Below are 288,358 nucleotides of genomic sequence, written 5' to 3'. Positions count from 1 at the left end.
CTGTTCCAGGCTTCAATCCAGGCTACCATTTTGTATTTAGTTATCATGTCCCCTTAGTCCCCTCTGCTCTGTCAGTTTGTCATTCTCCTTGGTTCTCATGACCTTGACAGTTTTGAAGAGTACTGGACAGGTATTTTTGTAGAATGTCCCTCAATTTGGGTTTGCCTGATGTTTTCCTTATAACTAGACTGGGGGTGACTGGTTTGGGGGAAGAACACACTGAGGTGAAGTGCCCTTCTCATCTCATGGTATCAGGGAGGGCATGACATCTTCATGACATCACTGGTGGTGTGAACTTTCATCACCTTTCTAAGTTAGTGTCTACCAGATTTCTCCATCAGAAAGTTACTATGTTTCCATTTCTATACACATCTCTATTCTGTACACATACTGGTTAGAAGTGAGTTATTAAGTCCAGCCCATACTCGAGGGGGAGGGTGTTAAGCTCCACCACCTAGAGGAAGGGAATACATATATTATTTGGAATCATTCTGTATGAAAGATTTTTTCCCTTCTCTATTTATTTATTTGTTCAATCATTTATTTTTATCAGTATGGACTCGTGTGTTTCATACTTTGGGTTATTATTTGGATTATTATTGACTATTTTAAAAATATATATCCTTCCTGTACCTTTAAAAAGTTATTGGCTTGGAAATCCAGAATTCCTTATTGTGGATTTGTTTGAAGTAGGGACTATCTGAATTAAGTTTGAGGGAGTGTATGTGTACATGCAGATGAGGAAATTGAAATTAAGTGATGTTACGTAAATTGACCATGCTTATATAGTATGTGATGGAATCTCATACACGAATGGTGTCTACAGAATCCTAATAGTAGGTCGCCATCCTCTGCTTAAGCACCTCTTGTGACATGAAGCTCATTACCTCATAAGACAGCTCTTTTGATGTTGAGTCTGCTCTACTCCTAGTGGGATTGCAGTCATCCAGGTAGTGGGATTGCAAGAGAGGAACGGAAATGGTGGCCATGGAAAGAGCAGAATATGATAGAGCAGTTGGCAAGAAAAAGGATTTGATTAGAGGAAGTGGTGACTGAGTCTAGGCTGAAGCAGCTAAAAACTGATGTGTCTCGGGACTTCCCTGGTGGCACAGTGGTTAAGAATCCGCCTGCCAATGCAGGGGACACGGGTTTGATCCCTGGGCCAGGAGGATCCCACATGCTGCGGAGCAACTAAGCCCGTGCATCACAGCTACTGAGCCTGCGCTCTAGAGCCTGTGAGCCACAACTACTGAGCCTGCATGCCACAACTACTGAAGCCTGTGCGCCTAGAGCCCGTGCTCTGCAACAAGAGAAGCCACCTCAATGAGAAGCCCACGCACCGCAACGAGAGTAGCCCCCACTTGCCGCAACTAGAGAAAGCCTGCATGCAGCAACGAAGACCCAATGCAGCCAAAAATTAATTAATTAATTAATTAAATTTTTAAAAAACTGATGTGTCTCCCTGGATTTCAGGGAAGTATTGGGTTGGCAAAAAAGTTCGTTCGGGTTTTCCATAATATCTTACTTTTTGGCCAACCAATAGTTGTCTACCAGGCTGACAAAATATATACAGAGAGAACTTGTAGTGACTACCCCCCCCACACACCCCATGCCCATCTAGACCCTGTTCTTCTCCCCCAGTGGACAACCTTCAGTTATTGTATTACTCCTTTGCCCATCCCCAATACATCCATTCTTAGATATAAACTAAATTCGTTAATTCAACAAATATTTCTTGAGCACCTACTATATATGCCACAGGAACTATTCTAAGTACCACAGATGAGTTGGAAGGGTAGTGTGTGCGTGCATGTGTGTAGGAGGTGAAGCAAGCCCTTCTATCGCTCTCTTTTATTTGGATTAAATTATTTCTCATTCCTTTTATCCCTGATATGTTTTTTAAAAATCTTTGAGATGTAATTCACATGTCACATATCATACAATTCACCCATTTAAAGTGTATGTACAGGCAACTCAAGATGGCGGACGAGAGTGATACAGCAGTGAAGCCCCCGGCACCTCCAATGCATTCCGGAAATGCAGCCGGAAATGCAATGGAAATGGCCATGAGCACTGCAGCGATTGCAAGAACGAGGAGGACAACAGCTACAACCGAGGTGATTTGAGTCCAGCCACTGACACTGGAGCCAAAAAGAAGAAAAAGAAACAAAAAAAGAAGAAAGAAAAAGGCCGTGAGACAGATTCAGCCCAGGATCAGCCTGTTAGGATGAACTCTTTGCCAGCAGAGAGGATCCAGGAAATACAGAAGGCCACTGAACTTTTTTTCGGTGGCTCAAGGGACCTGCAAAAACCATGGACGAGGCTAGCAAGTGAAGCTACCAGTTCTGGGACATGCAGCCCATCCCCAAACTGGGAGAAGTTGTGAACATGCATGGTCCTGTGGAGCCTGACAAAGACAATATCCGCCAGGAGCCCTACACCCTGCCCCAGGGCTTCACCTGGGACGCCTTGGACCAGGGGGACCGTGGCGTGCTGAAAGAACTATACATCCTCCTGAACGAGAATTATGTGGAAGATGATGACAACGTGTTCCGATTATTCCCCAGAATTTCTTCTGTGGGCTCTCCGGCCGCCTGGCTGGCTCCCCCAGTGGCACTGTGGGGTTTTAGTGGTCTCAGGTCAGAAACTGCTTGGATTCATCATCGCCATCCCAGCAAACATCCATATCTATGACACAGAGAAGAAGATGGTAGAGATCAACTTCCTGTGTGTCCATAAGAAGCTGCACTCCAAGAGGGTGGCTCCAGTCCTGATCTGTGAGATAACCCAGAGGGTTCACCTGGAGGGCATCTTCCAAGCTGTTTACACTGCTGGGATGGTATTACCAAAGCCTGTTGGCACCTGCAGGTACTAGCATCGGTCCCTAAACCCACGGAAGCTGATTGAAGTGAAGTTCTCCCACTTGAGCAGAAATATGACCATGCAACGCACCATGAAGTTCTACCAACTGCCAGAGATTCCCAAGACAGCTGGGCCGCAACCAATGGGAAAAAAGGACATTCCAATAGTGCACCAGCTCCTCACCTGGTACCTGAAGCAGTTTCACCTCATGCCAGTCAGGAGCCAGGAGGAGGTGAACATTGGTTCTACCCCCAGGAGAATATCACCGACACTTTTGTGGTGGAAAAGGCAAACGGTGAGGTGACAGATGTGCTGAGCTTTTATACACTTCTGTCTCCCATCATAAACCACCCAACCCACAAGAGTCTAAAGGCTGCTTATTCTTTCTACAATATTCATACCCAGACCCCTCTTCTAGACCTCATGAGCAATGCCCTCGTTCTCACCGAAATGAAAGGGTTTGACATGTTCAATGCAGTGGATCTCATGGAGGACAAAACCTTCCTGAAGAAGCTCAAGTTCAGCATAGGGGACAGCAACCTACAGTATTATCTTAACAATTGGAAGTGCCCAGCATGGGGGCAGAGAAGGTTGGGCTGGTGTTACAGTAACCAGTTGCCAGTGAGATTCTGGATAAAGCCACTGAGAATTCAAACCAGGAAATGGAGCCCCACCACTTGTTGGTCCAATTTTCACAAACGTGAGAATCTCTGGCAAGGGGAGCAGAACTGAACTGGCTTTACAAACCGCCACTGAATCTGACGATTGTTTTGCAGTGGCATAGGCTGTGTGATGTCACCTCTGGCCGTGTCTCTGGTCTCCCTGTTTTCCAATTAATCACATCATTATGCAGCCATGATCAAGGGAATGTAACTGCTGAAAACTAGCTCGTGATTGGCATATTATGCAGTTAATGGGTGAATAATAAAAGTATATATATATAAATATATATATATATAAAGTGTATGTATAGTTCAATGGTTTTTAGCATATTCACAGATATGTGTAAACATCACAGTTAATTTTAGAACATTTTCATCACATCAAGAAGAAACCATTTAGCTATCACCCCTCTATTTCCTCAGTCCCTCCTCCCAGCCCTAAGCATCTACTAATCTACTTTCTGTCTCTATATGTTTCCCTTTTCTGAACTTTCATATGAGTGGAATCATATAGTATATAGTCTTTTGTGACTGGCTTCCTTTACTTAGAGTAAGGTTTTCAAGATTCATCCATGTTGTAGCATATGTATCAGTACTTCATTCCTTTTTATAGCTGAATAATATTCCATTGTATGGATGCCATATTTTGTTTATCCATTTGTCTGTTGATGGACATTTGGGTTGTTTCCACCTTTTGGTTATCGTGAATAATGCTGTTGTAAATATTCACGTACAAGTTTCTGTGTGGGTATATGTTTTCATTTCTTTTGGGTAGATACCTAGAAGTGGGATTGCTGGCTCATATGGTAACTCTATGTTTAATCATTTAAGGAACCACCAGACTATTTTTCAAAGTGGCTGCACCATTTTATATGTTCCTGCCAACAGTGTATGAGGGTTTCTACTTCTCCACATCCTCCACGTCAACACTTGTTATCTGACCTTTTTTGTTCTAGTCATCCTAGTAGATGTGAAGTAGTATCTCATTGTGATTTTGATTTGCAGCATTTCCTTGATGACTAATGATGTCTGAGCATCTTTTAATTTCCTTTTTGGCCATTCATATATCTCATTTAGAGAATTGTATATTCAAATTCTTTGCCCATGTTTTAATTGGGTTAGTTATCTTTTTATTATTGAGTTGTAAGGGTTCTTTATATACTCTAGACACAAATCCCTTATTCTTTTTCCCATCACTTGGCTGAGGTCCATGTCTGGTAGGAAAGTGCCCAAGGCAGACCTTGTAGTCAAGATGATGGTGTAATAAGGCAGGAAAGAGCCTCAAACAGAAAAAGCTGTACATGTGGAGAAAGGGCCCAGCCTACTTCTGGATTTTCTAGAAGTCTGGCAGCCTGTGGAGGGGATCCTAGGCCAAGGGGAGCTGGCTACATCTAGCTAGCAGGCTAGCAATGCTATTCCAGGTAGTTGTTAAAAAATTATTTGACCATACACAAACTTCACTAAATGATGCCCTTTCTGAGGAAAGCCTCACTCTGTGCTTGGTAATTTCAGCTCCTTGTCTTGGAACAATCATGCCAGTGTTCATAAAAAAATTATTCATGACACTTGTTAAAGACAGCAAGGCAGACTTTATTTCGGGGAGTACTACAATGGGGTTTACTATGGGGAAAGAGATGGGGTTTAACTTGGAATACAACAAGGAAGGGTAAGGATTTGTAATCAAGGAACAGGTTTAGGGCGGGTATATCAGTGTATGAAAGACTACTAAGAGGAAGCAATAGGCGTAAGGGGAGATTCTGGCTAAACTGACCTAACAGGATTCTAACTGAAGGCAGTCAGGGTGATCAGACATCACCTGGGGGATGGTAAAAGATGAGGAATTCGATCAAATATTGAGGGTGATCAGATGGGGGGCATTCTGGTTAAAGAGACTTAGGATTCTTGCTAAAATTGGACAATGCGGAGAGGAACACAGAAGCTCAAAAGTCAGGGCCTAGTTGAGAAGATAGTTGGAGCCTGACTAAAGTTTGGTCAAGGAGAGACTCTTTGACACTAGTCCCCCACCCCAACTCCCATACATTTTCCCTGTCTGCTTCCCTATGAGTAGACAGTCAAAGGAGACAAACACTCCTCAAGGCTATTGTGTGGTCTGATGGCTGCTAGGCAACCCCCAGGGCCCCTTTCAAACTGTAGCCTGCCCCACCTTACGGCGGCTGGCTGCTAGCAGTATTATGGGTCCCACAGCAAAGACTCATCTGCCTTCAGGCTGCACTGCCAAGGGCCAGGAAGAGGCAGCTCAGGCCTGGTGGGGGAGGGGGGCAAAGTCGTGTAAGTCCTTAGGATTCACCAGAGCAACCAAAGCCCATTTGGTGCTGCAGGATGTCTCCACCACTCACCTCTTTGTCTCTTTTGCCATGCCCATTTCCCAGGTGAGGGAAGCTGGGAGCCCTAGAGGGTGGACCCCTGGCACCCCTGGGGAGGGTCTGGCACCAGCAGGGGTTAATCTCCACATTCTTGGGGCTCATTAGCCCCAGCCATAACCTCACTCCCTCTGTACTTCACTCCTAAAGGACCTGGGTTTCTGAGGTTCCTTCCCTATCACCCAAATGCAAACTTGGGCAGGTCTGAGGTCCAAATCTTGGCTTAATTGTGGTCTCATGGATAGACAGTGGTGAGAGTGGGGCTAAGCTTGTTTGTTTTGCTCAGAAAGGACCAGAGCAGGCAAAGTGGGACCTTCGGGCGGTCTGTATGCTCCCGTCCCTGAGGCGGGAACAGCAGGTACTGTCACATCCTGGGAATGAACTCTGCAGATATGGGCAAGAGCAGAAGGAACTTCCAGCCTGGGAGCCTCCCAGGGAACAGACACTGCAGCCAGACTACCTGGGTCCAAATAGCGACTCCATCACTTACTAGTTGTGTGACTCTAAGAAAGCTACTTCACCTCTCTGAGTCTCGAGTTCCATAAATGAGGAGAATAGTTCCTAACTCATAAGGTTGTTGGGGGGACTAACATGTGTTAATATATGTAAAGTGATGTGTTTACTGTTATTTTCGTTGTGGATGGAAAGAGGGCAAATGCCTTGGCTTTCAAGGGCCTAGGCCTGGCAACTCTTGATTCCCATAGAGCTGATAGGCACTGAGAATCTGGGGCGTGGGCACTTCACCTACACTCGTGGTTAATCCTCTCAACAACCCAGTGATGTATCATCAGTCCCATTTTGCAGATATATCTCTTAGCAAGGCAAGGAAACGGGTAGGGTTGAAGTAACAGGGAGTGAGTGCGTGAAAAGCTCAGTCTCCTGACTTCTCCTCCAGTGCCCTCTTCACTTCACAGTCTGCAACAGACAGCTGAGGAAAAAACAATTCCTGGACAGCAGGATAGAAAAGCTGTTCTATGGAATCAGAGTACAATGGCTTAGAGGGAAGAACTGCCAACAGAGAAGGGCTTCCTGCTTGGACCCTGAGCCATGTTTTGACTCCTGGTTCCTGGGGGTTGTTGGTTTCCTCTGAAGAGGGAACTTATTTCCCTCCTGTAGGCAGAACCCAGGAAACAAACCTACTTTCCTATAAGCTAACCTGAGTACTCTCTAAAGAAAGAAACTAGGTCTTCATTAATCACCAACTCCAGCTACCTCATCCCTCCCACCCCTTACAAATCAACAAACACAAACACTTGAAACACTTGGCTCCCTGCCCAATGAGAACTTTGACCTTTCTTTCTTTCTTTCTTTCTTTCTTTCTTTCTTTCTTTCTTTCTTTATTTGGCTGTGCCGGGTCTTAGTTGAGGCATGCAGGATGTTCGTTGCTGCGTGTGGGATCTTTTAGTTGCGGCATGTGGAATCTAGTTCCCGGACTAGGGATCGAACCCAGGCCCCCTGCATTGGGAGTGTGGAGTCTTAGCCACTAGACTGCCAGGGAAGTACCGAGAACTTTGATTTCTAAGGAGTGAAGAAACCTCTGACTCCGCTCCAGATTTGTTGAATAAATATCTAGTGATTCCCAAAGCAGAAGAAACAATTTTCAGAAGGAAGAGATCAAGAACAAGGGAGAACAGTGACCTTGTTTTCCCATCGCCACATTCCTCTCCATTTCTGAGCCCTCTCTACTACTCTTAGAAGGAGGTAGGGAATCTGCCTTTGACTACTGTAAGAATGGAGTCAACCAAAGTTCAGAGGTTAGCTCAGATGGAGAGTAACAGAACCCAAGTCTATAACCACTGATTCCCATCTCCTGGTTTTTTCCGCCTCACAACTAGGACTCTCCCTAGACAGAGGTATAAACTTGCCTCCTGAGATTACCAGCCAGCCAAATTTTAGTACACACTTCACCCTCCACCCTCACACTCTAGGTCAAAGCTGAATTAAGACTTCTGGAGCATAAGGACTAAAAAAAAAATTATTTTTGGGAAATCAGCTATTTGTCAATCAAGTCTTTTGCATCCTTAAATTCATATATGGACTATTCATGTCTAACATGCCTATCATTTTTAAATCCTCTGAAACAAATTAGATGTCATAAACTTCTCTTTCTCAGGAAAAATGGTTCTAAAGCACGAGGTAATTTGAACTTGTGAAATTGAAGTTGGATTCCAGGTAAGTTATAGTTTTATTAAAGAAATTGAGAAAGTCCTGTTTAATGTGGCTGCCCTTTTGGGGAACTTTTTTTTAAGTTATTTCCAAAAAATGAGTCTTTTTTTGCCATATGAATTTTTGTTGCAATGTACACATAACATCAAACAGCTCGGGTGCAGGGAGTTTACCCTTTTCTAGGCTTCATATGACCTCTTCAAAGATTTTCAGACATTTTCAGAGAAACAGCAGATAAATTTATGTTTTATTATAATCCTTTTCTCCATTCACATTCTCAATGTCTTTCTAAATTAGAGAAGGACATAGTTCTTGTCCTACACTTTGAAATTATGATTTTATGACAGGCTGACATTTTAGCACCTTTTCTATGGCCAGCAATAATGATAGGCATCTTGTAGGCACGTGTCTAAGGATGCTGTCTCCTTCCATTTCTATAAACTAAGAAATCTCATTATGTGCTTCTGCATGTTTTGAAGAAAGTGAAAATGACCCCAAACTTTCATTATCAAAGCTCTAATTTCACAGGTAAGCAAGACACATTCCTTTTAAGCAGCGTTGTGTACAAGGTGTGCAGGACATTTAATGGGCAAAATATTTTCATTTTCTTTAGTACGTTTATAGACTGAATGGAATTTGCAAAATTTATGTGTGTACTGTCTGCTGAATATGCAGGTAGATGAGCAAAATCTAGTTTGTATTGTTCTGCTTTCTGTGGTTTCATTAACATCTTCATAGGTATCAAGAAAGCAATATGAAACTCTACCTTTTTAAAAAAAATTGAAGTACCTAATAGCTAAGTTTTTTCTTGCTGAGATCAGACTCATCATTTGACATGGTAAAAAGCATGATCATTGGTAAGATATGACAGAATCAGATCTATGCTATAAGGGACCTACATATCTGTTATCAAAATTTCCCCCTTTTGTTTGCCTAGATTTGCAACCTCTTAATCAGGATATGTAACTTTAGACAGTTTCATAGAGTAATCAAAGGAATAACATGATAATGCATGTTCATTTGTGTGGTATGCCCAAGCTAATTCAGTGGCTGTTATTTTCAACCGAGCAGTGGCGTCTTTTGTGGAGACTTTTGATTGATTTAGAAGTACTTGCCAGTCTCATCCAGGACTTGTAAGATTCAGTCTCTATATGTGCTTTCACATACCGTTCTTCACCATGCCCAATCCCAAATTCTTTATATTGTGTAATAGGTCCTGTTTGGGTTATTTACCTCCCTAATCCAGTTGTATATGGTCTTCATCTGTCTAAAATAACACAGTAGTTTAGCCTTCTTTTTTGGTGATGCTAGCAGGTATTGTAATGGTTCTCATTTTCATTATCTGCATTCTTACAGAACATGGTGTTATGGGCTGAACTGTGTCCCTCCCAAGTTCATATGTTGAAGCCCCAACCCCCAGTATCAAAGAATGTGGCTCTATTTGGAGATAGGGCCTTTAAAGAGGTGATTTAAGGCTGTTAGGGTGGGCCCTGATCCAATCTGACTGTGTCCTTATAAGAAGAGGAAATTTGGACACACAGGGAAACACCAGGAGTGCACGCTACACAGTGGAAAGACCATGTGAGGACACAGGGAGAAGGCAGCAATCTACAAGCCAGGAGAGAGGGTTCCGAAGAAACTAAACCTGCCAACATCTTGATCTTGGACTTCCTAGGCTCCAGAATTGTGAGAAATAAATTTCTGTTGCTTAAGCCACCCAGTCTATGGTATTTTGTTACTGCTGCCTAAGCAGACAAAGACACATGGTGACAATATTTACAATGTTAAAGGTTAAACTAGCACTATTTCAATATGAATCACAACGAAGTACAGGCAAAGTCAAAGACTGTTAATGCTCATGATTACAATACACTTAAGTTGCACACTGAAGTGGCATCATTCAGAGCGATGCAACAATGAATCATCCATTATTCATTCAGAGTGATGCAATAATGAATGATCCATTACTGTGAACCAAAATCATGTTGTCAATATCAGTAGCCAGGGGAAAAAACAGCTACAACAACTGCAGAAGGCAGATAATCTATACCATATTTGCTTCGCACTAAAAACTGTGTTGTTTTCACCCCCTATTTTGGCGGCCACCATACAGGTTTTATACTCCCCCCCTCAACAATATTTAGCACCCACCAGTGAAAATTGAGACTTTTGATATCCCAGGAAGGGGTTTCCTGGGATTCAGGACTTTCAGTGCTAAAACTGTAATAGTTCAAGGCAAACAAAGACAGTTGGCCATTCTAAGTGGTGCTCCTGGGATGCCACTGGCTATGTTCTATTTCTTGCCTGGGTGATGGTCACATGATGTACTTTATAATAACTTTTAGCTGTACATTTATGTTTTATGCATTTTTATGTTAGTGTATTTGTTTTTCAATATATTTTAGAAAAAGTTACGCCCCCTCGCTTCCCACCCCATATGTAATTCAAAATAAAATGATACTAAATCATAAAACAGAACAAAATCTAACCAATTTCTGATTTTTCCATGGTTTATATATAATGTAAAATTGATTCCACTTTTTGTGATGCCCTGCTTTGCTGGTGCCTTAGGTACCTGTTTATTTAAACAACCTGGTATTGCCCTCAATGAATGACATCACATTACCAGACACAACATTGGCAGGCCTTCCGACCCTAGCCCCATGTGACCTTTTGCTTTTTATCACTCTTTCAGGTAGAGTTAATGGTTCCTTTCCACTGCACTTTGTGAGTGTCAGTGCTGATCACAATGAATTGAAATTAGGTGTTTATTATGTGTCTCCCAACATTGCACTGAACTCCTTGAGAGGAGAATGGTGCCTTGTTCATTTCTGCATCATCAGTGCTTTGTGATTGGTACTTGGTGACATTTTTTGAATGAATGATGGGATTTTATTAGGGCCAGCTATCAAAGTCTTCCCTCCCTGGTGTCCTTGTGCTACAACTGCATTATAAGCCTGCCTGTGTTGGCTAAATCCCAGACTGGCTCTGTCCAACTGACAGCATTTATTTTCTGAGCACCCCCATTACCCTAGAATATAGAGCTGGTAAAAAATTCATTTATATAGGATACATTTATTGACTGTATCAATAAATACAGTCAGTAAATGTATCCTGCCCTGTGCCTGAAGTACAAAGAGGCAAAATCTAAATTGAAAGGATACAAAAAAAATAAAATAAAATAAGTTGAAAGCGTGATCAAATGCTGAATTATGGCAGGGAAAACCGGTCTACATGAATCATTTACTGAGCCTTCTACATTGATGGCTCCTGGAAATAACTGTTTGGCATCATCTTCTAGAGGTGCCAAACAGTTACTTCCAAAAACCCAAGGGGTTTTTGATCATTTTTCTAAGTTTTATTATTAATTTTTTGTGGGGGAGTGTGTCTTCCAAGCTCCTCACTCAGCCATTCTGAAAATCCCCACAATTACTTATTAACTGTTGTACAACATTCTCTATCCATGAGAATAGATACTATAAATAGCCCAAGATAAAGAGGCATTGCTGTCTTGAAACATAAAGCAAAGATAGCTTCTTCATTGCCCAAAAGCACAAAACAAAGCAAAATCTGTCAAAATCATTTTTAATATTCAACTCATAAAATAGCAAATATTAGGCAATCTGATGGCCCTTGACCATTATGAGGTACTTTTGTTTTCCTGTTTTGTCTTAGAGGTGTTTTGTGCTTTTGATGCAATCAAATTTATTTACCTGTATCTCTATGTTTTATGTCCACCCTACCCTATATTTCCTTTTATAATTTTATATTTTATGTTCAGGCCTTTAATCTATATGAAATTTACTTTTATGCAAGTTGTGATGTAAAGATCTAACTTTATTTTTCCTAAGTGGATAACCGGTGTTCCTAAGACCATTTACTGAGTACTTTGTCCTTTCTCCTTTGTCAAAAACTGAATTCCCTTATACAGTTGGATCTGTTTTGGACTCTTTATTCTGATCCATTGATTCATTTGTCAGTGTTTCTTCCATTACCACATCATTTTAATTACTACACCTCTATGTGTGTTTTGATATTTGATAGGGCAAGTAAGTCTCAACCCACTATTCTTTTTCAAAATTGTCTCAGCTATTTTTGCACTTTTTCTCTTCCAAGTGATTTTTAGAATCAATTTGTTGAGTTCTGTAAAATTTTTCACTAGGATTTTGATTGGGATTAAATTTATAGACTTTTATAGGTCATTGACATCTTTACAATATTGAGTTTTACCATAGTGAAATACAACATATCTATCACTTTACTCAGATATTCTTCCATTTCCATCTGTAAAGTTTTGTTTTTTTTTCATCTAGATTTTGTACATTTATCATAGATTTTTTTCCCCTGGGCAATTTATAGTTCTGGGAGTTGTTGTGACTGGGATCTTTTTAAAATCTATTACAATGTCCAGTAGATTATTGTTGGTGTATAAAAATATTATTGCTTTTTGTATGTTGCTCTTGTATTTTGCCACTTTGTTAAATTATTTTTATTGGTTCTAATGGTTTCTCAATTGACTGTCTTGGATTTTTTATGTAGACAATTATATTGCTTACAAATAATGATAGTCATATTTCCCTTTTTATTATTTATATCTCTTTTGCCAAAGTTAATTCATTCATTCAGTTAATATTTGGCAGCTGCTTATGTGCCAGGGCAGCTGCCATGTGCCAGGCATTGTTCTACACTTGGGGGATACAGTAATGGACAAAACAGACAAGGTTTATGCCCTCCAGTGCTTATATTCTATTCAGGAGACACTGACAATTTAGGAAAGGCATAAAAAGGTCAGTCACCTAGCTGCATGTAAATCAATGAAGTTAGAACACTCCCTAACACCATACACAAAAATAAACTCAAAATGGCTTAAAGATTTAAATATACGACATGACACCATAAAACTCCTAGAAGAGAACATAGGCAAAACATTCTTTGACATAAATCGTAGCAATGTTTTCTTAGATCAGTCTCCCAAGGCAAAATAAATAAAATCAAAAATAAACAAATGAGACCTAATGAAACTTATAAGCTTTGCACAGCAAAGGAAACCATAAACAAAATGAAAAGAAAACCTACAGACTGGGAGAAAATATTCACAAATGTTGTGACCAACAAGGGCTTAATTTCCAAAATATACAAACAGCTCATACAACTCAATATTAAAAAAACAAACAACCCAATCAAAAAATGGGCAGAAGATCTAAATAGCCATTTCTCCAAAGAAGACATACAGATGGGCAATGGGCACATGAAAAGATGCTCACCATTGTAATTATTAGAGAAAGGCAAATCAAAACTACAATGAGGTATCACCTCACACTGGTCAGAATGGCTATCATTAAAAAGTCTACAAATAACAAATGCTGGAGAGGGTGTGGAGAAAAGGGAACCCTCCTACACTGTTGGTAGGAATGTAAATTGGTGCAGCCACTATGGAGAAAACTAAAAAGAGAGTTGCCATACAATCCAGCAATCCCACTCCTGGGCATATATCCAGACAAAACTATAATTCAGAAAGATACAGGCACCCCTATATTCATAGCAGCACTATTTACAATAGCCAAGACATGGAAACAACCTAAATGTACACTGACAGACAAATGGATAGAGAAGATGTGGTTTATGTATACAATGTATTATTACTTGGCCATAAAAAGAATGAAATAAAGCCATTTGCAGCTACATGGATTATCTAGATTATCATACTAAGCGAAGTCAGTCAGAAAGAGAAAGACAAATATCATATGATATCACTTATTTGTGGAACCTAAAAAAAGAATACAAACGAACTTATTTACAAAACAGAAACAGACTCATGGACATAGAAAACAATCTTATGGTTACCAAAGGGGAAGGGGGAGGAGGGATAAATTAAGAGTTTGGGATTAACAGATACGCACTACTATATATAAAATAGATAAACAACAAGGACCTACTGTATAGCACAGGGAAGTATATTCAGTAACTTATAATAACCTATAATGGAAAATAATATGAAAAAGAATGAATATATATGTATATAAATATACATATATATATATATATATATATATATATGAATAACTTTGCTGCACACCTGAAACTAACACAACATTGTAAATCAACTACACTTCAATAAAAAAAAAAAAGGTCAGTCATCACTGGCAAAATATCCTCAAACTTAGTGGCTTAAAATAACAATAAAGGGGGAGGGATAATTTAGGAGGTTGGAATTAGCAGATACACACTACTATATATAAAATAAATAACAACTATATATAAAATAAGATAAACAACAAGGACCTACTATATAGCACAGGGAACTATATTCAATATTTTGTAATAAACTATAAGGGAAAGGAATCTGAAAAAGAATATATATAAAACTAATATTATATATATATATATATATATATGAATCACTGTGCTGTACACCTGAAACTAACACAACAATGTAAATCAACTATACTCCAATTTTTTAAAAAAAGGCATAGGCTCTGAAATCAGAAAAAAAAAACAATAAATATTTATCTCACACAGTTGATACTGGTCGTGAATCTGGAAATAGCTTGTTGATGACTCGGGGTCTTTCTTGAGATTGTAGTCAAGATGTCAGCTGGGCTTGCCATCATCTGAAGACTTGGCTGGGGCTGGAGGATCCATTACCAAGATAGCTTGCTTACACGGCTGGCAAGGTTCTGGTTGTTGGCTGGAGGCCTCAGTTCCTCATCTCCATAGGGCTGCTTAAGTGTCCTCATCACGTGGCAGCAGGCTGTCCCCAGGAAGAGTGATCCAAGAGAGAGAGACAGGCAGAAGCTGTAAAGTCGTTTATGACCTAGCCTTAACAGTATTCCATCATTTTCACAATATACTATTGATTACACAGGTCAACCTTATTCAGTGTGGGAGGGGACTACACAAAGGTATGAATACCAGCAGGCAGGGATCACTGGGGGCCATCTTTTTTTTTAAATTTTTATTGGAGTATAGTTGATTTACAATATTGTGTTAGTTTCAGGTATACAGCAAAGTGAATCAGTTATACATATACATATATCAACTTTTTTTTTAGATTCTTTCCCCATATAGGTCATTACAGAATATTGATTCTTTTCCCATATAGGCCATTACAGAGTACTGAGTAGAGTTCCTTGTGCTGTACAGTAGGTCCCTATTAGTTTTCTGTTTTATATATAGTAGTGTGTACATGTCAATCCCAATCTCCCAATTCATCCCTCCCCCCCTTACCCCATCGGGGGCCATCTTGAAGGTTGGATACCACAAACTATATATGAATTCTGAGGGAATTGTAAAGCGTGAAAGTAGAGGATGTCAGCTGTGAAGCATAGACAACTTGAAGCCAGGAGACAGGCTCATGAACAAGAATTGAGGATTATTAAAAAAGGAATCTCTAAGATAGTTATTCTCAACCGTCAAACTCAATAATGACTTTATAACAAATATTTTGTAATACCCTTTTATTTTCCTGAAATGGAGTTTGTGGATAAGTAACTTACCTATATACCTAATTTGAAAAGATGAGCATAATGTCCTAACTGTAATGTTAAGGACATAAAGTTATATTTTTTTAACAAAATAAAACATATTTCGATATCTAAATGCTTAATCATGATTATACTGGAAGGCATAATGAAGTCAGTGGCCTCCACCTGAAAATGCTAACTGATACAGGTGTGTTGTATTGGTCACTCAAATACCACAAATGGCATTGCCATAGTGATGTTGAAATGGAGCAGGACCCTATGGTCCTCCCCACAATGTCCTCTGCCTGCTTTTTGTCTGTGGAAAAACTTTTATTAAAGAATAAATTTAATCAGAGAGTGAGAAAATTCAGAAACAAAGGAAAACAGTCCAAGACTAAATAATAATAGTCACTAAGCATAATCAAGGACCTTTAGTTCCTCTTCATGGGCTATAGATAATATTCTGAGCCATATCCTGTGAGCTATCTTGTAGATATTGAAACCCCCACCAGATAGAAGAAGCGAACTACAGGATGACCAGACTGTAACCATGACATAAACTGCCACAATTCTGAGAATTGGGCTCAAGGAAATGGGAACAAACCGACCCTGGAACTGAAGATTAACTGTACTTAAAACAATCAAGATGATGCTGGTCAGACCACCGCATGACCAATTTCAAGAGGACCGCCAGAGCTGACTGCTGTTTCTGCACGTAGCCCCCTCCCTCTGTCTATAAAAGCTCTTGCGCACTGGTTGTTGGGGGTCGGGGGTAACCGGCCTTTGGACAGGAGTTCGCCCTCCTCCCGGGTTGCCGGCATCCAAAATAAAGCAAGCTTTCCTTTCCACCAACTTGCCTCTTTATTGGCTTTTGAGTGGCGAGCAGCTGGACCTTACTTTTGGTTCCAATGTGGTTTTCCAAATGATGAACAACTCTTGGTAAAATTCTGAATAAAACAACGCACAATCTTCCCTTGATTTACGATTGTTGCATTTTTGAAAACTTCAGTGTTAATTTAAACTGTATAAAAATACTTGGTGTTTTTGTTTAATATGGAGTTGGGTTATAAGCTCGGATAATCGTAAACAGTCTTTTCACCTACATGAATGTCTAGCAGACATTCAAAAGTCACATGAGATAAGACTGTCATGTGCACTGCAGGACTTTAGCAACCCTGAACCCTGCCCACCCCCCTGTTATTGTGACAACCAAAAGTACCACCGTATATTTCCCAAAATGCCTTCTAGAGAGCAATATGGACCCCCACCCTCACTCCCACCCCCACTGAAGACCACTTAGCGAAGAGAGGGCACGTAAGTAGGCAATGGAAGGAAATGAGAAGTGGAGGGGTATGGTTGTGAGGGGTACTTGAGAACAGGAAATGAGGCAATCTGAATCTTGGGGCTTCCATCGCCATACATATTTACTGATGGAATGAAGGTCTCAGAACCAAACACAACCTTACACCAGGGACAAGAGGGAAGATGGAGAGGCGGGTAGAAGAAAAGGCCAGGACTTGTGGACTCTGAACTAACAGGACTTAGGACTACTATTGCACTTTTGCTGAAGTCACCTTAGCATTTTAGACACTACCTCATACCTTTCTTTCTTTCATTTTCTTTGAGCCCAGACTAACCGGAGCTTCTAAAATGCTGGTTACTGCTGAAGGACATCTCTATTTTACATATGAGAAGACTGAGGCCCAGAGAGATGAAATGCCTTACAGGAGGTCCCCACAGCAAGTTGATGGCTGAGCCGGGGGAAGTGAGGATCTTTCCACTAGAGTACTTTTTTTTTTTTTTTTTGAGGATACAAAGAATTTATTTTGGCATGTCTCTTTCCTGACTGTCCTCTGTGGTTTGTCTGTGAGAACTGCTGATAGCAATATGTCTTCAGGAAATGCCAAAATTGGGCACCATGCCCCCCAGTTCAAAGCAACTGCTGTAATGCCAGATGGTCAGTTCAAAGATATCAGCCTATCTGACTACAAAGGAAAATATGTTGTGTTCTTCTTTTACCCTCTTGACTTCACCTTTGTGTGCCCCATGGAGATCACTTTCAATGATAGGGCAGAAGAATTTAAGAAACTCAACTGCCAAGTGATTGGTGCTTCTGCGGATTCTCACTTCTGTCTCCTGGCACGGATCAACACACCCAAGAAACAAGGAGGACTGGGACCCGTGAACATTCCCTTGATATCAGACCCCAAGCGCACCTTTGCTCAGGACTGTGGGGTCTTAAAGGCCCATGAAGGCATCTCATTCAGGGGCCTTTTTATTATTGATGATAAAAGGTATCCTTCGACAGATCACCATAAATGACCTTCCTGTTGGCCATTCTGTGGATGAGACACTGAGACTAGTTCAGGCCTTCCAGTTTACTGACAAACATGGGGAAGTGTGCCCAGCTGGCTGGAAGCCTGGCAGTGATACCATCGAGCCTGATGTCCAGAAGAGCAAAGAATATTTCTCTAAGCAGAAGTGAGCACTGGGCCGTTTTAGGGCCAGGCTGCAGTAGGTGGCCATGAGAACAAAACTATTGTCTTTTGTACTATTGTCATGCTTAAAACACAGACCTTACAGTCAGCCCAGATGTGGTGTGGGACAGGACAGGCCTTTCCTGCAGGGGTTAGGGAGGCCAGCCTTTCTTCCTCTGGAGGGAATGGCCTGAGCTGTATTATGGGGCAGGCAAACTGATGTGTATAGTAACAGGGTATCGCTCTTGGCCTTTTGTAGTTTTATTAAACTTGAGCCGAGACCTTGTTGATTCTTCATTTTAGGGGGGCATTAGCCTTTGAGTGTAAGAGAAATTTACTTTTTGCTTTCCCTCTTTAGGGGAAAATGAGGTGTGAGAGCTGCCTCAGAATCAGGAAATTATATTGAGGGGAAATGCAAGTAGATACAGGGAATGGACCTGAAGCAAGGTGTTTCATTTCACCATATCTGGAGAAGAGCAAGACCTACTACAGTATTGGCCAAGGCACTGCAATTTATGCTATAGGCTGGGTTGCAGGTTAAGAACCCAATGAGATTACTGACATTTACTTTTACACTACTGGGAGGGCTGTATGAAAACCTGAAGCTTGGCCTCTTCTGATTAAATGCCTGGTACTGGTTCTGTAAAAGGTCAGAGTTAGAGGCTTCAGTAGCTTTGGAACTAAAAGGGGGAGGGGGACACAAACACAGCGCTGGTGGTCATAGGGTAGGGCTTTCTGTGTCAAAAGCACAGTGCTCAGCACCTCGTGGCTTCCCTGGGTTTCTATCCTTGATTTACGGGTAGTTCTTTCTTGTCCTCATATCATTGTCCTGAGGGAGGGTTGTCAGTGGGGCAAAGGTGGATTCCTCCTGGGCTTTTGAGGCTAGGGCAGATTCAGGACTCAGAATCCTTCTGTATATCATGTGGTGCCCTTCTAGACACCTTCCAGACACGGCTACCCCAGCCTACCTACCCCTCCAGTCTTCAGACAAGCAAGAGCTATGAGCAGCAGTATAGGATTCCCGGGGCCTTCAATCATAGCTTATTCTATGCCAGGCACTATTTCATATTTATTCAGTCTCCATAATAACCCTCTGAGGCAGGTACCATTATTTAGGGGACAGTTGCTTCTTAAGCCCTGTAACAAGCAGCATCTTGAAGCACTGCAGAGAAATGGTAACAGGTAATAATCCCATATTCCAAGGCAGGTGGCAAGTCTGGATCTGCTTTGGTCTTTTGACCAAACTTCTTCGAGCTTTGTTATCTTCATTTAAGATCTCTACTATAATTCTTTATCAAAAATGATCATCTTGTACCCAATAAAAGTCTTGCCCAGCCAAATTTTTTTAAAAAAGAATAGGACTCTAGGCCTGGACCTACTTCAAATTGGTCTGGTTTAAATGGATCACACTCTACATTCCGGATTATAACTGCCACTTGGTGAGTAGACATAAGGTTCGCCTCAAAGCTAACAAGGAAATGTAAAAATATATTTATTTATCAGTAATAAATAAATGTTATACATATAACCTTTTTTTTCAGGTTAAAGCTTGAAATACGCCCAAGGATGTTAAGCACTGATTTTTTTTCTCTTTCTTTTTTTAATTGAAGTAAAATTGACCTATAACACTATGCTACTTCCAGGTACACAACATGGTGATTCAATATTTCTACATATTACAAAATGATCATCATGATGAATCTTCCACTTTTAAAAGGGAATTAGACCTGACTAGAAAGTGTAACTAGTGAACGGGCCTCTCTTTCCTCTTCAGGTTCCTTTGGAACAAGGTCAGGGACAGATAACACTGATGTAATTCAGGCTCAGCTTCCTACCATCTGGAAGGTTAAGTCATGGGTTTGTTATGTTTTTTCTTAAAGAGCCACTTGGAAGTCCTGAAGAATTGAAATACTTACAGTTGCTCAAGGGCCTGCCAGTGTCCCCTGACTTCTGACCAGATGTGCCTCAAGCTGGCTGACAGTATTAAGAAATATGTGTCCTCAGTGAGCAAGTGACCTGAGAAAGTTGACAGGCTGTCCAGTGACGGCAGCCTCCTCCTTCTAGCCTGTGTCCTCTGCCCCTAATGTGGGGATGGGTGGGGGGGGCATACCAGAAGTTGGTCTTCTCAGAGTTGTCTAGCTTTCCTTCAAGGGACTGATAATATTCTCTAGCACAGTATCCAGAAACATGAGTTGCTTCCCCAGGCACCCAGGAAGGGCTTTTGAGAAAGATAGCTTCATATTTCCTGGGGGTCCTAATTATCTATGGCTGTGTAACAAGCCGCCCCAGGACTTAATGCCTGACATAAAAAAGAATGAAATATGGACATCCCTGGTGGCGCAGTGGTTAAGAATCCGCCTGCCAATGCAGGGGACATGGGTTTGATCCCTGGTCCAGGAAGATCCCACATGCCGTGGAGCAACTAAGTCCATGCACCACAGCTACTGAGCCTGAGCTCTAGAGCCCACGAGCCACAACTACTGAGCCCGTGTGCTACAACTACTGAAGCCTGGTCGTCTAGAGCCCATGCTCCGCAACAAGAGAAGCCACCACGATGAGAAGCCCACATACCACAACGAAGAGTAGCCCCTGCTCACCGTAACTAGAGAAAGCCCGTGCACAGCAACGAAGACCCAACGCAGCCAAAAAATAAAATAAATAAATAAATAAGAAGAATGAAATAATGCCATTTGCAGCAACATGGATGGGCCTAGAGATTATCATACTAAGAAAGTCAGACAGAGAAAGACAGATACCATGTGATATCGTTTATATGTGGAATCAAAAAAGTGATACAAATGAACTTACAAAACAGAAAAAGAGTCACAGATGTAGAAAACAAACTTATGGTTACCAGGGGGGAAAGGGACGGAAGGATAAAATTGGGAGATTGGGATTGACATATACACACTACTGTATATAAAATAGATAACTAATAAGAACCTGCTGTATAGCACAGGGAACTCTAGTCAGTACTCTTTAATGACCTATATGCGAAAAGAATCTAAAAAAGAGTGGGTATATGTATATGTATAACTGATTCACTCTGCTGTACACCTGAAACTAACACAACACTGTAAATCAACTATACTCCAATAAAAATTTAAAAAAGAACTCAGTGGATTAAACCAACCATTTTCTTATATCTCGTAATTGCGTGAGTCAGGAATTCCATCAGGGTTTGGCTGGATGATTCTTCTGTCCCACGTGACTGAGGTTGCTCTCAGCTGGTGGACTGGGATGGTCTGGAGGGTCCAAGATGGTTTCACTCATATATCTGGCACCTTAGTAGGGATGACTGGAAGGCTGGGCTCAGATGACACTGTTGTGCAAGGTGCCTACGTGGGAACTCTGTGGCGTGACAGTCTCAGGGTAGTTGGATTTCTCACATGGCAGCTTAAGGCTTCCAGAGTGAGTGTTATAAGAAACCTGTGTGAAAGCTACAAGTCTTATGACGTAACTTCAGAAGTTCCAGAATGTCAGTTTTGCTGCATTCTTTTGGCCAAGCAAATCACTAAGTCTAGCCCAGATTTAAGGCAAGGGGAATTAGACTCTACCTCTCAGGGAGAAGGGTAGCAAAAGATTTGCTACTAACCTTAATCTGCCATACCAGTCTTATAGAAACGTTCATTCATTCACTCAACAAATATTTATTGAATGTCTACTACATGCATACCCTAGTCACTAAAGACAATAGTGGGAAATAAAGCAGATACAAAACTTCTTGCACTTGTGGAGCTTACATCTTCCCAGGGGAGGTAAACAACAAATAAGAAATTAGTAAAATATATAGTATATATATTCTTGCAAGTTTTTTTTTTTCTTTCAAGTTTTAAGGAGAGAAATAAAACAGGGTAGGGGAATAAGAAGCATTGGAATGGAGATAGTGTGGCTAGAGAAAGCCTCATTAAGATGAAGACTTTTGGGACTTCCCTGGTGGCACAGTGGTTAAGAATCCGCCTGCCAATGCAGGGGACACGGGTTCGAGCCCTGCTCTGGGAAGACCCTACATGCCCCGGAGCAGCTAAGCCCGTGCGCCACAACTACTGAGCCTGCGCTCTAGAGCCCACGTGCCACAACTACTGAAGCCCGCGTGCCTAGAGCCCGTGCTCCACAATGAGAGAAGCCACCACAATGAGAAGCCCACGCACCGCAACAAAGAGTAGCCCCTGCTCGCCACAACTAGAGAAAGCTCGTGCACAGCAACGAAGACCCAACGCAGCCAAATTAATTAATTAATTAAATTTTTTTAAAAAAACAGCAGCTGTTGTTATTATTTTAAAAAAGAAGAAGAAAAAGACTTTTGGGTAAAGAGCTGAAGAAAGTGAGGGAAATAGCCATTCACCTCTCTGGGGGGCAAACACTCCAGGCAAAGAAAAAAGCAAGTGAGAAGGGCCTGGGAAGAGAGGGTGTCTGGTGCCTGGAATACTTGAGGAACAGTGAGGAGGCCAATGAGGCTGGAGGGGAGCGAATGAACAGAAAGAGTAATAAAGTAAGACTAACTATGGAGATTGGTGGGTGAGCAGAGCACCAGATCCCCTGTGTTCTTGGGAGCCATGGTTAGCAGTTTGGCTTTTCTTCCGAATGAGACAGGAAGCCATTGGAGGGTTTTGAGCAGAGAAGTGATATGACCTGACTTATGTGATGTCTATTTTAACAGGAACATTCTGGCTTCTCTATGGAGAAAGAAAGACTTAAGGGAGTCTTAAGGCAGAACAGGAAGTCCAGTTGGCAGACTCTTGCAATCATGTTAAAGGCGATTCCTGGCGGCTTGCACCAGAATGATGGCAGTGGGCATGGTGAAAAGTGGTTGCATTCTGGATAAATATCTCCAAGGTCAAACCATCAGGATTTGCTGACAGACCAGATGTAGAGTATAAGGGAGAGAATAAGCAGGCGCAAAAATATGGCCTCTTCTATAAGTTCACTAAAATCTCAGATCCCTTTAGATTCCCTGTTAGTGCTTTTCATGTGACATTGTTTTGTTGTGGTTTTTTTTCCCAGAGGTTCTGTTTTATTTCGGTAATTGTGTGTGTATGTGTGTTTTACTTGCTTCCAGTATGAAAAAGAAAATTCACATCCTACTTATCTTAATTGAAAAAGTTATCTCTGTGTTTACTGTTTTAATTTTTGTCAACCTTGACTTTCAACATTTTTGGTTAGATCTGAGAAAAAGAATTTAATATAAATGTAAATGAATGTATCATGCTGATGATTGTTGGTTTTGAAAAGATGGGCCAGTAATATACAGCCCATATTGAACACAGTAGGCGTTTAGAAAATGTTGATTGACCTGAATTGGTACCTTCATCTAAGAGACTAGAGAAACTGAGAATCTGTGGTCTTTAAGAAAATTCTGTTAAACTGAGTTTCAGGATCATGTGTTATTTCATGCAGACACTTAGGATGATGGAGACTAAGAGTTTCCCTTCTGTTGTGTGGTGTTCATAGAAAATAAGCTACTTCTAACAGGTGTTTCCAGAGGCAGTGTCGCCAATTCCAAGGGGTAACTCACCTGTAAGGTCAGACTTAAGACTGGTTTGCTTTCTCATTCAACAAATATTCTCAGGGTATGCTACATGCCAGATTGTGTCCTGGACACTGGGGCTACATCAGTGAACAAAACAGCTGTGAATATCCTGGAATTTACTGATGGCTTGGATCTTGAGGACTATGGGCAGGAAGTTGTTTGTGGTCGTCATATGTTGTTTCCTTTGTGGAAGCGCTGCTATCTGTGGGCAACGTGGTGAGATGCTGCTGGCTGCTGTTGCTTCTCCTCCCAGCAAGGCACCAGTTCATATACAGGGAAGAAGGTGGCTGCAAGAAAAGAGTTCTAGAGGCTGAAAGTCCAAGATCAAGGTGCTAACAGATTCAGTGTCTGGTGAGGACTGCTTCCTGGTTCATAGATAGCTGTCTTTTTGCTGTGTCCTCCTGTAGCAGAAGGAGGCAAAGGACCATGTGACATCTTTTAATGGTAGGATTCAGGTGACAAATGCTGCAGTAAGCCTCAGAACACTGGACCAGTTGGAACTTGCAAGCCTAGAGGCACCATTCCACAGGAATTATGCTACTGGGCTGGCTAAATTCTTGTAGCCTGCACATAAGAGGTGGGAGAGCCTGTGTATTTCTAGCCAGTCTACATGTCTTGAGCAGCATTCATTTCACCAGTGAAAAAATCATTTCTAATTTGCATTATGCTATTTCACAATCTCTGGCATCAACTGGAGAAAACTTAAGTATTGGTGCCAGCCCTCTTGAGTGTGGGCTTCTTCAAATGAAAACTAACACATGGCTTGTGCATTTCTAATTAAGATACTTCAGATGTTAACCAAAAGCTCCTAGGATGTTGATCAACACTAACCAGATACACACACATGGATCCCACTCTCTTTGTTAAAGTATTTAAAAGTAAATTTCCAGAAAATTTAACTCTAATTGGTCTCAGCTCTGCGGCCCAGAAGCACTTGGTCTATGGACCTTGAGAACTTAGGTTCTTGTCGGGAGGGTGTGGGCTAATTAACTGGAGTGGCCTGCAATCCCTTCCCTCTGTGTCAATCTAAGGACACAGAGGTCTCAGAAAGAATTTTCAAATGGTGTTTTTCTGCACCACTGTCCCACCTCTGTCCCATGCTCTTTACCAATGAGGCTTATTTTTCCACTTCCCCAACAAAAGCCAGGAGGGACACTGCCACTGCGTCTGAGGGGCAGCTGGCCACCCCTTCCTCACTCACCTCTGCTCACCTCACTCTGTCGCCCTGCAGCTCTGCCTCCTGGATGGATGGGAATGTGAAGGATGGGCTGGATTTGCTTAGGCAGAGAGGAGAGTGATGACAATCTGAGCTGGGGAAGAGCGTGATCAAAGACATAGAAGTGGAAGCACACATGGACAGGACGAGGAGACAGGAATTTATCCCACGCAATTGGAGCTGAAAGCCACAATAGAGAAACAGTAGGAGACCAAGTCTGAAACACAGGTTAGGGTCATGTAATAGAGGGGCTTGAAAATTCAGCTAATTCATTTTGTCTTCCTTTCAGTAATGAGTAATAACTTCTGTTTGTTGAACGTCCCCTATGTGCCAAACTGTCCCAGGTACTTTTCCTACATTGTCTAATATAATCTCCACATTAAAGTAGAAATTATTTACCCTGTTTTACGTTTTGAGGAAGTGGAGTCTTAGAGAAGTTAAAATCCCTTGCTCAAGGTTACTTGGCTAGTGAGTGGTACAGCCCAGCTGCAAACCTAGGTCTGTGGTTCTTGAGACAATTTAAACAAGTTGCTCTCCCGTTTAAAAAACCTTCAGGTCCTTTGGAAGGCTGGGATAGAGGTGAGTTGAGTCCAAAGAGCTGATGGAACTCTAGGCTGAAGGTCTCCTTCATCCTTAACAGCCACCCGCTACTTTTTTCCTTCCAGAAACTCCAATCCATCCTGAGGAGCTGCCCCAGTCATCACTCCTACACAACTGGAAGCCCCGAGATCTGCTGTCTTCCCTGCACAACCTCACCTACCAGGCAGAGGCACTTTGGCTCAGTCAGGGTGGCAAGTACCATGTGTACACCTAGGTCTACCTTTGCTTCAGTAACAGGGCTAAAGACAAGGAGCCCTTCCTCACAATCCAGTAGATGATACAAGGTATCAACTGCTACACTGATTACCGCCATCCCATTCTGCTCCTCAAGGGTATGGCCACCAAGTGCTGGTCACTCAAGATCAAGTGTAGCCTACAGGCTCTATTCTAGCTGGGCATCTTTGAGTTGAGGAGTAGGGAGAGCTCTTTGTGTCTTATCATCCCTCTCTGTAGATTACACTGACAGGACACCCAATTATTTGGGGGCTTTCCATCTGGCCATGTGACCAAGCTCGTCGCCTGGAGTTAGGGAGTAGCCAGACTAGATCACACATTTTTCTTGACTTGTGAACCCTCAGCATGAGAACTAAAAGATAACCAGATACTCAGGTGCCAGTACTGTGGCCAAGCAGCTAGGGCTGGCCTTTTGGATCCCCTTCTCCCTCTCCTTCTCAAGAACCTAGTCCATGAGATGCCTGAAGGCCTGACATCATCCCCTCTGCCTATGTAGAGCCTGATGGCCAAAGTGAACAAGGCTGAGGAGAGAGCTGAGGATGAAGAGAAGCAGGAGACCTGTTCAGAGGAAAACAGCAGTTGCCCACCTCCGTGCCATCACCCTTGGGGCTGGCAGAGTGTAGCCAGGGACTGAGAGCTGAATTCTCTGGGAGTGGCTTATGAGACAGTGACTCCACTGAGCACTTCCCGTCGGCTCTTGTTAGGACAAGCAGCACCTACTTTTTCTTCAGAGCATGAAGGAAGTGGGGAAGGCTAACCTATTGGATAAAAATGCTGTTGCTGAAGGAAGGAGAGAAGTAGGTTCTTGCTGCCTCTGAACTTGAGAACTGTGCAGTCCCTTGTGTTTATATCTGTTCTGTTGATTATTTCTATTAAATAAATATGGAAGGCTACTAAAAAGGCTTTTTGTCATCCATCACCTCCTTCTCCTTATTCTAGTCTTTCCTAGTAGACGCGAGGCTGGCCTCCAAGTTGTAACCATTCCTATTTCTTTCCTTTCTTTCTTCTGTAATTCTCTCCAGGCTCCAGGTATCAACTAGCTACAAAGGCCCAGTCTTTTGCCTCAGTTTCTCCACTCAAAACTCTAGCAATTTGTTGGGACTGGGGTCCTCTTGGAACTTCACACAAGCCTTTGAGTTTGTCCTTGACCCTCTGCCTGGCTCTGATCAAATTCTTCCCTAATGGGAAGACTCCTGCTTGTATTTTCCCAGGGCTCTCCTGTGAATGGACCAATTATTCAAAATCCCAAGTCCACCAGGATAGTTGCTTCATGGGATTTTCATGTAAGAAAACCATGGTAAGAGGCATCTAAGAGTAAAAGAATGAAAAGATGGTTGATGACTTGAGCACAAGGTCTGAAGGACATACTCCAATGATAGGATGTCTCTCTGAAATTTGTAGTATGGACTACGTTGGGGGACTTTGAGACCATCTGGAAGAGAACAGGGATACCATGAACTTTTCCTCCCTCTGCTACAGAAAAGGGAGTGAAATCAGAGTGTTGTGAAGTGTCCTAGTATGACATTATCATAGATCCTAAGCCCTGTGGTTTGGGCAGGTTCACATGGAGATTCTCCAGTGGGTCCTGGATTATGGAGTCAAACAGACCTGTGTTGAAGCCCTGCCTCTACTACTTACTAGCTTTGGACCCTTAGGCAAGTCACTTGTCCTTCTGTACCTGCTTCTTCATCTTTAAATTGGGACTAATGATAGAGTTGTGAGGATTAAATGAGAATTCAAAAATGGTAGCTGTTACTCATAACAAGAAGACAAAGCTGAACTGAGTCTGTTGATCAAAGGAGAAAGTGTATAAGTTATGCTGCATTTCAAGGAAGACAGAGGGACCAGAGAGTGAACCCCTCTGACCTGGTTGTCCCTCATTGCTGTTCCCCATTGGTAAGGTAACCATACAATGTATCATCCAAGCTGGGACACTTTTGAAAGTAAAAAGAGGCTATTCATTATTACACCATGAATACAGGTATAAACTGGGACTGGCCCAGGGCAAACCAAGGTGTATGGTCACTCTACCCACAAGGAACATGGTATAACATAAGATAAAGACCCCAACATTGTAAAGATAAAATCCATATGGTTTGAATCCATAAATCCATGCTCTTGTCTCCTGGGACCTTGGGAGAATCCTTTTGCCTTTCTGAGATTCAATTCACACATCTTTAATTGGAGACCGAAAAATCCACTTCACAGAATTGTGGGTGAGGATTAAGTTCCTTGAAATTTTATGTAAAGTAACTGACAGTTCCAGGTGGCTAACAAATGCTAGTTCCCTTCCTCCTATTGTCCCTATGCCCTCAGGACAGGCCCCCAGTACCACTGTCTCTCCAAGCCCCAGTCTCAACTCAAAATGTCCAACTGGCCTCCAGCCTCATAACTCTGGGCCCAAGTCCTGCCCATTCAGAAAGCTCAGCTGTTAGCAACCCAGTCTCCTTTTGCCTGGCCAAACTCAAAGGATCTGAGGCTAATTATCATGATCCTATCTGCCCATATGTGCTTCCAGTCTCGCAAAATATTTTCTCATCCAACATTTCATCACTATATGTCCATGCCACTCTCTCACTTCATCCCAGCTCGGTGTTTTGTGACCATCTAGAGGGGTAGAGAGGGAGGGTAGGAGGGAGATGCAAGAGGGAGGAGATATGGGGATATATGTATATGTATCACTGATTCACTTTGTTACAAAGCAGAAACTAACACACCATTGTAAAGCAATTATACTCCAATAAAGATGTTAAAAATTTTTTTCGTTAAAATTAAATCAGTATTCCTACCCTTAACTCACCATGAAACTCAAGAATGGTCTTAAATGGGGACATTTGAAACCATCAAAAAGAATACATGTTACTGGCTATCAGCATGACTACAAAATCCTGGGCCAGTATTTCACAGGATTCCTGGGAGAAAGTGATGAAATGTTGGATGACAAAATATTTTGCAAGACTGGAAGCACATATGGGCAGACAGGATCATGATAATTAGCCTCAGATCCTTTGAGTTTGGCCAGGCAAAAGGAGACTGGGTTGCCTTTTCTCCACACCCTCTCCAGCATTTATTGTTTGTAGATTTTTTGATGATGGCCATTCTGACTGGTGTGAGGTGATACCTCATTGTAGTTTTGATTTGCATTTCTCTAATGATTAGTGATGTTGAACATCCTTTCATGTGTTTGTTGCCAATCTGTATATCTTCCTTGGAGAAATGTCTAGTTAGGTCTTCTGCCCATTTTTGGATTGGGTTTTTTGTTTTTTTGATATGGAGCTGCATGAGCTGCTTGTAAATTTTGGAGATTAATCCTTTGTCAGTTGCTTCACTTGCAAATATTTTCCCCATTCTGAGGGTTGTCATTTCGTCTTGTTTATGGTTTCCTTTGCTGTGCAGAAGCTTTTAAGTTTCATTAGGTCCCATTTGTTTATTTTTGTTTTTATTTCCATTTCTCTAGGGGGTGGGTCAAAAAGGATCTTGCTGTGATTTAGGTCATAGAGTGTTCTGCCTATGTTTTCCTCTAAGAGTTTGATAGTGTCTGGCCTTACATTTAGGTCTTTAATCCATTTGGAGTTTATTTTTGTGTATGGTGTTAGGGAGTGTTCTAATTTCATTCTTTTACATGTAGCTGTCCAGTTTTCCCAGCACCACTTATTGAAGAGGCTGTCTTTTCTCCATTGTATATCCTTGCCTCCTTTATCAAAGATAAGGTGACCGTATGTGCGTGGGTTTATCTCTGGGCTTTCTATCCTGTTCCATTGATCTATATTTCTGTTTTTGTGCCAGTACCATATTGTCTTGATTACTGTAGCTTTGTAGTAGAGTCTGAAGTCAGGGAGCCTGATTCCTCCAGCTCCATTTTTCTTTCTCAAGACTGCTTTGGCTATTCGGGGTCTTTTGTGTTTCCATACAAATTGTGAAAATTTTTTGTTCTAGTTCTGTGAAAAATGCCAGTGGTAATTTGATAGGGATTGCATTGAATCTGTAGGTTGCTTTGGGTAGTATAGTCATTTTCACAATGTTGATTCTTCCAATCCAGGAACATGGTATATCTCTCCATCTGTTTGTATCATATTTAATTTCTTTCATCAGTGTCTTATAGTTTTCTGCATACAGGTCTTTTGTCTCCTTAGGTAGGTTTATTAATTTTAATGAAATTTGATGTGTCATATTCTGATTGTCAAAGCCATACATGCTTCATTGTAGGATACTTGGAAAATACAGAACAGTGTAAGAAAGAAAATTAAAAATCCCCTGAAAGCCACCATTCAGACACAGCACTGTTTCCTTCCAGACTTTTCTAGTAGTGTGAATAATAGAGTAATAACTAGTAATATTTAGTGAGTACTTACTATGTGCAAGCACTATACTAAGGGTTTTGTATTTATTATCTCATTTCAGTATTCACAACAACCCTATGAGGTACCTAATAAACTGAGGCACAGAGGGTTTAGTTACTTGGCCAAAGTTACCACAACTATTAACTATTGACACTGGAGTTTGAATGCAGAAAATCTGCCTCTGGAGTGCAGCTCCTACCCCTATGCTATGTGGCCTTATATGTTAGATATATCCTACCTAATGCTTCTGCAAGAAGGCAGACAGAACATGCAAAAAGTGACTTGAAACTGTTCACTCACCTTTCTTTGCCACATCTGTTCCTTTTCACCAGAGCTGTTCCCCTTCTAGGAGATGGGCTAGAAGCCACAAACTGGTCCAATACCATGCAACAGGAGGAAAACAGAGGAAGAAAATGAAGGTCTGGATGAGGTGGCCTGCAAGTTGAAGGAAGCCAGGATCAGACAGAGTAAACCACAAGAAGCCTATCCTCTGTGAGCTCACACTCTGTGACAGATACTTTTGGCAGGCATTCTCCTATCTTCTTGCTAACAGAACTCCAACACTGATCAAGTCTCCAACAGAGAACTCTTGACCTCAGGGAGGGTGGGCCAGCACTAGGAGATGAGCCCGTGATTGGTTTATGACAGTTACAGCAACACTCTTTTCCTTGACCAGTGATTGGTGCCAGTTCTGGCCAGTGAAGTATAAAAGGAGGTCAGCTAGGAGACTTCTGGGAAAAGTTTACATCCCTTTCCTAGTGACCCAGATGCCTCCCTAAAGACTTCCCTGTGTATAGCATTAGGGACAAGTGTGAAAAGTCAGCAGAGAACATGAAATCCGTGCAACTCTGCAGGACAGAATATAAACACTACTAAAGCCCAAGGTAAAGCCTAAAAGGATGGGAGGGGTTGAATGGCCAGATCATGGAGGGAAGAAGGATTCCAGAAAGATGATAAATGGCAGGGCTGAGGACAGTGAGTTTAGCCCGGGGATGAGGTACCATGATCTATTCAGCTTGGATCATGTGTCCATCATCCTTATGGTCTAAGAAATAGAATCTATTACCAGAAATAAATAGAGATAAAAGGTAGTAGACAGAAACAATCGATGGCCATTATTGGGATCATCCACTATTTATATTTTTTCAATAATTTCTCATACATTATCTGCTTTGAGAAGTCTGCCAAACCCACCATCCCCATTCTCTGACAACTGGATCCTTCCCCTCATAGGGGTAAGGTCCTGGCATCCATGTTGTAATCCTGACTTCTGGGCCAAGCTGATTGAACCATACAGGATCCCTGATCCAAGCTGGGACAACCAGATTCCATCCTGAGAATTTGGAACTGGAATACAGAGATGCTAGTCAGTCTCTGCTGGTCACGTAAACCTAGGACTTGTAAACCCAATAGGGAAGCTCTATTTAGTCAAGTTCATGGAAAAACAGAGAAATCAGGATTGACTTCTGACTATGAAGTGAAGACTGAAGCAGATATGGAAAGACAAAGACCACATGGACTGAGAGGGTTATTAAAAGAAACAGAATTACCTTGATTCCTGATAACTTTCTAGTTCACAGCTTTAGTCCCTCCTGAAACATGGCTGCACTTAATGACTTTGTGTTCCATGACACTCCCTATACCCTACAATCAATAAGTCCCCCTTTTAACTAAGCTAACTTAAGTAGGTTTCTCTTGCTAGCAACTGGAGGAGCCTTGATGAAGGTATATTGTTTGCTCTTCAGACCAAATGAAGTAAGGGCAGTTAGTCATCATCCTCATTTCACACATAAGGAAACTGAGGACTCTCAGAGGTCAGCCATATAGTTTCCACTGAGGCAACTCACAGAACCTTTCTGAACATAAGTTTGTGAAAAATGTCTGTGAGTAATGTCTGTATCTCTTGAGTTCCTTCAATTAAAGACCCATTGGGGGCATATATATATATATATATATATATATATATATATATATATATAACAATTTTTTTATCCATTCATCCATCAATGGACACTTTTGTTGTTTTTGTATCTTGGCTGTTGTGAATAATGCCGCAATGAACATAGGGGTGCATGTATCTTTTCAGATTAGTGCTTTTGTTTTCTTCAGATGAATACCCAGAAGTGAAATTGCTGGATCATATGGTAGTTCTATTTTCAGTTTTTTGAGGAACCTCCATACTGCTTTCCATAGTGTCTGTAGCAATTTACATTCCCACCAACTTTTTGAAGAGAACATAGGAGAAAATCTTTGTGACCGTGGGTTAGAGGAAGAGTTCTTAGATATGACATCAACAGCACAATCCATTAAAAAATAGATACATTAAACTTTTTTATTTTTTAAAAAAAATTTTAAAGTCTCCTATTGTATTCCATCATTTTAAAACTTTTTTTAAATTAAAAGTTTTTTCTCAGTGGGAAAACCTTGTTAAAAGAATGACAAGACAAACCATCAACTGGGAGAAAATATTTGCAAATCCCAGATCCAACAAAAAACGCTCTAAAATTGAACAATAAGAAAACAAAGAATCTGATTCAAAAATTGGCAAAAGACTTGAACAGACACTTTACCAAAGAAGATGATGTGGATCTAAAAACACATGAAAACATGTTCAACATCACTAGCCACTAGTGAAATGCAAAGTAAAATCATAATGAAATATCACTACACACCTATTAGAATGCCTAACATGAAGAATACTGACAATACTAAGTGCTGACCAGAATGGAGTAATTGGAACTCTCATAACATTCCTGGTGGGAACAAAAACTGGTAAAGCTACTCTGGAAAACACTCTGGCAATTTTGTACTATAGGACTCAACAATTGCACTCCTGGGTATTTATCCTAGAGAAATGTAAACTTATGTTCACACAAAAAAAACGTGTACATGAATATTCAAAGCAGCTTTATGTGTAATTACACAAAACTGGAGACAACCCAACATCCTTCAGTGGGTGAACGATTAAACAAATTGTAATACATCCACCCAGTGAATTACAACTCAGTAATAAAGAGAAACAAGCTGCTGATACAGGCAGCAACAGGGATGGATCCCCAGGGGCTTATGCTGAGTGAAAGAAAGCTAATCCCTTTGTGATTCCATTCCCTTTTGAGAATATAAAATTCTCAAAAATGACAATATTATATATAGAGATGGAGAACAGCTAAGAACATATAGGGAATGAGAGGAAATATATAATTATAAAGTAGCAACACTGGGAGTTCCTTTGTTGTGACAGAACACTTCTGTCTCTTGATTGTGGTGAGGGTTATATCCATCTGCACGTGTGATGAAGTGTAATAGAATTTTACACAAAGACATACCCCAAAAATGAGTGCATGCAAAAACTAGTAAAATCTGAGTAAGAGCTAAGTCTAGATAATTGTATTGAACCAGTTAATTTCCTGTTTTTGATATGCACTTCAATTATGTGAGATGTTACTGCTAGGGGAAACTGGGTAAGGGGACACAGGACCTCTCTGTGCTAATGTTGCAATTTCTTGTGAGTTTATAATAGTTAAGAAATGAAAAGTTTTTTAAAAAGAAAGAAACCTAGAGTTGGTAGTTTAAGCTATGCCCTAATTTTCTAACACTCACATGGCCCTTGTTTGCTAAAGACTATTTGCCCAGGGGTGACTTTCCAGGATATAAACCTTGCCACCAGTGTGTCTATAGAGCCCTTGATCTTGGGGAACTACCAGACTGAAGAGATGGAACATTAAATATTTGGGCAGGCTCTTTCCTCTAAAACAAATGTTCTTAACCTGGAGTCCATGGACCAAGCTTTTCAAGTCTGTCAGTGCCCTCTTTGATATTTTAGAATGGTATTTTTGTTTCTTTAGAAGCTATACACACATGATAAAATATTTGTAATGTACGAATAGTTAAAATTTTAGATTAAAAGCTCTCCAGAGGACTTCCCTGGTAGCCCTGTGGTTAAGACTCCATGCTTACAATGCAGGGGGCATGGGTTCGATCCCTGGTCAGGGAACTAAGATCCTGCATGCCATGGGGCACGGCCAAAAAAACCAAACTCTCCAGCCTCAGAACCTTAGTCCTTCTATCCAAATGTAATTTTACTTTTGACAATTTTGTGTATTCTTCCAGGAAAAAGAAAGATACAAGTGGTAGCATACTATAGTCACAGTTCCTACTTTTCACACTTAAGAACACATCATTGAGATCATTCCACATCACTGTAAACTGGTACAGCCACTATGGAACCAGTATGGAGTTTCCTCGAAAAACTAAAAGCAGAGTTGCCATATGATCCTGCAATCACACTCTTGGGCATATATCCAGACAAAACTCTGATACGTAAAGATACATGCACCCCTATGTTCATAGCAGCACTATTTACAATAGCCAAGACATGGAAGCAACCTAAATGTCCATCAACAGATGAATGGATAAAGAAGATGTGGTACGTATACACAATGGAATATTACTCAGACATTAAAAAGAATAAGATAATGACCTTTGCAGCAACATAGATGGACCTAGAGATGATCATACTAAGTGAAGTAAGTCAGACAGAGAAAGACAAATACCATATGATGTCACTTATATGTGGAATCTAATGAACACAAATGAATTTATCTATGAAACAGAAACAGACTTGCGGTTGCCAAGGGGGGAATGGGGAAGGGATGGATTGGGAGTTTGGGATTAGCAGGTGCAAACTATTATATAGAGAAAGAATAAACAATAAGGTCTTACTGTATAGCACAGGGAACTATATTCAATATCCTGTGATAAACCATAATGGAAAAGAATATGAAAAGGAATTAATATATATGTATAACTGAATCACTTTGCTGTACAGTAGGAATTAACACAACATTGTAAATAAACTATACTTCAAAAAAATAAATTTTTCAAAAAGATCATTCCACATCAGCACTACAGCTCTACCTCTTGGTTTTAAATAGCTGCTTAATGTTCTCAGTATTAATAGATGAACCACAGTTTATTTAACCAAATTTCAATGATGGACATTTAATGTTTTGCCATTATGAAAAAGTCTGCAGTATCTTTATATGCTTACACCATGACATGCTTTTGAGTATATATCCATATGGTAAATTCTTAGCAGTAGTCTTGCTGGGTCAAAGATACATAAATGGTAAATGCTGATGCACGCTGCAAAATTGCCTCCAGAGAACCTGTACCAATCATCCATCAACAGTGGAGGGTAGCACCTATTTCCCCTTATGCTTGCCAACCATGAGCATTATCAAACTTTAAAATATTTGTTGTCATTCTGATAGACCACAAATGGCATCACTTGTTTATTCCTGGAGATAACTAGCTTTGGATGATTATGATTCTTCTGCAGTCTTTCTCCGAACTTCCCTCTTTGTCTGTTGTCCTTTATTTTTAATTAAATAATTGTATCTCTTTTTGTTAGACAAGTACTAAATAACATTCATTGTATAAAGACAAATCAAACAATAAAGAAGTATAGAGAGTAAAAGGGAAAATCCCTTTTCTCCTCCCCAACCCCATCAGTCCCACTCCGTCCTCAGAGCTGCAGAGACACTGCTGTGTGCCCAGGAGTTCCACTCTGTTAGATGCCAATGCACCAGCACTCATTCTGAGTCCTCTCATTTGGGACTGGAATGCTTGTGCCGGGGCATGGCTGAGGTTCAGCTTTATAATATCCAGAAAGAAGGGGTTTGCTGAGCACTTCAACACTAATAAAGACTGCAGAGAATGGCTAAACAATGTATGTGAACAAAATGGCTTAAAAGTCCTTCAAAAGTTTTAGAGGCACCATTTCCCTACAGCAAACCACAAATAATGTGTTTATGAAAGCAGAATCCAGAAGCACTTCAAGGAGCCAAAGCTTAGTTAATTTATTTCCTATATGCTTTGAAAGTAGTGAGATGGTTATTTAAACAGAGAGGGAGAGTGAGGGGGAATTAGTAAGAAAAGACAAAGGCGTAGTCTACATGTATAGAGACAGACTGGGGTAAATTATTTGACCCTTAATTTCCTCACATCAGATGGGAATAATTAGAAAATATCTAGCTCATAGGGCTATTATAGTAAATAATAATCTACATAAAGTGCCTAGCACAGAGTTAGGCATAGAGTAAGTACTCAATAAATGGTAGCTACTCTTAGCTATTCCTAAAACCTTTCCTGGAAGGGGGAAGGTGTCGTGGATAGGAAGCACGGAATGAATCAAAGCTTGGATTCTGTAATGGGGATAATGTTCTTAGGACAATGATGAGACCTGACCAGAAGTGGAAGATCTGTGCAGGAAAGGAATGATTGGGGAGGAAAAGTACTGAAGCAGTGGGGAAAATGGAGACATTTTAGGCAAAAATCACTGTGAGAAGTGGGCAGAACAGTTTGGGATGGGGAAGTCAGTGGAGTGGGGGTGCAGTAGGAGGCTGTGGCAGTACAGGAGGTGGGTCAGGGATATACTAACACAGGAGGAACCAGATGGCAAAAATGTTGTGAATTAAGATGAATGGACAAAGAAAATGTGGTATATACATACAACAGAATACTATTCAGCCTTAAAAAAAGAAGAGAATCCTGTCACTTGCAACAACATGGATGAAACTTGAGGACGTTATGCTAAATGAAATTAGCCACTCACAGAAAGACAAATATAAGTGCATGATTCCACTTATATGAGGTATCTAAAATAGTCAAATTCATAAAGAGCGGAATGGTGGTTGTCAGGGCCTGGGGGGATGAGGAAATGGGGAGCTATTAATCAGGCATAAAATTTCAGTTAAGTAAGATGAATAGGCTGTAGAGATCCGCTGTACAACATTGTACCTATAGTCAACAATACATACATACAACAATATCATACACTTGAAAATTTATAAGAGTAGCTATCATGTTATGTGCTATCACAATAAGTTTTTAAAAATAAGATTTTAAAAAAGAAAGACTCCCCAGACCCTGATGCCTAACTATGTAAGGTATTAGGAAAGAAGGGAGAAGAGAAAACTATAGTTGTTTGCTGAATGGCTAGAGGGCTGGTTTTACTCTAGGTGGAGAACTGAGGCCAGCAGTCTGTTCCCTACATATTGGGTATGTGTGCAGTGACTGCAGAAGACTCCAATTAGTAAGGTTTGCCTAGAGGTAAAGTCAACAAGGCCAAGGTCTTCGGGTCTCCTTTCCAGAATTTCTGGCCTCTAAACAGTTCGGATTCAGAATGGCTGACACGACTATTACATGTAACCAAGGTTGCTAATTTAGAAACACTCACTATCCTCCTCAGACATTGTTTTTCACCTACAGATTTCAGCACTATTCCAAAACCTCAGTCCCAGGCCTGGTGGACCAGGGGTTTGCTACATCAAGAAGGCTGCTTTGAGGCCTGACTCCAAAATGGTGCCCATTCCAACCTACGGTTTCTCTGGCCTCAGACTGATTATGGTCCAGAGATCTAGACCCTTGCTATTTCAAGTGTGATCCAAGGACCAGCAGTACTGGTATTACCTGGGAGCTCATTCGAACTGTAGAATCTCAGGCTCCACCCCAGACCTGCTGAATCAGAATCTGCATTTTAACAAGGTCCCCACATGAAAGTCTGAGAAACACTGACCTAGAGCATGGTTTTGGGAGTCAGACAGGTTTTGGATTCTTTTGAAGGAGGACGGGGAGAAAATGACTTTGAATGCAAATGTAAAATAATGGTGTGATGAGCCCCAATTTCAGAAATTTGAAAAAGATACCAAATCATAGAATTGAGGAAATGTGGTAGTTATATATTCAATAAATCTATTATTACTTCTGTAACCCAGCTAGATGATGATATTAACAGTTAACATTAACTTTCATTGAGCACTTACCTTGTTTCAGGTACTATTCTAAGTACTTTCCAGATAGGTTCTCATTTAACCTTCAAAATAATTTTATGCCTCACAACAAACCTATGAGACAGGTACTGTTATCATCCCCATTTAACAGATGAGGAAACTGAAGTACAGGGTATTTAATTGACTTGCCCGAGTTCACATAGCTAATAAGTGTTGGAGCCACATTTTCAAACCAGTATGTCTGACTCCAGAGGCCACAGGCTTAAATTCCATATGTCAGTTGACAAATTTTCCCCTATCCCAGACCTGGGAAGTTCGACGGTCTCTCCAAGATGTCTATATTCTCAATGTCACTTGATCACTTTTGGCTAGAAGAACCCGCTGTTACTGAAGTACTCTGCATCTCACTTGTATCTTACCTCCTGTGGCTGATCTCTTCTCCTTTCTCTGAAGCAACCCCTCCATGAGACTCAGTCCCTTTTCCTTAATTTCCTCCAAAATCACTCACAAAAGACATCTGTGTATGTAGCAGACTTTACTGAAAGCTCCGTTCTTCACTTTTGGCATTGATCACTGGATCATTATTGACCTTGGGTCTTTCTTATCACCCAATGCCCGTTTGCATTCTCTTGCTCCCACGCCACAAATCATAGCCTATGGCTCTCGTGCTATTGCTGTGCTTTAGTAAAAAAGGGCTTGAATCTGTGACTTAAGGGAGTCACAGATTCTGGTTCACTCCTTCTACCTGTTCCCAGAGCTGCCATTTCCTCTCATCTTCCCCAGTGAGGTTGCAGGTGAAAACATAGTTATTGAACAGTCATATGACCTGAGGCAAGTCCACAGGGGGCAAACCTCCTTTGGGCTTGGAGCCAGGGCCTGAAACAGGCTGAAGCTGGCTCAGAATAGGCTGGAGAACAGGAAGCCAAAAGCCCAGGAGAGAAATCATTCCGGAGGAAAAGACATCTGTGGAAAGCAATCTGCTCTAATAAATATTAAACAGGAGAAAAAAGAATATAAGGCACTATGAATCAGCATCACTCTAATTCTGTGTGTGTACAAACTGTCATACATAGAAAAATACTAAAAATAAATTCACCAAAACCTTAACAGTGGTATCTCAGAGAGAAGGAATTATAGATAATTTTACTTTCTTCACTATGATTTTCTATATTTTTTGACAATGATCCTACATTTTATAATCAGAGAAAACTGAACATTATAGTTTTAAAAAGCAGACTTGCTTTTCACATGTCCCAGTGTCATCTGTTGAGCAGTTGGGAACTGAGGGAGGGTGGGTTCTGATCGCTAGAGTCTAAGAACTTTACTCAAGGAAGGTATATTAGTCAGCTCAGGCAGCCATAACAAAAAATACCATAGAATGGGTGGCTTAAACAACAGAAATTTATTTTCTCATTGTTCTAGAGGCTGGAAGTATGAGATCAGGGTGCCAACATGGTCAGTTTCTGATGAAAGCTCCCTTCCTGGTTTGTAGACAACCACCTTCTCATTGTGTCCTCACATGGATGGCCTTTCCTCAGTGAGTACACACAGAGGGAGCAAGAGAGGGTGAGCTCTCTGGTGTCTCTTCTTAAAGGGACACTAATCCTATTGGGTTGGGTCCGGGCCCCACCCTTACAACCTTATTTAACTCATTACTTCCTTATTCCAATTACAGCCACACTGGGGGGGTCTAGGGTTTCAGCATATGAATTTTAGGGGGACACAAATAGTCAGTCCATAACAGAAGTAAAGGGAAGGGATCTACATAACTACTAAAGACCAGGCAGTTGAACACATAATCTTATGAAATTCTCACAACAATCTTGGAAGACAAGTGTTGCTTTTCCTCTTGTATATGTAATAATAGCAACAGTAAAATTTATTAAGCATTTACCATGTGGCAGGCACAGGGTTATGGGGGAATCCCTGTTAAGTAGTGGAAAAAAAGCTTATTGAAATTGTTGCCTGAAGTTAATGTGGAAAGTAGAACACGAAAGTGATAAATTTGCGTATTTACTCAACAAGACTTCCAAGCAAAGTGTTGAAGGTGTGGCCTGGTATTTTCTTGCTGCCCATAGTAAAATGTGAGAGGGGAGAAATAAATTAAGAAAAGAACTGTTAAAACTAGAAGGAACCAGTACATGATTGATTCTCAGTCTCTCCAGATGGCAGAAGATGCAAAAATTAAGAAATGGCAGGCTTCCCTAGTGGTCCAGGGGTTAGGACTCAGCACTTTCACTGCTGTGGCCCCAGGTTCAGTCCCTGGTCGGGGAAGATCCACAAGCCACGAGGTGTGGCCAAAAAAAAAAAAAAGAAAGAAAGAAAGAAAGAAATGGCTTCCAAGCACTCTTAAGAAAGCATGGCATTGAGAAAAGGCTGAGAGAGTGGCTGTACAACCTTTTGTTAAAACCTCAGAAAGATCAAAGGATCAGAGTGGTATTCACTCACACAATGGGCCCTTTCAAGAGATTAAGGGTATACCTCCTGGAACCTTTCAAAATAGGGCCCCTAGGAAGCTTAAGAGCTATGTACCTAGCCATCTCAGGAGTCCAAGGTAGAAAAGAGCTTATCTTGAACAGATTTGTGTGTATGTATCTTTTCTAATGGAGTGAACCCCAATTAAATCCACTGAAGACTCCTAAAGTTTTTGAGAAAGTTATTTCAGCAGAAACACTGTTAGCTTGGACTGAGACAGAGAGTACAAAATTAAAGAAATTTTGGACCCCCCAAAATTCTATTGGCAGGAAGCAGGCTGATAAAACTACTCAGCTGCAAACTTGTGCCACCTTTCATGAAAAAGGAAGGATAATTCAGAGGGCAGAACCAAGTGATTCAGAACTAATCAGGGAATATATAACATTTGCCCAGCTGGATTTCAAAATTGCCATGGACTCTTTGATGCCTCCCAAGACCCCCTGCACCCTTTTCAAATGGAAATGTCTATAGTGGGTATTCTATGCCTCCCCACCATTTTCTGTTGGTTGTATAGGGGTAGATTATTTGTCTCTTTAGTTTTATAGATCATCATATTGAGAGGAATTATACTTAAAGGACCACATCCACACCTGGACCTGATTTAAATGATGAGACTTTAAGTAGATACTATAATGGGATGAGACTTCGGGGAATTTTGGGAGGGAGTGAATGTATTCTGAATGTGTGAGGGATGTGAATCATTGGAAGTCAAGAGGTGGACTATGGCAGAAAGGTTCTAACATGGCCCCCAGAACCCCCATCATCACCATCCCTTTGAGTGTGGGCAGGACCTGTGACTTTCTTCTAACCAACAGAATATGGCACTAGTAGCAGGATAGCACTTCTGTGGTTATGTTGCATAATCTTGTAAGGAACCTCCTGCTAGGACAGTCTCTTTCTTACTGGCTTTGATGAAGCAAGTGGTCATGTTGGGGAGGCCCACAATGGCAAGTGTAATGGTTAGTTTTAAGTGTCAACTTGGCTGGACCACGGTGCCCAGATATTTAGTCAAACTTTATTCTGGATGTTTCTGGTGTTTTTGTATGAGATTAACATTTAAATTGATGCCTTTTGAGCAAGGCAGATTGCCTTCCATACTGTGGGTGGGCTCCATCCAATCAGTTGAAGGCCTGAGTAGAACAAACGACTGACCTCCCCAGAGCAAGAGGGAATTCCTGGACTTAAACTACAACATTGGCTCTTCCCTGGGTCTTCAGCCTGCTGGCCCACCCTGTGGACTTTGAATTTGCCACCTCCCTTATCACATGAGCAAATTCCTCATAACCTCCTCTCTCTCTCTCTCTCTCTCTCTCTCTCTCTCTCTCTCTCTCTCTCTCTCTCTCTCTCTCTCCCCACCCCCACTCTCCATATCTGTACACACACACACATACACACACACACACACACATTATTGGTTTTGTTTCTGTGGCGAACCCTAACTAATTCAGCAAAGAAGCAAGAGTGACCTCTGGCTGACAGTAAGCTAGGAACTGACGCCTTCAGTGTGGCAGCCCACAAGGAATTGAATGTTACCAATAATCATGTGAGCTTGGATGTGGATTCTTCCCCAGTTGAGCCTCAGATGAGAGCCCAGCCCTGGCCAATACCTTGATTTCAGCCTTGAAAACAACCCAGCTAAGCTTTGCCAAGACTCTTGATCCACAGAAACTGTGAGATAATAAATGTGTATTGTTTGAAGCCACTAAGTCTGTGGTAATAGTGTTACACAGCAATAGACAACTAATAAAAGAAGGTATGGAAACTTGGAGATTCCTTTCTATTTAATGAGTCCTACTTTTTCTTTCAAGAGCTCTCCTAGCTTTCAGTAAGTCAGTCCTGTGTAATGCTTCCTTAGCGAAAATAGCCTATGGAAATATTGAAGCATCGTGGTATTATAGAAAGAGGCTCGGGAGTCATACAGACCTGGACTTGAATTCCACCTCCACCACTTCCTATCTGTATAACCTGGGACGAGTCACTTCACCCTCCCACCAGCATGAGCATCCCTTTCCTCAGCTGACATAGGGTATAATAACAGTATCTGTTTCTCAAGGTTGTTGTGGGGATTAAACAAAATAATAGATGTAAAGCATGGAATCTACCACTTCAAACAAAGCGAGCACTCAATACGTGGAAATATTTTAAATGCTAATCTGTGGAGGGTTCCTAAGCCTGCAAAACCCCAAGGATGAACACCATTGCCTATGGCTGCCCCAGATCCAGGGCTACTTGGTCATCTCGGGTAACAACTGGTAGTGGCATGATGCCACCATTCTCTCTAGATAGCAAAAGCCTGGAAGTACCAGGCCCAATAAATATTTGCTGAAAGAGTACAAGGAAAAGAAACAAAAAGCCTCTACTAGACTGTAAGCCCTATGAAGACAAGGACCATGTCTGTGTTGTTGGCCACTGTACATCCAGCACTCAACACAGTGCTTGGGACAGAATTGATGTTCAATAAATAGTTGCTGAATGAATGAACGAACGAATGAATGAATGACTACCTCATAATGGGGCATGAAGGGAAGTAGGTTGGGTGTTTATTTCCAACGTGTGTCTTCTCCACCTAAATGGCTCCCCAGAGATCCCTGATACAAGTACTGGGGCCGTCCAGGGACTCCCTTTAGACCAAATTATTTCTACTACTGTCTTGGGGAATGGTTAATTTCCCCCAAAGGGAGGCAAATAACTGTGAGCAGAAGGGCCCTGGTTATTTAATTAGAGCGAAATAGAAGTAGAATGCCATTTTTTTAAGCATTTACTGGGTACCAGGCACTGCTGAGCTTTTTATACCCATTATCTGTCTCATTTATTTCTTACCACAACTCTCTAGGTTAGGTATTAACATTATCCCCCTTTGGCAGAAAAGATTACCGAGGTACAGAGAGGTTAGGTGCCTTGCCTAGGATCACACAGCTAGTAACTGAGAGCTAGGACATGAACTTAGGCCTGTCAGACTCCAAAGCCTATGCTCTTTCTACTACAGCAGTACTGGGATCTGGCAGTAGCCACAGACTTTTAGAAAGACAGCGGGCAGGGACCCTATCTTATTTGCCTTTGTGCCTCGAGTTCTGTCAGAGTGGCTGTCAAGTAGTAGAGATTCAATAAATGCTTAATAAACAAATCTATCAGTGAAGAACTCTTCCCATTCATTTGATCATTCATTCAATAAATATTTACTGAGTGCCTATAGTGTGCCAGGTATGTCTAGGTAGAAGCTGGGCATATAGTGGTGGACAAAAATCCCTATGGAACTTACATTCTAATTGGGGGAAATATACTACAAACACATAACTAAGAAAACCTCAGATGACGACGACTACTCTGAAGAAAAAAGAGCATGAATTAATTAAGAATGACTGGGAGGTGAGGGAAGGCTTCTATAAGAGAGGTCATTTAAACTGAATAACAAGAAGGTACTAATCATGCAAAAGTCTGAGGGAGGTACATTCGAGGAAAATGAAACAGCTAGTGCAAAGATCCTGAGGCAGGAATAAACTGGGTGTGTGAGGAACTGAAGAAAAAAAAAAAAGGTAGTGTGCTGGTAGCAAGTGAGAGAGAGGCTGAACACTAAGAGATGAGGTGTATTAGGTTGTTGGGGCTGCCATAACAAAGTGCCACAAACCAGGTGGTTTAAACAACAGAAATGTTTATTGCCTCAGTTCTGGAGGCTAGAAGTCCAAGATTAAGGTGTTGGCAGGGTTGGTTCCTTCTATGGCTGTGAGGGAGAATCTGTTTGTGCCTCTCTCCTAGATTCTGGTGGTTTGCTGGCAAACTTTGGTGTTCCTTGGCTTGTAGATACATCACCCCAATCTCCACCTTCACCTTTACCTGGCATTCTGGGTGTGTGTGCGCGTGCACGCGTGTGTATGCGCGTGCACTTGCTTCCAAATTTCTCCTTCTTATAAGGACGCCGGTCATATTGGATTAGGGCCTGACCTACTCCAGTATGACCTCATCCTAATTTAACTAATCACATCTGCAAGGGCCCTATTTCCAAATAAGGTCACATTCTGAGGTACTGGGGGTTAGGACTTTAACACATGAATTTTAGGTGGACACAATTCAACGCATAACATGAAGTTAGCAAGATAGGCCAGATGAAGGTCATGGAAGGCCTCAGAGGCCAGGGTAAGGGGTTTGGATTTGCTCTGGATGTAATGGGAAGCTACCAAAGGGTTTCAAATCAGGCAACTGACATGATCTGATTTATCTTTGCAAAGGATCATTTTGTCTGCTGTGTTAGAATATGAAAGAAAACAGTCCCTGTGCCTGCATGAGTCATATTGGCTCCCCTGCTGGGGATGGGAATTCTCATCATAACAACCACTTACTGGACCTGAGGCTTTAGTTTTCTTTATTTATCATTAGTTTGCAAGAAAAACAAATTTAGCTTCCAACTGATGAGATGAACACATATTTATAGCCACATATAAAAATACTGTTTTCTTTCCTGGCTGTTTACTTTTAAAAAATTATAAAAGTGACATATGCTCCCGGTAAAAACTTCAAATAATACGAAGGGAAGTCAATTAGTAAATACAGGCCCCCAGACACTGCTCCCCAACCCCAATCCATCCCCACTTCTCACTTTTCTACACAAGCACATTTTTTTAAAAACCTCTTTGGAGATCCCCTTCCTAGGATTGCTTCTCATCACCTCTACACACCTCTATACAGATTCTTACCCACAGTATATTCTTAACACTAGGCCAACTGTCCAACCAGGCAGGCTCCTGTTACTCTCTTCGCATAAACTGGCCTAGAAACAGTCAGGATGAACAGGAGCACGTAGCCATAAGATTAGTTTGGACCTGGGGTCAAAAACACTGAGTTCCAGCTTCTGTTACAACACTTCCTGCCTCTGAGATACTGAGCAAGTCACAAACAAGTCTTAGTCTTAGTATCCTCGTATTTTGCCTATCTCACGGGGTTGATGTGAAGTTCAAGGGTGTTTGTGTAACAGAATATTTCTAAGTATATTGCTGCTAGTGTAGACAACCCTCCTCTCCACTCCCCATATTCACACAGCCGCATCTGTTGGTACTCACCCACATACGAGGGAGTAACTAGAGCTAGAAAGAGAAGTTATGCTGGAGGAAAGGCAAGGAAGGAAAGGGTACAATCGACTTTCTCAGGCTGGGTGATACCTGGGGTAGGGAAGGGTTCTCTGAGTGGCTTTGCAGGCTTCAGCTGTGGTCAAGTGGGGGCTGGAGCTAGAGGGAAAAAATGTAGGTGCATCCCTCTTGACAACCATAGCTGACAGATTGGTTTGAGTGTAGCTGGGATGCCCTGATTCCAGAGTCTCAGAGGCAGAAATAATTGGAAAACATTTTGGTGGGAGAGGAGGTGCCAAGATTCTGCTAATACTCAGCAGAGGCTGCTAAGCCCACAGATATCGGACTTGGAAAAAAATTTCTTTGTCATTAGAATAGACTGCCGGTTGATGCCACTCTTAATTGACTGTGTTTTGGATTGTCATCTCGGGAATGGGTCTATTTTTTCCTTTCATTGAATCTCCATTGCCTAGTGGTGCTCAATAAATACTGGTTGAGCGAACTGACTATTCTCATACATTACCTCCTTTAGCCCTCAGGACCAAATGAATAACAATGATGTTTGTATAGCCAACTTGTAAAACCCAGTTTTCTTACCTAGTTTCATTCATTTCAACAGTCCAAAGAGGCAGGTTTTATCATCATTACTCCTTTACAGATGAGGTTACTGAGGTCACAGAGGTCGAATCACATGGTGAATAAGTAGCAGAGCCTGAAATAAACATGCTCTTCGTCACTTACAAAGGGTTGTATGAGACGGTGATTATCAGGTTGTGACTTGTAGTATAAATTATAAGAACTGCTTGGGGGTGGGTAAGCCTGGTGTCCCTGGAAGGTGGTATACATCTAGGGAAGAGATACATCTTCAGGCAGGAAACAGGAACTAAGAAGGCAAGTCTTACACAGGCTGCTATTCTACCAGTACTGCATTTTCAGAGGTCTTGCTCTGTGCTGGGCGCTCTATCTTGCACTTGGGATACAAGAGTGAACAAGAGGTGGGACAATGAATTCTCCCAGGTGGTACTAAGTTGATGCCCACCACGCAGAAGTCTGATAAAGCTTCAGGGCAGGGTGAAGCCTGTAATATCCCCCATATGGTTTTTCAAATACTAGTCCAAGACCTGGCACCAAACCTCCAGGAATCTATATTTTAATACCCATTTCAGATAATTCTGCTGCACGGTCAGGGTCAGCCCGATGAGCTCACTGCACATCACGATGGCTTCATTTTCCCCGAACTTTTAAATTAAAAGTTCTACCTCCGTCTCAGCTGTGCTATAGAGGCACTTTCAGACTAGAATATTAAAAAGGAGTGATCTCCACTACACCCCAAGGCCAGTGAGGTAACCAGAAAGATCGTCTCAACAGGAAGGAGAATCTTATGGAACACACAGCTACACTGTGTGGTCCAGGAGCCCCTTTTCAAGAGAAGACTCTTCCTCCAAGGCCAGTCTCAGAGATCCTGAGTTTTGTTTGATGGAGAAAGGTAGCTATTCCTTTATAGGAAGCCTCAAGTCCAGGTCCCCTGGCTCCAAATTCTATGCTTTTTCCATTCTCTCCGTCTTCTATTCTAACTGCAGCCTCCTGAATCAAGATCCTAAAATGTCTACTTAGAGACACTAGCAGTGGGCAACGTATAGACACAGAACTTCGTCAACCCAACAGCTTGAGGAGGCCTAAGGGAACCCAAAAGCCATAAGTGTCTTTCTCTTACCCTGAATGTTGCTCTCTGCTCAGAGTCCTATTATTATTTTTGAGAATAAAATTTTATTTTTTACTTGTGGTTGTCTGAACACCTCTCTACCCCATGTCCCAGTAGCAGTTAAGATGAGATTGCTTGGGCTTCCCTAGTGGCGCAGTGGTTAAGAATCCGCCTGCCAACGCAGGGGACACGGGTTCAAGACCTGGTCCGGGAAGATCCCACATGCCGCGGAGCAACTAAGCCCGTGCACCACAGCTACTGAGCCTGTGCTCTAGAGCCCGCGAGCCACAACTACTGAGCCCATGTGCCACAACTACTGAAGCCCATGCGCCTAGAGCCCGTGCTCCACAAGAGAAGCCACCACAATGAGAAGCCCGCGCACAGCAACGAAGAGTAGCCCCTCCGCTCGCCGCAACTAGAGAAAGCCCGTGCACATCAGTGAAGACCTAACGCAACCAAAAATAAATAAATAAAATAAATTTATAAAAAAAAAAAAAGATGAGATTGCTTATTACGAAGGAGGGAAGAGAGGCCAGGAGAGGGGCTTTGGGAGCTCAAGGGAAGGGCAGAACCTTTGATCCTAGGAAAGGAGCTTAGGAGCCCTGGAGCTAGAGTCCAAAGGACAGGAGCTGGAGATCACTCAGGAAGAGGGGGCGACCACACTTCTTGGATTGCCAGTGTTATCGACTGGATGTGTGTGTCGCCCCCAAATTCATACGTTGAAATCCTAACTCTCAGTGTATTTGGAGGTAGGGCCTTTGGGAGGTGATGAAGTCAGGAAGGGGGAGCCTGAACATGAACAGGGTTAGTGCCCTGATAAAAAGGACCCCAGAGAGCGCTCTAGCTCTCTTTCTGCCATGTGAGGATACAACACTTCTGTAGTCTGCAACCTGGGAGAGGGGCTCTCACCAGAACCCCACCATGCTGGCACCCTGATCTCAGACTTGCAGCCTCCAGAACTGTGAGAAATCAATTTCTTTTGTTTATAAGCCACTCCGTCTATGGTCACTTGTTATAGCAGCCTGAGTTGACTAACACACCTGGGATAGTCCCAGTTTGTCCCTGGGTAATTATTAACACCACCATCCCACTGTCAGAAGTGTCTTAGTCACACAATACATTATATGGCGATCCTAATGAAGGAAGAACTGGAGTCCTTTCCCCATTGTTTTTATCTGAGGCACTGCTTCTAAAAAGAAACTACAACTTTCAGACACCAGGACGATAGGCTCCTTAAAGGCAGGGACTGCCATGTGATTGACTTGTTTTAACAATAAGAAAAACAGTTTATTATATACTTTAAAAAGAGAATATCTGATCAACTACGAAATACCTTGTGATTGAATTTTGTATTCCCAGCATCTAGCTTTATGTATGAATTAACACTTTTTGCCCTGCCTACCCTCAGACACAGTTTTTTTCTGACCAAACCAGAGCTATACCAGTATTTTAATGATTGCACTGACATCTGGTGGTCATTTCCAGGTTCTTCTCTGGGCAGCTCCTGTACTAGATGATGGATTAATCTGTACCTCATACTCCATCAAAGCCATTTTTATCTGAGCCCTACAGCAACTAGACATGATACTCTAATTCATCGCAAGTTGCTGAGAGCTGGTAACAGCTAGATGCAGTGTTTTTTTTCTTAGAAGGTATTTAAATTAGAGGCAGGGATGACGATAAGTGTGGAAGGGGTCCAGTAAAATGATAAAAAACATCAAAAACTGAAGTTTCCTTGTGGAATTTCAGGCTTACGAGGGAGTTATTTATACATAGAGGTGTCCTTCCTGAAATGATACCAAGTAGGCCAAAGTCATTAAAGTTCTTGGTAGCAACAAGGTATCAAGTCAACACCAGTGCAGATGTAATCAAATGTCAACGGGAGAAACTCTTAAATGAAAACTTGGACACACAGTAAACTGCCTTCCTGGTGGTCTGGCTAACAGAGAGAGGGAGGGAGAGGGGAGGAGGAATCAGATGCAGGAAAAATAGAGCGAGAAAGTAGGAAAACCATACTTCAAAGTATAGCTTTCCTTTGTTTTCTGGGTTCCAGAGAGATGTGAAAAGGAAATGTTTGCATATTCAACCACTTCCCCGAAAAGCCCCACTCCTCAGTCACTTCAAAGGGTTTCCCACAGAAAACATTTTAACCCCAACCCACCATAACGAGGATACTACTGGCCCTACTATTCATTGGAGGAACATTTCCATCACCCATCCTACTCCTTGTAATAACTGACTATAGGCAAGAGGCCTGTCAAAGCCCATAATCTTACATCATTAAAAGCTTAAAAAGAGAGAGAAAAAACACAGCTCCAGCTAATCCTCATTTCATCAGGAAAGGATCACCAATGTATGAGACAGGAACATTTAAGTAGCCATAATGAATGAGGTATCTGGAATCTCTCAGAAAATACAAGGTGCTCCTCATTTGTCTCCTTATGGTAAAAAGTATTACTCGATCTGTAAAACTAATTAAGTCTTTAATAAATCATTTTAAGAAGTGAGCCTACTAGCAGGAGTTTGCAGGTGCCTTTTACACTACCCTCCCCCAACCTCCACACCGAGCTTTTATGATCAGAAATCAATAGCTACAAAATTGAGGGTCTTCAGAAACACACCAGACACCAAATTGGATAAGGCTGTGCTTTATTACATGCATAATTACAAATCTGTGCTAAGTGAAAAATGTATAAAGCAATGGTGACCTGGGTTTAAGCCACACAGAGAAAGGGCTGGACAATCCCATTAACCTTTCTGCCAAAGTCCATTCCATTGCCTTTAACGTGATTGTTTCCTTTTCTTACAATTTGCATAGCACTTACTTGTCAAAGTACTTTCCTTTCATTGTCTCAGTTTATCCTCACAACAACCCTGTGAGGTAGGTAGGGCAATTAACACTATCCCCATTTTGCAGATGGGAACACTGAGGCACAGAGCGGTTAAGATCTCGAGGCTAGTTAGTAGAAGCATAGGGAATAGAAACCAGGTCTTCTAACTCCCCAGCCCACATCTTCCTTTTTAGACTATGTTGCTATGCTTGACCAGGGAGCAGAATGAACTGTGCAGTGAGCCACAGCTTTGGTACAGGCTGTGCCTATGAACAGGGACCAACGTCTCTAAAAGTTAGAATAAAGCTAAGAAAGCGTGACTAAAGGGTTGGCAACACTCAGATAAATAATTGCTCTGAACAGCTCAGCACCAAGTTTCCTGTGGAAACTCTATTAGCTTTAGTTGACTCTAGTTTCTGGAAGCCTAGCTACTGCTAATGTCTATACCTTAGCTTCAGTTGAACTTTTACCAACTCTCAGGAACTAAAATGTCGAGTCAGACAGGTTTTCTTTGGCTACTGCAGTTGGAGCCGGCCCTACAAATGAGCTTATTACAGAGACATTCATATAGTGGCCCACGGGCTGGAACCGGCCCCTCTGATCCTCCTGGCCTCACTGGCTCACCCGACAGGTGGTATTTTTCCCACAGCCAGAAATGAATGGACAGAGGTAAGAGCAGGAGGCTGGCCTTGGTCAAATGAAGAAGAGTCACCATCATTACATCAATGGCATCCTTAGGTGACATGACCAGGGTGCTGTCCGTCAAGCCCAACTCCTCTCTGGCCTGTACCTGGTTAGCAGCATAGCTTCAAAAGACAGTTTAAAAGAACAAAATATTAAACACATCATTTTTTACCTAGAATGAAATTCTTAGTCATTACATAGTCCCAAGGGAACAAATATATAATACAAAGTAAATATTTATTAAAATCTGAGTGCTAAAAAGGCAGGACAATGGGAAAGAGAGAGAAGGGATAAAGTGAAATGGAGGAGGGAAAAGGAGCACTCTTGAAGGACCATATATTTGAGGTACACTCAATAAGCTAATGAGGCTAAACATTCCTACCCTGACAAAACCATCTCAGGCCATTCCCTCACCTCCATTCTGCCAGGTGGCATTTCACTCATCAAACCCTAGACCGCCTCTCACTTTCAACAGATTTGGACTAGTAGATGATAACAAGGTTTAGCAATGAATACTTCACATGTCTGCATTGAGATGCTAAAGCCCTGGACACTGCCAACAGATCCCATTGGCTTTAGCCCCTACAGTGGAGCAAAGCCCCACTGGCCCCATCAACTCAGAAGTATCTTCCATTCTCTACTCTCAGAATGATCCTCTCCCTCCCCAAGGTCCACATTCAAAACAATACACTTAGAGTAACTGAGAAAATTTTGAATTCAGGGTATTGGGGCGAGGAGAGAGAGACAGACAGAGAGACAGGGGTGGGGAGGAAAGAGGAGGAGAGGCAGAGATCATTTATTTAAACCCTCATATTTTTATACCATCACACGCTTTTTTCCCCTTAAAAGGCCAAACTTTAGGCAAGGCATTCATTCAACGAGTGTGCACCCAGAGGCTGAAGGCCCTTTGGCAGGAACTTAGAGGTAGGAATTTATGACTGTGGGATTGGGCTGGATGACCTGATAGGTCCCATCCAAGAAACGCAAACACTGCACATCATAGACCTTCTTTCTTTCTTGGGTGATTTGGCAAAATCAGACTACAAGGTGGAAAAACCGATTTTGCTCCCTATGTCACTTCAAAACTTTGCCGAGATGCAGATGTTTAGAAATGAGACTGTGACCAGCAAACATTTAGGGAGTATAACTTGAAGTTGCTAACACCTACTAGTCCAGGAACTCCTCCCCTTGGGGCAAGCAACCAAAATCGAGGCAGAGCACAGCTCAGTGGTTACCACAGGTCCACCAGACCAATTTCACTTCAAATTTACACAGCTCCCTGAGCTCTGAGAAAGCCTCACCTTTTTCTTTGTAATCTACAATAAGTACATACCAGGGAGGCTAACAATATAGATTTTTAAAATATTTTGCTATCAGAATTCAAGATAAGCTACCTAAAGCTTATCACTTAGGCAATGGCAGTAGACGCTGCCCTCCTCCGCGAGATGTCTGGTCTTGGGTCAGCCCTCTCCACAAAAGTAGACTGCCTCCACCAAATGCTGCTTTGAGCCTCTTGGTTGCTTGGAAAGCCTGGTCTTTGGGAGACTACTAATTTTTTCTCTCCTTGAGGCACATGATCAAGCAGTTTATAAATGTCGGGGTGTCTGGCTTGGGGCATGGAATGGCCTTCTTCCCACCATCTTACAAGAACTTGTATACTTGCTTACTAGGGTTTTTCCACTGCCATAACTTTCCATTTTCTCTCCAAAGGGAATCCAGGTTATCCCAGAGGTGGTTAAAAATAAAATCAAGGTCGTAGGATATTGAAGTTCAGACCACATACTTAGACATCTTTTTTTTTAAGGACTCAATATTTCACCTCCCCTTCACTTTCTGAACTCCTAATTTTTCTCAGAGTTTTTAAGAGCTCAATACTCTATGCACCACCATGAAAGATGCTCTCCTGCTTTCTCTGAACAGATGAGTGGCCTGCGTTTGGCTCTGATCCAGTGAAAGTAAACTGATTCCTGACAATACACTGTGGTCAGTCATCAGTAAGTACTCTGGCAATATAAAACACACTGGTCATGTCAAATTTTCAAGTGTCTTCACTATCATTTATTAAAAACTCAACTTCAAAAACTGTACTCCTTGTGATTTATTAAAAAACAAAACCAAAAGATACTGTGGGGTAACAAGTACACCTTCCTACTCATCACCTAACTAAACAAATCAAGGTCAGGATCCAACTGGGACAGGTGATCCAAATACTTAAAACATACAGCAGTGATTACTTTCCCTGATGGACTCTCTTGCACACTGTTTTAAAAAACATATTTGCTCCCCCGACACCTGAATGGGTTCATAAATTCATAGTTAAGAATTACTTCACAGCCTTAGACCACACAAAGTCCCCATTACTTTATCATTCTCGTGTTCATGCACAATTGAAGACTTGCTAGAGACATTTATGCTTCTTCTCTGCTCTTCCTGTAAACGGTTCAGATTCAGCCTCTGGTGCCAAAACAACGGAACTGCTTTGCAGTTCCATCAGCAAATTAATCGACTGCTCTGCCAGCTGGCAAATACAAAGTACCATCAATGTCAGATTATCCGCCAGAGGATATCTGCTCTGTGGATTATACCACCTCTACTCCACAGCTGGGCTGAGCCTGAAGGACACCAGAGCCAGAAAAGAGGGGGAGTGTCTGAACGTACATCCAAATAGAAGTGATCTTAAAAGTGGCCATTATTTTGCTTGTTCAGTCCCCTGCTTCTGCCAATGGCATAACTAATCATGCCTTAACTATTTCGGCTTCTTTAATTCTTTACGTCACAGATCTGAAGATACAAAATATAGCAGTTAGACTTTTACAAATCCATAGACTCTCATTCCTTTCGTGGCCTGGATGTCTACCAGATATTTTGCCTTGGAAAGCCCTAACTCTCTCGAAGCACTTATTGGCATTCTTTTGTAAATCCTTTCCGTGTGTCGGGAAACTTTCTTTCTTAATACCAGAATCGACTGGTCTCGGCTCATACTAATTTTTAAATCACAGATTATCCAGTCTTTTGCCATTGAGGTACGTGGCCATTTGAGACTACTGACAGACCCCCCCCCCATATCAGCTTTGTTGGTTTAAGTATGTCCAACTGCTGAATTGGCAATGGCAGAAAGAACATTTTCCTTTGCCTCAAGACAAGAAACTCTGAGTGTTAAGGTGCTGAGCTAGCAGTCTAGCAGAGAGCTCTACCACAATTAGCCAAACTTGGAGCCAAACCATAGGACTGGACATATAATGGATACCATACACTACAGCTACTTCTAGCATATGAGTTACAAGGATTCCTGAGAAGCTGAGGTTAACGAATGAGATTTATCAGGAGTGAGGTATCAAAGGGATATTATTCTCTGGAGGGCCAATCGGTGCTTAGTATCTAGAAAGTATACCTTGGCACAGTGTTATCTGATTTCTTGAATTTATTCTCTGAAGTAGCACCTGAACACTGGCTCATCTGTCTCAAATCAAAAACAGAGCCTAGAAGAAACACAAAGGCAAACTTAGACACCCTCCATATCACTGCTGTACTATGAAATGCGACCAAACCTTTCACCATCATCAAATACCAGAAATACTAACATTTCCTGTTTTGAAAACTTTAGTTGGACGGCTGATAAGAAAAGACAGGTAGTGAACCAGAAGTACACACATAAGAACTTTGATTTGTGCACAACAGACGTGGTGGTCAGGCAAATAGCCTCATCTCGTGTGAGGGAATCAGTGGTACAGGAGGGACAAAAGACGTGAAGTTACTGAGTCGTGACTATAATATAATATAACCTAGGGAGGTTTTTGTCTTTTTCATTAAAATGCTAGAGTGATATACTTAAAAGGAGAAACTCTGGTGACTGCCTTGATATTTTAAAGATAAAAATCAAAATAAGCCTTGGCTCCCCAGTTCTAGGCAATAAAAGAATTTCAGATTTTGGAAAGATAAGAAACTAGGGGTAAAAAATCCTAGAATCAGAGATCGGCAACTTTTAAAATGAGGTACGCTGAGGTGCTTGGAGTGGGAGGAGAGGCTATGCCGAGTGACTGCTGATTCTAGGCTAGAAGGATGGTGGGAAGCGCTGGGAACAGACTTGTAAAATGGGAAAGGCTCAACTCCCACCCTTAGCATTTGAGTCTCACTACTGTGGGCGTCAGCGTGGAAATGGAGCTACTGGGCTATAGAGCAAAGCAAATGGTTGTGCGTCACCTCTGGTCCATGGGCTGTAAGACTGTAGAGGCTGGGTTTACAATTTAACTAGCCCTGGGAGTTATTTTTTTGTAACAGGAATGATTAACCGGGCACACTACTCAATCCCAAAGAGAGGACTCAGGACTGAGGCGTGGGAAAGGGAGAATGGAGGAGGAACAACAGCACGTGGGTAAAACTGTAGAAAACGAAACAGTAGTTGGAATGATGACGGTGGCTCTGTAACTCCACCAGGTGTCCTTAGAGTGTGATGTTTTCTACTGCAGTAAAGGTGGTAGGAAATTGAGACAGGCACCTTTTCAATTGTATACAAGCACCTTTGGTGTCACCAGGCCTTGTCCATACCCCTGGGTCTCAGGATGGTTCTGCATTTTATTTAGAATTCTAAGGAGCCTCAAGGGAGTCACAGCTGCCTATCCTGTTCCAATGCCTTGACTATACCTGAAAGTACCTCAAGCCTAAATTCACGATCACGGGGACAACACTGGCCTGTTATATACATGTACTTAACACTGGGAGGAGGCATGAGTGCCCAGTCATTTTACTACTGGTGGTTGTCATGAAGGAATGCATGAGAACGCAGATACAGCTCGGGATCTTCCCTGGTTTACCAGTATGCAGTCTAGACTTGGTTCCCTTTACTATTCTTACATATTCCAGAAGCCAAAAGCACCATCACTCATGGAGGTGGCATCTGGGTAAGAGTTGGGACCTCACAAAAATGTGAAAGTCCTGGTCATTGACTTTGCTTAGAACTTTACTAATCATTTGTTTCAAGGAAGATGGAGAAATCATTCCTTGCTACTAACAAATTCATGGCAAGGTCCTTGTCTACTAGCTAACAAAGGCCATCTGGAAAATTACCCTTTTTGCAGACAAGGAGAAAATTCTATAACTTATCTTTTGTGCACTTCAAAAGAGTACCAGGAACAAGCAAGCTATAAAAGTCAACCTCTCTACATCCATTTAGAGGAGATTAACCAAAGCAGCATTGTCTTATAATCAGATATTAAAATTAACATACACATACACACACATAAACTAATAATGCTAAATACTGTAACAAGAACAAGATAACATTTGAACTGAATTCACAGTCTGGAAAATACCATTACTATTTTCCTTCTGGCTTTCCTTTCTGTGGTTGGAAAAGCAAAGTCCCTGGTTTACACTTCATCTTCCACCAATGACAGAGTCCAAAAAAGTGACTTTTTCATGAGCTTCCTGCAGGCTATAGGTCAGGACGGTTGGAATTTTTCTTGCATAGTTTTCAGTGATTGCATATTGGCTAACACTTATGTTTTAAATTAACAAAATCTTTAAAAAAAAGAAAAAAAAAGAATTAAACCATAGCAATCTTCTTTACTCTTTCATGAAATCTTCCTAATGCAATATCACAGAAGCCTAACAGAATTTTCTCCTAAAGAGAAGATTAATTTCCAGAGATTATGTAGTGCAACTGGTTAACTTGTAGGAAAGAGACAACACACTAATATAACTTCACCATCCAAATGTGGGAAATGTTTTTTGGGTACCCAGTTAATAAAATATATCCATGGTCTGCAATGTCCTTCCTGTTTTATATCCAGTACAGCCCTGTGATTCTAGTTGAAGAGAATGGAATCAGGATCTTGGTTCGCCATCTGTGCTATATGCTTTAGCACATCCTTTTTGGTAATGATTCCAAGCAATCGCCTAAAAGACAAAACAAGACAAAAATTAATCTGTAGTTAAAATAACATTCTCAAAGGTGACACTTTTTGTGGTCCTTTTCATCTTTGTCTTTGAATACTATCTGCACTTACAGAATGATGACAGGACTAGATTACATGTACCAGGCAAATGGGACAATGCATGGGTCGCTAAGCATGCTCTAAGCACTTCTTCCTCTAGGTCTTAAATCCTGCTATTTCCTGTGGTTTAAATATTCTTCTCTATATATACAAATCTTACCTTTTGCAACCCAGTTCAAATGTCCCTCTTCCAGAACACCTTCCCCGATCCTACGAGCCAGTAATAACTGTGCCCTCCTCCTGGGAACAGCATGTTCTGTGCACACCTCTTCCATAGCATTGGTCCAGTTTGCTGTGTTCTCAGCTTCCCTATAACACTGTATGCTTCTTGAGGGCAGAGAAGGGTTTCATTGCTTTTTGCCTCTCCCCGGAATCTAGTGGAATGCCTTCTTACATGAAGTACAGATTCAGTAAAGGTTGAATGGATCAGTTAGGAAAAGTCCCCTTACTGATCTCAATCCTGCGAGACATCTGCTACGCTACGCAGACATTTTAGAGGGCGAAATTCTTATATAATCACTAGACTAACATACCAGGGTCAAAAACAACAACAACAACAACAAAAAGCACCCACCCTTCTCCTCAACCTCCTTTCTTTTCCAATAAAAATAGCATGGCTTCCTTTACTGGATAAGAAATATCCCAGAAAGAAAGAGCCTTAGCCTTGGGAGTCAGAAGACTTGTGTTTAGGGAGTTCCCTGGTGGCCTAGTGGTTAGGATTCTGGGCTGCCGTTGCAGTGGCCTGGGTTCAATCCCTGGTCCGGGAACTGAGATCCCGCAAGCTGCGTGGTGAGACCAAAAAAGAAAAAATAAAGCCTACCACTACTAGACAGTAACTGGGGGTCCTTGTGCAAATCTTTAAACCTTACTGGAACTTGGTTTTCTCATCCTCAAATAATAACAACAAAGGTATCGTAAGGACCAAATACTATACATATACTACCTAATACCATTATAATTTCAGTGCTGCCTGTTCATGAGAACATAGCTGTTTCCTTTGTGGGGGAGGAACTGAGTTATTTATAATGTGCAACCAGCAGTTCACATCTCTCAAACCCACTATCTTCCCCAAACTCCTCTTCTATTAATTATGACAAAAAAAAGAAACACATCCATCTTCATCTCGGAGGTTCAAAAAGGTCTATAAATGCTACAAACGTTCATGTGAGTTGGGTTCTTCTTTCTTTATCTCTCTACATTCTCTTTTCCTCCCAAATCCAATTTGCCTTCACCAAAGAGCTCTCACCCATTGTGTGTAACCAGGCACTGCCGCAGTCCCAGCTTGCGGAAGATATCTACCACGATCTCCATGGGTGTAAGGTCAGTCACAGTGAAGGGGCTGAGATCCAGGATGTTCCGAAGCTTGAGGGTAGGTGGGGTGTATGGTGGCATTGGAGGAGAATGCTCGGTGAAATAAATGACAGAAGTGCTCACAACTCCATCCTGTTTTTTTCGAGCATTTTCTATTTGAAAAGTAGAAAAAAAAAGGTTGAAAAAGGAAGGACTACTTCTAAACTTGGCCCCTAACCAGTCCCCTCTCCGCTCTGTCCTTCCCCTTTTCACACATGCATGCATGCTTAGTGATTGACTGACTGATTGTACAGTTGATTTACAACGTTGTATTAGTTTCAGGTGTACAGCAAAGTGATTCAGTTTTATACATATGTATATATACATATAATTATATATATATCAATATATATAAACATTCTTTTTCAGATTATTTTCCATTACAGGTTATTACAAGATACTGAATATAGTTCCCTGTGCCATACAGTAGGTCCTTGTTGCTTATCTATTTTATATACAGTAGTGTGTACCTGTTAATCCCAAACTCCTAATTTATCCCTCCCTTCCCCTCATGCATATTTCTTTATTTCCATAGTGGATTCCCTTATCCCATTTCTGAAATCCTTACCAATTGAAATAATGAGGTCTCTTCGGAGGACAAAACCCACAAGTCTTTGGGACTCCCGGGACACCACAACTGGGAAGCCACTGTAAGTGGTTTCAGTGATTATGGTCTCTACGTCTTCCACGGTCATACTGTCCTGAGTAAGGACAGTCAACAAAGGATCATTTCTCCGGGGTTTCATCACATCCATTGCCAGGGTCTTGTGAGCAAACTCTTCTTTGGCTTCAAGAAAGGGGTATCCGTTGAGACGGATGTGGGCATCATAGATGCCCTCCCGCCCAAGAGCATCTGCCACCCACTTGCTTGTCATGGCTGCGGCCATCAGAGGCACAATATATTCCAAGCCACCAGTTAGTTCAAACATTATGACAACAAGAGAAACGGTCATCCGAGTCACCCCGCCTGCAAAAAACAGACACAGGCTACTTACTGAAGGGAGCAAAAGTATAGGATTCATTACAGTTATGGGCCTGTCACAGGCCCCATCCAGAAAAAGCTACTTACCAGAAACATCACTAAAAGGAGGCCTCACCTACAGACCCCTGCAACTGCATTCAAGCAAGTTTACAATGAACATGAGTCAGACTTCTCAAAATAATCTCTACAAAAGTACAAGATACCTCCTTCATTCTTCTTCTTTTTTTCATTTGTCTGTTGCTCCCCACCCCCCAATTATACAAGTAATTGCATAAGATCTCTATGATTTGTGTAACACTACAGATACGAGAGGTTCTCTGGGATGTGCAGGCCCACTGTGGAAAGATCAGAAAATACATATATTTTTAAAGTATATAAAAGAAAGCCATTATCCATAAGCTCACTGCCTAGAAATATGCTGAGTAAAAATTTCAAATGACTTTTTTCATAAACGTATGTTTTTATATAGATGAACTCGTATTATACGTTTAAATTCCCCACCATGCTTTTTCTCCTAACTTTATATTAGGAATACTTTGTATATTAGTACAAATGTATTTAACATTGTATTTAAAGATATTAAACCTATTAGCATCACATTCAGTGGCTGCGTGGTATGGCATTATATGGATGTACTATACCATAATTTATTTAACCAGTCCCTTATTGTGCTTTTAGGTTGAGTCCAGTTATTTGCTATTACACATAATACCATGATGCACATTCTTGTGCAGATCATCTTTGTCCAAATTTCTGATTAGTTCCTCAATATGACAGAATTTGAGAGAAGAATTACTCTCAAACGGGAGGAATGGAGATATACGGTAAAGAATGTTTTCTTAAAGCACTTGAAAATGGCAAGCCCAACAAGAAACGGACAGTCATCTTTAAAAAAATCTACAGTCAATTGTGCTTAATATCACTCGTCTTTATAATGCCACCTGGGTAGCAATCTCTTTGAAATCAATGCAAACAGTACTCACCCAAGCAGGCTGCAGCCCCAACCATCGCATAAAGGCCAGGGGTGATACAATCCGCTCCTTGACTGCACCAGCTATTGAAGATGGCCCAGTCATGGTGGTAATAAGCCAGCTGTTCCATCCCTACTCCCAAGAGCCGACCCGCTATAGCACCAACAGCCATGCTAGGGATAAAGAGGCCAGAAGGGATCTGCAAAGAGAAAGCAAAAGATGGTCAGTGAGAAGTGACGTGATCGTCCGGCACATGATAAGGGCTAGAGGACTGACCCTCTGCGAAGCGAACAGGCCAATGACAATTTAACTATGCACTATGCTAGCAAGTGGCTGCAAAGATTTGTGTAATACTACAGGGACTAGAGGTTCTCTGGGACGTGCAGGCAAGGACGACTGCAAAGACGCTTACCCTGATTCGGGGTCCATCAGGCAAGAGCCTGAACTCTCCAGACCAACACAGAACTGGAGGCAGAAATTAAGCCTTTCCCAAAGAAAAAGGAAAATAGATGGAGTTTCTCATATATGCAGACATTTTCCCCAATTTTGAATTCTAGTCAACAACAATTACCCTTTATTGACTATCTACAATGTTCTATGCTGGATGCTCTATGGACCAGATTTCGTGGGTTCTTTACAACCACCCCAGGAGGCAGGTGTTATAATTCCCAACTCGCAAAGGACCTAAGGTGCAGAGAGGTTAAGGAACTCACCCAAGGCCAAGATTTAGTTAACACTGGTGCTGCGGTTTAATTGCAATGCTTGTAACCACTCTCATGTATTGAATCTTGACCCATTGCTCACACAAAAAGGATGGCACGTGAGGTTTCAGTTTATTTTAACAGTATAAAGAAAGAATAAATGATTAAGTTTTCTTAATGAGATAGTGACTATGGTTGCATGACTATCCCAAAAAGGAACCCCCATCTGTCTCCCCACTCTTTTTTTGACTCCTAGGATACAATAGTGCATTCTCAATTTTCTGTGCTAAGAGAGGGAAAATGATGACAGAGATAATCCAAACAGCAGATTATTTTAAAATAGCTTGTATTCAATTCTGGAATATATTTGAATCAGGGTGGGTCTGATGGTCTGCAAATTTACTTTAGATGAAAGAATGAAGCCACGAGGTGAAAAGTAACTCAAGAAGCACTGCAAATCTGTCCAGGGTGTTGAAGAGGATGCATATCAATTCAGAGATTACAGTACTGCCTAAACCGACTTGCTGGCTCTTATTTTCTGGTTTGAATCTCCATTTCCCTAGAGAATAGAGGAAATACCTTGGTAGCTGAGTGCTAAAGAAAAGAAACAAACAAATGAAAACCAAGGAAGAGAAGGAAAATACTTTACAAATTTTCCTTCCTGGTTTCTTCTGACACATGGAAATGATAACGGGTACTGAAAATAAAAGATGCTGGCCTAATATCAGCTTTTGATAATCTAAATATTAATTTAGGATCACCTGTGAAGTTCTTGATAATTGGACACTGATAACAACTGTAAAAAATACATTTAGCTACATATTGGGTTGAGCCATATGAAATTGCTATTTTAGTGGTCAAAATGGTTGGCAACTTCTTTTGGTTCAACCTACTATTTTGCTTTATTCGTAGCTCTAAAGCCACTTTATAAGGACCAAAAAATGTGTTGGTCAAATATTGTTGTGATACAAAATGCACTGGAATAAATACCTCAGCATCCTTTTTGAGAGGCAAAATATGTTTTCCACAGAAAAGGAGAAAATGTTTCTACTTGAAATCTCATCACTGAGGTTTGCATTTGGCCTAAAACTGGGCTTGCACAATTTTAGATAGAGGTACAATCGTCTAAGAAGTTATGAGAACACGTGGGGGTAAAAAGGGCTTTGGGTCTTCGAAGCTGGACATGCCACACGAACTATGAGAATTGTACAATACCTTGGCTTTGCCCTCCAAACTTACAGCCACACAAATATCCACCAAGGACCAAAAGAATCTCCTCACCTTCATGCCAAAGGTGAATATAGTGATGACAATTTTCAGTATGAGTGTCAAGGCTAGCTGCCACATTGCGCTGTAGACTCCCACACCAGCCGGTCTGTCGGGCAGCTCACCCGCCTTGCTTGTGTTGAAACGGTTCTCATAATCACAGAGCTTAGAGGAGTCCAGAAGGCCACAGTCATTGAACAGCTCAGAAATGAGCTCACTTGTGCTCATACGGGTGTACTCATTGGGGAAAGCCAGGATGGCAGTGATGGCCGTTATGACGAGTACCTCTATGACAGGATACTTGCCCAACTGAGTGGTCTTACGCTTCCGACACCAGGCGATGTTGGTGCGGATAAACAAAGCTCCCCACAGACCACCAAATATGCCCAACAGAATGAAGGGCACGAGCTCAAAGAGATGCCACGGGGTGTGAAACTCCACATAAAATAGAACCAGGCGGCTGTTCCCAAACGGATTGATGGAGCGTAGAGTGAAGGCTGCCACTAAAGCAGCAAAAAACGAACGCCACAGTGTTTTGAGGGGAAAGTAGTAGCTGACCTGTAAGAGAGAAAATAAGAAAGTAAACTCAGTCAACATGCGTAAACTGGGGTGAAAACTGGTGCTGCAGGAATTAGAGTTGAGGATGAAAATGGCCTGGAGATCTCCGGCCCCGTGGCAAAGCGCTGGAGTTGGGCAGAGCACTTTGGGACTGCAATGTACACAGACAATGGCCAGAATTCCTGGCACAAAATCATGTGCGTGGCTCTACAGACAGATAGAAGTATTACCTCTTCTAGGCTGAATAATACTCCGCCAATAGGTGCCCCAAAGGCTACAGATACACCGGCTGCAGCTGCAGCTGACAAGACCTACGATGCAAAACCCAAAATTAGTGATAGATCAAGGCCACTTTCCTACCTTCAGTCACATTTTAAAAAGGAATGTTAGTGATTACTAAACATAAAAAAACAATTTTATATGCTCCATATCCAGTTTATCAAAAATGAAGTTCAATGTATATTTACTTTGAGAGCAAACACTGTATGCTGAATTTTGAACACATGGTTCACATGCTGGAACATGTAGAGGGCCTTCCTTTGTAATTAATTTAGGCATGTACTTGATTCCAAATTATGCCCCCCCATCCCCAACACTCCCAATTCCGTAACTGATTTTGAGTCTGCAGACCTATTTACCACCTAAATGAAATACTTCCAGTGATGTATTTACATAGCACTTTCTTTATAAAGGAAAGCTTTTAAAGTGAGATTTTAAAGGCTCTAATGATACAAAACTGAAGTAATGATTGGCTCACAGCTAGTCAGAAGTTGAAAATATTCAGACAATAAGTATTTAGAGTTTCCTGTACTATGTGCCCTACTCCATGGCTAGTGACCTATGGAGACAGAAGTAGGGGGGCGACTAGAGGCAAAATTGGGGATAGATTTTGAAAAGAAGAGAAGACCTAAATGTGTTTAGGTGTGGCAAGGAAAAGGGTGAGGAGGGAGAGGAAGAGGAAGAAGCTGTCAGAGAGAAATTAAAAGGGACAAGGAGGTGGGGAAAGAGAGCAAGTGATATTTCGAGAGCACCATCTTTGTATATCATAGGCATTGGCGTGTGTATGTAAAAGGTGCATGACAAACACACCAGAATTAATAGAAGGATAAAGTCCTTTCATCGGATTCTGGTTGCTGTGGAGTGGTATATAATTTGTGGTAGTGAGGAACTATTTTTAAAAGGAGGTTGAATAAAATTAAGAGTTTTTGAAGAAAAAATGGTTCTCGGCAAAAATAAATAGGCAGGTTTCTCTGGGAGTGCAGGATGGCCAAAGAAAATGAAGGGGGTTGGGGGGAAGAGTGATCTCTGGTGTTAGCTGGGGAGGACTTTGAAATTCAAGGCTAGAATGACTTTCATCTGAGAAGGATGAGGACATTCAACATGGAACTTGAGAAAGGGGATTTCAGTGACTTTGTTTAGGATGAATTATGAGGGAGAAGAAAGAATCGAAGTGGCCTGTTTGCTTTAATATTATGTTGTAGAGTAGGGTCTATCTACACCTACCTTCTCAAATCTCTATTTTACTCTCAACCATCTGGCCACTTTGACAAGGCCCTGGGACATAAAAGGGTTACTGCTGATGGTGAGAACAACAGGAAAAAATAACTGCCAAGTCTGAATAAGCAATAGGAAGTGAATGACATATTCAAATATTCATGAGTTTAGTTAGAAATATATATGACACCTGTACAGAGAAACAGCCAAATCAAACTCCTCTCTTATTTTATCAAGAACTATTTGAACAAAAATGCCAATTTTTATGGAATGAAAGTAACCAGCAATCTACAGTTTCAAAGCTACCTCTACCTATGCAAAACCAGCAACAATCAACACTTTACTCTTGACAGTTAAAATGGTTTTTTTTCCATGTCTTTAGCTTCTGTTATACATTATTCCTGTCTAACAACCTCACTAATTTAATACTGCCTTTATGTCCCTCTACATTTGACAGATAGCTAAACAACCTACTCAGATTTCCCCCTCTCTCTCCTGCTAGCCTAGCTCTCCTGCCAGGAACTTTCCCCCTTGAACTATCAAAATGTATTCCATATTTGAAATTTCAACATGTTTGAGTTTCCTTCTGAGTCTTACGGTGAATTTTGTTTTGTTTTGTTTTGAGAACAAATCATTAGGTTCCGATTTTGTGAAAAATCCTTTCTAATGAAATGACCCTGGTCTCGACCCATTCCATATGTGATTTCTTTGTAATTCAAGGAAAATAGAGCAAGAACCATTTTCTGAAATCCTTAATTATAGCAGGACAAAAGTAACCAATGACTTGGAACTTTTAGAAAAATGTTCTTCCTCCTCAAAATGACATACATTAACAACTGTATAAACACGAGAACAACTATAGAGATGCTGCAGCGGGGTTAATTTAGCGGGGTTAAGCCAGAAGACAGGGAGAGAGATATCCACTACAGAGAGAAACCAATGCAGCGTGCTGTTAGGTAGAAATAAAAGATGGAAAAGCTGGCATCTGAAACACATGCTGAATTTTATATTCTCTCACAGGGATAAACAACTTTCTTTTAAAATAATCTTCCATTAGTTTTGTACTTATTTTGTAATAGAAATAGCACATGCTTGTATAGAATTATACATAATAAAAAGTTGAAGTCCTTACTTCTCCCTCACTTTCCCCCTCACCAGAGGTAGACATTTTTTAACAGTTTGGGGTGAAACCACTTTCCAGCCATTTTCTTTCTAGGTGCATATATACATACTTTTCAAAAACATTAACTGATTTTTACTATACACATTATTCTGAGATTGGCTTCTAAAAGTTTAATGGTATTTTATAGCCATCATTCCATGTGAGTATACATAGCATTATCTCATTCTTTTTAACAGTTGCACAGTATTCTAGAGTATGGACAGAATATTGTTTATTTAATCAGTCCCCCATTGATGGACATTTTGACTGCTTCAGTTTTTCACGATGTTGACAGATGCTTCACTGTCTATCCCTATACACCTTTGTGCACACATGGTAGGATGTCTGTAGGATAAATTTCTAGAAGTGGAACGCTGGGTCAAAAGGCATTTGCATTAACACTGGTAGAATCCCCCAACTCTCATCTCTAAGGTTATACCATTTATGCTCTCACCAAAAAAGAGACTATTAAGGCCGTTTGTTATTACCTCTCTGCGTTTGGCTTCATTCTTCCTGTATTTGTTGAAGCAGTGGCACAGGATGTTCCCACAGCAGCAAGCCACGTGCACTAGGGGGCCCTCTTTGCCCAAGCTCAGGCCAGATGACACTGCCAGCACCAGTGTTATGGTTTTGATAATCAGGGTCCACTTACCCAAATAGCCCCTGATAATGAAACCACTCAAGATAGTTTTTATCTGCAGGTCAAACACAGAGAGATTGAATACAGACTAAGTAAGGAAACAAGGCTAAGAAGCAATAAATCTGGTCCTCGTTATAGAAACTGCACCTTTTGAACAAGGGATATATAAATGCTTGACCCACAGTGATCCCAGTTTGGGAGGGAGCCCAGCAGCCCAAGAAAGTGAGAAATGTTCTTTAAACTTTCATGTTCCTTTTTTTCTTTTTGGCCATGTGATAGCTGGGCAAGGTAGTATTGTAAGTATGAGAGTGCATTGTATGGAGAAGGGGCGGCAGAGAGGGAGGGTGTTTCCCTTACTTATATCCTTACAGGCTAGTATAGCCTTGACTCTCTACCAAGGAATCTGTAACTATGACTTGGTCAGGAAACAGAGGGGGGCAAGGTCATCCAGGTAACCTAAAATCTCTGTGGTTTCAGTCACTCAAGCAATCTAAACCAAAAGTACTTAGAAATAGGGTTTTAGTCACCCTCCTTCTAGCCCAAATCATATTGCAGGAAATGTAGCAAAACAGTTTTATTTCTTCTGCTCTAACAAAGTTGACAATACCACTATTTTTTCAGACCAGAATCCTGGGATCTACCTTAGGAGCTTCTTGGTTAGGGAGTCGAGGAGGTCTTCAGGGGCCTGGTTCACCAGGAACCCGGAGGAGGCTAGGAATCAACTCCCTTTATTTATTTATTTTTTAAATATTCATTTATTTATTTATGGCTGCATAGGGTCTTTGTTGCTGTGTGCGGGCTTTCTCTAGTTGCGGCGAGCAGGGGCTACTCTTTGTTGCGGTGCACAGGCTTCTCATCGTGGTGGCTTCTCTTGTTGCAGAGCACGGGCTCTAGGCACGCGGGTTTCAGTAGTTGTGGTATGCGGGCTCAGTAGTTGTGGCTCTCAGGCTCTAAAGCGCAGGCTCAGTAGCTGTGGCACACGGGCTTAGTTGCTCCGTGGCATGTGGGATCTTCCCGGACCAGGGATCAAACCCGTGTCCCCTAGGCAGATTCTTAACCACTGCGCCACCAGGAAGTCCCTCAACTCCCTTTAATGTCCAGGTAGCCCAGCCTGGGAGGAGACTTAAGGGAAGATCTAGAGAGGCCCTAGATTGCCTCGTGATCTGATCCTGCTTGATATTCAACTGTGGTATATGCTGGAATACATATTAAATTGTTTTAACTAAAAGGGATTCATTATTGTTACCATTTACAAACCATTTTAGAGACTCACCTCAGGGATTCCAGAGCCACAGGCGTACGGTGCGAACACCTTGACAAGAGATACGGCAAGGAAGGCAAATAGGAGAGCCCAGAGGACATACATGAAGTAATTGACTATGTAGGCAAAGGCTCCCTGGAACAGGGGAAAAAGAAAGATGCTTGTTTTAGCCCAGACAGCCTCAGTGAGGCATGCAGCTCTTCTGAGGAATGGGTTTTCAGGAGAGGAGGTCAGAAAGAAAAAAAAAAAACAATATTAAATTGCTCAAGATGTTCCTTCCCAGACTGTCAGCAAAGCAACTGTCAGCCCACTTGCTACTGAAAATGAGGGGCTTTGTTACACCCAGAGGACACTGACAATGCCTTCTAAGGATGGACAAGAACGAAGAAGCAAATTCACTTTCTATATGAGTGCTTTGATAGATTTTGTAGTCAAATATATATGATACTATGTCAATTTCATTACGAGTCTTAACAGCCCTTTTATCGGAATGGCTGAACCTTGACTACATGTTTGAAGTGAAGACTGGCTCCAGAGTTCCATTAAATTCATCCTTGCCTACTACCTACCTTGGTGTCAAATTCTCATAGGAGGTTATAGTATCTAAAATTCTTTTTTTTTTTAAAGATTTATTGACTGATTGATTGATTGATTGATTGACTGCTATGTTGGGTCTTCGTTTCTGTGCTAGGGCTTTGTCTAATTGCGGCGAGCGGGGGCCACTCTTCATCGCGGTGCGCGGGCCTCTCACTATCGCGGCCTCTCTTGTTGCGGAGCACAGGCTCCAGACGCGCAGGCTCAGTAGTTGTGGCTCACGGGCCTAGTTGCTCCGCGGCACGTGGGATCTTCCCAGACCAGGGCTCGAACCCGTGTCCCCTGCATTGGCAGGCAGATTCTCAACCACTGCGCCACCAGGGAAGCCCAGTATCTAAAATTCTTGGGTGTTTTTCTTAAAATAGCAATGACATTCTGTAGAGACGACCACATCTTTGAGAGAATTTTGCCACTGTCGTAGCAAAGGTGTAGTTGCTGAGTGGCAAACAAAATCAGTGAGATGCCAGATATCTCAAAGAATAAAACAGCAACAGCTATTTTTAAAAATGGAGAGAATATACTTATGAGACTATTCCCCTATTATAATGAAATCTGCCAGAAATCTAATTTTGACCACTAGCAAGCATTCACCAACATTAAAGGCCTCGCAAAATAGCTATGCCTTACAAAAAAAGATATTTTGAATACTACCAGATGATGCTTACTCATAGAAACATTTGAAGTTGAAACTCACTCAAATTACATGAAACACAAAACTCATGGGACTTTCGACTTTTTAAAACCAAAAAAACTATAAAAATAATTCATTGACCTAGACAAGGAGAACCAAAATGCTCAGGTTTTTTCTGAGTTATAGTTTTGACACAGGTTTCCCATTATTTTAGTCCCTCAGAGGAACAAATAATTGCTCTCTCTTGGCCTTTAGAATGTAGCGAGGGAGGAAGAATACTCTAGAAGTAGGAGACAAAGAGGAAAAGGGAGGGAAAGGGGAAGTAGCTGGAACTGACTAGAGGCAGAGACCAGGAGGTCAAGTTCTTGGCAGGAGAACTCTTCTTAAAACCTAGAAGACTCTTTCCCCAGGCAAGAATTTCATTCATTAAGAGGAGGGCCAGAGAAAGTTGTCACTTGTGTAAATCTCCAGCTCCAGGTTGAAAGTTATGGTTGGAACACTTAAACACATGCACACAGCTCTCAAGGAGTAGCATGGGGGAGCCTTGTTGTGATGGAACAGTAGTACTACATCTTGATTGTGGTGGCGGCTACACAAATCTACGCATGTGCTAAAACTGTGGAGAACTACACACACACACACACACACACACACACACACACACACACACACACAGACTCACCCTAAATCTGGAGCTTCTCAAACTTTTCTACCCAAGTACATACTCCTAAGCTAGGAGAGAGGATAGGGGGTGGGGTACCCAGAGCAGAGCTGAAATAGATATTCTGTTTTATCTTAAACATAGGACTTTTGCATTCTTTTTTAATGATTGTTTACATTTAATTTTTGAAAACATTTTCTTCCAAATACTGATCAGGAAAAACTGATATTCTGGGAAAGCACATAGCATGTATCCTGAGGTTTCACATACCCTCTGGTACGCTGACCTAACCCCAGTCTGAGAAGCACAGACTTAAACTCTCTCACACGTGTAGTATGTAGCTAACCCAAGCCAATATGCACAGTCAGATATATGTACATAAACACTCTTATTTCTGACTTTATTATTTTCTTACCCTTCTTTTACCTTCACTGAGTCTGTGCGGGTGTGTGCCATTTCAAATTGTTTGTGGACCAAAGTAGGTATGAAAATAAATTTTAAAAGTACAAACAAACATCCTAGTCTTGTCCCCCTCACTTTACCAACAGAGTAGATGAGGAGTGAGCTGAGATAGTACCTGTTTTAGTTGGTGGAAGCCAGAGTGGAATTGGGAGTTGAGAGTTGTTTTGTGTGTTTTCGTGTTTAGTAGGAGAGATCTAACATACAAACCAAATGGTAAGAGAAAGGTAAGGAACCAAAGGAACCAAAGGTAAGGAAATAACTAGAGAAAGATTCAGTCACCCGGTGTACTAACAACTAAGAAGAAACATCAGGCTTGTTTAAAACAAGAAAAACGTTTTAAGTTGTTGTGTAAGCATCAAACAACTCCACATGTCAGAAGAGATAGAAATAGGGCTGCACTTAAACCACAGAGAAAGGCAGCTGGCACTGGTTCCCCTTTTCACGAAAAGGAAAATAAAGGAAGATTCCACAATTGCCACGAGGACAGTATAAGAAATGAAGTAAATGTAAGAATAATTAAATCAGTGGTTCAGAAATCTTCACTAGGTGTTACCTCATTCGTGCTGATGATCAGCTGGGACCAGCTATTCCACTCTGGGCATTTGTCTGTGTCTTCAAAGGTGACGTGCTGGGAGTTCCAGCAACAGTGTTCATGGTTAAACCAGATTCCCCCTGTGCATATACCTTCTTTTAAGTCTGTCATCCAGTGAGCAGAGATGTCTATCAAGCCAGCTAGGGAACCTGATTTGAGGGGAGGGAAGGAAAGGCCACAGTTGTCAGAGAAAATAAGGGAAAAGGAATCAAAATAATGGACAAGTATATACTTTCTCATTCCATCTGCAACCTCCTTCTGATTGTCTGTCTGCTTGCTTTTCACCTTTTATCTCTAATGGATTTTACCTGTTATTAAATGCCTGTTCAAGAGGGGAAAAAACAACAACAACAACATTGTCTGCATTAAACACTGTTGTGTGCAGGATCTCTACTGTATATGGGAAACTTAGAGGAGAGCAAAGTGGTTGGGTGGGAGCAAGGGGCGAGTGGATTTGACTTTAGCTGCTTCCCCTGGCAAAGACTCTGCTTTGACTTAGAGTTGATGAATACTGATCCATAAAGACAGTCAAGTTTCTTGAAGTTTATTTTATTCTCACTTTATACATAAAACTGAGAAAATGTGAATTGCCCATGTTGAAGAATATTATATGATATTTATTTGAGGTGGCTTGCCAAGGGCAGTTGATGAAGACCATGGGGAGAAGGGCTCAGTCTCCATACCGATTTGGCTCCAGCAGCGAGGGAATTTGAGCGGTGGCAGGAAGGCATTCTAGGCTAAGGGAACTGAAGTTATAAAAGCACAAACTGTGATGTACATGCAAGATTAGATGACGCTGTAGGTAGGCTGAAGCCTCCTGAGCCTAGGATGTCAACATTCTGAAGCTTTCTTAGTGAGAAGGAGCAAATAATATTTTATACAGAACGTTCCTCAAAGAAAATTAGGAGAAAATGAATGGGGACTAATGCACTACAGCTAATAGACTGATAGGGTTAAGATAGTTGTAGTACTTTCAATTCTGGCCTTCTCATCATTTCTGCTGTCCAGATGAAGAAACGCTGGCATAAAGAAATTAAATGGTCTAGAATCGTGCTTTAGGGAAATAGCAAAGACATCATAAAATTCACAGCCCCTGAATTCCCAGACTGTTCCTGCATTCTGACACACTGCTTCTATTGCTGCTCTCCAATGCTTAAAAACAAAATACCCTGTGTGTATGAGGGAAAGAAAAATATTCACTGACCACCTAGTGACAAGACATACATTAAAAAGTTGAGGATATCACGCCTACGTTCCAACAGGCTGGAGGCCATGTCATGTGTGTGTTTTGGTAGGTGCTAAGTGTTAACACACTCTCTTAGTTATTTACATATTTGAATAACCTAGTCAAATCTAACAAATTGTTTGACACCTACTCTTGGCCACTCCAGTTCCCGCCGTCTCTTCCTTCTAACTCCTATTGCACTTACTGCCTGGATTCAGAAAACTAACATGATGTTAAAGAGTTTGGCTAATTCTCCGGTTGTTTCACGTGCGCATGTCTTATTCTACCTAACACTGGTACCCTCCATCCTATCTTCCCATCTACGTCTCCTTCTCCTTCTTTTCCCAATTGGCTCTTTCTTCCCTGGTTACAAATATTAGCAGGTTTCCCCTACCCTAAAGAATGAAATGCTTCCCCTTGTCCATGCTACCATTTCAAGCTTCTGTCCCTTCTCTCCTTCCAGTGACTACCCAGTATCCCCAAAACTTCTACAATGGTTGCCTTCCCTTGAAATCTGGCTCCTGGGTACTCCCTGGTGGTCCAGTGGTTAGGACTCGGCGCTTTCACTGCAGGGGCCTGGGTTCGATCCCTGGTAGGGGAACTAAGATTCTGTAAGCCGCGTGGTGCAGCCAAGAAAAAAAAAAAAAAAAGAAATCTGGCTCCTAATATTTATCTGAGATGCTTTTTCAAGGTCACTGGTATCCTCCTAACTGCTAAACTACATAACCTTTTCTCAGCCCCCTTCCTTCTCGTCAGCTTCTGTGCAATACTTGACATTACGGACCACTCAGTCTATTATGAGCCAGCTCTAAATTGTCCAGACCACGTCTCTCTTCTGTGCAAGCCAGAAAAGGGACAGCATTAACACCCTAGACCATGGGTTGGCAAACTATGGCCCGAGGGTCAAATCTGCCTCTGTGTTTTTAAATAGAGTTTTTCTTGGTCACATTCCAGCTCGTTTATTTTCCTACTTTCTATGGCTACGTTCTTGCTATACAGACCATTTGGCCCACAAATCCTAAAATATTTACTATCTGGCCCTTTACAGAAAAGGCTTGCTGACCCCTGGCCCAGATAATCTTTGAAAACTCTGCTATGGATGAACCATTTCTCATTTGCCGCGATCATTTTATACTCCATGGCTCATGAATTATCTCTAAGTAACAGCAGCATTGTGAACAACTGGGCACTGTGTTGAGTGCTGTATCGCCGTATTTCATTCAATTCTCGCAACAAACTTGTAATATAGGTACTCTGATTATCCCCATTTTACAAGTCAGTAAACTAAAGCCTCCAAGGGTTAAGAAACTTGCCTGAAGTCACAAAACTAGCAAGTGGTGGGGCTGGGATTCAAATCCAGGTAGCCATAAACTAGAGCCTGTGCTATTAACTACCATTCCATCCCAACCGCCATCCAATTTCCCACCTTTTATTTTAGCTCAATATTCTAAATCTTCCTAGGCCCATCTTCTAATGCCACAAGGATATAAGTCTCAGCATCTCTGCCTGGTATTCTTGGCTATCTGCTTCCCCCATGGGACGGGAAGCCTGCTTGGGAATCTGCTTTAAAGCTGTATTGCATAGCAAGTGTACTATTCCTGGTTAAGATTATATATATATATATATATATATATATATATTTTAAAAGATCTAAGAGTCTGGCTTTTTAAAATTTATTTATTTATTTTTATTTATTTATTTATGGTTGTGCTGGGTCTTCGTTTCTGTGTGAGGGCTTTCTCTAGTTGCGGCAAGTGGGGGCCACTCTTCATCGCGGTGCGCGGACCTCTCACTATCGCAGCCTCTCTTGTTGCGGAGCACAGGCTCCAGACGCGCAGGCTCAGTAGTTGTGGCTCACGGGCTTCGTTGCTCCACGTCATGTGGGATCTTCCCAGACCAGGGCTCGAACCCGTGTCCCCTGCATTAGCAGGCAGATTCTCAACCACTGCGCCACCAGGGAAGCCCAAGATTATATATTATTTGGAGTGGCTTAGGAGGTTGATGGAGAAGATAGGAAAACGTGGTACCATCCCAGTCCTCGGCCACCATGAAAGAGTAAGAATTTAGGCCCCTTAAGGGTATGAGCCATATCTTACATGATTTTCTTTACTTCCAAATGAGAGAGTAGATATTTAAGAAATAGCTACAAAAATCTCTCAGGAAGTCCTCTTCTACATGTTCTTTCCTAAACCCCATGCTTACTAATATGTTAAAAAAAAAAAAAAGGGAATTCCCTGGCTGTCCAGTGGTTAGAACTCAGCGCTTTCACTGCTAGGGCACGGGTTCAATCCCTGGTTGGGGATCAGATCCTGCAAGCCACGAGGCACGGCAAAAAAACAAAAACAAAACCAAAAAAAAACCCTGTCTCTAATAGAAAGGTTCTTCCTCAAGACAAGCACCAAAAGGCAGTACTAACAGCACCTTAAAATGGATACAATATTTTATAGCATACAAATGCACTTAAATGCATTTCCTCATTTAACCTCATTTGTTTAAGGAAGGAGATGAGGTATTAGTACCTCTTTATAGACGGGGACATCAAGCTTCCCAAAGGTCCACAAGCAATTCCGTTCATGTAGAAAAACAGTAAAGCACAGCATTCAATTCAGTCCATGACTTGGGAGAGGGGCACACCACAATTTTAGGAGATTTGTTTAGAAAGCTAACATGGTTTACCATACCTGATAAAAGCCCAATAAGTAGCATCAACAACCAGCCAGAAAAAGCATCGCTCACACTGTGAATTAAGGCCCATGTTGACTCCTTGCTTTTATTGGTAATCTAGGGAGAAATGAGAAAACGTTGATACATTCTATACACACTCTTGCTTTTTTACCTCAAAATGTGCAATAAAGAAACACAAAGACAAACCTATTCATTGGGAATAGAGTCCAATTTAGAGTTACTACTCAAATCTTTGGCTGAACCAACGCCACTGCGAACTTTGAGCTTTATTGAACCCTGTCTTACTGAACCCCACCTTCATCTCCAGTGTTGCAATGCCTGCAAGTACCTTCTTCAGGACTTCCCTATTAGCTGCTAAATTCTTATAACATCAGTCTGTTTTGCTTATTGCAGTGGTCTCTTTCTAGCCTGCACATCAGATAGTCCAAAGATGGTCTCTTGACTCACAGCAAATAGTTTGATTGTTTTTCAAAGAATAAACCAACATGGGCTTATTTGAGGGGCTAAAAGTACAATTTGTGGCTTTCTACCTGGGGCTGTGCTTCAGGTCAGGCAAATTCCAAGACCTGATACCACAAACCTCTTACTGTACAGTGATCACAGATGCTAAATGATATCAGGGATGATCTCTTCCATTTTCAAAAACCTGCTGGGAATATCTGCAGCTTTCAAGAGGTGCAGAAACTTTTACCTTTTAGGTCCTAGCCTTGTCAATTTAAGCCTTCAGTGCCCACACTTCAAAACCAAGCATTCTAACAGCTTTGTCATTAGTACTTCCCCCTTCTCTGTACCTCTATTTCTTATCTTTGAAACTGTAAGTTAGCTACCCCATCTTGATCTGCAGCAACATCACAAGTAATAAATTATTATAAAATTTTAAAAGCAGTTTAAAATTACATTTTGACTTATGACTTTAAGTTTCCAATTTAAGTGCTGAAAGTAGATGAGGTGACAATTTTCCCTATGACAGTGTTTCCATTCAGATGATGAACAGTTAATGCTAAAAAAAGGTCACTTTTGAACATTTGATAAACACATTTTAATTGATTTTGAATTATTATTAGCTGATATAATGTGTCTCAGATGCAACCATTTTGATATAACGGGAAATGTGCCCTTGTCATACCACAGGTGGCTTTCACAATCTGAGTAACATGTTGAATAAGCAAATGGTGACAAACTGAACTCTGAATACAGATAGCAAAAATTCTAAAGCCGTAAGATTCTATATTTTAAAGGCTGCCTGATGAATTGATATAACAGAAAGAATATGTGTGTATGTTCCCAAATAGCAGGAATCTTATAAAAAACAGAATGTTTTATAGAGATCACCTTTTTGAGTTAGGAGAAGAAAACTCTATGGGATTATGACAAATCCAAGGACTACAAAGAAATTTCTCAAAATCTGTACCGGGGACAACCTGACTCCTGGGTTTAGGTGGTCTTGAGAAAGCCAGTCAGGAGCTGGGAAAGGAATGAAAAGTGATCTGAACCTGACAGCTCAGGAGATTCACTCAGGTCTGAGAGGAGGAAGTCATGAATTCAGGAGAGAATGGAGTCAACTTAAAAATCGAATTTTAAATTTGGAATCAAAGCAGAAATAGTAAGAAAGAAAAAATAATCATACTTACTGTTGGCTGAAGAAATGTTCCCTACTGAATCAGGATGACTGGGGCTGGGGCCCTACCTTTTGAATAAGCTCTCTATGTGCTCCTGACACAAACTAGAAATTGTGATTCCCTGATTTAAATGATACACAGCAATAAGTTAAAGGCAAATGACCTTGGCGGACTGCTCTGAGAAGTTTTCACAGTACTTTGAAAAGAGAAAAGTAGGGAGATTCTCTTGTCATATTCAAAACAAACTGGGCCATAGCTATAAGTACCATCTATCACCTATCATATTAATGTCGTTGATTTGAATTTGATTGGTCTTGTGGTTTTGTGTGAGTTGAATGCATAAATTTGCTTTGGTTTTATGGTTGTACAAGAGCTATAATCACAGGTTTACCCTGTAAGCTTCAGTAAACACTACAGCTCTGAGATTATTTTTCTTTTATTCCTTTAAAAAGAGCCCTTTTACTTTTCTTAGGTGTAAAAATCCTGCTTCAAGGGAAAACCATAAAAGAGAGATGAGATGGGGAAGGAAGATCTTTGAAATTTAATTTGATTCCTCCCACCAACTTTGTTTTCACCTATCTGCACAGGCATTTATACCCAAGGATCCTTTTCAACCACTTACTATCGGGAGAGAAATCATCATTAAATATAAATTCTTTTCAAAATCATATACAAGATACCTTAAAAATAAAAATATATTAAAAATAAAACCCTACATGTCCAACAGAAAACAGATTCAGCCACATCCAGGGTTGAGGGAAAGAATACATATAAAGAATCTATATCTTCAACTTCTTCTCCTGATGTTTCCTAACACTCACTCACAAAGCATCTTTCGTCTTACCTCTCGGTGCCTATCCCGGTCTCGAGACTTCTCTCTCACCCAATCAATTGTATTGAAATCATCATAGGTCCCCACACCAGGGATTGGCTCCTCCAAGAAGTCCATCATCCTATTTGAAGAACCTATTCCTCCACCATTGTATGACTTGTCCTCTGGATTGAACAGAAAACAGACATTAGTACTTCAGACACTCTGGACATTTTTAATACCTCTTTTCTGAGCACCAAGAGGTGAGCCCTTAAACTATCATTTGACTACTGTTAGGGTGTGCTGATAAAGCAGAATAATCACCTTGTCGGAACATCCATCACATTCAGAAGTTTCTGTGGCTTAGGCACAAAACGATGAGCATCTCGAGGCAGTGTGAATGGAAAGGGACGTATGAGAGCCACAGTACAAAGGGAGAATTGACAGGGGTTGAAGTTCAGTGGGAAAGGATTTGTGAAACAGAAAACAGGAGCTTGGAGCAGCTTAGGTATTTCAGTTTCTGTTCTAGGATGAAGACAAAAGGGTCAAAGGTCTTTGCAGACAAATCAAGTCAGAAACCATTTTACATTTATAAGGCAGTAATTCCATCCTCAGAGGTGGCTTTTGCCTGAGTGGGGACTCCAAACAAAGCATGTAGGTCTCTTCTAGAGTTAAGCTGGCTGGAATGTACATATTTCCCTTCCATAGATATAAGACTTTGATTCCTGATGCCATGGGTTTGTGGAAACTTTTACTGAGTATGCCAGGACAGTCTAAGATTTCCAAGTAGAGATTTAAAGCAAAGTGCATGGCTCAGAGATGACATGTCCCTCCCTGATCCTTCAACTGGAAGAAACATATCCTTTTGGCCAACAATCACAGTCCTTCACCTGCTTCGTTTTTAGCACTTCTACTACAATTACTTAAGCAAATGCTTTACTTTCTTTTCTAGACTATAAGCTCTTTGAGGGTAGCCCTATTATCTGATTTACCATTGCCTTCTCCAGTGTCTAGCACATAGCCACGACCCAAAAGTATCAGCTGAACCCAAGTTTGTTTGATGAACAGTTGGGATGAGGGAGGAGTATTCAAACTCAGAAGTTGCACTTACACAAGGTTCCTTAGTATTGCTTAACAAACTTCTTCAAAATATTTCCACAATCCTCTGGTGGAACAAGATTTCACTATTAAACACAAAATGTAAAACCGTATTCAGGAATGCATGCAAATGCACAATGAGGAAAAATGCAGAGTAATGCCATCAATGAACTCAACCAGCCACAGCTCACATTGGCAGCATCAACCTTGGCAGGGACAAAGTTCTATCGAGACTGTTTGGTGATGAATCCCTCTGTGGAGAAGGCCAAAGTGGGCCTGAGCTGACCCCCTCTTCCCCCATCCATACCCCCACCTTCACTCTAAACTCCTAATAGACAACTTGAGCACCCTCAAAGGATAAGTTTGAATTAACACCCAAGTTGCACCTGGTTTACAAAGTCTAAGTCTCCTGAATACCTAGTTCAGCGTACCTTTCACAAGTAACACACACATATGAAAGGAAAAGCTCTGCAGAATCCAAATCATAGTAAGGGTGGGGGTGGGGTGGGGGTGGAGTGGAGGAGATGAACAAGTTAATCTTAAAACCCCTAACCAAAGTCCTTTCCATATCTTCAAGCATACCTGGCCTTAAAATGGTTGGCTGCTGAATCACCAGCCCAGCATTTCCTATCATGTCAGTGGCATACTGATAAAGATTAATGCTGGTGTGTGGTTTGAGAGCTTGGAGGGAAACAGCCAGCCGGGAAATGAGGGCAGAAAGAGACTAAAGTATGTGGGGCAGGGGGGAACCAAGCTGTTTCAATTCTCAAGACAAATGCTGACATGAACACAGGACACCAACCAACTAGAAACTGACTTTTTAAAGCAGGTTAATGCTTCAATTGAATTTGGTCTGGTTTAAGTGTGCTCCTTTCAGGAGAAATTTTCAAAGGATTTTGTGAAACTGATTTTTAAAAGCACCCAATAGTTACCTAACGTTACACTATATATCAAATGAGGCCCCCAGCTCGAAGAATATTAAGACGAAATGAAGATCTGCCACAAGCTTCCTAACAGGAAAGAAAAAATCCTATTACATCACTAGGTAACATGAGCACTGCATCACCCTTCTTTGTAGATAGTCTCCTATTATAAATGCAAATTGTCAGGCAGCTCTAAAAGAGCAGGCAGTGATTAGAATCCGACAACAGACTGCTTGTGATTCTCCAGATCCCCTTTTCCCTGGGGTCACGCTTCGGTCCTTGGCCAGGCTCAAGTCTGCTTACCTTCAATCACAGCTTTCTTTTTTTCTGCCTCAAGGAAGAAATAACCTTGGCAGCCCGCATTTGCTCATTTAGGTTGAGAAGCTTTTACAGAAGGAGCCCCGGTCTGAACTGCTTTAGAAGGGCACTTGCTGCATTCTCTGCCTTTCACAGGAACAAACGCCACCTAAAGAACCACCAGTGTTCCCTGGCGGTCAGAATGTGATGTCACTGCTGGAATCACGTGACCAGACCCTTGGACCAGCCTTGGAGAAAGGAAGATTTTTAACCGAGCACAGAAGCCTTAAAGATGTAGTCTCATCTAAACAAATGTCATCAAACTTGGGGCAGTCAGGTCAGTTCAGAAAACTGGGATCCAGAAAGTTTTAGTTTTCAGACCTCATTTAGCAGAAAATCTATGAAGGCAAAGTAGAAATATCGGAAAGCATTTAGAGTTACAGGGACTCTAAGTTTAAAAAAAAAAAAAACGAGGCAGGGGAGACAGGCAAATATAGAAAGGTTTTTTAAAACAAGGCACTGGATACCAATAACACAGATAAAATCTCACAAACGTAAGGAGCTAAATAAGTGAAATGAGTGACAGATGCCGGACACAAGAGAGCACATAACATGATTCTATTCATGTAAGTTCTAAGTCAGCCAAACCTAAAGTATATCGTTTTAGGACACAAATGTAAGTGACTACATTACAAAGAGAAGCAAGAAAATGACAAAAGTAAAGACAATAAAGCCAGAAGTAAAACCAGAGGAGAGAGGGGGTCGCCATCTGGATGGAGCACATGGTGAGGGTGGGGCTTCTGGAAGGCTGGCAATTTTTCTTAATCTGGGCAGGGGTTACCTGAGAATTCACATTATAATTATTATTTAAACTGTACACACATGTTTTATGTCTTTCTATGCACACATCATAGAGAAAATTATGAAAAACTGAACCACATATGAACTTACTATACAAAGTCAGTTCTTTAATACCACCTAGTAACTTTGAAAACTCAGAAAGCAGTCAAGAAAATAAGGTGCGTTAGTGGTAGTGCTCTACCTAGAAAGCAACATCAAGTCTGATCTCATTAATCCAACCTGAGTAAAAGTAGCTATTTCAGCCATGAAAATTAATTCACTACCACAGTTGCATTGTTTCACAGGCTTTCCCTTCTCTTGTCTTATTCCGAAGGCTATTTTTAAGCAGGTTTTAATAAATTGTGCAGTAAGGCCAGTCCAGTAAAGAAGAATGAAATTGCCATCTCTCACTATACCTACCACTGCTGTATGATATATGGGAAAGTTGTTAAGAGAGTAAATCCTAAGAGTTCTCATCACAAGAAGAAAACTTTTTCCTTTTTTCTTTTCTTCTTTCTTTTCCTTTTATTGTATCTATATGAGAAGATGGATGTTAGCTGAACCTACTGTGGTAATCATTTCACAATATATGTAAATCAAAGCATCCTGCTGTATGCCTTAAACTTATACAGTGATGTATGTCAATTATTTCTCAATAGAACTGGAAACAAGAAAAGAAAAAAACTGCCATCTCCAAACTTCCTACGTGAATCCACAGGACAGCCACTGTTGAACATTAATCTAGTCAGTGTGCTCCAATAATCAGGCCTGAATGTAGGGCTTTAAAATGTTGTGATTACTCTCATCAGTTCTTAAGGCCCAATTCATCCTGAAACGTCAGTACAACAAAACCTTAGGAAATGTGAGGCGCTTCATGGAACCTGTATGCTTTTGGTCCGTCCATCACTATGATGACATCTCGGTCTCTTGATGAACTAACCTAGCACTAATGAGAAGTAAAATGAAGTGGCAATGGAGAGTATTGTGGCAAAGAACTAAAAAGCTTAAAAAGCAAAACCTATGGCCCAAGTGTGACTGTCTTATACAATTACACTTTTAGAAAAGTATGTATATCTTACTTAGAGAGGATGACGGGGCCAACCTCACAAGCCTCCTTCAAAGTTATTCTTTACTCAATAGGATTCTGCCTATAGTATCTGAAGACCACTACAGAATTAACTTACTTTAATAAGATTTACATTATCTTTTTAGATTATTTTATACTTTAAGATACTATCTTTTTTGGTACTTAAAAAGTGTGTAGTTCTTCAATGTACAGTGATTGGATTGCATAACCACTACCATGTCAATAACTTTTGATGAAAGTTCATGTGTTTTTCAAATACTCCATCAGTGCTTCTAGGGGAGGAACTTTTTTATTCCATGTAAATTTACCTCTTTTGAAAACTAGAGGGCTGATAGCCATGACACAGTCCTCATACTAAAATGAGATTTAATTACAATTCAGATTAAGAAATGAGGCACTGGACTTGTAGCAACGTGGGTGGACCTAGAGATTATCATACTAAGTGAAGTAACTCAGAGAAAGACAAATAGCATATGATATCACTTATATGTGGAATCTAAAAAATGATACACATGAATTTATTTACAAAATTAAAACAGACTCACAGACATAGAAAACAAACGTATGGTTACTAAAGGGGAAGGAGAGGGGGATAAATTAGGAGTTTGGGATTAGCAGATACATATTACTATATATAAAATAGATAACCAACACGGACCTACTGTGTAGCACAGGGAACTATACTCAATATTTTGTAATAATCTATAAGGGAAAAGAATCTGAAAAGGAATACACACACACACACACACACACACATATATATATATATATATACACACACACACACTAAAATTACAATGAGAATTGTTGTATTCAATTTTTTGGCTATAATTTATGCAATTGCTTTTTGTGATTTTTTTTAGAAAAGGAGGCACCTGTGTTACTTCATTACTGTAAAATTTTCTTAACCAAAATTTGGTGAATTTTAGTAGTCAGTCTACCTCACTTTTTGCTTATGATTCTAAATTGTTTTAAGTTGTGTTTACAGTATGTTCTTGTCCTTTAACTTGGTGAATGTAGTAAATTTCTCTCCCATCCCCCCCAAAATATATATGAATCACTTTGCTGTACACCAGAAACTAACACAACACTGTAAATCAACTATACTTTAATTTAAAAAAAAAAAGAAATGAGGCACTGGTATTCAGAACTTGACATTATATTTCTTTTACTCTTTTCTACCCCTCTATTCCCTTCTCTGCCAAATTTGTAATCTCTAGCACATGTTTCTTTATACAGACTGCCAGGTCAACATATTATTATGGAAATAAGAGAAAGAAATGCTTACCAATTTTTAATGCATCCTATGATAAAACCGCAATGATAAAGTTAATATTTGGGGACAAACAGAGTTATCTTTGTGGAACACAGATCTGATCAGATCATTTTCTGTTTCTAACACGTTAGTGGCTTGTACAACAATGTTTTTAAAACTTTCAACATAGGAAGACCACTTAATGAGCATTTGGCACAAGTATGGACTAGGAATTATAAGATATTCATTGTAATTTTCAGAATTGGAAAAAAATATTTTATTTTTTTAAATAAGTAAAGTTTTAAAAAAGAGAGCAGTGTTGTTTTAAAAAAAAAGATTTTGAAATATTTTTCCAACCACTTTGGAAAAAAATATTTTTAAATGTATAATAAGGATGATGACAACGATACTACTAATTTTTTAAGGTTTTACCAATGAGAGGGATGAAACTGTTTGCACTCTTTCACAGAGGTATCTATATCTGACTTGATGACAAACAGCTTAAGCTGTGGGTCTTATTCCACATCCAATTGGTTTCTTTTCTTAGCATTTTTATTACTTAGTAGAAAGAAATATTAACGCCATAAAACTAAGTTGTCAAGAATGGCAGTAGAGATTATTCCATTCAGGACCAACTACTGAGGTACAAAGAAAGTAGTAAAATGCAAAAGGCTTTTCAAAAAACAGTGTATTAATAGTTAAGCTTCTTTAGATAAATAAGGACCTACTGTATAGCACAGGGAACTACAGTCAATATCTTGTTATAACCTATAATGGAAAAAAATCTGAAAAAGAATATATATATATTATATATATACACACACATATATATATGAATCACTTTGCTGTACAACCTGAAACACTGTAAAACAACTATACTTCAATTTAAAAAATGGTAATTAAAATAAAAGATTTAAGCTTCTGGTGTGTAAATACTCTACCAAGGGAAGAAGAGTAAAATTAAACAACGACCCTAAATATCAGATTGGGGTGCTTATTAGGCAACTCTAGATTCCTGCCTCTATACAAAAAAAAAAAGTAAAACTTAGGTAAGTTTTGAAGGCATAGTGTGCCCTTCAAAGTAAGTTATATTTAAAATGATTTAATGCTCTAGCAGGAAAATGATTCAGGTTAAAGTACATCTAGCTCTTAAATGATAACAGTCCCCCGAAAGCTAATCTGGATTGCTTGAGTCTGGAAAAAATGTACAAAAAACAAGTCAGAAAAATAAGTCAACCTTGAAACAGCTTTCCCGGTAAGTTACACTTAGGTCTAAAAACTTAATTAATGGGTTTTTAAAAGCACACTGCTTGAATGAGGAGGCATATAAATGAATGTATTTAGCTCATTTTCCTTTATGGAAACCACTTTCTAATTTTTTTCTAAAAATCACATGATGCTTAAAACAGGAAAACCCCTTAAAATACAAGAAAAGAAACTCCAATTTGAGAATAATGTTTATTTCAATCCCTAACCAATAGTCCATTAGACATTTCCCTGGGGAACTGAACAGTAACTGATTAAGTGAATTAGTTAAACACTAACAAAGACACAAGGGGAAAGAGGATAGAAGGAAACCTTATGCACCCTGAAGTACTGCTTTAGTGATAACCACAGCTGCATGAGGGCTCACTTATTGGCAGCAGCCTAAAGAAAGAAATAAGCACTCAAAGAAATGGAGCAGGGCTATTGGTACGTATCACAGGACTTGAAAATAGTTCCATTTTTAGAATGTATTTCAGTTTTTACAGGGATATATTGTATTTTTGCAAGGCTAAAAGCACGTATACAAAAAAGTCAACACTCGACCTAGCACACATCAGCAGATATTCATCCTGCAATCTTTTAAACTGTACCTTCATTCAACAGCAAGTACTAAGGGTCTATTATGAGCCACTTCTCACTTCCATACCTGCATCCTTTTCCCTTCTTGTATTGGCTCATCCATTCCAGATCTCCCAATAAGCCATGAACCCTTTCACATTTCATTCACCTCTACGTTTCAGAATACATTACAGTTGAAGCCCCAATAATTAGCCAACATTTTTAGGACCCTTCTATCTATCAACTTGTGCCTCCATTTTGCTTCCCCACTTACCGAAACCCAGTGGCTGAAAAGCAAATGCTTTTTTTTTTCCCCTGGCCACACCGCCCTGCGGCTTACAGGATTGAACCCAGGCCCACAGCAATGAAAGCATGGAGTCGGGACCACTGGACTGCCACGGAATTCCCCAGAAAAGCAAATGTCCTCCTATGTAAGCCCTGGAGAATGTCACAGGACCATGTTATGTTTTAATATACTATCTTAGTTTGGCCCCGGGACACTTATTCAGGGCGACTATTCCATTGATACGCATCTGTACAGCCATACTGGTTGTTAAATAGTGAAATACCTGTGGCTGTAGATAAATAACTACTCTTTCCCAAGGACTCTCCTCCCCCACCACCATCCCCCGGAGGCTCCTGAACTTTCCCATGATGCAGCAGCTGGAACACCAGGAGGCTCCAGAACAGTACCCGGAGCTATATCTGACATCCAATCTGACGGGTCAGTGCCTGTGTTGTTTTGACTGTCACCCTGCACCCATTTCATTTAAGGACTGACTGCTTGGTTCCTGCTCACAGCACGTTAAAATGTGAAGCTGTCTAAGAGGCAGGAAGGACAACAAAGAGGAAACTCTCTATCCCAGCTCTGCTGAGCTAGACAATAAGAGAGGTGGTGAGAGAGGTGGGTAACGGAACTGCAAAAACAATAATAAATCTATGATATGTACTATTAAAATGAAGTTTGAGGGCCATGAGAAGTATATAGGAAGGTGGGGCATGGGAGAAAGGGATAGGGAAAAGGCTTTCGAGATTAGCGTGAATCTAGATTCTTATAACACCTTCAGACTCCTTGGTTCCCACTGGATACAGCTCTGCCCCCACTGGGTTGCAGACATTTGCTTGACAGTGTACCTTTTATGCCTTCTATTCCCAGCATCTGCTCTAATGTGGAAGTTCCCCACCCAAATCACTTTCATTACCAGTGGAGCCACGGTGCTAACTGCCAGAGTTACCAGTGTTAGGAAAAATAGCTTGAGGAGTATGGCTTGGTATCTGCAGACCCCCACCGTACAAAATCAATGTAGAAATAGAAGTAGAGGGGATAGGTTTGACAATGTCGCTGAGAGGGTTGTCCATATAAAGAAAATAGCCCTCTGCTCCGTTACTTGCTCTTCATTCCTTCCTTCTCAAATTTATACATAAAAGGGACTGACAAGAAGACTGGTAAATGTAATGGGTAGGGAGACCCTGCTCTAAAATGCACATTCCATACCAGAGTATTGAGAAACCCTTTGGCTAGCAAGATCCTGTGTAACTACTTGTGCTTATTATTTTAGAAGCAGCATTTCTCCAGTTCTTCTATATTGAGTCTGCATTGGTTTCTCTCTATTAATCTCCAAAAGGAAGTTGGGGACAAAAGATTAGCAACTATTCTTTGGCAGGGAAAAAACTTCAAGAGAGGAAATACCAAGTAGGAGATTCTTCTTGGATTCATGGGAATAGTGTGATGTCATGAACAACAACAACAAAAAACAACAGTTAAACACACACACACACACACACACACACACACACACATATATATAATCTAGGAATTGCTCTTAAGGAAATACTTGTACCTGTGCACACCAATGTATGTATGCTATTCACTGCAGCACTGGAAACAATGAAAGAGTCCAGTAATGGGGGAATAGCATAAGGAAAGAAGTAGACTGATGTGTACTAAAATAGAAAAATCTCCCAAACTTACTATGTGATAAAAGCAAGTTACAAAATAATAAGTAGATTTTTTAAAAAAATTAAAGTGTGTGTCTCTGTGTTAACTGGATAGAAAAAGAAGTGAAAGGGTCATAACTGAGTTATTTTGAAGGGTTATCTCTGGAGTGGGAAGTAGTGAGCAGACTTTCACATTTTATATACATGTGTATTGTTTGAATCTTTAACAGTGAGGTGTATTTATGTGTTATATAAGTGTTTCTAAAAAGAAAAATAATGATAATGCAGCTAGAAGAGTAGAGACGAGACATTGCAAAGGGAAGACTTCCATTCTGAGAGGCAGACCACTGGGGTATTTAGAAACAAAGCAGGTGACAGTTTCTGTAGAACACTAGGAGGAAAGCACCAAGAGGAAGATGACTTACTGAATTTTTACATGAAAGTCAATGGGAGGACTTCCCTGGTGGCTCAGTGGTTAAGAATCCTCCTGCCAATGCAGGGGACACAGGTTCCATCCCTGGTCTGGGAAGATCCCACATGCCGTGGAGCAACTAAGCCCATGCACCACAACTACTGAGCCTGTGCTCTAGAGCCCGCATTCCACAACTACTGAGCCCACGTGCCGCAACTGCTGAAGCCCACGTGCCTAGAGCCCGTGCTCCGCAACAAGAGAAGCCACCACAATGAGAAGCCCGCGCACTGCAACGAAGACCCAACGCAGCCATAAATAAATAAATAAATAAATAAATAAATAAAGTCAGTCTTTGTGATCAGACCCATTGTCCAGCAGTGAGAAGATACAGATTCCAACCCTAGCTCCATAACTCACTAATTGTGTCACCCTGGGCAACTGCCTTAACCTCTGTAGGTTTCAGGTTCCCCATCTGTAAAAATGAGGGCATATCAGCATGTATGATTTTTACGGTCCTTTCCCGCTCTCATACTCTATAATTTTAGCAATGATTATTTGTGGGTCATTCGTACATTGTGTTGAATGACTTCTGAGAAGACATTAGCTTTGAGGAATTCCAAATGGTATTTTGATTGCATAGTTATCACAGAATACCCTTCTGGCAAGATCAATAAATGGTACTACCAATCCTTAGAAAAGTTAAGATTCAGCTGAGCAGTGAAGTAGAGCACAACCTGGGACCCAACACTTCCGGTCTGTGCCTAACTAGAGCTATACCAACATGGCCACAGTACCTCTGGAGTACCTGCTAGCCACAGACCCCGGAAACACCCAGCACACACTCCTGAAACATCACAGCAACCCTCTCCTCTACCACATAATGCCTTAAATTGGAACAAGGTGAGGTTCATAATAATCCACTCAGGATTTATTAGAGGCCAAACGCCCTCTAATTTTTTTCTCCCTTTGAGAGGGGACCAAAGTGGTCTCACTAATTAGAAAATAAATGGGGAGCTTCCAGATTCAGCTCTGGCAAGTAAAAAGCTCAGAAGTTGTCTTGCTGTACACTTGAAACTAATACAACATTATAAATTAACTATACTTCAATTAAAAAAACAAATTAAAAAAGTTGTTGCTCCCATTCGTACAGCAAGAAAAAGCTAGACAAACTGAAAAATCAATAACTTTTCTTGGACCCACCGGAGAATTGCTGCAAGGGAAACTCTGACCCCCAAATCTGAAGAGACAGGCTTATCCAAAAAGACACAGAGAGATCTGCTTACCTGGAGTAGAAACCGCTAGAACCATAACTGGTAGGGCTACTTAAATGGCAACTTTGACGAATTGCTGAAGGCTGTGTGTGGACTTGTGTGAGAGTAAGGAACTCCTGAGCCTGTACTTCGGTGGGTTTTATCTCCAGGAACCCTACCAGGTTCTCAAAGTGAAGAGCTAAGAAACATGTCCTCCTAGCTCTGAGGAGGAGAAGTGAAGAGGTATCACAGTGAAATAGGCCAGACCTGTCTCTGTAACAAAGGCCTATGCTCCAGGGGAAAATACTTTGCCTGAGCCTTATCCCAGTTGGGGGAAGGGCATTCTTCCCTCTCCAGCCCCAACCCGACCCTTTTAGTCTCACCTAAGGGAAAAAAGCAAAGTCAGTAGGTGTCTGGGCTTCCTGGAAATGGGCTGGGAATGCTGAGGTCAGAGACAGGAGTAGGGGGCAGGGAGAACAAAAAGCTATACCACCGGATTACACTTTGTGAAGGTCAAAGACACAAGACACAGGTCCAACAGACACTGCAATTTAATCAGAAGATTATAAAATAAGCTGCTCCCCCATACCATACAACCATACCAATGGGGCTCCCATATCTTAATAACAGTGGATTACAGCTGCAAGACACAGAATCTCTTTCAAGGAATTGTACTTAAGGAAACTCAAAATCAAGAGGGGAGACAAAAACAAGGACACTACAGGAATTTAACCCCTGGCACCAATAATTACACCAAACATTAAACAAAGCCCAACTCCTAGCCAGTTTAACATAAATCCTAACACAAGGGAATTAAACTAGAAACCAGTAACAGAAAAATAGCTGGAAAATGACCAAATACCTGGAAATTAAGCAACATACTTCCAAATAACCCATGGGTCAAAGAAGTCTGAAGACAAATTTTAAAACATTTTGAAGTAAATGAAAATGAAAATACAACATAACAAAATTTGTGGGATACAGCAAAAAGCAGTACTTAGAAATTTATAATATTAAATGTATATATTAGAAAAGAAGAAAGAGCTAAAATCAAAAGATCTAAACATCACCAAAGAAGACATACAGATGGCAAATAACAAATGAAAAGATGCTCAACATCATTTGTCATTAGGGTAATGCAAATTAACAACAAGATCCCACTACACACCTATTAGAATGGCTAAAACCTAAAACACTGACAATACCAATTGCTCACAAGGATGTGGAATTACAGGAACTCTCATTCATTGCTGGTGGGAATACAAAGTGGTACAGCCACTTTAGAAGACAGTTGGGCAATTTCTTATAAAACCAAACATAGTCTTACCATATAATCCAGAAATTGCATCTATATATTTACCCAACTGACTTGAAAACTTACGCCCACAGGAAAACCTACACACAGATGTTTATAGCAGCTTTAGTCGTAATTGCCAAAAGTTGGAAGAAACCAAGATGTCCTATAGTAGGTAGGTGAATGAATAGACAAACTGTGGTATAGCTGGACAATGGAATATTATTTAGGGATGAAAAGGAATGAGCTATCAATCCACACAAAGACATGGAAGAACCTTAAATGCATACTGCTAAGTGAAGGAAGCCAATTTGAAAAGTCTATGTACTGTATGATTCCATTTATAAAGACATTCTGGAAAACACAAATTTATAAAGATGAAAACAGATCAATGGTTGCCAGGGGCTCAGAAGAAAGGACGCTGAATAGGTAAGACACAGGGGATTTCTTAGGGCAGTGAAACTATTCTGCATGATACTGTAATAGTGGATACAGGTCACTATGCATTGGCCAAAATCTATAGAGATTTACAGCACAAAGAGTGAACCTTGGGCTTCCCTGGTGGCGCAGTGGTTGAGAATCTGCCTGCTAATGCAGGGGACATGGGTTCGAGCCCTGGTCTGGGAAGATTCCACATGCCGCGGAGCAACTAGGCCTGTGAGCCACAACTACTGAGCCTGCGCATCTGGAGCCTGTGCTCCGCAACAAGAGAGGCCGCGATAGTGAGAGGCCCACGCACCGTGATGAAGAGTGGCCCCCACACCGTGATGAAGAGTGGCCCCCGCTTGCCGCAACTAGAGAAAGCCCTCGCACAGAAACGAAGACCCAACACAGCCAAAAACAAACAAACAAATAAATAAATAAATAAATAAATAAATTTATTTAAAAAAAAAAAAAGAGTGAACCTTAATGTATGCAATTAAAAAAAAAATCCCAGGATGGAATGCAGAATGTGGCAAAAGAATCCAATTATATTACAAATTTGTGAAACAGCCTCACTAAAGGGGTAAAGGAAAAAGATGCTGACCCAAGTAACTGGAAATGAGTGGAGTTTGTAAGACTAAAGGCAAAAGAATTTTGTATAAGCACTTTACTGGAGTTGATAAAGTAGTTTCCCACGGAGGGTACGGGTTAACAATTTGAAACCATGCACGTACACTGGAAATGAACAGTTAAATATTGGATGGTGAATGGTGGGAGCCACATTTCTCACTACCTGGAGGGGCAGGTTACAGACAAGCAAGGGGAGGCGGCAAGAATGATCCATGTGGTAACGGATTACAATTAGAGACACCAGTATGATCTCAAGTTTAGCTTAATATAGAGGCAGATAGCTACATACAGATAATCTATCTATTTACAGATATGTGTAAATACGTGGGTCAGTACACACATATATTTATATTTCCTTACTGAGAGGGCCTAGAAGCAACAACGCCCCAATAGAAAAAAGCACACCTCGTGCCCAGATCTTGGTTTCTAATACCAATCTCCGCTGAAAGGAACTAGGGCTCCTTGGAGAAATGGCTGATTCTAGGACTGAGGCAGGAAATATATAACATGGGCCTGGAGCATATTGTAGTACCAGAAAGTAAATAAGTGCTCAAGAAACCTGCACAGTGACAGGGGTATGTCAAAGGGAGACGGAGCCAACTGAAAGAGCTCCAAATGCAAAGTTGGAAAAATTGGAATAAAATAAAGTAATAATGGATTATAGCCCAAAGTATTAAACAGATGAGTCCCTACTGATATAAATAAGTGATTGAATAAATAACTGAGAGAGAATAGAGAAATCTCCGATGAAGAACAATTCCAAATAGTGTCTGTAGATACTTCACCCTCAAGGAGGTAGAGAATAACTTCCTTAATCTTAAGTGTCAGCTACCCAGTGACTTCCTTCCAAAGAACACATTATGGAAAGGATGAAAAAAGAGTAACTTCACAGTGGAGAAAACTGACAAACACTACCTCAGCCAGGTGATCAAGGTGAACATCAGCAGTGATAAGTCATATTGATGGTATATACCTTTGATATGATGTGGTAAGAATGACACTTTACCTCTAGTCTTCTTCCCCCAAGCCCCAGTCCAATTATGAGAAAAACATCAAACAAATCCCAACTTAGCAACATTCTACAAATACCTGGCCAATAATCCTCAAAACTGTCAAGGTCACCAAATACAAAGAAAGTCTAAGAAACCATCACAGCCAAGAGGAGCCCGAGGAGACATGACAACTAAATGTAATGCGGTGTCCTGGATGGGACATTAGGTTAAAAACTCAGTAGACCTGAATAAAACATATACTTAAGACAAAAATATAAATATATAAATGGGGAGAGATTAGAGGGCATACATTCTGAAATCTGACCAGGTATTTTACCATTAAGGAACCTAAAGGAAGCCTTTAAAGCCTGTGGACCATCATCATAGGCCTCATTTTATGGGGTCAGCATATTAAAACAGGTGAGGTTTATGGCCCCACAGAGCTTTTGATAAGGGCTACTTTTTCTTTTTTTCAAGCTCAAAAAGCAGCGATAACAATTGCCATTCTCCTAGGCTAAGCGTTATACGGAAGTTTGAATATTATGAGGGTGACGGTTCCCAAATTCCCTTTCCTTCTCCTCCTGGCACCATCCACACAAATGAGTCAGTTTGGGAGAGCCTAACTGAGATGATGAAGGGAGGATTCTCCATGAGCTGAAGCCCAAGGTGTTTTCTGTTTCTCTCTGAAGGAATACTATGATCTTTTTTTACAGCGGGGCAGAACAAACAGAACTGTTTCACAGCTTCCATGGTGGATTTCATGTACCGTCATGTTTTTCATTTTAAAAGTTTTTCCCTTCCCTGGGACATCAGGAGGTTATGCTGAGGCTGGCAGGGGTGGTCTGGGCACGTTCTCACACGTGAGGGGGAAATGGCCTGCTCATACTGCACCTGGGCTTTGAAGTCATCAGTGACTCTTCTGGTTTATTCCCCATGTCTAATTGGTCCTATTGATCCCCACTCTGAAACTTCTCCAGAACTTATTCTTTCCCCCTCTCCATTTCCTGCTGCCTTAATTCAGGCCTTTGCTCTTTTGCCTAGATTGTTCAAAAATAACAGTTTAACTGGTCTTCCAGTCTCCAGCATACTCTTCCCCTGAATCCATCTTCCAGATTGCCATAAATTCTCTAAAACACCAATCTGATCACATCATTCCTCTGCTTTTCAATCATTTGGTGACTCCTTGGTTACAAGATAAGGTCCAAAAGCGCAGACAATCTGGACCCCACCTAGATTTCTAACTAGATCTCCCAACCTATATCCTGCTCCAACTGTCACCATCCCCACCCTTGGAGTCTCAGGCCTCAGACACACAGACTCTGTTTCTTGAGCAGAAGACGCTCTCTCATGCTGCTGTGTGCCTTTACCTGTGCTGCTCTCTCTGCCAGGAATGTCTCCTCATTCTACAGTCAGGGAGTAGCAGCAAGGCACGCTAGGTAGAAAGACAAGGAAGCGAGGGGGAAAAGAGAATCGAAGAACATCACCAAAACAACACAGTTCGTATCTGGGTGTTCCAGAAATGAATGAATTGCTGAATTGCTGACCAGGAGTTCCAGGCTGCGGAGGCAGGCAAGTGAGAACAGATGGACTATGAGAATAGCTCTGAAATTTTTCCTGTTACTCAAACCCTTTTTCTATTTGCCTCCTCCTCCCCTTCTTTCAGATCTCTGTGTTTATGTTTCTTCTAATTTACAGACTACTATAACACTACCTCAGATGCATTTAACCATGCCATGCATAATTTATTTATTCATTACTCATAAATCAATCCCTCCAGCCATCTGGAAAACAAGGACCACTTCTACTGCCTTTCAAGCTCCTTTTAACTAATCTTTTTAGTACGTGCCATTGTGCTTGGTACAAAATGTAATATTTTATGCACAGTTTCACCACCAAATATCAAGGACTTTATGACCTTTTTTTTCTGTTGTTGTTGTGTTCACTAGGAAATCCCATGTGAAAACATTAAATAAAATAAGAACAATTAAAAAGCAAAGCAAGAAAATTATATCACTACGGAGTATTGTAAGTGGACTGATTTTCGTGTGTGGCTCATGGAAAACAGCCTCATTATTATATGGTCAGACCTTGGAAACCACAAGTAGTAATTCTCCTGTAAAGGCTAGTGAAAAGTGGTGAAGGACTACTCACGTAAAACTATATTCCACAGTCATAAGCAATGTCAAAATCTTGTCTGCCTCAGTTTTCTAGTTTATTAAATAGGAATAATGGATACTTGCCCCAATCACCTACCGAGAGCAACGTGAACACAGAAAAACTACTTTGGTCATACAGATGCCATATGAAATCACTTTTCATTAGAAGCAATGATGATAACTAACTGACCACTTCACTAGAGCCAGTAATTGGTATGACTGACTACCAAACCATGAATACCTTTCTTTTATGAACTTTCAATTCAGGGGTTCTCTTCTACTGTCACGGCCCTGAGGTACCTTTACCAGGCAAATTTCTTGTTATCCTTTTGAACCTGTGGTTTTCTTACCTGTATATTCATCCCAAGTTGGGCACCTCCCCTCAGAGGAGCCTTCCCTGACCTTTCCAACTACTGTGGTGTTCCCCAGTTATCATCTATTGTCATTCAGTTTATTTCCATCCTTGTACTTATCACAATGTGTAATTAACTAGGGAATCTGCTTATTTACCCAACTAGATCTAAATTCCAGATCAGATTGGATCTTATCTATGTTAATCCTGCCACTGTATTCCCAGTGCCTATAGCAGTACCTGGTTCATACCAGGTGCTTGAAAAGTATTTGTTGAATGAGTATGTGAAGGAGTTTTGTCCTCACAGTGACAATAAGGTTAATTCAAACTTCTTAGCATGACATTCAGGCCCCAATTTACTTATTTGGGCTTATATTCTGCCTTTTTATACCTCTGTATATTATGCCTGTTGCTACCTCTGTAAAAGCTTGCTTTCTGCCTCAAATGCTCTTCCTCCTACCAAATAACTTACCTTTCAAGGCCCTTCTCAAACACACCTTTTCTGTGAAATTTTTTCCAATCCTACACACACACACACACACACACACACACACACACACACACACACACACAGAATGCGTCCTCTGCTAAGTCCTTACAATATAGGGTTATAATAGACATAATAATGATGATGATTATGATAGCTAACATTTTATTGAGCATTAACTCTATGCCGGGTACATAAGCACTTTATATGTTATTATCTCATTTAATCCTGAAAACAACTCTTAAGAGGTAGGTACTATCATAAGTACTTATGTGTCTGTTAGGCTAGCTAGAATCAACTTCATGAAGGCAGGGATGGTGCCTTAAAGCCTTGCTAATTCCCAGAACCTAGCAAAGTATCTGTAATGTCATAGGCCCTTAATACAAATTTGCTAAATAATGAATTCTGATAGTAGTTTCTTGTCCCCTGATTTCACTTTGAGAATGGCAATCCCAATCACTTAAAGAACCAGACAATAAAGTATATAAATTTAATCTTAAAGTGATACAGTCCTTTCTAATTACAACAAGAAACTCAGAAGTCATAAAAGAAAAGGGTTATATACCTAGCTATACAAAAATTTTAAAATATTTGTAGATTAAAAAAACAAAGTTAACAAAGGCAAACCAGAAATAGAAAATATACATATTCAACCTACATTAGACAAAAGATTAATAGTAATAATATAAAGGGCTCTTATAAAAAAATAAGAAAAGATAATCAGCCCATTAGAAAAACAGGAACATCATATGAACAGGAAACTTCCAGAAAAAGAAAATTTTTTTGGCCACACCGTGCAGCTTGTGGGATTTTAGTTCCCTGACCAGGGATTGAACTCGAGCCCTCCGCAGTGACAGTGCAAAGTCCTAACCACTGGACCACCAGGGAATTCCCCAGAAAAAGAAATTTAAATGGTTAATAAACATGAAAATATGCTCAAGGTCATTAATTTTAAAAAGTGAAAATTAAAACAATAATAGGGATGTATTTATTTATTTATCATATTGCAAAGATGAAAAAAGAATTATAATATTTAGCACCAGCAAGGCTGGTGAAAGGGGTAATAAGCACTCTTACACGCTCATGCTACAGAAATGCTCTCATACACTTAAAAGATACACACACACACACACACACACGCACACGCACATGCACATGGTTGTCCATTGTGGCACTGTTCGTAATAGCAAGAGATTGGAAGCAATTGAAATGTGCATCAATAGAAGCTTGGTTAAGTAAACTATGGTACAGCTATACCATGAAATTGTATGCAGCCAATGAAGAGAATGACGTTACTACATAACCAAATAATAGATAAGGGGAATTCTCATTTTATAAATATATTCCAGATAATAAGAAAACAATTATAAAAAGGGGAAAGGATTTGAACAGACACTTCATCGAAGAGGATATAAGGTTGGCAAATTAAGCACATGAAATGATGTTCAACATCATAAACCATTAGGGAAATGAAATTAAAACCATGATGAGATAACACTACATAGCTGTTAGAATGGTTAAAATTAAAATTACTGAAAATACTAAGAGCAGAACAAGTGGAAGAACTACCATACATGGCTAGTTCAGTTGCAAAATGGTACAGCCACTCTGGAAAATGGTTTGGCAGTTACTTACAAAGTTCAGCATATGTTTATCACACAACCCAGTGATCCCACTCCGGGGTATACAACTCAGCAAGAGAAAGGAATGAACAATTAAATGAATCTCCAAGGCATTAAGCTCAGTGAATGAAGTCAGTCTCAGAAGTTGAAACTATGTGACTCCATGTATATGACATTCTCAAAAAGGAAAAACTATGGGACAGAGAACAAATCAGTGGTTACCAGGGCTTGGGGGTGGGGGAGGTCTGACTGCAAAGGGTAATAAGAAGGAATTCTTTGGGGGTGTTGAACTGTTCTGTATCCTGTCGGTGGTGGTTATTACAAGTATCTATGCATGTGTTAAAATTCACAGGACTGTGTGCCAGGAGATAAATAAATGTTATTGTATGTACATTGGAAATAATTTTTAAAAAGATAAATTGTCATCAGCAGTAACGATACCTTCTATTTCTCCATCTAAGGGAGGAACATCATCTCTCATGGAGAAATCCATAGCTGTCCCTGGTATGTCCATCAAGTCCTCATCACTGGAGCTGCTCTGGAAGCTATTGAAACTCCCCTGCTGAAAGCCTCTGTTATCCATGGCTCCTGCACAGAAAAAAAAAACAGGAGGCTTATTACAATGACTTCCAAGCCCCTTACCACTTATTCTTTTTTTATTGTGGTAAATACACATAACATAAAATTTACCATTTAAACCGTTTTAAACTGGCAATTCAGTAGCATTTAGCACATTTACAATGATGTGCAATCATCACTATCCATTTCCAGAAATTTTTCATCATCTCAAACAGAAACTCACTACCCAGTAAACATAACTTCCCATCTCCCTCCCACCCCAGACCCTTATAACCTCTATTCTCTTTCTGTGTCTGTGATTTGCTGATTCTGGATATTTCATATAAATGTAATCATATAAGATGTGGGCTTTTGTGTCTGGCTTCTTTCACTTCTCATAATTTTTTCAAGGCTCATCCATGCTGTAGCATGTATCAGTACTACATTCCTTTTTAGAACTGAATAATACCCATTGTATGGATATACCACATTTTATTTACCCATTTATCAGTTGATGGACATTTGGGTAGTTTTCACCTTTTGGGTTACCACTTATTCGTATGTCCTCTTTCGTGCTCTTATTTTGACAGTATAGACATACAAACTACTTAGCACAGTCAGTTACCCTCCAGATATAACATACCGCTACCCTTACCATGTAGTTGATATCGGTTTTTTGAGAACCATTGCAAATAAGCAAATCAAATGAGGACATGCATACAAAACTCATGGGAGTTCACAAGTAAATAAAAACTTGAAATAAAAACTAGACAGCAGTATTGAGAAATGTGCTAGCCATCTGGGAGTGGAAAAATATTATTTTATGCCTCTGGCTCTCCCAGAGTTCTTAACACAATATAGGTGCACAGAAATACTGGGAAAAAGAGGCATACTGTGCTGTTCAATGTTGTTCTCTGCTCAAGAATTTAATATTAAAGATGAAACACTTTCCACATCCCAAGTGGGAATCTTCAGATCATAAAATTTTATTCAAAAAAATCTTAGTATATTGATCTTCTTTAAAAAACAAACAAACAGCATTACAGCCAACTTTATCCAGCCCTGCAGCTCCCCACCCCAGTTTTTGATGAAATCTTCATCAAGTTTCATAGTCAACAAAGTTCTATTCGATTAGGCAAATAATACTCTTTTTTAAAAATTTCATTCATTCATTCATTCATTCATTTTATTTTTGGCTGCGTTGGGTCTTCGTTGCTGTGTGCAGGCTTTCTCTAGTTGCAGCGAGCGGGGGCGCCTCTTTGTTGTGGTGCGCGGGCTTCTCATTGCAGTGGCTTCTCTTGTTGTGGAGCATGGGCTTCAGGTGCGTGGGCTTCAGTAGTTGTGGCAAGCAGGCCCGGTAGTTGTGGTTCACGGGCTCTAGAGCACAGGCTCAGTAGTTGTGGCGCACAGGCTTAGTTGCTCCACGGCACGTGGGATCTTCCCGGACCAGGGCTTGAACCCGTGTCCCCTGCATTGGCAGGCGGATTCTTAACCACTGCGCCACCAGGGAAGCCCTAAATAATACTCTTTTAAGAAACTTCTTACTCTGGGTTATCAGAATTATGTGTGAGAATGTGGTAAAGACCAAATACTTTAAATTAAACTTTAGGGGGACTTCCCTGGTGGTCCAGTGGTTAAGACTCTGTGCTCCCAATGCAGGGGGCCCGGGTTTGATCTCTGGTCGCGGAACTAAGATCCCACATACTGCAACTGGAGAGCCTGTGCGCCACAACTAGAGAAGCCCGTGCACTGCAACGATAACCCTGCACAGCCATAGTTAATTAATTAATTAATTAAAAATTAATTAATTAAATGTTAGGCCTAAAAAATTGCAATCACAGCAGTTAAATTAAATATTTTAAACATTGAGCATAAAGGAGAAAGAACCAACATTTACCAGGACTTCAATTAATTTTCAGGCCCTGCGCCATGTGCTTAAAGTGAACTCTTTCACTTAATTTTTCCAGCGTTCCTAAGCTGTGGCATTAGCACTCCTAGTGCAGATGAGGAAACCAAAGCTCAGAGAGACTAAGTAACTTGCCCAGTTAGTGTTTTTAAAACACGGTAAGCTCCAAATCATGTGTTCAATTTCACAACATCTCACTTATGATAAAGAGGTCAGCCTGATGGAGAAGGTCAGCATGAGTGACATTTATGAACCACCTATTATGTATGAAGCATTGTGGGATAGTGGGACAGATACAGAAATGATGCTGGGTAGGCCAGATGAAATGAAGATTGAGAGGCAAAGACTTGGGAGTTATCAACATCAAGGTGATGACTGAAATCAAGAGAACAGATATTCCAAGGGAAATCTGCCATTCACTTATGGATAAGGATGAATATAAATAAAAGAAACACATTCTCAACAACCTTCTTTAGTATACACCAATAGCTTGAACTCTGTGCAGACATGAATCTAAACAACAGGTTCTCCAGGAACATTACCATGCTTCCATGGTGATATAATGGTCAGGTGGAGAAGGTAGGGTCATTTACCCAGAGGTACTAATAACTTAGAAAATTATCTATCATAAAACCATTCCCTCAACTACAAAATCTCTAACCTTCCTATGTGGATCAAATGTTTCCTAGGATACTAAGAATCCATGCTTTGCATCTTCAGCCCAGCTCCCTCGCTGCCAGCCAATCCTTCATCCTCACTAGACTCCCTCCTGCTCTATCCTGCTTCCTTCATGCCCCTTCTCTGAGCACACCTGCAAAAATGCATTTACACGAATTCCTCTGAATTATGATTCTAAGCAAGAAGGTGACAAAAGCGGCCTCTGCCGCCGCTTCCGAGTCTAACCTGACTACCACAGGATCCTTAGCGGGTTTTTCCTATTACCAACGACACATAGGAAATTCTGAATCTCTCAGTCTTCCCTCCTGTCATCCAGGAAGAAGTGTCTTTAATCTTTATTTAAGAAAAAAATTAGTCTCTCTACTTTGCTCTCGATCTGACTGAGATAACAGATCCTTACCTGCCTTACTCTGAGTTACTTTATCTTATCCTTTAAGGAAATCTACTATCTCTAGCCCTCATCTCTATCTCAAGCTCCAGTCCTCAATTCCCAAGAATTCCATTTGACACTTCTGTTGCTTCCTCAAACTCAATAGGATGAAAATGAAAAACAAGCAGAAATAACATTAGCCTAAACACAAATAACAAAATCCAAACAAGGCATGTTTCCTGCCCTCACCCCTCACATCAACTTTCCCTTTTAAATATAGGTGGCATCAGAGTCAATAGTTACACTTAATATTTGTCTAACTCTGGGATTTACTACGTTCAACAAACCTATAAAAGCAATCTCAAAAGTAGGTATTCCAGGTTTCTAGAAATCTTAACAGAAAACGAGCACCATTTTAGCTGATGAGAAGAACTTGAGAGATTTTCTTTCTGTTTAAATTCATCCAACGCCCGTGAATTCCAGTGACTAGCACTGAAAGTAGGCAAGAAAATTTGCAAAACGATGCAGGATCCTTTCCCTCTCTCTTCACTGGTTATGTGCTTCATTCAGGAAATGATTTAAAATACACAGTTCCAGCAACTCTACATTAGCCACACAAATCATAGGAAGAAAAAGTATGGGGAGTCCAAAAATAATTTATATTTGGCTTTGGAATATGTCCTGTAGTCATATTTTCAGAAGGTGTACCTATTGTTCTGGGAATTCATTAAAACAAAATAATGACGCTACAAGATGAAGACTCAACAAAGGAGAAGCTGGAAATCTCTTCCGTTTCCCCATTAGGACCTTACAAACTCCTTCCTGCAACCCACTGACACAGAACAATCCAGCTAAATTGAGCTGCCTCATTTCAAACATTTCATGGAACAGCTATCTGGTTCAGTGTTTGGGTTATAAAGTGCTTCTTTAATAAGTACATAGAAATAAAGGGTCAACAAAAGAAAATTAGAAGCAGCAAGCAGATCAAGCAAAACATGCAACAAACTGGAGTTCAACAAAGAAAAAAAACATAATCAGTAAAACTCAAAGTGATATTTTGCCCGTGGATAATCCATTCTGGTGGTCTTTGGTTTTATTTTGCAGATATAAAAAAGTTCCAGACAAAAAGTTAAAGCAGCAGAATAATGAGGAAATAGTTTAAAGTTCCTCAAAGTTGAGATTTGATCCTGCATTTAGTTGAACTCCAAGCCTATTGCTCTTTCCATAACACTCTGGGGCTTCCCTATGACATGTCAGTCCAGAGAATGGCACATCTGGAATAAATCAAACCTCTAGATGGTCACAAGCCTGAGGTCAGCCAGAATTTAGGGTAGACCAGGAACAAAGTAACAGGATTTGATTTATTATCCCAACTAGTGGATTACTATAGGGCTTGTCATACAGTGAAGGGTTATGGGGGGAGGGCAAACAGGGGAAAATGTTTGGTTGATATCTGCATTACACAGCTGACACTTTCAGTGCCTTTTATCACCTTCTTGCTTAAAATCATAAGCTGGTTCCCCATTGCCTTTTGGGTCAAGTTTACATTTCTTTGTATGGTATTCAGAGCCCTATCAAATCTAGATCCCATCTACCCAGACAGACTTATCTCCTGCCATAGATTTGCTATACTCCACATAGGCCATGTACTTTTACACCTCCATACCTTTGCTCAGGCCATATATTCTCTCTGAAATCCCATCCAGTCCCCATCCTCTTTTTGGCCTGGTGAAATTCCCTTCAATCCATCTAGGGCCAGCTCAAACAGGCTTTCCCTCAACACACCCTTTGTTCAGACATCTATGCTGATTGCATAATCTCTTCCACTTGAGTCTTGTGACTACACCATATCCTTCTCATTTTTGTGGTCTCATTTTGTGGTCTCATTTTTGTGTGAGCTTTTATTTATATGGGTTCTATCTATAGATATTTACTGAATTAGAAATCAAAACCCAGAAATATTCAAAATGAATATTTGTTAATGTAGTTGTTGTGGAACAACAACTCTAGTGTTGTTCCAGAGAAGGTATTCAATAAATGCTTACTGAGGAGGATTCTAGTTGGGGAGGAATGGTTAATAGCCAGTCAACATATTTATATAGCCAATACTCAATAAATCTATGCCTTGCACTATGAGGGTAGAGGATTAAGGATACAAAAAGCGTTTGTTACCCTGTCACTGCTTTCAAGGAATTTATGATCTAGTTGGGGAGGAAACTTCCACATAATGTAATTATACAACAGCTAAGTGTTAAACTGTTAGAATAAAAGTGAAATTGGCATTTAGAAAATGGAAGGGAGATTGTAAGCTAGAGAAGGCTTCATGGAGGAAAGAAGGTATTCGAGGACCAGGAAGCAAAATGGCCAAAGGCTTGAGATGAGAATGAGGCTGGCATCTGTGCTTGACTAGAGGACGGGGTAGCTGTATGTGAGCAAATGGTTGGGAAGCCAATGGAGTCACTGTAGTTTTTGAGGAGCAACATGATAAAAACATAGTTTTAGGAGGTAAGTGTGGCCGCAGTAGACTGGAAGAGAGGATGAAAAGGCTAGGAAGGCAGTTCACCACTTCCAGTTTCAATGTAGGTCATTTAGGATGGAGGAAGAAGGGGGAAAAGGGGAGGAGGAGGAGTGCATATTCCCAACAGTTGTACTGAAAGAGCCAGGTGGGGATGGGGTGGGATGGTGCTAATTTGTGGTATGGCATACTAGCATCTTGTTTAACTAGTGACAGCAACACATGTTGGTACAAACAAATTAATACCTCCATCTCAACTAGCCCATTTGGCAAAAGCAAATGTATAAACCAATGGGCAGGCTGATACACATGACCCTTCAAATAAAAATATAAAGTATATCACATATTCCAATGCTAACAAGCACAAAGAAGCAATAAACTTTTCTATTTCTTATTTTGGTTCAAGAACGATAACTGTTGACCTGCACATGGCATTCCGTGTACGTAACATATGCCAGATACCACAAATGTGGAAAAGGGAGGATGCAAAAGGAAAACAGAGTAAGAGAGGCATTATACAACCTACCAAGATACGAGTATTGTCTTATCATTTAAAAGAAAGAACATTAAGTCAATCCTAAGTATAACATTGAAGGTGATAAGAACTGGCACATACATAAAATCACCCTTTTTCTACCCACTATACTTTGAGCTACTTGAGGACAGGGTGCCTTAAATCTGTGTTCCTAAGTGCCTGACACAAAGAGAGAGCTCAGTAAATAATCTAGTTTATACTCCAATTCCAGTTTTAGTTACTTTATTTTGAGATGCAGAAATGAAATGCAAGTCATGGACAGTAGTCACTGAGGTGCCTTATTTCAGAGGTTTGGGCCCATCCTTAGCCCAAGGCGCACCTTCTCTACCTGTCAAAATTTCAAGTAAAAAGTCCCAGGAGGAAATAACAGTGCTTCTTCTCACAGTGTGGTCTTCATCTGGGAGTCATCCTCACAGACAAGTAGGGGTTATGAGAAAAAACAGAACTCAGAGCAGGCAGTACGAGAACAGCAGTTCTCAAACTTTTTGGTCTCAGGATCCCTTTAGTCTTCAAAATTATTGAGGGACCTAAAGAGCTTTTATTTATATGGGTTCTATCTATAGATATTTACTGAATTAGAAATCAAAACCCAGAAATATTCAAAATGAATATTTGTTAATGTATTTAAATATAATAATACTCATCCCATTATATGTTAACATTAACTTTGGGGAAAAAAATCTACATTTTCCAAAAAAAATTAGTGAGAGGCATTTTGCAAATCTTTTTTTAAATTTTTAAAATTTTTAAATTTTTTATTCTTACTTTTATTTATTTATTTATTTATTGGCCTCACCATGCTGCTTGCGAGATCTTAGTTACCTGACCAGGGTTCGAACCTGGGCCCCCTGCAGTGGAAGCTCAAGAGTCCTAACCACTGGACACCAGAGAATTCCCACAAATTTTTTCAATGTCTGCCTTAAGAGGACACATATTCCATTAGCCACCAGAGCAATGACATCAGCACCTGTCATACAGCCTCTAGAAAACTCCACTGCATATTCATGAGAAAATGACAATGAAAAAGGCAAAGAAAGTCTTAATACTAATATGAAAATAGTTTTGACTTTGCAGACCCCGTTAAAGGGTCTCAGGAAGCACAGACCACTCTTTGAGAATTGTTAAACGAGAGAAAGAACACAGAATGGAGAAACCATACTTGGGCAACACTCATGACTGGTAAGAAGGAGGAAGAGGACAAACCAGTCAGATGAGACCATGTTGACAGATGAAGGAAGTGGAAGTGAAGCAAACCACAAACTAATATTTCCTATAAATATTTTTCCAAAGGAGAAATAGCCTTGATATATAAAGAGATTGTTCAAATCATTAAAATTGAATCCCAACAGATGAAAGGGCAAAAGATATTGGTAAGTAGATAATTTATTAAAGAAAAGGGGGAAAGGGGTTTTAAAAATTCAGCGAAATTAAAATTGAAACAATAATATGCTATTGTCCCTTAGCATTTCTTCGGTTTTATCTCAGAGATTCTTTCTTTCTTTTTTTTTTTTTTTTGGCCGTGCCACATAGATCGCGGGATCTTAGTTCCCCGACCAGGAATCGAACCCAGGCCCCTGAAGTGAAAGTGCCAAGTCCTAACCACTAGACCACCAGGGAATTCCCTCAGAGATTCTTCAAATATGATAACACTCTGATAGAAAGGCTTTCAAGAGTGACAAATAAGATGGCTAGAGAAGCACCCTGAAGTTCAAGGACAAGAGCCTGCCAGGCCTGACAAAGACACCACTCATATTTTATAGATCACTTTCACTTTGGAATATATGAGTAAAACACCAAAATAAACTTTAAGAAACTGAAATATAGCATTACATTGAAAGATTTGCCTACTATAAATAAGGAGAGTTTATTCCAAGAACACAAGACTGATATCACAAGGGAAATTGTCAACATCATTTATCAGACTAACAGATAAAATTTTAAAAGCCATAATTATCTCAACAGATGTCAAGAACAGATTTTTTAAATTTATATTTATTCCAGATTAAAATATTTTAAAAATATTCCAGGTGGAAAATTTGTTTCTTGACATGATACAGAAAATTTAAATTAAAACCAAGAAGCAAAATCTCATTCCCCTTAATACAGGAAGATAATGATGCCTCCTGTTGCCTATTATATTTAACATGGTAAAAGAAAACTTTAAGAGGAAAAAAGTGAAGAATGCATATAGGAAAGGAAGAAATATATTTTGATGTTTGGATTGCATGAATACATATCTATACAACTCTAAGAATATTAACTAAAAATAACTAAAGGTAATAAATGAATTCAGAAATTATAAGGCAAATAGACAAAAAACAACTGCATTCCCATGTACTATCATAGAACTAGAAAATACAATAATTTATTTATGACAGAGACATACACTTGAAACACAATATTACTGTAAAATTTATAAAATCCAAGTAGGAGGAAAAAAAGAATGACATAAATCAACAAAGAAGTATCATGCTCTTGGATAGAAAGTCTAAATATAGCAAGAACAAAACAGACACTAATCTGAATTGTATTACAACTATATATTAATCTAGAGTCCCTATGGCATCCTTTAGATAACTTGAAAGATTGATAGTGAACTTCACCTGGAAGAATAAGTAGGCAAGGATACTAGTGTATATATTTTCTTAAGTAAATATGGCAAACATAACCTGTCAGATTTTAATCTTCTACAAAGAAACAATCATCAAAACCTTATGGCACTGGATTAAGAATAGAGATTCTAGCAGTGGACACACACTATTTTAAGAACTTAATAGCTGATAAACCAGAAGCAACAAAACTATAAGGAAAGAATCAACCACTTTTTAGTAAATAGTTGAGGGACTGCTAGATATCAAAATGGAAAACATCACGATGAAGAGTAGCCCCCGCCTGCCGCAACTAGAGAAAGCCCTCGCACAGAAACAAAGACCCAACACGGCCACAAATAAATAATAAATAAATAATCATTTTTTTTAAAAAAAGGAAAACAATGTACAATTACAACATATACCACATTGTGATAAATTCCAAATGGGTTTTTTTAGGGTTGATTTTAAAAATAACACAGAATAGTACATTCATTCCAGATGTGGTGAACAGGCAAAGTTATTTCTGACCATGGACAGATACAAAATGGATTAATTAATATGTACTAAAATAAATAACTTTTTGCATCAGGGAATGTATGCAATAAAATGAAGTGAAAAGAACAGAGGAACAAATCTGTGTCATCATTGATAAAGGTAATAAAAAAGGTGGATGCACATATTCAAGTAAAGATTAAAGGAGGATTTCTGGTTTCTGGCCAAGCATGTAATAAGGAGCTTGGAAGTTCTCATTCCCATCCTCACAATGAGAAAAAATTGAACAAACTGAAAATCAACAACTCTTAGATCCATCAGAGAACTCAGATTACAGGACAAACTACTGTCCCCAAACTTAGGGAGACAGACAGGCGGATACAGAGAATCATAGCTTACACTGTGGAACCCTCTTTGAGAACCAGTGCCAGGGTAGGAGAACCTAAACTGTAATTGAAGAATAGCTAGAGGCTTAGTGTGGACAAATTTGAGAGTTAAGAACTCCAAAAGGCCCAGTGAAGACCAGAGAAAAATCCCCTCGTGCTTCCAGTAGGGGCAGGAAAATGAACAGGGCATTCTCTTCTTTTTAACAAGGCTGGCCCTCAAGAGAAACTATTTTACCAACGCCTAACCAACTTAGCGGAAAGGAAAACTGAAGTCTAGTTCCCTCCAGCCTTCCTGTCTCACGTAAAGGAGAAAAAAACAAAAGAAAATAAAACTGAGAAGCACTTGTGAAGTTCACAACCAAGGGGGCACAGGATTAATAAAAGACTGAAACCTAATCATAGGACTATAGAACACATCCCTTCCTCCATGCCTTACTAACACATCAACAGGGCTCATGAATAACAATAGGAGAATACAACTATAAGAACTGCAAAACCTAAATACATATGAGAGACAAAAACAAAGACATTAGAGAAAATTTTAGCCTCTGACACATACAGATACAGCAAACAGTAAACATATCGTAACCCCCATCCAGATAAACATAAAATTTCACACTAAAGGCCTATTTACTTTAGTTATTTTTACTCAGTATATCATTGTCCAGCTTTCAAAAAAAATTCCAAGGCATATTAAAAGACCAGGAGAAAAAAAAAAAAAAAAACACAGCATGTAGAGACAGAGCAAGCATCAGAACCAGAGTCAGATGTGGAAGGAATGTTGGAATTTTCAGAACAGCAATTTAAAATAACTATGATTAATATGCTAAGGGCCTTGGAAAAGGTGGACAACATGCAAGAACAGATGGCTACTAAAGGAAAAAATCAAAAGGAAATACTAGAAATGAAAAATGCTGTAAAAAAAAAAAAGGTGAAGAATGCCTTTGATAGATGCATCAATAGACTGAACACAGCAGAGGAAAAGGATCAGCAAGCTTGAAGAAATGTCAGTAGAAACTTCTAAAACTGAAATGCCAAGAGAAAAGAAGAATGAAAAAAATGAAAAGAATATCAAGAGCTGTGGTACAATTACAAAAGGTGTAACATACGCATAACAGGAATAACAAGAAGAAAAGCTGCAAAAGAAATATTTGAAGCAATAATAATGAAGCAATAATGAAGCAATAAAAACCACAGGTCCAGAAGCTCAGAGAACATGAAAGAGGATAAATATATACATACATACATACTACAACTAGGCATATAATACCCAAACTGCAGAAAATCAAAGACAAAGTCCTGAAAGTAGCCAGAGGAAAAAACACCTTACCTATAGAAGAGCAAAGATAAGAAATACATCAGACTTCTCTTCAGAAACCATGCAATCAAGAAGAGAGAAGAGTGAAAAATATGAAGTATTGAAAAGAACCACCAATCAAGAATTCTGAATCCAGAGAAATTATCCTTCAAAACAGAATGAGAAATAAAGACTTTTCTCAGAAAAGCAAAAATTGAGGGAATTTGTCAGCAGTAGACCTACCTTGCAGGAAATGTTAAAAGATATTCTTCAGAAAAAAGAAAAACGATAGAAGTCAGAAACTCATACCTATGTAAAGAAAGGAAGAGTGCGGGCTTCCCTGGTGGCGCAGTGGTTGAGAATCCGCCTGCCAATGCAGGGGACACGGGTTCGAGTCCTGGTCTGGGAAGATCCCACATGCTGTGGAGCAACTAGGCCCATGAGCCACAACTACTGAGCCTGCACGTCTGGAGCCTGTGCTCTGCAACAAGAGAGGCCGCGACAGTGAGAGGCCTGCACACCGCGATGAAGAGTGGCCCCCACTCGCCGCGACCAGAGAAAGCCCTTGCACAGAAACGAAGACCCAACACAGCCAAAAATAAATAAATAAATAAACAAATTTAAAAAAAACAAAAGAAAGGAAGAGTGGTAGAGAAAGAATAAATTAAAGTAAAATAAAATACTTTTTAATTCTTAATTGATCTACAGACAACAGTTTGTGCAAAATAATAACAGCAACAACATTCAGTGATGATATCTTATGGATAAGTGAAATGAAAGACAGGAATGTTATAAGGGACAGAGGGAGGAAGTAGGAATACTCTGAAAATAAGGTACTTGCATTATTACTCATGAAGTAGAATTGTGTTATTTGAAAGGAGACTTAGATTAGTTGTAAATGTATATTGCAAACATAAGGGCAACCACTAAAAAAAGTAAAAAGATAAAAAGGAAAGGAAAGAAGTATGATTAATATGCTAAGAAAGGAGGAAAAATGGACTCATACAAAATGGTCAATTAAAACTAGAAGGCAAAGAAAGAGTGGAAGATAAAATAAGAAAACAACAAGGGCAACAAATAGGAAACAGTAACAAATATGGCAGATAATGTGGACTCAACGTATCAGTAATCACTTTAAACAATAATAGTCTATTAAATATACCAATTAAAAGGCAGAGACTGCCATAGTGGATAAAAATACAACACCCAACTATGTTGTCTATAAGAAACCATGCTAACACTAATTAAAAGGAAGCTAGAGTAGCTATATTAATTTCAGAAAAAGCTAACTTCAGAGCAAGGCAAATTATCAGGGATAAAGAGGTATATTACAAAATGATAAAGGGGTCAATTCTCTAAGAAGCCATAGGAATCCTTAATGTGTATGTGCCTAACAACAGAGCATAAAAATACATGAGGTGAAAACTGACAGAATGGCAAAGAGAAATAGATGAACCCACCATTATAGTTGGAGACTTCAACAGCCCTCTACTGGAAATGGACAGATCCAGAACCAGAAAATCAGTAAACACATAGCTGAACTAAATAGCATCAACCAACTGAATCAAGTTGGCAAATATAGAATCCTTCATCTAACAGCAGCAGCAGAATACACTTTCTTTGTTTTTACACTTTCTTCTTAAGCTCACATGGATCATTCACAAAGACAGATGACATTCTGGGCCCCGAAATACACCTTAACAATTAAAAAAAAAACAGAAATCATGCAAAGTTTGCTCTCAGATCGTAATGGAATTAAACTAGAAATCAACAACAGAAAGGTAGCTGGAAAAACCGAAAATACTTAGAGATTAAAGGACACACTTCTAAATAACACATGGGTCAAAGAATAAGTCACAAGAGAAATTAACAAACATTTTGAAGTAAACGAAAATTTAAAATCAAAATTTGTGAGAAGCAGCAAAACCAGCGCTTAGAGATAAATTTATAGCATTCAATGCATATATTAGAAAAGAAGAAAGGTCTAAAATCAACCCTCTAAGTTTCCACCTTAGGAAACTAGGAAAAGAAGGGCAAATTAATCCCAAAGTAAGCACAAGAAAATAAATAATAAAAATCAGAGCAGAAATCAATGAAACTGAAGACAGGAAATCAATAAAATAAATCAACAAAACCAAGAGTTGGTTCTTTTAACAGATCAATAAAATTAGTAAACCTCTAGCCAGGTTAACTAAGAAAAAGAGAGAGAAGATACAAATTAATAATGTCAAAAAAGAAACAGGAACCATCACTATTCATCTTATGGACATTAAAAAGATAATAAAGGAATATTGTTAGAAAATCTATGCTCACAAATTTGATAACCTAGATGAAACGGACTAATACCTTGAAAAATACAATCTACCAAAACTCACACAAAGAGAAATAGATCAGTGAATATGCTTATATCTATTAAATAAGTTGAATCACTAATAACCTTCCAAAACAGAAAGCACCAGACCCAGATGGAATCACTAGTGAATCCTACCAAACACTTAAAGAAGAAATTATATCAATTCTCCACAATCTCTTTCAAAAATAGAAGCAGAGAGAATACTCCCTAACTCATTTTATGAGACTGGCATTATCTTAATACCAAAACAAGACAAAGACAAGAATAGAAAACTACAATATCTCTCATGGGCACAGTTGCGAAAAGCCTCAACAAAATATTAGCAGATCGAATCCAACAATGTATAAAAAGAGTATGATTTATTTCAGGCATGCAAGGCAGGTCCACCATTAAAAAAATCCATTAGTATAATGCATTACATCAACAAGGCTAAAGAAGAAAAATCGTAAGAACATATCAATCGATGCAAAAAAAAAAAAGCATTTGACAAAAATCCAACATCCATTCATGATAAAATCTCTCAGCAAACCAGGAATGAAGGGGAACTTCCTCAACTAGAGCTAACATTTTAAACTTAATGGTAAGAATCTAGATGCTTTCCTGCTAAGACCAGGAATAAGACAAGGATGTCTGTGCTCACCACTCCTATTCAGCATCATACTAGAAGTCCCAACTAATGCAATAACAATTAGAGGAAACAAAAGGTATACAGTTTGGGAAGGAAGCAATAAAACTGTCTTTGTTCACAGACGACATGATTGTCTACATAGAAAAAAACTCCTGGAACTGATGAGCAACTCTAGCAAGGTTGCAGGATACAAGGTTAATATACAAAAGTCAACTACTTTCTTGTATATCAGCAATGAACAACTGGAATTTCAAATTAAAAGCACAATGCCATTAGAGCTGTAAAATGTGCTGCTGTGGGGAGGACCAAATGAACCAGAAATCATTACTCCTTCTAGCCTGGAAAATCTCCAACATTAGTTTACACCATAGGAAACGATCTTTTTTGCCTGTATCATGAACAGCCACTCTGGGGTAGTTGAAAGAGTTTATAATAAAGCTTTTCAATTGGAGATTGTGGCTATAGAGATACTCATCAGAGAACTATAACAACGTTAGCGATTCCCAGAAAGTCATCGGGCTTGGAGGGCAGGAAGCCTCTCCACGATGCATGTCATCTAGGAATAGATCATGTCATGAAGTCTCTTTCTACACCACTCTTATAGAGAACCTGGCAGTGTTTTCCTAAACAGATGCCCTAGTATCAAAAGCTCAACTGATGGAGCGAGATGTAAACCCCTAGCATAGTAGGAAAATACACATAAAGGACTGGAGAGAAGGAAAGAGTTCAGGACTGGTTGTCAGGAAACCCGGTCCTGACTGTGTCCCTTCCTCCTCTGCCTCTCTAAATATCAGTTTTCACATTTGTAAAATGTGAGGATCAAGCTGCTCCCTCACCCCACCCACCAAGGATTATAAACTCTTTGAGGGCAGTGCTAAGTCTTAGCTCCAGAATCACACATCTAGGTTTGGCCAAGAATAAAATTGTAAAATAAAAAAAAAAACTAAACACAGTGCCATTTACATTAGCATCAAAAATATGAAATAATTAGGTATAAATCTAATAAAATGTGTACAAGATCCTAATCAAAATACCAGAAAGTTATTTTGTGGATATCAACAAACTGATTCTAAAGTTTATATGGAAGGGCAAAAAAAGTCAGAATACCTCACACAATACTGAAGGAGAAGAACAAAGTCGGAGCACTGACATTACCCAACTTCAAGACTTATTAAAAAGCTACAGTAATTAAGACAATGTGGTATTGGTGGAAGAATAGACAAATTGATCAATAAAACAGCCTAGAGAGCCCAGAAATAAACCCACACAAACAGAGTCAACTGATCTTTGACAAAGAACAAGAGGCAATTCAATGGAGAAAGGACAGTCTTTTCAACAAACGGTACTGGAACTGGACATCTACATGCAAAAGAGAAAATGAATCTAGACACAGATCTGCAACATTCACAAAAATTAACTCAAAATGGATCATAGACCTAAATGTAAAATGCAAAACTATAAAACTCCTGCAAGAAAACCTAGGTGACACCTAGGTGACCTTGGGTTTGGAGATAACGTTTTAGCTACAACACCAAAAGTATGATCTATGAAAGAAAAAAGTTGATAAATTGGACTTTATTAAAATTAAAAACTTCTGCTCTGCAAAAGCCACTGCTAAAAGAATGAAAAAAACAAGGCACGTATGGGAGAAAATATTTGCAAAAGACACACCTGATAAGGGACTGGTACCCAAAACATACAAATAACTCTTAAAAAAGTTTTTTTTTCTTTTGGCCACGCTGCGCAGCTTATGGGATCTTAGTTCCCTGGCCAGATATTGAACCCGGGCCCTCAGCAGTGAGAGTGCGGAGTCCTAACCACTGGACCACCAGGGAATTCCCAAGAACTCTTAAAATTCAATAAGAAAACAAACAATGCAATTAAAAAATGGGCAAAAGATCTGAACCTAACTAAAGAAAATATACGGATGGTAAATAAGCATATGAAAAGATGTTCAACATCAGGTTAAAATGGCTAAAATCCAAAATATTGACACCAAATGCTGAGGAGGATGTGGAGCAACAGGAACTCTCATTCATCGTTGGTGGGAATGCAAAATGGTACACTCACTTTGGAAGGCCTACAATTGCTTACAAAACTAAACATACTCTTACTATACAATTCAGCAATCACGCTCCTTGGTATTTACCCAAATGATTTGAAAATTTACATCCACACAAAAACCTGCACACAGATGCTTATAGCAGCTTTACTCATAAATGCCAAAACTGGGAAAAACCAAGATGTTCTTCAGTAGGTGAATGAATAGACAAACCATAGTCCATCCAGACAATGGAATATTATTCAGTGATAAAAATAAATGAGCTATCAAGCCACGAAAAGATATGGAGGCATTCTAAAAGAAGTAAAAGAAGCCATTCTGAAAAGGCTACATACTGTACGATTCCAACTGTATGACATTCTGGAAAAGGCAAAACTGTGGAGATAGTAAAATGATCAGTGTTTGCCAGGGGTGTGGGAGGAGGGAGTAATGAACAGGCGAGCACGGAGGATTTTTAGGGCAATGAAGATACTCTGTATGATATTCTAATAGTGGATACATGTCATTATACATTTGTCCAAACCCATGGAATATAAAACACAAAGAGGGAACCCTAATATAAACTATGGACTCTAGTTAATAATAATGTATCAATATTGGCCCATCAATTGTAACAAGTATACTATATTAACTGCAAGATGTTAGTAATAGAGGAAACTGGGGTAGGGGGAGTATATGATAACTCTCTGTACTTTCTACTCAATTTTTCTGTAAACCTAAAACTGCTCAAAAAAAAAAAGTCTATTAAGTTAAAAAAAATCAAAGGAGACTAAAAGGGCAGTTTACACATAAGGAAATGTTGACTCTTAAAAATCATCCTGTGGAACACAGAAATCTGTATTAAAGTTATTTAAGCCAATGGTTCTCCAAGCGCACCGTGCATCAGAATCCCCTGGAGGGCTTATTACACAGACTGCTGGGCCGCCTACCCGAGCCCACCCTGGATTTTCTGATTCCCTAAGTCTGAGGTGGGACCTGACCATTTGATTTTCTAACAAGGTCCCAGGGAATCCTGATGCTGCTGGCCCTGTGCATCAAGAAAGATGTAAAGTCTGAGAAAAATAAGAGCAAGGCCGAGCAGCCACCAAAATGGGGTTTTAGAGTACACAAGAAGTTACAGGGCACATATTAAACAAGTTGAGTCATTTTTTGCAGAGTATATTAGGCGAAGTTGGGAAAGAACAAGTCGCACCTATTTAAGAACTTGAGAAAGAAGATTGAAATGTTGTGTTTGTCTTTTTCTATCACACTCTTTCTCTCTCTGTGTCTCTCTCACCATCTGTAATACTGTAGTGCTATGCTGACCTGAAATCATAAATCTGTAATGGGCAATGGGCAAAGGCACTAAGAAAGGTAGGAATGAATAGATCAGCCTAGCTGAAATGGAGAGTGCACTGGAGAATACTGCTAAGGCCACTGAAAAATGCTAGACTAAATCTGCATTCTCCATCCCCTCCCTCTTTTCTCTTAAAGATTGATCCTAGATAGCATAACTCATTGGACTATCCCTCATTTCCAGGAGACAAAACAGGCTGCTGATAAGCAACTCTGAACTCTGGCACAATACCCTCTGCCTCCCTCTACACCCAAACATGTACGTAGTCAAAAGGTGGATGGAGAACATAAGAAGAGTTTCTAAGAAACTCCTAAATGTGCCCACAAAGTCAAACATCCAGTGCTGTCTATTACGTTCACCTCAGTTTTTCTAGCAACCAGCATAGTGGCTGGTGCATAGTAAATGCTCCCTAAATAATTGCTGGAAGAGTGACCAAATCTGAGGGAAGTGATGTAAAGCTGAACGGTCCTCCTATATGATCACAATGCACACTTTCCTTAGACCCAGGCATATAGATGACGGGTTCAGAAAGCCCAGCACCTACATGCAATGAATATGAGGAAGGGAGCCAATCAGAAGGCTCAGGTATGGGAACAGTGTGTGTACATACACGTGCAAGCACCTCCACCCACCTGCAATGACAAGGCCCGTCCCGACACACTACACGTGTACATAACAGATAATGATGAAATCTACTCTTCCATATGCTTCCAATGGTCTGCTAAAAAGAAGATTCACCTTTCTGTGCACTGAGAGGGTGAAACACAAGGCTTATTTCCTTGCACATTGAGCATGCAGACACAATGATAATAAAGATGTTTATTCTCACACAAATCCCCTAGACAGTAAGGCCACTGCATCCCCCCCAGAAGCCACTCAATAAATATTTATCAAAGAAATAAATGAATGGGAGAGACAGGTAATCTAAGGGCACTCTGCACTTGTCCCTGTCAGGCAAGGCTCACCCTCTTAGAATCCTTGTACTGGGGCACTGCACTGAGAGTACTCGGGCCCAGGTACCAAGGACAGGAGAGACGGAGTAAATCCGAACATGCACCTGCATGCCCTAGGTGAACCAGACAGGGACACACAGACAGAGACAGAGAGAGATGGAAATAGACAGATAGTATGGTAACATAAAAATCTAGGCTGTTCTCATCTCCATACTGGGTGGTATGCATATAAGATGAGAAATAAGAAGGGTCCCCTGCCCTCATCCCCCACCCAATTCAAGAAGAGTCTGTGGTAGGCATCTTAAGGAAGCTCACAGTCCTGTCTGCAGGTCCTGGGAGATAAGGGACAGCTTAGGAGTGCAAACTCCTACACATCCTATAGGCAGGAAGCTTCTCCACAATTGTGCACACCTCTCCATCCTCAGAGGAGAGGGGGCGAGGGTGCCCTCCATGAGTTGGGGGAATATCAAGACTCACTCTTTGGCACCCCCAACATTCGTGCCCATCTGCACTGTGGATCTGAAGTTCGCTCTCCTAAAGGTGCTCACCAGAGGGCAAGTCCAGTGATTCCGCCTGTCTCATTCCTTACTGTATCCTTAACACTCAACACAGTGCCTGACACGTGGCAGAAACTCTGTACATATTCAGGAAGGCAAAAAGGGACACAGAACGCACCCAGTCCTGCCCTATGTAGGCAAAGCTCCATCTATTTGAAGCCCTGACTGGAGACAACACTTGAGATAGCGCTCACTTCTGGGCTGAAAGGGAGGGAAGGAGGGAGGGAGCGGGTGGGAAGGCCCTGGTCCCCGCCCGCCACCCGGGGTGCAGAAGGCAGGAAGGGAGTAAAAGGGAAGCTCACTCTCTAGCACTCTGCACATCTGAGCACATAGACATTATTTAATAGGACATTTCTTCTAGAACACTGGCAAGCCCACTAGACAGAGAGCCCCAAATCCCTGACTATTCTGTTTTCCTGTGCTTTCCCAATATCCACCAGTCACTCAAAAACTCTTACTGGGAAGGAAGAGGGGAGGGAAGGAGGGAAGAAGGGAAGGAGAGAAGGAGGGAGGGAAGGAAGGAGGGAGGGGAGGGGGAGCGGAGAAGGGAAAGAGGGATGGGAGAAGAGAGGGGAGGAAGGAGGGAAGGAGGGAGGGAGGGGTGATTTATAGACTGTCCTTCTTGGTGCAGTTCAGCCCACCCTCTCTGAATCCTTGCTCAGGTGCATTGCATCAAGACAGCACTAGCACCCAGATAGCAAGGATTAGAGAGGGGGAGCAGGGCAGAAGGCTCAAGCACCTGAGCGCTCAACACGGAGAAGGCCCTCTATTCCTAAGTCTGTGCAAGAGCAGGAAGCAGAAGTCTGCACATTGTGTGCCCTGGGAGGGGGATTACTAAGAAGCCCCATTCCGCAGCTCACCCAAACTCAGCACATGCAGGATATTAGGTGGCACAGAAGTCCACTCACCTACACATAGCCTTTGAGACAAGGACCACATCAATCTTCTCAGCCCATTGCTCAGCCCAGTGTCAGCACACTTGCTCAATAAGTACTTGAGGAAGGGAGGGGGAGGGGAAAGGGAGGAGAGGTGATTCACAGGCGCTTTGTCCTTCCACCCATAGAAAAGGGCCCCGCCTGGGGTCCTGGAGTAGGTGCTAGCGCTCACATCTGGGGCTCAAGGGAAGTGGGAGCAGAGCAGAAGGCTTGGAGCGTGCACACCACAGGCACATCTGTGTGAGGGGATACAGAGAAGCCCAGTCCCCGCACGCTGAGCCTGCGCATCCACAGGCACTGTCGTGAGAAAACCCACTGTCCCAGGGCCCTCTAGACAGTGAGGCTGGCGTCCCTGACCAGCTAGCTCACCGTGGCGCCCCCAAATAGCAGGAGCTCAGTAAATGTGTTAAATGGATGAAAAAAAAAAATGCACACACAAATAACTGACTAAAAGAGCATCAAGCACAGGAAAGCAAGTGCTGTACAGGCTTCATCCTACACGGAGACCAGGCTCCCCATCTTGCATCCTTGCGCAAGCTCACGGCACAAAGCCGGCACTCAGCCTAGGCTGCGAGGAGAGGGGAGCGGAAGTGAAAATCATGGTCCAGGCACTCTCACACCATACGTGCTTTTGAGTGTGTGCACAACAAGGAAGTTCGAGCTTCTGCAGACAAGTGTAAATACTAACAAAGTCTCTCTCCTGCCTTTCAGTTTTGGGCAGAAATGGGTCTCTATTTAGGTGCGTCTGTGTGCATGTGCACGGGGGCACATGGCTATGCACGGCACAATGCGAGGCCTCAATTCCTGGCACAGCCTGCGTGCCTGTGTTCTAGGCTTGGGGAAGTTCGTTCACCACACACCTCCACCTGACAGGAAGTCCCGTAAAGAGAGAAGCTATCCCGCATTCAGCAGGATGCTCCCAGCCCAGTTCATGGAACATAGAAAGGGATCAATACACATGTAATGACTGGATTGTTCAGCAGAAGGTGCACGATGACGGGGCTCGCCCTCCTGTAATCCATGCACATAGGAGGTGCTTTGAGAATTCACAACTCCGATATGCAATGGGTATGGGAGAAGGAGCAGTTCGTTCTTCTGCACACTGTGTGTGTGTGTGTGTGTGTGTGTGTCTGGTGTTAAGTGCATACCCTGAAAAGTAATGATAAGGCTCTTCCCTGATAGAGCCTTGGCTGTGAGTTCACATAATCTCCTCTGCTTGCCAAGTGTGTGGCTCTAGTCATGAGCACATGTACCCTCTGCCACAGCTTGCGGGGACACAGCACTGGGCACGTACATGAGAAAAGGGGAAACGTGTTCCCTTCCACCCTCTACGGGCTAAGTCACTCGGAGGCTGATTTGCTTGTCACTGCGTCCCCAGCACTTCCACTAAATCAGTGACTCTCAAACTTGAGCGAACATCAGAGTCAGTGGGAAGGCTTGTTAGAATGCAGATGGCTGTGGTCCATAGTTTAGTAGGTCAGGGGTGGGGCCCAAGAATTTGCATTTCTAACAGCTTCCCAGGTGATACTAATGCTGCTGGTCCAGTGACCATGCTTTGAGAGCCACCATTCTTAAAGATTTTTTTTTTTGATGTGAATCATTTTTAAAGTCTTTATTGAATTTGTTAACAATACTGCTTCTGTTTTATGTTTTGGTTTTTTGGCCATGAGGCATGTGGGATCTTAGCTCCCCGACCAGGGATCGAACCTGCACCCCCTGCATTGGAAGGCGAAGTCTTAACCACTGGACCGCCAGGGAAGTCCCAAGAGCCACCACTCTACATGGACATGAAAGCAATGAAAGAATGGGACGGGTGATGTAAAGACTCTCTACTATTTTAAACATGGATGAGATTCACTTTCTATGAAATTTTGTACAAGGGCAATGGACTGGGACAGTGTTTGTCTCCAAGTACCAAGAATGAGAGAGGGACCTGAATAGAAGGCTCAGGGTTCTTCAGACGTAGTCTATCACTCGTGTCTGTGTGTGTGTGTGTGTGTGTGCGTGCGTGTGTGTGCAGGTACAAGAAACATCACTCTCCTGCTCACAGGTGATTTTCCTATGATTGTGCGAAGATGACATGCCCTTTCTGCATATGCATGTGTGGGATAAGCAATAAATAAGGGCGACTTCCACCCAGGCTCTGGCTGTGGAAGAAGCGTGCAGAAAGCTCACTGTCTTGCACACTGGACACGGGCCAGAGCACACTGCCAGTGACACTTAGTATCCTGCACACTCCGTGGATGCAGCTCTGGGTACAGGGGACACACCTTCTGTGTTTCTATGCCTGAGTGCTCTGTGTGTGTGTGTGTTTACAGGGAAGGCTCACTTTTCTGCATCCAGTGTGTTCACATGTAATCGTACAGAAAGGGAAAGACAAGGCTCTCTCCTGCACACAGCAGCATGAATGGGAGCAGCAGTGAGAAGGCCTCCCTCACTGAGTCCCTATCTATGGGAGGGTAAGGAAAGCTGACGGGTCTGCACGCTGGGGTGGCAGTGGGAGGGCACAACAGGCTCCATCTCCTGCCCTTGCTGTAAGCGGGAGTCTCTGCACACAGGTCCACATCGCTGAGCATTTCTGGAGGCTGGGGTGTTGGGAAATCTCGCTCTGGCATATCCTGCACATGTTCGTGTCTGCAGAATGGGCAGCAGGGAACATAGGGATCTCCTTCATTCCTCTGAACCGTGGCCTATTAGTGCACAGCATCCATGTGTCATAGTGTGTTTATTAGTCCCCCCACCAGAATCTAAGGGTAGCAAACATGTCCGTTTTGATCCCTGCTACATCCTCTGTGATGACATAGTAACTGGCATTTAGTAGACACTCAAAATATCTGCGGAAGGAAGGGAAAGAAGGAAGGAAAGTTGCTGCACAGGAGCTTTGTCCTTCTAAATGTAGACATGGCTCCTTCCTTTGGAGTCCTAAACAGGGGCAGTGACTCAAGACAGCATGGGCTCCTAGACTGAACGAGGGAGGGTGGTGCACCCAGCCGGGGCACATGTCCGTGTGTGTGCACCCAGTCGGGCCCTTCTCCTGCACACAGCACATTTATGTAGGACTGTACTGAGGCTTAGAAGATTCTCCTACACACATCTGGCCGCGACCAGGATGGGGGTGGGGGGTGGCCCTGTCAAGTCCCAGTGTGCAGCCCGCCCACCCTCAGGACGTGTGGGCATGATGAACGAAAAGGGGTCCATTCTCCAACCTGCAGGGAGGGACCAGACGCGGCTCATTCTCCCTGGGCCGGTTACCCAGCACAGCACCTGAGCTAGAGCAGGTACTCAGTAGGTAGTTGCAGAAAGGAGGGGAGGAGGAGACACAGAGGTGCTCTGTCTTATGCGAAGATGGTGCTCCCTCTCTCAGAATCCTTGCCCAGGTGCATTGCATTCAGAAAGCACTCTCACCCAGGTAGCAAGGATTAGAGAGGGGGAGCCAGAACAGAAGATTCCAGCACCTGCATGCCTTGCATGTGTGTTTAACAAGGAGCCTTATCGTTCTTGCCCAGTGCATTTATGTAGGATTGAACTAAAGTTAAGAGAAGGTTCTCCTACACAGATCAGTGTGAAAGCGGCAACGAGAAGTGTCATACTTGTCAGTATGTTGGGGGCTGGGGTAGATAAGTCCCTGACGTGGCCCACTCACCCTGGGTACATGCAGGGGTGATGGGTGATGACAAAGTCCACTCTCCTCCCTGGACTGTAAGATCCAGGAGGGCAGGGGCCAAGTCTGTCTTGTCCATCTTCCGTGTCCCGTGCCCAGCACAGTGCCTAATACATATTATTTGTAAAATGAAAGAATGAATGAGGGACAGACGGCAGGCAAGCATGCAGCAAGCAGCAGAGAGGTGATGTCCATATCCTCTGTCCCGCTCCACGCAGAGCAGGCTCGCCCTCAAGAATCTCTGCCCCGGTGCACCGCATTCAGAAAGCGCTCTCACCCATGGACAAAAGAGAAGAGGGGGGAACAGAGCAGAAAGTGCTGGTGCTGGCACCCTGTATGTGTGCAGATGTACACAGTTAACTCTCACGGTCCCATTCCCACAAAGTATCACTATGTGCATGTAATGGGATTGATCCCTTTCCCCAGCGTGTGCATGTGTACTCATCTCCATGCACGAGGTCCCATGGCCATTCTCTCTCAGACAGAGCCTCTGAATACAGACCGTGAGCAGCATCTTTTGCAGATCGTACGTGAGAGTTTACGCGTGTCGGCTGTGTGTTTGGGGGTTAACAAGAAGGCTGGGATGATCTGGTGGGGGCACCAATGTACATGCACATGCTGTAGGACGGTACAGTAAAGGAGCTATTTTGCCCCCTTCCATTCCTCTGCTAAACTATAAGCTCAGGGAGGGCAACAACTGGTTGTGGGAGTCTCGTCACCCACTGTATGTTTCTCCGTTACAGTGTCTGAACGTAGGAAGCCAGAATAAAGAGAAAGCTCACGCCCTGACGTAGGTGTAAGCCTGCCCACAGGGAGTGATGCCCATTCTCCCACATGTGCCCTCCAGAGCGCCCAGGGACGAGGACTGTGGGCCAGTCCATCTTATTCACCAGTGAATCTCTAACACCCAGTGCAGCGCACCTCACAGCAAATGCAAATATTATAAAGGCGGTGGGACGGTGATATAGAGGTGCTCGGTCCTTCTCCATGCAGACCAGGCTCAGCCTCTTTGAATCCTTGAATAGGTGTGTTGCACTAGAGCAGCACTCACACCTAGGTTCCAAGGATTCGAGAGGGGGAGCAGACCAGAAGGCTCAGGCACCTGCAGAGTGTGTGTGTGTGTGTGTGTGTGTGTGTGTGTGTGTGTGTGTGTGTGTGTGTGTGGCTATGACAAAGAGTCTTGGTCTCATGTATATCCATTGATGAGTGACGGTATAGAGAGGCAGAGAATGTTCCATGTGAGATCAGAGAAGGTTCCTGATTTTGTGTACTTGTGGGTGACAGCAGCAATGAGAAGGCCACTCTGTGACCACCCACTCTCGGGGCAGGTAGGGGTAATGGCTGATGAGGAACTCCATTCTCCTCCCTCAACTGTAAGCAACATGAGGGTAGGAAAGCGGTGTGCCTTGTTGATGACTGTAGGCTCACTGCCCAGCTTAGTACCATGTATAGAGGAGGTGATCAATAAACACTGGTGGGATGGCTGGAAAGAGGCTGGAAAGGTGCTCTGTCCTGTATGAAGATGAAGCTCTCACTCTCAGAATCCTTGCCCAGGTGCATTGCATTCAGACAGCACTCTCACCCAGGTAGCAAGGATTAGAGAGGGGAACCAGAACAGAAGGCCCCGCGTGGACTTAACCAGAGGGCTCACTCTTCTTCACAGAAGCTGCTCACTTGTGGCACAGAAGTAAAGACAAGGTTCTGGAGCTTCACACTGAAGATGTCCAGTTGAACAGATATTTTGTCTGTTCTCTCAGATAACAACAACAAAGAAGTATAAACCCGTTAGGACAAAGAGACCAGGAGGAGAGGAGAGTGTGAGAGGAAATAGAAAACAAATGAGTATCACTGAGGCTCGTTATCCCCCAAATCCTTTGTGTGAACGTGTGACCACATACAGTCGAGCACAGCTGTTCTCAAACTCCAACATGCATCAGAATCACCTGGAAAGCTTGGTAATACACAGGTTATAGGGGTTTCTGACTCCATAGGCCTGGGGAAGGGCCCAAGAATTTGCATTTTTAACAGGTTCCCAGGAGCTGCTGCCACTGCTGGTGTCTGGGACTACAGTGGTGTGCTGGGAAAACCGTGGACCCTGTGAATACTCAGGGTATTCACATTACCCTGGTTCGAATCCAAGCTCCACCACGAATGAGCTTAGAGAATCAACACTTTCTGAAAAATGGGGTCAATAAAGCCTACCTCCTAACGGTGCCAAGAAAATGAAATAGGATGACAAGTAAACGCAGAGTGGAGCGCAGCGCCTGTCACGCGGCTGTCGTCACTTGTACTTCTTACCCTCCACTTATATGTCTGTGTATTCGAATGAGTGTGCATTTTTAAGGGTGGGGGTCACACTCCTGCACGCAAGGGACACATGAGAGGGAAGAGGCCTGAATACCTGTGAGACTAAGTACCTGCAGGGGTGGAGGATGAACAGATTCATTCTCTTGAATTCCTTGCGTGTGCGTGAGTTGACGAGTCTGCCTTCTCCCTCAATCTCCCTTATCAACAAAGTTCACACCCCATCATATATGAAGAATATGAAGGAAAACATCAGAAGTTTCCTCTACTCTGCGTGCGTGTGTGTGTGTGTGTGAGGGGGGGGGGCACAGTGAGGAACCACTGCAACAAGAAGATGCACCCTGGCACCCTTGTGCAAACGCAGCATATAGGAATGGCGTTTAGAGAGCTCATTGTTCAACTGCAAGAACCGTGGAAGCAGAGGGCCTGTGCCTTTGTACTGGGGATGCATTATGCATGAAGTTCTGCATGCGGGCGTGGGGGGCGGGGGCAGCACCTACGCCCACACACCAGAATGGGGCAGCTGAGGCTTGCCCTCCTGAAAACCCTGCATGTTGGAGGGCGTTTTAGAAAGCTCACCCTCCCAGGCAAGGGATGTGAGAAGCAGCAGGTGAGGAGGTTCACCCTCCTGAATGTCTCCCATGCGTGTATGTAGCAGAGGAGAAGAAGCCAGAAAGTGAACTCTTTGAGTGACAGTCCGTATGTGCCTGTGGTGAGGGGTGGGGAGGGAAGGGGTGGGGGAGAGAGAGAGAGAGAAAAATAGAGAAAAAATACAAGTGGATGAATGAGAATGGGGCATCTGCCCCTGTGAGTAGAAAACCAAAGGCACCAGTGTCTCCCGTCTCTGAAAGCTCACCTGCCTGTCTACGCTGGAAACTTGGCCATGTGTGGGCCTCCCGTCTATCTTGCCGGTGTGTATGAGCATGCTGGTATCTGTGTATCTGTGAACGTGAGAGCAAGCACTAACAAGCGAGTGCACCTTCATTCAATAACTTCTCAAGGGAAGAACCCTGAGACAGCTCCCTGCTCTTCCTGGGAAGTATGAGAGAGCAGGGTCAGGGCAGGAAGGTTCCATCCCTGCTCACCCCGCCAGTGGGACTCTGTGCATGCAGGTCCACACCCCTACGTAGATGCCCGGCCGTCCTGGGGGTGAGGCAGGGTGCTTGGCGAGTGGAGACTAAAGAGTAAAAACTCATTCACTAGCACGTGTGCACACCTGCGCAGTGGGTACAAATGAGGTTCATCCTCCTTTATGTGCCCACTAGCCAGTATACTCAGGGGAATATGAGTGTCCTGTTTGCTGCTGGCTCCCTACAGCCAGCTGACTGTCTGGCACATAGTAGGAGGTTATGAAATAATGGCAGGCAGGAAGGAGAGAGAGGTGACATACAGGCATTCTGTGCTTCCATCTGCAGATTAAGCTCAGCCTGCTCTAAATTCCTGCCCAGGTGCATTGCGTGTAGAAAGCACTAGCAACCAGCTACCAAGGATTACAGAGAAGGAGCAAGTGAGAGGGCTCCCAAGGGTGGTGCGGGAAGAAGGACAGAAAAATCTCACTTTTCCCAGCCCCTTGAACACATGAAGGCAGGCTTAACGGGAGGGAGGAATTTTATTCTGTGGCACAAGCTCACAGGACAGTAAGCCCAGGGCCCCTGATGCTTTGCTTAGATTCCCAAATCCAACAGATGTTCAAAAAGATCTGTGAAAGGAATGGGGAGAGGTGATAGATAGGCGCTGTTCTTCTCTGTGTAGAAGACACTCACCCTCTGAATCCTTGTTCAGGTACATTGCACCAAGACAGTACCTGCATCTGGGTATTAAGATTAGACGGGGGGAACAGAGCAGAAAACTCAGGCACTCACACAAGCAGTGTCAGCACAGGTGCCCAACTGATACATGAAAAAGAGGAAAAAGAACACTTAATCTCTGACCCCTCTTTCTCTCATACCTCACATCCAATATATTGGTAAATCCAATTGGCCCTAACTTTAAAATAGATCCATATCTGACCAGTTTTCACCACCTTCACCACTACCACCAATACCACCATGTCTCCATCAATCTGTCACCTGAATTATTTCAATCGTTCTCCCTGTTTCTGCACTTGCTCCCTCTTATAGTCTGTTCACCACACAACAGTCAGCATGATACTTCTGAAACAAAGGCATGTAAAACCCCTGCTATCTGATTTTGAATTGGAAGTGTAAGAATGATCTCATGTTTTTGTTTTTGTTTTTGGCCGTACCACGTGGCTTACAGGATCTTAGTTCCCTGACCAGGAATTGAATCCGCACCCTCGGCAGTGAAAGCACGGAGTCCTAACCACTGGACGGCCAGGGAACTCCCTGATCTCATGTTTTATCTAGAAACAAGACAAAGCAACAACGACAAAACCTTTTTTTTGTTCTGGTCATTAAAGAAGCCTGAAAACAATGACCAATCCAGAGGCAATGAGCACCCCTAGGGCCTAGAATGTGGTCTCCAAATACCACGTCTAATAAAAGGAACCAAGGCTTACTGAAGACATGGCAGATTCCAGGTCTGGGGAAGGAGATGTCTGAGATAAGCCTGGAACAAGTTTTCAATCCAGAAAGCAGAGAAGCTATTGAATCAATACTGGGGCCATGTCAAAAGAACTCAGGAACCAAGTTGAAGGTCTCCTGGCTAAACATGGGACATTTGAGCTTTACTGAGGACAAGAACTGCAATGGAAAGATCAAATATATTTAAATCCATGAGTTTATCATAATAATTTTTTTAAAGATTCTCTTTGGAGTAAGCTAGTGAGGCAACTCATTATTTTGAGTACTGATAAAGAAAATCAAGCATTTATCCTGCCTTTTCTATAAAAACTGTACCACTGGGTAATCAAACAGTAGTTGAGGGGAAGTTTTTCTTTACAGAAGTATTCCAGCTAATAAATGAAGAGAGAATATATCATCATTTTGCAAACCTAATGAAATAATGGCTCTAGGAATTGAGCATCAATGGCAACTAACATCACAAAAGGAGGGACAACCAATCATTATGTGCCTCTTGATAGACGTACTTCTGCCCCCTTCCCCAAAATTAAGCCTGAATCTGATCAGGCTTCTAGATACAACTATCAATTTATAGGAAACACAAACAGGGAAAAGCAACATGTAAACTACACCACAGGGATGCAATCAGAAAAATCCAGCCTGTGGGAAACTGCAGGACAAATAGCCCACTTTCTTCCAACAAATAAATTACAATCAGAGAAAAAAGATAGATGGTGGGAAAAGGTATAATTCAGAGACTTCAGATACCTATCAACCAAATGCAATGTATGGACTTTATTTGGATCCTAATTTTTTTTTTTTTTTTTTTTTTGCCACTCCGCGCAGCTTGTGGGATCTTAGTGCCCCAACCAGGGATCGAACCCAGGCCCTTGGCAGTGACAGTGCGGAGTTCCAACCACTGGACCACCAGGGAATTCCCTGGATCCTAATTTATGATATTCTTGAGAAAACTAGAAATTTGAACAATGAGTATTTGATGATATTAAGAACTTATTAACTATTATTGTGTGATAATGGTATTATGGTTATGATTTTTTAAACAAGAGTTCTCATCTTCCAGAGATACATACTAATCATCAGCTTTCCATTTCCGCCATCAGATCTTACTACTTCCCATGCCACAATGGCCTCTTTGTTGTTCCTAGAACACAGTAGCCCTCTCTTTTTCTTTTTTTTTAATTTTTACTGGAGTATAGTTGATTTACAATGTTGTGTTACTTTCTGCTGTACAGCAAAGTGAATCAGTTATACATATACATATATCCACTCTTTTTTAGATTCTTTTCCCATATAGGTCATTACAGAGTCTTGAGTAGAGTTCCCTGTGCTATACAGTAGGTCCTTATTGGTTATCTATTTTTTATATAGTAGTGTATATATGTCAATCCTAATCTCCCAATTTATCCCTCCCCCTCCCTTACACCCTGGTAACCATAAGTTTGTTTTCTACATCTGTGATTCTATTTCTGTTTTGTAGATAAGTTCATTTGTACCATTTTACTAGATGCCATATATAAGCGATATTATATGAGATTTGTCCTTCTCAGTCTGACTTACTTCACTCAGTATAGCAGTCTCTAGGTCCATCCATGTTGCTGCATATGGCATTATTTCGTTTGGCACTTATCACTAATTGACACACTATGCGTTTTCCTTGCTCACTTTGTTCACTGCCTGTCTCCCTCCCACTAGGGAAGGAATTCTTTTCTTTCCATCACTGATGTTTCCCTCGTGCGTAGGAGACTGCCCGATACATACTAGATGTTCAATAAATATTTGTTGAACGAATGAATGAATGGCTCACTGAATAAGCTGCAAATCCTGCATCTGGGAAGAGAATAGAGAAGGCTCACACTCTGATTCATGTCTATGGAAACGTCTAAGAAAACAGACCTTCACACGCCCTCTTGTGCAAATAAATGTGCATTGGGGAAGGCATGGGATAGTGAGGGAACCCCACTTCCTGCACCCTATATGGATGTGTGTGTGTATGCACACTTCCATATGTGTTAAGGAACAGATACTTCTTAATTTCCCTCACACCTTGGGTTTGTGAGAATGAGCTAGAAGGCTCCCTTTCCATCACACCCCATGTATGGGAATCCTGAAAAGGCTCTCTCTCCTCCCCGCTAGGCGCTGACAAGGAAGGAACAGGTCAAAAGACTCACCCTCCTTCTAAGTTGTCCTCATCCCTGAGTATGAGGACCTGCACTTTGTACAAGATAAAGGTAAGAGAAAACTCCCTCTCCTGCAAGATCTACGTATGACTGAGATGGGAGAAAGGACATAGGGCAGAGGGTCGTCCTCCTTCCCACTGCTGGTGGACATGTCCGTCTTTTCTGAAGGTGTGTGTTTGTGTATGCGTAAAGGCACAAGAGAGCAAGGAAAGCCAAGGCTCACCATCCTGCAAACCCTGCATGTGGGAGGGGTTTTCAGAAAGCTCACCCTCCACCATGCAAGGGATGTGAGAGAGGGAGCAGGGAAAGGCTCACTCTCTTGGCACAAGGTGTGGGTACCCTCTAGAAAGTGAGATACAGCAGCCTGGGGGTTGCCCATGGGCAGCAAAGGAGCGAGGGAGGAGTGCTGGGGGGTAAGCCAGGAGGGGCACACGTGGAGCGGGACAGCCATGGTGGGGGGTTGGTGTAGCGCACACACAGCTTAGGAGGGAGGGGTACATCAAGACCCGGATCACCTACAGTGTCTATGTGTTTGTGCTCATGTTTGTGCACTGCAGAGGGAGGAGAAGGCTGGCCCTCCTGCAAGCCTTGGGTGTGGGAGGGTAGTTAAGATGCCAACGGTCCTACACTCAAGGCATGTAAGAGAGAAAGCAAGTCAGGAGATTCGCTCTCCTGTACACTGTGTGTGTGTGTGTGTGTGTGTGTGTGTGTGTGTGCGCCCCAGATACTTTGGACAGGTATGTATGTGACTGTGCCCCACATATAAAATGTGTTTCCCATTTTAACGAGTGTGTGTGTCTGTGTGTCCATGCACAATATGTACCTTCAAGAATGTTCACTATTGCCTATTTTTTCCATTTTCCTTCTTTCTTTCTCTTTCTTTTTATTCCAAACACCAATATGGTATTTATTATTTAGAGGGCACTGTTCCAAGTGCTTTTCATATATTAACTCATTATATCCCCATAAAATATCTACAAGGTAATCATCACTCTATTTTATGTATGAAACAACACTGGACCGTTCAGAGAGGACACGTGATAAGAAAGCTCAGAATATTAGATGCTGTTGTTTAGAAAGAGGCCCCACAAAGGCGGTGCAACCTGCTAACAATTGCATGCATATGAGGGAGTGAGATGGCAGGAATCCTAGGCTGTGCAAGGCATAGGCGAGCGTCTCATTCCCCTTGTGCTGCATGGAGGGAAGGACGTGTGAGTGTGAGAAAATGAGGTGGAGGAGATCTGTGTTCCGTGTGTGCTGTATGCAACAGGGAGGCTCATTCTCCTGCTTATAGTAGGTGTTAAAGTCCACAACCCTACACACATGGCATGAAAAATGATAGGGTCTGGGTGTGGGAAAACAAAGCACAAGAGTGTCAGAGGGAGAGGCAAGGTGATCAATTTGCTAAGAAGGTTCCCTTTGGTGCCAGATCATAAGAGGGAGATTCAAAAAGTACAGCTTTGGGGACTTCCCTGGTGGGGCAGTGGTTAAGAATCCACCTGCCAATGGAGGGGACACGGGTTCAAGTCCTGGTCTGGGAAGATCCCATATGACGCGGAGCAACTAAGCCCATGCACCACAACTACTGAGCCCACGCTCTAGAGCCCGCAAGCCACAACTACTGAGCCCGCATGCCACAACTACTGAAGCCCACGTACCTAGAGCCCGTGCTCCACAACAAGAGAAGCCACCGCAATGAGAAGCCCATGCACCGCACCGAAGAGGAGCCCCCGCTCGCCGCAACTAGAGAAAGCCCGCGCGCAGCAACGAAGACCCAACACAGCCCAAAAAAATAATTAATTAATTAATTTTTTTTAAAGTACCGCTTTCTGCAGGCAAAGGATGTGAGATGGAAAGAGAACAGAAGAAAAGCCTTATTTACTGGCATAAGAGCAACGTAAGCCAAGGTTCCCTCTCCTGCATATCGTCAGTGATTTCAGAAAGCTCACCCTCCACCAGGCAAAAGATGCAAGCAAAGGAGGTGAGATGATTCACTCTCCTGAATACCTGTATGTATGTATGTGTGTGTGTACATGCCCCAAACAAGATGCAGAAAGAATGTGGAGTGCCTAAGCCATGGGTAGGCAGGTAGAAAAGCAAAGCCAGGGCCTGGGTCAAATAAGGTGGCTCATTTTCCTGCAGGCCTGCGTCCCTGCACTATATGCATGTGTGGTGGTAGCTGGAAGCCAGGGGAGGGGCTGCAATAAGCCTCCCCTTTGCTCAAACTGCATACGGGGGCAGGGTCAGAGGAAAGCTGAGTGTGGGAAAAGGGAACAGTGAGAGGAAAAAGATAGAACCAGACAAAGTGGGGGAGGGGGAGGGGGAGGGGGAGGGATGAAGGAGGGGGAGAAAGGGAGAGAGGCCCAGCCTGGAAATATCAATATGGAACTCATCCACATAGGATGGTGTTAAGAACCACAGGACAACATGAGAACTGCTGAGGACTAATGAGAAGTAGAAAGAAGTCATCCGAGGACTAAACCCTGTGTCTCTCTAAGGTTTAGTATTCAGGAAGAAGAAGAGGAGCCATCAAAAGAGACTGAGAAAGAGAGGCTGCTGAGGTAAGAGGACAATAAACTGAGAGACAATGGAGTCCTGCAAACCAGAGAGAGGCAATGAGCAACTGTGTGTGGATCTGTCAAAAAAGATGACGAGATTGTCCAATGAACTGGGGGGTGCAAAAGGCATCAGGGACCTTGACAAGAGTAATTTTAGTGGTGTGGTGAGGATTAAAGCCTTAATTGGAGGGCGCTCAAGAGACAATGGGAGAAGCATAAATGGAGTTAGCTCCTTGAAGGAGTTTTTCTGTAAAGTGGAACAACAAAATGGGGAGAAACTGGAGGAGCTTTTAGGGTCAAGGAAGGAGGTAGTGCCTTTTAGTTCTTTAATGTTTTTCAATTTAAGTTTTTTCAGTTTTTAATATATATATTGTGGAAATTGAGACAACAAGAGGAAAAGTCGCTTGTCCAGGATCACGAAGCTGGTAAGGGATCATACCAGGATTCCACCACAGGTAATCTGACTGCCGAGACAGCACACCCAACCACCAAACCCCAAGCTGTGTGTGCCCATGCGCGTACGAGAACCACACGTAATAAGGACTCACTTTCTGTGCCTCCTGGGCACACACGTATGGGAGAGGGAGCAGGGAAACAGAAGGGAGAAAGATGAAGGATGTATCCTAAGAAGGCTCAAGCTGCTGTCATAGATGTGTGGGGGTGGGCACAGAGAAAGGAGTAATAGGGAGACTGACACTGTAGCACAAGCAATGCGTGCATTGGGAGGCTGTAAAAACAAGGTTAATTTTGTCAGTTTAAGCCATGCATGGGGTGGGAGGTGGGCAGCACTAGAAGGCCCCCAGTCCTACAACGCTGGATGAAATGAGACAGCTCACGTGTCTCTCCTATACGCAGACTACGCACGTGTGCATGTGAAAGAAAGAAAGAGGACTGCGGGATAAGAGAGAGAGGCTAGTGGGACGGGGGTGGGAAAACACACACCAACAGACAGGACACGTAAGAGAGAGAATACCTTGTCAGCAGGGTCACTCGGTATGTCTGTGTGTGTTTGGGTAAGCATGCTTAAAGAAAAAACAAGCTCACAGTTCTGCATGCTCAAGGTAGAAAAGATGGGACAATTCAAGAGGCTTGCACTCTTGCATTGACAGTTGGGGGGGCTGAGGGGGAAGAAGAGGCAGAGATGGGACAGGTAGAAGAAGAATGCTTACTGATGAATCTTATAAAAATGTTAAAACAGAAACATTCACACTATTTTTGTGATGTAAATACTTATCATTTGAACAAAGTTCCAAAACCTTTGAAACAACTAAAAGATAAAGGGCTTTTAATGTATAGACTAAGCAAGCAGACTTATCAGCTGTAGGATGATTCTCATATTCTTTTCCTTACGTGTCAGTTGCTCGACAACGCTAACTATAGTGTAAAGAGCCCAATGTATATTCACCTTGACGCTTTTTCTTTAGTCTTCAATCTTGTTGGCCAACAGATGAAAGCTTAGAAGTTCCATGCCATCCTTGAAGGACAAACTCCAGTTCCTGATCCTTTCGTTTTCCCCACTAAGTTAAGAGGGGCAGATAGTTTTTATTCTTCCACACACTCCACCGTCCAACACAAATACTAACAGGCAGAAGGATTCTTCTCCCTTGCTTCGTGTGTGTGTGTCTGTGTACACATCTGAATACATATGTGCCTGTGAGTCTGAGGCAATTTTTTTTTAAGTTCACTGCTGTTTACAAAGCATGCTTGTAAGAAGAGAACTTTAAGGCATGCTGGGTGTAAGAGACAGGGCACAGCTCAGAAAGCATGTATACCTATAAAGCTTGTGTGTGGGAGGGGACCTGAGGCAGCTCACACCCAACATGTGAGGCAGCAGAGCCCAAACAGGTCAGGAGGCTGCTGCTTCTCACAGACAAGAGGACACGCACCGACACAGGTACAGGGAGGCGGGGGGGGGGGGGGTGGGAGTAATCAGGACCCTCGTCCTCTCACCCACCAGTGTGCATTACCTCTGTGTGTATATTGGGGCAGGGAGGGTGTCACTGTAATAAAGCTCAGTCCTGTGCAGCGTGCCTATGAGAAGGGCATGAAGAAATCTCCGTCCTGCCTGCTGGGCGAAGGCTCACTTCTGCAAACTCCGCAGCTGGGGGTGGAATTCGAAAAGCTCACTCTCCTCGGGTTAAGCCATATAAAAGGGTGATGGGGTCAGAAGGCTCTTCTCTTGGGCTCTCTGTGTGAGGAGACATGGAAAGGCTCGTTTGCCTGCAAACCTTTGGTGTAGGAGGCGGAATGAGAAAGTTCACACTGTTAAAATTTTTTTTTTAATTTTTGGTTAATTAAAAACATTTTTTTAATTCACACTCTGACATATATAAGGCCTGTGAGGTAGCAAGCAGGTCAGAGAGTGCATGTGCTTATACATCTGAGGTGAGAAGCCTTGTTTCTCTGCACCTTTTTTGTGGGGCTGCTCATGAGACGGTCCATCCCTCTGTGCAGGGATGTGCGGGTGCCCACTCAGTGGCAGGCGGTAGGAGGGTAAGTGATAAGGGCCACCCCAACCGTTCACCTCCTCCCTTGTCTGGGGCCAGAAAGGAGCTGCTAAAGGAGGGGAGGCCCAGACTCCACTCTGTGCTCAACAACCTGGGGCTCAGAGAGAGGGAGAAAGAGAGAACTAAGAAGATAGACCCAGGGGTGGAATCTGCCATAAAAATGTTCACTGTTATAATTTTGAAGCAAAGGAGCTGGCAAAATGGACTGGAGACCGAAATGGCTGTATGTATGTGTTCTGGAGGAGAGGGAGGGGCTACTGAGGTAAGGGGTGAAGGGCGGACACTGTACAATGGGGACACGACACATGGGAGGCAAGATAATAAAGTGGTGACTCTGATGGCTCTGCGGGAAACACTGGTGATCAACAGGATAGGCTAGATAATGAGCTCCTGAAAAATCATGAGATAATGGCACATTTAATGGCATCCAGAGTGCAGAAAACCCTAAAAAGGAGCCATATGTTCGAGGCTTGATATGTATAATGTGACTGCTTTCCTCAAGGAGCTTGGAGTCTTTACACCAAGTAAGAAAGTCCTAGGCAAAGTTCTTTAAGTGCCATCCCAGCTCTGAGACTTTGTGATGCCCTAAGGACAGACTTAAGCCAGATAAAATGAAATGCTGAACTAGTGACACAAGGCAGTAGGTGTAAAATGCAGGAGTTTAGAGAGGAGAGACACTGCTGTAGACCACATGGGTTGGCGTGAAGAGTGACCAAAGAGGATGGGAAAGATGCTGACAGGTCAAGAGGAAGAGGAGGTGGAGGAGGGTATTCCAGAAGGTGGAGGAGAATATGTTAAGGTGCTACTTAAGAGGCCACAAATAAACCAGTTTAGCTGGAGTGGAAAGTTCTGCCAGGAAGATGAGGGTGGATAAGGCCAAGGCCATGCTGTGGTCCTTAAATGCTGCAAGAATAATAATGAGTTGGACTATCCATGCGGTGAGCAACCACTCTGGAGAGGGAACTCTTAACGCGTCCACTTTAGTGTCAAAGAGGAATAAACTAAAACTAACTCCAACTTGCATTTCTATGGAGTTTATTGCTTGAGATGAGACTAAAAGAGAGATTTAATTTTTAAAATGAGCTGATTCAAAGGAAGATAACAAGTCCGGATGGACATGAAGATTGTGAAGGCACGATGCAAATGACTAGGAGGATGCCTGCGAAACACAGCTATAGGCAATGGGCAGTTCCCAACGTTTTATAAGTTGGAGAACAAAATGCTCCTTCAGGAAGTTTAGTCTAGCAGCAAGTGGAAATATGGATTGGCACGAGGGGGATCAATTTAAAAGCTCAGCTCTCATGACTGACAGTTGTGAGAGGAAGTGATGCTGGGCAGGGTGGTGAGGAGAGATCCGGTAGACTTCAAGAGCAGGAATTGGCAACACACTATGCGGTGTTTTATGAACATGAGTCTTGTGACAATGTTCGAAACAAGGCTTGATGAGGGTGGTAGCTGAAGTCAGTATAAATGCGATGGGCATGAAGGATGCTTTAAACAATCTACAGAACTTGGATGACTAAGCTGGGGCATGATTACATCAGAAAATGCCAAGGATTCCAGCGTTAACACACAGATAATGGCTTTGGGCTAAGCATTAGGTATTTGGGGTCTTAGCATCCTTCACTGAAATGGTCATGTTGTATTGCAAAGCACTAAACAACAGAATGCCGTTTGCTGCACAGATACCAATGCATTTAATATACTTTTGCTACTCTGAATTCTGGGCAAGCTACCTATCTGTGACGGTGTTCCCAAGGTGAAACACTAATTTTTCCTCTCATTTCCCAACCCCTGTAGCTCAAAAGCCAAGATATAGCACGTGATAAAACTGGCAGTTGAGTGGATTTTATTTTATTGCTCAAGGGAAATTTAAACAAAAAATGACAACTTGGAAGGACTTGACTCATGAGCTGAAGTCCCCTCTAAAAATAGACACAGTTACACCATTCATTTGGTACATAAACTTATTACGTCTTACAACTTGGAGGACTGGCAGGATGAATAGAGTCATTATGTCTTCATTTATGCTTTTCTTAGTAGCTGTCAGGCCTTTGCACTGTCTCTCCTCTGACTGGCTCCCATAGCACGTACACACACTCGGCCTTGCGTTCCAGTTATTTGCACTGTGCCTTATCTCCCCCGAAGGGAAGAGACTGACCTCGACTTCACTTGGAGGCCTCAGATACAGGGTAGAAGCTCCATAACTATCTGTGAGATGAATCCCTTTGCTTTTAAGCTAAGTACAGCTGCTCCGATTCTCTTTGAAGTACTGCCATTACAAGGCCCCACAAAGGTCTTATCAGCGGCTCTTCAAATTACTTCCCCTTCCCCATTATTGTGCAAGAAGATATGGATAAAATGATTTACTCATTCAGGAAGATTTCAGGGCGTGTCAGGTTTGGGGACACACACATACTCCATCCTTCAGTCACTGTTCTGCCTCACCACCCACGCAAGGCCTGGCAACTACTAGCCTGACAAATTACCGCCTACACCTCACTCTGTAATTCTAAAATGTAAGCTTATGAATAAGTCTTGATCTGAATTTAGTTCCAAGAGATAAGATATATAGAGCTGAAGGTTAATCCTTATTTTCTCAATGGGCTAGAGGAACAAAAAACATATTAACCAATCTGGGGAACTGGATTCTAGTTCCAACCCTGTCACCGATGTCTCCATCTCAGCTACTCATGGTGATATGACTAAACATTTGTTTTGGGGAGAAAATAGTCTGCTGAAACTTTGTGGAAAAATTCACCCAATCTTGTTTAACTTTTGTGACCAATCGTATATATTTGAAGATAACACGCATAAGCCTGTGTTTTATGCTGTCCCTCAGGTTTATGCAGCAGAATGGGGTCATGGGTAAGATTCTTCTAGGAATATCTACCTTCTTAGAATGGAGTCCAAGACTGTATCAAATTCTGCACTATTAAAAGTTGTATTACAGTGAGATTCTAACTTTACCAGGTCAAAAGGGCTTAATATCCTCCAGAATCCAACACAGCTAAAGGGAATTTTTTACACTTCCTACTCTTCTCGTTTTCTTCTTTTAAGCCTCTGACATAAGGTGACTCCCCAATCCTTGAAATGCCCTCATCTTCGTTTGTGTTATCCTGTACCGTAGTATGGTTCTCCTACTGCTTCTCTGAGCTTTCCTTCTTTTCAATCTTTGTTGCCACCTCTTCCTTCTTCAAGGTTCCTACTGTTTGTCTTCCCTCCTCCCCCACCCCTCCTACCCCCTGGCAAAAATACATCCTTGGCTTTCTAATCATCTCTCTGAGTTCTGTTTCGGGTTTCAGACGTCATTATTCTCAAACAAATTCTAAGTATCTATTTCTGCTCTCCCATTCAAGCCACAGGATATTTCAAAGCATTTATCACAAAATAAAAAGGCTGACACCTAAAAAACATACCTAAAGCTAAACTCACTACTTTTCCCCAAAGCAAATTTCCTTACCCCCAAGTTGCCTGCAGTCGCTATTGCTATTTTGAGCTTACCAATTTAGAATGTTAATTATCTTTTGCTCCCTCCTACTGTCATCTCTATATTTAATTAGTTACCAAGTCCGAACTTTCTGGTTTGCAATGTTTCATATTTGTTCCTTTACTTTCTATCCCCACCTTTCTCACAGGAGTCTGGCCCTGGCTGCTTTACCTTCATGATCTGTTATCCCTCTCCAAGACTGTCCCCACTGCCACATTCAACCTCAGACTCCCCTGCCCTCCTACTCAGAATCTCTACAATCCTCTTGCGCAGTCAAGACAATTTCCTCATGGTCATCCCCCAGCCACCCTCAACCAAACTTGTGTTACTGGGCCAGACTGGACTGGCACCTCCCCTTTCTGCATGTCCCAATGCTAACTGTTTTAAAGGCCCAGCTCAAGACTCACTTTCAAGACACTCTGCTTTTCCTAAACTCCCACTGGACAATGCTACTCACTTGTTGACAATATTCTCATCCTCCACCCCCCTTGTTGTTTCTTGAATAATAAGCCCAAGAGAAGCTGGGTTGGGGGCATTTTTCTCTTATATCCTCTTCCACAGTGCTAGACACATAACAAGTACTCAAGAAGTGCTTTTTGGTTATGCAATGATTAACATTCAAACTATATTATTTAATTTGAAAGCCTCTGCTCTACTTTCTCTCCTCAGTGATCACATATTGAATCTAGAAGGGCCCAAGAGAGTCATGACACTCTGGTCCACCTCCCTACTCCTCTCCTTGCCTTTAACATATGAAACATAACACACGAAAAACATACATATGGTACTAAAAGTCTGTAATTTGAGAACTTTAGTAACAAACGACGACAAAATACAGCTAGATACTTCCCTTAAATGTGAAAAACTGCTTTCCCTCCCACAGGAGTCAGGTTAAACAAAGCCCTTAAATTAAAAAGCAAGGACAACCGGAAAGCTTTCCTCTTCAGGTCCCTGGGGAAATGCTGCTCTGATGCTGACATTGGTAGTGGAGAAGGTGGGTGTGGGGAAGAAACTAGAATCTAGGGCTCAAGCCAAGGGAGGAAGAGACCCAAATCCACTGGGGCCCAGCACATCTTTCTCTAACACCAGAAGTTCAAGGGCGGGGGTCTCATTTCCTAATTTGTCTTGCTGTACGCTTAAATCTCTTTAAGTTATTGTATTGCTTATCGCATCACCCACCAGCCACCAAGTAACAAGCCCTTTCTAGTTAGCTGAAGGAAACAACAGCACACCAGTCACACACCCTTCTGTACTCTGCCTAAGAGTAACTGCAACAATTAGGTTTTTGTGGGCCAGCAGAACTTACTTAACTACGTTATAAGCCAAGGAAAAATTATAGCTCCACATATATGCAAACCTTTAGATTTTCAATATGTTCCTCAATTAACCATAAGGGCAAGCAAATTACTGGCATTAAAAACAATCTTTAAAAAAAGTTGCTGGCTTGCTGAAAAATTAATATATCATTGAGTAAAGAAACTATTGTTGGGGGAAAATGAAGAAAACAACGTGCAGAACACTTAGCATATTGTAGTAGCAAAGTGCGAGTTTTGTTGCAATAGATTTTAGGAGTGTGGCCCTTTTTTTTCCTTGACACAAACCGCAATATTTAAGTATTTCTTCTCTTTGTTCCTTTTTTATTCCTAAACAGAGGTCTTGGAGATTCTGCCAGTGATGCACCTGGATGGTCACTGGGTATTTTAATGTGGGTACTGATTAAAATGCCAACCCCACAAACCACATAGGACCTCGAAGAAGAAAACAGGCAGGTTTCCCAGCGCAGGTACTTTATGAGCGTTGTGTCTAATCCCACAGTCGGACACGTAAAATACTGGCTTGGCCAAAACGTTCATTCAGTCTTTTCTGTAAGATGACTCTAGTAGCACTTAGTTGTCTTTAACTACATTCAAGACAATTTTGTTAGATTGTACTGTGACAGCTGTCACATCAGCGTGCATTTGTTAAAAACTTATCAAAATTGGTGAATTTTTGTGTAGCCATTTCAATATTGAAGATGGAAGAAAAAGCAATATTTTCAGCATATTATGCATTATTATTTCAAGAAAGGTAAAAACGCAGCCGAAACGCAGAAAAAAAGATTTGCGCAGTGTATGGAGAAGGTTCTGTGACTGATCGAACGTGTCAAAAGTGGTTTGAGATGTTTCGTGCTGGAGATTTCTCGCTGGAGAATGCTCCATGGTCGGGTAGACCAGTTGAAGTTGACAGCGATCAAATCAAGATATTAATTGAGAACAATCAAAGTTATACCACGCGGGAGATAGCCGACATACTCAAAATATTCAAGTCAAGCGCTGAAAGTCATCTGCACCAGCTTGGTTATGTGAATCGCTTTGATGTTTGGGTTCCACATAAGGTAAGCGAGAAAAACCTTCTTGGCCATATTTCAGCATGCGATTCTCTACTTAAACGTAACAAAACCATTCCATTTTTAAAACAAATTGTGACGGGTGATGAAAAGTGGATATTGTACAATAATGTGGGATGGAAGAGATCGTGGGGCAAGAGAAATGAACCACCACCAACCACACCAAAGGCTGGTCTTCATCCAAAGAAGGTGATGTTGTGTATATGGTGGGATTGGAAGGGAGTCCTCTATTATGAGCTCTTTCTGGAAAACCAAACGATTAATTCCAACAAATACTACTCCCAATTAGACCAACTGAAAGCAGCACTCAATGAAAAGCATCCGGAATTAGTCAACAGAAAACCCATAATCTTCCATCAGGATAACGCAAGACTGCATGTTTCTTTGATGACCAGGAAAAAACTGTTACAGCTTGGCTGGGAAGTTCTGATTTATCCACCGTATTCACCAGACATTGCACCTTCGGATTTCCATTTATTTCGGTCTTTACAAAATTCTCTTAATGGAAAAAATTTCTATTCCTTGGAAGACTGTAAAAGGCATCTGGAACAGTTCTTTGCTCAAAAAGATAAAAAGTTTTAGGAAGATGGAATTACGAAGCTGCCTGAAAAATGGCAGAAGGTAGTGGAACAAAATGGTGAATACACTGTTCAATAAAGTTTTTGGTGAAAATGAGTCTTTTTACTTTAAAACCGAAGGAACTTTTTGACCAACCCAGCAGTATGTCAGAATTCGTCGTTTGAAAGCCCAAAGAAAATAGTAACCATGGAAAGATAAGGATGTGGGAACCTTTTTATAATTTTTCCAAGCTGAAATGCAGAAGGCAAAAGAGAAAAAAAATGGACTGGGGTGGGGCAGGGTGTAGAGACCGACCCCAATATCTTTTTGCACCTTTTGCAGATTCTACGGCACAAGTCAAGAAGATGTAGCCAGCCAGCGCATAAATTTGCCACTAACCACAACTAAATATAATTCAAAACACCTGGAAAGCTTTTTTTTTTTTTTTTTAAAGAAGTGAAATGAAAGACCCTATAGATTTGGGCAGTTGTCAGAATTTGTGCTGCCAGACAGATGGCATCAATACTCTCAGGACAATGATACAAGTCAAAGGCTTAATTCAGTCAACTGAGCAGCACCTCTGCACATGGATTACAATTTACATTTCATAACGTACACTCCCACTAACACCACATGTTTAAGAAACCATCATTGGGTTTGTGAAAGGAAGTTCCCAGTCAAATTCTCACCACCCTTGGTTACAAAGGTGTGTTCACTTTGTGATAAATCTCTAAGCTGTACCTTTGAATTTGCATGCTATTTTGTAGGTGTGTTATAATATAAAAGTTGAAAAAACAAAAAAACCCTTCCCAGCATCCTCTGACTAAACTAGCAGCATCATTAAACACCTTGCTGCAGAAACACTTAAATGGCATGGCATTCCAGTCATTTGGAACAGACTCACTGGTTGAGATAGAAACATAACCACTTGTGGACTACTGGCACATGGACAATAAGAACCAACCCTGCATCTAAATGCATAAAGGAGCACTTCCCTGGTGGCGCAGTGGTTAAGAATCTGCCTGCCAATGCAGGGGACACGGGTTCGAGCCCTGGCCTGGTTAGATCCCACATGCCACGGAGCAACTAGGCCCGTGAGCCACAACTGCTGAGCCTGCGCGTCTGGAGCCCGTGCTCCACAACAAGAGAGGCCATGACAGAGAATGTGAATGAGATGTCCAAACAGATTTTTTTTTTTTTAAAAAAAGGGCAGGCATAGGGCTTCACTGGTGGCGCAGTGGTTAAGAATCCGCCTGCCAATGCAGGGGACATGGGTTCGAGCCCTGGTCCGGGAAGATCCCACATGCCATGGAGCAACTAAGCCCGCACGCCACAACTACTGAGCCTGTGCTCTAGAGCCCGCGAGCCACAACCACTGAGCCTGCGTGCTACAACTACTGAAGCCCGCACGCCTAGAGCCCGTGCTCCACAACAAAGACAAGCCACCGCAATGAGAAGCCCGCGCACCACAACGAAGAGTAGCCCCCGCTCGCCGCAACTAGAGAAAGCCTGTGCGCAGCGACGAGGACCCAATGCAGCCAAAAATAAATACATAAATAAATAAATTTATTAATAAATAAATAAATTTATTAATAAATGCATAGGGGAGAAATTATTCATTGATTAAGGGGTGTGCAGACTGGGCCACTTAACCTAGAACAGGGCAATTCAACAATTTCCAAATTTGGGGCAACTGTAACACTCTCTCAGTTTAGTTTCCTCTAACCTCTAAAGGGAAAAAGCATTACATGGTGTGTGAATGTGCAACAAAAATTAATAGAAATTGGGTAAATAGGAATCAATATTTGAAGTTTCACAACATTCTTAACATGTGACAGTCCATGGAATCATCAAATCAGGGCTGAGAATAACTAGTCTGAATCAGCAGAAAATGCCTATGTGAGGCAGTACACCTAACCAAAACCTGTGCCATAGTCAACCCTATACAGTGGCCAACAGGTTATGTAACAGGGCAGTATTGGAAAGTGAGTACTCTGCAGGTACCCAGACTATAGTCAATTTAATATACTTTTAAAATACATGTTTTAATCAAGTGCCTACTCTGCATTGTGGAAGACACATTTTAGGGGGAGAAAATGTTATTTTTATTTGGATAAAAGAAGATTCATTCATTCGTTCAACCAATATATGTTAAAGAATTTACATGGCTAGGTGCCAGGATACAATTTCTTTTTGGAAGACACATTTTATACTCTTTAGCATCTCAGGCTACTTGGGAAGGCAGGAGGGTGGGCGGTATTAACAGAGATGGAACAATTGTAGAAAAATAAAACACGGTGTGTGATCAGGTGCTAAGCGGTGCAGTATTAACTGTAAGTAGAGCAGCAGATCAAGGAAGGGGTATATTCAGTATGGCTTAGTATAGCTGCAGAAGCGGAGGAAGGAAGGGGCACACAGTCTGGATCTTCTAGCATGGGCAGGTAAGATTACTGAAAAATAGATAGGGCGTTCTGAGCCAGGGCAGGTATGTCTAAGCAAAGGGCAAGGCAGTGTAAATCAGCAGGAGGCAGAGCTGTGGTACTCAAAGTATAATTCAAAGCCTAGTGCCCGTCCCCAAACTTTATCACCAGTGTTCACCAAGGCAAGTCCAGAAATTAATAAGTATTTAGAAACTTTGACAGAGTAATTTTGTCTCATGACTCTAATAATAAATACGAAGCTTTGTATGTCTTCATAATTTGATTCTCTAAATGATTTTTATTGTATTATGCAAAAGTATCAATTCACGATGGGTTAGAAGCTAAAAAAAAAACAAGAAACAAAAAAAACAGTGGGCCTTTCAGCACAGCTCCTTGAGAAGCACTGGTTAAGATTGATGGTACGTCTGACTCAAGGGGCTGGGGTGTGGAGGAGAGGTAAAGGAAGACAAAGATGGATAAATGAGGTGAGGCAAGATAATAAAGACCTTGAAACCCAAACACATGGATGAGTTTACACTGGAGACAATAAGCATTGGAAAATCACCCTAGGTTCATCGGTAACGAAGTGACATGAAGAAAGCAGTTACTTTGTAGGGCAGAGTCCACTGGTTGGGTTGGATTGGAAGGGAGCTCAATCTCTCGGGAAATAAAGGGATTGGAGTAATTTGGAAATCTGGTGGAGAAGCTGAATTTGATTCTCCCCTAGCTTGGGGTGATGGACAATCGCACTGTGGAACAAGGGGCAAAGTTTAGTACACTAGCTATCTGGGGGTGAAAAAGGTGAAACAGGACTCCAAGGTTTCTTGCTGGAGGCCAGACACAAAGGGACCTCACTTCTCTAAAAGGAGAAGCTAAGCCTTGAACAAGGATGACAGGCAAAGACAGACTAGTAAGGAATGCGGGGGACCCAAAACACTTACTTGGAAGATGGAGGGCTTTTTCTGGGAGTGGGGGAAGGCAAGGGGTATAACCATGGGAAGCAAGAAAGGTCTAGAAAAGTAACACTATAAACACTGAGACTATGTATCTGTACCTCATCAAATCTGTATAATCTATAAACTAACCTATACAGTTTCTACTCTGAGATTCCTCCGCACTGGAGTTAGTGTATGTTAAAATGGCTGCACTGTGGGGGAGGGGCCTTTCTGTAAAGCTCTAAATAGCAGACCTTCCCTGAGCTTCTTCTCACAGGCACAGGCAACAGAATGTTACCTGAGATTTAACAGGAGTCTAATTAAGATGGCCTCTGCTTGGAGACTTCCAGGAAAAATGTTTTATAATGCCTTGAAAACATCTTCATACAAAGTTTACAATTATAACACCACTGGTCTGTTAACATTTGGTCTTATACAAAGGGCAGTGATTTTTTTCCCCCCTTGCCATAAGTGTCAACCCATGTACCTGTCAGGGGTTGATGCTAATGGATTTAATAAGCAATATTTAATAGACTACTTCTATATAAATATATTACTGTTAGTAACTTTCCAAAAGGATATACAGACAAATTGCTCCCAGAACCTGGCTGAGAGAGGTCTTATCAGATATCACCTATCTTGTACAAGAAATGTGTTGTTTACACCACCCACCAAGGGGATAAGGGTAGGGTGGACCACAAACAACCTTGGACAGGTTCAGAAGATAAGAAAGCATTACAGGGCTACAGTCTCCTAAGGGGTCAAACTTCTTGAAACTTCAATAAACAGGCAATGTCAATGAACTTTTGCCAATGAAATATTTTAGAGACATAGGGTGGGGTGAGGATGAGAATATGTCATTTCAAAAATGTGTTGGTAACATAAGCTGGTTCTCCTGTCAGCACTCAAGCTTTTGACCTAGTCTACGCCTGTGTTAACTGTTGAGCATGTCTTGCATTTTTCCTTATTACATAATCTTCTGTTTCTGAAGATTATCAAGTCCAGCAGCTTCTTTTGAATGAGTGCAAGTATATATTCCTTAGCCCAGCATTTTCTAAACTGTGAATTATGGAACACCTGGTTACATGAGATGTTACCTCAAAAAATTTTTTTAAGTATGATTGCTCTATGGTCTTTAAAAACCTTTTCTCCCCCTCTTAGAATGCTTCTGAACCTCTTGGAAAACACTGTTTTGTGTAGGAAGTGCTGCCTTGCCTAAGCACAGTATTTTAAAATCAGTATTTAAAAGTCATTTATACTAGGTATTAGAATTCATTTCATATTTTTAAAGTATATTTACTTTCCCAGCTGTACTTTCCATACTTTTCATTTTTATTCCTGACACTGGGGGAGAGCATTTGCCAAAATATCAGACAGGCGGCAGGAGGAAGGCAGGTGGGATGTAAATTTAGCCACACACTGTTCATTCACAGAAAGGCGTGACTGAGGATATATTTTTAAAGCTTATAAATATATATATTTATGATATTAGTATTACATATGTATTACATAATTGTATTTTTAAATGTTAAGATACAGTGTAAGCAAGCTAGAAGACAACAGAGTCACTTTGCTTTTTGGAAAAAAACTGCTGTATTCTGCTAAATTTTTTTTTTAACATCTTTATTGGAGTATAATTGCTTTACAATGGTGTGTTAGTTTCTGCTTTATAACAAAGTGAATCAGTTATACATATACATATGTTCCCATATCTCTTCCTTCTTGTGTCTCCCTCCCTCCCACCCTCCCTATCCCACCCCTCTAGGTGGTCACAAAGCACCGAGCTGATCTCCCTGTGCTATGCGGCTGCTTCCCACTAGCTATCTATTTTACGTTTGGTAGTGTATATATGTCCGTGCCACTCTCTCACTTTGTCACAGCTTACCCTTCCCCCTCCCCAGATCCTCAAGTCCATTCTAGAGTAGTTCTGTGTCTGTATTCCCGTCTTACCCCTAGGTTCTTCATGACCTTTTTTTTTCTTCTTAGATTCCATATATATGTGTTAGCATACGGTATTTGTTTTTCTCTTTCTGACTTACTTCACTCTGTATGACAGACTCTAGGTCCATCCACCTCACTACAAATAACTCAATTTCGTTTCTTTTTATGGCTGAGTAATATTCCATTGTATATATGTGCCACATCTTCTTTATCCATTCATCCGATGATGGACACTTAGGTTGCTTCCATGTCCTGGCTACTGTAAATAGAGCTGCAATGAACATTTTGGTACATGACTCTTTTTGAATTATGGTTTTCTCAGGGTATATGCCCAGTAGTGGGATTGCTGGGTCATATGGTAATTCTACTGTTAGATTTTTAAGGAACCTCCATACTGTTCTCCATAGTGGCTGTATCAATTTACATTCCCACCAACAGTGCAAGAGGGTTCCCTTTTCTCCACACCCTCTCCAGCATTTATTGTTTCTAGATTTTTTGATGATGGCCATTCTGACCAGTGTGAGATGATATCTCATTGTAGTTTTGATTTGCATTTCTCTAATGATTAATGATGTTGAGCATTCCCTCATGTGTTTGTTGGCAATCTGTATACCTTCTTTGGAGAAATGTCTATATAGGTCTTCTGCCCATTTTTGGATTGGGTTGTTTGTTTTTTTGTTATTGAGCTGCATGAGCTGCTTGTAAACTTTGGAGATTAATCCTTTGTCAGTTGCTTCATTTGCAAATATTTTCTCCCATTCTGAGGGTTGTCATTTCATCTTGTTTATGGTTTCCTTTGTTGTGCAAAAGCTTTTAAGTTTCATTAGGTCCCATTTGTTTATTTTTGTTTTTATTTCCATTTCTCTAGGGGGTGGGTCAAAAAGGATCTTGCTGTGATTTATGTCATAGAGTGTTCTGCCTATGTTTTCCTCTAAGAGTTTGAGAGTGTCTGGCCTTACATTTAGGTTTTTAATCCATTGTGAGTTTATTTTTGTGTATGGTGTTAGGGAGTGTTCTAATTTCATACTTTTACATGTACCTGTCCAGTTTTCCCAGCACCACTTATTGAAGAGGTTGTCTTTTCTCCACTGTATATTCTTGCCTCCTTTATCAAAGATAAGGTGACCAACCTCTTCCAAAATATAGCAGAGGGAGGGACACTCCCAAACTCATTCTACGAGGCCACCATCACCCTGATACCAAAACCAGACAAAGATGTCACAAAGAAAGAAAACTACAGGCCAATATCACTGATGAACATAGATGCAAAAATCCTCAACAAAATACTAGCAAACAGAATCCAACAGCACATTAAAAGGATCATACACCATGATCAAGTGGGGTTTATTCCAGGAATGCAAGGATTCTTCAATATACCCAAATCAATCAACGTGATACATCATATTAACAAATTGAAGGAGAAAAACCATATGATCATCTCAATAGAGGCAGAGAAAGCTTTCGACAAAATTCAACACCCACTTATGATAAAAGCCCTGCAGAAAGTAGGCATAGAGGGAACTTTCCTCAACATAATAAAGGCCATATATGACAAACCCACAGCCAACATCGTCCTCAATGGTGAAAAACTGAAACCATTTCCACTAAGATCAGGAACAAGACAAGGTTGCCCACTCTCACCACTATTATTCAACATAGTTTTGGAAGTGTTAGCCACAGCAATCAGAGAAGAAATAAAAGGAATCCCAATTGGAAAAGAAGAAGTAAAGCTGTCACTGTTTGCAGATGACATGATACTATACATATAGAATGCTAAAGATGCTACCAGAAAACTACTAGAGCTAATCAATGAATTTGGTAAAGGAGCAGGATACAAAATTAATGCACAGAAATCTCTTGCATTCCTATACACTAATGATGAAAAATCTGAAACTGAAATTAAGAAAACACTCCCATTTACCATTGCAACAAAAAGAATAAAATATCTAGGAATAAACCTACCTAAGGAGACAAAAGACCTGTATGCAGAAAACTATAAGACACTGATGAAAGAAATTAAAGATTATACAAATAGATGGAGAGATATACCATGTTCTTGGATTGGAAGTATCAACATTGTGAAAATGACTCTACTACCCAAAGCAATCTACAGATTCAATGCAATCCCTATCAAACTACCAAGGGCATTTTTCACAAAACTAGAACAAAAAATTTCACAATTTGTATGGAAACACAAAAGACCCGGAATAGCCAAAGCAATCTTGAGAACAAAAAATGAAGCTGGAGGAATCAGGCTCCCTGACTTCAGACTATACTACAAAGCTACAGTAATCAAGACAGTATGGTACTGGCACAAAAACCAAAATATAGATCAATGGAACAGGATAGAAAGCCCAGAGATAAATCTGCTAAATTTTAAGACAGTTTATTAGAGCTGCTAGTGCAGAGAGGAAGGTAGATTTCTAATGTTTTCTTCAATAACTGACATTTTTCTAAATTAAAAATGATGAGAAAAGATGGAAAATTAAACCATGAATGCAAAGGGAAACAATCATCTTTAAAGGTTTGCCACATATGAATGTGCTAGATATCACACCTAAGATAAATATTTTTTTAAATTTAAACAAACAAATCCTTACATACATTTGACTTAAGGAAAACGCAATTTATTTTCATGTCCTAGAAAAAGATTCCACAGATGCTTTAAAAACATAATACTAATTGTTAATAGTAGAGAAAATGAATAACTAAAGCTGTACAAGAAGCCAGACATCTCAGCAGATACGGCAAAACAACAGCTCCTTTGAAATTAAACACATTAAATTTTTTTTCAAATCTCAAAGAATAATATTAGTAATTAAAAAATAATCAAGATAGGATACAATTACTATGATATCTTTTCTCCTCATCTATAAAATGGAGATAATAATAGTATTTATTTCTTGGGTTGAGGGCGGGATAACATGTAAACCTCTTAGCACCACACCTAATAAAGCTCAAAAGTACAATGTTCAATACATATTATTTTTAATTATTTTTATTTATTTAAACTAAAACAAACCCAAAAAGCAGTTCACTGATTTTTCCCACCTCACACCTCCTGCCTCTAGCAACCACCAATCTATTCTCTGTATCTATAAGCTATAATATATATATATATTATATATATTAGATTCCACATATAACAAAGACCATATGATATCTGTCTTTCTCTGTCTGACTTATTTCACTTAGCATTATACCTTTGAGATCCATCCATGTTGTTGCAAATGGCAAGATTTCATTTTTTTTTTATGGCTGAACAATATTCTATCATGTGTATGTATGTATATATGTATATACACACACATACACACACACCACAATTTCTTTATCCATTCATCCACCAATGGACGCTTAAATTGTTTCTGTATCTTGGCTATTGTAAATAATGCTGCAATGAATATGAAGGTGCAAATATCTTTTCAAGCTAGTGTTTTCATTTTCTTTGGATAAATACCCAGAAGTGGGATTGCTGGATCATATGGTAGCTCTATTTTTACTTTTCTGAGGAATCTCCATACCGTTTTCCATAATGGCTGCACCAATTTACATTCCCACCAACAGTGTAGGAGGGTTCCCTTTTCTCTACATCCTCCCCTACATTTGTTATTTTTAGTCTTTTCGATAATAGCCATTCTAACAGGTGTGAGATATCTCACTGTGTTTTCTTTTTTTGAAGTATAGTTGATTTACAATGTTGTGTTAGTTTCAGGTGTACAGCACAGTGATTCAGATATATAAATATAAATATATATATATATATTTTTTTCAGATTCTTCCGCTTATAGGTTATTTTAAATATTGAGTAGAGTTCCCTGTGCTATACAGTAGGCCTTTGTTGGTTATCTATTTTATATATAGTAGTGTGTACACGTTGATCCCAAGCTCCTAATTTATCCCTCACCCCCCTTTCCCATTTGGTAACCATAAGTTTGCTTTCTATGTCTGTGGGTCTAACTCTGTTTTGTATATAAGTTCATTTGTACCTTTTTTTTGGATTCCACATATAAGCGATATCATATGATATTTGTCTTTCTCTGTCTGGCTTAGTTCATTTAGTATGATAATCTCTAGGTCCATTCATGTGCTGCAAATGGCATTATTCCATTCGTTTTTATGGCTGAGTAATATTCCATTGTATATATATACCACATCTTCTTTATTGATTCATCTGTTGATGGACATTTGGGTTGCTTCCATGCCTTGGCTACTGTAAATAGTGCTACAGTGAACACTGGGGTGCACGTATCTTTTCGAATTAGAGTTTTATCCAGATATATGCCCAGGAGTGGGATTGAAGGATCATATGACAACTCTATTTTTAGTTTTCTAAGGAACCTCCATACTGTTCTCCATAGTGGCTGTACCAATTTACATTCCCACCAACAGTGTAGGAGGGTTCCTTTCTCTCCACACCCTCTCCAGCATTTACTATTTGTAGACTTTTTGATGATGGACATTCTGACCAGAATGAGGCAATACCTCATTGTGGTTTTGATTTGCATTTCCCTGATGATTAATGATGTAGAGCATCTTTTCATGTACCTGTTGGCGATCTGTATGACTTCTTTGCAAAAATGTCTATTCAGATCTTCTGCCCATTTTTAAATTTTTTTTAGTTTTTGCTATTGAGTTGTATGAGTTCTTAATATATTTTGGATATTAACCCATTATCAGATATATGATTTGCAAATACTTTCTCCCAAGCAGTACGTTGCCTTTTCATTTTGTTGGTGGTTTTCTTTGCTGAACTGAAGCTTTTTAGTTTGGTGTAGTCCCATATGTTTAGTTTTGCTTCTGTTGCTTTTCCTTTTGGTGTCAGGTTCAAAAAATCACTACTACAACCTATGTCAAGAAGCTTACTGCGTATGTTTTCTTCTAGAAGTTTTATGGTTTCAGGTCATATGTACAAGTCTTTAATCCATTTTGGGTTAATTTTTGTGTATGGTATAAGATGGTGGTCCAGTTTCATTCTTTTGCATGTGCCTATCCAATTTTCCCAATACCACTTATTGAAGAGGCCATCCTTTCCCCATTGAATATTCTTGGTTCCTTTGTCATAAATTGACCGTGTATGCATGAGTTTACCTCCAGGCTCTCTATTAGGTTTCACTGATCTATGTGTGTGTTTTTATGCCAATACCATACTGTTATTATTTCTCTAGCCTTGTAATATAGTGTGAAGTCAGCAAGCCTGATGCCTCCAGCTTTGTTCTTCTTTCTCAAGACTGCTCTGGCTATTGGGGGTCTTTCATAGTTCCATACAAATTTTAGGATTGTTTGTTCTATTTATTTGAAAAATGCCATTGGTATTTTGATAGGGATTGTATTGAATCTGTGGATCACTTTGGGTAATATGGACATTTTAACAATATTAAGTCTTCCAATCCACGAGCATGGAATATCTTTCCATTTATTTGTGTGTCATCTTCCATCTCTTTCATTAATGTCTTAACAGTTTTCAATATACAGGTCTCTCACCACCTTGTTTAAGTTTATTCCTAGGTGTTTTATTCTTTTTGATGCAATTGTAAATGGGATTGTTTTAATTTCTCTTCCTGATAGTTCATTATTAATTTATAGAAAAGCAACAGATTTTTGAGTGTTGATTTTGTACCCTGCAACTTTACTGAATTTGTTTATTAGTTCTAACAGTTTTTTGATGGAGACGTTAGGGTTTTCTATATATAATACGTCATTTGAAAATAGTGACAGTTTTACGTCTTCCTTTCCAATTTGGATGCTTTTATTTCTTTTTCTTGCCTGACTGCTCTGGCGAGGACTTCCAATACAAGCATACCTCGGAGATATTGCGAGTTCAGTTCCAGACCACAGCAATACAGCAAATATCACAATAAAGCAAGTCACATGAATCTTTTGCTTTCCCAACGCATAAGAAAGTTACATTTATACTGTACTGTAGTCTATTAAGTATGCAATAACCTTATATCTAAAAAAATGTACATACCTTAATTTAAAAAATACTTTATTGTTAAAAATCGCTCACCATCGTGTGAGCCCTCAGCGAGTCATAATCCTTTTGCCAGTGGAGGGTCCTGCCTCAATGTTGATGGCTGCTGACTGATCAGGGTGGTGGTTGCTGAAGGTTGGGGTGGCTGTGGCAATTTCTTAAAACAAAACAACAGTGAAGTTTGCCCCGTCGACTGACTTTTCCTTTTGAACACCTAGAGGCTATTGTAGGGTTATTAATTGGCCTAATTTCAATACTGTTATGTCTCAGGGAATAGGGAGGCCAAGGAAAAGGAGAGAGACAGGGGAACAGCTGGTCAGTGGAGCAGTCAGAACATACACAACATTTATCAATTAAGTTTGCTGTCTTATATGGGCACGATTCATGACATCCCCCCAAATTACAATAGTAACATCAAAGATCACTGATCACAGATCACCATGACAAATAATAATTAAAGTTTGAAATATCGTGAGAATTACCAATATGTGACAGAGACATGAAGTGAGCAAATGCTGTTAGAAAAATGGCACCGAGAGGCTTGCTTGATGCAGGGTTGCCACAAACCTTCAATCTGTAAAAATCACAATATCTGTGAAGCACAATAAAGCAAAGTGCAATAAAACAAGGTATGCCTGTACTATGCTGAATAAAAATGGTGAGACTGGGCATCGTTATCTTGTCCCTGATCTTAGAAGAGGTTTTCAATTTTTCACTGTTGAGTGTGATGTTAGCTGTGGTCTTGTCATATATGGCCTTTATTATGTGGAGGTACATTCCCTCTATATCTGCTTTGTTGAGAGTCTTTATCATAAATGGATGTTGAATTTTGCCAAATGCTTTTTCTCCATCTATTGAGATGATTATATGATTTCTATCCTTCATTTTGTTAATGTGGTACATCACATTGACTGATTTGTTGATGATGAACCATCCTTGTGTCCCTGGAATAAAGCCTATTATGATGCTTTTAATATAAGTGTTGAATTCAGTTTGCTAATATCTTGCTGAGGATTTTTGCATCTACGTTCATCAGGAATATTGGCCTCTAATTTTCTTTTCTTGTGGCATCCTTATCTGGTTTTGGTATCAGGATCATGCTGGCCTTGTAAAATGAGCTTGAAAGAGTTCCCTCCTCTCCTATTTTTTGGAAGAATTTGACAAGGATTGGTATTAATTCTTCTTTGAATGAAATGAAGCTGTCTTCTTTGAATGACCAGTGAAGCCTCTGGTCCTGGACTTTCATTTGTTGGGAGGTTTTTGATTACTAAGTCAATCTCCTTGCTAAGTAATAGGTCTGTTCAGATTTTCTCTTTCATCAGTCTTGGTAGGCTGTACTTTTCTAGGGATGTATCCATTTCTTCCAGGTTGTCCAATTTATTAGCATGTAATTGGTTCACGGTAGTGATCCTTTGTATTTCTATGGCACCAGTTGTAACATCTCCTCTTTCATTTGTTTTGTTTTTTTTTAATTAATTAATTTATTTATGGCTGTGTTGGGTCTTCATTTCTGTGTGAGGGCTTTCTCTAGTTGTGGCAAGCGGGGGCCACTCTTCATCGCGGTGCACAGGCCTCTCACTTTCGCGGCCTCTCTTGTTGCGGAGCATGGGCTCCAAACGTGCAGGCTCAGTAATTATGGCTCACGGGCCCAGTTGCTCGGCGGCATGTGGGATCTTCCCAGATCAGGGCTCGAACCCGTGTCTCCTGCATTGGCAGGCAGACTCTCAACCACTGCGCCACCAGGGAAGCCCTTTCATTTGTTTTTATTTGACCTCTCTCTCTCTTTTTTTGTTGGTGAGTCTAGCTAAAGGTTTGTTAATTTTATTTATCTTTTCAATGAATAAGCTCTTAGTTTCACTGATCTTTTCTACTGTCTTTTTAGTCTCGATTTCCTTTATTTCTGTTTTAATTTTTGGTATTTCCTTCCTTCTATTAAATTTGGGCTTTGTTTTTCTTTTTCTAGATGCTCCAGCTTTCTTTTGGTTTCCATTTGCATGGAATATCTTTTTTCATCCCCTCATTTTCAGTCTGTGTGAGTCCTTATATTTACAGTGAGTCTCCTGTAGGCAACATATAGATGGGTCGTGGGTTTTTTTGGTTTGTTTTTGTTTTTTTTAATCCATTCAGCCACTCTCTCTCTTTGGATTAGAGAATTTAGTCCATTTAAAGTAATTATTGATACGTATGTGTGTGTTGCCATTTTGTAGTTGTTTTTTGTCTGTTTTTGTAGTTCCTCTCTGTTCCTTCTTTTCTTGCTCTCTTCCTTTGTGGTTTGATGACTTTCTTTAGTGGTATGCTTATATTCCTTTCTCTTTATCTTTTGTGTATTTACTATAGGTTTTTGCTTTATGGTTACCATAAGGCTTACATATAACAACTTATATCTATAACAGTCTATTTTAACTTGATAACAACTTAAGTTTGATCCCATTTCAAAACTCAATATTGTTACTCTCCCCCCACTATGTTTTATGTTTTTGATGTCACATTTTACATCTTTTACCTTCTATATCCCTTAACTAATTGTTGTAATCATAGTTATTTTTACTACTTTGGTTTTTTTTTAAGCTTCATACTAGCTTTATAAGTGATTAAACCACTACCTTTACTATATATTTACCTTTCCAGTGAGATTTAGTCTTTCATATGTGTTACTAATTAACACCCTTTCTTTTCAGCTTAAGGAAGTCCCTTTAACATTTCTTATAAGGCCAGTTTAGTGGTGATGAACTCCTTTATCGTTTGCTTTTCTGGAAAATTCTCTCTCTCCTTCACTTCTGAATGATAACTTTTCCGGGTAGTATTCTGGGTTGGAAGTTTTTTTCTTTCAGAACTTTGAACATATTGCACCACTCCCTCCTTGCCTTCAAAGTTTCTGCTGAAAAATCTGCAGATAGTCTTTTGCGGGTTCCCTTCTACGTAACAAGTTGTTTTTCTCTTGCTTTTAATATTATTTGTCTTTAACTTTTAACATTTTAATTATGTGTCTTGGTGTGGGTCTTTTTAGGTTCCTCTTATTTGGAACTCTCTGGACTTCCTGGATATGGATGTCTGTTTCCTTCCCCAGGTTAGGGAAATTTTCAGCCATTATTTAAAAAGCAAGCCAGGTCCAAGTAAAAAGTTTCACAACACTAAAAGCAAATATGCAAAGTCACAAGGATAGGGTGAAAACGGTAGCAATTAAGATAGTATAAGAAAAACAAATATAAGATAGATGGACTAACAAGTATATAAGAAAGACTACCATTCGATGGCAAATAACCATTAGATTATTAAAAATAAAAGAATCACTGAGCACATCTATAAGAAACTGAGGCAATATTATAAATTAAGGAATTAAGGCTATCCTTCCACATCATTGAACCATCTCTTAAATCTATTGGAGCATGAATTTAAAAAGAAAAAAAGTTCATTGCTAAGTGAAAAATACAGGATAATTACAATGCTAAATTTTATGCAGTAAATACAATAAAAATAATTATAGATTAGATTAAATAAAATCTGACCCTAACTGATTACAAAAATACATTTTTTTTAGACTGCGCCATGCAGCATGCGGGATCTTAGCTCCCCAACCAGGGATCAAACCCGTACCCCCTGCATTGGGAGTGCAGAGTCTTAACCACTGGACCACCAGGGAAGTCCCTATAAAAATACATTTAAAAAACGTCTACTCCTGCAAATGGCAACAGAAACAGACTCATGGATATAGAAAACAAACTTGTGGTTACCAAAGGGAGAAGGGAAGGGAGGAGGGACAGATTAAGGGTATGGAATTAACAGATACAAATGACTATGTATAAAATAGATAAGCAACAAGGATACAATGTATAACACAGGGAATTACAGCCATCATCTTGTAACAGCCTAAAATGGAGTATAATCTGCAAAAATACTGAATCACTATGCTGTACACCTGAAACTAATACAATATTGTAAATCAACTATACTTCATTTTTTTAAAAAAGGCTACTCCTTTTAGGTTTGCTAATGTAAATTAAGACATTAGTCACAGAATTTTTTTTTAAAAAAGCAAATTTTAAACCAAAAACAGACATTATAAAATGATCTTTTAAAGCTCTAGATAATGATTTTTTAAATATCCTGGAAATAAAAGAAAATCTAATGATTTTTTTACAAAACAAAAAACTGATCAGTTTAACACGACAAACACAATTCTAGTTGGAGAACTGTTCCATTATTTGAATGTGAGAAATCAAACTAGCAACAAAAACAATGAAAGAATTCAATATATCTAAACAAAACAATCAATACAATTATCAGGTTTATCATAATATTCAAGTGGAAAATTTTGAGAAAATGTTTTTCACAAAAATTTTATCATATACTCAGACACAAAAACATTCTCAATAAAAATGAAGTGGCAGGATTGTTACACAGCACAAAGCAGTAAGACAAAAGTGGGATAAAAGAACACAAACCACATGGAAATTGTAAAATATATCTTTCTTAAATGACAACTAAATCAAGAGAGTAAGGGACTATTTAAAATTCAAATATGAATCAAAATATATCCATAGCTCTATATGTCTCTCTTAAGAAAAGGGCGGTTTAAAATAACTAATAAAATTGATAAATTGGTAGTACAATTCAACGAAAGAGAAAAGCACACAAATTACTGACTTTAAAGATATATAATTCATGCAAAGATGATTTACATTATTAGGGCATTCCATATGCAAATATGTTTTTTAAAAAAAGAAAAGGAATAACTTTCTACAAAAGAAACGCCCAAGTACCCAGAGTGAAATAAGGAATCTAAATAGACCAAAGAAATAAGCAACATTATCAAGAAACTTCAAAAGAAACAAAAATGGCACTTAAATGTCTAAATAGTAAATGAATAATAATCCTATTACACAAATGTTTCCTAAAAGTGTTCTATCAAATTCATTTTCATGAGGTGAACATCAGCTTGATTACTAAACCTGACTTATGGCTAAACTCTGAAAAGGAAAATTATAGTTTTGTCTTATCTGTGAATGTAAATGCAAAATTCTAAATGAAATTTTAGCAAACCATATACCAGCACTTTAAAAGAATTGATCTTCATGGGCATTCAGATTTTAGCCTGAGGTTGCAAGGCTGATTTCTAAATAAGACAAGCGATTCACGAGAAAAATAGTAAACACAAAATTAAGTGAATAAATATGGTTTAAATAATCTGAAAATTCAATATTCATTTCTGATTTTTAAAAAAGGATTTTCTTTTAACTATAAATATGATATGTCTGAAAGAAGTCAACACTATTCTTAAAGCAGACACACTGGAAGTATTCATCCCCCCAAAAAGCAGAAAAACACAAAGATATCTAGTCACCATTCCTAATTAATCATGTTAGAAAACTGGACCATTGTAACGACGCATGAAAAATGAGCAAGTAGTATAAGGAGATAAAATTAAAACAGCACTATTTGCACATTATGTAGTTATATAACCTGAAAGACCAAGATATTCAAGAAACAAAATTAAAAGTAATGACTTCAACAAAGGGGCAAATTATAAGATAAAATCTCAAAAATCCATTGCATGCCAATAATAAACATCTACAGAAATTTGTTTTACCACAGCAACAGCCACCAAAAAAAGTTAACCCAAGAGTTACCCTAACTGGGCCACATATACTTTGTGGGGACTAACTATGGCAAAGATGACAACAGTTTAATACAATACAGAAACGTTTAGGCCTTCATTTCTGCCTAGACGTTCGCTGAATCCTGTCAAGTTTACTTCTGTAATGTGACAGTATGATGTACAAACCACAAGTAAATGATTACTTAGTACCGTATTCACCCACTGTGTTAGTAAAATAATAAAGCCAAATGACTGTGGGCTATTGGGATAATGAAGACACACTCAAGATGCTATTGACTATACTACCCCATAAACCAACTGTCTGACCCAGTACTCTCAGTTCAGGAACAGGTCGCCCCCCTCCCCAAAGTAAACCTCTCCTCTCCCATTTATAAAGGGTGCTTTGTACAAAAGATAATTGTCACAACTGCATTCATAATCTTTTTAAAAAATCCCAGAGATGTGATTAAACCAACTCCAATATAGCACTTATTCCTCTCACTCATCGATTGTTCATTTCAAGCGATACACACATGAACGAAACATGCACTCTCTAATATCAAGGAACTTGGGTGATATTATTTAATTCAACCATTTAAATAAGTGTTTATATCATGCTACGTGATACATGGAAGTGTAAAAACTAATGTTAGCTGAAAAGGTCTATCAATGACAAAAACAAAAAACTGCATAACCAATGGTAAAAGCAATGTGGAAAGATTTTCTCTCTATACACACAAATAGAAACAAAGGAGCGAGACAAGAATGTGTAAGAAATGGACAATAATATAAACAGTTGGTGTTTTAAATCTGTGGAATACTTTTCCACACATGCATACAAAATTGCACTGCAACTTCTATAATGCTTTCAATAGCAAAGTTTGGCATTATCTAGCTGCTCCTGTTTCTATTTTTTACAGGGAGACCAGCCTTTATGTAAATGTAACTCAGTATACCCCTCTTTTTCCTTCTCCTCTGTTTCTCTTCTAACTGCCAATAACGTAAAACCCAAGTACTTCTTGTAGATTATTGTACTTGCTGCATTTACTGAATAGGGCGTTTTATGTTCCCTTTTTCTAATTTTAAAAACAGATGAATGGAACATGTTATATTTCTTTACTTTTAAAAAGTTGCTTTTTTATACTTGTGATCCTTAAATGAAATCTTTCAGTGGGTCAGTGACCCTTGATAGAAAAAATAAAATACAAGTTTTCCCATCCTGTTTTATATAATGCTACTTGTTGGAATGTAAAAAGGAATCCTGAAAGTCGACATTACAAGTTTCCCACCAGGGGGCAAGGGGCTCCTCTACATTTAGGCTCCCCCTGGCCCTTCAAGACATTTAAAGGGATTTTATATTTAGTCTTAAAACTTCCAACTTATTTTGTTCCTAAATGTCACCTGCATTAAAAACAATGTTTTGTCTCTGTTGCCACTTTGAAAAACAGCTCAAAATTAGGAGATCAAAAACAGAGAAAGAAATGAGCACGGGTGATAACGGAAGTCACAGGGAAAAGAGGAACGGCAGCAAAAGCCAAGATAATTCCCCCCGATTCCCGCACACGTATGGCCACTGGCTCCAGTTAGAAGCATCACAAAGCCTTCAGGCTCAGAGGCAAAGAACACAGGACCCGAGGACTCAGACTAATTTTCTTAATGATGCCACTGAGAGTTTGGTGAATTTAATCTTTAGAAGGTTTATTCTACTGGTTTCAGCTTCGTATTTTAGCTCGAACACAATTAACGGTAGTCCAAATACATTCTCTGTGTTCTTTGCTATTCTCTCAAAAGCTCAACAGCTGCTGCTCTCTGGCTACTAGTAATAGAAAGAAATGAATTTAGTAATATTTGGATTTAAATCCTGAATCTTGAAAGGCCTGACTTCTGTACTTAAAAACTTCACTTAAGAAATAAGTAAATAAATAGAATAAAAATCTGCTAAAACTGAGACACTAAGGCTGAGGCATGGAAAAATAAAATAAAATACCTATGGTATCTTTCCATGCAATTTCAAGATGCGGTTTTTTGTTTGTTTTAACACTGTTTTTCTTTTGGTTAGGGTGTAGTATAAGGTTGAGTTTCCAGAATAAAAAGTAGGGAAATATTTTTTTTTAAGTAGGGAAAGATATGTATAAGGCTCAGAGATGGAGGAAGGCATTTACCATGAAATCTGAAATTAGAATAGGATTCAAGCAACTTCAACTATGTGGGAGAATGGATAGCAGAAAAAGAATTCACACAATGTCTTTGAATTATAGTGTGAGAAATGATGGTTCATTGGGGAAAGGAACTTTCGATAAATGTTTTTGGGAAAACAATTAAAATTCATTCCAGATGAGTCAAGGATTCAGTTTTTTTTTTTAATTATGAGACACTATAAGAAAATGGAAAGGTGCATTTATAATCAATGTGTGAAAGAATTTTATTAATACCAAAGCAAAAGAAGAAATTATCACCTATGGGTGATGAATATGACTAAATAAAGCTTTTCGTACATTAAAAAAATTACAAAGTTTAAAAAGAAAGCAATACAGATAAAAGCAGCCATGATTTTGATGGAAAAAGAACTTAATACAGAAAATAATAAAGATCTGATACAACCTGATAGTTAATACTACTTTCCTTTGGGTAAGTAGCTAAAAAATATAAAAATCTTACATCAGTCACCAAGAAAGGAACACTGAAAATTGTTTAGCCTCATCAGCAATTAAAGCACTACCTATTAACTCTGTAATAAAATTCAATGCTACAGCCACATTTTATTCTCCTGACAAATTATACTAGTTTTTAAGGATACAGTACTCTATTGGCTCCAGGTGAATTAATTAAAGCAACAAACAGGAGAAAAATCCATATTTTTTGGTCACTGGCATTTTTTATACTGACTATTTCCATGCATCACTAGGATAGTTCTGTAACCTTTAGGGCATGTTTTTAGCATTTCAGTTCCTTTCAGATTTTTTTTTAATTTCAGATTTTTAGTCATTTATGCCTAAATCTGTTTGGCAATCTTTCATAAATATTTCTCCATTTTATTTCTTCCATTAAGTGAAACTGCTTTTGGAAATTTGGTTGAAAATATTTCCAGTCACAAGCTTCTTTATCAATAAATAACTTTTATACACTTTCTGGTGATTTTACAACATTTAAAACATACTTCTAAAAAGGCATTTTGGGCTATTTTATTCATTTTGTTTCATTAAAGCCTATATTATAAAGAGAAACAAAGCTTTCAACAGTGCTGAAGGACTGGCTGAATTTATTCTAAAAGTGGCATTAGATGTTAAATATTATTTTATGATAGAGGTGTTAGCTAACACTACCGTGGTAACCACATTGCAATATATAAATGTATCAAACCAACATGCTATACATCTTAATGTTATATGTTAATTATATCAATAAAAATAAATGTTATTTTAACTCTGTAACATAAAACTAAGAGATACATACAGACATATAATTAATTCAGCATCCCAATAATCATAAGAATATTTATATCTTTAATCCTAAATACATTAGACAGTACTAGACCTTTAATGTGACTAATTAGAATTTATAAAAGTAAAGTTGCTTCAATACAAAAAAATTATAGGGAACAAAAAGTAGAGAAAGCATAGCCAAAGAAGTGAAGCAAGCAGAGGAGCTTCACAAAGACACAAAGACACGGCCAAACGAGTAGATATGTATGATGGGCTGAAAGTGAATTATATTTTGTTGAGTCTGAAGAATGGACAGAAATAATTCAAGGCAGATGAAAAGCTTCAGAACTACCCTGTGATACACAGAAACGAGCAATGTGAGAAAACTGTGGACAAGTTCATTCTTTCAAACAAATCATCTGCTTCCCAGAAGTTTTAAAATCGGTAAATGGTTAAATAAACTGTGGTATATTAGTGACGGACTAAAATCTAGCCATCAAAAATGAAAAATGATAAATGTGTGGCCCGTGGTGGAGGGTGTGAAGAGAAGTGGGCTGTAGGCAAGACTTTAAAATAAAATGAAGATAGAACACAACACATCTGTCTTTCACTAAAAATCACAAGGACACAAAGAGGTAAGAGTTGTGGGGAAGATATTGCCCTCTTTTCAGGTATATTAGTATAAAGAAAAACATATCATATTCAACCTATTTTTGCTTGTTTCAGAGGACGAAATTCCCCCCATCCTCTGCAAAGTTGGCTCCCTAACCTGCATTTTGACTATCTTCTTCCTCACCTTTGTGCAGGCCTTTGGTTCAACTGCCTCCAAGGGACCCCTATATCTCCAGTGACACGTGGTCCACTCCTTCCATTTAAAACAGAACCACAAACACTCCTTCAATATTGCTGTCCCCTCAAGTAATATACACCCCACTCCGTCCACAGATACTTTGCTCCTACCTTTATCTTCCACCTTGGTTGGAAAAAATGTCCATCCTTTTGGGAGAGTCTACAGACCAAACCTACCCAACCACTACTTTACCCTGTCTCCTGGTCTTCTACGCAAAATAACTGCTTAAAAAAAAAAAAAAAGTAGTTAAGGGATCAGCTTACCCAATGTCACACCGTTGATTTGCAACAGAGAGAAAACTGGAATCCAGAAAGCTTGACGCCAGTTGCCCATGGCCACAAAAGACCCTTTTGCTCCCTGCCCCTCTTCCAGGTGATTGAGATCTGCTAGTTATGGGCAACTGGAGAGGAGCAGCTGTCACCATCACAGCTGAATTGGCTTGAGGCTGGCTGGCCCAGCCCTGCCCGCCACCTGCTCCACACTCTAAAATCAGCCTTTGTACAGCCTGGCTTCTGGGAAAGAGGAGGCACTAGGAGGAAATGGGGGTGGGGGGAAAGTGGTTCTTTTTTTTTTTTTTTCTTTCAGTCTCCCTCCATAGATCCTCTTTGGGGGAAGTCTAGACACACATATTTTGAAAACTCCCCTTGTGGTCCTGATGTTCAACCTTGGGTACTGACTGTAGTCCAATAAGGAGAGGTATGAAGATATATCAGATACCTCTAGGAAACTGATCACTATAGCAACTCTGTTGCTATGTTAATTACAGTAGACTTGCAGAAAAACATACCAGGGTTTAGAATTCTAGCCCTGACACTTAATTGCTGTCTGACTCTAGGCCCATCATTTTACTTCTTATAGCCTCAATTTCCTCATCCTACAAACTGGGGATACCACCATTAATTTCCCTGGCTTATGAAGTGTGCTTAAAGATTCACTGCACTGTGCCTGACACACATATAGTCATGAAGTTTCTTTTTAAAGAGAATTTTTTAAAGCCTTCTATGGAAAATAACTGCTTTACAAAAATTATATTCAATGTCAGCATTTCTCTAACATACTCAACTTGTTAGGGAAACAAATCCCTAATACCAGCACCTATTTTAACTCTCCCTCCCCCCTTGCCTTTAGACAAGGCTCTAAAATTCTTTTCTACCCTCACGCCCACTCAATAAAAAGCTTCTTTAGAAAACTATCCAATCCGAATCGCTCTGAGTATCTACTATTTATGATACAAGCTTTTCCCCTGAAGGAGACTTTTCCTCTCCCATTGTCTTATCTATATCCTTGACTTCCTTAATGCGGCTTGAGAAAAATTTCTGTTCTGAAGTTGGCTTTTTTATTGGTTTCTTCCCAGAGAACCAAAATTAGCCTAAGGCACCTGCTTAGCTTTTCCTAGGACCTCCAAGTCCACCAAACCACCCTTCCCCCAAGCAGAACAAACTGGCCATGGGATCCAGTTTACCTTTGCTGCCTACCGCTCTGGCATAACCTTTGAAAACACCTTTTTATGTACTGTTACAGCAACACTCCACTGTAAAAATACTTATGTACATAGACAAAGCCTGAAAGAAAACACAAAAAGAATAAGAGCTGCTGTGTTAGAAGGATGAGAGTCCTGGCAAGTTATTTCCAGAAGCCTAACATTAAATACAAATTTTAACAAGCAGTTCTTTTGCATTGATGACTGCAAACTGAAAGCTTTCAGGTCCCCCCTACTCAAACCTGTCACTGCTGAATGACATTATCCTCGCCTCCCTCCATTTCAGGAGTCTTAACTATTAGCAGCAGTCTCACCTCCCTTTGCCTGTTCTCATATTTAGCAGTTCTTCAGGAATATCTGATACCAAGGACCACTTCACCCTGGAAACCATTACCTCCTGTGGATTGTTCTACCATTATACCTTAACCACCACCCCCGCCCTGGGAGTCTCTTGGGGTTTTGGCTCTGGCTCTGTTACCAACCCGCTCCCGCTCCCACCTCCCCACCCCCCACCCGCAGTGAAAGCGCAGAGTCCTAACCACTGGACCATCAGGGGATTCCTGCCAATCCACTTCTTGACTTTAGAAGTGGTTCTCAAATGTCAGCCCGTACCAGAACCCCCTGGAGGGCTTGTTCAAACAGTGGGCCCATCCCTGGAGTTCCTCCTTCAGTGGCTTTGGGGTGGCACCCTAGAATTTGCCTTTCTATCGGTTCCCAGGTAGATGTTGCCTCTGCCGGGGGTGGGGGCCACACTTTGAGCACCACTGCTTTACGTAGAAGAGAGCTAAACTTGGTTAGACCAGGGTTTCTCAACCTCAGCACTACTGACATTTGGGGCTGGGTAACTGTTGTGGTGGGTTGCCTTGTACACTACAGAATGCTTAGCAGCATCCTTGGCCTCTACTCGATGCCAGTAGACACCTGCCCCCTCCCCTCAGTCAACTGTCACAACCAAAAATGTCCCCATACATTTTCAAGTGTTCTGGACTGGGGGGGCGGGAGTAGGCAAAATCACCCCAGGTTAAGAACTACTGAGTTAGACTGACAGCCAAGCTCCCTTTTTAATGAAGTAATGAAGCCTCCTCCTCTTGTTCATAAAATGCAGATTTTTCTCCAGATGTGATCATTTTTGTTTAATTCATCCATGCATCTATCCTACTATGTGTCAAGCACTGGGGGGCTACTCAGGTCGATGAACAGGTCCCTGCTCTTAAGGCACTTACAATTAATAGAAGAGCCAGTGTGATCAGTAGGCCCAGGAAACTGTGGGGACATGGAACAAGGGGTCACAGCAGACTTTCTGAAAGATTATGATAAAGATGGGCAGGAGTTGGCTAGACAAAAGGGATGGGGGAGGAAAATTCCAGGCAGAGGTCATGGCGCACTCAAAAGGCATGGAGGCAACAAAGCATGAGAGTCAGGGAACTACCAGTTGTTCCTTGTAGCTATAGGCAATCATCTTTTTTCCCCTGTGTAGGAAGGGGTTAGTTAGGGGAAAACAACATTATCAACCCTTCAATCTTTTTATCTCCTATATCCGTCTCTGGTAATTCTCTGTCCTTCCCCCATTTGTACCTTAAGCTATAGCCATTTTATTTTTTTAAATTTGTTTTATTGAAGTACAGTCGATTCACAATGTTGTGTTAATTTCTACTGTACAGCAAAGTGATTCAGTTACATATATATATATATATATATATATATATACACACACACACATACACACACACACACACATACACACACATTCTTTTTCATATTCTTTCCCATTATGGTTTATCACAGGATATTGAATATAGTTCCCTGTGCTATACAGTAGGACCTTATTGTTTATCCAAGCTATAGCCATTTTAAACTTCTTTCTACTAACCCCGGAGCCTCATAGAATCACTTTCTCCAGGCGCCTGAATTAAATCCTTCTCCTCACTTCTATCATGACACCCATTACACTTAGTTGTAACTGTTTTCGTCTGTCTGCCCTACTAAGCCCACAATCTCCATTAGGGCAGGAACCATGGCTAGGCCTTTTTTCAATGTATCTCCAGCATCCTGAACTATGCCAGGCACAGACAAGCCACTCAAATTAAATATCACCTGAATGAATGATGCCCTCAAATTCCGTATGTCCCAAACTGAACACTCACCAACACCTTCCTTCCACAAACTAGGTTCTACTTCTATATTCCTCTACCATCCCTTCCACCTCCCACATACCCCATTCATGTATTCTCATCAAAATCTTGGCATAATCTCTCACTTCTTATTTTTCTCACTCCATACATCCATTTTGGTGTCTTCAGTGAGAAGCAAGATCTGTCCTCTAAACCTCAATAAATATTCATCTGGTAGACAATCTATGGAAAGAGCATGGGCTTTGGAATCAAATAGAAGTGGGCTCATCTCACATCTGCCTCTTAATCGCTAGGTGATTTTGAACAAGTTATAATCTCAGAGACTTAGTTTCCTTATCCTTAAATGGGTTTAACAGCACCAACCTTACATAGGTTTTTATGAAGTTAAACGTGAAGTGCTTAGCACTTCGATGTTACTCAATAATAAATGTTTCATTTCTCCTCACAGCATCCCTGACAGGAGTAAGCAGCGGTCAGGAAGACATGTAAAGAGCTAAATAAAAGGTCAATAAAATGGGAGAGAGTGAGAGGGAATAACATGGAAAACCAAAGAAGAAATAAAAATTTAATTCCCTTAAAGAATCATGTTTACTTTTCTATTGTTTTCTTTTCTCAAAATTTAACACATAACATTTATATTGATCAAGGAACACAGTAATAACCAAGAGAAATGAAAATATATGTCCACCAAGAAACTTGTATGCAACTGTTCATAGCAGCATTATTCATAATAGTATACAAGTGGAAACAATGCTAATGTCCATGAACTGGTGAATGGATAGTGGTACATCCATACGATGGAATATTATTAGGTAATAAAAGGAATGGAGTACAGTTACATGGATGGACCTTGAAAACATTATGCTGAGTGAAAGAAGCCAGATGCAAAAGACCACATATTGTATGATTCCATGTATATGAGATGCCTAGAATAGGCAAATCTATAGAGACAGAAATTAGAGTAGTGGTCTCCTAGGGTTGGGGGTGAATATAATTAAAACCATTGAATCATATACTCTAAATGGGTGAGCTGATGGTGTGTGAATTATATCTTAATAAAGCTGCTAAAAAAGAAGATAGAAGAACAGCTGGAGAAATGTCCAAAAATTTTTTTCCTAATTATTTCCTTCCTACATCCTAGTAGATTATCTTATATATCCCACTCTGAAGACTGCCACCTTTGACTAAAGAGAAATTGTCTGGCTATAGAGAAAGTTTCTCTGGCACTGGCCATGACAAGGCCATGACAAGGCACTGCCAGAGAGGTTGGTGAGAGCCAGGCTTGAGTAGAAGTGAAGGGTCAGCGCCCTAGACCAGTGCTTCTCAGACTTGAAGGTACACAGGCATCACCTGGGGACTTGTTTTCCCAGGGTTGGTGTGGATCTAAAATGAAAGAATGTATTAAAATGCATTATAATTGGTAAAGCACCATATAAATGTTGCTGTTAGTCAAGTCAAACATTTCTGAGGATGTGTGGGGGTCACTGTGAGAGGAGGAAGGGAAATGGCAGTAAGGTTTCCTTTTTCCTACTTTGCTTAAGGAAGTAACAGCCACTTAACCTCACTGAGCCACAATGTCTTCAAATCTGTATGTTGCAAGCATCCGGCACAGGCTGTAGAATCATATGATTTTAAATGGCTTTAAAATTCCTAAGTAGAAAAGTCACATGTAGACAGCTGAGAGCTTATTCAGCAAGGTCACTTGGTGTGGAAAGATATGAACTCTGGGGTCAGAAATCCTGGGGTTGAGGCCCAGGTCTAACACTCGCTAAGCTTTATATCTTTAGTAAATTCCTCAGTGTTTCTCCATATTTGATAGGGGTGGGAAAATACATCTTGCCTGCGTCACAGGGTGGTGGTAGGATCAGCTGAGCTGATAGTGAAAGCATTTTGTCAAACTCTGGATGGGTTGCTTCACAAATCTTTTTATTGCACATGTCTATCAGTAGAAAAACATTCAGAAAAGAATCTGAAAAAGAATATATGTATGTATAACTGAATCACTTTGCTGTCACCTGAAACTAACACAACATTGTAAATCAACTACACTTCAATTAAAAATTAAATAAATAGGGACTTCCCTGGTGGGGCAGTGGTTAAGGATCCGCCTGCCAATGCAGGAGACACGGGTTCCACCCCTGGTCCGGGAAGATCCCACATGCCGCGGAGCAACTAAGCCCGTGCACCACAACTACTGAGCCTGCACTCTAGAGGCCACGAGCCACAACTACTGAGCCCGCGGGCTGCAACTACTGAAGCCCGCACACGCCTAGAGCCCATGCTCCACAACGAGAAGCCACCACAATGAGAATTCCACGCACCACAACAAAGAGTAGCCCCCGCTCACCGCAACTAGAGAAAGCCCATGCACAGCAATGAAGACCCAACGCAGCCAAAAATAAATAAATAAATAAATAAATTTATTTTTAAAAATATATACATGTGATGACACAAATGAGTTAAAAGTTAAGAGACAATTTAAGGCTACAATGAGATACCACTATGCACCTACTAGAATGGCCAAAGTCAAATACGCTGACCATATCAAGTATTGGGACAGACGCAGAGCATCTGAAACTCACTGACTCTACCATTTTACATCACCATCAGCAACCACTGTGGATAACAAGTTGGCAGTTTCTTAGAAGTTAAACACACACCTACCATATGACGCAGTCATTCCAATCTTAGCTATTTACTCAAGAGAAATGAAAGCATATGTCCATAGAAAGATTTGCTCACAAATGTTCATAGCAGCATTATTCACAGTAGCTAAAAACCATAAATAACTCCAATGTCCACCAGCAGGGGAACGGATAAATAAACTGTAGTATGTCCACACAATAGGATAATAAAAAGCAATGGGCTGTTGGTATGTACAACATGGCTGAACCTCAAAATAATTATGCTGAACAAAAGGAGCCAAACAAAAGAGACTACATACTGTATGATTCCATTTACATAAAACTCTAGGAAATGCAAATTAACACATAGTGATAGAAAGCAGATTGGGGGGGTGGTGGTGGCGGGGCGGCGTCCCTGCTGGCTGAGAAGGGAGAAATTAACAAAGGGAAACTTTTGGAGATAATGGATATTTTCATTGTCTTGGTTGTGGTGATGGCTTCATAGGTGTATACATATTTCAAAACTTATCACATTGTACACTTTAAATATGTGCCATTTACTGCGTGTCATTATGTCTCAATAAAGCTGATAAAAATAGATAAAAATCACATGTTCTCAAGGCCGAACAGTATCTTACAAATCATTAAACCAATCCTGGGCAGATCCTTCGGCCCCTCTGTCACTTTGATGTTCCTGGTTTAAGCTGAGGAGTATGAGCCCGTGTGTTCAACTTCCACATGGAATGAGCAGCACAAGACAACACAAGACAGACCTATTTCAATCCCCCTGCTGGCTGCCCTGGAAGCACATATGCTTTGTTGTACGTGACACAATTTTCAGTCATGTACATATTGATGAAGTTCAAGAAAGGTGTTTCCTTGAACTTGGGACACTCGGTCACTAACAGACAGGCAGGATAAAAATCGTCCCATGTGGGGTCTGTAGGAATCTGTTGTTGAGGGAGCAATGGAAGAGACGGCTTGTGGAACTGAACACTCTGATGGCTGAAAGAATGAGCCTTGGAGACAAGTGCCCGGCACATAGTAGATGCTCAAAAAATAAGCAAAAAATAATGTAATAAAAATAACAAAATTAAAAAATAAATACTATTAATTCAGAATCTGTCATAATATGGATTATAGCTAGATAGAAAAATATCTTCAAAAAGGGAGAAAGGAGTTCAATAAACAGATCAATAGCATAAGCAGGATTTCGGGGGCATGACAAATTCAATTAAGCAAATTAAACTTACACGTCCTTCAGAAAGAATCTACTTGCAGCTTAACACAGGTAGCACAAACTGCCTGTATTTCAAATCCTAACATCATGACTTAATATCTTGTAACCTTGAACAAGATGCCAAACCTCCATGTTTCTTCACTTATAAAATGGAGGTGAAAATAGTATTTACCTCACAGGGTTGTTGGGGATTAATGAGTTCTTATTTGTAAGGTGCTTAGAACAAAGCCTGACACTAAACTGCTACTTGTTCATTAAAGCTGTAACTGGCAAAAGTTTGTTTCAAGCTACACTTTTTGCTAAAATACAGTGACTTTACCCACAATTGGATGGAATTAATGAAGTTTTTTTCAAGAAGTAATCTCTCACCTACTCCTCCTGTAACAGTTCTTTCAAAAGAACATACCTTGTTTGCTGCTCTAATTTCAACAAAAACAGCTCAATTATTCAAAACATTGCTTGATATTTTCTGGCACACAGTTGGTGCTCAATAAATGGTTGCTGAACAAATATTCTTCCAGACCAAAGCAAATGTACCATAATTAACATTACTGTTTTTATAGTCAGAGTTAAAATGCAACATGCATCCCATCCAAATAGGAAATAACCCAAAAGAGGTAGAGTTACCACCTAACCGGTTAACCAACTTCAATGAAGTTGTCCAAGATAAGAAAGGTGCTAGTATTAAGGCTTTGGTTTAAGCCAAAATGATGATGCAATGCAGGCATTCCTTAGCACTTTTTGGTGAGAACAAGAAAAAAAGACAGACTTAATGGTCCACAAACAGGAAGAACATGGACTGTACCCTAAATGGCCTCACTGGGAAACAGCACAGGTCTTCAAAGTAACTGACATGGGGACGTCCCTGGTGGTCCAGTGGCTAAGACTCCATGTTACCAATGCAGGGGGTCCGGGTTCAATCCCTGGAACTAGATCCCACATGCCGCAACTAAAAGATCCCACATGCCGCAACTAAAGATCCCTCACACTGCAACAAAGATCCCGCGCATGGCAACGAAAATCTCGTGTGCCGCAACTAAGACCTGGTGCAGCCAAATAAATAAATAAATATGTTAAAAAAAAAAACCAACAAAGTAACTGACATGGAATTCACCTGTCATCCCTCTTTTGCAGGGAATACTGAGCTGGTTTGTAATGTTTGTCCTGAGATACCTTCTAAGGTGGGAAATCAAATTCCCTTTTTCCCAATGAAAGGTTGGAATCAAGCAGGAAGAAATATTTCCTTGCTTTGAGTGGCCCAGGTGAGCAGAAGTTGAAAGCATCATCTCCACAGGTAGCAAGTAAAGTGTCCTCAAAGAAGCAGCCAAGCAGTTACCACTTTGTCCTGGGTACTGCCAGACATTGCTGTTCCTCCTCCTTTCTAGACTACTTTTACATTACTGTGATGGCCACCTGTTGCAATAGTCTCTTCTTAAATCCTAATCAGCCTCTCCCCAGTCCTCAAACCATGTACTTCACTGGGAAGAGAGATCAACAAACACAGCTTTCTTGTTCTTTGCCTCTACAGTCTCAAGGGAAGGGTTATTGCTCCAACATGACTTGTTCATTCCAGCTTCCATCCTCTTACACAAGTCCTTCTGCTCTACCCAGAATCACTTGCTCTTGCCCCTCAACACCACCTCAAGTCAAACACTTCCTTAAAAAAAATTTTTTAAACCAACGCATGTCCCTCACTTTTTTCACCACCCACCTCTTTTTTTTCTGGAGTCACTGGCTGGCTGTTCATTAAGTCTGCACCCCTTTTACCATCACTTGTAGTACCGGCCCAGGTATGTCAGGTCCCTAATCTCGTTCCAATACTGGATTTTCAGCTCATGCTATTGCCTCTAGGCTAAGATGGCACCCTATCAATCTGTTATCGGCACTATAGCTGGTTGGGCCAGGAAGAGGGTGGGGACCTTCATTCTCAAGGCAGAAAATATGGAACTGGGCCAGGCTTGAACTTAATTAAATAGGCCAAGCTCTCATCTAGGGGAAGCTCAAGGTGAGAATGACGTTTCAAGCTTAATCACCTAGAGATCACCAAGGACAAGCCTATAGTCTGACAAAGTCAGATTTATTCATGCATAAGAGAGGGCACTCCAGAGGAACCATGGGATGCTGCTCAATGAGAAGAAGAAGGGAAACATCTTTTAGGGATGTTTCTGAATGATTCTGAGGAGGGCGGGCCTAAGGAAAGTGGGGATCAGTTCTGGATTGGTTATTATTTTCGAGGCAGCATTAGGAGAAGTGGGGATAAACTAAGGGTTGGGTGCTCTTCTGAGGCAAGGGCAGCTCAGCAATTGGGACTCCCCAGTAACAGATGGGAACAGCAAAGTGGGTCTGGGGCACCATTAACAAGAAAGCAGTATTCACTGAAAGAGTGTATCTTCATGGCTTTTTACAGCTGCTGCCTGACTTTGGGAGAAACAGTGTTTCCTGTTAACTCTGCAGTTGTCTTCTGTCCTGGTGTCTGTCCTCGCAGCCCAATTAACAGAAAGAGCTGATTTTTTTTTTTCAGTCCCAGCTAATTCTCCCATCCTGGACTTTTTTGACTCTTTCAGTGAGATAGACATGGATGCCATGCATCTTCCAGTTTATTTTTAGTCCTGAAAACGTCTAGATCTGGCAACAAATTATACAACCAAGAAGAACCTGGACTATATCTACTGACTTTGTAAGTTTAGGCAGAAAACTGAAGACTTTAGGGGCATGTGGGAGCTTTCCACCTCTTCTTCCTTGTTGAAGGTCATGACTCTTGACCAGAAGGGAAGATACGGGAAATGAATATTGCTACTTAGATGATGTCAAAGAATAGGATGTAGTTTTCTGGATAACCACTTACGATCTCAGAATGATGAACTTCTGGCAAGGGAGGGGGAAATTTCACACAGACAAGGAAGAAATGATTTTGCTGGAGATTCATTAACATGATGAATATGGACTTAAAAGAAAATGTTAAGGAAAAGAAAAAAACACCACCAAAAATGTGACATAGAAAGAAAAACCACAGTGGAAGAGACACCCTCTGCTCTTCAAGAGAAAACCAGACAAAAGAGCTAGAATCGAAACTGACACACCATTGTAGAGCAGTTATGCTCTAATAAAGATGTTAAAAAAAAAAAAGAGGTAGAATCATGCCTAGGGCTTTAGAAGTCCTCAGACTGATTTAAAGAGTAGTAGTAATACACAAAGTCACTGGGGCACTTCAAACACCAGAAAGCAATGATCTCACAGTTACCATCATCAAGAGCGAGTGAGATGGCATCTGGCACTAGATGATAGAAGGCAGTAAAGTATAATGGTTAAGGAGAGGTTTGAAGTCAGGCCGACCAGGGTGCTGGCTCTTGCTTGTCACGTAATCTTGGTTGAAACACTTACCCTCTCTGAACCATCATTGGCCCATCCATAAAATGGGTATTAGAATACTTACTTCACTAAGCTCTTATGAAAACCAAAGGCTATAATACATTCAAATATCTATCACAGTATGTGGCACAGAGTAAGCACCCCAAAGGTGGCCATTATCATCATCATCACCATCATCATCATCATCATCATCCTCATCATCATTTGTAGCAAAAAGGCAGTAGTACTTTCGTATGGAATTTAATAAACCAGGTGGTGGAAACACAGTGAACAACAGTTTAGAATAAAGCAAAGAGAAAGAAGTGATGTTATTACATCATGTTATTTATGAACTTTTCTGGAACAGAAGAAAGGTATAGTATTGAATTCTATCCCCTCTCCCTGATACTTCTTTTCCCCTCTAAACAAGCATGGGCAATCTTGTATGTACACACACACACACCCACACACACCCACACACACACACACTCCTTCCTTCCCTCCTCTGTTTTCTGTACCTTGGGACATCGAATCCACACAATCTGAATTTCAAAGCCAATGCTGACCTATGAGAGGTCAGTTTTTACTAGAGGGAAGGGTGCACAAGCCAGATTTTATGAGTTGAAGGCTAAAAAATGAGGAAGCATAGATGGCTCTTTCAAGAAATTTTCAGATAAAATAAAGGAAAAAGATTTCCCATTAGTCTGTAGGGATGGAATTTGGGGGAAGTAAGTGAAAGAGGGATTCTTGGATATGTGCAAGTAGAAGAAAAAGAGTTCTTTGAGGAAAATACTAAAGATACAAGAGACAGAAGGAAGAGATAAATGGAACAGAGAATATCATTAAGGAGGCATCGGGGGATAAGTAAAAAGCCTTGGAAAAGATGATACGAGAAGAATGAAGATAAAAGTAGCCATGGAAATAAATGTTTCAAGGGAAAGAGAGTCTGTGACCAGTGGGCTCTATCTTTTCAGGGAAGTATGTAACTAGATTATCTGCTGAAAGGAATTGGGGATAGGGAAGGCTAAATTAGGGCACTGGAGGGGTACGGTAAGAAAATGGAACAGATGCTGTGGGAAATTGGAAAAGGAACCAACTAGGAATGTGTAAAAAAGGATTAGTGAGCAGCCGTTGAGGATCCAGCTGTGGTCAGAAATCACAGTTTGGTCATGGATATAATCAGCATGGTGAGGTGATTTTCCCGAGGACGACTCAGCAGCCTGGGAACAGGACAGAAGAAAACATATGCTAAAGTCCATCGAGGTTCGAGGATTGGCAGGGCAGGTGCAGGGAACAAGAGGGACGTGAGGTAATTGAGGATACTGGTGGGAATTGATATCAAATGACTGGCAGGGTTGAGCAGGGGTGGGAAATGGCTGACCGAGTGGGAAAGACCGTAGAAACAGGAGAGGACTGAAAGTCAGGAAGAAAAGAAAAGGGACCAGAAGTATTGATGAGGTCAGAAAGGTTCTGTGAGAGGAAAGGAATATGGGATGTGGAAGGCTCAAGGTACTAGTCAAAAAACTTAACTTCAGAGTTTGAAATATCAGAGGTAGGACAGTTCCAGTTGGTGACAAGGCCCAAAGTGTGGCCATAAGATGAAGTTACTGGGGCTTCCCTGTTGGCGCAGTGGTTGAGAGTCTGCCTGTCAATGCAGGGGACACGGGTTCGAGCCCTGGTCTGGGAAGATCCCACATGCCGCGGAGCAACTAAGCCCGTGCGCCACAATTACTGAGCCTGCGCGTCTGGAGCCTGTGCTCTGCAACAAGAGAGGCCGCGACAGCGAGAGGCCCACGCACCGCGATGAAGAGTGGCCCCCACTCACCGCAACTAGAGAAAGCCCTCACACAGAAACGAAGACCCAACACAGCCAAAAAAAAATAATAAATAAATAAATAAAATTTAAAAAAAAATGATGAAGTTACTGAAGCAGACCAAAAATGAAGGTCATAGTATTGGAGGTCAAGGAAGTGTTATGCTGGAGCATTTGATGATGCATCAGTGTGGCCACTGACATGGTCTAGGATTATGCCAGGAGTCAGGATGGCACAGAACACTAAGCTAGGTGCCAGAGGTCTCGAAGAATTTGAGCAAGTAAGCCAGGGATCAGATTATGCCAATGAAGAGAGTTGGTACACTACCCAATGGCATGTGCATTCAAGAATAAGGAAAAGGAAGGTGTTGAACAACATCCTGGCAGCAGAAGTCAGCTTTGAGATTGAGGAACTATGAGAGAATGAGCAGCTTCCGTTTAAGAGGGTAGTGAAGAAAATAGTGTCATCAAGGCAAAGAGTTCCAGAAAAATGGTTGAGAATATACGGACATTTCCTGACCAAAGAACAGGAGTTCTGGAGGCCACAAGGGACCTGAGAAGGGAGTGTCAGCCAGGGAACAATATGCCTATGAAAGGAGAAGGGCTGTACTGAACTTACAAGAGGGAAATTTCATCCTTTAGGATGCTGAGGAAGCAGCAAGAGGAACTACAACTCTGTGTAAGTTTGACCAAGAAAGAAGAACTGATTGGTAAAAGTAGAAGTTAAAGAAACCTTAGGAGATACAGCCATGTCATCTTAAGTACTGTTGAGTAATGACCAAGAACAAAAAAATGTGATAGGTACCAAGATATTCCCCAGATATTGAGGATGGACATTTCTACAAGAGACCATAGTGACTCTTAAGTGGACTACTGTTTAAGAGGAATAAAAGATTTCAAGGGGAAAGTTCTCATAATATCATCAATCGCCCATGATCCTGAAAAGAAAAAAGGAGAAATGACTAAAGAACACAATGTAGCTACACAGGAAACATGCTGGTAGACTACAGGAACTAACGTAGCTATAGCAAGCTCAGATGTTTCGAGGTAAGATCATCGACCCTAAATAGAAGATATATGTGAACAGGTGACAAAGAGAGCAAGTGAGGGAGCAAGAACACCAGTGGGAAGACTCAGGTCCTATTTTGATTCCGTCTTAAATGATAAGGATCATTTTCAAATTGAAAATGGTGGCACAAATGTGAATAATAGTTTGTCAGAGCCCAACAGATATTGAAATATTGAGACAAGCAAACAGTTTCAAATCAGTTTGGGTCTGTTGGCCCACATCAAGAATACCGCATGCTACTGAGATACCCAACATTCCTGATTGAGAAGCCACTACTGGTATCTCTGAAAAATCACAGCCAACTACAAAAATGAAGGAAGACTATAAATGGACAACTAACAGCCCAATTTTCAAAAGTCAGATATTTCTAAAACAGCTCAGAAATCAAAAGATTGCTGATCTTGATGAAAAATAGTCTACAAATGGGGTATTAAACTTATGGTTATGAGCAATGATCAGGTAGTGAGACTGGTAGATTGAGGTAATGCCAGTAAGCGTTTTCCCCTGTAGAATACATTCACATGAGACAGCGAGATGTGCTCTGCACTGTTATACAGATAGGTTGATTTATGATTGATTGAATAACCTTACTCAAAAATACTAATGAATACTCAAAAAGAATGCTAATGGAATGTTATTCAGCAACAAAAAGGAACAAACTATTGATACATGCAACAACTTGGATGAACCACAAGGAAATTGCACTGAGTAAAAAAAAAACAATCTCAAAAGGATACATACTGCACAATTCCATTTATGTGACATTCGTGAAACAACATAATTATAGAGAGGGAGAACAGTTGCCAAGGGGGTAGACATGCGGGAGGGGGAAGAGATGTGGCCATAAAGGAGTAGAACAAGGGAGTCTTGCACTGATGGCAGAGTTAAGTATCTTGATCATGGTGGTGGTTACACAATGCCACACGTATAATAAAATTTCATAGGGCTAAACACACATACACACACCCCCCCAATCTGAACTAAGCTCTATGGATTGTACCAAGTTCAATTTCTTGATTTTGATATTGTACTATAGTTGGGTGAGATGTTAACACTGGGAGAAGCTGGGAGGAAGTGTGCATGGGACTTCTCTATACATTTCTTTGCAACATCCTCTGAATCCATAATTATTTCAAAATAAAAAGTTTTTTTTATGGGAATTCCCTGGTGATCCAGTGGTTAGGACTCGGCGCTTTCACTGCTGGGTCCCAGGCTCGATCCCTGGTTGGAGAACTAAGATCCCGCAAGCCGCACAGTGCAGGCAGAAAAAAAAAAAAAGGTCTTTTTTTTGGTTTGTTTTTATAAATTTACTTATTTATTTATTTTTGGCTGTGTTAGGTCTTCGTTGCTGTGCGTGGGCTTTCTCTAGTTGCTGCGAGCGGGGGCTACTCTTCGTTGCCGTGCACGGGCTTCTCATTGCGGTGGCTTCTCTTGTTGCAGAGCACGGGCTCTAGGCGCGCAGGCTTCAGTAGTTGTGGCTTGTGGGCTCAGTAGTTGTGGCTCGTGGGCTCTAGAGCGCAGGCTCAGTAGTTGTGGCACGCAGGCTCAGCAGTTGTGTCTCACAGGCTCTAGAGCGCAGGCTCAGTATTTGTGGCGCACGGGCTTAGTTGCTCCGCGGCATGTGGGATCTTCCCAGATCAGGGCTCGAACCCGTGTCCCCTACACTGGCAGGCGGATTCTTAACCACTGTACCACCAGGGAAGTCCCAAGGTTTTTTTCTTAAAGAGCACTAATTAACAAATCAATGTCCACCTCACAAAAGGAGATCTAGCTGCTCATCTCAGGGCTCTGTACTGACACAACTGAGACACCATTTTTAACCCAACAAGTTAGGGAACACAGAGAAAGCATGTTGATCAAGTTTATGAGTGACATAAAACATAGAGACTCAGCTAATCTGGTTTCAAACAAAACTAGAACCCAAAAGTACCAACAGGCTGTGCTAGGGACCGAAATACAATAGAGACAAAGGTGGACCCCACCATATTGTATCCCAAGCACACAGCACCATGCCTGGCACAAAGAAAAGGGCTCAAAAAATGGTGAAAAAATAAGTGAAGGCAAGTTTAAAAATATTCAACAGGTTTAATGGGAGTTCACTTGAAAACGCCCTTAGGGACTTCCCTGGTGGTCCAGTGGTTAAGAATGCACCTTCCAGTGCAGGTGGCGTGGGTTCAATCCCTGGTCAGGGAACTAAGATCCCACATGCATGGGGCAACTAAGCCCATGCATCGCAACTACTGAGCCCGCGCGCTCTAGAGCCCACATGCCACGATGAAAGATCCTGCGTGCTCTGAAGCCCGCACGTCACAACTAAAAGATCTCGCATGCCACAATGAAGATCCAGCATGCTGCAACTAAGACCCGACACAGCCAAATTAATTAATTAATTAATTAATTTAAAAAGGTCCTTTAGCCAACACAATGATAATATTCCCTCAAACCAACACAATTTTCCACTTCATAACGAAGTATATATTTTTTTAAGGGAGGGTGGAAGTAAATATTATCATTGTGCTCTGCACTAATCTGACTGCATACAGAGGACCAAGTTCAAGTCCTAGGGGCCATGTTTTAAAGGACACATGAATAAACTAAAGTATATCCCAAGTAAGGCAACTCAGATAATTAAATATCTAGAAATCTTGTTATATGAACAACACTAGAAGGAGCACACAATATTTAGCCTGGAAAACATACTATGTGGCAGGTGCAAGCGACACGTTAGATAATAATTATAGTGTAGGGACTTCCCTGGTGGCACGGTGGTTAAGAATCCGCCTGCCAATGCAGGGGACACAGGTTCCAGCCCTGGTCCGGGAAGACCCCACATGACACGGAGCAACTAAGCCCATGCACCACAAATACTGAGCTTGCGCTCCACAGCCCGTGAGCCACAACTACTGAACCCACGTGCCATAACTACTGAAGCCCGCGCGCCTAGAGCCAGTGCTCCGCAACAAAGACAAGCCACCACAATGAGAAGCCCGCGCACCGCAAAGAAGAGTAGCCCCCGCTCGCCACAACTAGAGGAATCCCCCGCACATCAATGAAGACCCAACGGAGCCGTAAATAAATAAATAAATAAATAAATATTTTAAAAAATAATAATTATAGTATAGACCATGATATAATGATAATATTAAATACTCCTTTGGAGGTAGCATAGCATTTTACAATTTACAACGTGCTTTCACACTGTGTCCCTACCTGTCCAATATCTGAATGGCTGGCAAGTAGGGAAAGGGTGAGATTTTTTTCTTTCTGTGCAGCACAGTGGTTAGAGATTACAAAGATAGATAATTCAGATCAAAATAAAGAAGGATTTTCAAACATTTCAATCTTCACGACAGTGAAATACCAAGAGCGGTAAGAGCAACAAGAAAGTGCTAGAAGATATAATAAGTACTATACGTTATCTGATTTAATCATCACAACAGTCTTGTGAGGTAGGTACCATTACCCCCATGTCACAGATGAGAGAAGTAATGTACACAGGTGTTAAATAATCTGCCCAAGGCTATAACCACAGCTAGTGAAGTATCAAAACTAGAATTCAAATTCAGGCAGCCCCACTCCAGAACCACTACATGTGGGGTATTTGGAACGATCACCCGCTGAGGTCACTGCAGGGTGAGTGGACTGCTAGCCTGAGTCAGAGGCTGGACTAAATCAAATGTAAGCCAACAGGATTCTAGGAATCTTAGATGACAGGCTAATTTGGACTGGAAATACAAAGTGGTGCCCTTCTGAAAGTGGTATGGCTCTACTACAAAAAAAAAAAGTAACTTTTTTTTTTTAAAGCAATAGCTATTACTAAATCTTTTTTTTTAATTAATTAATTTATTTATTTTTATGGCTGTGTTGGGTCTTTGTTTCTGTGCGAGGGCTTTCTCTAGTTGCGGCGAGCGGGGGCCACTCCTCATCGCGGTGCGCGGGCCTCTCACTATCTTGGCCTCTCTTGTTGCGGAGCACAGGCTCCAGACGCGCAGGCTCAGTAGTTGTGGCTCACGGGCCCAGTTGCTCCGCGGCATGTGGGATCTAACCAGGCCAGGGCTCGAACCTGTGTCCCCTGCATTGGCAGGCAGATTCTCAACCACTGTGCCACCAGGGACGCCCAAAAGTAACATTTTTAAAAGAAATATATAGTTTACTAGGAAGGTAAGGGACATTGCTGTCAAAATATTTCTTACACATATTTTTTAAATCTTGTAATGGCTGTTTATGTTATTTCCTTATACATCTGCTCTCCTTTGTTTTCTTGCAGAGTATTTTGACCATAATTCTATAATTTCAGTCTTATCCTAGATTTATGAGTGAGGAAAACAGCATAATGCAATGTGCATAGTAACTAAAAGAGCTATGCTATTGTGTGTTATGTCCACATTGCCCCTAAATTGAAAACAAACAAAAACACAGCAAAACAAGAGGGAAGGGATATGGGGATATATGTATACTTATAGCTGATTCACTTTGTTGTACAACAGAAACTAACACAACATTGTAAAGCAATTATACTCCAATAAAGATATTTTTAAAAAAGCAAAACAAGCAAACAAAAAAATACTAGCTCTAAAGCAGGTTGTTTGAGAGTGAAGGCAACAGGATAAGACCCAAAGAGCTAAGCCACCCTGGAGGTAGTGGTACAGTTCTCTACACATTCAGATCAGTTTTGGTTGCATCAAAATTTGCAGTTTGAAGATCTAACAGAAGATTAGTGTCATCATAACTGAATCACAAAAGTACCTGGGAATTATTTCCTATTTCAACCCCTGCCCCCATCAACTGATGCAACATGTATTAAACTCGCAAAGCTCACTCCACTTTGACAGTTTTAATTAACAAGTTTTCTCCGCTTGAACATAAATTGAGATTTCTATCTCTGGGGAAATAAAAGTAGGGTTTTCCTTCATTAAAGATTAAAAAAAGAAAGAAACCTGCTGTGTTGAAAGTCAGTTTAATAGTTGGTAGGCTGAACTGTCTTTGGGGTATGCAGTATATGATTAAAAGTAGAGAAAGAAGATAAAAAGTTGAGTCAAATCCAGATGAATGTCTGAAAACTAAGTTAGATAGAGAAAAATAAACCAAGGTCGTCACAATAAGCAACCTGTATTCAGAAGCAGCCAAATTATCTCAGACTTTTACCAATGGCTATGCTTACAGCATCTCAACGGAATTGAGGGCTGGGGTGACGGAATAGCTCATTAGAAGCCTTAAGAAAAACAAAACCACGCCAATTCTGTAAAATAAAAGTATTCATCAGTGAAGGACACGACAACGATTTAACTCTCAGGATGTTCATGGTGACACTGGTAATGATAGACAACAACTGGAAACAAATGTACAACAAGGGATTGGTTAAATCAATCATGGTACAACAATACAATGGGGCATTCAGAAGTGTTATTGTAAATGAAGAGATGACAATAGAGAAATAGGTCCATGATGTAAAGATGAAAAAAGGTGGTTTATAAAGTGGTACAATTCATTTTATTGTTAAAGTTACACACACAGCCTAGAAGCCTACACACATGGGTGTTAAAAATGTTCTCTCTTTTTAAAATTTGGGATGTTAAAATTTTTCTTTGTCCCTTATTTGTATTTTCTAGTTTTTAAAAACTGGTTACAATAAAAAGGAATGACATTTTTTTTTTTAAGAGAAGAGATGGATTATCATTTCCAAGGGACTTAGTTACACTAACATTCTACATTCCCTTTGTAGCTTTACCATTTTAGGACTCTATGAAAGGAAAAACCAATGAACTGTATGGTATCCACTGGAGAGCAGGAAGGAGTCACTGCAGCATCTTGTACATTAATGGGGCAAAACTCTATTAGCATAAAACAAACAAACAAACAAAACCTTCCTAGAAGACAAAGGCCCTGCAAGTATAGGGTGGAGACTCCCCACCACTTAAAGCTATAGAGTTCTTTCCTTTCAGGATTTTATCTTGAAAGCAATATTCTTCACACACACCCCACCACCGCCCCACAGTCCTTTTTTTTTTTTAATAAATTCTATCTATTTATTTATTTGGTTGCGGTATGCGGGATCTTCATTGCGGCATGCGGGATCTTTCGTTGTGGCACGCAGGCTTAGTTGCCCCACGGCATGTGGGATCTTAGTTCCCCGACCAGGGATCGAACCCTCATCTCCTGCATTGCAAGGCGGATTCTCAACCACTGGACCACCAGGGAAGTCCCTGCCCCACAGTCTTTTAATGCCAAATGACTTCCACACAAAACCAAACCAGTCAATTTGATGCACAATTGGTAGGTGGAAGGACAGGAGAGAATTAAACACAGTGGTATTGGTGGGGGGAGAGGGGATGATTTTATTTTCTACTTCTTCCATTTCAAGGTAGAGAAGCTTCTGTTAGAATAACATTTCTGGCCTCTTTCTACCCCCTTACTTACTCCTCCCCATGGAAAGAGCTACAATTATTTTCTTGAGAGATTAGACAACAATTTATAAGAACAAATTGGTGTTAAATGTAAATTTCAAGGTTGGTCCATTGTAACCACAGTTTAAAAACAATTTATCTGCCTGCCCATCCATCTATACATACTTAAAAACATATGCACAGGCACAAGATACGTGCTTAAGCAACACTTGCTCTCTGGCTAATCCAGGAGATTAGAAATCAAAAGACTTAGATAAGTAGCCTGTTCCATAAGTGGAAGTTTCCATGTCTGTGCAAGAAAAGGATCTGCCAAAGGAAGGCACAGCAACACAAACGGGTCCTTAACAAATCCCCATTTCAATGTACAGGACCTCTCTCCATCTTGTGCCACACAGAGCTTCCGTCTGGTGAGCAGAAAACCATGCCAGCTCAATGAACTGTCACCAATTTCTGCATGTCATTTGGAGTACAGAGGGGACATCTATTAAAATCCTATCCATCTTTCTCCAACCAGCTCAAATGTCACCTCCTTCCTGAGCCTTCCCTCTTCCTCACCACAGTTGCAAATTACTTCTTGTCCTCCTAAGATTCTAAGCCCTTTGTTTCTACCACTCATTACATATGACTTTATGTAGAGTCGCGTGGGTACAGGTTCTTTCACTATCAGTAGATAATAAGCTTCTTGGTGGCAAGGTCCAAGTCACTGATTTTTATCTGAGCCATACTGTCAACACATTGTCTTCCACAGTTATTCATTAGATGTGCACAGGACTAAAACTTTAGAACTTACATAAGTTTAAAAGCATCTTCCCTCCCCACCCCCTTAATGCAAGCATTAGAGAATAGCCCTGAAGTTCCCCCTTAGAGACTTACCGGTGACAGCAGCAAACTTTAGCCCAAGGTATTTAATATTTTTGCCTTCCTCAGCTTTTAGCTTCATGTACATAATAGGGTGAGATATCACCCACCCACAGGAGCTAGCCTGATAAAACTCTCTAGAGCAGTGTCATCTAACAGAAATATAAAAACATATGTTAACTTTATGTCAACTTTAAATTTTAACTTTATGCCAGCCACATACGTTAACTTTAAATTTTCTAGAAGCCACGTTAAGAAAAGTAAAAAGAAATAGGATGAAATTAATTTTAATAATAGATTTTATTTAACCTAATATATCCAAAATATTATCACTTCAACATGTAATCAATATTAAAAATTATTGAAATACTTTATTTTTTTTATCATACTAATTCTTTGAAATCCAGTGGGTATTTTCCCCTTAGAGCATATCTCGATCCATATCAGGCACTTCTTATTAGCTATAAAAGCTAGTTATTTAACCTCTCTTTACCTCAGGTTCCTCAATTTTAAAACGGGAATAAAAATATTCACCTTATAGCACTGTACTGAAGTTTAATAGTATGTGTAAAAGGGCTTAGAACAGTATCCGGCAAATTGTAAGGACTCAATAAATATTAACTACCTGTAGGAAGTTAAATAAATAGTTCTACGTTCCATCCAAAATAGCTCTGTGAGTTTCATTTTTCTCATCTGTAAAATAACATAACATGGCCCACTTTGTAAGGTAATTATGATAATTTGAGATAATGTGTGTAAAGAACTTCTTATGTTGTTGTTGTTATGACAATTTACAAACCTCATACCCTTCCAACCTTTGTGGTTCTATCAATAGCATTGTACCTTTGGATGTTCTTAATCCTCAGTAAAAGATATCTATAATATTTTTAAAAATTAACTACTTTTATCATTAACATCCTCCATTTACTTTATGAAGGAACTGAGCATATGAAGAAACTAAGTATATTTCCTAAGTTCATAATGCAAACCAATGCTGGTTCTATTCCCTTTTAAATACTCGTCTATTAAATCATGCAGGGCAGCTGGGAGCAATGGAAAATCATATTTTTTTACCCATTTAAAATTCCAAAGTGCTAGCCAAATGGAGCTTGGGAGTCAGTCCAAAAGGCAACATTCTTCAAAATGGTAGCTTAGAGAAATGCCATCCAGCTGTATTATACTAACGGTCCTTTTACCCTACCACTTCCTTTAAGCTCCACCCCCCATTTGTGTAATATTGCATCCGTGTTAACTGGTGGAGAAGTATAACTCCTTGAGTTTTACTCTGCAGTATTTTAGGTTATTTTTGTTGCTTTTTTTTAGATAACTGGTGAGGTTGAATATTCTTGCAAAAATTTGCAAAATGCCCAGCACCTAAGACTATCCAATCTTGACATACTTGATTGTGCTCTTCAGGAAAAGCAGCAACACAGAGGAGATGGCAGAACTGAAGGAACAATAGCCTAGAAATCAAGAGACCTGATTTCTGGCCCAGGGTTTATGATTAAATCACTATGTGACCTTGGGCAACGCACTGAAACTCCTGAGCTATATCTCAGTTTAAGATAAGGTCACCTGCAGTATTTAGGATTAAGAATTAGAACACCAGAGCAATAACTGAAAACTGCATCAGGTTTTAGCAGTCTTGTTTATCTATCTTTAAGTGTTCTGGCAATAAGTTTCCCTTAAAAAAATTAGTATTGACAAAGTTTGGGAATAATTTCCTTTAGTATCCAAATAATTAGAATAGCTAGAAAAGCAAACAAGGGTCATTTATCTGATATTTATGCTGCTGTCACTGGAATCCAAACAATCGTCATTATCTTCCAAGGTTAAGAATTACAGGACATCAGCATAAATACAAAGGGGCATCAATGACCACCTCCATGGATCTCTATCAACCCCAAATTCCCTGGTTTCTCAACTTCAGCACTGCTGACATCTTGGGTCAGATCATTCTTTGTTGTAGGGGGCTGACCTTTGCTGTGGGGGGCATTATAGGATATTTAGCAGTTTCCCTGACTTCTACCCACTAGATGCCAGTAACATCCCCCGCAGTTGTGAAAACCAGAAATGCCTCCAGACATTGAGGTGACCCTCAATTCCTTTGTAATTAAGCTTATACAGAGACCTGCAATTTTCAGTGTGTCATCTGCTTATGACACAGCTTCATTAATATGACATGGAGTAATCAACGTCCACTGGCAATCTGGATTCTCAAAAGGCATGACCTTATCAGTAAATTTGCGTTTAATACACATACAGCGGAAAATACTTTTGTAAAGTGACCCATTACACTGCAGAGCTTATCCATATATCTTTTTCAGAGCCAAAACAATGTTTTCACACAAATAGTGATTCTGGTAGCTAATATTTTAGATTAAGATATTTAAGTTTTAGAGCCCATGATATTTTTTTCTTTAACGTTAGAACCCTGGCTTTAATTTACTGATCAAAGTTTCCAATAAACTATCCATCACTTTATTCTCCTCCAACAAATCCCCTTGCTTCCTCTTACTCACTTAACTGCTCACAAGTTCTGGTTCCCAGTGACTGGGCCCTATACCCAGTCATCCACCTTTTCATCTAAAGTTTTGACAGAGGGTTATTCTACTTCTTTGGGATTAGAACTGGGAAGGAGTACTAATGAGAGCTTATCAGCCATAAAATAATAGGATCAACCAAACATATAAGGAATATCTTTAATGCGATGGGGACACAAAAACAAATACATATTAGACAATGAAAGAACCACAGAATAGAAACAACCACAGAAAGAATCACATCAACCACATGCCCAAAGTCATTCAGCTAACTCATTTGATAGGCTGATAGTAGAACGTTCAAGTTAAGGGTGTTCAGATTGCAGTTATAGATGAAAAAGTAGAGTTCAGAGCTAAGTTTATGGGTTTGGGACTCAACACCTGGAAGGTAGGACACCAACATGATAATGGTGGTTACCACTGAGGAGGAGGTTGAAAGGGAACTTTCACTTTTTACTCAAGATGCTTCTATATATTTTTTTTTAAAGATAAACATGTAATCATGTGTTACTTCTATAATTAAAAACCAAAATAGGTGAAGCCAGAAGAGAAGACAAAATTTCACAGGGAGAGAATATAAAGGGAGAAAAGGCAAAGAACACTCCCAAATACGGATATAATTAGGGGGCAGAAGGAAGCAACAGCAGGAGAGGCAGGCAGAAAGAGAACTAGCAGAGTACAACTCTGTGGGCAAGGGAGGGAAGTTTCAAAAAGGAACTGAACTGTCAACAGAACCAAAAAGGGAAAGGGGGAGAAAAATAAGATGGCAGAACAGAATTTAGATCTGAAAGAGGCTTCTTAAAAATCAAAACCTTCTCCCTATATTTTGCCACTCAATCTTTGAGAAAATTGAGGCCCAGAAAGGTTAGGCTGCTTGCTAGATAGGTATTAGTAGCAAGAGGGCACAGCAAAGGGAGACCACAACATGTTTATGGATAGTCTAGCGAATGGGTCCAGTGGAAAGAAAGAAAAGATACCAGAAGAAAAGGGGGGATAATTGGATATGTGCTACCTGGAATAGACAGGAAGAGATGGGACTGAAGACAGAAGGAAACAAAAATAATACAACTTTTCCTCTGAAGCGGGATAACTTGTTTCCTTTTTCATTTGGGTTGTTAGATTGGGAGGTCAGGGGACTCACTCAAAGTACTTGGGTTTCCCCAGAACTTCACCCTTGGCACCTTTCCCCTCTCAAACTATACACACACCCTAGACTCCACTTACCATCTTTACATGAAAGACTCCCAAACCTCTATTACACAGCCCAAACCCTCTCGTAAGCCCCAGACCTGGGGGAGATGAATCTCTACTTGGATATCTATAGGCATCCAAACTGAAATCTCCGTCTCCACAAGTCTACTCCTACTCCAGTGCTCTTTGTCTCAGTGGAAGGCCCCACATGATGAATGATATTAGGCAAATTACTGAACATCACCTCTCATTATATCTTTGTAAGCAAGATGAAAAAAAAAATCACTGGATGACAATAAAGTTAGAGTCACAGCTGTTAGAGCAGCCTTACTCAGTAAGTGTCCCTTAATGTCTTAATGGTAAGTTGTACGTCTTCAATTAGCCTCGTTCAGCTCTATGCCAAGTGTAGCAGTCACTTGTAGACCACCTCCAATCATTCCTACCTCCTGGTGTCCATGCCTTTGCCTTGAGTGTGGGTGGACCTGTGAGTAGCTTCTAGCCAACAGAACACAGCAAGGATGATGGATGTCACTCCCATGATTATTATAATTCCTTCTTGCTGTGGTGACGTAGAGACTTTATGGTTTGCTGGCCTTGAAGAAGTAAGCTGCTATGTTTTAAAGTGCCTTTGGAGACGGCCATGTAGCAGGGAACTACAGGTGGCCCCTAGGATCTGAGGGCCTCAATCCTACAACCAACTAAACAACTAAATTCTGCCAACAGCCATGTAGGCTTGGAAGAAAACCCCAAGGCCTCAGATGAGACTTGTGGTCCCAACCAACACATTGATTGCAGCCTGAGAGACTGAGCAAAGGACCCAGCCAAGCCATGACAGACTTGACCCACAGAAACTGTGAGATAATAAATGGGTATTGTTTTGAGCCACGAAGCTTGTGGTAATTTATTATGCAGCAATAGAAAACTAATACACCAAGCAATATTTTATTAATTACTTGGATAAAGATATTCATAAAATATGTATAATAATAATGCAAAAACTAACAAGACGAACAAGAAATAAAAATTTAACTACATTAATGTTTAAGTAAAAGCCTAGATAGAAAGGTTTTTGTAAATAAAAATAATTAAAAAGAGAGAGAGAAAGAGACAGACAGAGACATACTTGGAGTAAGAAGTAGGCCTTGGGCTCATTACAAGCTCATAGTAAGATGTAGCTGCCAAAAACTCAATACTATTTGAGGCCATATTAATAAGTATAATGGACAAAACAAAAGGAGAGCAGTCATATTGTACCATATGAACTGGTCAAATCAAATCAATAACTATTTCCTGGGTGCTTCTATTTAAGGCATTAGGAACATGTATGTTCCTGTCCCTCAAGTATTTTCCACTCTATCTGGGGAGCTAAACATTTCAATAAGTTAAACCATAATAAAGATTTTAAGAAGCAGCTTAAGACAATGATAGAAAAGATATTATACGGCGGGCATTAGAATTCATCTGGCAGTTAGTTAAAGGCAGTAACAGAAGCAGAAGTTCACAAGAGGGAGACAACACGTCATTATCAATATTATGATTACTGTTTTGCTGATATAATATAAAAGTGAGTGTATTCAACACTGGGATTCAATTTCACATTACTGAGCACAAGCTCTCAAATTTTGAAAAGATGGAGGTAAAAAAAACCATTCAGACAAGCTGTGCTATTTCACGGGCTTTTTAGTGACAGATAACACTACATTTTACAGATGAGTAAATATTGGCAAAGGAGGGTTAAATAATTTGTTGATTATAACCCAGTAAGTCAACTGTACTGAGAAGCAGATTTTCTCTTAGTCTAGAATGCTAATGAAAACTCACATTACCTTTCTACATTACAATGGCTACTTTTGGTTAACAATGTTTTCACTAAATAATTTGAAATCCTGAGTTGTCCTTTACTCCCTCCAAAGTTGACCAGTAATCAAGCTTTGTCATGTCGTCCTTTGTGGTGGCTCTCACATTTATCCCTTCCTTTAATTCCCCCAAATTAACATCTTATATCCAGGCCCTCACACTGTTCTACCTGAATCTCTTTCAGCGATCTCCTAACTAATCTCTGCAATTCCAGTATCTCCTTCCCATCTGCCTGACATAGTTCTAACCATGACATTCTCTGCAAAAAGCCCTTCAATTGCCCCCCCCCCGCCCCCATTGCTTGCAGAATGAAGTATGGATCTCTTAGTTTGTGAGCCAGAGTTGGATTCAAGTCCTGGCTCTGCCACTTCCTGCTATGTGACTTAGAGCCTCGTTTTTCTCGTTTGTTAAACGAGGATAATACCAACTGCCTCATATGTCTTGGTTTTCCTGGATCAGTCTCTGTCTAGACCAATGCCATTTGATTAAAAGTGTCCTGGTTTTGACATTAAATAATTTGGTCAATAAAGGGTTGTTATGAGGATTTAATGAGACAATGCATATAATGCATATAACAGGCCTGGCACGACACTTTCTTTTCTCATTCTCTCAAATGTACCTTGTACTATGCTGCCTGAAATCACCTCTCTAACATCAACAACTATAGAAGAACCTACCCCATACTACCCGGTCTACCTCAGGTGCCACCTCCTCACCTTTGCCTAACTCCTATGGTATTCTAAACCTCTCTTATCATGTGTATCTAACACTAGCTTGGGTCACGGTTATTTCTACACGTTTTAACTTACGCAGAGATGAGCTGTGGGGAGGACGGTGTTTACTTCTGATTCCTCTTAGTCCCACTTGTGACACCTAGCAGTGTCTTTCACACAAAAGATACTCACTAAATTACTTAAATTTAGGAAGAATCCAGAATTTTGGCCACAAAATTCCATTTCACTTATCCATCGACTGTTTATTAAAGCCTTCTGCTTTCTTACTGCCTTGAGATCGTTTCACTTCCTCATTAGTACCACAGCAAGGTCACTAGAGCCAGACTGCCTTGGATCTAGGCTCTATCAGTTACCAGTTAAAAATGCATGTAACAGGACTTCCCTGGTGGCACAGTGGTTAAGAATCCGCCTGCCGAGGCAGGGGACACGGGTTCGAGCCCTGGTCCAGGAAGATCCCACATGCCGTGGAGCAACTGAGCCCATGCGCCACAACTACTGAGCCTGCGTTCTAGAGCCCATGAGCACAACTACTGAGCCCACGTGACACAACTTCTGAAGCCCACGCGCCTAGAGCCCATGCTCTGCAACAAGAGAAGCCACCGCAATGAGAAGCCCGCGCACCGCAACGAAGAGTAGCCCCCACTCGCCACAACTATAGGAAGCCCATATGCAGCAACGAAGACCCAGTGTAGCCAAAAATAAATAAATAAAATAAATTTATTTTTTAAAATGTACGTAAGGCACTTGGAAGAAGCACACAGCAAGTACTGGATAAATGATAGCCGTTATTATTTGACCTCAGTCAAATCAGAACACTTTACTATGGAGTGAGGCCTCTCAGCAACATTTTCTACACAGGGCAGTCAACTTCTGGCTCTCAGCAGATACAAGGTCCAGCCCATTTGTCGCTCAGGACCTTCTCTGTCTTTCTAGGATTTCTGTTTCTTGTCCCAGTTTCCCCCTCCTTTATGCCTAGTCCAAGCTGGGGCTGTTTCTTACAGCTTCTCTGATCACCAGCAAAGACAAGAATCTTCCTGTCTGGTTCTCTAAGCATAACTTCCAGGTCCAGGTTCAGGTTCAGTCTAAAGCCACACTCCAGGCAACTCCTCATGCTCTATGGCTTCGCCAACCAGAAACATCTCTCAAAAGTTGCACTCTTTATGATTCCAGTCTTTCTACACCAATCTACAGCCTGAAATTGCTTACCCTTTCTCACTCCAGCCTCTGCCACCTGCCCAATTACACATACAATTATACATCCTAGAGTAAAACATGTCTTGCTTCTTAACCCATTTTTAAGTCTTCTACCATCCATCACCTGGCTAAAATTCCAAATATTAGAGAACGAGGGTCAGTTAAGACTGGCTAGTGACTCGTCTCTACGTGCACACAATTGAGTGAAGGAAATATTCATTACACCAAACCAAGAGGACATTCAGCTAGAAATTCCGTTTCCCTCTTGTAGCTCAGGCAAAAGCCTTCTTTTGGTGAGGGGAGAGTGGGCTAAAATGAGCCTGAAGCGTTTGAGGATTTAATTTAATCAAAACTTTATTACGTAAATATAGTCAACTTAAATCTTCTCTGCTTCAAACTTAAGACTATACCTGCATTCCTCCTCGGGTCCTTAAGCAAAAAGCTCGAGAGACTGTAGCCTAGCATTCACTTACAATACTTAAACAAGTTGAACAAGAACAACTATTTATCCAGACACTGAGACACTTAACTGTTTAATTGTGGCCTAAAATACAATTACTATGCAACTTAGGTATTAAAATACCCACAGATCAAAACTAATGACATAATTAAAATGGCTTCATCAAAAAAAACAACCTAACGAAATCCTGATTTTTACCTAATTTTATCTCACTTTCTCAGCATTAAGCTTTAAACACAGCCACACCCACCCCACACCACCCCCCAAGCCTCCTGGTCGTGATGATTCCCTGGTAGCTTTCCGAGGCCTTAGATTTGCCCAAACTCTGCCTCTGGTGCTTCAGACCTGACCTTTCACCTCAACCACTATTACACCTTTTATTTCTTAGTATAATAGTGTCAAGAAAAGAATTGTGTGGAATACAGGTTTTATTTAAAGTTTATTATTTAAAGGCATTATAGCTTGTTGTAAACAAGTCAAGCAGTATAGAAAAGTGTCAAGTGAACATGAAAAAACCCTAGCCATCCCTAATCCACAAGTAACAACTGATAATTGTTTCATGTGCATCATTCCAGAAAATGTCTATGCATATGTAAGTATACATATTTACAAAGTTAGATCTATCTATCCTATAACTCTCCCCTTCTTTTTGCTGTACAGATGGGATCATACAATACCATTCTGCACCTTTCTTTTCCCACTTAAAATGTACCTGGGACATCATTCTCTGTCATTATATAGAGAGCTACCTTACTCTTTTTAATGAAATACATGCCATAGTGCGTATACACCGTTATTAATATAACCAGTCTCTCGTGATGGACATCATGATTATCGACAGTGAAAAAATGGCAACAACGAGGCAACTAACATCCTTGTAACATATACTTTTGTGCAGTTCCTTTTTAGACTATTCACCTGGACAAAAGGTGAATTTTACATTTTGATAAGGACTTCCAAGCTGCCCTCCGATGGGCTCTAACAATTTATACTCCCACCAACAAACACTGCACAGAGGGTGGGCTTTTTAAAATCAATCACCTGGTCTGAAGTTCCTGCAGCTCAAATAGGGAACTAAATATTTAACACAAAAATAGCAGCACACTGATGATTTTTTTACATCTTTTACTTTATTTAACACAGTCTAGAAAACCAGGTACCATGGCTGGTGGCAGTCACACCTTGCTCTGATTAGCCTGATGAGCCTTGCCCCATCCAAATGCAAATTCAGAGGGTACTATTCCTCACAATTCATCCAGCTCTTCAATAACGAATTCTTTAGGCTCTTTAGGCGCAGAGATTTCATTGAGTGAATTCAGCATAGAAGGGAAACCTATACTGCTCCTGGCAACACAATTATCTCTAACACCAGAAGTACTACATAATGGTGTGATATAAGGTGGTTTCCACTCACCCATAATTAGTTAAAGGCATTGGCAATGGAGGCACACTTTGAATATCTAAGAAATAAGTACATTAGCGTATTCATGGCATGGGATGATCTGGCTGGGAGATTTTGCTAGTTTAACAATTTTGGTTTTTTTCCCCCAGTGGTAGTGAACATCTGTAAGCATCACTGCACAGAATCTAGTGAATCGCATCTAGAATAACACTTGTTTAACATTTTACATTTTGCAAAGCACTTTAGCATATCTTACCTTCTTTCATCTTCATGGCAATCGTGGCAGGAAGGCCAGGCAAGTATTACTCATTAAACAAAGACTCAATGAACCCATAGTATGTGGCAGGCACTCTCTGCTAGACAGCTGGTATGCAAAGGTGAATGAGACACTACCCTCTCCTTCACTGATACCCTGCCCTGTCCAATCTATCTGCAAAGCCTCTACACTGCACTTAAGATACTTCGTTACATGGCCTACAAAACCCTGTGTACCAGCCCCTGCCCACCCTTCCAATTTCTTTCTTTCTTTCTTTCTTTTCCTTTGGCTGTGCCACGCAGCTTGCAAGATCTTAGTTCCCTGACCAGGGATCAAACCTGTGCTCCCTGCAGTGGAATCATGGAGTCTTAACCACTGGACCACCAAGGAAGTCCCCACTCTTCCAATTTCATCCCATGCCCCTTTATATCTCCTTCACTATGGTACAGCCCCCCTGGGCCATGCTAGGGAAGAATTCAGGTTCTTTCCACCTCAGGGATTTCCACTTTGTTTCCTCTGCCTGGGATGCTCTTCCCCCAACTCTTCACCTGGATAACTCCTGCTTATCTTTCAGTCTCAGCCAAACTTGTCACTTCTTCCCAGACCCTCCCTCCCAATAAATTATGTCTCATTTATTATTCTTTTCCAGAGGACATTATAGCACTCATGACACTTCACAATGAAATATTTGTGTATTTATTTGTTTGCATTCCAACTCCCCCATATGACTGTAAGACTTAGGAGGACAAGAATCATGACTTTTGGGGCCACTACTATACCCCCAGCACCCACCTAACGCAGTGCCTGGCACATGGCAGACGCAAAAACAAAAGTACTAAACAAAAATAGTCAATGCCTTCAAGGGATATACAGTATAGTGGGGAAACACACAAAGAGAGGAAAGGCGGATTTTACCAGAGGATGGGCAAGGTTTCAGGAAAGGCTATAGAGAAGAGATGACCTCTGAGCTGATGGCTGAAAGATAAGTAGACGTTTGCCAGGAATGTGACCTACTGAAATGCTCTAAGGCCACCAAAGGTGGACTGCACGTGGGGAAGAGAAAGGACCATGTGATGCCACACAGAATTTTGGCTTTGATGTCTGGGCAGATGGTAGTTCAATTAATACAGCGAATGTAAGAAGAAGAGGTTCTACTATTATTATTTATTACCAGGGTCCAGAACCCAAGGAAAACAAGCCCTTGGCAGAGTTGGGCATCTGGATGGTGGTCATTCCCCTGCCAACCTGCTTCTCATCACTCTCAAGCTAAACAGGAAAGATCATGATTTCAACCTGGGAATATTCAGTGCTTAGTCATAGGTGGCCAGACGGCAGGCCAGGCCAAGGGAAGTCAGTGGAAGGACCACTGACCTTAGTACAGACAGTGCCAGGGGGTTCCTATACATCTGAACACTTTTTATGGCCAGGAGATGTCAATGATGTAATTTAGTGTGCTTATCTTTTTGTGTGGGGGCCAGAAGAAGAAAAGAAGAGGTGGGGAAAAAAGGAAAAAAAAAATTTTCAGTGCCCAGAATATCTCACACGCCTGATAACATCTATTTCATTGCCACTAGATCGTCCCTGTCCCGGATTTATTTCTATGTTGCAATTTCTGTGATGCTCTTCATGGAAGTAGTCAGGGCAGAAATCCTAAATAAACACAGTAAAATGCTACCTCACCCCTGAATGGTATTGGGTTGAAAAGCATGAAAATATGTCATTACTAAGGGGGTTACCTCATCCTATTAACTCCTCAACAGCTTCTCTGGTCTGACCACAGGGCTATAAATACCTGCGTGTTAACAGAAGGTAGGAAGAAGAAGAATCTGGCATTTGTTGCCACCCGTAGTGAAACTTTCTAGACCCCCCTCCCCCTGCCCCGCCACACAGAGAACAGCGTTACATGAAACAGGAAGCTTTGAATCATAATTCTGGTTAAAACCTAAGGAACCTATAGTTTATCTCAAAAATGCTAACAGAGGCACAGGAAAAAGAAAAACACATCCTGGAAATCTCAATGACGAAACAATGCTTTGGGGGGAAAAACCCTAAACTTTCCAAAGCAGCAATAAAGTAGGAAAAGCAATAGTAGGGAAAGACTAACACTTAGCAGAAAATTATAAAATAGCCAAGCCTGGGGGAATGGGGGCAGTGTAATGCAGTAGGGCTAACAGACTGGCATTCCCATGTGACAGCTGTATGATCCAGAATGAGTCTCCCTGGGCCTCAGTTTCTTCCTTTGCAAGATGAGACACTGGAAACAGATCACCTCAAAAGACACTTTCCAGTTGAAAGATGAAAACTCTAATTCAAAAAGATACATGCACCCCAACGTTCACAGCAGCACTATTTACAATAGCCAAGACACGCAAGTAACCTAAGTGTGCATCAACAGATGCATGGATAAAGAAATACACACACACACACACACACACACACACACACGAATATTACTCAGCCATAAAAAAGAATAAAATAAAGTCATTTGCAGCAACATGGATGGACCTAGAGATGATCATACTAAGTGAAGTAAGTCAAAGACAAATATTATATGATATCACTTATTTGTGGAATCTAAAAAATAATACAAATCAACTTATTTACAAAACAGACTCACAGACACAGAAAACAAACTTATGGTTACCAAACGGGGGGGGGGAATAAATTAGGAGTATGGGATTAATAGATATATGCTACATATATAAAATAGATAAACAATAAGGATTTATCGTATGGTGCAGGGAACTATATTCAATATCTTATAATAACCTATAATGGAAAAGAATCTAAAGCTGTATACCTGAAACTAACACAATACTGTAAATCCACTATAGTTAAATGAAAAATAAAATAAAATGGGGGGAGGCTTCCCTGGTGGTGCAGTGGTTAAGAATCCGCCTGCCAATGCAGGGGACACAGGTTCGAGCCCTGGCCCGGAAAGATCCCACGTGCCGCGGAGCAACTAAGCCCGTGTGCCGCAACTACCGAGCCTGCACTCTAAAGCCTGCATGCCACAGCTACTGAGCCCACGTGCCACAACTACTGAAGCCTGCGAATCTAGAGCCCATGCTCTGCAATAAGAGAAGCCACTGCAATGGAAGCCCGCGCACCGCAACGAAGAGTAGCCCCCCGCTCACCGCAACCAGAGAAAGCCCACGTGCAGCAACGAAGACCCAACACAACCAAAAATAAAAACAAATAAAATAAACTAATTTAAAAAAATAAAATAAAATAAAATGTGGGGGAACTCTTCATTATAAATGAGTTCTAGCTTAAAAAAAAACAGAGGGATGATAAAATTAGAAAAATTATCATTTTTCAACAATTCAGGTAAAGATCGCCAATTAATGCTAAAACTACTGGATGAATGATTTGGGAAACAGGATATTCACAAGGTCTTAAAGTACCATACCATAGATTTTTTTTATTAATTATCTATGAAAAACAGAACCTCAGCAATGAAGAGATATGGCAGACACCTCCTTAATAAGTGATTACCTTAGCATCACCAATAATGGTATAAACTGACATTACATGTCTTCAACCAAAATGTAATGCAGTGGGACACACACAACATCATCTATGTAATTTTCTTGCCAAAAGCACAGAACTGGAATCTAATCTCAAGAAAACAATCACACAAAGCCAGACTGAGGAATGTTTTACATGACAACTGTCCTGGACTCTTCAAAACTGTCAATGTATTGAAACAAACAAAGGAAAAGGAACAGGGGATTAAAGGGACAGATAATCAAATACTTCCTCCTTGATTGGATACTAAATGCCCCCTCAAGAAATGCTATAAAAGATATTTTAGGATAAATGAGAAAAATGCAATTATAGGCTATAAACTAGATAAAATTATTGTATAGATGATAATTCCCTGAGTGTGAACACTATTATTCTTGTGTAGGAGAAAGTCCTTGTTCCCCTGTTCTTTTTTTAATTAAAATTTTATACTGAGGTAAAAACTTTATTTGTAGATTCACATGCAATTGTAAATAGCACAGAGTAAGGCCATATACCCCTTGAAGTATGATTATTATTAACCCCATTCTACAGATGAAGAGGGTGAGGCCCAGAGATGAAATAACTTGCCCATAGCTATCAGTGACACAGCCAGGATACAAACCCAGGGAGTCTGTCTCCAGAGACTACACTTGACCCCAGAGGAGACAATTGAGGCTTTTGGAGCTTAGGGAACTCTGGCTACCAACTGGCAGAGCTGGGTTCAGATCCAGGTGTATCGGATTCCAAGGCCCATGTTCCTTCCACACTGTATGCTTGGGAAGGAATGACTGGCTCTTACAGAAAAAATTTCTGAAAGACTGGTTTTAGTTACCCCGTATTCAACGTTTTCCATCATAATCCTTCTCCCCCGCTCCCATTCTGCCCCACTGAGGAGTTGTGGAAGGGCAATAATGCAGAGAGACAAAGAAGTCATTTCTTGTACCTGCCGGAGATGAGACACACAGATACTAACGTTTTGATCAACAGAACAGAACCAGATGGCTTTTCCTAGGTGATGGTGGTCCAACTATCAAGCCACACAGCCATCTAGATTTCACACTGAAGTTCTGTTATCAACTCACTGACTGCTTTGTGATGCTCCCCTTGGCCCCCAAGTGTTAGCTAAATCACCAGAGTGTTTACAAATACACTGTGATGTGCTTAAAAAAAAAACTGCAAAGTTGAAACTTACCTCCTTTGGATCTGAAGCCAACAGAACAGTTTCTCATTGCAACTGTTTTATTTTCACCCTTACCCTGACATATTTTGCCACTTCACCTTATTATGTAACTCCCACACTAAATTAAGTGTAATTTCTCCATTTTTGTACACTTTCCCTGTCCCCAATCTCACTCTCAAAAGAGTTTTTGGAGTTAATAGGAGAGACAGCCAAAAATTACAAGAGTACTTGAGGAAGTATTAGTAGCAAAAAACTGCTCTAACCAAACCCTCAGGAGTTTGGTTGTTTTTTTTTTTTCTTTAATTTGGAGGTAGAGGGGGCACAGAGAGGCTGAAACAGTTGTCCAGAAGCCCACACAATTCACTCCTTGTTGGAGGCACTGCTATTTTATACCTCACTTCCAAATTATTAAAAGTAATACATATTTATTACATAAAATTTGGAAAGTAAAAATAAAAGGGAAAAAATATAAATGCATCCTACTACCTGGGGATAGCCATGTCAACAACTTTGGATAATTCCCATCTATTCTGTATTTATTGTCACATTCATAGGTATTTTTTTTTGAAATATATTAGATTTGGTTTTTACTGCAGAGCACACATATCAGGGCAAAGTGCTACACACACAACTACAAATCATTTTTGGGAAAAAAAGCTATAAAAAAATAAAACTGCAACTGCTTTAGTTACGCAGTCCCAACTTGAGAAATCCACACTGGCAAAGGTGGATATACACATTCATAGGTATATACGTAACATGTAAAGACAGAGATATACACAAACCTCCACTTAAATTGAAGACAGAAAAGGAATAATCCCATACTCTTCCATTATGTCCTGAAGATTTTCCTCAGCATTGGTCTTGATTTTTAATCTGTGGACCTGCCATAATTTACTAACATTCCCCTACTATGGAAATTGTCTTCAGTTTTTCACCATTTATAAATACCTTAGTATATAAAGCTGTGTACATATATCTGATATTTGCTTCAGAAATTATACCTTTAAAAATTAACAAGGAACCCATATTATATACAGAAAAAATGGAAGATACAAAAAAGTAAAAATAAAGTCAACCGTAATTTCTTTTTAAAATACTTGTGTGACTATCCTCTTAGACTTTTCTTTGTACGAAACATACATGGACACAACACATATATTAATATGAGACCATACTATTAGTAAGAAAAAGTAACAGTTACTAATAATAGTTATCATGTATTAAGTACTTAGCACATGCCAGGTACCGTGATTTTCTGATTTAATCCTTTCAACCGCACTATATATTAGCTCAGCAGTTCCCTAACTTGTCTGCACATTGGAATCACCAGGGGCTTCAAAATTCCCAGAGTGCTGCATCTCATTCCCAGAGATTCAGATTTAATCGGCCTGTGTGAGGCCTGGGCTTGGGTGGGCTTAAAAGATCCCCAGGTGATCCTAATGGACATACAAGTTGAGGACTGTTAGGTTCGCTGCTATTTTATCCCTCTTTTAACAGATGTGGAAGTTTGAGGAACACTAAGGTAAGTAACTTCCCAAAACCACGAAGCTCATAAAGCTGGGATTTCCATCCAGCTCTTAAGCCCAGAGGCCACACTGTTAACTACTGATAATTTGGCATGTGCTTCCCAACCCCACCATTTAACACCATATCATGAACCTATTTCTATGTTAATAAGTATAATAACTCCACAGTATCATCATTTTTAGTAACTATAGTATTGCATTGTATGAATGCATCAGAATGCAAGTGTTATCAATTTTCCCTAGTAGAGAAAATGCTGCAATCGATATCCTTATTGATACGTCTTTGTGCACATCCTTCATTATTTCCTTAGGATGAGTTCCAAGAAAAGGAATTGCAGGGTGAAAAGGTAAACACGGTTTTTAAAGCTTTTGATGAATATTGCCAAATTGACATTCCCACCAGAAGTGTATGCAAATGCCTGCTCCCTCGTGTCCTTGCCAAAGCTGCGTTTTGTCATTCCTTTTTAATCACTGCAAATTATATTGGAGAAAAGAGTAGAATGCCATTTTAATTCCCCCTTTCTTTGACTACTACTGAGATAGAACATTTTTTCATGTTTATTGGCCATTTGGATTTCTGCGTATGTATTTTCCTACTCCCATGCTTTGCACATTTTTTCTACTAAAATACTTGTATTTTTCTCATTGAGCTGTTAAGTCTTTATATATTAAGGATAATGAGTCTTTTTGCAACTGTTTCCAGTCTTCTCATTAACTTTATGGTTTTGTGCAGAAATTTTAAATTTTCACACAGTTAAAACTTCATTATTCTACCTTTCATATTATGCATACAAAGACCTACCCTATCCCAAGATTATATGAGTATTCTGTATTTTTTCAGTTTCTTTATAATTTCTTTTTTTAACTTTTAATTCTTTAATGCAGCAGTTCCCAAACAGGATTACACATCAGAATTGCTTACAGCACTTCTTTAAATGCTCAGGTCTTAAGACTGAATCACAACTGGGGGGGATGAGAATTGAGCAGGATTTTTTTTTTTAACATCTTTATTGGAGTATAATTGCTTTATAATGGTGTGTTAGTTTCTGCTTTATAACAAAGTGAATCAGCTATACGTATACATATATCCCCATATCTCCTCCCTCTTGCGTCTCCCTCCCACCCTCCCTATCCCACCCCTCTAGGTGGTCACAAAGCACCTAGCTGATCTCCCTGTGCTATGCGGCTGCTTCCCACTAGCTATCTATTTTACATTTGGTAGTATTTATAAGTCCATGCCACTCTCTCACTTCGTCCCAGCTTACCCTTCCCCCTCCCCGTGTCCTCAAGTCCATTCTCTATGTCTGTGTCTTTATTCCTGTCCTGCCCCTAGGTTCTTCAGAACCATATATATATATATATATATATATATATATATATATTTAGATTCCATATATATGTGTTAGCATAAGGTATTTATTTTTCTCTTTCTGACTTACTTCACTGTATGACAGACTCTAGGTCCATCCCCCTCGCTACAAATAACTCAATTTCGTTTCTTTTTATGGCTGAGTGATATTCCATTGTATATATGTGCCACATCTTCTTTATCCATTCATCTGTTGATGGACACTTAGGTTGCTTCCATGTCCTGGCTATTGTAAATAGAGCTGAACAGGAATATTTTTAAAAGGCAATTCCGATGCACCAGCCTCCTTTATTAAGAAACCCTATTTTAATCCTTCAAAATTTACGTTGGTGTCATTTTTCCAAGTTACTTCAGCACATTTGTTAAATAAAGCATTTCATAAGCTTGAAATGCTACTTTTATCCTCGTTGGTAAGTTCCGTGAGAGCAGAGCCCATACCTGTTTTTACTGACCACTGCATCTCTAGAGCTCAGCTTAGTGCCTGGTGCACAATTGGTGCTTGATGTTAATTGAATAAATAAATGACACCTGACAACACAAGTCTCCACTCTCATCCCGCCCTAAACTGGCTAGTATTCTCTTCAATATTTCCTTGACCATTAGACCAATGAAACTGATGTTATTAATGATGACCCTGAGTTATCAAAGATATTAAATTATGCTCAGTACACTCTGTTTAAAGTGGCCAGGAAATGTCTTAGAGGACTCCATCAAACGAAGTCAAAAATAATAATGTTAGCCATGTTTAAGAGGCATGGGAATTCGGATCCAATTATCCATGAAGGAACTAGACAGGACTGACCCAAGAGACTAACGACACTTGGTTTCCTCTAGCTTTTAGAGTTCCTCTACTAGATCCAGAGATTGACTCAGAGCTCCCTTGAGCTGGGGACAGACCCACACATTCTCTCTTCCACAAGTCCATGGAAAGAAAATTGGAATAGGGAATCAGGAGACCTGGGTTTTAGTCCTATCACTACTATTAACCTGTTTGACCGTGGGTATGTCACTTAACCTCTAGGGGTTTGGCTAGATGTTTTCTAAGGATTTCTTCATATCTAAACCTCTACATAAAGACCCAAACAGACTACTACAGGGCAGGCCTTCCAAGGACAACCTGAAATCCCCTCCACAGAACAGGGTGCCAGGCCCACTCCAGGCTATAGCAAATAATAATGATAGCAGTAGAAGTAGTAGTAGTAACAATAACAGCTATTGCTAAGTTTTACTAAGCACTTATATGATAGACAATATTCTAAATGTCTTACTCCGAATAATAATGGCACACATTTATATGACACTTACTATGTTCCAAGTGTTTTGTTTAATATTAACTAATCATCACAACAGCCTTATAAGGTGAGTTCTATTGTTATCCCCATTTTACAAAAGAGAAAACTGAGACACAGAGAGATTAAGGGACTTGCCCAAGGTCTCACAGCTACCAAGTGACAGAACCAACGGAGTTGAACCTAGACCCATACTTTTAACTACTCTACCATACCGCCACCCAAACTATCATTGTACTATGCTTGTCACTTCAGAGGTTGCAGAAAACAAGGAATGATTGCCGTTACTTCTCTGGAATACTCCCCTCTTCACTAATGCTAGAAAAATTGTTTTCCTCCAATGTAATCTTAAGCAGATCGGATTTCAGGGCCTGAGATAGCAAAATATATTACTTATTAAGAAATTATGACATTTTTATTAAGAATTGTTATCCATTAAAATGTTTTTATTATAAATCATTAACTACTGATGATATTTCCATTAAACAGAGAGAAAACACACAAGCTCTTTATGCATCATTAGGAACAAAACTTTAGCTCCCCACTTACACAAACTCTAATTCTATACTTTCAGGACTGTCTTTTAAACATTGACCTGACAGCTCACAGGTGTCTCAAACAAAACAGGCCAAGCCAAACGCGGCACACTAACTTCCCACAGTCCCCATGCCCCTCTCACTACCTCCCACGTTCCCCATCTCAGTGAATGGCACCATCGGCCCCAGGCACCCAAACTGGCTGTCAATCCAGGCTCGGTTCCTCCCCGCATCTAGTCACAGGACGTTTCTAGAATTCATCCCATTCTCTATCCTTGCTGCCCCTGCTTCTGCTCAGACCCTCACCATCTCTTCCCTAAACCACTATACCAGAAACCTCCCAACTGCCTCTTGGCTTTCATTCTCTCCGGCTCCAACCCCACCTCAACATTGCTGCCAAAGTAATCTTTCTAAAACAAAATCTGATTATGTTACTTCCCTGTTTAGAATCTTTGTCTTCGGGATAAAGTGTAAAATCCTTCCTAGGACATACAAGGTTCTTTGTTATCCAGCCTCCGACTACCTTCCCTGCTTCATCTGAGGTCGTGGCCCACACATCTCACACGAGGCCAACAGAGCAACTTGGAAGTTCCCAAACAGTGCTTCTCTGTCTGCCCAGAATGCAATTCTCTCAGTTGCCCATCTGGCAAACTCCCACTCATTTTTTTTTAGCCCAGCTCAAAACTCACAGCTCATCATGCTTTTCTCTGGACGTCCATCGCATTTTGCATCTCTCCCTATTATAACACTTATTCAACCTGACACAATTATTAGTTTGCATGTTTGTCTCCCCCATAAGACGAGGAACCCTCTAGGGTTCTGCATCTTACTCGTCTCTGTATTCTACTTGTTGAATGAAAGAATGCCTCAGGATTTAAACAAGAATATTCAAACTCCTCCTGATAAATGCCCATTGTGTGAGTCAAAGCAGGGATACAGGCCGAATCTCACGTCAAAAAGTATCTTTAAATTGACAACACTCACACATCAAAAATTCTTGTTATGGCTGTAACCAACAGGAGACAGTTTTAAAAGATACATTAGACCACCAACAAACCTACCTATTGAATATTTATGGACATTCAAGCTCCTTTCATTCTACTGCATATAAGTGGCCCTTAACCTTTTGTGGGTCACAGACCAATTTCGGTAGTGTTTGTCCACCATTTCTTAAACCCATATTCCCTTTTGATAAACATAAAAATCCCACACACCCCTGGAGATTCTGATACTCTCCCAAAGGGCACCATCCCCAACCCCACCAAAAAAAAAAAAAAAAAAAAAAAGGAACTTTATATGTGGTAAGAATTCACAGGTTCACAAGAGATATAGTCTATCAGGCAAGACATCACTGAGCTTTGCTCTCAAGTCATTCCATAATATTAAAACAGGCATTTCCCTTCTATCACCAAATATAATCATTATAATGCTAAATATGCTTTAAAGTCTTTACTGGGAAGAGGAAGTCAAGGAGGTGCTGACATCTGTCTCCCCCACCTTTGAAAACCTTATGATAGAAATTTGCCGGAAACAAATAAAAAACAGAAATATGAAAAAATATCCTCCATCTCCTCACCTATAACCCCCACAAGCACATGTTCAAATGAAGGGAGTTCTTTGAAAATGCTCCTGGCACTACATTTTCCCGCTACTCCTACCCCCCCCCCACACACACACCCCTCCACCTCTACTTTAAAATAATCCGAACTTCCAGGTAGCGGCAACTCCTTTTAAACCAATATGCTTTGTCCTGGCGAAGACAAAGGGTTAAATTAAAGAAACAGCTGCCTGGCTGCCTGCCACTGGCTTGGAGGGTTGGGTTGGGATAGAGAATGAAGGAGGAAAAACCAGTTGGAGGCATAAGTGCTAACATCTTACCCTGCCACATGGCCATCTTGATCCTATTCTCTCCCACGCTGGGGTCACAGGCTCAGAGTTTCCCGGACCCCCCAGTTTTGTAGGGAGACTCCACTGGGATGTAGATGGAACAGCAGCTGTGTCGTCTTGTTTTCTGCAAGATGCTCAAGCCCAGAACCTGAAAATGTCAACAGGAAAACAAATACCTAAATGAAAAACATTCAAATCCTTGAAAATCATCTCCTGTCCCTCTCTGGACCTCTCTTTCAAAGATAAGCAGACATGGACAGTGTTAAGTTTCCACCTAAGCAACAAGGTGTCACTGAAAAAAGAATGCAGAGATCTAGAGTCAGTTAATATTGCCCTTGAGTGCTGTCCAATTCTGCATGAATCACTGGATCTTCAGTAAGTGGGTTTCAGAATCTCAAAGGATGGGTGGTTGGATGAGATAACCATTAAGTGTCTCTCCTATCTCAAAGTTCCACACTTTGGGGAATGAAGAACAGCATAATATCCGATGCCCTCCCCACCCCACCCCCAAAACACCCAACTCTACAACAAAAAATTTGTAGAAAGGAGAGGAAATTTTGTGACTAAAAGTTTTAAAACAAATCTCGTATAGGAAAAGAAAAGAAGGCATAATAAAAACTGAAGAGCGATGCCCTCGAGGTCGTGGTGCTTCCTCTCCGCTTCATTATATTTTCCCACATTTTGCCAAGGTCCTGTAGAGAGCAGACTGCTTTTAAAATCAGGAAAGAAAAGAACCAAAGGAAAAGAAAAATGTAAAAAAAGAATGCTAATTTAAGTAAAACCAAATTAATTCAGATAATTCCTATTTTTAAAATGTCAAATTCAGTCTTAGGACAGTACTACTTGGAAGGATATGAAAGGTGCTAGGAATGGGAGAAAAAAATGAAAGGTCTGACTACTTCGTTTGATTCAGAAGGTGAATATATTAAACGCTTTGCTTGTCCATTTAAACAAGTTCTTCATTAAGTCTTCCTTATGTAGCATACAAGCCAATCTGCTTTTTCTAAGAAAAAGTCCTCACCTTTTTGACCTGGGGAACTTCAAAGCAGATTGCTATTTACATAGCTTTCATACAAGCAACACCTCCACCCCTTAAGTGAAAACGCTAACGTATACATACTGAAGACTAATACGAACTTGAGAGCCATCATTTTGGCCTTTTTTAAATACCTTTTTTTAAAGGACTAAAGTGTGAATGTGTACACTAATCCCAAAAAGCCGACAGAGAAAAGACAACGCTTTGGATAAGGAAAGGCTTGCGAAGTCCAAGAAAACTAGGAACTCACAAAGTCCCAGGATGAATTCACCAGGAAAAAGCGCTCCGATGACTTATCTGGAACCTAGGACAGTTTGTTTTGGTTTGCCTTTTTTTTTCCCTCTTATTTAGCGCGCAGTTAAATAGTACTGATCCGCGCCTCGTGGGACCAGGAGAATTTAACATCTCCTTAGTCAAACCCGGGTAGTTGCCAATAAATGTATGAAGCGTTCGTAAAGCAGATTCTTACTGGCTTTTTGTACTCCACACTTCTGGATTTCCCTCACTTATTCGGGGTAGCTTACACTGACGTTATCACACGGGCACACGTACAACTTCACTCGGCACTCCTGGAAACTGATTTGCTCTGAAATATTAATAAAGTACACGCGCATCAATGTAAAGGTAAAGTTTTCCCTTTGGGGTGGGCGAAGGCGCTCAAGCGCAAGCCTGTAAAGTCTAGAGAGAACCAGCTCCCCGCGTTAAGTGCGAAAAGGAAAACGCAGCAACTACTTTTCCGAGAGTCTGGACTCGGCTTCGCTACGACCCACACAAACCTGCCAGTCCAGAGCAGGATGGATAAGAACGGGGCCTCGACAGGGCTTTACCAGCCAAAGCCACCCTGCCCCAGTCCTGGAAAGGGGACGCCTGCAGCTAACCTCCCCCATTCAAAAGCGGGGCGGGCTTGGCGCGGCTCCGCGAGGAAACTTCGCTGGGACAGCGCAGGGACCCTGGCTCGGAGAATAGGGCTGGGCTCCCTGGAAGATGCCGCCCTGCACTGGCTAGAACTGGCCGGTCTAACTCCTCCGAGTGCCAAGCGGCAGCGGCCAGGCACGGGGAACCCCCATCTCCCGGGGACGGAGCCAGCGGGGGAGCGCTTCCCCTGTGTCGCTGAGCCCAAGGGGGTGCTCGGGGGTGGGCCGGGGGCCAGCGGCCCGCCAAGGACCTGCTGGGGTAGGGACAGTCCATTTGTCTTTACCTGTCGCCGAGGTCCGGAGCGGCAGAGCCCGTGCCCGCCGCCGGCGGGCCGAGCGCTCAGTCGGCTCTGGCGTCCGGGACACTAAGTTGAGCTAGCGCCCCACGTAGCCTGCAGAGCTTCATTCACAGCCCAGCCGGGAGGAGGGGGAGCGGAGCGGGCGCGCGGCTCATGTGACAGACGCCTCGCAAGGATCGGCCAAGCACGGCCGCCGCCTGCGCGTGCGCGCCCCGTCCAGCCCTCTCCCCGCACCTCTGCCGAGGCGCGGAGGAGGTGATCCCCGCCCAGGAGGCAGCAGGGCGGGGAGAGCCGCGGAGAAGGCGGTGCTCAGAGGAGTTTCCGCGCGCGCAGCCGCAATAGGTCGGCCCTGCTCGCTGCCATATTTAATGAGGTCTGGGCGGGTCCTAACCCAGTGCTGGGCGTGTCAATTGCTTTTGAAAAAAGAAATGCTCCTTTATGTTTCACTCTTTCGAGCCTACGGTATGGTTTTTTGGTTTTGTTCTTAAAACGAAACTGTTTATCCTGAGCTTCTGGCCCACAGAATAGTTAGTGGTAGAAATCTAATACTAATTACATTAGCTCACGTATTTTGAGCCTCTAATTATATGCCGGGCACTGTTCTAAGCCCTTTATTTTTTTTCATCTCATTTAACGTGCACAATAACCCCACTGGGGTACGTACTATTATTTCTCCACTTTTTTTTTTTTTTTTGGCTGCGCTGGGTCTTCGTTGCTGCGCGCGGGCTTTCTCTAGTTGCGGCGAGCGGGGGCTACTCTGTTGCAGTGCGCGGGCTTCTCATTGCTGTGGCTTCTGTTGTTTTGGAGCACTGGCTCTAGGCACGCGGGCTTCAGTAGTTGTGGCTCGCGGACTCTAGGGCGCAGGCTCAGTACTTGTGGCGCACGGGCTTAGTTGCTCCGCGGCATATGGGATCTTCCTGGACCAGGGCTCGAGCCACTGTCCCCTGCGTTGGCAGGCAGGTTCTTAACCACTGCGCTACCAGGGAAGCCCTCTCCACTTTTATTCATAAGAAAACAGAGGCACAGAAAGGTTGTCCGAGCTCACATAATAGTGGTAGTATGAATAGTGATCAAATATAGTGATGCTTGTAACAGCCAACTCGATCCTCATAGTAACACTGGAAAATCTACACTGCGGTTTTTGGTATTGTCTCCATTTTAATAATTACAAAACAGAGGCTCAGGAAAGCAAAAATTACGGGACTGGTAAGGGGTAGAACTGGGATTCCAACCTAGGTCTACCTGACTCCAAAGCCCTTTGCCCTAGGTTTGGAAGAAACAGCCCCTCATTTTACAAAAGAGAAAACAGGCCCTTGGGGTTTGTTGACCTACTTAACATGATCCAGCTAATTATTTACTGGCAGAACTGAGACTAGAATTTATATAATCAATCCAGGTAATCTAAGTAGAACCCCAGTACGCTAATTCAGAGTCCACTGTAGTGAACAATTTTGAACGCCTGCTTTGGGCAAGCTAAGTGGTGTGGCATACAAAACCTGTATCCTAGACCAGTCAGCACTAGGCCACCAAGGACAAATCTATAATCAAAACAGTCCAGCTTTTGGACCTATTGCAACAAGGGAGACGGCACACCAGAGAAACCATGGGGCGTCTTACCAAACAAAGAAAAAGTCATTATGGTGTTGGGGGGAAGGGTGGAGTTTAAATGAATTTTAAACGAAGCATTGCTTTAGTAAGCTCAAAGCAGGGCTGTGTGAAGGGGTCAACATCAGGTCTGGACTTCGAAGTGAACCCAGAGTCCTGTTTCCTTGGGAACCACAAAGTAAAGATAGATGTGGAATGTTGTGTCCAGATACCCCTTATCTGAAGCTCTGCACCTGGATTGGAAATTGAGGCTGCTTCTCTGAATCCAAGAAACGTATGTACTCCAGACAAATGTGGGATGTTTTATTCTCACTGATATGATTTCAAGCAGCAAAGTTCCTGATAGTCTATGATTGTAGAAAACAAAGTTTCTCAGTGAGTAAAAAACATGGTGGTCACTCAGATAAGGCGACTGTTATCCTCTTACAGCTGCAGCGTGTCTTTGGGAGAAATATTGTTCCCCATTAAATTTACAGCTGGTTTTGTCTGTGTCTGTTATTCCAGCCTGATGAAAGGCCAGGTTTTTGCTTTCTCAGTCCAAGCTAATTTTTACTTTCTCACCTCAGAACATTTAGTCTCTGCCTTCAGGCACTGGCAGTATATAGGTGGGTGGGTGCATGGGTGGGGGATAGCCACAAGCGACTAGAAAGAATCAGGGCAGGTTGTGCTGAGTCCTCTGATGATGGTAAATGCAAGTGGAGGTAACACCTTGTACAAAGGTGTGCAGGCAGGAAATCACATATGAGGACCTATGAGTAGTCCTCTATGGTTGAAGCTTAGGGTAAAGAAGTGTACGGAAGTGGTAGGCGATGTAACCAGAAGGTAAATTGAGGCCCAGTTTTGGAGAATCCTGAATGTTGGACTGAGATTTGTACTTAATTCAGAAAGTGATTGAAAAAGAAGGTTTTTGAGCAAGGTAATCCCTTTATTGGGATGCTTCTTTTTTTGTAGTTGAGGTATAATTGACATATAACATTATATTAGTTTCAGGTGTGCTGACTCGCTATGATTACCACAATAAGTCTAGTTAATATCTGTCACTCTTCTTTAAGAAGGTGAATTTGGAGTAATTGTTCAAGGAGAGGTTGGTTGGTTGCTTGGTTTTGTCATTTCAGGATAGGAGAAACCAGAGCTTACCTGTAGGTTGAGCAGGAAGAGCCACTAGTGAAACAGAAATTGAAGAGGCAAGAAAAGGAGGGGATAAATAGTGGAGTAAAATACATGAAATAGAAATGAGATGCAAAATACAAGCTAAGCTTGGAAAAGATGCCTTTCCCTATGAGACAAGAAAAAGATGGTTGCAGGATGGCAATCTGGTTGGAAGCCACCACTGTAGAGCGAGCAAATATTGGCTTTACTTGGAATACGGGTTTATTTGGAAGAGCTTGGGAAGGAGTCATTTATGGAGAGTATGAGGGCTGCAGTACAGCCAGATGACCACGTGGTGTCGCCACTGACCGCTGACAGCTTGGAGGGCTCCTGTTTTAGGAGTACACTTCATAAAAGAACATTCTATCTTTTGCGAATTGCAAAACAAAACCAGTTACGTGAATGGACTCTGGAGCCGGACTGCCTGGGCTCAGAACCAACCAGACAGACACTTATTAGCTGTGTCACGTCGTTCAAGTTTCACTCTCCTTCAGGTCTCTTATCTGTAAAATGAATAATAGGATAAAATGTATTAATAGATTTTAAATAGTTGGAAAAGGTTAAGTGCTCAATAAATGTGAGCTAGTATTACTATTAATGGTGATGATGATTAATAAGGCTCCTTTGGATCCACAAGTTTTGCAGGAGTTATTTATGTGGTGAGTAATAAATGCCTATACAACAATACCTTCCCAAGTGAAATGGTTAGAGTGTGGTGCTAATGAGGCAAAGTTAATAATTTAATCAGGAGGTATGGATTCTGTTAACTCTGTTCTCTTCCCCATGAGAACCTTAGCCAGGTGCCCCACAAGTGTGTATACACGGTCACAAGTGGATCTGGCCAAAAGAGTGTAGATAGATCAACATAAATGAGACCCTCTGTTCTCCTCCCCCATCCTTGGAAAAACTTGAAAAAATGTTCCCACCCAACCCCCCACAGTGGTCAGCAGACTTTTGGTCAAGAGCCATTTAGGTCTTACAAAGTAAAGAGTGAACACAATGTGATCTTAAAAGTAAATTATAAAGATACAGTAAAACAGTGGATTTCTCTGTATAATAAAAGGTAGCATTTTAGAGTTAATTTTGCAAAAGAAAAACCTTTAGAGCAATAGGTCACAGTGGCACCTAAACTGTCATATCTAAAGCAGCTTTATCTTTTTTTTAACCATTTTTTAAAATTGAGGTACAGTTAATTTACAATGTTGTGTTAGTTTCAGGTGAACAGCAAAGTGATTCAGATATATATATATATATATATATATATATATATATATATATTCTGTTTCAGATTTTTTTCCATTAGGGATTATTACAAGATGTTGAATATAGTTCCCTGTGCTATACAGTAGGTCCTTGTTGTTTGTTTTATATATAGTAGTGTGTATATGTTAATCCCAAACTCCTAATTTATCTCTCCCCCCCGTTCCCCTTTGTTAACCATAAGTTTGTTATCTATGTCTGTGAGTCTTTTTTCTGTTTTGTAAATAAGTTCATGTGTACCTTTTTTTAGATTCCACATATACGTGGCATCATATAATATTTGTCTTTCTCTGCCTGACTTACTTCACTTAATATGATAATCTCTAGGTCCATCCATGTTGCTGCAAATGGCGTTATTTTATTCTTTTTTATGGCTGAGTAATATTCCAGGGTGTGTGTGTGTGTGTGTGTGTGTGTGTGTGTGTGTGTGTGTGTGTATACACACATACCACATCCTCTTTATCCATTCATCTGTTGATGGACATTTAGGTTGCTTCCATGTTTTGGCTATTGTAAATAGTAAAGCAGCTTTATCTTTAATTTTGAAATTGTCATTGCAAATCCAGAGTGAAATAGTTACATGAGTACATAGCCATGTGAAGTAGTAAGTGAATGTTTCTGGTATTGTTCTTTATTTGTTCCACATTTTGTTCGAGTCTTTACTATTGTGCCAGGCACTGTGTTAGCCCCTAGGGATACTAGTTTTAAAATAAAATAAGTGGTACAGGCTACTATATATAAAATAGATAAACAACAAGGTCCTACTGCATAGCACAGGGAACTATATTCAATATCTTGTAATAACCTGTAATGGAAAAGAATATGAAATATATGTATGTATGTATAACTGAATCACTTTGCTGTACTCCAGAAACTAACACAACATTGTAAATCAACTATACTTCAATTAAAAAATAAAATAAATACCATGCATAAATAAAATATCTGGGGTGCCCAAGGAATGCCTGGAATAGTTCTAGAAAAATGGGGCAGAATAAAAGGAAATGAACAAAGTTCTCTAGCTCAGGGGATCTATCAAGACAGTAGGTTAAGTCTGAAAATAGAGTGATCTAGGATCATTTGCAGTCACCTTGTACTGGACTTCCCTGGTGGTGCAGTGGTTAAGAATCTGTCTGCCAATGCAGGGGACACGGGTTCGAGCCCTGGTCCAGGAAGATCCCACATGCCACGGAGCAACTAAGCCCATGCACCACAACTACTGAGCCTGCGTGCCACAACTACTGAAGCCCACGCGCCTAGAGCCCATGCTCTGCAACACGAGAAGCCACCACAATGAGAAGCCCACACACCACAACGAAGAGTAGCCCCCACTCGCTGCAACTAGAGAAAGCCTGTGTGCAGCAACGAAGACCCAACGCAGCCAAAAATAAATAAATTAATTAATTAATTAATTAAAAATAAAAAACAAAAAAAAAATCACCTTGTACCTAGAGAGCCCGGTATCAAAATTAACAAATGGTTTCTAGGACATAATGGTAGCTAACCTCATGATTGGAGAAACACTAATGAAAACCACAGTGAGTTACCCTCAGTAAAGCATAAAAATGTTGGTAATATACTGTGTTGACAAAGCTGGAGGTGGGAGGAGTCCTCTCATAAATTGCTGGTGGGAGTGCAATTAGTCAATTGAGGGCAACTTTGCAATAGCAATAAAAATTTCAAATACATGAGACTTTGATCCCAAAATTCCATTTCTAAGAACCTCTCCTTCAATTATGTTTGCATAGGTGTAAACTATTGTGTGCAATTGTTTGTAATAATAAAAATAAGAAACGACAAGATCTCCATCAGAAGAGGATTGATCAAATAAATAACGTAATTTTTAACTTTATTGAAGTATAGTTGGTTTACAATGTTGTGTTAGTTTCAGGTGTATAGCTGTATAGCACAGTTATTCAGTTTATATATATATATATATATATATATTCTTTTTCAGATTCTTTTCCTTTATAGGTTATTACGAAATATTGAGTATAGTTCCTTGTGCTATACAGTAGATCCTTGTTATCTATTTTATATATGCTCTTTATGTACTTATATGTAAAATACTATGAAAAAAAGGAAGGTGTGGAGCTGTGTACCTTCTCAATTTTGTGCCATGGAAGTGTATTACCTATTTAATTATGTATCTTAAAAAGTAATATATATATTAAAAAAAGTAATATAGAAAAATTTTTGAATAGCCTGTCAAGGATGATATTTAGATTGAAGAGCGAGTTGGTCAGCTTCCCGCCTTAGTGTCAGCTAAAGAAAGATCCTGTTAGCCTGTGAACATATACTAGAAAGTCTATGTTGTGCAAAAACTCAGTCTTTATAGTTCTCTAATTGGGCCCAGCAGAATTTTTGACAGATGGCTTTCATGAGAAATTTTACCTTGTAAAAATCCCATATCAGGTTGCCCTCTATTTGAGAGAAGTCCAATTCTATTTAGATTAGAGGTGCTAAGCTCTAAGGGTGCAAATAAGAGAGTTCATTTAGAGAGTGGTTTTGAGGATGTGCAGATCTCTACTCTGTATTCCATCCAGCTCTGTATTGCCTTCTTTTCCATGCAGCAGTGCAAGCCCACGGAGTAGTGGTGGTGTTTTCTCAGAACCACTGTGATGCCTTTTCACCTACTACCGTGGGAGCTCCTTGAGGACACGGTCCATGTCCTATACTTCCTTTATATTCATCACAGCAGAGCTTTTCAAACCACTTGTGGTGAAGGACCATTTTCCCCCAAATCCATTGTGTACCAATACTTTTATATAATACAATAAAAATGAATGACTAGAAAAATGAAATCAAAACGAAAGAGAAATACAAGCCCAATTCTTTTCTGATTATATTCAACAGACGTAAAATTACTCTGTCAATTTTTTGTTAAGGTTTTGAAACATTTACTCTCAATTTCTTGTCATGGACCAGCAATAAACAGTTGAATACATCATTCTTCTAGTGTTTCCTATTTTGCAGAGTGTTTTCACATCTCTCTCCCGCTTCTACCATAACACCACCTTCGGAATTAAGTGGAGCAGATTTTATCATTCCCATTTGACAGAAGAGGAAGATGAGGCATGCAGATTAAGTGATTTGCCTGGCCTGAAACAGCCCAAGTTAGTCTGACTCCTATTGCATTTTGCGGCAGCTGCACTAAGAAAGCCCTCCAGTTAAAGAGAGCCTCCCAAGAATTCCACCAATTAGAAAAACTTGCCTTAGGCTTTCCAAAAGACGGCTTGGCGTGATGGTGTGATGGAAAGAACAGGGATTCTGGAATCAGAGAGCTAGTTTGGAATCCAGGCTTGAGCAAGAGATTTTACCTCTGAGCCTGACTCCTTATCTCTAAAGTGGGGATAATGATAGCTTCTCCACAACGCTGCGCTAAGAACTAAATGGTGAATGTAAATAGCCAGGTACATAGTTCAGAAAGAATGGTTATTATTAAAATCAGGCTCGGTTTAGAAGGGCCCCATTGAAGGACGCTCTCTGTAATCTAATCACGTGGAAATGTGCGCCATCTACTGGTGGAGTAAAGAACATGGCTCTGAGAAGAGAACGTTGCTCTCTGCTAAGAATGGGATCAGTAAACTGTGCCCTTCTTGTCCTTCTCTTTTTACTCCTTCCCAATAGTAACAGGTGCCTCTCCTGCCTCACAGTGAAAACAAGGTAGGAAATATGGTCTTCCACCTCTAACTGGTAGTAACAAGGCCGCACCCCCTTTCTGACATGGTAACAGAGGAGGTCAGCTCAACAGACGATTTAAGTAAGATCCAGAGTCCCATCACATAATGTCAAAAATGTCCAGGATATAAATGAAGATAACTTGTCATAACAAGAAACAGGAAAATCTCAAATAAGAAAAATCAACCAACAGATACCAAGACCTATGTCACACAGATGTTGGAATTATATGACAAGGATTTTAAAACGTTCAACATAAAAGTGCTTCAAAGAGCAGTTCTGAACAGGTTTGAAGTGAATGAAAAAAGTCTCAGCAAAGAAATAGATGACATAAAGGAGAACCAAATGGAAATTTTATCCTTAGTACAGTTTGTTTAATTGAAATATAGTTGATTTACAGTATTATATTAGTTTCATGTATACAGCATAGTGATTCAGTATTTTTGCAGATTATACCTCATTATAGGCTATTACAAGATAATGGCTATAACTCCCCGTGCTATACAGTATATCCTTGTTGCTTATCTATTTTATAAATAGTAGTTTGTGTCTGTTAATCCCATACCCCTAATTTGTCACTCCCCTCGTCCCTCTTCCCTTTACTAGCCACAAGTTTGTTTTCTATATCTGTGAGTCTGTTCCTGTTTTGCATATACATGCATTTGTATTTTTTTTAGATTCCACATATAAATGATATTATACAGTATTTGTCTTTCTCTGTCTGACTTATTTCAGTAAGCATAATATTCTCTAGGTCCATTCACATTGCTGCACATGGCAGAATTTCATTCTTTCTTATGGCTGAGTAATATTACAGTACGTGCACACGCACACAGACACACACACACACACCACATCTTCTTAATCCAATCGTCTGTTGATGGGCACTTGGGTTGCTTCCATGTCTTGGCTATTGTAAACAGGGCTGCTATGAACATTGGGGTGCATGTATCCTTTCAAATTAGTATTTTCATTTTTTCCTGGATATATACCCAGGAATGGAATTGCTGGATCATATGGTAGTTCTATTTTTAATTTTTTGAGGAACCTCCATACTGTTTTCCATAGTGGCTACAACAATTTACATTCCCACCAACAGTATATAAGAGTTCCCTTTTCTCCATATCTTCTCCAACATTTCTTATTTGTAGACTTTTTGATGATAGCCATTCTGACAGGTGTGAGGTGACATCTCATTGTTGTTTTGATTTGCATTTCTCTAACAATTAGCAATTTTTCATGTGCCTGTTAGCCATCTGTATGTCTTCTTTGGAAAATTTCTATTCAGGTCTTCTGTCCATTTTTTTTATTGGATTGTTTGTTTTATATTGAGTTGTATGAGCTGTTCGTATATTTTGGATATTAACCCCTTGTCGGTCACATCATTTGCAAATATTTTCTCCCATTCAGTATGTTGTCTTTTTGTTTTGTTGATGGTTTCCTTTGCTGTGCAAAAGCTTTTAAGTTTAATTAGGTCCCGTTTATTTATTTTTGCTCTTATTTCTTTTGCCCTAGTGGACTGATCTAAAAAAATATTGCTATGATTTATATCAAAGAATGTTCTGCCTATGTTTTCTTCTAGGCATTTTATGGTTTCCATTCTTACATTTAGGTCTTTAAACCATTTTGAGTTTATTTTTGTATATAATGTGAGCATATGTTCTTGTTGTTTTACACGTAGCTGTCCAGTTTTCCCAGGGCCACTTGTTGAAGAGACTGTCTTTTCTCCATTGTATATTCTTGCCTCCTTTGTCATGGATTAGTTGACCATAGGTGTGTGGTTTTATTTCTGGGATCTCTATTCTGTTCCATCAAGCTATGTGTCTCTTTTTGTGCCAGTACCACGCTGTTTTGATTACTGTAGCTTTGTACTATAGTCTGAGGTCTGGGAGGGTTATACCTCCAGATTTGTACTTTTTTCTCAAGATTGATTTCTCAAAATGTCATGGGTATTTTGATAGGGACTGCCAAATGGAAATTTTAGAACTGGAAAATACAATGACTGAAATTTTCCAAAATTTGGGAAAAGACATGAACCTACAGATCCAATGGCTGAGCAAATCACAAACAGAATAAACGCAAAGAAATCCACACCAAGATACATCATAATCAAACTTTTGAAAACTAAAGGCAAAGAAAAAATCTTGAAAGCACCAAGTGAGAAATGACACCTTACTTAGGGGGAGGGGAACTATTTGAATGAAGGCATGGTTCTCATCAGAAACCATGGAAGCCAGAATGAAATGGCACAACATTTTTCAAGGGCTAAAAGAATTGAATATATAAAGAACACTTGAAATTGAACAGTAAAATAAAACAAATAATCCAACTAGAAAATGAGCAAAAAACATGAAGAAGCATTTCACTGAAGAGGATAAACAGAAGGAAATAAACACCTAAAAAGATGCTCAATGTCACTAGCGTTTAAGGAAATGCAAATTAAGACTATGGTGAGATATCACTAGACACTTCCTAGAACTGCTAAGCTAAAAAAAAACAGTGATAATACTAAATGCTGGCAAGGATGTGGAGAAACTGGCTGCTTCATAAATTTCTGGTGGGGGTGTAAAATGGTACAGCCACTCTGGAAAACAGTTTAGCATTTTCTTAATAAACTAAACATATACTTAGCATATAACCAAGAACAAGCTCAAGGTGCTATATGAGACGGAACAGAAGAGGCCTGTGACCACCCTGTGTCACTGCAACTGCCATCTGGTATCAGCCATCAGCCAGAAGAGCTTCCTGTGGAGTCTGTGGGCCAGCAAGCTGAGGGGCATGGTCTTCATTAGCACCCAACTGTACTTCCACCAGGTAATCAGTGTGAAGCATTTCATCCTGGCCATGGCTGTCCCGAAGAGCATCTCACTGCTATGCTACCAGTAGGACAGCAAGACTCTAAGCCTCAGGTTCTCGGATGACAAGACCCCTCGAGGTGTACAACGTGGACCTCATGGTGGACAATGCTCAGCTGGGCTTCAGCGTGTCTGTCCAAGACCGCAAGTTCATGGTCTACCTGTACCTGCTGAAAGCCAAGGAGAGTTCTGGGGGCATATGCCTGCTGCAGTGGGCAGACGTCCACGTGGGCACCCAAGTGAACACGATCTGGAGGATCCCAGGTGGAGGGTCACATAGGGGCCCAGCCAAAAGTCAGTAGTGTGGGAGAACAAGCATTTCACGTGGTTTGTCACACTGGATAGTGGCATCACGCTTCAGCAGCTGCTGAAGCTGCAAAACAGGCTGACCACTGTGCTGCCACACCTGCGCTGGCCACAAGTCCTGCAACGGGTGGATGCAGCGTGTGGACTATGTCCTACAGAACGTGGTGTTGACCTTCCTCGCCCCAGCTTCTCAACCACTGTCTTCACTTCAGAACCGTGGAGCACTGTGAGCTGGCCAAGATCAGCACCATGCCTGGCATAGTCATGGATGACCTGATTGAGACCTATGGCATCACCACCCACTTCTAGACCCAGGGACGCTGCCACCGTCCCCATGCACTGCTTTCTACCCCCTTTTTGTATAAAACACGGGGAAATGGGTAAGCGGGGAACGATTGATACATGCAATAACTTAAAAGGATCTCAAGGATGGTGAGTGTAAAAAAGCAATCTCAAAAGGTCACATATTATAGGATTCCATTTACTTCAGATTTTCAAAACGAGAAAATTGTAGAGATGGAGAATAAATTAGTGGTTGCCATGGATGAGGAATAGTGAAGGGAGGGGAGTGACTAGAAAGGAATAGCATGAAGGAGATCTCCATGGTGATGGAACAGTTCTGTATCTTGATTGCAGTGGTGGCTACACAAATCTACACATGTGATAAAAATGGCATAGAAGTATTCACACACTTGTACCATTGTCAATTTCCTGGACTGGATGTTATACTATAGTTTGTAACATGTAACTGGGGGGGAAATCTGGGTGAAGTTTACGAAGGACCTCCATAGTATTTTCACAACTTCCTGTGAATCTATAATTATTTCAAAATTAGAAGTTTTTTTTTTTTTAAAGAATGGGACGAGAGGAATTGTAGACATCGAGTATAGACAATTCTAATGAGGAATTTTGCTGTAAAGGGGAACAGAGAAATCAAGTGGGTAGAGAGCAAGGGAAGGTGGCTCAACAGAAGACGTTTAAAATTTTTTAATGGGAGCAATAACAGCATGGTTGAAGCTAATGGGAAAGACCCTATAGAAGGAAAAAAAATTATGCTTGAGGGGCAAGAGAGGAGAAAATTGCCAAAAGAGGAGTGGAGGGGTTGGCCTCAGCTAAGAGCAGGGAAAGTTCATCCATAGTCATAGGAGAAAGGGTAGAATATATACATAGATTTAGGTAGGTAAGTAGATGCAGTGGTAGAAATTTGTGAGCTTTGTTTTCTGATTGCCTCTGTTTTCTCAGTGAAATTGGAAGCAAGGTCATGAGCTGAGAGTGAGGACGGGTGCGGAGGTGTTAGAGGTTTAAAGGGAGAAGGTATGAAATAGTTGTCTAGGAAACAGGGAGAGTAAACGGACTAGGATAATATTATGTGATTTCCTGGCAACATTAAGTGCCCACTTGAGGTTCATGGTCTTGAATTTAAAGCGAGAGTGTCATTTTGTGTTTTTCTCCAGCCATGTTCAGCTCCAGTGATATAGGAGAGGGATAGGAGTCATTGGTAATGACAAAATGGAGGCAAGAGACTGCAATTACGTGGAGGAGAAAACTGGAAGAGAGGATTTCAAGGGACTGAGAGGCTAGGGTGTTAGAAGGATCAGGTATTGTGATATTGAAATCACAAAGAATTAAGACAGGATTAACTGCAGAGAGTTACAGTGAGACAGAAACTAAAATATTATATAGCATATATAATATATTTAACATACTCTGTGACAGAAATTCAAAGATGGGGATTTTTAGGGAGGAGAAAGGGAGAATGACTTGAAAATAGCAGTGAGGGACCTCAAGCTGTGGCAATAAAAATAACCACTGCTCGAGAGGGCTGTAAGGTCCTTGGGTAGATCTAGATTTCAGTCAGATTAAGAAGGTGAGGGAAGCATTCAGCAAACCGGGAAAGAATATAGAGGATTTTGCTGAAGACTTTGAGTACTAGTTAAGATGACTATATAATTTATCATCCAATCTGGGATACTTATGAGAATGACAAGTGTTAAACTGGGCAGGATGGTGGCACACCATGTATAAACTGGAATTGTCCTGGGCAAACCAGGACTATGATTCTAGAGGACAAAGTGGAAGGATTTCAGGGCTAAGAGATGGGGATAGAACATGAAATATTCAGATAGTGACCAAGGAGTCCCACGGTTTTTGTGACGACTGACATAAAGTTGAAAGGCATAAAGAGCTTAGTTCTGGTGATACTAAGGCAAATTGTGGTGGCAAGTCTGTGAGTGTTTAGAGGGAGAAATGGGTGGGTGTTCAGGGCCTGCCCTTCACTCCTACCAATGGAGATACAGCATCCTGGATACAGGAGTTCTATTCCCAGCCAGACAGCAGCTGGATCCTAAGCCCCACTGAGGAATACCTTGATATTTCTGAAACTCTTTGTGCTTCCAGTATGAATTATTTGGGGAACTGGGACTGGACTGACTGCAGCCAAGGAAATTAATAGACCTAGCTGTGAAAAGGTGAGGATGGGAGAGACAAGGGACTCAGTGGTATTTCCAACAGAAACTACAGGGAAAGACACTAACATTGACAAAAGTAGAAAATACCAAGCTGAATAGGAAAAAATATAGAGTCCACCACTTAGATCTAAAAACCTAACTGCACAAGAACAGAATGGCTAATATGCTGCTGAATTACTCAAGGTCTCTTATTCTTCTTTTCTTTTCTACGTTCATTCCCTAGGTGAGTTCATCTAGTCTCATGGTTTTAATTACCATTAATATGCTGATGACTTCCCTACATATACCAAATGCTGGAGAGGATGTAGAGAAAAGGGAACCTCCTACACTGTTGGTGGAAACGTAGATTGGTGCAGCCACTATGGAAAACAGTATGGAGGTTCCTCAAAAACTAAAAATAAAGTTGCCATATGATCCAGCAATCCCACTCCTGGGCATATATCTGGACAAAACTATAATTCAAAATGATACATGCACCCCTATGTTCATAGCAGCACTATTTACAATAGCCAAGACATGGAAGCCACTTAAATGTCCATTGACAGATGAATGGATAAAGATGTGGTATATATATATATATACAACGGAATACTACTCAGTCATAAAAAAGAATGAAATAATGCCATTTGCAGCAACATGGATACACCTAGAGGGTATCATACTAAGTGAAGTAAGTCAGAAAGACAAAGACAAATACCATATGATATCACTTGTATGTGGAATCTAAAATATGGCACAAATAAATTTACCTACAAAACAGAAACAGACTCACAGATATAGAGAACAGACTTGTGGTTGCCAAGAGGAATGGGGGGTGGGGAGGATGGATTGGCTGTTTGGGATTAGCAGATGCAAACTACTATATATACATATAACTGAATAACTTTGCTGTAACCAGAAACTAACACAACATTGTAAATCAACTATACTTCAATAAAATAAAATTTTAAAAATATGCTTATGACTTTCAAACTTATCACTCTAGACCTAATATCTCCCCTGAATCTCAGATCATATAACTGCCTAATTGAAATCTCAACTTGGATGTTTAATAGGTGTCTCAAACTTAATATGTTCAACAATGAACCGCTGATTTTTCCTTAAAAATGTGTTCCACCCCCACCATGCCTCATCTCAGTTGATAGAAAACTACCCTTCCAGTTACTCAGGCCAAAATACATTGGCCATAGCTTTAACCCTAATTGTATCCCCAATTCTGTTTGGTTTGTCTCTTTTTCTCACACCCCGCATCCAATGTATTAGCAAATCCTTTTGGTTTTCTCTTCAAAATGTACCCAGAATTATACACTTCTCACCTTCTCTACCACTACCTCACCATTCCTAAACACCATGATCTCTCACCTGGATTACCATAATATTCTCCCGAATGGTCTCCTTGATTCTACTCTTGCCACCCTATATTCTGTTCACAACACAGAAGTCAAAGTGATCCTTTCATAACACAAATCAAATTATGCTACTCCAGTGTTCAAAACCCTCCAATAGCTTCCCCATCTTACTCAAACAAAAATCCATACACCTTATCATGGCATGCAAGAAAGGCCCTATGATCTGTTCCCTGCACAACTCTCCTCTAGACACACTAACTTTGTATTGCTGTTTTAGATCTGCCATACTCTTCAACCTCAGGGCCTTTGCACTTGCTGCTCTCTCTGCCTAGAAAGCTCTTCCTCACCCTCACCCTCACCCCTACCAGATATCCCCTTGACAAGCTCCTCACTTCATTTGGGTCTCTAGTCACGTGTCTTATCCTTCCCTTCTACCACTCCTTCTAAAATGCCACCTCCTTTGTCATCAATTCCCTTGATTTATTTTTCTTCAAGCACTTTTTACAAGGCTATATATTTTACTCATTTCATTTATTATCACTTCCTCCCACTAGAATGTAAGTTTCATGAAGGCTAGAATTTTGTCTCATTCATCACTACACCTACGGCCCTAACAACAGTGCCTGGTACATAGTAGGTACTCAAAATTTTGATTGAATGGAGACAAAGGTATAAATAATTAAATAGATAGAAATAAATTTTAAATGGTATTATATGTATATAGGTTATTTTAAGTAAAATACTGGTTTTAGATTTATTCCTAGATACCTTATAAGTTTTTTTATATTGCAAATGAGATCCTTCTTTAAAATTATATTTTAACTGCTAATTGCTACCATACAGGAACTCTATTGACATTTATGAGAAATTCTTATATCTAGCAACCTTGTTGAATTCTCGTATTCTAATAGTTTTTTTTTTTTTAGGATTTATTTATTTATTTATTTATTTATTTTTTATTTTTTATTTTTTATTTTTTTTGGGGGGGCTGTGTTGGGTCTTCGTTTCAGTGCAAGGGCTTCCTCTAGCTGTGGCAAGTGGGGGGCCACTCTTCATCGCGGTGCGCGGGCCTCTCACTATCGTGGCCTCTCATGTTGTGGAGCACAGGCTCCAGACGCGCAGGCTCAGCAGTTGTGGCTCACGGGCCTAGTTGCTCCGCGGCATGTGGGATCTTCCCAGACCAGGGCTCGAACCCGTGTCCCCTGCATTAGCAGGCAGATTCTCAACCACTGCGCCACCAGGGAAGCCCCTAATAGTTTTATAGATCCTCATAGCTGTTTTACATAGAGAGCCATATCATCTGTGAATTATATATTTTATCTTCTTTTTCAGTCCCTATTCTTGTTTTTTTTTCCTTTTATCATCTTAGTGCATTGTTAGAACCTCCAATTTAATGTTGGATAATAATGGCGCTAGGTTTCATGTAGGTTTTGGGTAGGTAGCCTTTTTCAACTCTATATCGCTTATGTTTTGTTGTTTGTTTTAAAATAATGAATGGGTGTTCAATTTTAACAGTTACTTTTTCTACAACTAAGATGATCATATGGTTTTTCTCTTTTTTAACTATTAGTGTGGGGAATTACGTTAACAGTTTCTCTAATTAAATCACTTTTGAACTAATGGGATAACCCCTACTTGTTCATATTTTTAAAATATACATGAGGGAATAAATCTGCTTGTATTTTAGTTAGGAGTTTTCATTTATGTTTATAATCAAGTTTGGCCTCCAAAATTTTTTTCATGCCCTGTCTTGGTCAGGTTTGGACATTAAGGTTATTCTAGCCTCAAAAAATGAGTGTCCTATTCACCAGGAAATTTGACGTTATATAATTGTTGAAGGTTGGCTTTAAAAAAAAAAAAAGCTATGGTAAAGTCATTTTGGCCTCATGCCTTTCCTTAAGTGGATTTTTTTACTACCATTTTGACTTATTTAATTGTTAAAGGTCTATTCAGCTTCTGAAAGTTCTGCATACACTTTGGATACAAGTCCTTTGTTAAGCATGGATTTTCATATATTTTATCCCAATCTGATGTTTGTCTTTTCATTCTCTTAACAACATCTTTCTAAGAACAGATTTCGATTTGATAAAGTTCAATTTACCAATTTATTATTTTATAGGCCATGCTTTCGGCATTATTTATGAGAAATATGTGCCTAACTCGAGGTTTAAAAAAAGATTTTCTACTATGTTTTTTTCCGGAAGTTTTATAGCTTCAGATTTATGACCATTTTGAGTTAATTTTTATAAATGGGGAGAGGCATGCATCAAAGTTTACTTTTTTGCAGGTGGATATCTAATCATTTGAGCACCATTTGTTGAAAATGCTATCCTTTCCTAATGAATTGCCTTTGCATCTTTGTCAAAAATCAATCCTGTGGGCCTATTTTTGGACTCTCTATTCTGTTCCATTGATCTATTTACCAATATTCATGCTGATACCACACTGTCTTGATTACTGTACCTTTATAATAAGTCTTGAAGTCAGTTGTTGTAAGTATTCCAACATTATTCTCCTTTTTCAAAATTGTATTTGAATATGTGTATCAAATCATCACATTGTACACCTTAAACTTACACAATGTTATATGTCAATTGTATCTCAAAAAAGTTGGAAATAAATTTAAGCAGACACCAAGATAACTCAGTAATAAATAGTGGTTTATTGCAGTATTTTAAAAAATCAAAATTAATGTAAAAATCCATATTGAATAAAATATAAAATTTTTAATGAAGATACAATCTGACCCTGGAATCAATTGCATGCCCCTTAAAAAATTGTATTTGACTACTCTAACTTCTTGGAATTAACGTGAATTTTAGAATTTGCTTGTCAGTTTGTACAAAATTCTTTTAGGATTTTTATTGAGAATACATTGAATCTTTAAATCAATTTGAGGACAACTGACATCATAACAATATTGAGTCTTCAGATCCACGATGAGGATATACCTCTTGATTTATTTACATCTTTTGTAATTTCTTTCAGCAATGTTTTCTAGTTTTCAATGCATAGATCTTGCACATATTTTGTTAGATTTTTATCTCCTAGTATTTTATGGCATAGATTTTTTTAATTCAACTTCCAATAGTATGCAACTTGTATATAAAAATGCAATTGAATCTTTGTATATTGATCTTGTATCCTACAGCGTTGCTAAACTCATTTATTAGTCCTAGTAGCTTCTTTTGTGAATTCCTTAGCATTCTCTATGTAGACTATCATGTCATCTGACTATAGAATTTTAACTCTTCCTTTCTACTCTGTATAGCTTTTATTTCTTTGTCTTGCTCTATTGTATTGGCTAGGACCTCCAGTAGAGTAACGAATATAAGCAGAGAGTAGATATTCTTCCCTTGTTCCTGACTGGCCTCAAAGCATTCCATCTTTCACCATAAATATGATGTTACATATAGGGGTTTTTTTTGTGGATTTTCTTTAATGGATTGAAGAGATTCCTTTCTTTTCCTAGTTTGCTGAGAATTTTTATCATGAAAGGATCTTGGATTTTGTAAAGTATTTTTTCTGAATCTGCTGAAGTGATCGTATGGTTTGTTATTTTTTCATCTTTTAATATTGTGAAATACATTGGTTGGTTTTCAGATATTAAATCCTCTTTGTAGTCTTGGAATAAGTCACTTGTTCATGATATTTTAGATTATTTTCTAAAATCTTAAGAATTTTTGCATCTATGTTTATTAGGGATATTGGTCTGTAGTTTTCTTTTCTTTCAAATTTATTTGTCTCATTTGGGTATCAGAGTAATGCTGGCCACATAGCATTAGTTAGAAAGTGTTCCTTCATCTTAAATGTTTGGTAGAATTTGTCAGTGAAGCTATCTTGCCACGAGTTTACTTTGTTGGAAGGTTTGTAAATAAAATTTTAATTTCTTTGTTAGTTATGGGCCTGTGTATTTTATCTATTTCTTCTAGAGTGAGCTATTGTCCGTAATATTCCCTCATTATCCTTTTAATATGTCTATAATATTGTCCATAATATTCCCTCATTATCCTTTTAATATGTCTAGGATCTGTAGTGATGTTCCCTTGTGTTATATCTGATACAAGTAAATTGTATCTTCTCTTTTTTTCCCTACTCAGTCTGAGTGGATGTTTATTTATTATATTGATTTTTCTCAAGGAAACTGCTTTTGGTTTTATTGATTTTTTTTCCCATTTTATATTACAGTGATTTCTGATCTAGTATTTACTATTTTTATTCTTCTGTTTAATGTGTGTTTGATTTGCTTCTCTTTTTCCAGTTTCCTAAGATGGAAGCTTGGGTCATTTATTTGAGACCTTTATTCTTTTATAATGTAAATGTTTAGTGCTATAAGTTTCCCTCTAAGCACTGCTTTGTTGTTGCCCTTACATTTGGTAAGTCATATTTTCATTTTCATTCAGCCCGAAATGCTTTCTAGTCCCCCCTGTGATTCCTATTCTCTGACCCATGCGTTATTTATAGGTACATTAATTAGTTTCCAGATATCTTGGGATTTTCCAGATATCTTTCTGTTATTGATTTGTAATTTAATTATTTTATGGTCAGAGAACATACTTTGTATTACTTGAATCCATTTAAAATTATTGATACTTTTTTGTAGCTCAGAATTTGGTGTCTTGGTCATATTCTGTATGACCCTTAATAATGTATATTCTGCTGTTTTGGGTGAAGTGTTCTATAAATGTTAATTAGGTCATGTTGGTTGATAGTTTTGTTTGTCTTCTATACCTTTATTGATTTTCTGTCTCCTTGTTCTATCATTTTTTTTAATTAATTTATTTTTATTTATTTATTATTTTTGGCTGTGTTGGGTCTTCGTTGCGGTGTGCGGGCTATCTCTAGTTGCAGCAAGCGGGGGCTACTCTTTGTTGTGGTGTGTGGGCTTCTCAATGCGGTGGCTTCTCTTGTTGCGGAGCACAGGCTCTAAGCACGTGGGCTTCAGTAGATGAGGTACGTGGGCTCAGTAGTTGTGGCTCGCGGCCTCTAGAGCGCAGGCTCAGTAGTTGTGGTGCACAGGCTTTGTTGCTCCGCGGCATGTGGGGTCTTCCCGGACCAGGGCTCAAACCCGTGTCCCCTGCATTGGCAGGTGGATTCTTAACTACTGCACCACCAGGGAAGCCCTCTATCATTTATTGAGAGAGGGGTGTTGGAATCTCATACCTGTGAATTTATCTGTTTCTCCTTGAAGATCTCAGGTTTTATTTCATGCATTTTGAAGTTCAGTTATTTGATGAATTGACCATTTTATCATTATGAATGACACTCTATCTGTGGTAAAATTCTTTGCCCTGAAATCTATTTTGTCCTGCACTAATGTAGCCACTCCAGCTTCCTTCTGATTAGCACAGAATATCATATTCTATCCCTTTATTTTTAATATAGTTGTGTTTTTATATTTATACTTTTAAGTGTGCAGCAGTTTTATTTTTTTTAATTTTTTTATTTTATTTTTTTAAAGGTATTCCCTCAACTAAATTTGGACTTTATTTTTTTCATCTCCCCTTGCCTGGAACAATCTATCATTGGTTTGGAGTATGTTGTTTCTTTTTTTTTTTTTTTAATTAATTAATTAATTTTTGGCTGTGTTGGGTCTTCGTTTCTGTGTGAAGGCTTTCTCTAGTTGCAGCAAGCGGGGGCCACTCTTCATCGCGGTGCGCGGGCCTCTCACTATCGTGGCCTCTCTTGTTGCGGAGCACAGGTTCCAGACGCGCAGGCTCAGTAATTGTGGCTCACGGGCCCAGTTGCTCCGCGGCATGTGGGATCTTCCCAGACCAGGGCTCGAACCCGTGTCCCCTGCATTGGCAGGCAGATTCTCAACCACTGCACCACCAGGGAAGCCCTATTTTTTTATTTTTTTAAGATTTATTTACTATTTATTTATTTATTTTATTTATATTTGGCTGCATCGGGTCTTAGTTGCAGAATGTGGGATCTTCCTTGAGGCATGCGGGCTCTTCGTTGTGGTGCACGGGCTTCTCTGTAGCTGAGGCATGCAGGTTTTTCTCTTCTCTAGTTGTGGTGCGCAGGCTCCAGGGTGCATGGGCTCTGTAGTTTGTGGCATGTGGGCTCTAGTTGAGGTGCGTGAGCTCAATAGTTGTGGCAAGTGGGCTCAGCTGCCCTGCAGCATGTGGGATCTTATTTCCCTGACCAAGGATCGAACACCCTGTCCCCTGCATTGTAAGGCGGATTCTTTACCACTGGACCACCAGGGAAGTCCTGTCTTTTTATATTTAAAATGAGTATCTTGTAGGCAGCCTATATTTGGGTCATGCTTTTTCATCCAGTCTGGCAATCTCTGCCTTTTAATTGGGGTATTTAAACCACACGCCTTTAATGTGATTGTTGATATAATCATATTTAATTCTGCCATCTTGCTATTGATTTTCTCTTTATCCCATCTGTTCTTGTTCCCATTTTATTCTTTTATTTATTTATTTATTTTGGCTCCGTTGGGTCTTCGTTGCTGCGCGCTGGCTTTCTCTAGTTGTGGTGAGTGGGGTCTGCTCTTCGTTGTGGTGCACGGGCTTCTCGCTGCAGTGGCTTCTCTTGTTGCAGAGCATGGGCTCTAGGTGTGGGCTTCAGTAGTTGTGGCACATGGGCTCAGTAGTTGTGGCTCACAGGCTCAAGAGCGCAGGCTCAGTAGTTGTGGTGCATGGGCTTAGTTGCTCCGCAGCATGTGGAATCGTCCCGGACCAGGGATCGAACCCATGTCCCCTGCATTGGCAGGCAGATTTTTAACCACTGTGCCACCAGGGAAGTCCCCCCCTTTTATTCTTTTATTGTCTTCTTTTTGGATTAATGAGATTTTTTTTTGATCCCACATTATCTCCTTTTTGGCTTATTAAATATAACTTTTTGTTGTGTTACTTTACTGATTGTATTAGGATTTACAGTATACATTAACCTATCACAATCAACCTTGAGGTAATAACAGTTCATGTACAGTATAAGAACCTTACAACAACATCCTTCCACGTTCCCTCTCCTTGCCTTTGTGCAATTGTTTTCATACATTTTGTTTCTACATATGTTATAAGCCTCATAATACATTGTATCCTTTTTGCTTTAAGCTACCTATGATCTATTCAAGAAATTTGTAATATATGGACAAGAAACAGTATTTACCCACATAGTTTCCTTTTTCAATCTCTTCATTTCTTTATGTAGATCCAGGTTTCCACTGGGTATTTTCTTTCTGCCTGAAAGATTTCCTTTAGCCTTTCTCGTAGTACTGGTCTGCTGGTGATTAATTCTTTCAGCTTCTATGTGTCAGCAGAGGTCTTCATTTTTCCTTCATTTTTAAAAATATTTTTACTGAGTATAGAATTCAATGTTGACAGCTTATTCTTTCAGTCCTTTAAAGATGTTGCTTCACTGTTTCCTGCCTTTCATGGTTTCTGGTGAAAAATATGTATAATTTTGATATTTGTTCTTCTGTATATAATGTGTCTTTTCTCTGGTCTGTTTTAGTATTTTTTTTCTTTATCACTATTTTTTGAGAAATTTGATTTTGACGTGCCTTAATATAGTTTTCTTTATGTTTCTTGTGCTCACAGTCTATTGAGTTTCTTAGATTTATAGGTTTATAGATTTATCATTTCTGGGAAATTTGGGGCCATTATTTCTCCTAATTATTTTTCTTTGCCCTCTTCCTTCTCCTCTCCTGGGAATCATATACATATTAGGCTACTTGCAGTCATCCCAGAGCTCACTAGTGTTCTGTTCATTTATTTTCAGACTTTTCTTTTTTGTGTTTCTTTTTTGAATCATTTTAAGTGCTATGTCCTCAAGTTCACTAGTCTTTTTTATTGACGTGTCTAATCTGCTCTTAATCCCATCCACTGTATTTTATATCATAGACGTATATTTTCATCTCTACAAATTCAATATGGATCTTTATTTATATCTTCCTTTTCTCTCCTTAACATACCCCTACTTTCCTCTACATATATGGAATGTATTTATAGCAGTTGTTCTAATGGCCTTATCTAGAAACTCTATCATCTGTGCCATTTCTGGGTCTGTTACTATTGATTATATTTTCCTTAATATGAGTCATATTTTCCTACTTCTTTGCATACCTGGTAATTTCTTACTGGATGCCAAACATTGTGAATTTTATCTTGTTTGGTACTAAATTTTCTGTATTTCTCTTAATGATTTTTAGCTTTTTCTGGGATAGAGTTAACTTACTTGGAAAGAATTTGATCCTTTTGAGGGTTGCTTTTAATCTTTGTAAGGTAAAATCTGGAAGAGTAAATAAAAATAAAAGTGAACTTTCCCTATTGCCAAAAAGGAAAGAGATCTTTTTTCTCTCCCTTTTCTTAGAGTTTTTTCCTTGAGAAACCTAGTATTTGTGAATTCATCCTCTGTTGCTTTGATATGTATGTAAATATTTTTTAAGGACTAAATAAGCTTCTTGCCAGCCTTATAATCCAGAAATGTTTTTCTGAAGGGACCGGGAGCCATCTCTTTGAAATGTAAACATCAAGGAAGGGGCTTCCCTGGTGGCACAGTGGTTGAGAATCCGCCTGCCAATGCAGGGGACATGGGTTCAAGCCCTGGTCCAGGAAGATCCCACATGCTGTGGAGCAATTAAGCCAGTGTGCCACAACTACTGAGCCTGCACTCTAGAGCCCACGAGCCACAACTACTGAGCCCACGAGCCACAACTACTGAAACCCACACCTAGAGCCCATGCTCTGTAACAAGAGAAGCCACCTCAATGAGAAGCCCACACACTGCAACGAAGAGTAGCCCCTGCACACCACAACTAAAGAAAGCCCGTGGGCAGCAACGAAGACCCAACGCAGCCAAAAATAAAAGGCAAACAAATAAATTTATAATAAATAAATAAATAAACATCAAGGAAGATAGCACCCCTATATTTCTCTGGCATCCTGGGAGTTTAGCCTAGGTGCTTTGCCCTAAGCTGTAAGCACCTGCTTGTTACAGAGATATGAGAAGCTGTATTTTTCCTTCAGATAAAGACAATTAACTAGCACAGATGGCTACTCCAATTACCAGGTGAACTTAGGATGAACTATGAAAGAATGTGTAGCAAACAGTACTTTCAAGTCCTCTTACATAAGGACACGTTATAATTTAAAAACATGTATGTAATAGATACATGGCATACATAAGAATGGGATTTCTTTCTTTCTTTCCAATCTCATTAGCAGATTGCCTGTAATGCATCACAGTCTGGTTTAATGCCTATTCAATAATAAAACTGTTTTCTCTCTTGTCTAGATTCATGGAGAGGATTTCCTGGATTGGCAGAAAATTGTACTTTTAGTTTTTCTCCAACAGATCAGACAGCAGTTTAAGGCTAATATTGTCCTCTACTGTGGCACTATTCTTCTGAGTACTCTACCCAAAGCTCTATGTATTACAAGATCTCTCTACTCTGGATATTGGGGATATGAAATCTTCCCAATCCAGTTTGAACTCATAAACTTGCTCTCTATTCTCATTTCTTGTAATTCATTTTCTGGCCTTGGGTAGTTTCCTCACATACATGTGCTGAACAGTACTCAGCTGAAGACTCTAGGAGAACCCACTGCATATTTCCAGAGCACTCAAGTATGCTCTCTCTCTCACTCTTGGTCTCTCTCTCTGTGTCTCTGTCTGTCTCTCTCCCTCTCCCCTTCCCCCCCATCCCAATACTATGCCCTGTGAATCTAATCACCTTGTACTCTTTGAATTTTCAGCTCAGTCTTCTTGACTCAGGGAGACTGCCAGGCTCTGTTTAGATTCCCCCTGCCTGTGCTGTGACCTGAAAACTCTCCAGGCAGTAAGCTGAGGTAATCATAGGGCTCACTTTGTTTGTTTCCTTTCTCTCAAGGATCAGTGTCCTTTGCTGCCTGATGTCCAATGTCTGAAAAACATTGTTTTATTAATTTATCCATTCTTTTTAGTTGTTTAAGGCAAGAAGGTAAACCCAGTTCCTTTTACTCCATCATGATTGGAAGAGAAAGTCCCTGCGTTATCTTTGAATCATAGTTTCTTCTTTTTCCCCCTCTTTTCCTGCCTCTCTTGGATTAATCACTTTTTTAAAAATCCCTAATGATTTTGAAGTTATTCACTATATGCCCTTTCTTTTATAGGTGACCATTTTCCACCTATTGTCTTGGACAAATGATGAGCTTCTTTGCTGTATTTCAGGCCCTGTGGGTGAAATTTTACTAGTTCCCTTTGTGTGAAAGGACTCAGGGCTTAATGGATAGAACTCAGTTTCTGCTTTGTGGCCACATCTTCCATCTCTGGAAGAGTATTATAACTCCAGTACCTAAAATGCAGCGATTCTCAAACTTTTTCATCTCAGAACCTATTTACACTTAAAAATTATTGTTCTGTTTTGCTGAGTTAGAGTAAACAAATTCCAAACTGTCTCTCCCACTAAATATAGCTGTAAAACCTGGACAGAAAGTAAATAATAGAGTAGATAGGGGAAGAAGACTAGATTTTGTAATATTACTGAATTATCAGTGAGTTTACCATTTTATTTCTTCTGGTGTAACCTGGTGTGAACTCATGGAAGTCCAAAACCCAAAAGTGTATGCTGAAAATTACTAAATGCTGATGGAAGAAATCAGAAAAGGCCTAAATAAATGGAGGGACATATCATGCTCATGGATTGGAAGACTCGACATAGTAAATATGCCAGTTCTCCCCAAATTAATCTATACATTTAACACAACTCCAATCAAAGTCCCAGCAATATTTTTCTGTCAATATTGACAAGCTTTCTTTTTTTTTTTTTTTAGATTCCATATATATGTGTTAGCATACAGTATTTGTTTTTCTCTTTCTGACTTACTTCACTCTGTATGACAGACTCTAGGTCCATCCACCTCACTACAAATAACTCGATTTCGTTTCTTTTTATGGCTGAGTAATATTCCATTGTATAGATGTGCCACATCTTCTTTATCCATTCATCTGTTGATGGACACTTAAGGTTGCTTCTATGTCCTGGTTATTGTAAATAGAGCTGCAATGAACATTGTGGTACATGACTCTCTTTGAATTATGGTTTTCTCAGGGTATATGCCCAGGTGTGGGATTGCTGGGTCGTATGGTAGTTCTATTTTTATGAAGAACCTAGGGGCAGGACAGCAATAAAGACGCAGACGTAGAGAATGGACTTGAGGACACGGGGAGGGGGAAGGGTAAGCTGGGACGAAGTGAGAGAGTGGCATGGACTTATAAATACTACCAAATGTAAAATAGATAGCTAGTGGGAAGCAGCCACATAGCACAGGGAGATCAGCTCGGTGCTTTGTGACCTAGAGGGGTGGGATAGGGAGGGTGGGAGGGAGACGCAAGAGGGAGGAGATATGGGGATATATGTATATGTATAGCTGATTCACTTTGTCATAAAGCAGAAACTAACACACCATTGTAAAGCAATTATACTCCAATAAAGAAGTTAAAAAAATATTGACAAGCTGATACCAAAATTTCTATGAAAAGACAAAGGAATGAAAATAGTTTAAACAATTTTGAAAAGAATAAATTCAAAGTAATCACACTATCTGATTTTAAGACTAACTGTGAACTTTACTTTGAACTTACAGAAATCAAGGCAGTGTGGTATTGGTGAAGGGACACACACATAGATCAATGCAGGATAGAGAGTCCAGAAGGAGAACCACACCAATATGACCAATTGATTTTTGATAAAGGTGTAAAGGCACCTTCATACCTTCCTAAAATGGAGGAAAGGTAGTCTCTTCAATAAATGACATTGGAACAACTGGAATTAGATGTACAAAAAAAATGAATTTCAACCTTAACCTTACACCTTACACAAAAATTAACTCAAAATCAAAATAGACATAAAACTATGAAACCTTTAACAGAAAACGTAGGAAAACTAGCTTCATGACCTGAGGTTAGGTAAAGAGCTTTTTTCACATGACACCGAAACATGATCCATAAAAGAAAAAAATGCTAAATTGGACTTCGTCAAAACAGAAACTTTTTGTTCTGTGAAAGACACTGTTAAGGGAATGATAAGAGGAGCTACAGACTGGGAGAGAATATTTGCAATTCCCACATCTGACAAAGGACTTGTATCCAGCACACATAAAGAACTCTCGTAACTCAACAGATAGAAAATAAAAACTCCATTAAAAAAAATGGCCATTGTATGGAAATATGTTAATAAAAATGTTTCAGACATTACATGAAATTTCTAAAAATCTTATATGTTCTGGTATAATGTTATAAGTCATAATTCTAGTTATTACTTTAAAATGTATATCTCAGAAATAACTAAATTTCCTTGTCAATTGCATTATTATGAACTTTCATCAAATCTTTAACCGTGGTCATTTTTAAGTCTTTTGTCATTTACAGACACTTCTGGGTGTACTCTGACGCTTTTGCAAAAATGTTCCTATAAAAGGGTTTCATCTTCAAGGAATTCATGGAAAAGACTCTGACAAGTACAGGTTTCTGGTAACTGACTATACGGCTGAACTGAATGAATAAGCATTTTCAGAACTCTAATGGAAAACTGATGAATTCATAAAAGTGCTAACAAAAGATCAAGATGAAAAAATATTAATTACATGGGACTGAGTGAACTGATGAGGATGATTATAATTTTTGTGACTTTCCGTTTGAATAAAAAAAAAATCCCCCCCCAAAAAAATGGCCAAAAGGCTTGAACAATCACATCAACAAAGAGGATTTATGGATGAAAATAAACACATGAAAAGATTTTCAACATCATTAACCATTAGGAAAATATACATTAAAACCGCTACATATCTATTAGAATGGCTAAAATGAAACACTGACAAAACCAATTGCTAGCAAAGATGCAGAGCACCTGGAATGCTTTTACATTGCTCTTCTAAATGCAAAATGTTACAGCCACTTTGGAAAACAGCTTAGAGTTTCTTATAAACATACACTTACCATATGGTCCAGCAATCCCATTCCTGGGTATTTACCTTAGAGAAATGTTCACATGAAACCTGTACATGGAATGTTCACAGTAGCTTTATTTGTAACAGCCCCAAAGTGGAAATAACCCAAATGTTCTTCAGTGAGTGAATGGATAAACAAACTGTGGTACTACTCAGCAATAAAAAGGAATGAACTATTGATTCGCCCAACAACTGGAATGGATCTCAAAGGCATTATGCTGAAGGAAAGAAGCGAGTCTCAAAAGGTTATACATTGTATGATTCATTTATATGACATTATCAGAAGGATGTAACTATAGTGACAGAGAACGGATCAGTGGTTGTCAGGGCTTAGGGGTGGGGGGATGGTATGATAAAGGGATAGCACAAGGGAGTTTGGGGGGTAATAGAACTTTTTTTTATTATTCTGTTTGTGGTGATGGTTGAATGAGCCTATACAAGTGCTAAAATTCACCAAACTGTATGCCAACAAAATCAATTTTACTATATATTCATTTTAAAACAAAAATTAAAAATTATTGAACATCCTAAAGAGCTTTTGTTTATGTGGTTTATACCTATCAATATTTGCCATTATAGAAGTTACAAGTGATTTAAAAATTAAATATTAATTTGTTAATTCATTTAAAACAACAATACTGGATACATGCTACATGTTACATAAATAACATACTTGTAATGAAAAGTGACTATATATTCCAAAATATGCAAAAAATGTAATCTCATTGTTTTACATCTTTGCAATTCTCTTTCATGTCTGGCTGAATAGAAGACAGCTGGATTCTCATATCTGCTCTGCATCAATCTGTTGCAGTATCATAGGTCATGTAGCTTCGGGAAAACTGCTAAACACTTGATGGAGAGAGTGATAAATGAGAGTGATAAATGCAAAGAGAATCTCAGCATTCTTGTGAAAATACTTTTGACTTTGTGGACCCCTAAAAGGATCTTGGGGACCCCGAGATGTCCCTAGACGGCCCTTTCATTATCACTGCTAGTGTATGCCAAAATCTGATACCTGCTTAGGTCATTTTCAGCTTCAGCTCGCCGTCACTGGTCTAACTTGGCCTTCCCTCTTTGTCTATGGTGCTTGGGAATTTCCTTTTCTTGATTCTAAACCAGGCTATATATATTCTGTTTCCATTACATGTATCCAGCATTTATGTATCTGAAGTGGGATACATATCACATCAGCTTCATCTTCTTTATCAGCTGTAGTTCTCTCTATATATAATCATTGTGCTATTGATCTTTTCTGTTTTGTTTGGTGTGACTTCCTTGTGCCTTTTCACAGTGTTTCTACCTTTTCAGTTGTGGGGTTTCTTTTCTTGTTTGCTTCTAATGTGGCTTTGTAATTTATTTTTCTTTTCTATTTTGTTTTGAGATTTAAAACTTGTTTTCTTAATTTCCTACTGTCTTCAATATCTTCTTTTGACCCTAGTATTTTTCAGCTGTTCTCTTTTTAAAGAACCATCATGATACCTATAATAACTATATACCATCATGATAACCTATGGTATCTTTATACCATCATGATATCAATAATACTTCCAGTGTTTCTTTGGTACCCTTTCTCACTGTGTATGCTGTTCATTTGCCTTTTGCTTATGTTCCTTTCTCTTTTCCTCATTTCCCCCTAGTTTCTATGCATAGGCCTTGAATTGGTTCCTTTTTGGTTACCACTCATATTTTGATGGGTGAGCTACCTGTTGCAAAATACTATAAAGCAGTCTACATCCTTGATATAGGTTTATTGTATCAAATACCTTGTCTCAAATCATATTAATTTATTTGTTCTAGGAGAACATCTCTATCTTTGTCATGCCTTACCAAGGGCAACGGTAGTGGGAACAGCTTTCTGCACTGGGTGGCAAGGCAATAAAGGAGTGTATTGTCTTTAGATAATTTAAAAATAATAATAAAAAACAACTAAAACTCAATCTGATTTTTATTATCACCAAACATCAGAAATTCTAAATAAATATCAGTGATAAAATACTCCTCCCCAACACCCCGGGAATGCTCCCATGGCCCTCCCCCCACTCCCCTCCCTGCCCATGCCTCTGATTCATCAGATCCGTGTGAGTCAAGCCCTTTAGTGACACAATATCTTTACAAAGGGGCCTTCCAGTTTTTGCTGGGCTGCTTATGTTTATTTCCATTGCAGATCTATAATCCATTCCCCTGTTTTCAGTCCCACTTCTCATTCCTACCAACCTCCAAATCCTCTCTAGGACTCCACTGGCAAGATGGGCTTCAACCTCCACTCCAGCCTCCTCATAAAAGTACTCTGGAGATAGGCTTCTTCTCCTCTTCCACTCGAATATAGGCTCCATGAAGTCAGGATTTTTTTTTCTGTTTTGTTCACAGATAGCAGGGACACTGCTCTTTTCCCAGTGTCCAGTACAGTGCCTGACATGTAGTAGGTGATTATCTATCTATCTATCTATCTATAATCTATCTATCTACTTGACCATGGTCATATGTTTATCTGTATCGCTGTGTGGTGCATCTCAGCAGATGGTACAATAAGCAGCATTATGAAAGACTTACATGTCCCACCGTGGCATGGACTCATCAGGTAGCCACCAGACTTCATGGGGCTGTAAGGCCCAAGATTTACTCGGCAGCCAACTATGGGGACAGATGATTGAGGACTAGCTGCCAATCTCTGATATCCTGGCAGTGTCTAAAATATCAGGCAGGGAGGGATAAATTAGGAGGTTGGGGTTACCATATACACACTACTATATATAAAATGAGCATTCTCTATTATACAGTGTATTAATTATTAATTCTGTCTTTATTGGAAAAATGAGTATAAAGTAAAAATAGATCTTTTTGTTCTCTAAAAAATAGAATAATAATTCTAAATAAATAAACAAACAAACAAATAAATAAAATATCAGGATTGTAGCACCGACTTGGTGGTAGATAGGGTTAGGTCTGAGATAGTATTACTGGTGAAATGGGGGCTCAGGGACAGAAATTAGGTTGAATTATTGAAATAAAGTTGTATTTATTTCACTCAAGTTTGTGGACAACAAGTTAATACTACATACACATATATATAGCTAACATAATTGAAACCATATCTTTGGAATAGATAGTACATTCACATGTGATGGTGGCATTTCATACTTACTGCTCTGTACTTTGCTTTTTTTCACTTAACATATCTTGACAATTATTCCATATGAGTACATAAAGAGTTTTCTTTTTAACATCTGCATTTTAGTCCATTGCCTAGAGATACCATAATTTATTTAACCAGTTCTCTATTGATAGACGTTTAGGTTGTCTCCAACATTGCAATAAATAACCTTATATATCATTTTGCCTGTATGCAAGTATGTCTATAGGATAAATTCCTACAAGTGAAATTGCTTAGTATAAATATGTGCTTTTGTAATTTTGATTGATAGATTTTGACTAATTGCTCTACACAGAGGCTGTATCCATTTAATAGCTACCAACAATATCTCTCTGTCATCCTCACCACTATGGTGAGTTAGTAGACTTTTTTAATCCTTGCCAATCTAATATAGAAAATATGGCAACTCAACTTAGTCTTAATTTGCCTTTCTCTTATTATGACTGAAGTTGAGAAACATTTACATGTAGGAGACTTTTATTTCTTTTTCTGTGAACTGTCAATATTCTTTGCCCACATTTTTTACTGTGGTCTTTTTCATATGGATTTGTAGGAGTTCTTTGTATTTTAGGAAAATAAGCCCTGTGTGATATGAATTGTAACTATTTTTTATAGTTTGTTATCAGTCTTTTGGTGTTGCTTACGGTGGGTTAGAGCAAAAAATCATACTTTTATTATAAAATATTACAAACATATGGAAAAGTGCACAGAATAATGTATCAAATACTCATGTACCCTAAATTTTGTTATTTGGGCATGCTTACCTACTTTTTTTTTTTTTTTTGGCCTCACTGCACGGCATGTGGGATGTTAGTCCCCCAACCAGGGATCGAACCTGCATCCCCTGCATGGAGTCTTAACCACTGGACCGCCAGGGAAGTCCCTATTTGTCTTTTTAAAGAAATAAGATACTACAGATGAAGCCCCCTTTGTACTCCTTCCAGATCCACTCCCCTCTCTCCCTCCCCCAAGGTAATTACTATTCTGAAATTTATCTGTATTCTTCCCATCAATGTTTCTATACTTTCACTTATAGGTATGTGTCCATAAAAACAGTACTTAGTACTGTTTGGTGTATTTTTTAAATTCTATATAAATAATATCAAACTGTATGTATAACTTCCAAGTTTGTTTTTTACTCAATATTATGTTTGTAGGATTTATCCTTGTGGCTACGTATAGACCAAATTAACTGATTTTTATTTCTATAAAGCATTCCACATATTAATATACCAACATTTAGTCATCTCATCTCTCACTGGTGGAAATTTTACTATAAAAAGCAACACTCTGTGTGCAAGAGTTCTCTAGGGTTTATACCTAGAAGCCCAGTGGCTGGCTAGTACCACGTCCCTTTCAAAACCTGTGAGAAAACAAAATAAAACAACCAAACTCCAAACTGTTCTCTAAAGTGGTACCAATATATACTCCAGCCAGCAGTATATGAAAATCCCAGTTATTCTAACATCCTTGCCAATGCCAACTTGGTAGTCTCAGACTTTAAAAATTTTCCAGTCTGATGAGTATGAAAATGGTGTCTCAATATTGTTTAATTTGCATTTCCTAATTGCTAGTCAAATTGAATATCATCCATCTGGGTTTCCCCTTCTGTGAATTGCCAGTTCATATCTGTTTGCTCATTTTTCCCATTGGCTTGTATATACTTCTTATTGCTTTATAAGAGTGATTTCTATATTCTGGATAATAGAGGTACACAGAACACACATGAATGACGTCCATGTTCAGTCAAAGTGAAGGCCAAAGCTGAATATCATTATCATAGCATAAACTCCTGAATTACAAGAATAATTCTGAAATTTTATCAGTAAGGGTTTTTACAATTACAATTTTATTAACAAACTTTTAACAATTTGACATTATAATGCAGGAATATGAATTTCTCAGTGCTGTCAGCAGCTAGACTCCTCCTGTGCTTACTAGAGTGCACATTTTCAGTACTAAACACTACTCACCTTCCACTGAGATCAGTGGAAAAATAAGATATTTACACTTATACGTGGACTCTAAAATATGACACAAATGAACTTATCTACGAAACCGAAGCAGACTCACAGATGTAGGAACAGACTTGTGGTTGCTGGGGGCGGGGGGAGGGGAAGGGATGGATTGGGAATTTGGGGTTAGCAGATGCAAACTATTCTATACAGAATGGATAAACAACAAGGTCCTACTCTACAGCACAGGGAACTATATTCAATATCCTGTGATAAAACATAATGGAAAAGAATATGAAAAAGAATGTATATATATATATGTATAATATGAATATATGAATCACTTTGCTGTACAGTAGAAATTAATACAACATGCAAATTATATTTGAATAAAATAAATTTTTAAAAAATGAATAAGATATTTAGGGCACTTCTCATTTTTCTCTAAAACTTTTTTCTTTTGAACTCTTTATAATCTTTATTAAGTCTGAACTAAAGGTGATTTATAATAAATGTTGTTATACATGATTTTGGAGTTTTTCTACCACATGAAATTTTGACATGGAAAAGATGGCATTTTGCTCTTAATCCATCTTCGCAAGCTATGAGGAATTCTCAAATAAGGCTTATAGTCTAAATGGAACTAAGCAACTAAAAATTAAATATAATTCTTAAATTTTATTTTGTTTAATGTTATGAATGCTCTGTGTGGAAACAACTCTTACAAACAATAAAATTATTGTATAATCAAATATCTATTATTCTGCCTTGGATTATTATATAAAATAACATAAACATCTGTTAGTTCAAAAAGCATATAATGCCTTTCCTAAAATTGTCTAGCTAACATACTCTCTCTTAATATTGGCATTAAAGGTCAACCTATGTCCCTATTTAACTATGAAATCTCTTAATCGCTTTTTGACATAAAATTAACAGCTTGCCCAATCATTAATTATTGCAGAATTTGCTCTTGCAATAATAAATAAAACTTTATTCTTCAAGGGACTGATAGAATTTCAATATATAAAACAAACGTTTTTGGCTTCAAGTTACATCTGGAATATTTTCCTTCATGCCTTTTGCTGTTTATGTTCTGTATAAGAAATCGTGAAGTTATAATATTCTCCTGTATTTTCTTATGAAGGTTTTAAAGTTCTGTTTTTCACATATAAGACTTTAACCTATCTGAATTTTTTTTTCAGGGTTACGATGTCAAGTACTGGCTTAATTTAATTTTTCCATGTGAGTAACCAATTGTCCCAGCAGATTTATTAAATTATCTATCTTTACCCACTAATTTGTAATGCTCCCTCTTTGAATACAAAGTTTCCATATGCATGTGGATTTTTTTTTTCTGGATTCTCTATTCTGCTCCATTGATCTATTTATCTATACCTTCTTCTCCTTCAAAATTATTTTGGCTGTCCTTGGCCCTTTGTTTTTTCATATAAATTCTAAAATTTGTTTTCCCAGTTACATGAAAAAATCTTTGGGTATTTTAATTGGATTTGTGTTGAATTTTAAATTAGTGAGATTTTTTAAAATTCCATGAACATGCTCTATTTCTCCATTTATCTAGGTCATATTTATGTGTTACAATGAAATTTTTAACATATTCCATGTAAGTTTTGCATTGTTGGTTAGATATTCCTAGGAACATTATATGTTTAGTTGCTGTTGTGAAAGTCTTTTATTTTTATTTTTTTTTAATTAATTTATTTATTTTTGGCTGCGTTGGGTCTTCGTTGCTGCGCGCCGGCTTTCTCTAGATCAGGCGCTACTCTTCGTTGCCGTGCGCGGGCTTCTCATTGCGGTGGCTTCTCTTGTTGCAGAGCACGGGCTCTAGGCGCACGGGCTTCAGTAGTTGTGGCACGCGGGCTCAGTAGTTGTGGCTCGCGGGCTCTAGAGCGCAGGCTCAGTAGTTGTGGCGCACGGGCTTACTTGCTCCACAGCATGTAGGATCTTTCCGGACCAGGGCTTGAACCCGTGTCCCCTGAATTGGCAGGCGGATTCTTAACCACTGTGCCACCAGGGAAGCCCCTGAAAGTTTTTTTAAAAAAACATTTTCTAATAGGTTGTTGCTGGCATATAGGAATGTTCAATTTCTGTACACTGATCTTGTCTCCAGCAACACAGCTGAACTCTCTTGTTGGTTCTAATAGTTTGTTGTAAACTCTCTCGAATGGGGTGCTGTTGATGCCCTGTCCCATACCCCTTGGCTCATCTCTGTGTTCATCTACAGCTGTGGTAGAAGGTATTTGTCAAGCTGACTACTCTCCTCCTAAAAGGCATGAGTGTCTCTGCTTCTTTCCTTGAGGGCTTTGTCCAGCAAAACAAGAGCTTGGAGACACCACCGGGAAGGCTGTGGGGGAGCTAACACCTCTGGGGTAATATTCAACCAATGGGGGTGGGGAGAGTCAGTGGATAAATGCTCCAATCTCCCTGTCCTTCAGCAGAGTGGTTCTGACACATGTGCCACATGTGTGGCACACAGAGGGTCCTAGTGAGGTTGATTCCCAGATACGCATAGTGCCAACCAGCTCATTAATACATCTTGTATTGCTTTTTCTCCCATTCCCATGTAACTTCCTCACTCCCTCACTTGTGCTTATTTGGATCACCTCTCAAATAAACTACCTGCCCCCAAATCCTACTATCTAAGGGTCTGCTTTTAGGAGAATCCTAACTAAAATAAGTGGTTTATCTAGTTAATCTTATCATCTTTAAATAATGAGTCTTTTCCAACTCCTATACCTTTTTCTCCTGGTCTTACAACACTGGTTAGGAACTCCCCCACCGCCAGTACAGAGTAAATATAAAATAGAATGTAAAGTCAAGTGATAAAGGCATCCTAGTCTTATTTCTGAAATTAAAGGGAATGCTTCTAATATTTTATTTTCAAGTATGATGTCTGCTGTAGATTTTTGGTTCTCTATCAGGTTAAGAAAAATTTCTCTACTCTTAGTTTGAAATATTTTAAAAATCATGAATGGGTATTTTATTAAATGTTTTAAATGTACTTATTAATATCATTTTTCTTTAATTTGTTAATGTGATAAATTTTATAGATTTCCTGTAAATAATTTTAAAATTTAGATTTGCATCTTGTCAAAGTTATATAAGCATTTAGAGTCAAAAAATTCTACAAGGCTTTTTATGAAAAACTACATTCCCCTCTAGCCTTCCCCCATTTCCCACTCCCCAGAGGCAACAACTTCCAACTCATGTTATTTTATTTTGATATTATTTAAAAAAAAGAGTATTCTGACACTTGTTAAAATGGTAAGGAAGACTTTATTCAGGACTTTTTTTTTTAATAAATGTATTTATTTTATTTTTGGCTGTGTTGGGTGTTCATTGCTGTGTGCGGGCTTTCTCTAGTTGTGGCGAGTGGGGGCTTCTCATTGCGGTGGCTTCTCTTGTTGCGGAGCACGGGCTCTAGGCACATGGGCTTCAGTAGTTGCGCACGTGGGTTCAGTAGTTGTGGCTCACGGGCTCTAGAGCACAGGCTCAGTAGTTGTGGGGCATTGGCTTAGTTGCTCCGCGGCATGTGGGATCTTCCCGGACCAGGGATCGAACCCGTGTCCCCTGCATTGGCAGGCGGATTCTCAACCACTGCGCCACCAGGGAAGCCCTTTATTCAGGACTTTTGTGATAGGTGTCAAGACTATCACAATAGGGGAGAGAGACTGGACTCAACTCTGAATACAACAAGGATAAGTGGGGATTTATAGCCAGTGAGCAGAATGAGGGGGTCAGTGGATGAGAAATTACTAAGAGGAGACATCACAGTAGGGGGATTCTTGTTAAACTGACCTAACAGGATTCTTGCTGAAGGCAAGCCAGGGTGATCAGACATCAAAGTGGGGGATTCTCTCTAAAATAACTTAGCAGTATTCCTGGTAAAACTGGACTAGGCAGGCAGATGACAGGGCCCAAGGATGAGATCTAGTCCAAAAGAGGTCTCAGAGGAGCCTGATTAAAGTTTGGTCAAGGAGAAAATCTTTGTCAGTTTTTACCTTGTGGCAGAGATTGTTAGTTTTGCTCATCCAAATCTAGCTGGGCACACAGCATTTTTGCAGCTTCCCTTGCAATTAGGTGGGTCATTTGTTCTGTAAAATTTCACTTAACCCCCTGTTTTCAGGATATCACCCCCATCTTCAACTATGCTTTTTGTCCCCTGGTATGGAGATCCTTTTTTACCCTCTCCAAAGAATAAATCTCCTTCTCAGCTTAGATGGGAGAGAGGAAGTTATATGGTTGAAGACAGGAAGAGGGGATAGGTTCTGGGGTATAACTAACGAAGCCGAATCCGGCCTCTGTACCCCGACACCGAATTAAATCTCAGACACAGAGTTTTGGATGAGGTAGAAAAGAATAGCTTTATTGCTTTTCCAGGCAAAGGGGGCCACGGCAGGCTCATGGCCTCAAAACTGTGTGTCCCAACCTGGAAAGGGTAGTGAGAAGTTTTATAGTAATGGTTCAAAGGGGGCATGATCAGCTCATGGACAGTCTTATGATTGGTTGGTGGTGAGGTAAGTGGGACTCGGCATCATTAACCTTTTGGTTCCAACCTGTCGGGGGTCTACGTGCTTGTGGGCAGCTTTGGGCAGCATACCATCATTAACCGTTAACTTCTCTCACCTGGTGGAGGTTTCAGTATCTGCAAAATGGCTCAAACATATTGTTGTGTGTCTCCATTGGTGGGGAACCAAGACGTTGCCCCAAGCCTGCACTATTGTTTCTCTTGACTATTCCTCTTTGGTTTTGCATCCCCTCCCTTCCCTAATTAGCAACTGTTTGAACCTGCCCATTGGAACTCAGGGAAGGTCATGGAGGCTGAATGAAGCCTATTTCCTGTAATCAAAGAAATGGGGGACACAGGAAGGCTTTTGTGCCGAGGAGCCCCACAGGGTCCTGCTTGGTATCACTACTGCTTCTTCTTCTTCTTTCTTTGAAATAATTGCACCTTTAATTTATTGAATACTTATGATAGTGTGATGGTGCCAGGAATTCTGCTGAAGACTAAACATGCATTATCTCTTTGCACCTTCACAACAACTCTTTGAGAAAGATTCTGTTATTATAACCTACATTTTAAATTTGAGGTACAATTCACAGGCTATAAAATTTACCCTTTTAAAGTGTACAATTTGGTGGGGTTTAGTATATTCACAGGATTGTGTGCAACAATTACCATTATCTAATTCCAGAACATTTTCATCATCCCCAAAGGAAACCCTGCAACCACTAGCAGTTACTCCCACTCTTCCCTCCCCCAGCCCCCAGCAACCATTAATCTCTGTCTCTATGGATTTGCCTATTCTGTACATTTCACATAAATGGAATCATACAATAAGTGACCTTTTGTGTCTGGCTTCTTTCACTTAGCATAATGTTTTCAAGATTCACCCATGTTGTAACAGGTATTGGTACTTCATTCTTTTTATAGCTAAATAATATACTATTTTGTAGATATACCACATTTTGTTTTTCCATTCATCAGTTTAGGGTCATTTGGCTTGTTTCCAGATTTGGGCTATGAGGAATAATACTGCCTTGAACACTCATGTACAAGTTTTTGTGTGAACATATGTTTTCACCTTTCTTGGGTATATTCCTAGGAGTGGAATTGCTGGGTCATATGATAACTCTGTGTTTAACTTTTTGAGGAATTGCCAAACTGTTTTCCAAGCAACTGCATCATTTTACATTCCCACCAGCAATGTACGAGGGTTCCAATTTCTCCACATCCTTGTCAACTCTTGTTATTGTCTGTTTTTTCTTGTCAAATCCTTTTTCTACATCTATTGAGAGAATCACCTGTTTTCCTTCATTCTATTAATAGGGTGTATTACATTGATTGATTTTCGTATGTCAACCCAACTTTGCATCATGGGATAAATCCCACTTTGTCATGGTGTATACTCCTTTTTGTATGCTGCTGGACTTGGTCTACTAGTATTTTGTTGAGGATTTTCACATCTACTTTCATAAAGTATATTACTGGTCTATAGTTTTGTAATATTTTTGTCTGGCTTTGGTATGAGTGTAATACAGACCTCATAGAATGAGTTGGGAAGTGTTCCATCCTCCTGTATTTTGGGGGAGAGTTATGAAGGATTGTTGCTAATTCTACTGTAAACATTTGGTAGAATTTACCAGTGAAACCATTTGCTCCTGGGCTTTTCTTTGAGTACTAACTGCTTCTTAAATTTTCAACTAAGCCCTCTATTTTTGGTCTCACCATCACCCCTAATTTCAGAGGTTCTTGGTGACATCAATTCCTGAGTGTTTTGAGAATTTCTTGGCATAAATTGGGTTGGCTCTCTACTTGCTCCACTGCCATTTTAGGATTCAGCTTTCATTGGGGCTGCTAAGTCAGTTGTCATTCATCCATCTGCTTTCTCTGGCTTCTTTCAAGACTTTCTCTGCCTTTGGTTTTCTGAAGTTTGAATATGCCTAGGTGTGGGGTTTTTGTGTTTTATTTTGTTTTGTTTGGTGTTCTCTGAGCTTCCTGGATCTGTAGTTTTGTGTATGTAAATAATTTTGGACCATTTTTGGCCATTATTGCTTCAAATATTTCTTCTGCATACATACGTACATATATATATATATATATATATATATATATATATATATATATATATATATTCTCTCTCCCTCTCCAAACTCAGTTTTCAGCAATATGTCAAAATTACTGGTCAAGTAAGTGGTCTTACTGCTATGGCTTCCACTGGCTTCTATTCCAGGTAAGCACATCTTGGGTGCTGAATCTCTTTGGATCTGCCTGTCTCTCTAGATTTCAAGATGGCAGTTTGCCCTGTGACTTCAGTTCTCTGACGGTCTAAGAAAATAATCTATTTTCAGTTCACCCAGCTTTCTTGTTGTAAGGATGGGAGTAATAAGTTCTAAGCTTTTTACATATTGGAGCTGAAACCAAAGCTACTTTCTAGATCTCCCAACTTTATTGCTCTTATATACTCTCTCATTCTCCTTATCTTTGTGGATTTGTTGCTTTTTAAAATTCCTTTAGGGACTTCCCTGGTGGTCCAGTGGATAAGACTCCGCACTCCCAATGCAGGGGTCCCGGGTTTGATCCCTGGTCAGGAGACTAGATCCTGCATGCATGCCACAACTAAGAGTCCACATGCTGCAACTAAGAAGCCCATGTGCTGCAACTAAAAGATCCCACATGCCACAACTAAGACCCGGCGCAGCCAAAATAAATAAATATTAAATAAACAAACAAACAAACAAATAAATAAAATTCCTTTACTATTAATTTAGTGGGGTCTTGGGAGAGAGGAAAAGCTAATGTGGGATTCAACCCTCCATCTTTAGCCAAATGTCTCAATAGATTTTCTAGTATTAACCCATCCTTGCATCCTTTGGACATGATATACCTTTTTCATATACATTGCTAATTCAGTTTGCTAGCATTTTGGGGATTTTTGTGTCTAGGTTTGTAAGTGAAGTTGGTTATTATCCATAAAGATTACATATTTGTTGCACATAATGATGTGGAAGTACTCCGTCCTTTTATATTTCCTGGAACAGTTTGTATTAGGTAGATTTGGTAGATCTCACCTTAGAAATGTATTTTTTAATTTAGTTTAGGGGAGAGAAGATTTTTACTAACTATTGATTCAAATTTTTAGAATATTTATATAACTCTTAGGCTTTCTATTCTCCTTAAATAAGTTTTGCAAAGTTATATTTTTTTAGAAGATTGTTCGTTTCATCTACAATTTTACATTTATTGGTAGAAAGTTGTTTGTAGTATTTTAAAATTATTTTTAAAAATCCATTGTACCTGTAATTTTGTCACTCTATTCATTCTTTTTTTTAAATAAATTTATTTATGTATTTATTTTTGGCTGCATTTAGTCTTCGTTGCTGCTTGCAGGCTTTCTCTAGTTGTGGTGAGTGGGGGCTACTCTTTTTTTTTTTCTTTTTTTTAACATCTTTATTGGAGTATAAATTGCTTTACAATGGTGTGTTAGTTTCTGCTGTATAACAAAGTGAATCAGCTATACATATACATACATCCCCATATCTCCTCCCTCTTGCATCTCCCTCCCACCCTTTGTTTCAGTGCGCGGGCTTCTCATTGTGGTAGCTTCTCTTGTTGTGGAGCACAGGCTCTAGGTGCACGGGCTTCAGTAGTTGTGGCACGCAGGCTCAGCAGTTGTGGCTCGTGAGCTCTAGACCACAGGCTCAGTAGTTGTGGCACACAGGCTTAGTTCCTCCGTGGCATGTGGGATCTTCCCAGACCAGGGCTCGAACCCGTGTCCCCTGCATTGGCAGGTGGATTCTTAACCACTGCGCCACCAGGGAAGCCCCCTGTTCATTCTTAATATTATTCACTTGTGCCTCTTGTTTTCTTGTTCAGTCTTGCTAGAGGTTTATCTTTTCTAAGAACCAGGTTTGGGTTTTATTGATCTTCTCTATTGCTTTCTTGTTTTCTGTTTCATTGATTTATGATCTTACATAGCTTATACCTTTGTTGTGCTTTCATTACATTTAATTTGTTGTCAGTTTTCTAACTTCCTGAATTAGATGATTAAGTCCTTAAAATTCAGCCTTCTTTCTAATAAAAAGTATTAAAGGCCATACAGTTCCCCCTAAGTTCTGCTTTAGCGGTCTCTCACAAGTTTTAATATCGATGTTATCATTCAGTTCTAAATACTTTCTAATTTACATTATGATTTTTCTTTAACCCATGAGCTAATTAAAAATGTTTTTTAAACATTCCAAACAATTTTTAAAGCTTGTTGTTGTTGTTTATTTCTAATTAAGTTAGTTCAGGGAAAGTGATCTGGATGAAACCAATTCTGTGGTATTTATTGAGACTTACTTTATAGCCAAGAATGTGGTCAATATCCCAAGTGTGCTTGAAAACAAAGTGTATGTATTACTTCTTATGTGCATGGCAATATATTTGTGAGTGTGTGTGTGTTTGTGTATGTATATATATGTGTAATATATATTATTGTGTGTGTGTATATATATATCCATCCATTAGATTGAACTTGATAATTGTACAGTTCAGATATATGTTCTTATTGGCTTTTTTGTCTGATTAATCTAACAGTCTCTAAGGAAGGTATGCTAAAATCTCCCACTATGATTATAGATTTGTCAGTTTATCCTCATAATTCTGACCATTTTTCCTTTATATATTTTGAAGCTATGTTACTAAATATATAAAATTTAGAATTTTTATATCTTCCTACTGAACTGTTCCTTTTATCATCACATAGTGATGCTCTCTATCACTAATAATGATTTTGGTCTTATAATCTATTTTGTATGTTATAAACAGAGCTACACTAGCTTTCTTTCATTAAGGATTTTCCTGAATATCTTTTTTCATTCCTTAATACTTCCAACCTGTGACCTTTTGTTTTAGATATGTCTCTTTTAAAGAGCACATGGCTAGATTTTTCAAAATCCAATCTGACACTATTAACTGGAGAATTTAATCCATGTGGATTATTGTTATCTTGTATTATTGTATTTGGATTTGTTACCACCATTTTTATTTGCGCTTTCTCTTTACCCTAATTTTTCAGCACTTCTTTATTTTTCTTCTCCTTTCTTGCCTTCAATTTGATTGATGGGGGTTTTCCCATTCAGTAGCTTGGAAGTTATATAGTCTTTTTTGTTGTTATTTGTTTTTGTTTCTGTTTTTGGCTGTGTTGGGTCTTTGTTGCTGTGCACGGGCCTTCTCTAGTTGCAGCGAGTGGGGGCTACTCTTCGTTACAGTGCGCGGGCTTCTCATCATGGTGGCTTCTCTTGTTGCAGAGCATGGGCTCTAGGTACGCGAGCTTCAGTAGTTGTGGCACATGGGCTCAGTAGTTGTGGCCCGTGGGCTCTAGAGCGCAGGCTCAGTAGTTGTGGCGTGCGGGCTTAGTTGCTCCACGGCATGTGGGATCTTCCTGGACCAGGGCTTGAACCCATGTCCCCTGCATTGGCAGATGGATTCTTAACCACTCCGCCACCAGGGAAGCCCTATATAGTCTTTTTAAAATTATTCCATTTTCTCCCTCTACTAGTGTGTAAATTAGGAAATTATGCACTGCACTCTGTTTCTAGTTTTTAATGGTTACCTCAGAAATAATGACATGCATAATTAACTTAAAAAAGTCTAAAATGAAAAAAAATTCCTTTACCTTCCTTCCAGATAATACAAGAGTTTAGAACATTTTAACTCCGTTGACTGTCCCAACTCACATGCTTATTATTGTCTAGTATTTCAAGTCTAGACTACCAATGATTATTGTTTAATACCTCATATTTATTTACATTTGTCCACATGTTTACCATCATCTTTACTTTTCATTCTTTCATTCATCCCATATCTTCCATCTGGGATAATTTTCCTTCTACTTTTTACTTACAATACACTCCTTTGAATTTCCTTCAGTGAGTATCTGCTGGTGAGGAACTATCTCAATGTTTGTGTGACAATGTCTTTATTTCACTCTCATTCTTTAAAAAAAATTTTGCTGAGCATAGAATACTAAGTTAACAATCAGCAAATTGAAGATCATTCCACTATCTTCTGATCGTTGAGACGTCAGCTGTCAGTCTAATGACTGTTCCTATGACATGATCTGTCATCTTTCTCTGACTTCACTTTCTCTCTCTTTGGTTCTTTGCAGAGTCTGGGTTAGACCTCTTTCTATTTATCCTACCTAGGATTTGTTGGGCCTCTTGAATGTGTGGGTTGATTTCTTTCATGAGGATGAGAAACATTCTCAGCCATTATCTCTTCAAATATTGACTCTGCCCCATCAATATTCATATTCTCTTTCTCTCACACTATAATCAGATGTGTGCTAGATTTTCTCATTGCATCCTCCACGTCCCTTACTCTCTTTCCTGTATTTTCTATTTCGTTTCCTCTCCATACAACATTCTTGATCATGTCTTCAGGTTTATCTTCTAGTTCATTAATGCTCTCTTCACTTATGTCCACATTTCTGCCAGATACATTTACTGAGTTGGTATTTTTCACTTCTAGAAGTTATTTTTCATTTTTTCCCAATATGCGATATCACTTTTTATAGATTTCTCTTCCTTGTGGATATTTTCAAATTAACAATTTGTTTCTTTAAACACGTATACATAGTTGTTTTAAAATATGGGTCTGGTAATTCTCTTATCTGAAATCTGTGTGAGTCTGTTTCTGTTATTTCTCATTCCTGCTGTTTCTAACTCAAGTTGCCTTGTTTCCTTGTATGCCAATTTTAGTCTGTTTTCTGGTCATTGTGCCCTTGAAAACTTATTTGTGGGGGTTCCCTGAGGCCTGGAATGGATAGATTCTCCTCCAGAGGCTTTGTATTTGTTTCTACTGAGTACTGTGGAGTACTACCTGTCTGGAAGCCACTTAAATCCAAAGTAATAGCTTGAAGTTCCCTGGCTGATTCAGGCCATGGGTGATAGGGGTGCAAATCTGAGGACTGGAGTGTGGCCTCATTTTCTCAGGGATGATTTTTTTTTACCCACTCCCCCCTTTTTAAAGATTTTATCATCTATTTATTTAATTTTTATTGAAATATAGTTGATTTACAATGTTGTGTTAGTTACAGCAAAGTGTACAGCAAAGTGATTCAGTTATACATATATATATATATGTAATATATTCTCTTTTTAGATTCTTTTCCATTATAGGTTACTACAAGATATTGAGTATAGTTCCCTGTGCTATACAGTAGGCCCTTGTTGGTTATCTATTTTATATATAGTAGTGTATATATTTTAATCCCAAACTCCTAATTTATCCTTCCCCTTCCCCCTTTGATAACTGTAAGTTTGTTTTCTACGTCTGTGAGTCTATATCTGTTTTGTAAATCAGTTCATTTGCATCATTTTTTTTTAGATTCCACATATAAACTATATCATATGATATTTGTCTTTCTCTGTTTGGCTTACTTCGCTTAGTATGATAATCTCTAGGTCATGTTGCTGCAAATGGCATCATTTCATTCTTTTTTATGGATGAATAATATTCCATTGTGTATATGTACTACATCTTCTTTATCCATTCCTCTGTTGATGGACATTTAGGTGCTTCCATGTCTTGGCGATTGTAAATAATGTTGCTATGAACATTGGGGTGCATGTATCTTTTCGAATTAGAGTTTTCCCCAGATATATGCCCAGGAGTGGGATCACTGAATCATGTGGTGACTCTATTTTTAGTTTTTTAAGGAAACTCCATACTGTTCTCCATCCCACTCCCCTTTTTTATACCCTTTATTTTTAGCAAGAGAGCTCTGCTTTGTGCCTAGACAGCCTTTTGTACAGTTCTCTGGGACTGTTGGGAACAGGGGCAGATTTCATTTTGGTTGGCCCTTACACAGCTGATATAGCTCTTTGAGGTCTCAGCTTAATGTGGAGAGGGTCTCCTATTAAACCCCTACCATGGGCTGGCCCTGAGCCTTAACTTCTCTCCCTCCAGCCCTGTGTGGCCACTGGTTCAAAGCTCAGGTGGGCAATGTAGGCAAATGCCCTCAGAGCAAATTGACTTTGGTGTGCCAATACTCTACTTAACCTGTCTGGTTACAAGCTTTCATCCAAAAATTGGCCTGAAAGTTTCCCTTTGTCCTCTCAGCTCTTCAGTGGTTTTGAAAATTTTTATCCAGTGTATTTCATTACTTCAGTAGGAAAGTTGAATCAAATAACCAAGCCTGCCATTGCCAGAAACTAGAAGTCCACACTCTTAAATGTTTAAACATTCATACTTGACTTAACAAGGTCCAAACGCAGGCAATATCCCTACTCTCCTCCCAAACAACACAAGAGCCTTAGAATGCTTTAAATATTAATAGCTTCCTGCTGTTTTACATGTTTTTGTGCTCTAGTGCCAGTTTCTTTTATACCTCCAAATGATTCAACATTATTGTTTTATGCACTTAATGCTTATTTAGATTGCCCCATGTTTACCAATTTTTGTTCACTGTTCCTTGCCTCCTATTCATTCCTCCTCTCCAATTTCAATTTCCTTCTTCCTGAAGTATATCTTTCAGTAGTTATTTTAGTTAAGTCTATTATTGCTAAACTTTCTTAGGTTTATTTCTTCTGAAAACGTCCTTATTCCACTCTCAAAAAAAAAAAGAGTAGAAGTTCATCTCATCAGTATTTCTTGGGAGTACTATTTCTCCTCCTTGTGGCAGCTGGTGACTCACCTTCATGGCATGTCATTTCTTTACAAGTACAATCTTTTTATTGTTTGTTTCTGAGTACATCTTGGGCAGATATTGTCTTTTTCTGTGGGATTCTATGTGCCCAGTATTGTAAAAATGTGTTTGCTTTTGCTGAGGTTCTAGAGGTTTGAATTGTTCTGCTCCAATTTTTGTTTTAATTTTTCAGCATGTGATTCCCATAATACACAGTAGGGTAAATTTAGACCCCATATCCACATATGACATAGGCCTGGGATTTTTATTTCTTCTTGTGGCTCCAGAGAGAGCATAAGACTTTTCATGGCTTACTCTCCAAACCCCTTTTTAATGAACAGAGAAGCTACTAAGGGCTTTATCCAGAGGCTTTAATTACAGCTTCTCTGCCTCTGGTGGACCTGAGGCTGTGTTGCCAGTACCTGCATGAGCACTAGATTCGCGGCTTTGAGCCCCTAGCCCCTACGGCCTGATATCTAGAACCAATACCACAAATAGGTTATTGCAGTGTCTGTTTACAATTACTAGACTGGCTTTTTCTTTTTTCTCTGGAGATTTTACCTTTTGTTTTTTTAAGCTCAGCTATAAATTAAAATTTTTGTTACAGTTTATCTAGTGTTACTATGTGTTTGTAGTTGAGGAGGGGGCGCTATTCATGTCGTCTTAGTGTGCTATATTGCCAGAAGAAAATCATACTTTATACACATGATTTTGCGCTGTAGTTATACTTAAGCATTTTCTCTTATCACATCCATCCTCATAATTATGCACTTCTCTGAGTTCCAAGGAAATTAAGTCCCCCTCAGGACCATCTAGATTAAGGGTACATATGAGGCCAGGTCTCTGTAGCATGTTGGATCATTCTCCGGATATACCACCTATGTAGTTTAAATACATCACTCCCCTGGGGTCTAAAGTTCCTTAGCAGAGTGATTTTCAACTTCACAAAATTTTAGTAGCAGAACTCTTTCTTCAGATATTACTTGGAACCCCCAAATATAAAATCAATAACGCCCTCTTATTGATTTTATATTTCAGAGTTCCTGATTCTCACCAATTTGCCCCTCCTCTAGCTCCCCAAGGTGTTCTCCAGGGCCATCTTCATAGATTCCTTGGGCACCAAGTACCACAGTATGAAAACAAATTGAATGTGGTCCTCAGAATGTGGTCCCAGAGCCAGAAGCATGAGCATCAACTGGGAATGTGTTTGAAATGCAAATTCTCAATGCTGCCCCCATCCCAGGATTACTGAAATCAGAAACTCTGGGGGTAGGACCCAGCAAGCTGCGTGTTAACAAGCCCTCTAGGTGATTCTGATGCACGTTTAAGTTTGAGGCCTCACTAGAATAGAGTATCGCATTCAGGAGCTATTGGAACAGGGTTGGAGTATTGCCCAAAATTAACATTTCTGGGTGCCCAAACTTATCTGGCAGGCTGTTTTCCATCCACTGTTTTCTTGTACATGAAGGTGATTAAAGACCCTCTCAAGGTCCAACTTTGCAATGGCCTGGGTCCCTTTGAATTGGTTCAATAAGTGAGAAATCACTAGGAAGACTAGGGAATCCTTACTTTTAGTTCATTAGGCAGAAATAATGACACGCTACATAATTTTTCTTGACAACAAGACTTCAGATCTGAAGCTCATAAAATAATGTTGAGCAAAAGAGGCCAGACACAAAAGCGTACATACTGAACAGTTCCTTTTATAGATGGCACTTTAAAAGGCAACACTAATCTACAGTGAAGAAAGTCAGAATAGGGATTACCCTTTGGGGTTATTGACTATAAGGAAGCAGAAAGGGGGCCTGACTTATGGGTAACGTTCTATTTCTTGATCTGAGTGCTGTTTACAGAGGTGTGTTCATTTTGTAGAAATTCATGAAGTTGTACCCTGATGATATGTGTATTTCCTGTATATTTGATATGCTTCAATGCAAGAGTTTAAAAGTAGCATTAGGTCACCTGCAGGGGAAGGTCAGTGTGTAAATGACACACTACTGTGGGTGCTCGGCTACATACTCTCAGAGGACCAGGGCCTTTGTTTCTGGGTGTGAAATACACATTTGGTGCAAACATAGGTTCCTGGCACCAGGTCTATTGCATTATGACAATGAGTAGTATGGGGCCCATTTTTGTTTGTTTGTTTGTTTGTAATTTATCTTTATTTTTATAGCGGAGTAAAGCTGATTTACAATGCTGTGTCTTTCTGGTGTACATCCACTTGATTCACTTACAGAGAGACATATATATATTCTTTTCCATATTCTTACCAGTCTTATATATTCTCTTACAGAGATTACAATGTGTTGAGTCGAATTCTATGTGCTATACAGTGCTTTTTCTTGATTGGAAAAGACCTCTTGGTTGATGGCATCCCTGATCAGGATTCCCTGTGGATGGGGAAGAAGTGAGGCAGTTACCAAATGTGACCTGTAGGCCAGAGTAAGTTTCAGCACCTGGCTACTCCAGGAAATGGGAAGTGATAGGGTTCTGGATTTCCAAATCCAACTGGAAACTGGATTTCCAATTTCTTAGGCCAAGAAACTGTGGGAAGCATGTGTAGTGGGTAAAAGGTAAGTACCCCATTGTTTGGTCCTTCATCCTGAGCTCTATGGGTGGATAAGGCCCCCAGTTGTGAGCACCCATCTTTTGCCTGTACCCTTCTGGGCCCAGATCATAAATCTACATATGAACTGAGTTTCCCTGGCTTTATCAGCTTGTGGAAGTAAAGAGTCTCAGTTAAAGAATTAGCTTAAATTTCACCAGCTCTTGCCCACATCTGCTCACACAGGAATTCCAGCCCCCATGTAAAATAGCCCAATTGTGTCTGCAAGTCCCTAGTATGTCACAAACCAATCTGTTTTGGGCATCTCCCATGTTCTTCCTCACTTATTCTGGGCCCCATTTTTGTGTGCTTTGCCCATGAAGCTGCTTCAGGAGTATTTACGCCCTCCCCGCCACCCCACCGCTGCTGTACCCACCATGGGAATATTGATGAAGGTGCCAAGGGTGCTACCTCCTGATCCCCCTAAAGGCCCCAACCATGGAGGTGCCCACCCATGTACCAGACATGCTCAAACATGCCTGAATGGCATTTGAGCTCAGGGTAACACATACCTGCCAAATACATGATGCCCTGGTTCCCACAGAGATGTGATCTGAAAGCAAGCCCTGCTGCTGTTACAACACTGGAGTGTAACAGTGTTGGTGATGGGTAGGGGCATAGGGCTGGGCTTGAATGGTTCCCCTGTTGCTGAGGGACAATGGTGTTTTCCAGACAGAGGTGAATGCTTCAGTCAGGAACTGCCAGGTACAGCTGCTCCCTCTGGTGGTCTGTGCCTTCCACCAGTGGAGACAGGGAGATCAGCTTCAGCAGTCTCGCGCCATTCATATCTCTTAGAACTATTCCTGAGTACAGGGTATTTAAAAGACAGTTTCTGTATCAGACAAACCCAAAATGAAGAATATTCTATTAAAAAAATGCTAATGCCATACAAGATGCAGAAAGGCTGTGAAAATATTCCTGATTAAAGGAGGCTAAAGAGACATGACAGCTAAAAGCCATACCTCGTCCTGGACCAGATCCTGTGATGAAGAGGAAAAATGCTATAAAGGACATTATTGGGTCACCAGACAAAACTGGAGTACAAATGGTAAATAATAGTATTATACCAATGTTTAATTTACTGAAGCTGCTAACTATACTGTGATGTAGGGAACATGCCTATTCTTAGGAAGTGCACGCTGAGGTACTCGGGCATAAAGGGCCATGATGTTATCTGTCCTCAGTCGGTCCAACACACACACACACACACACACACACACACACACACACACACACACACGGGAGTGCATACATGCAAACGATAAAGCAAATGGGGTAAAATGTTAGCAATAGGTAAATCTGTTCTTTATACTATTTGTTTTTCTTTTTGAAACTTTCCTGTAACTTTGAAATTATTTCCAAATAAAAACGTTTTACAAACGTAAAAGACAGCGTCTGTGCAAGCAGTCAGGATCTGGTGGCACATGCCCGACTGAACTCTTCCTGTGGCAGAGATGAGGAAGGAGGACATGGCGGTCTTCCCAGGCAGGGCTCCCACACATCCCAAAGGGGAGTCAGATACCTGCATGAAGGTGCCAAGTGGCATCTGAGGCCGCTTACCTCTTGCTCTCCCCCAGCCTACAAGATAGCAAAAATAACACTTTTTACATTTTCTCCTGAGGATTATGAGCCTTGGGGTGGGGGGATGATGAAAATTTGGTTATGAAAGGAAGGTGATTTGGTTAATTCATCCATCTGGAAAATATTTCAAATACTACGTGCCAGGGTCTGTGCTAAGGGCTGAGGACACAGCCCAGGGTACAAGAGGAGACACAACCCCTGTCCTAAAAACGCCTATGAGCTAGCTGGGGATGCATCCACAGCCACACAAATAAATATACATTTCCAAATGAGCTGACCATGAAGTAGACTTGGGGAGCCCTGGGGGAGCCCAGCCTCTTACCAGAGCCAGTGAATCCAAGCCCCATGGGTCTGAAACATTCAGTTCCCTCCTCCCTCCTCAGGATTTTCTAGGTACTAGGTCCTTTTGTATCTGATGCTAAGGAGAAAAGAAGGAACCACCACCAGTGCTTAACCTGTCCTGGGCACATCCCATCTGTTTGAGCTTAGCCCTCCACAGGCCGCTCTGCCCTCCGTGCGAATCAGAGAGGAGGCCAACATGCCACTCCCCCACTACCCCTGGGCTGGTGGACCAGTGAGCTTTGGAAAACAGTCTTTCTCCTGATCTATGCCTGTAGGTGAACATAGCTATGCCCATAATGCTTTTGGAGGGCAAAGACCACCAACACCCTCACGTGGAAGCCTGTCAGCCTGCTGGCCCTGAGTCCCATCACTGGGGTGCTGAGTCATGATAACAACATGACAGTTTCCCAAATGGACAGAATAATGACTTTGGGGGGACAGCTGTGGTTCTCCCCCCAGTCCCAGGTGTGGAACCGACTGGGATGCCCTGTACCCAGGGAAAATAGTGGGATCCACTGCCTTGGGCCTCCAAGTAGACAGTACTGGGGAGGGAGTTATAAGAGTGTGTGTGTGTGTGTGTGTGACTACATGTGACACAATGTGTGTCCCTTCTGTCCATGGGTCTCAGGTAGGGCTGACCCTCACCGCTAATGCATTCTGGCCCTGGTCCAAAGAAGTTTCAGATCCAACGAACATTTACTGAGCCCCTACAAAGTTCCAAGCCTTTTTACTTTATACTTTGACACATTTTATATCCTTTAATCTTTAACAGTAACCCTTTAAGGTAGGAATTATCTGCATTGTACAGATGAGAAAACAATCGCAAAGAGGTTCATTGATTTGCTCAAGTATATCATACAGCTTTTTTTTAAAAAAAAAAAAAAAACACTCACACACTATACTCTTAGCTGAGGCCTGTCTGTGTTGGTTGCTTATCTTACAGTGTTTCTTGTCTTCTCTACCTTTGGAGCAATTGCTCCCCTTATACAAAAGCCCCCTTCTTTCTCGTTTCACAGGCCCACGTGGGCTTTTCTTTGTTTAATACTGCATTTAATAGCACAAAAAATCACGAATACAAAGAAACTGGCAAAGGTGTTTGTCAATGAGATATCCCTGCCTCCTCCACTTTTCCACTTTCATACCCATATATGTAATGGGCTACATTTGTATGAACTTTTCCTTTTTCCCTCCAGACATATAACTGTTATGTGATTGGTCAGTTGAAGCTGAAACACCCATGGAGAAAGATGTTTTACGGTTACAAGGGCACACACCCCCCCCCACACCACCCCCCTCCCACCCCACACTTTCCCACACAATCTTTTGGAGGAATATAGGATATGTACCAGTGTCAGGATTTCGCTGCTCCTGCCTCCCCCACCCAGAGCATCCTGCCATTTAATCTTCCTTTAAATGACTGCTTAGACTAGAGCCTCTTCTCCCGCCCCTTCTATTTCTCTTCCAATCAGGACCTTTTAGACACTGGGAACTGTTCAATTCTTACTCTGTCAGGCCCGTGGGCCATGCAAGTAGGTCCTTTAAATCTCAATGCCAGTTGTAGTACGGGTGCTGTCATCTTCCATTACAGGTAGGTAGGTCTGTGTGTCACTTCAGTAGGCTTGTGTATTCACTTCTTTCACTTTTTCTGACTCATGTTCCAGGACCTGTTTGTGATAGAACAGTAAATACCCTTCACTGTCCAGAACGTCCTTAATACTGGCCTTGGTGATGACGGCGTCATCACACTTGAACCACTGGTCCTTGTGGTGCCGGATGAAGCTGGTGTAGTGGCCACTCTCCAAGGTTCCTTGGTGATTAACCACAGCAAACAAGGAATACTTATTCTCGTCGTTTCCACTATTGGTTGGCAGCTGCAACTGTCCATTCATCCTGCTCTCTTTACTCGAGGCCATGAACGGTGTCATATCCAGCTCCAGCGGAAAGGATATGTATGTAGTGATCTTGCGCCTCTGTTTGGCTGAGTGTTCAAACCGTTTGAAATGAAAACAGGCAACGACAGGTAATTTATTCATTGTGAGCTGTTTGGTAGATTCCTGGTAGCTTTGGCAACTACCGCACTTGATTTTGGCACTGCTTCCTAAGTGCTCTGGCCTCGTAAACCTTCGCAGGCAGTCCGTGAGGGTGGTGATTCCTGGTATGTGGCTTTCCCCATTCACACTGCTCTCCCTCCCTGGGCTCATAGGCCAGAAGGAGGTGCAAGAGCCAGGCAAGTCCAAACTGATGTCCCAGCATGGGTCTATCGTGGTGGAGACACCATGGCAGGCTTGACAGGTAACATCAGATTGCAGGCCACCTGTGAAGATTTGGTCAATGATGCAATTACAGTGGTTGGGATTGTTGGCTGCCTTCCCGGCATCATCACCTTTGCAGTGCCTGTGCAGGACATCTAACGCTGCGATGAGGAACTCATGGGCATCCTGTTGCCTGTACCCTGCTAAATGCCGTGCGTGTATCCACACCAGGTGCAGTAATTTATAGGGAACGTGAGGAGATGGATTTCCAGAATACAACTCCCGAAAAAGCGAAGACATCTCACAGACCAGACACAACTCGGGACTTGGCATTTCACATCTGTGCCTGTCGGAGAGGAAGAAATCTCTCAGGATCGGAGTGTGGGTAAGGGCCTGGACGATGCAGTTCATAAAGCACGTGTTGCCAAGATTGATTAGTCCTCTTAAACCGATGGTAAAGCTGGAGGTAATTCTTCTTCTCCTTGGGTTGTGGCCCAGCAGTTCTAACTCGGGTTTGGTTGTCTCCCAGGTTGGATATTTCTCACTGAGGCCTGGCATGGAACACTGCTGGTGAGAAACCTCGGTTGAGGTGGAAGCTTGTAATTTCAAAGCTTCCCCTTGCTCTTCTTTGGCAATTTGCTCAATGTCTTTGTCATATACATAATCCTTACACATAAAGCAGTATATACCTCCGTAATAAAGGTCTACAGCTAAGTTGTGTTGTTTTGTCTCGGCGTGCTCATGAATGTGTTTCTCTGTGAAACAGCCAAAGAAGACACAGGAAAGGCAAGAGTGGAGTCTGTTCAAATGGGTGCCGCACACATGGCAGATGCACGACTTTGCCTTGCTTTTCCTGGTCTCTGGGGTTCCACACCACACGAAGCACTGGTAGATCACCCGCAGTTCCTGCCTCCAGTTCTCTCCCACCTTAAAGCTGTTCACGTGGGAACAGCCTGGTGGACCCACAGCGAAATCCACATCCAGGCATCCGCCCCCAGGGCCGCGCCGGGGCCGGGGCCGGGGCGGGGGCCGTGGCCTAGGCTGCGGCGGGGTACGGAGCCGGGTCTGCGGCCGCGGCCGGGGTCGGCGGCGGGGGGCACGGCTGCGCCGCGGGGAGGGATCGGGGGGCCGCGAGGGGTCGGAGGGAAGGGTGGGGAGAGGAACCTCGTCGCTGCCGCCGCCACCGCCGCTCCGCGCCGGGTTCTCATCCTCGGGCTCCTGCTTCGGCTCCCCCTTCGGCCCCTGCTCCGCCTCCCGTGCCGGATCGGGTTCGGGTTCGGGCTCCAGCTTGAGCTCTACCCGGCGGCCCGGACCCTCCGCCGTCTCCACCTTCCCGGCAGCGTCCACCTTCCCTGCCGTCTCCACCTTCCCGGTGGCGTCCACCTTCCCCGCCGCCTCCACCTTCCCCGCCGCCTCCACCTTCCCCTCCACCTTCGCCTCCGCCTCCACCTTCCTCTCCGCCTTCTCCGCCGTCTCCGCCGTCTCCGCCTCCTCTGCTCCTCCGCCTCCACTGGCGGCGGCTCCTCCCCCTGCTCGCAGGGCTCAGGCGGCCACTGGGCGTGGCGGCGCGGGGGCCACGCAGACCTGGGGTGTCCCCCGCCCGGCCTGAGGGAGCGCGGTGGCTGTGGCAGCTGGACCCAAAAGGGACTTTCACTGAAGGAGGCGGCGGCGGAAGCAGGCGACGCCCCCGGGAATCCTCCCGCCGTAGCCCTCTAGCGGAGGCCGCTCTGCAGCCAGGCCCCGTTTCCTTTAATTCAATATTTCCCAAACTTGCTTGTTCACGAGAATCACGTGGGAGCGTGTTAAGATTACAGATTCCTTGGCTCCACCCGCAGCCCAACTGAATCAGAGTCTCGAAGGGACGTGCTCCGGAACCTGTATCTTTAACTAGGGCCCGAGAGGATTCTTATGATCAGGCAAGTTTGGGAAACACAGCTCTAATTCATTGAGGCTGGCGGGAAGGGGGGCGGGGACCGCGCAGTCTCTTTAAGGCGCTTCCAGTTCTCGGCTCCAATCGCTGCTCTGACCCCCTTCATCGTCTCCTCCCCTCTCCTCGTCCTTCCCTTCATCCATGTATCCTCCCCCAGCCTTGCGGGGCCAGGGACGGAAGGGTAGCCAAGTCCAGAAACGCCCCTGGGGCTGGGAAATGGCCCCCCAGAGGCCGGGTCCTGAGGAGCGCTGGCAGAAGCTGTGATAGGCCATCATCTCTGAGACTGAGCGTGTCCCCATCCCCGTCCCAGGCTCCCCGCCCACCCCAGGTTCTGCTCTGCCCCATAAGGATGAAGCCCCAGCTCCATTCTGGGACAGGCCTGGACCCCAGATGCAGAGGGGCAGAGCTCCCAAGGCCACCGGGCCCGAGGAGGCATGTCCCACGCCCATCTTATCGGCGCTCTGCACAGTCTGTGCCTGCTCCTCGCCTCCTCGTCACCTTCTCCTCGGGCTCCCAAGGCCAAGGGTGGGCTGAGGGTTTGGCAGCCGGCCTTTTGGCCCAGCAGACGCTGAGCCGCCCCGGGAGCAGTGGGAGGAACGAGGCACAACAAGGCCATGCCTACTGCTGCCATCTCCCCTACGGCTGAGAGAGGGGCCTGAACTACAGGACACCGTCCCAAGACCCTCAAGCCCTAGCAGAGACCCGGGGCGGGCAGCAGGTGGGAGGGGCGGGAAAGCAGCTTTTCCATCTGTGGAGCTACCGGTGGGGGCAGTGGGCGGCCACGCGTCTGGGAGGCGCTGCTGCGCTGGGAGCTGCTGGCAGTGGGCAGCGGCACCAAGGGGCCCACGAAGACTGAGCCCAGAACAAGCGGCTTAGGTCTTGGGCAGCTGGGGGATGTTGGGAAGCGACCGCAGGTGCTGGTCCCGGGGAGTGCAGCCCAGGGCAGGCGTCAGCACAAGGCTCAGGAGAAGCAGATAGCCCGTGCTCGAGAGTCAGGGAGACTGTGTTCCAGGAAGACTCTGGCCCCTGAGTCCTGGTGATAGCTGGCCTTGGCCCAGTACACGCTGCACTGCCCGGCCCGTGGGGCTGTGCTGCCTGATTACATCGTGGCAGAGTTCTCCCTGGTTAGCGGGGGATATCACCCCTCCACCTGGCCCCTTCCTCCAGGTAGGGGGAAGTGCCTAGACCTCCTGGGGTCAGCAGCAGGAGGTGGTTGTCAGGAATCAGGAGCCCCGAAGGAGGATAGGATGCTGGTTCCCATACACCTGAGGTCCCCAGAGCTGCCCTGGTGCCTCCTCTTTCAGCATCCTTCCAATAAATGCCTGCCCTTTTTGGCCTGCAACAAGAGGAACTGCAACTAGAGCACCCACTGAAGGAATCCTGCTCCTGCAAGGGTGGGGGCGGGGAAGCACAGGAGATACTCTCATCCCACCTCCACAGAGTAACAGACATCAAAGAGACCTAAGGATCTCAGTGCACCCAAGGCTATCTGCCACTGAAGACTAACCATGGCAACCTGACTGCTTTACGGATCATCTTCCTGCAGAAGCCCCCACGTCCAGCATGTTCTGGAATGGAAGGGGGCGGCTCTGCCATCATTCAGTCACTCGACAAATGTCTATTAAGCGCCAACCCAGACCAGGTGTTGTACTAGGAGCTGTACCAAACACACTTGCTCCAGGGCCTGGGTTCCCCAAAAGGCAGACTGAGGAAGTGTCTAGGTCACCAGCAGAGAAGAGACACCAAAAACAAAAGAATCAAGAAAAAAATATCAGGAACAGTTTGACATTCGATTTTTTTTAAACAGTCCTCATGGGAAAAGTCAGAATTTTATTGTACTTCCTTACATTCCTTTCCTGATTGCATGTTGCTTTTGCTCTGAATCACATGCGGGGGCGGGTGGGGGGGGTCAGCATAATCCTTTCGATGCTTGGTGCTTGTATGGGTCCGGATTCAGTCCTGGGAGAATGCCACCATCTCTGCCTCACAAAGACCTGACTGAAGGCTAGCCAGAGGGACTGACCTAAGAAGAGACCCCCTCCTCATTACAGTTGCCATGCCTAGGGTTGAATACAACTCTGGCCACAAGGTGGCAAAAGAGTATATGATGCTCCCTCTGATATTTGTTTTGTATGTTTATATAAAACTTGGTTTATATCAAAATGCTCTCTAAAACATTTTTTAACGTTGTGCTCCTTCACACACATTTAGGTTGACATCTCAGATTTTGCATCCAAAACGTCAAGCTGCAAATAATGTGATTTCTGACAGATATTAACATTCACAAACAAAACGTCACAGTTTTACGTGAAAGCAGTGAAACCTAAATACGTTAGTGATTTGAGAGCCACCGTCATGTTTTAAAAATTCATAACCGAGCTCTTCTTTGATAGTTAGGAGGTGCACATTTTCCCTTTTCTCCCTGGATTCTCAATTCCATTTTATTCTTCTAACAGAATTTTATCTTTATGATATATATTTTTGCACTTGAAATGATTTTATTGATTATCCTATCGTATTTCCCTGCAGCAAAAATATGTGTATATTCTGCTATTTAAACGCTTTTTAAATGTTCCTGTGATCCTAAAGCTCTAAGTGTTGTTCAAAATTTACTTTTGCTCAAGTTATCATGACAATTAGTATTGGAATATGATAGATCAAAAAATTGTAAACATATTACAAAAAATTGTAAACATATTACAAATTTTGATGGGTAATTATTAAACGTAAAAACAAAAATTTACTAAAGATAGATAAGTCGTTTTTTTTAAAAGGTTGGTGTATCCATAGATAAATATTGCTTATTTTTAGAGTGAGGCAGGATTCAGCATCAATTCTCTTCCCACTTTTTTTTGGTTAAACGTTAGCACACAGAAACCTCTTTTATATAAATAAGTAAATGGGAATGGATATTTTGTTTTAGCAATATCACGCAAGTATTTGAACTCCTTTGAAGATATATGGGGGAAATTACACAATGATTTACCTTCAAAATTATTTTTCATGATTAGTCAGCTGACAGCTCCATTGGGTTCGCTTTCAATTTTACTGGAAGCCATCTGAATTGCAAAAGGATTTGATACCAATATATTCATTTGTTAGAGCAATTTGTTTCTTCACCATCGGCAGCAGTGTTTGGAACTGTCTCTCTGGTTCCCTGAGGATTTTTTCAAAGATATGCTTTTCTTTTGTAAAGTGCAAAAAGGACTATTGTGAAAAGGGAGATGGAAAAAGAGATCCAGCTTGATTCTTCCACTGCTAGTGTGTTCTCTGGCAGATCAATTTTAGGAAATATGAAAATGAAATTTGAGGATGTAGAAATCGATCCCCTTAAAACTGTAAGTGCTTATTTACCCCTTGGAAAGTCCTATAGCCCCAGGGTAATACACACTCCACTTTTAAGGTTGCTGGTTTATATTTGTTATTATAAAAGTAATAATACATTGTATATATTATTGTATATATATATTGTAATATATACATTGTATATATTATTGTATATATGTTGTAATATATACATTGTATATATTATTGTATATATACATTGTAATATATACATTGTATATATTATTGTATATATATTGTAATATATACATTGTATATATTATTGTATATATATATTGTAATATATACATTGTATATATTATTGTGTATATATATTGTAATATATACAATATTTGTGGTTTTTAAAAGGGGGATAAAAGAAGGCATAACATGAAAAGTTAAAGCCCCTCTCTCCCCTGCCAATCAAACCCAGTTCTATTCCCCTGAAATAACCACTTATTAACAGTTTGTCATGTATCCTTTGGGAAATTTTCTATGCAAATACAAGCATGTTTTATACACTTATCTTTTTTATGACAAATAAATGAGACTGTAATATACGTATGGATCAGCAACTTAGCACTATATGCTGGACATTAGGCAGCACTCTCTAAGTTGATCTACACAACCAAGGCAATGCCAATAAAAATTGCAACGAGTTTTTTGGAGGAGAATTTTACAAAATTAATATGGAAGAATAAAAGGCATTTCCCCCTTCTTCATTTCTCCTTCTTCCTCCTGGAAATGAGGATTTAATGGCTATAGCTGAGTAGCCATCTTGCAACCAAAAAACTGATTACCTCAGGACCTAATCTTACATGAGAAAAAAATGCCATATGTTACCAACTCTAAAAGGTACATCTCTTCATGCTTCAACATCGCTGAAATCTTTGAATGACAGCTTGTGGATTATATTTGCCAGCATTTTTTCCTCTTTCTTGGTACGTCAAATAATGATGTGTCCTAGAATCAATATAACACTTGAAACGTCATCCTATTTAAGCCTTTGTTATTTGGATCCCTGTTATGCGTAGCTGAGTACATTTCCCAAGTGACAGCAGGCTTTCCATTTCACTCTTAGTGAAGTCCCAGGTCCTCATCCTGGCCTGTAAAGCCCTGTAGAATCTGGCCTCAGTCTCTTAGACTTCACTTTCTATCAACTCAGCCTTGCCTCAAACAAACTATACGTACTGTTGTTCCTTGAATAAGCTAAGCTGGCTCCTGCTTCCAAGCCTGTGCCCTTATTGTTCACTCTGCTTGGAAAGCTCTAGCCCTAGAAATCCTCATGGCTTTCTCCCTCACTTCTTCAGATCACTGCTTAACTATCACCTTATCTCAGAGTCCTTCCTTGGCCTCTATATAAAATGACACCCCATCCCTGCTTTATTTTTCTTCAAAACACTATTACCACATGATGTATTAAATACTACACACACACACACACACACACACACACACAATTACTATAATGTAAACTCCATGAGAGTAAGATGTTCACTATTCTATTCCCAATGCCTCTTTGGCACTTAAAACATATGTAAATACATGTGAAATAAACAAGTTAATGCTTTTCATCATGAGTGAAGTCAACCATATTTTCAGGTTTATTGATTATTTTGTATTACCTTTTTTGTGTGTGAAATGCCTGTTTACATCCTTTGCCTAGTTTTCTTTTGGCTTCTTAGTAACCCTAATAATAAGTAAAACTTACATGGTGCTTGAAGTATACCAAGAGTCGTTCTACTAAACTGGTTAACCCTCACTACAATATTAAGAAGTAGGTGTTGTTAAAAATCCCCATTTTACAGATGAGGAAACTGAGGCATAGAGAGATTGAATGAAACCCAAGGTGACACAGCTGGTAAATGATGTACCTGGGATTCAAACCCAGCAGTTGGAATCTAGAGTTTAGATTATTAGGTATTAGTCCTTTGGCTGTCATATGTTTATTTTCCCAATTATCATTTAACTATTGTATTTTATTTCATTTTTTCACCATATGGTGTTTAATATTATTATGTAGTCAAGATTCACAAACTTTATGGATTCTGGATTTTTAGTTTCTCAGGTTTTTTGTGGTTGTTTTGTTTTGTTTTTCTGAGTATAAACATGTAGAGCAAGTGCAAGGTCCTGAGACAAACAGCTTGATGATTTTAAGAAATGAAAATATGGCCAGATTGGCTTGAATTTGGAAGACGGAGAGTGGTACAAGATGATGAGTATAGAGATGTAGGCAGGGACAAGATCACCTGGAGCCTCATAGGCCATTGTATAGGATTTGAATATTATCCCAATTATGATGGGAATCATTGGGGGTTTAGCAAGGGAATGACATGATATAATTTATGATTTACATACAATAATTATAATCAAATAACAGTAAAAGTAACTAACATTTATTGATTGTTTATGATACTCCAGGCACCCCTATTTGATAAGTACTTTACTAAGTTATTTAAACTTCATAACACCCTGATGAGGTAGGTCCCAATATTATTCTCACTGTACAAATGAAACCAAGGCACAAAAACAATAAGTACCTTGAATTTGCTCATGCTTACTCTCTGCTTCTATACCTGTTCCCATTCAGAATATATCTACTATCAACAATAAGACATCTGACACCTACTTTGTCCAGGCCCCTGACGTCCCACTAGTGGTCCGCGAGTCTTCACTGGGCTAAAGAAAGGGAAAAAGGCAAGTTCACTCAGCACTAAGGCCCTTAGGTCTGGGAGCTGGTCAGGTGGGCTCTTCCCATCCCATTTGGGCCATGCCAAGCTGCCCTAAGTTCAGGAATAGCCAGCCTCCTGGCCTGGTCATAATGACCAAGATAGCCATCTCAGCAGCCCTGCTCATCGTTGTAGCAGGACAGGGCCTTGCACCCCACATCCCCAGAGCCATACCAGCAACCAGGGAACTAAGTGATAGGCTCATCAGGATCCACCACAGGCTTCCAGGAGATGCAAGCCCTACAAAAGGAAGCAGCAGGCCTAGTGGTGTGGAAGGGGGCAGAGAATGGAAGTTAAGGCCTTCTTCAAGCACACATCGAGCCCTGGGTAGCCTCACCCATGTGATTCCAATGGCCCAGGCCTTTTTTTGGCTGAAAGAAAGGAAAGGCTCATAGAGAGAGCAAAGTCAGGCTTGTGAGGGATGACAGCAAAGATGTAGGTTATATACTGCATCATATGCTAACCAGCCATTTTCCCAGTTTTCACCACATATTGCTTCCAGTAGTCTGTTTCTTAGCTTCCCTCAGTCTTCAGCAACTCTGGCTATACCTCTTCAGACTGCTGCCCCATTTGACTTATATGTTTTTTCTTTCTTTTTTTGTATTGAGTTATAGTTGATTTACAATGTTGTGTTAGTTTCACGCGTACAGCAAAGTGATTCAGTTATACATATATATAATATATTATTTTCTCAGATTCTTTTCCATTATAGGTTATTACGAGGTATTGAGTATAGTTCCTTGTGCTGTACAGTAGGTCCTTGTTATTTATCTATTTTATATATAGTAGTTTGTATGAGTTTGTATCTACTAATCCCAAACTCCTAATTTATCCCTACCCCTGCCCTTTCCTCTCTGGTAACCATAAATTTGGTTTCTATGTCTGTGAATCTGTTTCTGCTTTGTAAATCAGTTCATTTGTATCATTTTTTTTAGGTTCCACATATAAGTGATATGATATTTGTCTTTCTCTGTCTGACTTACTTCACCTGGTATGATAATCTCTAGGTCCGTCCGTGTTGCTGCAATGACTTATACTTTTGATTCCTTACCTCTCTGCTTCATAACATGGGCTCTGAACAGCCTCCTGCATGCTGGTGCACATCTGGCCAACCACCTATCTTACCTCTGCCTTTTAGAAAAACACTGGAATCCCAAAATCTGTTTCCAGTGCTGGAGGTTGGCCCTGTGGAATATAGCATGGCCCTGGGTCTGAGTTTAGACAGAGGCACAATGAAGAACATATTCTCCCATTTTTTTCACCAAAGTGTGGAATCTGACTTCCTGTGCTTGTCCTAAATGTCTCTTTCAAGTTCAAACGGTGGGAAGGGTAGATCTTGTAGTATTGTACCAAAACTGGTACTTAAAAATCTTAATCACACTTTCTCCTCTGTTTCAAAACCTTATTCCTATTTTTATTTTTTAAATTCTTATTTATTTCATTTATTTTTATTGAAATATATTTGACATACCACATTGTGTCAATTTGAGGTATACAATGTGTTGATCTGATGCATTTATATATTGTAATAGGATTGCCATTGTAGAGATAGTTAGCACCTCTATCACATCACATAATTATCATTTCTTTCCTGTGGTTGGAATAATTAAGATCTAGTCTCTTAGCAAGTTTGATGATTATAATACAATATTGTTGTCTATATTCACTACACTGTGCATTAGATCACCAAGATCTATTTATCTACTAGTTGCAAGTATCATTCCTTTTTAAAACCACAAAAAGCAATATAGACAAAATTATATAACCTCAGCAGAGGGGAGTTTAGCAATGTCTAGCAAGATTACATATGCACTCACTATTTGACTCAGTAGTCCCACTCCTAGGAATCTAAACCAAACATACACCAGCAAAAGTACAATGACACATACACAAGGCAACACTCTGCACAAAGGGCAACACTATGCACAAAATGCAAAATGACATATGCACAGGGCAACACTATGTGAAATAACAAAAGACTGGGAGAAAACAAATGTCCACCACTAGGGAACCAGTTGAATAAATTATACTGGAGCCATAAAATGGAAAGCTGGGAAAAAATTTTAATAAAATGAAATGGAATACTATGGAATGAGATAGATTTCTATATAATATTTAGGAGTAATATTTGGGATATATTGTTAAGTGGAAAAAGCAAAGTATAGAATATTATATATATAGTAGTATGTTAGCTTTTGTGTAAGAAAGATGAGGAAATACAAATATTTACAGAAACATTATGAACTTATGATTTATTTATTTTTCTCTTTCTAAAAATAAATATTTCCTAGCTTTGTCCACTGAAAAGATATAGCAGCAATGACAACCTACTAGCAATGTATATATTTAATGCCTAGACTGTGGTCTCTAAATCTCATTTCCTACCAAAAGGAACCAATCTTCCTTGAAGAAATAATTGTTTAAAGGTATTTAACAGGAAATGTACAAAATGATCCTGGGACATCTTTTTTTTGTCAAAGAGCAAGGAAGATATCAAAGACTAAAGTAGTCATGTCAAAAGAACACAGGATTCAAGATGAAGGGGAGTTCCCATTTGCCTATATTGGACAATTAGAGCATCAAAAAATCTGCAATTAATCAACCATCAAATGTATAAAATATGAGTTCATAATGACATTAAAAAACATTGGTGGGGGGCTTCCCTAGTGGCGCCCTGGTTGAGAATCTGCCTGCCAATGCAGGGGACACGGGTTCGAGCCCAGGTCCGGGAAGATCCCACATGCCGCGGAGCAACTAGGCCCATGAACCACAATTACTGAGCCTGCGCATCTGGAGCCTGTGCTCGGAAACAAGAGAGACCGTGATAGTGAGAGGCCCGCGCACCGCGATGAAGAGTGGTCCCCACTTGCCGCAACCAGAGCAAGCCCTCGCATAGAAACGAAGACCCAACAGAGCCATAAATAAACAAATAAATAATTTTAAAACAAACAAACAAACAAAAAAAACATTGGTGGGACTTCCCTGGTGGTGCAGTGGTTAAGAATCCGCCTGCCAATGCAGGGGACACGGGTTCAATCCCTGGTCCGGGAGGATCCCACGTGCCGCGGAGCGACTAAGCCCGTGCACCACAATTACTGAGCCTGCGCTCTAGAGATCACGAGCCACAACTACTGAGACCACGTGCTGCAACTACTGAAGCCCACGTGCCTAGAGCCCGTGCTCCACAACAAGAGAAGCTGCTACAATGAGAAGCCAGCGCACCGCAAAAAAGGGTAGCTCCCACTCGCCGCAACTAGAGAAATCTCACATGCAGCAATGAAGACCCAACACAGCCAAAAATAAATTTAAAAAACCAAAAAACAAAAAAAACATTGGTCACCCCTGGGTGATGCTAGGGCACCAAATTATTGTTGCAAAAATTAATAAAGATAAAAATTAAGAACTTATCCCACCTTTCCCATAGTTAGTGATATTCTTCTTTATGCAATAATTCCAGATAGCAAATGCAGAAGGAATGATAGAATTACTATATCACTATTTATAATCCCTAGTGAAATAATAAATCTAGGCCATGGTTTCTCGTCCCCAGCCCTACTGACATTTGGGGCCAGATAATTCCTTATTTGGGGACTATCTATGCATTGTAGGATTTTTAGCAGCATCTCTGGTCCCTACTCCCTAGATGCTATTAGTACCACACACACACACCCAGTTGTGACAATCAAAAATGTCTTCAGACATCGTTAAATGTCCCCTGGGGGACAAAATCATCTCTGGTTGAGAACCACTAATCTAGGGCAATGATCATGAATGGATTAAAAGAAAAGATTAGGCAAATGATGATGGGGAACTTTACAATGGAGGGATCAGGTTGATACCACCTGAACCCACTGATCAATTTTAGCATCACTAAGAGTGGGACAGCTAGATATTATGTGCCTTCTGATGTGATGCAGTAGGAATCATACAGCATCACCTATTATATATTGATGCCAAAAATAAAATAACTGAACCTAAATCTAATCAAGTATCTAGCTCTAATTCCCAGTTGATGGTGAATATGGGAAGTAGAAGAACAAGTTCAGTGTCACCACTAAGAAACAATCAGCAAAATCCAGAATGTGGAATTTTTTATAGGAAAAATGACCCATTTTTAAATGATAAATGGCATTTAAAAGAAGATGAGTAAAACAATAAATGTTTAAATAAAACAACAACAACTACAAGGTAAACTAATACTGTATGATTCCACTATATGACACCCTGGAAAAGGAAAAACTATGGAGACAGTAAAAAGATCAGTGGTTGCCAGGGGTTAGGGAGAGGCAGGAATGAATAGGCTGAGCCCCAAGGATTTTAGAGCATTGAAAATACTCTGTATGATACTATAATTGTGGATACATGTCATTATAAGTTTATCCAAACCCAAAGTGTGTACAACACCAAGAATGAACCTTAATGTAAACTATGGACTCTGGGTGATCATGATATGTCAATGTAAGTTCATCAATTATAACAAATGTACCACTCTGGTGGGGGCTGTTGATAATGGGGGAGGTTATGCATATGTGAGGGATGGGGGTATATGGAAATTTTCTGTACCTTTCACTCAATTTTGCTGTAAACTTAAAACTGCTCTAAAAATTAAAGTCTATTTTTAATTGAAAAAAAGAGAGAATGAGGAAAAGAAAGATGGGAGACTTACAAATTCTTTTATAGCTTTATTGAGGTATAATTTACAAATAAAAATTGTATGTATTAAGGTGTACAATGTGATGTTTTGATATATGTATACATTGTGAAATGATTACCACAATGAAGCTAATCAACATATTCATCACCTCACATAGTTACCTTTTTTTAATGGTGAGAACAGTTAAGATCTACTCTCTTAGCAAATATCAAGGATACAGTACAGCATTATTAACTATAGTGACCATGCTGTACATTAGATCTCCAGAACTTATTCATCCTACATAATTAAAACTTTGTACCCTTTGACCAACATGTCCCCATTTCCCCCACCCTCCAACCCCTGGAAACCACCCTTCTACTCTCAGCTATATGAGTTGGACTTTTTTAGATTCCACATATAAGTGACACCATGTAGTATTTGTCTTTCTGTGCCTATCTTAGGAAATTTAAAGATTTTTAAAAGAGACTTAAGAGAGATAATGACCAAATGCAACATTACATTTGGTTTGGGTCCTATTTTGAAAAAAAATCAAGTTTAAAACTACTTCTTGAAACAATCAGGAAAATTTGAATATGAATTAGGATTTAATTACATTAAGGAATTATTGTTAATTAGTAAATTGTGATAATGGCATTGTGGTTATGTAAAAAAACGATTTTCTGTTATAGATACACACTCACATTGAATGAGATAATATTATATCTAGGATTTGAGTTAAAAGACTGCAACAAACCTTGGGGTGGAGAAAATAAATAAAACATGATTGGCAAAACATTGAAAATTGTTGAAGCTGAGTAAAGGGGATTCATTCTACTAATTTCTCTACCTTTGTGTATGTTTAAATTTTTCCATAATAAAATGAAGTTTAAAAACAAACTGAGTGAGACTTCTGTTTCTAGAAAGATGTGGTAGGTGTACTTCTCCCTATTTCTCCTGCTAAGTACAGTTTAAAACCCTGGACACTGGTTATAAAACAAACGTAAAAAGAGTCTGAAAAGTAGACAGAAGAAGGCAGACTGCCTATAGAACTCAGAACCCAAGGAATGACAAAGCAGTGAGTTCCCTGAGGTTTTGTTCTGTTTTGTTTTGCTTCATATATCCTATACTGGGTGCTGGAGAAGCTGAAAACCTGGAAACATCAATGGGTATAGGAAAAAAAGAAAAGAAAAGGAGAGGAAAGGAAAGGAAAAGAAAAGACAAGGCAAACAAAAAAAGCCTGCTCTCTCTAGGCAGAGGACCAGGAAAGGGGCAACCCTGCAAGACAGAAAAGTTTTAGATAATAACCACTCTACTCCAAGCAAACCCCACAGAAAAAATTGAGCCACCATCCATGCCAACAAAGGCCAAATGGAAAAGTTAAACTTCCACCCTTGTCAGGCTGTAATATGCTAGGATGGTGTCAGAGAAAGACAAGTTGGGAGCCTGAACGTTCATTCCTACTGGGAAGTAACAAGGCCCCTTTGATGCAGTGTCAGTGGAGACTACATGGAAAGCCAGGACTTCATGCCCACCTGGTGATAACAAGGGGCCCCTCCTCTTCTCACCACTGGAGTGCTATCAGAGGAGTCCCAGTAGAGAATCAGCACTTTTACCGCCATCTAGTAGTAACTAGCATCCCTCCCCCATCGTGGTGCCAGTGGCAGTCATGAGAACTACAACAAGGCATTCCTGCTCCTCTCAGCCAGGGTGGTATCAGCAGAGGCATAGGGGAGAGCCAGAACTCCCACCTTGCCAGGTATTAATGAGGAGAACCTCACCCCCAGGTGTCAATGGAGGCTGAATGAGGAACCTGGACTCCATTCCACCTGGCAGCAATGAAGTGGCATTCCCCTACCACTGCCAGAGCAGTGTCAGAAGCATAATAAAAATAAAGAGATTTAAATGCTATCCAGAGTCTCATAACATATTATCCAAAATGTCAAGATTTCAATCAAAAATCAGTCATCATATCAAAAGCCAGGAAAATCTCTGCTTGATGAGAAATGACAACTAAAAGACACAAACAATATGACATAGATGTTCATTAAGATGTTTCAATAAGCAATTACAAACATAATAGAAACAAATTTTTAAAAAGAAAGTCTCATCAAAGAAATAGAATATATAAAAAAGAACTAAATGGAATTTTTAAAACTAAAAAATGCAATAACTGAAAGTTTAGAAAGTAATAGATGGGCTCAGCAGCAGAATAGAAGAGACAGAGGAAAGAATTAGTGAACTCTCACAGAACTAGAACAAAAAATTTCACAATTTGTATGGAAACACAAAAGACCCCGAAGAGCCAAAGTAATCTTGAGAAAGAAAAACGGAGCTGCAGGAATCAGGCTCACTGACTCCAGACTCTACTACAAAGCTACAGTAATCAAGACAGTATGGTACTGGCACAAAAAACAGAAATAGAGATCAATGGAACAGGATAGAAAGCCCAGAGATAAACCCACGCACATATGGTCACCTTATCTTTGATAAAGGAGGCAAGAATATACAGTGGAGAAAAGACAGCCTCTTCAATAAGTGGTGCTGGGAAAACTGGACAGCTACATGTAAAAGAATGAAATTAGAACACTCCCTAACACCATACACAAAAATAAACTCAAAATGGATTAAAGACCTAAATGTAAGGCCAGACACCATCAAACTCTTAGAGGAAAACATAAGCAGAACACTCTATGACATAAATCACAGCAAGATCCTTTTTGACCCACCTCCTAGAGAAATGGAAATAAAAACAAAAATAAACAAATGGAAACTAATGAAACTTAAAAGCTTTTGCACAGCAAAGAAAACCATAAACAAGACGAAAAGACAACCCTCAGAATGGGAGAAAATATTTGCAAATGAAGCAACTGACAAAGGTTTAATCTCCAAAACATACAAGCAGCTCATGCAGCTCAATATCAAAAAAACAAACAACTCAATCCAAAAATGGGCAGAAGACCTAAATAGACATTTCTCCAAAGAAGATATACACATTGCCAACAAACACATGAAAGAATGCTCAACATCATTAATCATTAGAGAAATACAAAGCAAAACTACAATGAGATATCATCTCACACCAGTCAGAATGGCCATCATCAAAAAATCTACAAACAGTAAATGCTGGAGAGGGTGTGGAGAAAAGGGAACCCTCTTGCACTGTTGGCAGGAATGTAAATTGATACAGCCACTATGGAGAACAGTATGGAGGTTCCTTTAAAAACTACAAATAGAACTACCATACGACCCAGCAATCCCACTACTGGGCATATACCCTGAGAAAACCATAATTCAAAAAGAGTCATGTACCAAAATGTTCATTGCAGCTCTATTTACAATAGCCAGGACATGGAAGCAACCTAAGTGTCCATCATCGGATGAATGGATAAAGAAGATGTGGCACATATATACAATGGAATATTACTCAGCCATAGAAAGGAACAAAACTGAGTTATTTGTAGTGAGTTGGATGGAACTAGAGACTGTCATACAGAGTGAAGTAAGTCAGAAAGAGAAAAACAAATACACACATTATATATGGAATCTAAAAAAAAAAGAAAGAAAGAAAATGGTCAGAAGAACCTCAGAGCAAGACAGGAATAAAGATGCAGATCTACTAGAGAATGGACTTGAGGATACAGGGAGGGGCAAGGTTAAGCTGGGACAAAGTGAGAGAGTGGCATGGACATATATACACTACCAAACGTAAAAAAGATAGCTAATGGGAAGCAGCCACATAGCACAGGGTGATCAGCTCAGTGCTTTGTGACCGCCTAGAGGGGTGGGATAGGGAGGGTGGGAGGGAGGGAGATGCAAGAGGGAAGAGATATGGGGCCTTATGTATATGTATAACTGATTCACTTTGTTATAAAGCAGAAACTGACACGCCATTGTAAAGCAATTATACTCTAAAAAAGATGTTTAAGAAAAAAAAGAGGGCTTCCCTGGTGGCGCAGTGGTTGAGAATCTGCCTGCCAATGCAGGGGACACGGGTTCGAGCCCTGGTCTGGGAAGATCCCACATGCCACGGAGCAACTAGGCCCGTGAGCCAGAACTACTGAGCCTGCGCGTCTGGAGCCTGTGCTCCGCGACAAGAGAGGCCGCAATAGTGAGAGGCCCGCTCACCGCGATGAAGAGTGGCCCCCACTTGCCGCAACTAGAGAAAGCCCTCGCACGAAAACGAAGACCCAACACAGCCATAAATAAATAAATAAATAAAAATTAAACTTTAAAAAAAAAAAAGAATTAGTGAACTTGAAGATAGAACAATAGAAATTATCCGGTGTGAACAATGGAAAGAAAATAGACTGGGGGCAGGGAAGGATGGAATGAACAGATCCTAAGGAATGTGTGGGACTATAACAAAAGTTTGAACATCTGTGTCATCACAGTTAGAAAATGAGAGCTGAAAAAGTATTCAAAGAAATAATGGCTGAAAAATTCCCAAAAGACGTAAACCAATAAATTCAAGAAGCTGAACAAACTCCAAACTGTATACACATAAAGAAATCCATGCCAAGACCCATCATACTCAAACTTCTGAAAACAAAGGACAAATAAAAAGGCAGCAAGAGAGATGATGCCTTGCCTTTAGGGGAAAAACAACTTGAATCACAGAGGATTTCTCATCAGAAACCATGGAGCTCAGAAGAAACAGATACAATATTTTTCAAGAGGTGAAGGAAAGAACTATCAATCGAGAACTCTATGCCCAGTGAAAATATCCTTCAGGAATGAAGGGGTAATCAAGACATTCTCAGATAAAGGAAAACTAAGAGAATTTGCCACCAGCAAACCTACCCTGAAAGGATGGCTAAAAGAAGTTGTCTAAACAGAAAGGAAATTATAAAAGAGGGAATCTTGGAACATCAAGAGGGAGAAAAAGCATAACAGAAAGAGTAAAAATATGGATAAATACAACAGATTTTCCTTCTCCAATTGACTTTTCTAAATTATGTATGAAGCAAAAATTGTAAATACTATCTGATGTGGTCTTCAATGTACGCAGTGGAAATATATAAAACAATTATATTATAAATGAACTAGGGGCTTCCCTGGTGGCGCAGTGGTTGAGAATCTGCCTGCTAATGCAGGGGACACAGGTTCGAGCCCTGGTCTGGGAAGATCCCACATGCCGCGGAGCGGCTGGGCCCGTGAGCCACAACTACTGAGCCTGCGCGTCTGGAGCCTGTGCCCCGCGACGGGAGGGGCCGCGATAGTGAAAGGCCCGCGCACCGCGATGAAGAGCGGTCCCCGCACCACGATGAAGAGTGGCCCCCACTTGCCTCAACTAGAGAAAGCCCTCGCATGAACCGAAGACCCAACACAGCCAAAAATAAAATAAATAAATAAATAAATAAAGTAGCTATAAAAAAGAAAAGTGCTTTTAAAAAAAAAAAAAAATGAACTAGAGTAAGGTTTCTACATTTCATCCAAACTGGGGAAATGTTGATACCAGTAGACTATGATAAGTTATGTATGTGTAATACCTAGAGAAAAAGCTCTCTCTTTCTAAATAGGTGGAGAGATGTACTGTGTTCATGGGTTGGAAGACTCAACATATAAAGATGTCAATTCTCCCTCAAATTTATATACAGCATTATTTAATGCAATCCCTATGAAGATCCCAGCAAGATTTTTTTTACAGATGTAGGGAAAGTTATTCTAAAACTTATATTAAAAGGCAAAGGAACTAGAATAGCTAAAACAATATTGAAATAGAGTAATAAAGTTAGAGGAATCACAATGCCTGATTTTAAGATTTCCTATATGGTAGTCATGAATGTGTAGTATTGGCATGGAGATGATAGACATATCAATGGAAAAGAATAGAGATCAGTGATAAAGAATCAATGATCAGTGGAATAGAATTGAGAACCCAGAAATAGACCCACACAAGAATGGCCAACTGATCTTTGACCAAGGTGCAAAAGCAAACCAATGGAGGATAGTCTTTTCAACAAATGGTGCTGGATTAATTGGATGTCCATAGGCCAAAAAAAAAAAAAAAAAAAGAACCTCTATTTAGACTTCAAACCTTACATAAAAATTAACTCAAAATGAATCATAGATTTAAATGTAAAACTATAGAACTCTTAGAAGAAAACATAGGAGAAAATCTTCAGGCCCTAGGGGTTGGTGAAGAATTCTTAGACATAACACCAAAAAGCATGATCCAGAAAATTAAAAAATTGATAAATTATACTAAATCAAAATTAAAACTTTTGTAAAAGACTCTTAGGAGAATTAAAATATAAGTTACAGACTGGGAAAAATTATTTGCAAAACGCCTGACAAGGGGCTCATAACTAGAATATACAAAGAATCCTCAAAACTCAACAGTAAAAAAAAAATTCAATTAGAAAGCGTACAAAAGACTTGAAGAGATAGCTCACTGAAGAGGATAAACAGATATCAAATAAGCATATCAAGAAATGTTCAATATCATTAGCCATTAGGGAAATGCAAATTAAGACCATGACGAGATATCACCATATACCTAGTAGAACAGCTAAAATTAAAAATAGTGACAATACCAATGTTGGTAAAGATGCAGAGAAACTAGAGCTCTCATACATTGCTGGTGGGAATGTCCAGTCACTCCATAAAATAGTAGTTTCTTAAATGACTAAACTACCATATGACTCAGTAATCTCACTCCTAGGCATTTATGCCAGAGAAATGAAAACTTCCACCCACACAAAAATGTGTACTTGAATGGTCATAGCAGCTTTATTTGTAATAGCTTAATTTGGAAGCGACCAAACTGTCTTTTAATAGGTGAATGGTTAAACAAACTGTGGTATATCCATACTATGGAATACTATTCAGCAATAAAAAAGTCAAACTATACACACAATAATTTCGACGGATCTCAAAGACATTATGCTGAGTGAAAAAAGTCAATCTCGAAAGGTCGACTCCATTTATATAACATTCTTGAAGTGACAAAATCAAGAGATGGAGAACAGGTTAATGGTTTCCAGGGGTTAGGGATGGTGGGTGGGAGGGGAGTGGGTGTGAATATAAAGGGTAGCAGGAAGATCTTCATAGAACTTCATAGAATAGTTCTGTATCTTGATTGTGGTGGTGGTTACACCAATCTACACATGATGAAATGACATAGAACTATGCACACACATTGTTCCAATGCCAATTTTCTGTCACACAACATGTAAGTTTTGGGGGAAACTGGGTTAAGGTTATACAAAACAAATATAATCTCTTGAAAAAGGAATTTAAAATAAAAACAAGAGGAAATTGAATTCACAGCAATAAATTTCTATCATGTTGTTTTTAACTAGAATGTTAGGGTTTTTTCCTGAAAGCAGAGGTTCTCAAGTGTCTCCAGAGGCTCTAATAAGCCTGACTCCAGAGGGTCTGTGTGACAACATGTCTTTTGCTGCTCCCCTGGGCAACACTGGTGGAATACAGGAAGCCCAGGCCTTCATCCAAGACCACAGCTATAGGAGGAGCTTTCAGAATCATGCAGGCTCTCACTAGACATGCTTCCACAACAAGGGGACTTAGCAGACTGACTCGGCTCTCTTTTGTTGTGCTCTAGGCCATAGGCCTCCAGCTAAATCAGAGTTAAATACCCTCCAATCCAGCCTAATCGGTGACTGGTGAATACTAGATCTTTTCATACAAACATGCTCATTCATTCACACCAAAGTGATTTGTATAAATTAAATATAACCCCATGTCTGCTATCTTGGCTGGCACTCTGCTATTTCTTGACCACCATGTTGTCCTGCTGGGAGGGATGAAGTGAGGAAATGGTTTCATGAAGTCACACTGTAGGTGAGCTTAGGCAAGATATTTAACCTGGATCTCAGGACCTGGAGTTGAGAGCAGTAGAAGGGCCAAGTGCTGCTCTTTCTGTCTATCATCATAAATGCCTCTGTGACTTTTATTATAACAACAACAAGAATTTCATTTACCCAGTTATAAATTCATCCTTTTTAAAAATTATTATTATTTTTGAGTGGAATAGCAGCAGATCAGAACTAGGTAAGCCCTGAGTCAGTAAATTTATCAGGAAGACCTCCCACAGAATTGGAAAGATCTCTAACATCTTCACATTGTCAATATGGGTTTGGGGAGCCCTAAGAATGCCAGAAAAATCTGCTGCCAATAGATGTGACATGGAGGGGAATTCAGCATCCTGGGGAATTTTGGAGTGTTTCACTAAGAGCTGAGTGATCAACTGGGATGGGGTTTCTTAAGAAAGACTCATTCCTAGGATGAGCTTACTTTACTTAAGAGTCAGATCAAGATAGATTGGGGAGGGATGGGTGGAAGATTCTGGAACTACATTCGCTTGTGTGAAGACAATGTCCCTAGTGGAGGGGCAGGAAACCAGGAAAGTTAAAAACAGAGAAAGGGATCACATTACCAGAATTTGTGACAGAGCTTTCCCTTTCCATGAGATGGGGAGAGGGAGCATGAACAAACTGAATAAAGCATAGTACAATACTGACAGATTTCTTGTGGACAGATGAAAGTGGCAGGCCAGTCAGTTTCAGTTTTTAAAGGTCAAAGGGCAACAGCTCTAACAAATGGAGAGAAAATTGTGAGGAGCTGGAGAGATAGTCTCAGTGATTCACTAGGGACTCCACCCCAAGAAGTAAATGGAAAGAATTTGCCTGAAAATCATGAGGTATTTGAAGAATGCCAAGGCAAGGAACAAACCTCTTTCATTATGGTGCACCCACCACCAGTTGTGCTTCACTAGGAGGTCAAGTCTGCACATGAATCTGTGAAGGTGAATCAAAAAAGGAAGATGATTTGCAAGGCAGACAACAAACATGCAGGAGGGAGGGTGGACAGAGCAGCCTGGGGAAACCCCCCCCAAAACCTACACTGCTCTGCCATCCACCCACACTGAAGTGGACATTTATCATTGAAAACCTTGAAGTCCAGTGAGTCCAAGAAGGTTTTCAAGTCCAGGGAGGGTGCCCTAAGAACTGAAAAGTTTTCCAAGTGACTGATGGAGTGAGCTTAGGTATGGAGTAACATAACACTGGAGACAAGAGGAAGTTATGGGGGCCTTTGCTCAGACAGTTGATATGGGGATCTGTAGAAGGAGGTCAGAGAACATATAGGGAGTGTTTAGGGATTATGTCAATTACAAGGCAATGGTGAATCAAGAGAGAGATCCTCATGAGAATCACTAAGAAACCTTTTTGCTGATCATCACAAGGGCTACACACTGAGCAGCCATGCCATTCAGTTAGGATGGAACCCCTGGTCTTCCCAACCCCAGGAATGGCAATAGACACTCAAAGACAACTTGAAAATTCAGCACTTGCCCCCAGTAATGTGAAATATGGAAAAACTCTATGACTTTCCAATTACTACAACCAGAAAAATTAGAAAGTCAAAACAAATGGTTGATGCTGATACTTTCTAGAAAACAAATTTTTGGTGGTGAACTAAAGGCTTGGGGATGGTGAATCCCTGCAACAAACCAACAGTAGTTATCTTTTCAGAGAGGAATGGGCAGATACTAGGGAAGAATAGAAGGGTGTTAAGTTTCTTATAAAGTCAAATATACACTTATTATATGACCTTGCAATCCCACTGCTAGGTATGTACCCTAGAGAAATGAAAATTTATGTTCACACAAGATCCTGTACATGAATGTTTATAGAAGTCCCAAACTGGAAACAATCCGAATGGATATATTGACTTTGGTATGTCCATACAATAAAAGGACAATAATTGTCAGCAATAAAAGGGAGTGAACTATGGATACACACAATAACATGGATGAATCTAAAATGCATTATGCTAAGTAAGAGAAACCAGAATCAGAAGGCTACATACTGTGTAATTCTATTTATATTCTGGAAAAGGCAAAACTATGGGGATAGAAAATAGATTAGTGGTTGCCAGCGTCTGGGGGCAAGGAGAGGGATTGATTACCTAGGGGCTCAAGGGAACTTTTTGTGATATGGAAATTTTCTATATCTTGATTGTGGTGTTGACTACACAACTGTATAAGTTTGTCAAAACTCATGCAACTGTACTTCTGAAAAAGGTGAGGCTTACTACATATAAATTGTATCTTAATAAACCTGACTTTTAAAAATGCTGAGTTAAAACATATTTAAAACTGATTATCCAAAGAGGCTACATTGGATCAAATAGGCCAATCTGGTTGGTTCCTGTTTGGACCTGGTTTCAGATCAAGGGCAGAGCCCCAAACCAAAAACCCATGTGAACTCATCTATCATCCCTGGGAAGAGACCAGTGTCTATACTCTTCAGGGAAAATGGATATATTCTGAGGCATTATGATGAGCAATACATTTTGCCTGACTCTTGTTGCACTTTACATATGGGACTCTGCATCCAGGGGGAAATGGAAGAAGTTGTTTTGGTTCTGAGCCAAGAATATTCAGAAACATCTGAACATTCAGGCCTCGCAAATTTCCAACTAAGAAAGCAGGAGTAGTGGGTTCCCAGCACATAATTACTTCCCAAGGCCACAATGGGCTTGTTGAGAAGAATACAGAAGGAATAGATACCTGGACTTCCCCACTGAATTCTGGATACAGATATAATTTATTTAAAACTTCTCAACTGTAGGTATTGTTTATGGGATGGGAAAATTGGCAGGAGTACCTGAAATCCCACAAGCAGCACCCAAGATTGAATTGGGCTTAAAGGGAGCATGTCTTAGGAACCTCAAGGATTTTTTTTATTCTTCTTTTTCTAACCTAATAGAGTCATCAATTTTTGTAATAGGGTGTGGAGAAAGAAACAGCTGCCACAATACAATTAATTTTGATGGAGGAATCAGCTAGATGGTAAGTCATGTATTCACATTTGAACTCAAGTTGGTATAAGGACTATGGATACCCCAAACTCCAACAGAAACATAACCCCAATGCTGTTGATGTCATCGAAGAAATGAGGACAATAGTCCAAAAATTGTTGGCTTGGAAATAGCGCTATTACAAGGTTCATCCATAACCATTCCTGCCTGATTTGGAAGCCAAGTGGAACTTGGTGAATAACTACACTCTATTATGGAGGTATCAATTTGTTCATAAAACCCCTGGCACTAGAGGTAGCCTATGACCATTAATTGAGTGGAGAAATTCTCAGAGAAGCCTCCAACTTCTCCATGGGAAATAGCTATATCAATATCAATCAATGATTATATTTCTGTAACATATTTATTATTATCTTCTAAATAACCTTGGGAGAGAACTACTAACTGCAGGAGAAAGCAAATTATATTTTGAGGATTACTCCTTTGTACAAGGAAAAGCTGGAATGGGAGTCCAGGGACCTTGGATTTCAATAAGCTACCTTGGAAAATGGAATTGGATCTAGGAGGTTGAAATTGTGGCCTTTGGTGAATTCTATTTGCTACCACCTCTGCCATGCTTCCTGTTCGAGAAGAAAGTAGTCTGGCATAACAGTTCAGTGGAGACTCTGGAGCCATTGTTGCCAGTGTTCAAATCCTATCTCCACCATTCCCTGGCTATGGGACCATTGGCAGATTATTTAACATCTCTGTTGCAGTTTCTTCATATGTAAAAATAGATATATTATACCAATGACTCCATTTTAGCATTGTTGTGAGTCGCAACTTTATAAATGTAAAAGAACTCAGAACAAGCAAGAGCTCTCATAAGTATTATCTAGTAGTATTACTATTTTCATTTCCAGGGGCCCAAAGTACCAAAGCAAGTGGAGAAATAAGAATTGGGAACACTGGATACCTTGGCCAAAGTGTGCAGTGAGACTCTTAACTAGTAAGACTTCAGAACCAGAGATCTGAGCTGGATTCTCTTCTCTGCATTTTTGTTCCTGGCTAATAAAACTTGGAGGAGGGCCAGGAACATCAAAGTATTGCACACATTCCTCTCTGATGGGTAGGTCCCAACTTTCCCCTTTATATTTCTGGAAAGTCCTACCATAACTAACCAAAGTCAGTATAGGCATCTGTGTTAGTTTCCTAGGACTGCCATAATAAATTGACACAAACTGGGTGGTTTTAAACAATAGAAATTTATTCTCCCACAATTCTGGAGGCTAGATGTCCAAAATCAAGGTATCAGTAGCACCATGCTCTCTCTGAAGGCTCCAGGGGAGAATATGTTCCATGCCTTTCTCTTAGCTTCTGATGTTGCCGGCAATGGTTGACATTCCTGGGCTTGTAGACATATCACTCCAATCTCTACCTCTGTTGTCACATGGTATGCTCCCAATGTGTCTCTGTCTCTGTGTGTCTTCTCCTCTTCTTACAAGGAGACCAGTCCTATCGCATTAAGGGCCCACCATAATGACCACATCTTAACCTGATTACATCTGCAAAGATCCTATTTCCAAATAAGGTCACATTCAAATAAGGTACTGGAAATTAAGACTGCAACATATCTTTTGGGAGACACAACCCATGACAGGATCTAGGACAACAAACATTTTAGTATACCTGAAACAATTATGCCATCACACATACTGGATGGTGGAAAGAAGTAAACATTGAAGGGGAATGCTAGAATGCTCCCTGAGATGGCCCCAAACCAACCTCTCTAAGAATTCCTTTCAGGCAACCTCTAGTTGGAGGCATAACTTAAGGTAATCTTTGTAAAACACTGTTCTTGGTGGTAGTGCACAGCCACTCTTGTTGAGTTGAGGCCATTCTAACTATGAAGGAGGTTTTCCCCCCCCAACACCCATACTGGAATTCATCCAATTAAGATATTTTGCTACTAAGGCAAGGGGGATACTTTCAACTAAGAAACACCCTGATAAACAGCAAACCTCACAGAAATGGATGGACAGTCACACATATCTCTCACATCCTCAATTCTATGGACATGGTAGAGACAATGAATCAGGTCTAAAGTTGATCTGCCTAAGGGCTGTCATGTCTTAGGGCTTAATTGGGCTAAATCCCTTCCTTTCATGTTGATAAACCTGAGAAAGCAAAAACCATGCATATTAAGGCCTGGCTGACTACCTTGTGTGGAGGCCTTAATACATTGAGAGTCCAAGAATGGGAGTCAGAGGTAAAACATAGTTTGGCAAAGAGTTACAAAAGTTAGACCAGGGTTTTACATTTTAAATCAATAAGGTGTATGGTAGAGCCTAAGGTCCAGGCCAGGGCTCTACACAAGCCAAAGAGAAGGCCCTAAAATGATTGAAAGTTGGTCATGGCACATTTCTAGGTCCCATTCCTGTTCCCAAACTTGAGTGAGGGGTGGAAGATGAGGGAGCCTTTCTCGGTAATGTGGAAGCTCATACTGGGTGTATTCAAGTGGCATCAAAATATCCCTGGTTTGTCCATGCATTGCACTTAAAGAAGCATAGGCAGAAGCCCTCAATCCTTTCTCCAGGGGTCAAAACCAGGGATAGATGCAAGGTTTGTTCGTAGAATGCCACCTGTAGTAGCCATAAAAATGTACTACTGAGATCTTCTGATGCAGGAAGCATGGTTGATTAATAGCCCCAGCTTCCACCCAACTTGGTCCACCACCAAGTTTGCACCAAGACCATGCTTCCCCCAGGCTGCCAATAGCACTGACTGAACATGGTGCAAATACTAGTGCTGGCCCATTCTTGTGGTACGCAATATTTCTCTAACCTTTCTGATGGGCCCAAACTTTCTTTGAACTGTGCTACAGACTGGAACTCTCTCTAGCCAATCCTTTTTCCTCCCACTCTCCTTTCACAGGTGTCAGACCTACATTGTAATCTGAAAGCTCTCCCTTGCCTACATCTACTTCTTCCTCTTTATCACCCACAGGCACTTCTCCCAATAAGTTTCTTGCAAATCTAATCCCATCTTGGCATCAGCTTCTTGGAACATTTGAATAGACATAAAGTATACTGCTGATGGGATCCAAGAAAGTAGATGGTCAGATGGGTTTCGGGGACTGGATCACTCACCACCCGTTGGGCAAAGAAGATGCCATCCTGAGTTGTAGATGGGAACAGGTATTCCTTTCCACAAGGTGGTAACGCAAATGCTGACTCTTTCATCAGTAGTGACCTAGGAAAATGTCCAGTGGAAAGGAACACTCTTGCAGGTATGATGATTCTGGCATTTGAAAGAATGGTCAGCAAAGTTGGCTGGTTATTACTAATTTGTATTAATGTCCTACAAATGGATAATGAGATTGAGGGCTGTTAACAAGCAATTGACGGCTAAGTGTAAGAGCCAAAGGATCTTGTCAATAGCTTATAAAGACACACTTTTCTCCTTCAGTAGAAGAGCATGTAATAGGGAAGAACAAATATGACTCCATATTGGATCTCTTTCTTTTACTTTAACCTTTGTATTCTATTGCTTTTGCTACCAGTTAATCACTAAAGGAATGTTGCCTATAGCTTAAAGTATACATAATGTCCATCTCCCAGAACACTGCCTTCCCATGCCTGAGTGTTAAGCTGAAATACCTTTGTTTAAGCTCACAAGAAACATCCTGACCGGGGCCACCTGTGAATGGCTGCAGGAAAGATGAAGTTAACACATCCCCTCCCCAGTCTGGCTGGAACCAGGAAATAGTTACAACAACTTATTGCCTTTCTTACTTTACCTCCTCACCTCCGCCTCTTTCCTCTGTAAAAGAAACTAGCATCCAAACCCAGGCAAGATGGTACTTTGGGACACCAGTCCACCATCCTCTTGGTCTGCTGACTTTCCGAATAAAGTCGCTATCCCTTGCCCCAACAACTTGTCTCTTGATTTATTGGCCTGCTGTGTGGTGAGTGGTAAGAGTGTGGACTCAGTAACAAGCAGACACATCAGAGGAGCAGACTCTAGACTTGATAGCAAAAGCCTCAAGATGATTAAATGCCTATCCCAGGCAAGTCTGTCATGCTGAAGTCAGAGCCCTGGTTGGAAAAACCTGGGACCTGAAAAGTAGGATGGAGACATCTGGATGGATACTTCTAAGAGGTTGGCTCTGTAGAAACTGAACTCTCAGAAACTGCAGAGGTAGCTCACCCTTCCCTAGTAAGAACTAGCACATCTCTCATGCTAGAAGATGTCAACAAGTCCTCACCCCACAAAACAAATGGTTTCCCTTTCAGGAGCTGCCCCAATCTTTTCTCCTGGCTGCCAAGATAATAATCTTTGTTAAATCCCAGCATAACCCAACTGGAGACATGCTGGGCCTGATAAGGAAGGAGATAGATTGTATACTGAAGGAGCTGGAAGAATTAGCTAACACAGATTGACATGAGCCAGTTTAAGTACCCCTGAGTACTTAGTGAGTACTTACTCAGTGACTACCACTGAGACTAGATTTTGAGCTGCTCGATCAAGGTAGCTGGAACATAACATTGAAGAAGCAAGAATTTATCAATTTGAGGGTACTTTCTTAGGAGGTTGATTTAACACCCTGGCAAGCACCCCAGGGATGGGGCAAAGTCACTGCTGGGGTGGCTCTTAGAAGCCTGGAGTAGACAAAGGCTCATGCTGGATGAAGTGGAAATGCCTGTGTTACCTGGAGGATGGTAGAGGAAGGAATAGAGAGGCTGAAGGAATTGAACATGTTGCAATGGACAGATCTTGTGAGGTCAGAAATACTACCAGAAGATTATGTTGCATGGGGGGCCAAGAAAACTCACTATTCACCAAAGCCGTCAGGAATGTGCTGGTGAGAGGGGCACCAGCGTCACTAAGAAGCTCAGGGGTGGCTCTCACTTGCTGGCTAGGGCTGAGGGTAGGAGAGGTGGTTACTGCTCATTAATGTCCATGGGAATCATGGAGCCTTGAATTAACAGAGCCAGGTGGCAGCAATTAACTGCCAGAAGCCAGGAGGCTGCAGTCACCATAATGACTGACAATATTTTTAAGTCAGAAGAGGAGCCAAGGGGGCTGGCGATGTAGGGTGTTGTGGAGATGGTGAACATGGCATGCTTAGGAGGCAAAATAGACAGGTAGTCAACAAAGGCACTGCTTAGCACCTACAACCAGATAAAGCCAAGAATGGAGGAGAAGGCTGAGTATTTGCCCCCATAAAAAGTGTGACCATAAAGGGGTAGCATGAGGGAGATCTTTGTGGTGACAGAACACATCTTGATTGTGGTGGTGGTTATACAAATATATACATGTGATAAAATGTCATTGAATGATCCACAAGCATACAAAATAAACGAGTGCATACAAAAACTGGTAAAATATGAGTTAAGATCTGTAGTCTAGTTAATTGTGTTGTGCCAATTGGTTTCCTGGTTTTGACAATACACTATAAGCTGTGTAAGATGTCACCATTGATGGAAGCAGGGTGATGAGTATGTGGGACCTCTCTGTACTCTTTTTGCAACTTCTTGCAAGCCTAAAAGTATTTCAAAAGTTAAAAAAAAAAAAAAAAAGAGCGAGCTTTGGAGCAAGTTCAACTCTCAGAGGCATATTAGCACAAAGAGTAATGGCCACCCTCAGGCTAGAAATGGTGATCTGTGTAGCTGCGGTTTGTCATGAAGCAATAGATACCTGAAAAATGGAAAAATTATTGCAATTCCACATTTTCATGCAGGGCAACAACAAAGTGTATTTTGAATCCAAAACAAGGAAGATACTTATACGTAGCTGAAACACTCGCTGTATTTTGTTGTTCAGATATGGTCAACCAGATTGCTTTTTACAAGCCGAGCGAGCAAGCCAATGTCCAAACTTGTAGCTTGGAAGCAACTTGGAAGAAAATCCCCTGGACATTTCTTTTAAGAAATGCTACATCACCAACAGTCTTGATGGCACAGAGGACAACATCGTGTGGGAAAACATGGACAATTCCAACTCTGAGCTGAAAAGTGATTCAGAATATTCAGGTTATAGATGTGAAGGAAGTTTAGAAATACTTTAAGCAATTTATATTCTTTATATTTTTAAAGCACTCATAACAGTGATATCTGATAAGATACTATGTCTATATAAGACTAAAATAAATCTTTCAATAAGTAAAACTTTTAATTATGGCATGGTTTAATTGGCAGCCGTTTTACTTTCTTAGTGTAGTGATACATAAAATAATGGTACATCTTACACTCAATGGCAGATTTGGTGAAATACAGTATCTGGGAACAGCCCTTAACTAGACTTGGGTGAATATCTTTGCTTCCTACAGCCCAGCTCTGACCAAGTCATTCACCTCTGACCTTTACACCTTGAGGTTGCTCATGCCTAGATCAGGACCCACATATCAGCTTCTCCTGGAATGAGGCAGCCCACCCCAGACAACTCTCACCTGACCATGATGTAGCTCCATTCCAGACCAGCCCTGCCTTCTGCTCCCCACAACATGAAGCACTTGTCCTCTTCAACCTCCCCCAATCCCCAGACTTGGACCTCACCTTTTCTCCATCAACACCCAACCCAATTGCTCCAGCCTTTGGCCTGCAGATGGAAGACATTCACAACAAGCAAAAGAATCTGTGAGTCACCTCCAGCAGCCAACCAAGGGGGAAAAGGCCAAGGTTGGCCATCATCACCCAGCTGCAGCAACCATCTGGGAGCAGAAGCAGGTAGGGCTTTCGTCCCATCACATCACTGTGATCTGGCACTGCCAGAAGCTCTGGACAAAGCTCCTGGTTCAATCCAAGGTGAGACAATGCTACTGAGGAGGGTGGGGGCACCTAGGTCTGTTTGGAAACTGTTGGGGTCTCTCTTGGGTCTTGCCGTGGGCAAAGACCCACATCTTCATGGTGTGAAGAGCAGACTTGAGAGTTTTGATTTGGCAAACTTGTGTCATGGTGTGAAAGGCAGAAGTGAGAGCCCTGACCTTTGTGTGGACTGTTGCTGTTTATAAGTGCCAAAGGAATGCCTCCTGGCCTGCTCAGCTGCCTAATTGTGTGGGGGATTTAGTTTGAATAGGATACAGGGGAACTTGGGAAAGAAGAAATTTTAGGGTGTGGCATTGTTCAATTTGGGCAAAATTATCAAATTTTTAATTGGTTTGAAATTAAATGTTTCCAATCAATAACTAGGATCTTTCAATAAATTTGAATGGTTTGGGTTCGCTTTTCAATGATTTTATGAGTCAAGTAGACTTGTTTCAGGTTTTTTGCAGATTCGTTTCCTTGTTGTGGCTCTTTTGATATTATTATTTTTATTTCAATTTCATTTTAAGGTAAGTAATTTTATTCTGTTTGATTTCTAAAGTTTTTATAAGCCTTTTGAGTTTTCAAATTGGCTCAAAGCAAATATCTCCCGACTGTATTCATTTTTTTTATAAGTTTATTTATTTTATTTATTTTCATTTTTGGCTGTGTTGTGTCTTCGTTGCTGCTTTCTCTAGTTGTGTCGAGCAGGGGCTACTCTTTGCTTTGGTGCGTGGGCTTCTCATTGCGGTGGCTTCTCTTGTTGCGGAGCATGGGCTCTAGGTGTGTGGGCTTCAGTAGTTGTGGCATGCTGGCTCAGTAGTTGTGGCTCGTGGGCTCTAGAGCGCAGGCTCAGTGGTTGTGGCGCATGGGCTTAATTGCACCACGGCATGTGGGATCTTCCCAGACCAGGGCTTGAACCCTGGTCCAGGAATCCGCCTGCATTGGCAGGCGGATTCTTAACCACTGCGCCACCAGGGAAGCCCCGACTGTATTCATATTTGAACTATTTTATGCTACTGTTCTGGCATCAAAACACGTTTTCATTTGTGGATTCTTAAAAATTCACTTACAATTGAAACAATGATTTTGTTTTGAATGCTTCTTTCATATTCAGTAAGCTTTTCTTTTCCACAATTTTATCAGTCTCTGATATTATTTTGATACCATACACTGTTCTATCAAAATTGAGGATGTGAACGTTCCTAGGCTTTCCATTTGGACGTTTGATTCATTTTTATATGCTGTGTGGCATTTTCTAAGCTTTTAAAGATTTATATATTTGCATGTATTTCAGAATTTCGGGAGTTATTTATCTTTCTTTTAATTTTTAAAATTGAGATATAATTGACATGTAACACTGTGTAAGTTAAAGGTGTACAGTGTGTTGGTTTCATATTGCTATCACTGGTTAGCTAACACCTCTATCACCTCACATAATTATCAATTCTTTTTTGTGGTGGGAATAATTAAGATCTAGTCTCTTAGCAAGTTTGATGATCATAATACAGCATTGTTGTCTATATTCACCATACTGTGCATTAGATCTCCAGGACTTATCTACCAGTTGCAAGTTTGTACCCTTAAACAACATCTCTCTTATTCCCCCACGCCCCAGACCCTAGTAACCACCATTCTACTCTCTGTTTTCACGAGTTCAGCCTTTTTAGATTTTACATGTAAGTGAGATCATACAGTGTTTGTCTTTCTCTGACTTATCTCACTTAGTATAATGTCCTCAAAGTTCATCCATATTGTCACAAATGGCAGGATTTCCTTCTTTCTCATGGCTGAATAACATTCCACTATATATATCTCACATCTTCTTTATCCCTTAGTCCATTGGTGGACACTTAGGTTGTTTCCATGTCTTAGGTATTGGGAATAATGCTGCAATAAACATGGGAGTGGAAATATCTCTTCAATATCCTGCTTTCATTCCCTTTGGATATATTCCGAGAAGTGCAATTACTGGATCATAGGTTGGTTCTACTTTTAATTTTTGAGGAACCTCCATACTGTTTTCCACAGTGACTGTGCCAATTTACATTCCCACCAACAGTGCAAGAGGGTTCCCTTTTCTCCACATCCTCACCGGCACTTGTTGTCTCTTGTCTTTTTGATCATATCTATTCTAACGGGTGTGAGGTGATAGCTCACTGTGGTTTTGATTTGCATTTCCCTGATAATTAGTGATGTTGAAGATCTTTTCATGTACTTGTTGGTCATTTGGATGTCTTCTTCAGAAAAATTCTTGTTTGGTTTCTCTGCCCATTTATTAATCCTACTGAGGATTTTGTTGTTGACTTGTATGAGTTCTTTATATATTTTGGATATTAACCCCTTATCTGATATATGATTTGCAAATATTTTCTCCCATTTTGTAGGTTGTAATTTTTATATTTTAAATCTCATTTATTTAAGTAAATTATTCCTGCTCTTTTTAGCAGTGTTTTTGTGAAATTTTCAGTTGCAAATTAGTTTAAAATGCATGCCTCCAATCACCAGTTAACACTTTTGGTAACTTTAATGTATCCTACTTAGATGTTAAAAAAACAGGAGTTGGGACTTCCCTGGTGGCGCAGTGGTTAAGAATCCACCTGCCAATGCAGGGGACATGGGTTCAATCCCCGGTCCTGGAAGATCCCACATGCCGCAGAGCAACTAAGCCCGTGTGCCACAACTACTGAGCCCGCGTGCCACAACTACTGAAGCCCGTGTGCCTAGAGCCCATGCTCCGCAACAAGAGAAGCCACTGCAGTGAGAAGCCCACGCACCACAACGAAGAGTAGCCCCCACTCGCCACAACTAGAGAAAGCCTGTGTGCAGCA

The 288,358-nt window shown here is 40.5% G+C and overlaps 2 protein-coding genes, 2 long non-coding RNA genes and 1 pseudogene across 10 annotated transcripts in view; 2 read left to right on the top strand and 3 right to left on the bottom strand.

Annotated features, from left to right (window-relative positions):
- The window catches only part of LOC309620221, a 23,335-nt gene extending 14,417 nt beyond the window's left edge, over positions 1–8,918 (bottom strand). Inside the window, exon 1 of the long non-coding RNA XR_014239464.1 lies at positions 1–8,918. This exon is cut by the window's left edge and continues 617 nt beyond it. This is a non-coding gene — a long non-coding RNA (uncharacterized lncRNA).
- An 8,451-nt stretch (positions 8,919–17,369) lies between these two features.
- LOC309620220 (peroxiredoxin-1 pseudogene) lies at positions 17,370–18,093 on the top strand (annotated as a pseudogene). Its single transcript has one exon. The product of its transcript is annotated as a peroxiredoxin-1 pseudogene (transcript).
- A 31,497-nt stretch (positions 18,094–49,590) lies between these two features.
- Positions 49,591–202,892, bottom strand: CLCN5 (chloride voltage-gated channel 5). 3 transcript variants are annotated; one of them, XM_082376011.1, is made up of 14 exons: positions 202,625–202,892; positions 200,382–200,538; positions 95,453–95,599; positions 76,165–76,316; positions 73,698–73,797; positions 69,753–69,940; positions 66,864–66,986; positions 65,439–65,645; positions 62,525–62,605; positions 61,752–62,294; positions 59,782–59,968; positions 58,385–58,783; positions 57,713–57,929; positions 49,591–56,368 (listed from the first exon to the last, which is right to left on the bottom strand). In XM_082376011.1, the coding sequence occupies exons 2-14, from the start codon at positions 200,395–200,397 to the stop codon at positions 56,278–56,280; spliced, it is 2,451 nt and encodes an 816-aa protein (XP_082232137.1). In that variant the 5' UTR covers positions 200,398–200,538; positions 202,625–202,892; the 3' UTR covers positions 49,591–56,277. The 3 variants fall into 3 exon arrangements, with proteins under 3 accessions (XP_082232137.1, XP_082232136.1, XP_082232138.1); XM_082376010.1 differs by lacking the exons at positions 200,382–200,538; positions 202,625–202,892 and adding an exon at positions 158,749–160,430; XM_082376012.1 differs by lacking the exons at positions 95,453–95,599; positions 200,382–200,538; positions 202,625–202,892 and adding an exon at positions 78,456–84,138.
- Positions 202,893–249,095: 46,203 nt separating this feature from the next.
- USP27X (ubiquitin specific peptidase 27 X-linked) lies at positions 249,096–256,845 on the bottom strand. 4 transcript variants are annotated; one of them, XM_082376026.1, is made up of 4 exons: positions 254,594–256,845; positions 252,548–252,744; positions 251,679–251,969; positions 249,096–250,951 (listed from the first exon to the last, which is right to left on the bottom strand). In XM_082376026.1, the coding sequence occupies exon 1, from the start codon at positions 256,014–256,016 to the stop codon at positions 254,700–254,702; it is 1,317 nt and encodes a 438-aa protein (XP_082232152.1). In that variant the 5' UTR covers positions 256,017–256,845; the 3' UTR covers positions 249,096–250,951; positions 251,679–251,969; positions 252,548–252,744; positions 254,594–254,699. The 4 variants fall into 4 exon arrangements, with proteins under 4 accessions (XP_082232152.1, XP_082232154.1, XP_082232153.1 ...); XM_082376028.1 differs by having other exon boundaries at positions 252,689–252,744; XM_082376027.1 differs by having other exon boundaries at positions 252,727–252,744.
- LOC309620059 lies at positions 256,769–272,202 on the top strand. The gene is made up of 2 exons (XR_014239408.1): positions 256,769–257,257; positions 265,616–272,202. It is a non-coding gene; the product is annotated as an uncharacterized lncRNA (long non-coding RNA).
- The last annotated feature ends 16,156 nt before the right edge of the window (positions 272,203–288,358 follow it).

Source organism: Balaenoptera borealis (assembly GCF_965194805.1).
Source record: "Balaenoptera borealis genome assembly, chromosome: X".
Classification (NCBI taxonomy): Eukaryota; Metazoa; Chordata; class Mammalia; order Artiodactyla; family Balaenopteridae; genus Balaenoptera; species Balaenoptera borealis.
The sequence above is the reverse complement of the archived record's forward strand: the minus strand, read 5'-3'. Positions and strand labels throughout refer to the sequence as shown.

Excerpts from the sequence above, each read along its gene's own strand:
- USP27X (XM_082376026.1), bottom strand. The coding sequence starts at position 256,016 with ATGTGTAAGGATTATGTATATGACAAAGACATTGAGCAAATTGCCAAA.
- CLCN5 (XM_082376010.1), bottom strand. The coding sequence starts at position 158,818 with ATGGGCAACTGGCGTCAAGCTTTCTGGATTCCAGTTTTCTCTCTGTTG. Across the intron at positions 69,941-73,697 it reads ACTTATTGGGCTTTTATCAG|GTTCCCTAGCTGGCTTGATA; the intron begins GTATGGTAAACC and ends CCCTCAAATCAG. Across the intron at positions 65,646-66,863 it reads GTGGCTCTGGAATCCCTGAG|ATAAAAACTATCTTGAGTGG; the intron begins GTGAGTCTCTAA and ends TTTGACCTGCAG.